The 288358-nt window shown below is 43.9% G+C and overlaps 3 protein-coding genes across 4 annotated transcripts; 1 reads left to right on the top strand and 2 right to left on the bottom strand.

The window, feature by feature from the left end:
• Positions 1–39333: 39333 nt before the first annotated feature.
• On the bottom strand, positions 39334–44195 carry PLK2 (polo like kinase 2). Its single transcript, XM_069962746.1, has 14 exons — positions 43936–44195; positions 43134–43241; positions 42916–43032; positions 42680–42809; positions 42408–42495; positions 42218–42313; positions 41898–42096; positions 41661–41808; positions 41468–41559; positions 41240–41357; positions 40721–40961; positions 40493–40622; positions 40210–40320; positions 39334–40086 (listed from the first exon to the last, which is right to left on the bottom strand). Exons 1-14 carry the CDS (start codon positions 44161–44163, stop codon positions 39895–39897), a joined length of 1998 nt encoding a protein of 665 aa, XP_069818847.1. The 5' UTR covers positions 44164–44195; the 3' UTR covers positions 39334–39894.
• An 8630-nt stretch (positions 44196–52825) lies between these two features.
• LOC138786544 (ATP synthase subunit C lysine N-methyltransferase-like) lies at positions 52826–62812 on the bottom strand. The gene is made up of 7 exons (XM_069963529.1): positions 62783–62812; positions 60415–60594; positions 58442–58546; positions 57275–57334; positions 56343–56423; positions 56210–56260; positions 52826–53237 (listed from the first exon to the last, which is right to left on the bottom strand). The coding sequence occupies exons 1-7, from the start codon at positions 62810–62812 to the stop codon at positions 53064–53066; spliced, it is 681 nt and encodes a 226-aa protein (XP_069819630.1). The 3' UTR covers positions 52826–53063.
• A 69583-nt stretch (positions 62813–132395) lies between these two features.
• On the top strand, positions 132396–253114 carry RAB3C (RAB3C, member RAS oncogene family). Of its 2 annotated transcripts, none has more exons than XM_069964613.1 (5): positions 132396–132579; positions 147288–147515; positions 226432–226550; positions 249703–249827; positions 251809–253114. In XM_069964613.1, exons 1-5 carry the CDS (start codon positions 132562–132564, stop codon positions 251997–251999), a joined length of 681 nt encoding a protein of 226 aa, XP_069820714.1. In that variant the 5' UTR covers positions 132396–132561; the 3' UTR covers positions 252000–253114. The 2 variants fall into 2 exon arrangements, with proteins under 2 accessions (XP_069820714.1, XP_069820713.1); XM_069964612.1 differs by lacking the exon at positions 132396–132579 and adding an exon at positions 133008–133169.
• Positions 253115–288358: the final 35244 nt, after the last annotated feature.

Raw genomic sequence — 288358 nt, 5'->3', positions numbered from 1 at the left:
AATTAACTTTAAGCCATTTCGGAGAAATGTCTGCGGCAGGATGGGCTCATAGAAGGTAATGATTTTCTATACCTCCATAATACAAGAAGATGTTGTTAAGACTATGCTAATGCACTTTACATCCATTTCCTGTGGTTCAGCTTCACTAATGTACTTGAGACCAAACTTCTTTATCATTTATATATTGCAATGTAATATTAAACCTCTCGGACACGAGACACTGCATGTTATTTTTACTTTAAATCCTCCCATTAAACAATTATGGATTAGAAGACTGGAAATTCTTTTATAATGACTCAGAGCAGGAGAATTTGGAAGGTATGTATCGATTGTTTGATGTAGGCAATCAAGGTGTGTTCTTGAAAGATGTTATTGTGCTGGATGACAGGGTGAAATGAACGGCAGTAAGCAAAGAATCTGCACCTGCAGCACTTCTCAGTATCTTAAGTCTATATAACTAGACAGGGCCTGACTGGGAATAAAATTCAGTCCTGGCATGAGAGAATATAGAGGTCCACTTGCTGTTTGGTTTATGTTAAACATGTTTAAAGGGGTTTTCAGATTTAACCTTACTTGTCCCCTATCGACAGGATCTCTACATCGGCCTTTGGAACCGTGAGTTGGTGCGTGACCTGCAGCACTATTCATTCTCTATGGACTCGCTGGAAAGAGTCGACTGCTCTGCTTGGCTCTCTACAGTGGCTCCATAGAGAATGACTGGGGCTGCAAGTCACAAGCTGCCCCGTAGCTCCAATCATAACAATGGACCCGGGGCACTGATCTAGAGATTTCTAGAGGGCAGGGAGGTCGGACCCACTTCAATCTCATACTTGTCCTCTATCCTGTGGATAGAGGTTAAGTAAGTTTAACTCGGAAAATCCCTTTAGGGTGTGTTCACACTTACCAGGTTTTAATGCTGCAAGTTTCGCCAGTACCACTATAGTCTAAGGAGGTCGGACCCACTTCAATCTCATACTTGTCCTCTATCCTGTGGATAGAGGTTAAGTAAGTTTAACTCGGAAAATCCCTTTAGGGTGTGTTCACACTTACCAGGTTTTCATGCTGCAAGTTTCGCCAGTACCACTATAGTCTATGGTCCTCCATTTTCGCAGTGGATTTTCGTTCTGCTGCGAGAATGTAGTAACAGCCATGTTTAGCAGCGAGACTGAAGGGCTATATACTATAATGGTACTCAGTATAGCAGCGGATTTCACTGCAAAACCCACTAGGTGTGAACACTCACTTAATTATTTTTTGCGTGTGTGTTTTTGCACAATTTTGGGGTTTCCGTCAAAATAGACTGCTAAGCTATCCACAGGATAGGTCATCAATCACTGATCAGCTCCTGTTAAGTTGAATGTAAGCTAAGCTGAGGTTAAAGGTCGCTCATAGAGATGAGCACGACTCCTGAGCTCCAGAGGGATCGCTTGCCATTAGAATACCAGTGGGTGAAGCGGGGGGAAGAAAACATGGATACAATCTATGGCCTACTCTACCGATCAGAGACTAATGTACTATCCTGTGGACGGCTCATCAGTCCATAGGATTATAAATATTAAATAAACACCCACAATACACCATACATATACCATACCTACAGTATGCTGCATTGTGAAAAAACACCATGGACCCAGCAAATCTATTAAAAAATGTAATAGCATATCACTGGGAAATATACATGCCTTTATTCAGGGTCAAGATACACAGTGACATAGCTCTCACACACACAAGCTACACCCACAATAAATTACACCCCTCATGAAAAAAATGTAAATCTTGGTAACTATATAACATATTGTATAATGCATAGTGTAGAGATCCCTGTGTTATCAGTGGAGGTGTAAACACAATGGGTGCTTCAATCACCTATCCGCCCCCCTTCCTTATCTTTTCCCCGCTCAATCCCCCACCAGGAAGTAAAGTAAACTCATTCTTACCTAATGACTGTTGACCCCAAGCTTTTCTGTGGCAGCCATTTTGTGATAATGACATCATCAAGAGAGAGACGGGTCTAAGCCCTGTTGGGCCAGCCTCCCTTTGTCAGATGACTCAGGTTGCTCAGCTCTGATTGGCTGAACAAGATGTAAGTCAGCGAAACATCACAGGAGACAAAGTGAATCATGGGAAAGCCCAAACCAGGAACTAAAGAAAAAATAAAGCCACCAACTGGAGCTTCAGGGACCTGCAAACAGTGGGAAATTCAAATGGAGACAGACTTCGAAGGGATGGTAAATGTAAAAACTATATTTATGATTGATTGATTTTTTTTTTTATCAGCACTGGAGTACACCTGCCAGCTGGGTTCACACTATGTATATTTGAGGCTGTATTTGGTCCTCATGTCAGGTCCTCATAGCAACCAAAACCAGGAGTGGATTGAAAACACAGAAAGGATCTGTTCACACAATGGTGAAATTGAGTGGATGGCCGCCATATAACAGTAAATAACTTCCATTATTTCAATATAACAGCCGTTGTTTTAAAATAACAGCACATATTTGCCATTAAATGGCGGCCATTCACTCAATTACAACATTATGTGAACAGATCCTTTCTGTGTTTTCAATCCACTCCTTGTTTTGGTTGCTATACAGCCTCAAACATACAGCCTCAAATATACGTAGTGTGAACATAGCCTTAAAGGACAACTCCCGCGGGACCCCAAAAAAAAAAAAAACACAGACACACACAGACACCATACTCACCATCCCTCCGGTGACGATCGCCACTCGATTCGCCCGCCGTCCGCCTCTCCGTCGCCGCCTTCCGCCATCCAGCGATGTCTCCAACTTCCGGGTCCAGGGGATGGAAAAAGCTGCCAGTGCGCTTGCGCACCGGCAGCCTTTTCATTGGCTGGAGCGCATCACATGGCTTCCAGCAAGCTCAGCCAATCAGGGCTGAGCAAGCTGGAAGCCATGTGATGCGCTCCAGCCAATGAAAAGGCTGCTGGTGCGCATGTGCACCAGCAGCCTTTTCATCCCCATTCACTTTGCATGAAGACGCCGAGGAGGAAGAAGACCCGGACCGCCCCTCGGCTCTGACGTCGTCGTCACCAGATGCCGCCCCGGAGAAGAGGACCGTGACGATCGTAATAGGTAATGTATAAATTCCTTAACTTCCGGGGTGGGGGGTCGGGGGTCCGAAAGTGGGGGAAGGGGGCCAGGCCGGGTATTTAACCACATTACAAAGTTATATAACTTTGTAATGTGTGTTAAATGAGCAAAAAAAATTTTTTGTGGGAGTTGTCCTTTAATGACAGATTGTGCTGCTCTATACAGACTGGATATTACAAAGTATAGGGGAAGATATAGCAAGCAGTCTTTCAGTAGCTGTCTACTTTGTTGCCAATTGCAAACAATCACAGCTCAGCTTTCAAGTTCATGAGGTCTGGTAAAATGAAATCTGAGCTGTGATTAAGGGGGGCTTGGGCTGGGAAGGGTGCCAGGAGGGTCTGCGTTAGGGTGCTAGGGCAGGCCTGGGCTGGGAAGGGCGCTGGGAGGGTCCACGTTAGTGGGATGGGCGGGCCTGGGCTGGGAAGGGCACAGCGAGGGTCCGTGTTAGGGGGCTGGGGCTGCCTGGCTGGGAAGGGTGACGGGAGGGTCCACGTTAGGGTGCTGGGGCGGGCCTGGACTGGGAAGGGCACAGGAAGGGTCCACGTTAGGGGGCTGGGGCAGGCCTGGGCTGGGAAGGGTGCAGGGAGGGTCCAAGTTAGGGGGCTGGGGCAGGCCTGGGCTGGGCAGGGCGCCAGGAGGGTCCGCGTTATAGGACTGGGGCGGACCTGGGCTTGAAAGGGCGCTGTGAGGGTCCACATTACAGCAAAGGACAGGTAAATTAAAGGTTGGGATGGGTAATCGGGTTAGGGTGGAGGGGCTCCCACATGGTGCCTTCACCTTGACATGGTGAGGGAGCTTGCGTGCCTTGGTGATCCAATGAGCTAAGCTGGTGGGAGTAATACTCCTGGTGGGGTCACACGTGTCAGACAGGTCAATGGGGAGAGGCCAAACTAAGCAAGTCACCCAGAAGAAGGCAGGTATCCTAGAAATTAAAAAAAAAAAAGTAAAATACCATAGACATGTGCATATCGACAATAAATCAAGCACTCTCACTACATATATCATTGAACACGACACACCACACACATTGCTATTCTCACCTGCTTTTGTTGTTGTTGACTGATGAACTTTGTAATCGTCAAGCAGGAGATGACAGGGCCCCTGTACCTAAGATTCCTCTCCGCCACAAAGCTCTGTCTGCATTCCTTCTAAGTCTCCCCACCACTATAACCACTAACCTACCTTTTCATTAAGTTCTTGGGTTTTGAACTAAATTTCTCTTTTGATTGTCACCCCTACCTTTATCAGTACTGAGAAGGAGTCTCCTTTTCCTTCAAGGTAAGACCTGCAGCAAATATACGGAGGCTGATCCTACTGGAAACTAGTAGATGAAGGATATGGGGCTGACTGGATGCAAGACTTCAACCTGACGGTGCTGCATGGTGCTGTCTGAACTATACAGTTTCTATATCCAATGTTTCGAAGCAAAGGGATGGTGCTGTGCTGGGAAAAAACAGCCATCAAGCTGTTCATAGACTGGCCCAATTAGCATATTGGCCTATCTGGCATTTGCCCGACTTCCCAGATGGGCAGTCCAGCCCTGTATCTAGGAAGTGTAGTTGAGCCAAGAATTATTAAAGGGCTTGCAACCTACTAATAACTTTCGTGAAGTTCGGATTCGTACGAACCGAACCTAAAACGAACCTTGCTATAATGGCTGAATAATTGCAGCTACAATAGTGAGAGTCTGATAGGGTATAGTTTCGTTAAGGTACAGTTGCTATTACAATGAAAAAAGTGGAAAAAAATCAAAGTGCAAAAATAGTGAAAAAAAATTAGCCAAGGTGTAAGTGATTACATGGGACATAGGACACAAAGTTCCTTGGACCCAGTAGGGTGGAAAACAGACATTTGACAGTGGAACCAGCAGCAGTAATAGTACTGTATTGGACCCAGTGTGGTTGAGAACAGACAATTGATGGAGGAGAAGGAGGCAGTAGCCCTTAATTGCACCCAGCCCAGTATGGTTGAAAAGAGACTATTGGAGGAGGCGGCACCACTTGATTACACCCAGCCCAGTATGATTGAGAACAGACTATTTGAGGAGGAGGCAGCAGTACCTGATTGCACCAAGACCAGTATGGTTGAGAACAGACAATTCACGGAGGAGGAGGATGTTCAGCCTTGGAGTGATGTCCTGGGAATCCTCGCTGATGATGTTGTTTAGCGCACTTTCAAGAACTCGGACGAGTGGGATGATGTCGTTGATCCCATAGTCATGCCTGCTCACAAACAGAGTTGCGTCCTCAAAAGAGATCAACAATTGGCAGGACATGTTTGAAGAAAACTGTGCACTATGAGGTTTATAACATGTGCCATACAAGGTGTATGACGCAGCCCTCCCTGCTGCACTGCAGAGACAATATTCCTCCCTTTGTGGGGTACAACACTTCCCACCGTTAGTTGACCTGGGGTCAGCCATTCATATAGCTCCTTTTCCTCCCTGATGCCCTGATGGTCAGGAGGAGCTTCTGCCCACTGTGGCTCCGTTCACCCAGGCTCACAAAATGGAGGACAGCCTGAGAGTGCCGGGCCTGACATCGTTGGTAAGACACCGGGGCAGGTTGGACTGCAGTCAAAGCAGCAGATGGTTGCAAGTCGGTAGAGGCAGAACTTTTGCAGAACTGGCCCCCTAAAGCAGCGGGGAGGTGACAGTGGCAAGAATGGGCTAACTTTCTGGTGACCCAAAGGGCAGTAACATGGCATGTACTGCCCTTGCCCATAATTAAAGGAGCAGACATCAGCACTGGGGTGCACGGTCTTGGACACTAAGAATCCCAATGAGTTGCCAACATTTTTCTTCACAACTGTGCCGAGATGGGACAGCTGGTGAGACTTTTTCTTTCTGGGACAGTGATGGGACTTTTTTTGGACCTTTTTTTTTTTTTTGCAGCTAAACGGGGTTCTTCTATTTTTTGAACCTTTATTGTAAAGTTATTAACTGAGATTTTCCCTTAATAAATTTGATAAGCTTGAACGCTGAAGTTGCTTTCATGTGTCTTGGTTGATACTCACAGACAGCTGTCAAATTACATTTTTGATTAGGCAGCACCCAGGTATATCTGAGGAGACTAATTTAAGGCCTCACCCTAACAGTGGTGACGGCACACATCATGATATTCACAGAAAACCAGCATACAAGGCATTATAGGCATTATAGTGCCATTATAATGGCATTATATTGTATATATGTATATATGTATTATATATATGTATGTATGTATATATTACAAGGCATTATAGGAGTAATAATCCCTTGTATCCTGGTCTATTCTTGTATCCTGGTCTATTCTGTTAAAAAAAAGTAACCGTTGTTATTTTTACCAGATTCGTAACAAACTTTTAGCAAAGTTCGTAACGAATCTGGTTCGGTTCGCTAATCCCTAGTGGTTTTGCAATTACGCTCCATTCACTTCAATGGAATTAAGTTGCAAAACCCCACCCAAACTGGAGACAGCTCAGCTTATCCTTAGGATAGGGCCCAACAGTTGGAATCGTAGCAAAATGCCATCACTCTTTGATGTTCATGATGAGGTGAGCCAATTAAATAGTCTTCTTGTGGTATAGCCTTCATCCTGGTTACTGTAATGATATGATCCCCCGACTGCCACCGGTGCATAACAGTAGATCCAACTACCTATTGCTGGTGGATCTTGGTCCCTTTACCTGTGACATGAAGTCCTAATATAACATATGAATAGACAAATTGTGATTTTGCAATGTTTGCAGTTAACAGGGTGGATATTAAAGCGACACGGTCACCCCCTTTCTGGAGGAGGACCTCTCTACACAGCTGTAAAGCCTAAATTCTGCAGTTTTCATACCTTATTTTAAAATAGATCTCTTGGTGCTTGGTCAAGTGAAAAAAATGCTTTTTATAGTTGGTGGTTTGTGCCACCTGGGAAGGGCTTCATGCCCACAGAGTCACTTAGCCCCACCCACATATGTGGTCAAGGCCCCGCCCCCCAGTGACGTGATAGCCTCCTCAGTAGCCATTGGAATGGGCCGACCTAGAGGGGTTGGGGCCTAGAACTTCAATGATATCACAGAGGGGCGGGGCCTGCATAGCTGATGTGGGCAGGGCTAAGTGGCGCCCAGGTGGCACAAACCACCAACGTTAAAAAGCATTTTTCATTGTACCAACACCAAGAAATCTATAATAAGGTAACGTATGAAAACTGCAGAATTTAGGCTTTACAGCTGTGTAGGGAAGTCCTCACACAGAAAGGGGGTGACTTAAAGTTATCCATAACCACATATACATGCATAAACAGTATATAATCGTTATATAACCCGATGTTACATGATTTTTTTTTTAGTAAAGACCTTTTTTCAATGCACTAATAATTTACACCATAAAATTTCTAAAAATGAGAGGGCATGTTGACCTAGACTGACCTATTTTGTCGGTCATCGCCTTAAAATTAACCTCATGGGTAGGAATGTGACAACACCTATCTGTACTTATTTGATTTGGCTGTAGAACAATATACTGTGCTTAACGTTAATGAGTCTTAAGTTGATCATTCTCTTATTGTACTGTCTGAACCTGCAATATTCCCTCAGCAGGAAGCTCCAGCCATCAAACAACCTTGCAACTGATACTTAAATGTGTGTGGCGGAGATTACCCCTCTGTAAACTTTAATGGATTTACTTCCTCCCATCTCTGGCATTTTACAGTACATCTTATTCATTAGCTCTTCTACGTCTGTCATTTGGGACTTTCTTAAAATAAGACTCTTTGGAGAAGCAAGCGGCCTTCATTTCCTATGTTTTGGGTGTGTGGGAATTGGATATCCTTTCAAAAAGTTGGAGTGCAGTGTCCTTCAGGTTTAATTAAATGGAGCAGCTTTTACATCCTGCCCAGCGCTCTGCTCACTATAAACACACTTAATGGCTATCAAGCAATTGATCTTTCCTGTGGGTTTGCAGATCTGGATATACTTTCACATTGAAGGAACAACTCAATGAACTAAAACTATTAAATCATTCATATCAGATCAGTCCATTGAAGGATGATTTTACAGCATTTAAGCCAATTATATTAAAAAGTAACCATTGATAAAAGAAGCACTTAGTATAAGTTCCCGTCCAGACGAGTCCAAAAGTTTGTTTCCATTCAGCCTTCAATGTTGGAAATGTAAACCATTCTATAGAATTTATTTTATAGAATTGATTGGACCTCTATATACAGCAGTTTATATTTTATTTATTATTTTAGAATAATACTTCAATAAAGGGGTGTTCCTACCTGGGGTAGTTATGCCCCAGAGTATGCAAAGAATAGGGCATAACAAATAAATTGTGGGGGTCTGCCTGCTGGAGCACCCAGCAATCTATCTGCAATGGGGAACTGAAAATCCCAATAGAATAGAGCTGCTCATAGTGCAACTATGGACATGCCGAAGAGAGCCAATTGCAGATTTTTGGTGGCTCTATAGAGAATGAATGGTGGGGTCACGGTTTTTAAAGTTTTTGAGTTGGGGGGGGGGGACAGCGGTTGGAACCAACCACTATTTCTTAGCTATGTCCTATCCTGTGCATACTCTAGATAGGACATAGTGACTCTAGGTGGGAACACCTCTAAGTGCTTTGCAACTTTTATGGTACATGTGTACCGGGACAATATGGCACAAACTCAGGATCTGAGCTGGTTCCATACGCAACAGGTGCCGGCTATTAGACAAAATTGGAGATAACACGTGCCAGTTGAGTAACCCCTCGGAGTATTTGGAGGGATTATACACAGGAGGCATACAGTACTTCTTCACCCAACTGCCCCTCTACAACACAATCCTGGGTAGTTGTTATGGCAGAGAGGCGTCTAGGGAAGGCTGCAAGGCATGCCATGTTAATATGTCTATTATAACCTTCTTTTTGCCAGTATGATCATATCCCCACTGCTAATCTGTAAAAAGCTGAATTTTCTTGTGTTTCACATTCCCTTATTTAGGTGGACTCTCTCTTAAAGAAAATGTACCATCAGTACATTCACTGTAAGTTTTGCTCATGGATAGAATGGCGCCCTCGCTCAGAAGCTGATGCCCCGGTCCTTTTTTTTTAACCCCGCCATAGAGGGGTGGGGGTAATAGAACGGCGCCGTGGTTAAAAAGACAGCTGCATGGGCTTCCCTGCACCATTCTATCCATGTGCAAAACTTGAAGCGAATGTACTGATGGTACATTCGCTATAATGATATATACAGCAGAATGGTTGAGCTTCTATTGCCCATTTGATAAACTTTATATCCCATGGAATGGAAGTCAAGACAAAGATAAAAGATGCTGTTTGAAGAATAGACGGATCACTACAACTCCTACTAATATATTACAAACAATAATCACACAACATATACACTATTTCCAGTTTTACTATGAGAACATTACAGTAAATGCTGAATTCTTTCATAGACTCTCATCACAAGAACAATGAGAGATTATGAAAGGAGTTGGTTTCCTTTCTAATCATACATGCCAATGTAATGAAGGGGCTTTCCTGGGATTTTGTTTCTTATTAATCTAATACTAAGAATGCAGTTAGATACATTCTGTGGCTAAATGGGTTGTTGGAGGTATTGCTAGACCCTGATGTGTGATACTGTGTATAGAAAGGGGTGAGGGAGGGGGGTTGATGTTCTTTGTGCAAGGGCAGTATGGGCAAAATGTTTACCCCGCTTTATCCCTAACATCAAATAAAATATACAGCAAAGCTAAGATATAAATACCAATACAGTAATAATAACAATTATTACCGCCATATACTGCCAGGGTACATACAGTACTGCTCATATGCAGAGAAAATGTCCTCCTACTGCCACCTTGCTAGGAGGATTTTCTCAGCAGAATTGGTTGGAAATTTCCCTTTTCCCTGGACTTGGTGACAGTGATTGGAAAGACTACTATTGTTAAGGTAGATATCACTTGGTAACAAATTATTACACATACACAGTACAACATCAATCACATATATGTGTATAAAGTCAAAACACACTAAATGACTGACTCAGCAGTCTCTGAGGTGCAATATGGCTAGTTAAAGTCACAGGCAACTAGTTATAAACTGGATATAGGGAGAATAGTTAATTTATCTCCTGGAACATGTACGCTTTTTGCCATAAGGTTATGACATTGAAAGAATGCCATAGTGTGGTATTTCCTGTAAATACTAAGGAGGAAACATAAAGCTGCTGTGCGTATGCAATAATGTAAAGTATGGCATTTCATCTATAGGTATGATCACTATTTTCTGTTTAGATAATTCTATACAAGGTCACATATCCGAGTTAAAGGTGTAGTAAACCCCAAAAAATGTTTCTTTCAGATCAACTAGCAAGTGCCAGAGATTTGTAATTTACTTCTATTAAAAAATTTTTTAGGTCTTCCAGTACTTATCAGCTGCTGTTTGTCCTGCAGGAAATTGTCTTTGGGCATTTACTACTGCTCTGGACAGTTCCTGACATGGACAGAGGTGGCAGCAGAGATCACTGTGTCAGACTGGAAAGAATACATCACAGGGCATACAGCAGCTGATAAGTGCGGGAAGACTTGAGATTTTTTTACAAATTACAAATCTCTGGCACTTGCTGGGACCAGTTGATTTGAAAGAAAAACATTTTTGGTGAACAACCCCTTTAAGAAATGGATGAATCCTTGTGTCTTTATTGTATTACCTTTTATGATATAATAACAGTGGGAGGCAGCAGGACACTCTAGTATAATTTTCGGCAGATTTGACTGGGAAAGGCATGTCACAATCCTTAGAGAAAAATCCTTTTCAAAACCGCATCAAAGCAGAATTGCAAAGTGCATTGAGATGATTCCGCCCAGAATCCTCATCAATTATTGACATTTGTTGAATTCTAATCCGTGTCAAACAAAAATATCAGGTATGCACGCATATGGTCATGGATTTTCTATAGAAATCAATGGAGCTCTGATTCCATGTGGATTTCCCTCATTTTATTGTTATCAGAATCTATTTAGAATCGGAGACAAACTGCTCCCTGTGAACATATGTACAGCGCTGCAGAATGTGTTGGCACTATAAAGGCAACATTAATAAATAGAAGGCCTCTAAGGCTAAGAGCATACATTCCACAGTGACAGCTCATATGGTTTAATGGTTCAGGGAAATCAGAGTAGCTATTTGTTTGAATAGCTGTTAAGTAATATTACATTTAAAAAATGATAAACCCAGATTAACCGTCTCCTGCAACAGCCGGGATGAGATTATAACCAGGTCAAAACATTCGGTAAAGAGGTCAGATAGATGTGAGGGCCTTTAAAAAAAAAAACAGGTAAAATTCATCTACCCAGATCCCGGCATTCCCCGGTGTGACCCCCATCTGGTCCCTGCTTGCCACCAGCTATTCCTGCTTCCGGGACTGAGTTTGCCTTAGAAGAAACAGCCCACTCAGCCAATCACTGGCTACAGCAGTATCCAACCTCAGTCAGTGAGGAGAATGATACAGGTATGGGTTCACACACAGTATTTTTGCTGAGAATTTTGGTCCTCATATTGCAACCAAAACCAGGAGTGGATTGAAAACCCAGAAAGGCTCTGTTCACACACTGTTGAAATCTAGTGGATGGCCGTCATTTAATGACAAATAATGGCTGGCATTTCATAACAACGGCCGATGTTTTAAAATTATGCCAATTATTTGCCCTTAAATGACGGCCATTCACTAAATGTCAACAGTGTGTGAACATGGCCTTTCTGTGTTTTCAATCCACTCCTGGTTTTGGTTGCAATATGAGGACCAAAATACTGAGCAAAAATACTGTGTGTGAACCCAGCCATACTGTGATTATAGCCAGGGCAAATGATCCTGGGGGCCCACCAATGAAGGACCAGTGAAAAACAACATGTCATATAGTGTTTGTGCAGGTTCTAAAGCTGGGTTCCCACCGGAGGATCCTCTGATGCTCTGGTGGGACAGTCCAACATTGATTATAGCTGCTTTTTTTAAGTTATACATTTTCTTGGATATTATGTATAAAATATCTTTTATATTTTTGTACATTATATATATACATATACAAAGCTCTTCACAGTGTTGCACCTCATTATATCTTCTCCCTCTTCTCTACGTCCTTTCAAAAATCTGAAACTAAAATCCATAATCCATAATCCAAAAATCTCATTCCTATTTCCCATTCATATCGGGCCATATAATAGTCTTTAGACTCATTCTCAACACCCACAGTTTTAAGCATGCCGTAAATAGGCAGAGACATCTTTATAGGCAGGTTTATAACATTCCCTAAATAACTCACCCTACCCCCTCTCACCTCTCAGTCAGCAGTCATCCCCTTCGTATCTGAACACACAGATTGGCAGGTGCCTTGCTTATTTACCTTTATGGCCATGACCCTATTTATATACAATGGCTGACTACATACAAATAAAGTACTATCTCGCCTTTTGTGTAAGCCCCACTCCTCATAGAGTGTACGTTTTTGCTAACAGGGCCCTCATTCCTCCTGTTTCAATACTAGTGTGTCAATCAGTAATGTCTGGTTGTCTGATTATGTACCATCAGAATTGTAAAGTGTAGCAAAATTTGTAGGTGCTTTATGAATTGTTTTTTTTTTTAAAAAAAGGGGTACTCCAAAGAGTAACAATTTTTTTTTTTTGTTCACACATTGTGTTAATAAAGTTATATTACTTTGTAATATAGGTTCATTAAGATGAATGTATTTTGTTTATACATCAATTTACATTGACAGGTAGCAGTAAGAGGCAACACAGGCCCTCTGCTGCAACCAATGTTCATGTCGGGATCTGCAGGGCTATCTAAAGACCCGATTACATCAAGCGATTATCGGCCGTTTTTGGCCGATTATCAGCCGTTACGGCCGATAATCACTTAATATAATACGTACTGTTTAAAGGTCCCGTGTGATAGGAGCAGCGGAAGCAGACCATTACTATCTCATATGGGCCTAAGGATCGTCCGCGCAGCACCCCCAGTCCTCCCCTCCGCTATCGGTGGATGTAATAGCACCAACATCTTGTGGGGAACAAGGAACTAGCAAGCGCTGACCTGACAGGTTGTAGTTCGCTTGCTCCTTTAACCGCTTAGCGACCCATGACGTATCTGGTACGCCAGGACCCCTCCGGGACCCCGCTCTTAACGGCGCCGCTCACGGCGCGGGTCCCGTTGCCGTGACGGCTAATTAAGCACTTTAATGCAGCTGTCAAACCTCACAGCTGGACTGAAATGCTTTATACTTCATATCCCTGGTGTCTAGTGGGACGGATCTCCCCCCCGGATGACGCTGATCCCGACTCGGCAATACATTGCACTGGCCTGCAGCAGGCCAGTGCAATGTATCACTGATCTAATGGATCTTTGCTGTGTATATACACAGCATTGATCTCTATAAGAGATCAGTGTTGTGTATATACAAGTCCCCCAGGGGGACTTCTAGTTAATGTAAAAAAAAAAAGTTAAAAAGTGTTTTTACTAATAAAAAATCCCCTCCCCTAATAAAAGTCCAAATCACCCCCTTTTCCCATTTTATAAATATAAATAAATAAACAAATAAATAAACATATTTAGTATCGCCGCGCGCGTAATCGCCCGAACTATTAAATTATTACATCCCCGATCTCGCACGGTAAAGGCCTAAGCGCAAAAAAATCCAAAACGCAAAATTGCGCATTTTTGGTTGCATCATATCCAGAAAAAAATTTTATAAAAAGAGATCAAAAAGTTACATATGCGCAAACAAGGTACCGAGTAAAGATCATGGCGCAAAAAATTACACCTCACACAGCCCCATAGACCAAAGCATAAAAGCGCTATAAGCCTGGAAATAGAGCGATTTTAAGGAACATTTATTTATTAACAATGGTTTGAATTTTTTAAAAGCCATCAGATAAAATAAAAGTTATACATGTTATATATCGTTGTAATCATATCGACTTGAGGAACATGGATAACAAGTCAGTTTTACCCCAGGACGAACGGCGTAAATGCAAAACTCCCCGAAATCCAAACAAATTCCGTTTTTTTCAATTTGACAGCGCAAATGATTTTTTTCCGGTTTCGCAGCATATTGTATGGAAAAATAGTGCCTGTCATTGCAAAGTACAATTGGTTTCGCAAAAAATAAGGGCTCGTATGGGTCGCTCGGTGAAAAAATGCAAGCGCTATGGACTTTAAACATAAAGTGGAAAAAGCCAAAAAGGCTATGTGGAAAACATGGATATAGTCATTGGCTGTATCCATGTTTTCCAGACAACCTTAGAGCTTTATCCAAGTTCAAATACCGAATGTTCGGGTTCGGATCGACTCGAACGCGAACCCGATTTGCTCATCTCTAATCAGTGTCGGTAGAATGGTATATAATAGCTCCAGACGTCACATTTAACCAGTGCCGCCACACTGTGACTGGATAACACCGCCATACCAGACCTGACCAATACCGCCACACTGTGACTGGATAACACCGCTATACCAGACCTGACCAATACCACCACACTGTGACTGGATAACACTGTCATACCAGACCTGACCAATACCGCCACACTGTGACTGGATAACACCGCCATACCAGACCTGACCAATACCACCATACTTTGACTGGATAACACTGCCAGACCTGACCAATACCGCCATACTGTGACTGGATAACACACCCACACCAGACCTGACCAATACCACCATACTGTGACTGGATAACATCGCCATACCAGACCTGAACAATACCGCCATACTGTGACTGAATAACACCGCCACACCAGACCTGACCAATACCGCAATACTATGACTGGATAACACCGCCACACCAGACCTGACCAATACCGCCATGCTGTGACTGGATAGCACTGTCATACCACACCTGACCAATACCGCCATGCTGTGACTGGATAGCACTGTCATACCACACCTGACCAATACCGCCATGCTGTGACTGGATAGCACTGTCATAGCACACCTGACCAATACCACCATACTGTGACTGGATAACACCGCCATAACAGACCTGACCAATACCGCCACACTGTGACTAGATAACACCGCTATACCAGACCTGACCAATACCACCACACTGACTGGATAACACTGTCATACCAGACCTGACCAATACCGCCACACTGTGACTGGATAACACCGCCATACCATACCAGACCTGACCAATACCACCATACTGTGACTGGATAACACTGCCATACCAGACCTGACCAATACCGCCATACTGTGACTGGATAACACTGTCATACCAGACCTGACCAATACCGCCATACTGTGACTGGATAACACACCCACACCAGACCTGACCAATACCACCATACTGTGACTGGATAACATCGCCATACCAGACCTGACCAATACCGCCATACTGTGACTGGATAACACCGCCACACCAGACCTGACCAATACCGCCATACTATGACTGGATAACACCGCCACACCAGACCTGACCAATACCGACATGCTGTGACTGGATAGCACTGTCATACCACACCTGACCAATACTGCCATGCTGTGACTGGATAGCACTGTCATACCACACCTGACCAATACCACCATACTGTGACTGGATAACACTGCTACACCAGACCTGACCAATACCACCATACTGTGACTGGATAACACCGCTATACCAGACCTGACCAAAAACGCTATACTGTGACTGGATAACACCGCTATACCAGACCTGACCAAAAACGCCATACTGTGACTGGATAACAACGCTATACCAGACCTGACCAATACTGCCACACTGTGACTGGAAAACACCGCCACACCAGACCTGGCCAATACCACCATACCCCCTAAAAAGACACCAGATTTTCTGGCAAGTCTGAACGGGAGGTATTGCCCCTCTGCAAGGTGCTGCCCTAGGCACCAGACCATGGGTGCCTAATGGTAAATATCACCCTGCAGGTATACAGGACACTACAGGTATACAGGACCCCAAAACTTTACACTACAGGTGCACAGGACCTCCACCAACTATATACTACAGGTATGCAGGACCCCAAACTTTACACTACAGGTATACAGGACCCAAAAACTATACACTACAGGTATACAGGACCTCCACCAACTCTATACTACAGGTATACAGCACCCCCACCAACTCTATACTACAGGTATACAGGGCCCAAAAACTATACACTACAGGTATACAGGACCTCAAACTATATACTACAGGTATACAGGACCCCAAATCTGTACACTACAGGTATACAGGATCTCCACCAACTATATACTGCAGGTATACAGGACCTACACCAACTATATACTACAGGTATACAGGAGCCCAAACTATACACTACAGGTATACAGGAACCCAAAACTATACACTACAGGTATACAGGACCTCCACCAACTCTATACTACAGGTAAAAAGGACCCCCACCAACTCTATACTACAGGTATACAGGACCCCAAACTATACACTAGGGATGGTCCGAACCGAGTTCGGTTCAGGTTCGTACGAACCCGAACTCTCGGTAATGATTCCCGCTGTCTGCCCGCTCCGTGCAGCGGGCGGATCCAGCGGGAGGACCGCCTGGAAAACTGGGATACAGCCATAGCCATAGGCTGTATCCCAGTTTTCCAGGGAGTCCTCCCGCTGCATCCACCCGCTGAACGGAGCGGGCAGACAGCGGGAATCTGATGCCGAGTGTTCGGGTTCATACGAACCCAAACCTCGGAGGGTTCGGACCATCCCTACTATACACTACAGGTATGCAGGACCCCAAAACTTTACACTAGAGGTGCACAGGACCTGCACCAACTATATACTACAGGTGTGCAGGACCCCAAACTTTACACTACAGGTATACAGGACCCAAAAACTATACACTACAGGTATACAGGACCTCCACCAACTCTATACTACAGGTATACAGCACCCCCACCAACTCTATACTACAGGTATACAGGGCCAAAAAACTATACACTACAGGTATACAGGACCTCAAACTATACACTACAGGTATACAGGACCCCAAATCTGTACACTACAGGTATACAGGATCTCCACCAACTATATACTGCAGGTATACAGGACCTCCACCAACTATATACTACAGGTATACAGGAGCCTAAACTACACACTACAGGTATACAGAAACCCAAACTATACACTACAGGTATACAGGAACCCAAAACTATACACTACAGGTATACAGGACCTCCAACAACTCTATACTACAGGTAAAAAGGACCCCCACCAACTCTATACTACAGGTATACAGGACCCCAAACTATACACTAGGGATGGTCCGAACCGAGTTCGGTTCAGGTTCGTACGAACCCGAACTCTCGGTAGTGATTCCCGCTGTCTGCCCGCTCCGTGCAGCAGGCGGATCCAGCGGGAGGACCACCTGGAAAACTGGGATACAGCCATAGCCATAGGCTGTATCCCAGTTTTCCAGGTGGTCCTCCCGCTGTATCCACCCGCTCCACGGAGCGGGCAGACAGCGGGAATCTGATGCCGAGCGTTCGGGTTCATACGAACCCAAAACCTCAGAGGTTCATAACGTCCTGGTGCAGCTATGGGTTAACTCAGATGAAGCAATACCTTTTAGACGATTGCAGTTTCATAAATCTGGATTCTGCATGTTTTCCGCATGGTCAATTGTATGCTGCTCCAGAGTTGTATCAGGTAAAAATCTTTATGTCTATGCACCTGGCAATAGGACTGCCAATGTTGTATATAACCAGGCTCTGTATAACACTGCCAATGTTGCATATAACCACGCTGTATATAACACTGCCAATGTTGTACATAACCAAGCTGTATATAACACTGCCAATGTTGTATATAACTAGGCTCTTTATATAACACTGCCAATGTTGTATATAACCAAGCTCTGTATACAGTCTGATCACATGACATCTCAGTTTGGCTATTAGGTATTTAGGATGTTTAAAGTTTTTAGTTTATTTCTAATGTGCATAAGCTACAATTTACATAAACAGTGCAGAATTTCCCCTTAAACAAAAAAAAAAACAAAGACATAGATTGGCCTCCTGGGCACTTTAGAACAAATCTTATTAACACACTAACACGTTATACCTGGGCAGCACCGGGTACATTTTCTAGTAACTGATGAAAACTGTTAACTTGCAAACAGATGTAAACGGAAATACCTTCTGTTTAGATCCGTCCTCATTGACTATAATGTAAAAAAAGTGCACTTTCCGTTCGGGGAAAAAAAGCTACATGCAGGATTTTTTTTTCCGTTCACAAAAACTGAACCCTGACGGAATACATGCAAAGAGAGCACAAATATAACAAACGGAGCACAATAAAAATACAGTGGTACCTTGCATCAGGGGACAGGACTGTGGAGGTAATCTCTCCATAGCTGTAACCCCTCTCTCCCCGGACAGAGAGTGCTGCATGTATGTGCCCACCAGGCCCGGACTGACAATCTGGCAGATCGGGCAAATGCCTGCTGGGCTGCCCAGATTCTCAGTCTGTTGGCGGCCGGGCTGTGACAGCATGTGACAGTTTGGTGTCCGTCAGCGGCCCAAAGCAGCTGATTAAGCCCCCGTAGTGCTCCTGCTTATTAGCTGCTGTTGCCGGAGTCAGGGCCGCTGCCGGACACCAAACTGTCACACACTTATCACTGCACACTGTGCTGCCAGCCCCACAACATTGATGCAGGAGGAGAAGCCTACTGTGCGTGCAGTGGGTGGAGCTGTCTGCTAGGCCCAGCCTCGCTCTGGGAATACATACAGGGCCCCTGTGCTGAGAGAAAAGTAGCTTCCCGGCCGGCACAGGCAAGTGACGTCATGCACCGGGCGCACCCTTAAGCCAGAGGAGAGCCACAGCCTGGGAGCCATGTCCCCAACCCCTCTCCATAGTTGCCAATAGTCCCGACTCCCGGGTGTGTCCGGTAAGCCCCACCCCCTCCACGATAAGCTCCGCCCCGGCGCCCACCAGCAGAGTACACAGGGCCAGAGGAGAAAAGATGCCATGGACAACTGGAAGGGTGGTAAGTATAATGGGGTCACTCAGCCTCCCTAGTATGATGTATAATGGGGTCACTCAGCTTTCCTTACATCCTGTATAATGGGGTCATTCAGCCTCCCTAGTATGATGTATAATGGGGTCACCAGCTTCCCTGGCATCCTGTAAAATGGGGTCACTCAGCTTCCCTGGCATCCTGTATAATGGGGTCACTCAGCTTCCCTGCATCCTGTATAATGGGGTCACCAGCTTCCCTGGCATCCTGTATAATGGGGGTCGCTCAGTTTCCCTGGCATCCTGTATAATAGGGTCACTCAGCTTCCCTAGCATCCTGTATAATGGGGTCACCCAGCTTTCCCTGCATCCTGTATAATGGGGATCACTCAGCTTCCCTGGCATCCTGTATAATGGGGTCACTCAGTTTCCCTGGCATCCTGTATAATGGGGATCACTCAGCTTCCCTGGCAACCTGTATAATGGGGTTACTCAGATTCACTGGCATCCTGTATAATGGGGATCACTCAGCTTCCCTAGAATCCTGTATAATGGGATCACTCAGCTTCCCTGGCATCCTGTATAATGGGGTCACTCAGCTTTCCTTGCATCCTGTATAATGGGGTCACTCAGCTTCCCTGGCATCCTGTATAATGGGGTCACCAGCTTCCCTGGCATCCTGTATAATGGGATCACCAGCTTCCCTGGCATCCTGTATAATGGGGTCACAGCTTCCCTGGTATCCTGTATAATGGGGTCACCAACTTCCCTGGTATCCTGTATAATGGGGGTCACCAGCTTCCCTGGTATCCCGTATAATGGGGTCACCCAGCTTCCCTGGCAACCTGTATAATGGGGATCACTCAGCTTCCCTAGCATCCTGTATAATGGGGTCACTCAGCTTTCCTTGCATCCTGTATAATGGGGTCACCAGCTTCCCTGGCATCCTGTATAATGGGGTCACCAGCTTCCCTGGCATCCTGTGTAAATGGGGTCACCAGCTTCCCTGGCATCCTGTATAATGGGGTCACCAGCTTCCCTGGTATCCTGTATAATGGGGTCACCAGCTTCCCTGGTATCCTGTATAACGGGGGTCACCAGCTTCCCTGGTATCCTGTATAATGGGGTCACCCAGCTTCCCTGGTATCCTGTATAATGGGGGTCACCCAGCTTCCCTGGTATCCTGTATAATGGGGTCACCAGCTTCCCTGGCATCCTGTATAATGGGGTCACTCAGCTACCCTAGAATCCTGTGTAATGGGGTCACTCAGCTTCCCAGGTATCCTGTATAATGGGGGTTACTCAGCTTCCCAGGTATCCTGTATAAGGGGTCTCTTAGCTTCCCTGGCATCCTGCATAATGGGGTCACTCAGCTTCCTTAGCATTCTGTATAAGGGGTCTCTCAGCTTCCCTGGCATCCTGTGTAATGGGGTCACCAGCTTCCCAGCATCCTGTATAATGGGGTCACTCAGCTTCCTTAGCATCCTGTATAATGGGGGTCACTCAGCTTCCCTAGCATCCTGTATAATGGGGTCACTCAGCTTTCCCATCATCCTGTATAATGGGGGTCACTCAGCTTCTCTGGCATCCTGTATAATGGGGTCACTCAGCTTCCCAGGTATCCTGTATAATGGGGTCACTCAGCTTCCCAGGTATCCTGTATAATGGGGGTCACTCAGCTTTCCCAGCATCCTGTATAATGGGGTCACTTAGCTTCCCTGGCATCCTATATAATGTTGTCACTCATCTTTCTCAGCATCCTGTATAATGGGGATCACTCAGCTTCCCTAGCATCCTGTATAATGGGGTCACTCAGCTTCCCTGGCATCCTATATAATGGGGTCACTCATCTTTCTCAGCATCCTGTATAATGGGGTCACTCATCTTTCTCAGCATCCTGTATAATGGGGTCTCTCAGCCTCCCTGGCATCCTGTATAATGGGGTCACTCAGCCTCCCTGGTATCCTGTATAATGGGGTCACTCAACCTCCCTGGCATCCTCTATAATGGGGTCTCCCAGTTTTCCTAGCATCTTGTATAGTAGTTGGTATAATGAGCGCCCCCCCCCCCCCATTACCTACTATAGGGGGCACTATTGGGGGATGTACTATTTGGGACAATAATATAGTAGCACTCTGGAATGAAGGTTGATTTAATACTGCATGGGTTACAGGAGGGGCGTTATAACCATTTGGGGCACTATGGATGGGCAGCTTGTATAGATGTGGGTAGGTGGTGTCATGAAAGTGCAGAGCCTAATGTGTCTGACAGATTCGGTGAAAATGAGTGGTGACCAGAAGACGTCATCATGACAGCCGGGGCCAAGTGGGGAAAACAAACAAAGAGGAAGACGCCAATCAGAGAAGAGGTCACATGTGAATCACTGAGTGTACTGTAACTGTGCTGTAATATGCTGACTGTACGGAGGTATACATGGTCTGCATATAGTGTATGACTGTTAGTCATTAGGTGGTGGTAATATGTGGTCATAGTATGGTGGTGTTATTTGCTCCTCCCCATCCTTTATAGTGCATCACAACCTCAGGTAGGGAGTTAGTGCACTATAAAGAATAGGGTTTAGAGGTGTTAAACTGTGTAGTTATTGAGGGAGATTTATGAAAGGGTGTAAATATACACCTGGTGTAAACTGCCCACAGCAACCAATCACAGCTCAGCTTTCAGCTCTGGTACAATATAAGAGGAGCTGTGGGCAGTTTAAACCAGCCTAAATTTTGCACCCTTTGATAAATCTCCCACATTGTGTTTGGGGTATGTTAACACGGTGGTCTAAATTTTCATGAGTATTCATTTTTTTTAGGGGTCTGGGGTCATTACTTAGTGAAGACGTCACCTGTGAGTCCCCGGCCGCCACTCTCCGCTCTCCTGTTATAGGGAATATTTGTGCCCCCCATGAGATAACAATTCTGGAGAATCCTACATTAGAGCTTGCTGTTGTTCTCTCAGGCCGGGTCTACATGGAGAGTGACACAAGAATATAACATTCTCTATGTATCCCAGGGCTGACTGACATCTGGTTGTTACCGATCCTCTGCTTAATAAAATGTGTCCCCACAGTCTGATACTGTCAGTGATGATTGGATGAATCAGTGTATGAGGGACCAGAGGAACCATTTCCAGGAAGAATAACAGGGGAACTGCAATACAAAGGTAGGGAGGAAAGATGCCCCTGAATTATTTTAGTAGTGTAACTTTAGGCCATGTTCACATATGGTATAACACCAGCCATTCTGTGACTTGGGCGGGTCACAGAACGACTGGTGTTACTGATGATCTTCATTTCTGGTGAATTCAGATGCGGGGGCACCCATGTGCGCCCACATCCCAATTCATTGCTGCACACAATGAAGCATGCAGCCAGAGCCGCACGCTCCATTGTGTGAACTGGCATGTCTGTGTGGCCGCTATTCAATGTGTGTATACGCTCCGGCCAGCATTCTATTCATTCCAAAACAAAGTATGTTTTCGCATAAATCACGTCCATGATTTATGCTAAACATACGTTGTGTGAACATGGCCATAAGATGAAACTCTCCTGGGGCTCTGCTTTTCCTGAAGAATAGTTTACAGGGCAGAATACTGTGGCTTTTATTAGTATGAATCATATGACAGATGACAGGAGAGCAAACAGATGATCTATAATTGTTCAGTATTTTGTGTCACAGCTGTATACTCTTATATAGTCTGCAGGGTGATAATACTTTTCAGCACCTGCGCACACCTGGTGTCTGATTATATCTGAAAAATTTTCTGCGTGGCACAGTTGGCGCAATGGGTGCAGGGAGACTTGTATGTGGGCTGGTGGGGTGTGTTTGCCAGGGCTGCTTTTCAGTCCCAGTCCGGCCCTGGTGCCCACATCTGCCCTGCTCATTCCTTCATGCTCCCTGCAGTCTCTGTCAGCCCTTGTGTTTCCCATCCTCTCCATTATAATAAAACATATTCTGCTGTTACTGAATGTTTGTTTTATTTGTTCTACATGTTATTCAGAATAATTAATCATTATTTTTGGGGTGTGGAACTAATTGTCTGCATTTCTATGATTTCTTATGGGAATATTTGCTTTTGTTTAAGAGTGGATTTGGATTACAAGCACGGTCCCGGAACAAATTATGATCGTAATCCAAGGCACCACTGTACATAAAATGTATGGGGTGTTGGTCGGATACGTCAGATTCCGTTTATGTTGTTTAAAAAGGGAACAGCTAAACGGAACTGTGGCGGAGAGAAAAACGTCAGTGTGAACCCAGCCTTTATGTACAATATAGCAATCAGCATGTGGAGTATAATGTATAGTGAGTGCATAAACCTGAAAAGACAGCAGCATTTTGTAGTCCTAGCCTAAAGTGGATCTGCTATGATTTGGAAGGTGAGGAAGACTTCCTTGGTCATAGTACAGTGCTGTAGACCACCCTGTTCAGGCCATGCCCTCCCCCCAGTAGCGAAATTAGGTGAGGGCAGGGGGGGCTGTCGCTATGGGGCCCATCCTGGCAGGGGGCCCACTGAGGTCTGGAGGTTATTGGCTATAGTGGCCCCCCTGCACATTGAGCGCTCATGCATATATTATGTGCATGACCGCTCACTGAACTACAGGAGCAGAGAGATCAGCCACAGACTGATGTCCCTGCTCCTGTATGCATATTTCGGGGTGTGCTACGCTAATAGCGTACTGCCCACGGAATATACGTGCAGAAGTAGGGACTCCTGTGTGATGCAGGACTTGCTTCTGCTGTCAGCTGTGTGTGTTTCCTTATAAGGGTACATTCACACATACCGACTCGCAGTGGAAATCTCGATGCGAGTTTTGCAGCGAGATCCGCTACCAGTCAAGGTCCTGCTCTCCCGCCCAGCCAATCAGTGGCTGCGGCTGGGCAACACACTGATTGGCTGGGTGGCAGAGCAGGATGCCAGGACCCCGTGCGGCAAGGAGACAGGTCTTACAGACCACTGCGAGTATGTATTGACAGACACCTGCCAGGACCTTGACTCGTAGCGGATCTCGCTGCAAAACTACAGCGAGATTTCCGCTGCGAGTCGGTACATGTGAACGTACCGTAAGGGTGCACACAGAGCTTACAGGAGGCTCAGAGCAGAGAGACATCAGCAGTGTGGGAACGATTGGTGAGGTGAGTAGCTGGAATATAAGGTGATGGGGGACACAGGGAAGGTGATGGAGGACAGAGGAGGAGGGGAATATAAGGTGATAGGGGACACAGGGAAAATTATAAGAAGATGGGGACACAGAGAGGATTACAAGGTGATGGGGACACGGGGGAAGGGAATATGAGGTGATGGAGGACACAGGGATGATGATTTATAAGGTGATGGGGACACAGGGAGAATTATAAGGGGCAGAGCACCGGGGGGATTACTATAAGGAGGAGCACAGGGGGGATTATTACTATGGGGCAGAGCACTGGGGGGATTATTACTAACGGGCAGAGCACAGGGGGGGGGGGAAACTATGGGGCAGAGCATAGGGGAAATTATTACTGTGGGGCAGAGCAAAGGTTGGATTATTACTGTGGGGCAGAGCACAGGGAGAATTATTACTATGGTGAAAAGCACAGGGGGGGATTATTACTATGGGGAAGAGAACAGAGGGGGTTATTACTATGGGGCAGAGCATAGGGGGCTTATTACTATCGGGCAGAGCACAGCTGGGACTATTACTGTGGGGCAGAGCATAGGGGGGGATTATAACTATGGGGAGGAGCACAGGGGAGACTATTACTATGGGGCAGAGCAAAGGTTGGATTATTACTGTGGGGCACAGCACAAGGGGATTATTACTATGGGGCAGAGCACAGGGGGCTTATTACTATGGGGCAGAGCACAGGGGGGGTTATTACTGTGGGGCAGAGCACAGGGGGGATTACTATAGGGCAGAGCACAGGGGTCTTATTACTATGGGGAAGAGCACAGGGGGGATTATTACTGTGGGGAAGAGCACAGGGGGGATTACTATGGGGCAGAGCACATGGGCCTTTTTAATATGGGGCACAACACAGGGGGGATTATTACTGTGGGGAAGAGCACAGGGGGGATTACTATGGGGCAGAGCACAGGGGCCTTATTAATATGGGGCACAACACAGGGGGCTTATTACTATGGGGCAGAGCACAGGGGTCTTATTACTTTGGGGCAGAGCACAGGGGGATTATCACTTTGGGGCAGAGCACAAGAGGGATTACTATGAGGAGGAGCACAGGGGAGTTATTACTGTGGGGAAGAGCACAGGGGGGATTATTACTATGGGAAAGAGCACAGGGGGGTTATTACTATGGATCAGAACACAGGGGGCTTATTACTATGGGTCAGAGCACAGGGGGCTTATTACTATGTGGCAGAACATAGGGGGGATTATTGCTATGGGGACAGCATAGGGGGGATTATTACTATGTGGACAGCACGGGAAGGATTATTACTATGGGGCAGCATGGGAGGGATTATTATTATGGGGGCAGCACATGGGGGAATTACGATGGAGACAGCACAGGGGGTGTTATAACTATGAGGAAAGGACGGGGGGTTATTACTATGGGGACAGCACGGGGGAGTTATTACTATGGGGACAGCACAGGGGGTGTTATTACTATGGGGACAGCAAGGGCAGTTATTACTATGGGGACAGCACAGGGGGGTTTATTACTATGAGGACAGAACACAGGAGGGGTATTACTATGGGGCAGCACAGGGGGCATTATTACTATGAGGACAGCACAGGGGTTATTACTATGGGGACAGCACATGGGGGAATTACTATGGGGACAGCACATGGGGGGATATTACTATGAGTGCAGAGCACAGGGGGGGTTATTACTATGGGAAAGAGCACAGGGGGCTTATTATTATGGAGCAGAGCAGAGGGGGCTTATTACTATGGGTCAGAGCACAGGGGGCTTAGTACTATGGGGCAGGGCACAGGGGGGTTATTACTATGTGGCAGAGCATAGGGGGGATTATTACTATGGGGACAGCATAGGGGTGATTATTACTATGTGGACAGCACAGGAAGGATTATTACAATGGGGACAGCACTGGAGGAATTATTATTATGGGGGCAGCACATGGGGGGAAATTACTATGGAGACAACACAGGGGGTGTTATTACTACGGGGAAAGCACGGGGGGTTACTACTATGGGGACAGCACAGGGGGTATTATTACTATGGGGACAGCACGGGGAGTTATTACTATGGGGACAGCACAGGGGGGATTATTACTATGAGGACAGAGCACAGGAGGGGTTATTACTATGGGGGCAGCGCAGGGGGGATTATTACTATGGGGACAGCACAGGGGTTGTTACTATGGAGACAGCACATATGGGAATTAATATTTGGGCAGCACGGGGGGATTATTACTATGAGGGCAGAGCACGGGGGGTTATTACTATGGAGGTGCAGCGCAGGGGGGAGTATTACTATGGGGCAGAGCAAAGGGGGATTATTACTATGGGGACAGAGCACAGGGGCATTATTACTATATGGAGACACAGCAGGGGACATTATTACTATATGGGGTACAGCAAGGAATCCTACATACAGGGGGTAACCCACATACTTACTGACTTCACTGCACATGCCACAAAAACGTGGAGTTGTTGTAGTGGTGCGGAGCCTAAGATGTTTGTCTGGCATGTTCAGAAGAGATGAATTGTAGCTGCAAGAAATCATCATGGTGATCTGGGCCAGACAGCAAAAGGAAAGTGTAAAAGTTCAATCTCGCCACTCACCATAAATGCTTCATAATTTCATTGTAGAAAATTTGTATCCATCATAAATACAACAGGACGTTTTTCTACTACAGTACGTGCACCACCCACAGACACAGAAGTGCCGTCTAAAGACTCTTTCTATAGGAAAAGGAAAGTGACGCCTCAGAACAAAGAAGACGTCACCTGTGAGTCACTGAATGCCTTTATTTGCCTCAAGTTGACAAAGGTTGAGTAATAGTGCTTTATGCCATAATACACACACTGCTTCTTCATAGCAACAAGCCCCCCCCCCCCCCCCAACATCACATTAGGGGAGGGGGGGGCACCTTTATCAAGATTCGCCCTGTAGTCAAAATTACCTAGAAAGGGCCCTGATTATAGATACAGATCATGGTGCACCCCTCACCTTATTAGAATACACAATACATGGGGGGAACTGCCTGTCACAATAGGTGTAGGTGGCAGCCTCTGCACAACGAGTGGTGACACAAACATTGCTGGCAGCAGATGGGCCTGTATTGCACCTTACTGCTGCCACTTAACATAAAGTATACATTTATTGTTAATGGAGCTATATTACTATATTGTGAAGCTTCATGAAGCTATATTATTATTAAGTAATAAAAAATTAAAATCATTACTAAGCTCTATCACTAAAATATGCAATATAGTTTCACTGTAGAAAATGTCATAAGAATGGGTAAGTGAGAGTAAGCAATTTATCATGCATTACACTTCCGAATTCTCCAGAATTAGTTGTGTGTCCAGATTCCTGTTAGCCAACATAGTTTGTTCTCTATAGGCAGTGACAGTGGCCAGAGAATGTCGTCTCTGTAGCTGAATTTACTCCGGGGCATTTGGATTAAACCAACAATACAGCTTACACAGCGCACAAAAAGTGAGCGAAAAAGGAAACCGCAGTGATTAACAATAAATGCTTTATAATGCAAAGGAAAACAATTTGCACACATCAGTAAACTGCAGTCATTTACACTGGATACAAAGAGGCAGATTTACTATTGCAAGTAGAATTCTTGTGCCCCCCCCCCCCCCCCAACAACTATATGATACACTTTTGTAGCTCATCCAACAAGGGACTTGGCCTTGTTTAAAAGGTTTATTAAAAAGAGCATGCAGCTTAAAGCGTAACTGTCATTTCAGGGTCATTTTTCTGAAAACATTAAATATCAACAGTACAAGCGATTTTAAGAAATTCTGTAATAGGTTTTATGTACTAAAAGAGTTTCCTTCTGTAGTGAAAAAGCAATCTCCCAGCCTCCCCCCTCACATCAGATGAAGCAGGATTTCTGTCTCCATTATGTGGCTATGGAGAGGGGAGGGGCTGTGAGGAGTGACTGAGCACGGAGGATTTCTGCACAGCACAACACCCTGCAATCTTCTCTCAGTAAGTTCATAGATAAGCACTGACCTTTCTGACTCCAGAATCCTGAGGTTTAGGTGTCCAGAGAGTCTACAAACAGCTGACCTTCATGTAACCTCTTCCTGCTCCCTCATCTCCCTCAGCCCCTCCCCCCTTCATAGGCTTACAATGGAGAGAGCAGAGCCCGTTTTCACTGACTTCTCTGTAATGAAGACGTGTTTGCCTGATAATGCACAGATAAGAAGTCAGGGGGGGAGGCTGGGAGATTGCTTCTTGAGTACAGAAGGAGGCTTTTTTGGCTGATGAAACCTATTACAGAGTTTCTTAAAATCGCTTATACTACTGATTTCTGCAATAAAAAAAACATGACAGTTACGTTTTAAGGACTGTATTAGACGGCCCAATCAATTAGTACACATGTTGCTGTTTTTGCTTCAATTTTCCGAAGTTTTCTTGACTAAACCACTATGATGACTTCTTCCACCTACAAAGTGAAAAACATCACTGGAACATCCTAACTTTTATAGTACCGTCCTAACCTCCACATCCATCGTACGTCAAACAGTAATAGCACCCTCCTAAAGAGTATTCATGGTTCATTTATCCCTGACACAGTAATAGGTCCTTCTTTGTGTTCCAAAACATTAATGAACTGTTCATTTTGTGCCCCAAAACTGTAAACACCCTCGGTGACCACCACAGTAGTAAGCCCCCATTACACCAGCACATTGTATTTGGGTCCCCCTTGTGTCAATTTTTGGAGTTAGGATCCCTTTGTGTGTCCCTACATTGTAGTTAAGCCACATGTGTCCCCACATTGTAGTTAGGCTTGCCTTGTGTGCCCCTACATGTAATTAAGCCCCCTGTGCCACTACATTCTAGTAAGTAGTAAGCAACTCTATGCCCCACACTGTATATAGCTGCCTGCCTAACATTGTAATCGGAATCCCCTTTCCTGCCCCTACATTGTAGTTGAACCATCCACACCCCCCCCCCCCCCCCCCCCGACTGACCACAGACCTATCAAGTGAAATCATAACCTTTAACATTTAACTGCAAGTGCTCATCGGGAGTGCTTACAGTTACAGGGACACTTGCAGCACCTAGGAGGCCCACTAAGCCCTGGGTGCTGCAAATGACGGCTCAGGGGGCCCAGTGTTTTTGCAGGAGTGGGCCAATGGGCCTCCTGATGTGCTATGGCTGCTATGGTGGTAGTTATGCCCCTAAAACTATCTGTGTCCCGACACTATAGTTAGGCTCCCCTTGTGTTCCCCTATATAGTAAGGCATCCTTTGCTCTCCTTGTGTGCCCCTACATTGTAATTAAGCCCTCAGTGACACTACATCATAGTTAGTCCCCCCCCCCCACACACACACACACACACACACAAAGACACACTGTACATAGGCTGTCTGTGCTGACACATTGTAATTAGGTCCTTTAAGCTCTCACATTGTATTTAGGCCATTAGAGAAAAAGAATCAACTCACCTCCCCCCAGCTGGTCCTCTCCTGCCCTAAACGTCCCGAAACAGGTGCGTGATACAATGATATAACACAGCCTGTTCCAGTAAGCCTGCTGCCTACAAGAGAAAGTTATTCCTAAGAATTAAGGGCCCATGAACAGCTGCCTCTTTTTCCTCACTTCTCGCTCTCTCTTTTTTAATAGGATCCCTATTTGGTATGCACGTGCCTAGGCATACAAACAGAAGTTTCCTTCAAACAACACCTATAAAACTAGTTGTGGTAATTCCACATTAAAACATAATGTTAAGTGCCATTGGGGGATGCCATTGTTCTTACGGCACATTCCATTCATCCTCGGAAGGCAAATGTCCCCTTTTGGCATTTTGGACTAAAATGGCAACATACTATACTGTAATGTGAATGCAACCAAGGATATCTACATATTAGCCTACAGGGGACAGCATTACCAGTACCTGTAAGTTCATATCTTATTTAAGAAAAAAACAAAAAAATAATTATATTTATATGGCAATTTCATTACGTAAAATTATTTTGTCTACTAGGCTTCCTGCCCCCTCTGCGTTGATATATTGATGTGTTTGCAGATACCCTATACATCTTTTGTTGCAGTGTACGTATATTGTAGGTTGACGTAGGTAAAGCTATTGTTCAGCTGTTTGCCCTAACATGTCTTTGCAGTACCATTGTTTCATATACCCTCGGTAACATGCCCCTTAGCACTAGTTACACTTGGGTTGACCTGACCGGTTCCTCAGAAGTCACCATTCCATAGTAGGTCCACAGGCCCGGGGCAGCATACATAATCATTGGTATCTGATACCATGTTTGATTGGTTTCCAGGACGTCCAGCTTCATGTGACATACAGTACTCGTACACACCATTCATTCAGTCCTATAGCTGTATTGATTCGGAGAAGTTGGGTAATGCTCTTACGCACATAATGGAATACATTCATGTCGTCAATGGATATTTTTGCCTGAAGTAAAATCATTCATTTGCTGATCTGCATCATATTATTGTGTCTAGAAGCTACAACTCAGATACATTAGGGCTGCACAAGAGTGGACACACTGCTTATACCTCAGTACATAAGAGGAAATGTGGTGTCTGAACTGTAATGAATGCAGCGTCAGCGGCAAGGATAGGAATCAAGTTTTGCTGTTTCTATGGCTACACGCTTGTTAGGATTGTTAGTCTGGAGTGCGCAATCCATTCATATGTTACAGGTCAGGCAGATGATTGTGGGGTCGGATAATCTGCCAGAAAGAAGCTTACAAAAGGCAATTTTTTTTGCAATGGATGGAGATGAAACATTTCATTGGAGTTTGTAATGCCACCCAGTTTATTAATCTGTATGTTGCATATCTGCAACGTGGAATTTCTAGTGGATGCTACAATTATTAGTGTCATTGTTCTGCTGAATATCAACAATTACAACAATGGATGGATAGATAGATCTAGAAAATTCTTTGGATCTTAATCTTCAGTCTCCTTCCTTTTAGGGTTACGTTTTCACTACAGGAATGTAGGCCATATATAATGATCATAAACATTATTTGAGGCCGTTATTATTAATAGGCGGACACCTTTTTCCGCCCAAATTCTGTAATGGGAACATAGCTTAAAGAGTTTATTCAATTACATAAAGCACAGCTACTTATTTTTTTATACAAAAACAGCACCACCCCTGTTTTTAGGTTGAGTGTGATATTGCAATTTAGCTCCACTTCAGTGCAACTGAGCTGCAGAACAAAACCCAAAAAGAGGACAAGAAAGTTACTGTTTGTGGAAGAAAGGTGACAATTTCTTCTAAACCTGGATAACCCCTTTAATGCGTTCTCTAAGTATTCTGTGACTACTTCCCCCACTGTATTGCTTTGGTTTAAGAGCTCCCTGTACTGGGTGGGAGGGGGAGTGGGGGAGGGGCATAATCTGTATAGCGGGGTCTACAGCACTGTACTCTGACCCAGGAAGTTTCCCTCACCTTCCAAATCATAGCTGATCCACTTCAGGCTGAGGCTTGCATCAGGGGACAGGCCTGTGGAGGTAATCTCTTCATAGCTGTAACCCCTCTCTCCCCGGACAGAGAGTGCTGCTATACTGTGCCCACATATGTCCTGCTCATTCCTTCATACTCCCTGCAGTCTCTGTCCGCCCTTGTGTTTCCCATCCTCTCCATTACTGGTTGGTTTTATTGGTTTAAGAGTGGAATTGGATTACAATCCGGAATCAATTATGGTCGTAATCCAAGGTACCACTGTATTTATTTATAAAGCGCCCTTAATTCCAGAGCGTCCCGACCTGACAGAATAGTGGAGAAGCTGCCATAATTTATTTGTCTCCCTGCGCTACATTTTTTTAGATAACTCCCCCAGTATCCTCACATTTCCTTCATTGAAATCTACACCTTTATACTCTTCTGTCCATTCTCCCAGTTAGTGGGGACTCACCCTACCTATTACTTGATCACTTTGCTGTCTGGTTTCCTCACTTGCTATCAGGTAATACACTCACTCTCCTTCTGGATAACATTTAACATCCCCATTAATGGCCCAATCTCCCCATCTGACATTTCAAGCCTCCTACCTAAACCCTTAAAGGAGATCTCCGGGCTGGGGTGATTTTTGGCAAAGTGCTGGGGAGGGGGAAGATGAAAAAAATAACGTGCGCTCACCTCCCTGGCTCCAGTGCTGGTGGCCACATACCACCGCTCCAGCCCCCCAGTTCCCAACTGCTTCCTGGTAAGAGAGGGGACCTGGGATGTGACATATGAGGCCCTCTCAGCTAGTCAACGACAATAGCAGGGTCCTACTTCAGCCGCTGACTGGCTGAGCAGGCCTAACAAGTCACGTCCCAGGTCCCCACTAAGACCCAGAAGTGTCTGGGACTTGGGGACCCTATCTGTGGGATACTGGCACCAGCGCTGGAGCGGGGGAGGTGAGAGTGTGTTACTTTTTCGATCTGGCCCCTCACCGGCCAAAATTCACCCCAGCTTGTTCCCCTTTAACAACTTGCAACACAGGAAGACCGAAATTCAATTGATCTGGTATTCTTTCTTCTCTGCTCACCTTCTGACTTTTTACCTCTTTCCTATGATCACCATCTTCATCAGAAATTCTCAGCCTTCTCAGGTAGCACTTACCAATCACTGATGCAAAAATCTATATGGCAATCTACTTAGTAACGTATAGACACTCTACAGTCCTCGCTAATCGCTACAATAAAACTCCCCAAAGTGCCCCTGGGAAGTGAATGGGAGCTGAGTTACAGTCACCCATCATGGCTATTACCATTATGGCTCTGCTCTTTGTATATGAAGGTGCCGTGGCTGAGGCAGCTGATCAGCAGGGATGCTGGTTGTCGGACCTCCACCAATCAGATACTGGCCTGTCCTCAGGAGAGATCACCAAAAACCCTTTTATTCTATATCAAGCAATGTGCCCTCCGTGACAATGATCCAAAGATCATTGTGAATAAATCCTATATATGTACTCCATATTCTAGGCATCTATAAGTATCCAGACTATAGAATTTTAAGCAAAAGTCAATAACTAAAGTATAGGTAGCCAGATAGCTACATGGAATCATGGAATATGACTATAGAAGACATCCATGCTATGTATACTATCACAGTAAATTCACATAAATGGCTCCTGAGCTTCAGCTGCAGTTTCCCCCCTTCTTACTGGCTGTCTATTTTAGGAGCGTCATCATTCATGGATCAGCTAATGCATTTCTGTGAAGGTTACCCAATTGACAAAAGCCCATTTCCTTTCTGCTTATGTGTATCGATTGGAGGACATTTCAGCTGGATTTCCATCTCTGCATTGTGTTCTGTAAAGTCAAAGTCAGAACAAAATCTGTAGCAAAGTTTTTGTGCCCAATTTTAAATGGTGCAGCATGTTTAGAGATGCTATAGTATGTCTTAATGCAACTCAAGAAACTGCTCTGCAATATGAATGATAACAGAATAGCAATAAACCATATCACATTGTACAGAACACAGAGCAGTATTCGTTCGCATGGGCTTTTTCAGAGTAAGTGGTAATAATACATGTATACTGGAAATATGTGACTTACGGCAACTTAGGGCCCTATTCCACGGGATGATTATTGTTTGCATAATCGTTTATGATAAACGATTTCAAACTACCGCTATTGCGAACGACCTGAAATCGTTCGCCCAGTTACGTGGAACGATAATCGTTACTAATGATTGTTCTTGCGGTTGTCTTGTCATCGCTATTGAACGACGTCTTATTCAATGCGAACGATTTGCGAACGAGCCATTGTAAAAATAGGTCCAGGTCTTATTAAGCGATCAACTATTCCTTGTTTGTCGTTTAATCGTTAACTGCTATTAAACCGAGCGATTATCGTTTAGATCTGAACAATGTAATGATAACTCGAAAGATAATCGTTCCGTGGAATAGGGCCCTTAGCCTGAGGGAGAGTGTTTAATGACTCTAATTCTTGCTTTACTTGTTGGGGGTAAGTACACCACACAATTAAAGTAATGCAGCTTCCTATGGGAGCTGCCTCTATTTATGTCATTAAGGACCTGTAGCAGAAGGGCCTAAAGGCATGTGCACCTATCATTATAGTCCACTCTGTATTGATTTTATATAAGCAGAAAATGGCATACTGGGACCTGGGGGTTCTTGCCAGAGCAAACCTTTGACCTTAAGGTATGAGCACAAGAGGTGTGACACCCAGCTATCTATCTTCAGAAAACCAAAATGGTCACTGTTGTATCAAACAATCCATGTAATAGCCTACAGTATGTGATCTGTAACATACAGTATCTGTACATCACTTAATTTACTCTTTAGCCCAGAAAAACATCTCTGTCTTGGCCACAAGGTTTGACATCCCTGCAATCTGCTGTACGCTGCCTGTTGTTAAAGTCAGCCCATCTTTGGTAACAGGGAGACACAGGAAGATTAAGGGGGGGGGGAGCTAGTACCTGTTGCAGAGCTGGGCTATGTACCTGGAATATGTGTCCTACAGAGGATCCTCGCTTACCCTATATTAGCACTGACTTCTCCTTTTTACAGAAGTTTAGTGCTTAGCATAATCCTCTACTTGCTGTATTACTATTGTTTCCTTCCTTTCTGCTCACAAAGCACCTTGCAAACCCAGTGCATCAGTAACCCCCTCTCCTACCATGTACCATCTATAGCAATATACTGTAAGTCACCTCTCAGCACAGTGCAGCCTGTTTAATCCAGCTATACATGTCACGGATCCGCAGTGGATTTCACGATGCGAGTTTGCAGCGAAATCCGCCGTAGATCCATTTATTGTGAAGGTCTATGGGGTTACATATCCGAAGCAGAATTTTCATTCCACTGCAGATATAAAAGCCGGCCCCTTTAACCCCCTGCTGCCCGCAGACCCCAGCCCGGAGCATACATTACCTGCTCAGTGCCGCGGCTGTGTGTGAGGCTCTCGCCTACCCTCGTTCCCCATCAGCCAATCAGTGCACGGCAGTTGTTTACTTTATTTTCTACCTGTAACACTGATATTGGAATAGAGTGTGCTGTGTTGGTGGGAACACAATGAAATTATAAAGTAATGCAAATAATTTAGTAACACAATAAAACTGCAATGTGTTAACACAGCCTACATGTTCTGCAACAAATTTGGGCAGGGAATGGAAAGGGTGGGGGACTGTGATAGGTAAGTAATGCTATATGCTTCTGCAGAAGTTCATTTTTTTCCCCCTCTACCTGGTGTTCCCCTATAAGATCAGATTTATGACCCAACATTTAAATTACATAGTTAAATCTCAATATAAAATGCATCTATTTCTCTAACATTTAGCCTATAGAATAAACCTACAATTAGACAGACTTTGATCAATATTCACTGTGCCTAAAACACATGTCACATCGTTACATAAGTGACTGCTGCTTTGCAGCAGCCAGGATTAGTCATTGCCTAGTCTGCCAATATGTGGGTGCTCAGAACAGTGCAAGATTAAAGACCTAGGTTCTCAACCTGTGATACTTTTATGTAATTCAAGTGTGTGTGGAGGGGGGCTTATAAACATTAAGAAAATCTGATGTAGGAACAACATTCCTGTTTTGTTTTTTTAAGAGCACTTTTGGTCATAAACATGGTACAGACATGGCCTTAGAGTACTATATGTTCACACTGAGGAATCCAGGCAGATTACCCACCGCTCACCCCTGTGCGCATCTCTGCCCGTGCCATAGACTTCATTCTATGGTCAGGCAGATTCCACCATCCATCCATAGAATGGACCTGTTCGTTTTTTCGGAATAGCGGTGGAATAGCACAGGCAAAGATGCATGCAGCCGTGAGCAGGGGTGAACGGTGAAATCTGCGGTGGGTGATCTGCCCGGATTCCTCAGTGTGAACATACCCTTATAGTGAATCTGTAAGATGCAATCCAGGTTCCAAACTGTTGTCACAGTTAGCTGTAAAGGACAAGGAGACGCATGGTATCTTTCACATATCCACCTGTGCTCCCATAATGTACAGAATTATTTCATTCTCAAGTGCAAAAAAAAAAAAAAAAAAAAAAAAAAAGGCTTTTTCCTTACATGCAGCAAGCTGGAATGGTTCCTCTCTCCCCCTCCCATTAATATCCCTGCTTGACTGACAGACAGCAGGAAACTTAGCACCTGGTAGGGTCAGGCACGGCTGCTACACCACTCACAAACATTGCATAGGTGTAGTGTCACTGATCTCTTGATGACACCTGCCATAGATTTAAGGTGCCATTGGCCGCATCATCTACAGTAACTGTGGCACTTTGCTGCGACATCTGTGATTGGAGATACCAGCTAAAGACAAAACTCTGATGCGCTTAGAAAATTACCTGAATGTAGTCACTGGCTGACTATACTCAGGCCATAGAAGGAAATAAATTGAGTAGAAAGATGGCACTCTGCGGGTCTGTGGTGGTCATGGTTGGGAAATCCAGGCAAATTTAGTAATGAATCCAGGCACTCACCAAGATCGATTGATGCTTATTTATTCAGTGTAGTAAATTTATTACACTGAATAAATAGGAATGACTTTGCTAGGTGCTGGGGTTCTTTACTGCATAAAAATAAATGGGGCCTGTGTCGTTTTGATGTGCCTCTGGTAAACAAACGGGGATGTGAACAAGCCCTTACTTTAAAGGGTTATCCAGGCTTAGAAAAACAAGTCTTCTTTCTTTGAGAAACATCACTTCTCTTGTCTTCTGTTTGGATGTGGGTCAGTTCTATTGAAGTGAACAGAGCTGAATTGTAATACCACAATAACCTGAGGACAGGGATGGTGCAGTTTTTGCAAGAAAGTAGCAGTGCTTGGTCTAATCCTGGATAACACTTTTAAAGCCTGGATACCCTTCGCAGGGGGGTTAGAGGTTTCAATCATTCTGCTCCTCAAGATCATCTTCTAACAAGGCAACTGGAAAGCAGAAAACCCCTTCGGGTACATTCACACGTACTATGTTAGCTGCTGGCTGCTAGTTGGATGCTGTGTAAATCAATGTAATTAAATGATTTAACTCAGCATCAATTCTGCAGCCAGATCTAGAAGTGATGATAGTCTGCAGAATGACACTACTGAGTGCCCTCACACTGACTGTTATGGAACATAGGAGAACTGGTTAGAATATTAGTTTTCATAATTTAGTTTAAAGGGACCCTGTCAACATTTTCATGTTACCAGAACCATTAGTGATTGTGGTGGTCCTGTATGAACCCCAACCAATCAGCACTGATTGACATACCTCTACCCGCTTGGGTATAGGAAGAAATCACTACTGGAGAGGAGGACAGAAGGCACCAGGTGCCACTCTGACGTGTGGTTCAGGCAGCACTAAAGTTTTCAACAGTTGAAAGGGTTGTCCAGGACAAGGTGGTGAAAAAAAAAAAAAATACCACAGATTCTCTGTGGTATTACAACTTCTATTAGCTTCAATGAAACAGAGCTGCAAAACCACACCCACATGGCAGACAGGAGTGGCACTGTTTTTGGAAGAAAGTGGAAGTGTTTCGAATACTGGATAACCCCTTTAACCAGCAAAAAAAGTGTGCCAAGAGTTCTAGGGCTCTTGTACTGTACATCCAAGGGCAGCATCACTTAACAGGTACAACCTCAAGGTTTTTACCAGAATATTTGGATACTGGGCTAGGTCACCATAATGAATCTCTATCCTGCGAGAAGGAAAGCCTAGCTAGACTGAGTTTTCTTGTCTGTGGTCACTGTGTAACTCTTAATGAGTAATTCACAGAGGCTTAAGATGAATAAGTCCATTAGAGACATCATCCGCTTCGAAACTCAATAAAAACCATTCCTGCGCACCAACTGCTTGAGTAATATTCAGTCAGAACAAGAACCACCTTACACGCTGTATCAAGTCATGCGAAAATCCGTAAAGTAACCATTTTTACTGGGACTAAGGGCAAAGACCTCAATAGAGATAAGGTCAACCTAAGCATTCTCAAGTCTGATTGCTCTGCATTTGAATATCAGTGGCTGAAGTTGGGACGCAGCCCTAGCTAGTCTGGGAAAACGTGGATCCAGCCATAGACCATAGGCTGTGTCCACGTTTTCCAGGCAGCTTCCAACTTTAGCCACCGGTATTTAAAGGCCAAAAACCGAACTCAAGCATTCTATGGGTACTATGGCTTGTAGAGGCACTTTGTTATATCAAAGTTAACCCCCCAGTTTTGAACTTTTAAACAGGGAGCTACAGGCTCAATATTGCTGATAAAGATGGCTATCCTGCTCTTAAGATCCCGGCTTTGGACACCAGTCTAGTGTGTAAGTCAGTATGTAGTTTACAGACACCCATAATTACAGGTTATATTGCATTCCATCAACCCAAATGTAACAGGAACTAATCATTAATCTTGGGAACCAATATATGTAGTCATTCTGGTTTATAGCCTGCTTAGAAGTTTGTTATTTCAGTCGTACAATTATATAGTTTAACTAAAAAATAAAACAGAAAAAAACAAGGGCACCGGCGCCTCGTGTCTTACTGTGGCAGACTCAGACCAGACAAAGAGTGAACAATTGCACTCACCTAGTAGCCCCTTGGGCTGTGTGCATATCACCCCACTGGGGTATCCAGAATTCCGTGTGGAGAAGGTAGCAATGGAAGCTGAGGACTGCAGCCAGGTGTATCGTAAACGGGATACTCCCAGACAGGGGCCCGTATTGGAGTAAATAAAAAGGAAAAAAAACTTCGATACTTGTAAACAGCGCTGTCCCAGAAAATGTCCAAGGCTACACCATAGTGGTGAAAAGCAAATTCATATTTATTATAAAAGCACAAAGTTTACGCGTTTCAGGAGTTACATAATCTCCCTTCATCAGAACAGTGCAATGCACTGTTCTGATGAAGGGAGATTATGTAACTCCTGAAACGCGTAAACTTTGTGCTTTTATAATAAATATGAATTTGCTTTTCACCACTATGGTGTAGCCTTGGACATTTTCTGGGACAGCGCTGTTTACAAGTATCGAAGTTTTTTTTCCTAATTATATAGTTTGACATTGGGCACTCATACATTCTGTGCAGGGTCTGCCTTTTATTCCATCTCATCCATTCAGCACAGCATATAAATAAGGGTAATAACACATCGGTCGTTTCATGAATTTATTGCCAACAACGTATACAATGTATACTTAAAATAATTAATGTCAGGAAAAAAAAAAAAAAAAAAAAAAAAAAAAAAAAGTCATAAATACTTCACTTTTGGGCTGTAATAATAAATTATTATAATAACTAGGAATGCACTTGTCCAGCCACAAAATGTGGGTATTAAAACAAAAATATATATTATATATGGCCATAGTTCACAGTTTTGCAGCAGTAAGCTGCATCTATCACAGCGATTCCACAACGTCACATTCCAGTCCTCTAAAACAGACAACTTTCAATTCGGAATCGTGAAAGGTTCACAGTTCAAATCCACGACCATCAAGATGCTCTCTATAGAGCAAAACACATTGTAACCCCACTTTTTTGGACTCCCGATAAAGTTCGCCATCCACGGAATTACTTTCCACAAAGTCAAAACTGGTCCAACAAAGCAGGATGAATTGATCTACAGTCTGGTTCCAGCCCAGCGTGCTACGTAGGAGGTTTGTTTTCGTACCACCTCCTCTTTCCATACGTGCTAGGTTCCGATGCTTGACACTTGTGAGCTCACAGTGAAGGACTTTATAATCCTCTATGTTCCCAGAAACCTTCAGTCACATTAATTGCACCTCTGCAACAACATGTTAAGCGCATATTCCATTCTGTTCCTCAAGTCATTTGACCCACCGGACATGAGAAGCGTACTCAAACGGAACGTGGTAGACATCCTATCTTCATTGATGTAGGTCAGAAGATACTCGTCGCTTTGGTTGGCTATGATGATTTTTGTGTGATCATGATAGAAATTAACCTGTTTATAAAGAGAATGAACCAATTTAGTAATCTTATAAGCACTTGTACTCTATATATGGGTCATTTTACAAGGCTAAGCTAAAACTTTGGACCAACCCACAGAAACTTTGTTGCCATTTACCTGAAATGTGCCATCATTGAATAGCATCATGAGGGCCTTGTCAGACTTCAGCCACTGAAGCAGATATAAGCGAGGTCTGCACACATCTGTCACACTGGGCAAGTCTCCCCCCTGTGAAAAAAATATATATATTAGTCACTGTATATAAACAACCAAACAAGATCTAATAGTCACACATAACTATCTATAAACTAAGTAGTCATGGGTGATAAATTTGGTTGACTGTTTTATAAGGCAACTTGCAAAGATTGAAGAAAGTGTCAAATGGCAGTAGAATACTTACATCCATGAGATTCTCCTCCATGTAGTGAGAAAAGTATTTCAGGACAGTAACTTGGCTGATGAATTGCTCTGGAGCTTCAGTAGCAGCAAAGATGGAACATTGGCCAAGTTCAGCATAGTAGTGCACAGTCCTGAAAAGAGGCAAAAACCATAAGCATAAGACATCCGTTGAAGGAATGTTGACCGTAAACAGATAACCAAAATATTACAGACCATGTGCAATACTTACTTTTTGTCGGGCAGCAGACTCATGTGTGCCCCATTATTAAACAGTACGCCAACAGTGTGGTCAGACAGCTGGTAACCAAAGCCGTATTTATTGGAGTAGTCGACCCATTTTGTCACCCAGTGGAATGAGGTGGTTAAGTGTTCTTTTGGAATACAATCTGAATCAGGCATGTTTTCTAGGCAGCCCCTGAGGACTCTGGCAACGGTATCGGCCACACTGCCCATGGTGCTGTCTTCTAGACCTGGAAATAAGAGATTGAGATGTTAGTACCAATTACAAGCAAGCCTGTGTGCCTAGGGAACTCTTGGCACATTTTCAGCAATCTAATCTAACAGCCTGTTCAGAAGGAGCTCTGTGCAATTATCGTCTTGTGCTGGTTTATTCCAGGCAGCAAGCACATTTTTATAATTGTGCCGTCAACATTCTGACTTGTGGCAGTGCCAAGGCAGCTGAGAGCCTAATAGTGCCGAGTGATAATGCAGCCAATAAGTAATCACTAGCTTGATAGGATATACTTACATTCACTGCTGCTGCTACAGCTGCCCAGGGTTCCTCGGACAATCATTCGTATCGTATCTCCCATCTGCTGCTTGTCAGGCTTGTCCACGACATTTGACTTGGAGACAGTCTTGTTCTCCTGGAAGGCAAGAAACAAAGAAAATAAGAATCAAGCTGAACACCAAAGATCAATAGGTTCTAAATACAGATTATTCCCACCCCCTAAAGTAATAAGGAAGTTCAACAAACCTCATCCGTTCTAGGATTCTGCTGTGATATGGATGTTTTCTTTAAGTCTTGTCTTAGCTTGTAAATTTCTTCATCTTCCTTTACTAGTTTATCTGTAAAAGTAACGGGTCCTGGTTAGCTAACAGACAGACAAAAAGACTTGAGACACAGATTTCCCTTTTACCAAGCACTAGATGGTAAAATATAAACTTACTGTGATTATCCAAGTACTTTGCTTTTTCTTTCTTCCCACCGAAAAGAGCTGCAGCAGCTTTCTTAAAGAAGCTCTTAGCTGGACTTGACAGGTGGAAGTCAGGAGCGGTATGACAGCAACTAGAAGGAAGCCTGTCTGGTGTGAAGCCCTGGAGGGAATAAGCAGCCATTAGTGTCTGTCTATAGGAAGAGCATCATATACAGACAATGGATTCTCAGAAACAAAATCACTACCAACCTGGGTGAAAAAGTCGTGCTGAATAATTTCATCAAGGCCAGGCCTATCCTCTGGGTTTCTGGACAACATGCCAGCTATGAGATGCTTTGCAGACGACATTAGTGAAGACGGCAGAGAGTACCTTGCCTCCCGGATACATCTGTAGGTCTCTTTTAGATTTGTGGTTTCAAAGGGAGGTCTTCCAAGCAGCATGGTATACCTTTAAGGAACAATAGATTGTTTAAGAATTGTGTTCAAGAATGTGTTCATCACCTGCACATGAGTGCTACACAAACAGTTTACAATCCCTATCCCACCATTGAAGCAGCAAAGATACTTACATTACACAACCCAATGCCCAGATGTCTGATTCACAGCCATGCCCTTGTTTGTTAAGCACTTCGGGTGAGAGGTAATTTGGTGTGCCGCATATCGTTCTGCAGAAAAAGCCATAAGAACATCATAAGTCAACCAGATCACATGCATAGGAGATGCACAGTACAGGGGGAGTATATCGTTTAGTAGCCCTACCTCCTTCTTTGTTCCAGAGGTTCTAGTCTGGCTGCAAGGCCAAAGTCACCCACTTTCAGGTCCATACTTTCATTAATAAAAAAATTTCCTAAAGAGACAAAAGCCAAAAACATTAGCATTACAGGGAAAATAAAACCTATGCTATCAGTATACGGAATATTGCACATGCAACAAAGCTGATTATTTGTCACGCTATAACAAAGAAATATAGCTCTGCTATGTCAGTATTTATTCAAAATATAACAAGCAGATCATATTTAGAGAAAACTTACCTAGTTTTAGATCTCTGTGAAGGATTTCTTGTTCATGCAGATATTTCAAGCCAGACACGATCTGTTTGAGGTAGTATCTCACTTCAGGGTCTGTCAGTACTTTTCTTGTCTTCAGTATATGTGCCATAGACTAGAAAAACAATAGAAGATGTCATGAGTTTGTGTCAGGGAGCGATCGGGCACAGACAAAGGATGTATACACTGCAGCCTTGTAAGGAGAGAGACAAGACGCTCACCCTTCTGCTGCAGTACTCCAGCAAGATATAGATGTTCTCCTTATCCTCAAAATAGTGATAGAACTGCACAACATGTCTGTGGTTCAGGGTCCGATGCAATTCAATCTCCTTGTCAATCTGGAAGAGAAAGGGTCAGTGAATTTCGTATTCTAAACAATGATGCAAGAGAGGTAACTGGGGAGGACAGACATCTCTGCACACAATCTGACATCACCCACCTTCTCTCTCTGATGAGGCTTTGACACCCTGCTGTGCGGGATAATTTTGGCAGCGTAGATTTTGTTGGTTGTCAAATCTGTCATTTCATAGCACTTTGCAAATCCTCCCTGCAGAAGAAAAAAAAAAATAATAATTAACACTGGTTGTTCCGAGGAGCCTTAACAAAAGAAGCCATGCAACAAATAGACACTGCAATTGGTTATCATGCAATAAAACAATTACAATAACCAGACAATTGCAACAACAAACCTACATTGTGCACAACACAACAAAGGATTTCCGAAACCACAGATAACCTAGCCCTTCCGATAACACAAGCCATCCCACAACAAAGGATCCACACCTCTAGGAGCCTGTATTACAGCGCCTGCTGTTTACTTGTTGCTGTATTATTATTACGAAGCGACCAAAACAAAGACAGGATCAATATCTGACTATCAGAAGCTTTGCCATGCACAATGCTCTAAACTGACTCTTATTAGTCAACATTCACATTTGACTGTGGGCATAAGACCACTCATTTAATTACAGACGGGTTGCATTTTAAAGGGGGTTGCATTTAGGCACAAACCCATACAATATTGGGGATGCCATATACAATATTGGGGATGCCATATACAATATTGGGGATGCCATATATAAGCAATAGGTAACTGATGGTTGACCAGAAGCAGGACAGCCCATAAGATATCCAGCCAATCTATAGATCCAGCAGCCTGCAGAGGTTAACATGCCAGCACATCCATGTAATTCCAATGCATGAGACTCAGGAAGGATGCCCATCTTGTTGCAGGCTTTTACCTTGCCAAGCACTTTGCCCCTGCAGTAACGTTTGCCAGTGCTGGGGTCAGTGATAATCCTGGACACCTCGGTGGTAGTAGTAGTTGTGCAGGTGTGATGGTGCACATGCTGCTCCCCATCAGCCGGCAGCTTCCACCTTCTGTTACTATCGCACACTCTGCCCAGTGCCTGTTCACACATCTTGCTCCCGTTGTTTGGCTGGTAAGTAATAGTCCTCAGTATTTCCATAACTCCCTCTCCACCTCCAGAAGCCGCACGAACCAGCACAGTCTGCAGGCTCCAGCACCGGGTACTGACTTATATAAGCTGTGCTGGCCACGCCCCCACCATAGACACGTCAGGCAAGACCCGCCCCTTCTGTGGTCATTGCCTGGACATATTCCTCTCTCTCTGGTCCTGCAATGCTGGAACTCGGCTGATCCCCCCTGTGCTAACAGTGGTAGCCCCCGGGGGGAAATATATGAATGAAACCAGCAGTATAAATAAAGCCAGAAAATACCATGCTGCAGTGTAAGGAGGGGGAGCATAGGGTAGCCCGACGTATATATTTATCCGTGTAAATGAGAGACGGATTTGGAGGACGGTTAACCCTTTGTTTGCAGCTTTCATGTAAAGGAATTGCTGTGATTTCAGTAGTAACACACAGCTGCTTGTGTCGACTACCCGAACTGTGTGCATATTGTAATGACTGTAATACCTGGTGTTTGTGTACAGAAAAGCTCAGCTATGTAGATGAAGGGCAAATGCAGGGTGAGAGGGGGTGCCAAAGTAGCCCCCTGGTAAAACTACAACTCCCAGCATGCACTGACTGTGACAGCTGGGAGTTGTGGTTCTGCAGCAGAGTATGAGGAGCACTGCTCTATGTCATCTATTTACATAGGGTGCATTCTGGGTCAAAAAATATCAATCTCATATATTTGGTGGTCTTGGGTTATTACTACTTGGCTGGGGAATGGGGGTTGGGTAGAGGTTAGTATAAATCATCTGTGGGGTTGTAGAATGGTTTGGGAAGGGTTAATCCCTGGATTCTCATCACACAGTCTCTCCTGCAAGAACTGACTGCATGGGGAACTCAGTGATAAACCAGCATGCAGTGAGCTCCTCCTGGAGGTGGCTGTAACCACTAGGGTAAGGTCAGGCATGGCGGATAATTTTCACTGTGGATTTTGCGACAAATCCACGGCTGTATATGTGTACATGGTGCATACAGATTTGTGTCAGGGATATCACCTTCAGAATTTAAAGCAACTAAACTGCATTCAAAATCCTCTGACACATAAGACTGAGCATGCTGCTTATTATACAATTCTCAGGATACTCTCCTGTCTGTACAGATCTGTGAGGTGTCCATGTACTCCAAAATTACCCTCTAAGGGTAGCTTCACACGTACCATATCGCTGCATTTTTAACGCTGCGTGTTTGGTGTGATTTTTACATGCGAGTTTTGATTTTCAATGGAAAATCATGTGAAAATCAAAACTCGCATGTAAAAATCGCACCAAACACGCAGCGACAAAAACACAGCGATAAAAACGCAACGATACGGTACGCGTGAAGGCACCCTTAATCAGCCTTCCCCAACGTATGACTCCCCACATCTTGCAAAATAACACAGACAAAATAAATCATCTACCTGACGCTAGTGACACTTTTTCATGCAAATTTCTAGTGCTCATTATCCTGTGGGTTCGTGGTTTACTATAGGGTATAGGCAATGGCGGAGAAGTGAGATTCAGGTGATCTAGCTCATGGAGAATTGTCTACATTGTAGCAAAACCTCCGCTGTGACATGTTTTTGGTCTATATGCTGTACAGTAGATACATTGTAGCAACACCTCTGCTGTGACATGTTCTTGGTCTATATGTTTTACAGTAGATACATTGTAGCTAAACCTCAGCTGTGACGTGTTTGTGTTTTCTATGGTTTACATTAGGAACATTGTAGCAAAACCTCAGCCATGAGAAGTATTTGTCTGGTTTCATTCACAGGCAGGGAGTTTTACATTGCAAGGGACTGACTCACAAAGAACATTAGAAAATTGCATAATCTATATGTTTGTAATAAAAGTGGTATCCCAGTTATTGCATGGGGTGATATACAGTACTGCTATATGCAGGGGGGCTGACCACAGAGACCCAAAAAGGAAGGGCAGACACCTTTAGCATTTTCTCTGCCTCAGCACCATTCAACGTAGAGATGTAAATCTGCGTCCCTCCAGCTGTTGTATAACTACAATTCCCATCATGTCTGGACAGCCAAAGCCTATTCACTGTATATGTAATGCAATCCCTGGGAACAGAGAATGCAGGTAGGAGGAAGCAGGAGTTGTCAGTGATGTCAGGAGCTCAGATCTCCCACAGTGACTAGTCCTGGGTGACAAGCTCAGGCATGTCCACACCTCTCAGCTGTCACAGAAGACATGTAAAGGAAAGGTGATCACTGTTTCATCTGCAGATCAGAGCCCGCCACACTGTGTGAATGTAGACTATTATGTGCTTGCAGTTCTCACAATGCACAATGTAGCTTCTGGACATATTACTAGTAACGTCACTAGAGCAGTGACAGCCCGGCTGCTGCGGACCCCTGCTATGGGCTAAATGGCAAATATACATATTCAAATGAGGCACGGCAGGCAGCCATAAGGCTATGTTTAGTACACCACTTAGAGGAGATTTGCATATTCTCCTCTGTCATTATTGGTCTTCCAGCAGACAGAATACTTGGCATAAAATAATAAGATGCAACATATATTTGCTGGGGTTCAAAGGTCAATCTGTTCTGGTAAATCAACAACTTTAGCAGCGGCGTTCTATAAAGGAAGCGTCTGGCCTACAAAACTCATTTTAAACATTCAGATAGGTAATAGTGATTATAAAAAGAGGGTCTCCCTATAGTGGGGAGCTAAAGAGAGCGTCTCCAACTCTGGAGGATCCAGCCAGTCTGTGCATTAGGGGAACAGTTTACTGACTTGACTAGTACGGTGTGATTTTTCATTTACCATGTGGAAGCGCTGCACGTAAATTGAACACTTGGATTCCCCCCATTGTCTACAGTACAGCTGACCGATAGTGGTCCAAGTTACAGGACTCCCTGTGATCAGCCTAAGGGCCCTATTCCACCGGACGATTATCGTTCAGATTATCGTTAAATCGTTCGAATCTAAATGATAATCGTTCAGTTGAAATGCAGTTAACGACCAAACGAGAAATCGTTGATCGCTTTATAAGACCTGGACCTATTTTTATCGTTGCTCGTTCGCAAAACGTTCGCAAATCGTGCGCATTGAATAAGACGCAATAGATACGAACGCAATAGCGAAGAGATAGCAAAGAAGAAACGATCGCAATTACGATAAGTAACGATTATCGTTCCATGGAAATGAGGGAACGTTTTCAGGTCTTTCGCAATAGCGGTCGTTATACGAGATAGGAGCGATCCTATTACACAGAGCGACGGCAGCAGATCATTGCTATTGCTGATCATCCGGGCAGCCCATAGGATACAGCAGCGTCTGCTGCCGATGCTCCTATTCAACGGAGCGACGGCAGCAGATCGTTGCTGTATCAGTCGCTTGTTTTTCAACATGTTGAAAAACAAGCGACTGCAACGATCAGCCGACATGAACGATGTCAGCTGATCGTTGCATTCTATTCCACGGGACGATTATCGTCCGTAGCAGCCGATATCGGCCGAATACGGCCGATATTTGTTCCGTGGAATAGGGCCTTTAGTCATTTGTCTTTCAACATGTTGAAAGACAATGACAGACAACAATTAGACGACATTGTTCATGTCAGCTGATCATTGTCTTCTATTACACAAAGTGAGAGTCCATTTACACAGAAAGATTATCTGCCAAAGATTTGAAGCCAAAGCCAGGAAAGGATTTGAAAAGAGGAGAAATCTCAGGCTTTCCTTTATGACCTTTCCCTGTTTATAGTCTGTTTCTGGCTTTGGCTTCAAATTTTTGGCAGATAATCTTTCTTTGTAAATGGACCCTGATTATCGGCCGTAATGGACCATAATCGCCCAAATACGGCCAATAATTGCTTCATGTAATAGGGCCTTTAGCCTGTGACTGGCTGGGTAGACATTTTCTGCATGTTCAGATGTCATCAGAAAGCAGTGAGCAGCAGGAATTGGGCATGGGTGTATGGAATATTTTTACCTTTTAAGACACTTCTAACCCCTTTAAATCCAACGAAAACTCTTAAATATTCAGTAGTTTGGGTTATACAGGGCAACCATAAGGCCCAGTATTTTTAAAGAGACACTAAACCTTGAGATGTCCTCATCATGCAGGGAAGTAGCCGGAGGGCAGTGCAGGAGGCACGTACTCAGTATTGGGCATGTCAGGCATACCTTCTGATTACTAAGAATGAGTTACTGTCTGTCCAATATAGCTATAGTGCCAAGGCTGCGAGCACCAGTTATGCCACTCTGAGTCTCACCCCTGTTAGGTATGATGTAACATGGCGTTTCCGTGCTCCACAGCACAACCTGAAGCTTGGATTGTGTGTTCTGCATAGGTGAGGGAGGCAAATATTGCATAATGTTCTCATATGTTCTGCACTTACATTCATCATTTACCTCCTTGGGGCTATTATTATTAAATATATTTATTTATTTATAAAGCGCCCTTGATTCCAGAGCGCTTTACAAGTGATAGGGGCTAACAAACAGGAACATTACAAGATCAAAACCTATTGGTGCATTATGGTAATGGCTTAAAGAAAATGCTAAAATCCAATAAACCCAATCCTTCTTTTCTCCTAATATCTGTTGTCCGGGGAGAGCCAGGACACCCCAGACATATTCTATGGTTTGGTTGGAATTGCTACTTTAAGTGCAGTTTACATCTTATGTATATTTTAAAGGGAACCTGTCACCCCCTCGTGCGGGGGTAAAGGCCGCCCGACCCCCCCCGCTAGAGCCCCAGATACTTACCCCATCTCGCCAAGTCCCACTCCTGGGGCCGGTCCCGGGACGGAGGTATCCTTGTCGGAAGCCCGGCGTGCTCTGCCCATAGAGAATAAATGGAGCCGTCGTTCTCTATGGGCGTCGGACTCACCTCTGCAGCGACAAGGATATCTCCGTCCCGAGACCGGCTCCAGGAGCGGGACTTGGCGAGATGGGGTAAGTATCCGGGGCTCTAGCGGGGGGTCGGGGGGCCTTCATCTCGGCACGGGGGGTGACAGGTTCCCTTTAAGGTACAGCAGGTCACACCTTTCTTTGTAAGGGTGCCTTTACAATCTTTTGCCCTCTAGCTGTTGCAAAACTTCAATTACCATCGTAATGATGGTAATTGTAGTTTTACAACAGATGGAGGGCCAAAGGTTCCCCATCCCTGCTTTACACAGAGAAATTTGAAAAGTCTTTCCTTTATGAGCTGTTCCCTGTTCATAGTCTGTTCCTGGCTTTGGCTTAAAAAATCTGTCAGATAAATCTCTCTGCGTAAAGGTGCCCTAAGTCTGCAATATCGTCCATTAAACAGTATGGCATAGTGTCTATGAAAAACAATACAGACAAAGCATGATGAGATCTCGCTTATGCTTGTATAATATTGAATGCCATGCTGTTGTCTCCCCCTAGTGGCTGTACATAGTTAGAACGTAACTTATTTTATATTATCTGTGTGCAATTGTGCATATGTTATCTGTGCAAAGACGACAGTGGCAATTATTATTATAGAAATTGTGCCATAGAACAAAATGATCAGATGCACAATGCAAATTAGAGAATATATGTATGAGATCATTCATTTTAAAATGGTTCCTGTGAAGTGTAGGAATAGTCCTGCGAAAAAAAAAATGTTTTTCCAGGTTGGGAGGGTAAATAAACAAAGTAGATATACTTGCTTGTCCTATTCGCCTGTAGCCACTTGTTCCCTGGTTGCTCCCCTCTCCATCCTGGTTGCTATGACATTTCATTCAGCCAATCTCTAAACGGGTAGTTCCTTCCCCAATGGCATGTTACAGGAACCAAGAAGAGGAGCTATGCGGTGGGGACCTGGTGGCATCTGAGTGGCAGCAGCCTACAAGACAGTCAAAGTGTCAGATGCACCACGTAATGATAAGGTCACTGTGGCTCCAGATCAGAGATCCACCTTTTCCATACCCAGCCACTGCGGAGTTAATGATGTACTAGATGAAACCACAGGATGGTGGGGGAGTTTCTGTGATAATCATTATAAATCTAACACTAATGGATTTTTTTGAGGTCTTGAAAGTGTAAGTGCAAGGAAACATAGAAATTCAGAGCTCAATGAACTGAACACCAATAATTAAAGGAGAACTCCAGGCAGAGGTTAAAAAAATGAAACTTCTGCAGAAAGATAAAGCATTACTTAAATCAATCTATTCCAGTTTCCAAACTACCAAAAATCTATTTGTTTTGGGGGGTTTTGTTCTGTTTTGTGATTCTGTATTTCCTGGTTGAGCAGATGTACTCAGTACTACAGGTTCCAGGATGCAATGCTTTCCCTCACAATCAGAGAAATCAGTGCAACACTTGCTTCTGGCTGGTCAGAGATGGTGAATCACCTAGGGGATTGGGGGATCCAGCCAAGCCTCCTGTCTGCATCATCAGCCTGATCTCAGCAAACATGCACAATGTGAGACAGATGCATAGAATATTTGTCTCCTAAGGTGGATGAGCAGTGGGAGCAGGAGACAATGTGGATTGGCACAGAGGCCATTTTTTTCACTTCCTTGATTTCTATCAGCTACCAGTGTGGCAGAACTGTACAGATACAGTAATACATTGTATAGACACATCTATATAACTTTTAATGTACTTTTAATAGAAAACAAGTTTTCCTTATCCGGAGTTCCCCTTTAAGAAGCTTGTCTGTATTTTTTTTTAAGAAAAAGTAAATAAATAAAATTTCACACTGGCGATCACTGCTCTACTGTACTGTATGTTTTCATTTATTTCTAAGCACAGTGACTCCCTCTAGTGAAGAAATTAGGTATAGCTGTGACAACTAATATATACTTTATACAGTACATCCACTCCCTAGGTGCCGCTGTTGTCTAATGTTCTGTTACTAACATCAACTTCATAAAAAGCAGAAAGTTAGAGTGATCACCATCAAACTGCTTTTCCTCTCTCCTATCAACAGCAATTAAGTCATTGCAGTACTCTTTATATATGCCAGGGGAAGAAAAGTTGCAAGTAAACTCAAGGCTATTAAAGGGAAACTTCAGCATGGATATGCAAGCGTGGCTCTCATCATCTGCCGGGGGTGACATCAAGCAGCTCTCAGCAGGAAGTGGGGGCGGCGGTAAGCATGGCTCTCATCATATGCTGGGGGTGACATCAAGCAGCTCTCAGCAGGAAGTGGGGGCGGCGGTAAGCATAGCTCTCATCATATGCTGGGGGTGACATCAAGCAGCTCTCAGCAGGAAGTGGGGGCGGCGGTAAGCATGGCTCTCATCATCTGCTAGGGGTGACATCAGGCAGCTCTCGGCAGGACACAAGGGCGGTGGCGGTAAGCGTCTCTCATCATTTGCCAGAGGTGACATCAGGCATCTCTCGGCAGGACGCGATGGTGGCGGTGGTAAGCGTGGCTCTCATCATCTGCCGGGGGTAAGCGCGGTTCTCATGAGTGCGGCTGCTCAGGCGGCAGCGGGGGTATGTAGTGGTGGGTGGTGGATGAAGGGATGTATGCTGGTTGGCGGAATGTGGGGTGGTTATGGTGATGGGGATCGGCCTGGTACTACTCCCCCATCATCTGCTCATGCTATGAGCAGATGATGGGAGGAGTAGTACAGTGTGTCCCACACACCAAGCAGGAAGGGAGGGGGGAGGTAGTTAGATGCACGGGCACCTCTCTCCCTCCCTGCTCGGTGCCATCTATTTCCCGCTCTCCCGGTGTGAGCCTGGTCATCGGCAGCACAGGGAGAGAGGGAGATGCCCTGTGTCCCTGTGATACATTATATACAGTTGCCTATACAATACACTACATAGAGTTCTACACAAAGTGTGCCCCCTGCTGGACACTACCTAAGAATTACACCTGATTCGTTACGTCACTTTGTTTAGTGGATTTGAAGCCTGCTTGATCTACTAAATTAAGGGAGATACCAGTATATGTGCGTTTCCTATTTTTTTCATTCCTCCCACCAATGCAAGATGGCACATATACTTACCAATGATTATCGGTATCCTACAGCATGGCTTTAGACTGGTCCTGTGGCTCTGTTGAAATCCTGTGGGCGCCCACATGATCTCTTTAGCTGTGCAGCTAGGGAGGCCAGAAGTCAGAATCTCTAAAATGCACCTCTATGAGAGCGTTCTCATAGAGATGCATTGGAGACCCTGACTTCTGGCCTTAAGTAGCCCTGGAGGAAGAAGAGAGGTCCGAAGAGATGTGACGTCACTGCGCGTCGGATTTGAATGGTGCCACGGGACTAGACAGAAGCCACGCCGCGGGACACTGATCATCACTGGTAAGTATATTTGTCAGCCTGCAGCAGGGGGAGGAATAAATAAAATAATGTGGACTGCTTCTTTAATCTCTCATTTTTAGTTGTCCCTGATCTAGTGTGTTGACCCTAACCTGTATGATTTATGAGAGAATGGAGATAGATGAGAGGAAAAAGTAGCATTGTACTCTAAGATCTATTACAAATATATTTACTTTTATTTATTTATCCAAAGTCAGTTAAAAGAGATAGAGACTAAAGATGATCACTACTTGAGCACGCTCGGGTCCATCTGAGCCTAAACATGTGGCATTTGAATACTGGTGGCTGCAAAAGTTGGATGCAGGCCAATGGAGTCCTGGAAATCATGGATATAGCCATAGTGCTGCCTCCAACTTCTGCAGCCACTGCTAATCAAATACTGCATGCACGGGTTAGGACAGAACTGAGCATGCTCGAGTTGCACTTCTCTCTATATAAGACTATATAAAATGACAGTGTAAAATATACACCAAAGCAGTTAGTTTCCATTTATTATAAAGAACACTTCTTTGCATTACAAATAATTTAATTCAGAAAAATATCACATTATCAAAGTGCATCAAAATCTCTTCGCGGTTTTCACATTTACATTTAGGAGTTGCGACTAAATTGGCATGGGTGAATTACGGTACTTTATAAATCCAGATGATCTCCTTTATGAGGGCTGTTCAGAAACTTTTCTAACACGAGCCATATCGTATGCCCAGACCTGATCCAAGCCAGAACCTTCAGTGCATGTTGGTGACCATCCAGTTAATGGAAACCGACAAACTACCACCCTGGCGGTATCAGGAAGCTCATCAGATAACTTCTTCTTTAGGTTTTCCACCTCCAGAAAAGAAGAGTCCATCAGACAACCAAGTCATACTACATGGAATTATACTACTCATCTCCCTTAAAATACACTGCATTACTTATATTTCCTGACCCTGGCTTATAGCTTGTATTATAGCCCAAAACTGCATTTAAAGTTTGCAGGTTTAAGATCTAAATTCTTTCAGCAGCCCTTGCTGGTTCAGGGTCCTCATATTGCTTGCTCTCATGATTTGTATACTGTGACATTAAGAAGACCTGGGCCATAATACAGGCTAAGAAATAAAATGAATGAATGCATGAATGAATGATTCTGAACAGTTTATCCAAAACCATGGGCAGCCATCATTCTTTATGACTTTTAGTAACAAACAGGAATAGAGTTCCCTTTTAAGGTTCCGTATCACTACCCTAGGCAAAAGAGGCCTATCTATTATCTAATTTAGATATAAAACTAGGGATTATCTAAAACTAATGAAGTGCCAATTTTCAATAGTAACCCATAAAGTCACTCCTGTAGTTCTTGTTTCTATCCCAGTAAATGTAAGATTACAGTTTGACCACAAATTCAAAAAAACAACATAGCACTCCTATTAGTCTCTTTTAGACTCACAGCATGTAATAGAGTCTCTAAATAAATAAGGATGAAACAAAGTTACCAATCCTGTAGTCCAGCAGGATAAAGTCCATATAAAAATATACAAAAGGTAACAGCCTCCAGGCGTTGTAAAGTGCAAAAAAGTAAAGTGCTTTATTCCATCATGGCAGTAACATAGCAACAATGTTATTGCCATGATGGAATAAAGCACTTTACTTTTTTGCACTTTACAACGCCTGGATGCTATTACCTTTTGCATATTTTTATACAGTTTGACCACATTACAGAATGTTTTCAGACTAAAAAAAACGGATGGCGTGACGGCTGCTAGTCATCGTCCATGTAATTGCATTTACAACTTTAGGTGAAGTATTAATTTTGCGCTCACAAATTACCTATTTAATGGGGTAAATGTGCAATTACATGATTTCAAACAGGACATAAAGTTAATGAAGTGCAAATATGAACTTCACATTGAGGTTCTTGTGCGCAAATCTGAATGACAAAGCGAATTACAAAAAATAATCTGTAACCCAGTTCTGTGCTGGTGATGGTGGTAATGAGCACATTATTATTAGCAGTCTTTATAGGTCATGTTTACTGGCTCTCCCTACAGCCTCCCTCCAGGGGGAGATTCATTACAGAGCATTTGTACCTAGCATGAAAAACCAAATAGTCACCTGTAAATGTAAGTCCTGTTCTATCAAAATTATACAAAATGGATGCAGAGAGAAGTAGCCAACACCAAGGTTATTGGTAGCGCACTGCGTCTTTTACTCGCTATCAATGACATTCGCCCTAGAAAGTGTATACAGGAGTAGAGTCATACCATACTTCCTATAATGCACTAGGCTGATAGAATGTACAGGAGCAGGGACTTATTTCAAAAGGCAGGAATATGTTCCTGTTCCTGTACAGTGAGGAGTTATGTATACAGTACTACATGTATCACTGCTCTCTTAACTTTTGCTAGGCCAGGTGCAATGTAATGAGTAAGCAGCAATAGAGACAGCTCATTGCTTACCCCTGTACACAGTCACTGGTTCCAGCACTTGAGAACATATTTCAGTCTCTCTATGCCATGTGGCTTCCAACCCGATCATTGTGGTGCTGGCTACATCTATATGAGATTCTAAGAAAGTTCTCATACTGACAGACACCATAGTTCCTGTACAGGTAAATATGGCTCTTACCAGAAGGTCCCCACTGTGCTAGGAAAACAGATCGATACCAATTCCTAACATACCAGCAACTGGTGGTCAACCAGTTTTTTCAAAAATACCCCAGACTAAAATGATTGGCTACCAATAGCCTCTTAAAAGGTAATGTATTCCCTAGATTGTTTTTTTTAATGATCAGAGAGATTTTAGAACTTGTTCTTTTTCCAATCTGTTCAATCTGTTTCAATTTTCTGAAAGTTTTTTAACGGCTATTTTAACAGCATTTTGGTCATTTGCTTTACAGCATGTCCCATGAGCCATAAGCTGTAATAAACTGGACCTGTCACAGTCAGGTGAATGAGAAACAGTTCTGGGTGTGCTTAGTGGAAGAGGACAGAACAGGAAGTCTCAGTTTAGTTTTAGGTCTATTGGTAAAATATGCTTCATGTAAAATTTTGATTTAAACAACAGGTTATTTTCTAATGATACATTTATACATTTGTGCATACATGGCTACCTCTATGTGACAGTGATAGGGGTCAGGTGCTATGGGGGGGGGCCCTCATGCACCTTACAACTCTTTTTTTAACTATTTGAGAAGAGACGACAATTGAAAGCCTTGGGGCCAGTTCACACGGAGCAAAAGCAGCTGAATTCTGCAGCGGAACGCTCTGCCAGGGAATTGTTCCTGTCTTAGGGCCCTATTCCACCGGAAGATTATCGTTCAGATTATCGTTAAATCGTTCGAATCTAAACGTTAATCGTTCTTTTTAATAGCAGTTAACGACTAAGGACCGAATGAGAAATCTTTAATCGTTTAATAAGACCTGGACCTATTTTTATCGTTGCTCGTTCGCAAATCGTTCGCATTGAATAAGACGTCGTTTGGTCGTTCACAGTAGTGATGAACGCAATAGCGACGACAAGACGACCGCAAGAACGATCATAAGTGACGATTATCTTTCCATGTAAATGGGCAAACGATTTCAGGTCTTTCATAATAGCGGTCGTTTGGATCGTTTATCGTTAACGATTATGTGAACGATAATCGTTTGGTGGGATAGGGCCCTTACTCTCACACAGTGTATCTAAGGGAGGGCTTGAGTGGAAAGCCGCAGAGAGCGGAGGCGCGTGAGCCCTCCTATAGACACACTGTGCGAGACTGAGGCAGGCGGAATTCCGCCGCTTTTTCTCCGTGTGAATACTGAAAGGTAATGGATGGATACTCACAACATTTGGAGCCAGGAACACGGTCACGTTATCGAACTTTGATAGATCAGCCTACAAAATACACAAAGAGAAATAAACTATGATTATTAACAATAGGAAATCAGGGTAAGCCATGGCATGGAGAATTACTTACTGCCCAAAAATTCTCTTTGAGGAAAACTGCCTGGTCCTTAGAAATACCTTTCTGATATGCCAAACCTTTCGCCCAATTTAAATGAGAAGTCCGGCCAAAATTAATTTTTGATATGTTGTTACTTATGAAAAGTTATACAAATGTCTAATGTACATTAATTATGGGAAATGCACATATAGGGCTATCTCCCTTAATTTAGTAGATCAGGAAGTGTTAGAATTCTCTCAGATCCAGTGACGTCACGACCAAAGGTGTAATTCCTATGGAGTGTCCAGCAGAGGGTGCTCTATAGAAGTCTATGGGACTTTACTTTACATAGACATCTATAGACACAATAATGTAGTGTAGTGTACAGTATGCTTTATTGAATGAATACATCTATGGAATACTTTGGGGAGCAAGGGTACTTGCTCCCCAAAGTATTGCATAAATTTATCCATTCAATATATGAGAATATCACAGTAAGCCCGCCGATCCGCCGCATTCCCGCCGATCCGGACTATATACACTGAACTACAGCTCCCATCATCTGCTTATAGTATGAACAGGTAATTAGCTGTAGCTGGGTTATGGATATGACTTGCCTGCCGCCGCTGATGCCACTGCTTATGACGCCGGGCGCAGGGGGGAGCCGCTCAGTACACAGGAGGGCTCCCCCCTCCTCCTCCTCCTTCCGGGATACATTCTCCCTATACCACTGCTGACTCCCCGCCTGGCCGCCGCTCTCATATACCGGCTCCTGATGCATCAGTGCGGACACCAGATCGTGACGTCACTGGATCTGAGAGAATTCTAACATTTCCTGATCTACTAAATTAAGGGAAATAGCAGTATATGAGCATTTCACATAATTAATGTACATTAGAAATTTGTATAACTTTTCATAAGTAACAACATATCAAAAATTTATTTTGGCCGGACTTCTCCTTTAACAAAATGGGATTTATCTCATAACCAGTGCTGTGAAGTCCCATTAAGGCTGCAGCAAACACCTAACATAGCACAAAAACAATGTCTGAATAGGTTTTTGGGGTTTTCCACAGCAAATGTAGACATTGGTTTTAATGTGAAATATATAACACAGCTTTACTAAGATATACCTTGGTTGAAATTCCTTACATAATAATTTAGCATTAGAACAGTTTAGGGAATGGTCTATGGCAATGATGCAATTAATAATGTCTATTGTGGACTAGGGGTCCTTGTGCCCAGCAATCTCCAACAGGTCCCAGAGAGAATGAACGGGGACACCAAATGTCTTAAATTTATAACTGCTTCAAATGTAAAGCTCTTTAAAGTATGGTAAAGATGGATGAACAGACCCATGGTTGGAATAGGAGAAAATAAATATATAACATTTCTGGCTATGTTCAAAGTTTTTCAGCTCGTATTGCAATTGTGTATAACACACGACAAAATATCTGCAATACCTATTAATTTTTTTTTCAAATGGGAATTGGAACTGCAGTTGACACTGTGATTTTTGAATATGTGGGAATCAATGTCACTTATTGCTTGGGAATGCCCATCAGAGATGCAGGAATAACTTGTGTCTAAGAAATATGCAACAGATAATAATGCAAGAAAACAGCACGGGCTTAAAAGACAATCAGTCCTAAGCAGCTGAAGTGTGCACGCCTCACCAGACTGGGCTCCGGAAAGATCCACATAAACCATGCAGGAGACAGCACATCAAGTGAAAACACCAACAGTGACTTGTATTCACCACCACTTGCACGATGTTTCCACTAAAACTCAGTCTTTCTGAAGCATTGGTGTGTTCTCTTGATGTGCTGTCTCCTGCATTATCAGAGGATAACACTGGAGCCTTCTGCCCCCTTCATGAGAACAGTGAAGCCCACCTTTTTGTTTCTCCTCTCCTACAAGTGTTAACTAAAACAACTGTAAGCTTTCTTCTGCATGTGTGCATCTTTGTATGCAAACCACTGCTTGTTTACTCCTGGATATGTTCACATAGAAGACAGCAAAAAGAAATGACTAACTGGATTCTTACCATAGTGATCACGGAGAATAAAACAAGACAAGTTATAAAGCAGGGAGCCTTATTATCACCTTACAAGCAGTGTCATCCTCCTTACCAGTCTACCGTCTCCTGATCCTAGGTCAGCCAATCTTCCTTTCCGCCTCTGCAACAGCTTTACCACATTAGCAGTCTGAGTCTTGCTAGACGGTAAGTATGGGACCTGTGTAAAGAATGACAAAAATTAGACCAAGATGCAATACCAGACACAGGCCATGGACAAGAGTGGTGCTGTTTCTGAAAGTAAGCAGCTATGTCTTTATAATGTCATACAAACGCTTTTAAAGGACTGGGACACCTTTGGTCTTGGGGACCTGAATTTTTTCTCTCTTCACTTTGCATTCTGACGGTCAATACTTTTTGTTTGTTTCTTAGAGAAGTAGTAGGTGCCATTTTTGCCACACATACACTAAGTTTCTCTCACATCACTACTAGGACTCCTAAGACCATCACACTAGTAAGGGGCAATGTTTCACTCAACATCAAAGACAGGATTGAAGCACCAGGAGACCTCCATACTTAAACTCAACCATCACTGGACCCCAAACAGAACCTAGACTCATCTTATATCTAATATCCCAGCAATATTGCTCTAATCCTGGTTTCTTGTTCACAACATCACTGTCAACTAAGGTGACAGCGACTGGCTGTAAATGGCAGAACATGAAATGGGCACTACAACAGCAAATTTCCTTCTGCAAAGCGCCTGTAAAAAGTCTGGGTGTATAGTGAAGGTGCCACCTGTGTCCGGATGGTGGGCAAAAAATGTGGGAGCGGTCTGTGCTTGCTACCACATTATACAATAATCCTCTCTACAGGTGGACTGCCTGGCCCATCAAGGCCTATTCATTGTGTCCTCAAGGAACCTTCATTCCCAACAACTCCTACCACACAAGTGTCAAACTCAGGCCCTCCAGCTGTTACAAAACTACAATTTCCATCAGACCTGGACAGCCATGATGGGAATTGTAGTTTTGCAACTTTTGTAGTTTTGCAGCTGTCCTAACAGCTTGGTCAGAACAACCTAGATGGCAGACAATTCACTGAACTTTACTCATTTCAATGCTCCGCTCATCACAATGTCTGTCAACTTGGGAAAATGTCTTTAAGTGCATCATAGAGACATGTCTACCGGTCAACGTTCTTTTACCACTACAACGTTCTCTACAGTACACTACTCAAAGTAGCCTCTGAGAGCTTTTTTTTTTTTTTTTTATAGGACAGCTGGGGAAGCACCTATGGGTATATGGGTGCATTACTGTTTTTGTCAATGAATGTAAATTAGTGTTTAGTGGCAGTAAAATGGTGTTTTTAGGGCATACACTAATCATAAATGACACTATAAACTGTACACCAAATATCTATATGTTTTTTTAACATTACTTTCTTATTCATCTAACTAAACTGTACTCAAATATACTTTTATGGCAATACATTATAATGCCTGCAGACCTTCAATGAACCCTGGGCTGTCTGCTCATCTTACATATGGGTCTTGATCAAGTCTAAGGAAATCATTGTGATATAAGACATGAAAAAGAGGTGCTATTACAGTGGAGATGCTGTGCAATCACCATTGCCCTCTCAACAAGACTAGCATGCTAAAAAGTGGACATTGCTTTAGGGCACATTTTACTGTTGCAGTTGCTGCTTGTGGATGAACCTACACTTGCATGTGGTGGCCAATTACTATACAATGTTGTCAGTGTGATCAACAAAAGCACATGTCGGTGTGGCTTCATCTGCTTGTGCCAACTGTCCGTTCACACTGAGCAGGCGGAAATTCCGAGGGGAACACCGCAGACTCTGCTCGGAATCCCACCTGCCTCACTGTCACAATGTGTTGATGTCAATTCTTTGAATGGAGAGTGGAGGTGCACTAGACATCACATTGAGACAGTGAGGCAGGTGGGATTCTGAGAGGAGTCCCTGGCGAGAGTTCCGCTTGGAATTTCCGCCTGTTTTGCTTAGTGTGAATGGGCCCTAAAAGTAAATTTCAGTCTGTATCATGGAAACCTATATATTGCCCACCTTAAGCTTAAAAGGAACTTTGCGGAAACCTGGGGAGACAAACATGGTCCATAGAGCATACACAGAGGCCGTCACACCGGCTACAGCCCATGGTGCGTGTGAGTTAGGCTCTTCGTTAAAAAGGAATTTTGTTGTTTTATGAAATAAAATAATGTCGACATTTATCTTCCACTGTTCACTCTACAAGCCTGCAATAAGAAAATGGAGACCGGGACAATAATCTGCTAGTGCCAATGATCACACTGCTTCCTCTAGACTGTAGACATAGACTATATAGAAAACAAAGAACACCATTCTTATACCTTTAGAGACTGTCAGGGACCTGTTTCACCACTCCTTCAGGGAAAATATGAAGAAAATTTTAACATATTTAAAAAACAACACAAATATACAGTGGTGCCTTGGACTACAAGCATAATGTGTTTCGGGACCGTGCTAGGAATCCTTAAACCACAGCAAATTTTCCCATAAGGAATCATTGAAATGCAGACAAATGGTTCCACCCCCCCAAAAATAATGATTTTTATATTCTGAACAACAGGTAAAAAACATTTAAAAAGGTGGATATGTAACATTATAAGTTACTGTAGAGTATAGTCAAGCAGCATGTGGTGTATAATGTATAGTAAGTGCATAAATCTGCAGCAGCAGTTTGTAGGTACAGAGTAGAACTACAGATCACCATAACGCAGTAGCGTAGTACAACAGGCTAGAATAGAGAAGCAGGGCTGCTGTCAGAGGTCTGTGTGGTCACATGGCAGCAATGGGGAAGGTGTGTGTGTTCAGCATAGACCAATCAGGAAGTAAGAATCACAGAGCTGTGCAGGAGGACAGTGACAGAAACTTTTCTATACAGCAGTGTGAATAGTGCAGGCGCATTGTGTACAGCTTAGTGTGAGTGCAGGAACACTATAGCAGCATTGTGTACAGTTTAGTGTGAGTGCAGGCACATTATAGCAGCAGTGTGTATAGCTGAGTGTAGGCACATTATAGCAGGAATGATGAGGATGGGAAACACAAGGACTGACAGAGACTGCAGATGTAGGCACATACATGCAGCACTCTCTGGCTGGGGAGAGAGGGGTTACAGCTATAAAGAGATAACCTCCACAGTCCTGTCCCCTGATGCAAGCCTCAGCCTTAAAGTGGATCTACTATGATTTGTATGGTGATGGAGACTTCCTGGTTCAGAGTACAGGGCATTCCTTCTCACCCAGTACAGGGAGCTCTTAAACCAAAGCAATGCTCTTAAACCAATTTACAATTTTGAAAAACTGTGAGCTCTTCTTGCAAAATGCTCTCAATCCAAGTTACTCTTAAACCAAATCACCTCTGTGTGTGTGTTTTATTTTTTTGTGTGTTTGTCACTTTTTGTACTTTTACACATTTGTTTCACTGTATTACTATGATTACTGTGATATTTTCTATCACAGTAATCATAGTTCAGTGACAGAGACCAAATTGGTCTCTGTCACTTTAAATTTTCAGAGTTGGCTGGTTGTGAAGCGCATGCGCACTTCACAACCAGCCAGGACGTCGAGGAGGAAGGAGCTCCAGGATCAGGTAACGTATATGGGGAAGGGGGGTGACTGGGGGACGGGGGTGACAGGGGGGGTGGGGGGCGACACTGTAACACTTTTTATCCCGTCACCAATGATTTATGGTGACAGGGGATAAAAAGTGCCGGCAGCACTGGGAACAGGCGATCGGCGGTATATAATATATACCGCCGATCGCCTGCTCCGGGACCACACGGGGGGGTCCCCGATCACTGCCCCATGCTCTCCGCTACCTCCGGTGGCGGAGAGCATGGGGCTTTGATCATTATTTTATTTCCATCCCTGCGAACAAACATCGTTTGTTCGCAGGGATGGGGGCGGCCATCTTGGATCTGATGGCCGCCCGGGTACGGTGATCTGGGGTCTGATCGGGGGGCTGATCTGGGGTCTGAGGGGACATTTTTCATCTCCCCCCACCGTGGATTCACGGTGGGGGGAGATGAAAGCTCTCGGCGGCGCCGGTATTTCCAGGTACCGGAGATCACCGCTATAACGGTAATAGCGGTGATCTCCAGTATCGGAGGACGAGGGGAGGGGGGCCGGGGGACATACTAGTTGTGGCGGTGGGGGGAGGCAACGTGCTGCAGCCTCCCCCCGCCGCCCGATCGCCGGATTTTTACAAATCTCCCCATAGACGCTGCGGTCGCATTGACCGCAGCATTTATGGGGTTAACTGCCCGGGGGGAGCGCGGCTCCCCTCCGGGCAGAGGCAGCAGGGGGATGCTGTGTGACACAGCCTCCTCCTGCTGCCCGATCACATCTAGGGACAGAGGGGGGAGGCAGGGAAGCCATGACGTTCCTGGAACTACCTGCTTTACATGACGTTCCAGGAACGTCATTTTGCGGCAAGGGGTTAATCGGTGCCTTTTCCCCCAGACGCTCGTCCCGTTCATCTGATGGGTGGGCAGAGACCACAGCAAGGCAGGAGGAGGCTTGGCCTGGTGTGTCATTATTTATACCTAAAGCATATAAAAATGTACACCAGCTCCAGATTTGCCAGATTTACTAAGAGGCATGCCCCTCTTAGTAAATCCATTGGAGTGCATGGGGGCAGGGCTTTATGTTAGATGGGCATACTATTACTTCTATTTAGAAAAATATCAAACTTTCCAGTACTTATCAGCTGCTGTATGTCCTGAAAAACTTATTTTCTACTTCTATTTACACCAATTTTTTAGCATTCACTGTATTATATAAATTACTGCTGTTATTTTTATTTCAGATACATTTATTTATGACTTTGTGGTGTTTATTGAACCCTTTCAAGACACTGCAACTGTTGGAGACAACATTTTAGCTTTTTTCTTCCAAGAACTATAACTTTTCATTTATTTATTTATTATCAACATTGCTTTTTTAGGGATCAATGTTTGCATGGAGAGTTGCGTTTGCCATGCAATATACATACTGTACAACAGTGCTTCTCAAACTTTTTCCACTGGAGCCTCACTCCACAGAGCCTCCCCACACTGACCGAGAGGATACTGGGCCTCACCATCTGTGGTGAACGTTCATGCAAAAAAAAAAACAACTATTGCTTAGTCTACCCTTTGTTTCCTAAGCTCTGTATCACATTAAAATAAGTACAAAATAAGTCAATAATGTTCCTAAACCAGAGGTTGTTGCAGCCAGGGAAAGGACTATACAGCTTATAGAAACTTTTGTAAAACTGCCCCCTGCTGTGCCTCACCAACAACTAGGGGGCACCTCAAGTGAGGCCCACCTCGGTTTGAGAAGCACTGGTGTAGAATGTTAAAAACATCTGTCTGGTCCTAGGCGCTTCACACACTCCAGGACTTGACGTGACAGAACAGTATTCTGATGCTGCTCCTCCCTGCTCTATGTAAGGGCACAGACAGCAAAAACAAAAGGACTTGAAATTAGGGACACTAGGACGCTAAGTTTACACGGAGCGATTATCGATCGAATTCGAACGATAATCGTACTTGTTAACGCGGCGAACGATCAATAAATCGTTCATTTTGATCTCTAACATGTTCATAAATCGTCGTTCGCAAAAAATTCGCCAATCGTTCCGTGTAAACAGTCGTTGCGCGATCGTCCGGTCGGCCGCAGCCCCGCCCGATGCCCGGCCCTCCGCAGCCCCCTGCGCCGGGTCGATCGCCACCCCCGCCGCCGCTCTGATCGCCACCCCCGCCGCCCCGATCCTCTTCAGCCAATCAGTGCTCCTCTTCAGCACTGATTGGCTGAAGGGGAGCCGTTTGAAATTCCCGACTCCCCTCTTCAGCCAATCAATGCAAGGCAGCAATGATTGGCTAAAAAGGGGAGCAGGGAATTTCAAACGGCTCCTCTTCAGCCAATCAGTGCTGCCTTGCATTGATTGGCTGAAGAAGGGAGCCGGGAATTTCAAACGGCTCCTCTTCAGCGAATCAGTGCTGAAGAGGAGCACTGATTGGCTGAAGAGGAGCGGCGGCGGCGGGGGGAGATCGGAGCGGCGGGGGTGGCGACCGGGGCGGCGCAGGGGGCTGCGGTTGACTGTGGGGCCGGGCTGCGGATGAGCAGGGGGCTGGGCTGCGAGCGGGGGGGCGGGCTGGGGGCGCGCGATCGCAAAACGATTTTTCCGTGCGATATATCGTACGTCTAAACGCTGATCGTTTTTTTAAAAAAATCGTTACTTCGAAATCGTTAATTGTGCGATCGGGCCAATTATTGCTCCGTGTAAACTTAGCATAAGGGTCCGTTTACACACACAGATTATCTGACAAATATCTGCCAGATTTTTGCAGCCAAAACCAGAAATGGATTTGAAAAAAACAGAAATCTCAGTCTTTCCTTTATAACCTGTTCCCTGTTTATAGTGCATTCCTGCCTTTGGCTGCAAAAACCTGTAAGATATCTGTCAGATAATCTGTGTGTGTAAACGGACCCTAATGCTAAGTTTACAAACGGCGATTATTGGCCCGATCGTACGATTACCGATTTCGAAGTAAAGATTTTTTTTATATAACAATCAGCGTTTAGATGAAACGATATATTGCACAGAAAATTCGTTTTGAGATCGCTTTGCGATCGCTTAAGCCTATCTCACACATAGGTAAAATCAGTGAACGACTGTTTACACGGAACGATCGGCGAATTTTTTGCGAACGATGAACGACGATTTAAGAACATGTTAAAAGATCAAAATGACTTTAATTTGTGGTCTATGCGGCTATCTGAGGGCTCATTTTTTGCGCCATGATCTGAAGTCTTTATCGGTACCACACTTTTTATTAAATCTTTTTCCGGGATGTGATGTGACCAAAAATCTAGTATTTTGCCCTTTGGTGGCACGCTGTTTACTGTGTGAGATCACGAGTGCGATCATTTCATAGTTTGCGATGACACCAAATATGTATATTATTATTTTGTTTAACCCCTTAGCGACCCATGACGTATCTGATACGTCATGGCGCCGGGGGGGGTGTTCAGAGCGGGGTCCCGCCGGGACCCAGCTCTGAACGGCGCTGATCCCGGCTGACACGTCCAGCCGGGCAGTGCCTCTGTTAGCCGGCGCGGGTCCCGTTGCCGCGCCGGCTAATTAAGCACTTCAATGCAGCTGTCAAACCTGACAGCTGCATTGAAGTGCTTTATGCACACTATCCCTGGTGTCTAGTGGGTCGGATCTCCCCCCCGCGATGCGATCGCGGGGGGGAGATCCGTTCTTCTGGCCGTGCCGGGCCTCAGCGTCGGAATGACGCTGATCCCGGCTCGGCAATAGATTGCTATGGCCTGCAGCAGGCCATAGCAATCTATGACCGATCTGATGGATCTTTGCTGTGTATATACACAGCATTGATCTCTATGAGAGATCAGTGCTATGTATACACAAGCCCCCCAGGGGGGCTTCTATTCCATGTAAAAAAAAAAGTAAAAAAGTGTTTTTATTAATAAAAAATCCCCTCCCCTAATAAAAGTCCAAATCACCCCCCTTTTCCCATTTTATAAATATAAATTAATAAATAAATAAACATATTTAGTATCGCCGCGCGCGTAATCGCCCGAACTATTAATTAATCACATTCCTGATCTCGCACGGTAAACGGCGTCAGCGCAAAAAAATTCCAAAGTGCAAAATTGCGCATTTTTGGTCGCATCAAATCCAGAAAAAATGTAATAAAAAACGATCAAAAAGTCGTATATGCGCAATCAAGGTACCGATAGAAAGAACACATCATGGCGCAAAAACTGACACCTCACACAGCTCCATACACCAAAGGATAAAAGCGCTATAAACCTGGGAATGGAGCGATTTTAAGGAACGTATATTTGTTAACAATGGTTTGAATTTTTTACAGGCCATCAGATACAATATAAGTTATACATGTTATATATCATAGTAATCGTAACAACTTGAGGAACATGCATAACAAGTCAGGTTTACCATAGGACGGACGGCGTAAATGCAAAACTCCCCGAAATCAAAACAAATTCTTTTTTTTTTCAATTTGACAGCGCAAATGATTTTTTTCCGGTTTCGCAGCATATGTTATGGAAAAATAATGCCGGTCATTGCAAAGTACAATTGGTTTCGCAAAAAATAAGCGCTCATATACGTCTCTAGGTGAAAAAATGCAAGCGCTATGGACTTTTAAACTTAAAATGGAATAAGCAAAAGCGCAAAAACGAAAATAGGCTTTGACCTTAAGGGGTTAAATAGGAAAAAGGGAGGTAATTTAAACTTTTATTTTGGGATGGATTTATTTATATAAAAGTTATTAACCCCTTGCCGCTTAATGACGTACAGTATCAGCACATCATGGAAAGGAGCTTCCACATAATGACATACCGGTACATCATAATGCGCAGGGGCTCTATGAAGCAAGCTCAGGAGCTGAGTTTACTTCATAGAGGGTGGGGATCGGCTGCTATCACTAGCTGGGTCCTCACCATAAATGACGGGCCGCAGCTATTAACCCCTTAAATGACTCTATGGCAGTGTTTAAGTGTCAGTGACAGGAGCTGCTCAGATCGGGAAAAAAATGTAAGAAATATGATACTATAAATGATATATCATAATAAAAATGATGCCCCAACCAGCCCTTATGGCCCTGTTTACTGTGTAGTGTGGGCGCTGAAAAGCTGATCACTGGGGCTGCTGGGTCTCGGTCAGTGATGCTGGATGAGCTATACTGTGGACTTTCTAATCAGTTTATTTAGTGGGATGTGACAAAAAAAAATGTAAATGATATTCTAGCACTAGATCCAGCAGTAATGCAAAAATAAGTATCAAGTGTTTATAACTAGAGATGAGCGAACCGGGTTCGTGTTCGAGTCCATCCGAACCCGAGCGTTCGCCATTTGATTAGCGGTGGCTACTGAACTTGGATAAAGTTCTAAGGTTGTCTGGAAAACATGGATACAGCCAATGACTATTCCATGTTTTCCACATAGCCTTAGCACTTTATCCAACGTCAGCAGCCACCGCTAATCAAATGCCAAATGATCGGGTTCGGATGGACTTGAGCATGCTCCAGGTTCGCTCATCTCTATTTATAACACCAGTGTGGCAGAAACACACCAACATTTTAACACACTTTATAAAGACAAATGGGTTGAAAGGTTGCAGTTTCGTAATAAAAACGTTATACTTTATTTCTGCGGTGCTGCTAGACCATCTTTTCTCCATTGGATTATACATGGGAATTGGTCCTACCCTCTAACGTTTATATTGACTAGAATGGTGTTGTACTATGGTATTTAAAATGGCAGCCCAGAAGGACAACTGACTGGCACCCTACGATTGTATCGCAGTGGTGCTGATCTGAGCTATGGCAGGACCAGAACATTCTTAGATAACTCCCTAGATGCTGAGGTTCATAAGGGTCCATTTACACAGACAGATTATCTGACAGATTATCTGCCAAAGATTTGAAGCCAAAGCCAAGAATGGATTTGAAAAGAGGAGGAATTTCAGGCTTTCCTTTATGACCTGATCTCTGTTTATAGTCTGTTCCTGGCTTTGGCTTCATATCTTTGGCAGATAATCTGTCCGTGTAAATGGACCCTAATGCTGCATTTTTTTTTTTTTCATAATGATCAGCGTTTAAACGGTACGATATATTGTACGGAAAATTAGTTTTACGATCGTTTAAGCCTATCTCACACATTTGTTAAATCAGCGAACGACTGTTCACACGGAACGATCTGCGAATTTTTTGCTAACGATCAACGATGATTTGAGAACTTGTTCAAAGATCAAAATGAACTATTTCTCGCTCGTCGTTTGATCGTTCACTGCGTTTACATGTACGAATAACGTTCAAATTCGATCGTTATAGTGCAAATTCGCACGATAATCGTTCCGTGTAAACACAGCATTAGGCCCCGTTCCCACTGAGCAAAGGTAGCGGAATTCCGCGACGGAATTGTCCGCCGCGGAATGCCATTAGCCTCCCGCTCATAATGGGAGTCTATGGGAGGCGTGCGCTCCTGCTCTGTAGGCGCTGAAGAATGAACATGTTCATTCTTCAGCGCGTACAGAGCAGGAGCGCGCGCCTCCCATAGACTCCCATTATGAGCGGGAGGCTAACGGCATTCCGCGGCGGACAATTCCGTCGCGGAATTCCGCTACCTTTACTCCGTGGGAACGGGGCCTAAGTTTGAGCTATTTTGTCAGAACAAGGGGTGCCTACACAATATAAGGTGGTTTTAATATTATGGCTGATCGGTGTACTTGTAATACTGACCTCTCAGTGCCTTCCGAATACAGCCGATAATTGTTCCGTGAAATAGGGCCTTTAGCCATTAATTAATTAGATGTTCAACTTCTGTATAAAGATAACAGAAGCTGCAATCCAAAGCAAGGGCCTACTAGACAAAGCTATTTTCTGTTCTCTCTGATTAACAATAAACTATTGCAAACGATTTGAAATCGTTCACCATAATACAGGCAATGATAGTCGTCATAATTACGATTGTTCACATATGTACAATGGTAATTTTAAACGAACGATGTGTACTTACACTGTACATATATATATATATATATATATATATATATATATATATATATAATTTCCTGACTACTGAATATTGCATGTAGTTAATAACCTTTGACCTCCTGGGAGATGATACCAGATCCCACAGAACAGGACAGTGAAGGGTTATAGTTTCATATTACATATGTATATATATATAGCACATTAGACATGTGAATATACAATGTCACCGAGCTCCTGGAGTCTGCGTGGTGATTGCCTATAGTGTGCAGTGGGTGCACTATACCACCCAGATCACTACAGACAGGAGGGATGCCATGTGATGGGGACCATAGATGTTTGCACAAATATTTGCACTTCAGCAGGTTGTGAACAATATTTGACTTCTCTAGATTTATATGTTTTGTATAAAACCTGATAATAAATTCCTGAATAAGCTAAAAACCCACAAATATAACATGCATGATGTATACTAAGGAATGCCCAACCTGCGGCTCTCCAACAATTCCAGCACTATAACTCCCAGCATGCCCTAACAGCCTGTTGTTTTTAACAGTTTGCTGATGACTGTTTTAACAAGAACAAGGCACTGGGGTTACACTGCAGGACATACCAGGGTACTGTCTCTAACTAGTGTTCCCTGTGTGCCCACACTTACCTGCTGCACAACCTACTGCCCCCTGCCTATGTGACGTACTGCTCAAATCCCTGCTTGTTTAGAAGTCGCATTACACCAAACCTACCACAAGGGGGCGGGGCAGGAAATGTCACTGCTTCTTTAGCACATTGCAGCCACTTGTTAGCACAATGCTATTCCGTCCTGAGCGTCTTGCTTGTGTCTGAGCGAAGTGCCAGGAAAGTTTTTTCTTTTTTTTTGTTGCATGTTAATAATGACGAGTAATAAAGGCGATAAAATTGTTCAGCAAGAGGGGAAAAGACCGAAGCTCCTTTCCCAAAGTTAAGATGGCGTCTTCCCTATTTCCTGTGTACATGACTTAGAAGGAGCAGTAATGGGCGGACGCTTGGAATTATGGGAAGGTAGATGAAGTGAAATCGTGTGCATGATGGGAGTTGTAGTTTTACAGTATGACAGTTGGAGAGGCAGAGATTATTTTTGCTGTGACATAATTTATCATCCACTTTCTGTCTATAGAAGTTATACGTGAAATTGTGTAAGTGAGTCTGAGGCCATATACATACATACATCTTGCCTCCCAACTGTATCTCTTTTGGAGGGACAGTCCCTACTTTTGACCCCTGTCCCTCTTTGTCCCTTACATGTCCCACTTTTTTTTTAACCTAGAAAAGATATTGGCATTAATAAACTTTCTATGTTGCTCTAGAAAGTGTCTGGTTTCTTACTGTATAATAGACCCAAAAAACTTGCATATTATTTCATCTTGTGGAGCAAGCTGGATCCTAAAAATTGTTCTATGCTGATGAATCATGTGACACAGGGGCGTAGCTAGGGGTTCAGCCTAGGGGGGGCGAGTGAGTCTAAGTGGGCCCCCAACCATTGTTACCCATAGGAAATCTCAGCAGGTGACACGGATTTCTGAATAATATAGGGAATATTCTTCTACATTTCTTATAGTGAATAAGGATAAAGAGCAGTGTAAGAGGCTTCTACATCTGAAATATAGAACCACAAAAAAAGTAAAAGGGCTTAAAGGGGTTGTCCGGCGATAAAAAATTATTCACAGAATAACACACATTACAAAGTTATACAACTTTGTAATGTATGTTATGTCTGTGAATGGCCCCCTTCCCCGTGTTTCCCCCCACCCACGCTAGACCCGGAAGTGTGGTGCATTATACTCACCGCATCTCGTGTCGTCCACGGTCTCCGATCCTCAGCAGTGACGTCTTCTTCGGGAGGCCAGCGGATCTTCCCGAGTGCCGGCCGCCCTCTGCAGCGTCATCCGAAGCTCAGCCGCGATTGGCTGAGCATAACTGTGCTCAGCCAATCGCGGCTGATGACGCGGCCACGTCATCAGCTGCTCAGCCGCGATTGGCTGAGCACAGTTATGCTCAGCCAATTGCGGCTGAGCTTCGGATGACGCTGCAGAGGGCGGCCGGCACTCGGGAAGATCCGCTGGCCTCCCGAAGAAGACGTCACTGCTGAGGATCGGAGACCGTGGTCGGCACGTGACAGGTAATGTATAGCGCACCACACTTCCGGGTACACGGTTGGGGGTGGTGGGACACGGGGAAGGGGGCCATTCACAGACATAACATACATTACAAAGTTGTATAACTTTGTAATGTGTGTTATTCTGTGAATAATTTTTTATCGCCGGACAACCCCTTTAAGATTAGAAAAATATAGCTGCCTTCTTCCACAGACAGCACCACTCTTGTCCTCAGTTTGTGTGTGGTATTCGACTAAAGTGTATGGAGCCAAGTTGTGATACCACACACAACCTAAGAGCAGGGGTGGCGCTGTTTTTGGAAGAAAACAAATATGCTGTTTTTCTTTTAATTCTAGAGAACCCTTTTAACCAGATTATCTTTGCCTAAAAATAATAGTGGTATAGGTAATATGCTTTTAGACATTAAAAGGGGTGAGTTGGTTGTGATTATACATGTATGTACATTCAAAGATATATGATGAGCTGCTAGATATCCACTTCTATCCTATCTATCTATCTCCTATCTATCTCCTATTTATCTGTCTATCTATCTATCTCACTATCTATCTATCTATCTCCTATCTATCTATCTCCTATCTATCTCCTATTTATCTATCTATCTATCTCACTATCTATCTATCTATCTCCTATCTATCTATCTATCTATCTATCTATCTATCTATCTATCTATCTATCTATCTCACTATCTATCTATCTATCTATCTATCTATCTATCTCCCATCTCCTATCTATCTATCTATCTATCTATCTCCTATTTATCTATCTATCTATCTCACTATCTATCTATCTCACTATCTCACTATCTATCTATCTATCTATCTATCTATCTATCTATCTATCTATCTATCTCACTATCTATCTCACTATCTATCTATCTATCTATCTATCTATCTATCTCCTATCTATCTATCTCACTATCTATCTATCTATCTCCTATCTATCTATCTCACTATCTATCTATCTATCTATCTATCTATCTCCTATCTATCTATCTATCTATCTATCTATCTATCTATCTATCTATCTATCTCCTATCTATCTATCTATCTATCTATCTATCTATCTCCTATCTATCTATCTATCTATCTATCTATCTCCTATCTATCTATCTATCTATCTATCTATCTATCTATCTATCTATCTATCTATCTATCTATCTCCTATCTATCTATCTATCTATCTATCATCTATCTATCTATCTATCTATCTATCTATCTATCTATCTATCTATCTGATAAGTACTGGAAGACTTGAGATTTTGAAACAGAGGTAATTTACAAATCTATATAAGTTTCTGAAACCAGTTAATTTTAAAAAATAAAAATTGCTGGAGTACCCCTTTAACTTACTTTAGCATAAGGTGTATAGATACCTGCATTTGCAACTACATGATGGAGCAGGTACAGCAAGGGGGTCAAATGTGTTGGGGGCGCTTGTGAAAATGTGGTAAGGGCTAAGCAGTAGAGGGAGGGAGAGCGTTCACCATGGTAAGAGCTCTAAAAAAGGGACACAAGTTAGCATGGCCTCTGAGAGAGTGTGGGTGCTGCATGAGGAGGAAGGCTAGGGATCAGAGTCGATGTGGGGGGCCTTTGGCCCCTGGACCTTACTCAGTTCAGCACTGGGGAAGGAAGGGGGGCTTTCATGAAGATTGGGGTTACTTGGAAGAAGCAGTGTGTTAATTACGGCATAGAGCGGTGTTCTACCAAATACAAAAACATCATTCAGTCACTCACAGAAGGCGGCTTCTCTGCATGGATTGCAATTTTTTTTTTTTTTTTTATATTCAAGGTTGTTCACTTTTCCTTTGGTCTCCATCTGGCCCCGGCCATCATGAAGACTTTTCCGACCATGACTTGTCTCCACAGGATCTGCTAGAGAGACATTTTAGGCTCCTCGCTCCAGCATTATCCTCATCTCTATACAAACTCCCCTGTAGTGTAGCCCCCTCTATGCAGCCTCTGTGTAGTATAGGCCTCTCTGTGGTATTGCCCCCCCTCTCTGGGGTGTAGGCTTCTCTATAGTAATGCCCCCGTGTGTAGTACACTCCTCTCCTCCTCTGTTTAGTACAGACTACGGATGGTCCGAACAGAGTTCGTACGAACCCGAACCATCCGCAATGATTACCGATGTCTTCCCGCTCCGTGCAGCGGGCGGATCCAGCGGGAGGAACACCTGGAAAACTGGGATACAGCCATAGCCATAGGCTGTATCCCAGTTTTCCAGGCGGTCCTCCTGCTGCACGGAGCGGGCAGACAGCGGGAATCCGATGCCGAGCGTTCGGGTTCAGCCGAACCCGAACCTCGGCGGGTTCGGACCATCCCTAGTACAGACCCTTGTGCAGTCTCCATCATACTGAGTACTATTGCTGGAAAAGCTGGGTGACCTCCATCATACTGACTACAGGATACTGGGAAAGCTGTGTGACTTCCATTATAAAATGATGGGAAAGCTGGGTGACCTCCATCATACTAAGTACAAGATGCTGGAAAGCTGGGTGACCTCCATTACACACTGACATACAGGATGCTGGGAAAGCTGGGTGGCCTCCATGACACTGATGACAGGATACTGGGAAAGCTTGGTGACCTCCATTATGCTGACTACAGGACACTGGGAAAGCTGGGTGACCTCCATTATGCTGACTACAGGACACTGGGAAAGCTGGGTGACCTCCATTACACACTGACTACAGCAAGGATGAGTGTTGCTGCTCACTTGGTCATATATATATATATATATATATATATATATATATATATATATATATATACACATACCGTATATAAACAGCAGTGACCAAGTGAGCAGCAGGAGACATATACTGTGTGTGTATATATATATATAATATATCTCCTCCTGATCATTTGGTCAGTGGGGTGGGTATGTGGTTCTGTCTGTCTGTCTGTCTGTCTGTGTGTTGTCACTCCTCTCACAGTCCGCACTCAGTACCTGACATCTTCCAGCACTCAGCAGCCTCACTCCCTGTCAGAGCTGCTGCTGGACGTCTTCAGTCTCTCCCTGGCAGCCATAGACGGTGAGGATCCCTCCAGCTCCCCTCCCCCTCATACCAGCTCTGTCGGACAGTGAGGGGGAGGGGCCAGCAGCAGCGTGTGAGGAAGAAGCAGGAAGATGCAGGGAGAAGATCCAGCCCTGGCCGGGCTCTGCATCCGACAGCTGAGCGGGCCCCTCAGGAGCAGGGGGCCCGCTATTGTCAGGTGCTGTTGCCTTCTTGGGGGCCCCGGCCACTACAGACATGTGTTAAGGCTGTCTGCAAAAGCAATAGCTTTTGCAGACAGCATTAACAGTCTGAGACCTCAGTGGGCCCCTGCCTGAGTGGGCCCGGGGGCGACCGCCCCCTTTGCCCCCACCAAATTTCGCCACTGATGTGACATTATGGTCCTTTCACACATGCAGACCCATTAAGTTCTATGGCCCCATACACACATCTGTAGGTGTTATAGATTCGTTTTGGGGACATCATCCGTGCCGCAAAAAAAGAAATTAAGACATTGTGTATCTGTGTAGGTCACTGCAAACGCAGACAGTTACTGAAAGACAGATCCTGTATGTGTGATTGCATCCTTGAATTGAAAAGTATAGAAATCTCTGAAGAATTTTCCTAGCGTGAACCACAAGTGTCCCTCTCTGGCTGTCCAAAAAATTGGGAGGTATGCATACATACATACATACATACATATACAGTATTGTCACCATGTAGGTGTCAAGTCTACATCTATATACAGAAGCCGCCTACAGTCCTCATTTTCCAGTCCTGGAAACCAGTAAAAGGGGTTTTGCAAACTCAGGCCAGAAGTCAGAAGTCAAAGCCAGACTGCCGGTGCGCGCTACTATTATGTTGTCGCTTATTGAAATAAATGGGAGCTGAGCTGCAGTAACCCAGCATGCCACTACATAATGTATTGTGCTATAGTAAGCAGTTCTGTAGAAAAACACTAGTTCCCTTACCTCCTTCAGCAGTACAATACTTGGGGACATTCTCTTCCCTGTCAGCTAATAGGACTGATATAAATTTTAATAAACACCTAAATACTATATAAAAGTCCCCACTCCTTTGTGTATTTTCTGTCCTGCCTGTAGACAGACGATTTTGACATGGTCCATGCCTTGCAAGGCACAGTCATAATATAAAAAATCACTGCCAGTCATAATATACTGTAAGTGCACCCATAGTATCTCTGCTGTAGCTCCTACCATTATGTTACACAGGATTACCTTCCTGCCTCTAACCACTGGTATTGCTTTTATTTTAGTAGATATTTGCAAATCTACAAATTCATTTGCCAGACATTCAGATTTGGATTCTGTTTGCTTTCTGTTACACAGGATAACAGCAGTAAAGTTGGTGCTGCTATTCTGCTCTGCCTGTAGATCATCATAGCGTTCTAGGACTAGAGCCTTATTAAGGCTGCTGGCACACATGACACACATAGCGGCACAGACTCCAGCGGGAGATTCAAGCAGCGATTGTCACTTGAGGGATGGTGAGTATAAAATGTATGTGTTTTTTTTTTTTTGTAGTAGGAACGCAGAGTTGTCCTTTAATCACTTCATTTTGTTGCAATGAAACTCCAGTGTGTGTGAACAGAGCCTAAGGGATGAACCTGTTATCCATCTAAACAGCACACAAACAATTTACTAACAACACAGCCTGACACAACAGGCTGCAGAATGGCTCAGCTCGAAACCAGGACCCCCCCCCAGGTTGATGTCACTATGGCCTCCATGCATACTAAACGGCCAAGCTCCAAACCATTGTTCTGCCAATAGTGGACAGTTCTATATTTATTTCTATAACATATTGATATAGTATATATTACAGATATCACCATCTTTACTGCAAAACACTAAAATAATAGCATTTGTAATTACAATCCAGTAGAGGGCAGCAGCATCCTGTTGGTAAATTTCAAAGAAAAAGTGGAGTAATGGCAATTGTAATCCGTTAGAGGGCAGCAGAGCCCATTTGAAGAATAAGGTAGCATCTACAGGCAGTAGCTAAAATCCCATAGCTGCTACTCACTTAAAGAGAATATTATCAGATCTGTTGACTGTGAGTAAATACTTGCTTTCCCTATAAAATAATTTGGAATATATTTTCCCACAAATCTGCGTTGAGCGGTTCATTTAGTAAAATCTATGTTGTCTAAGGAGCAGGCCCGCTTCTGCCATGAGGCGGAATGAGCCTTCCGCCTCAGGCGGCATATTTTGCGGTCCGGCAGGGGGGCGGCATTATGTTCCCCTTGCTGTTATTTTTGTTAAGTTTCACTTAACAAAAATGCCAGCGGCCGCTCACCTGTCCCGTCGCCCGCGCTCTCCACATCCCGTCAGGTCCCGTGACGTCACCCTGTAGCTGTGACGGACCTCCAGGCTGTGGTGAGTGCCCGGGGTCGGTGGGGGACGCGCTGGGGTGATCGGGAGCGCGGGTCCGCCCCGCACGACCCGATCACCCCACTCACTCACCACAGCCTGGAGGTCCGTGACAGCTGCAGGGTGATGTCGCGGGACCTGACGGGATGTGGAGACAGCGGAGAGCGGGGCCGGCTGCGGCGTGGGACAGGTGAGCGGCTGGCTAGGGGGGGGGGGCGTCGGAGGGGGGGCGATGCCGGCCATCACTCGGGGGCGGGGTGGTGGTGGGGGATTTAGGGCATACACAGTGCTGCACCCAATGTGATGTCTAAAAAAAGACAGAAGAACATTGAGGTTATGTTCACACTGCGTATGAGTCCGGCCGCATTTCGTACGCAAAACTACGGGCGTAGGAAAAATCGACATGCGGCCGGATGCGTACGAACCGCGAACATACGCCCGTAGTACAGTTATGCTTCCCTAGCTTGATTCGAAGCGATCTGAAACAGGTAATTTACTTGGAAATCTTCGCCCAGCCCAATAAAACTCACAGAACCTTTTGGATCGAAAAATCAAGTTCAATTTGGCTGAAATAAGTACTTCGTACGGGACCGCATGGAAATCCACGGCCGTGAGTTTCAACATTTCCTTCCTCAAACAATGGTCTTGTTCATTTTTCACGGCGCCGTATACGATCCGGCCATAAGCTTATACGTAGTGTGCACTGTGCGGGCGTATATCGCATACTTTCAAGCGAACGCATCAACCTCAAAACTATGTGCGTATATTCACGGTTCGCACTACGGACGGAATCATACGCAGTGTGAACATAGCCTGAAGATGTAAGAGGCAAGGCTGTGGAGTCGATAAGCCGCAGCTCCAACTCTGACTTCTGAATTTTATCAGGGACCGACTCTGACTCATAAATGGCCAATTAGACACTGGTGTAAAGTAGAACCTGCTCAGAAGCTTCTGTGCAATGCCCTACATGATCCTAGGGAAATTTCTGAGTGAATAAGGCAAATATATGAAGTAGATTCTCCTCTGTGCAGTGGATGCAGCTAGTCTCCAGCCACCATGTCCTGAACAGCTCAAAACTAGACTAGAAGGGCCAGGTGATTTTATCCTGTTGGCAATCTTCTATGTTTTAACTAAATATTATACTGCTAACAGATACCTGAAATATAAAGGTCAGCTGCACCATTGGTGGCCTCCTAAACTGCCCACATTATAATCTGTCCCTGACATTGACTTTTCTTGTTACACGGAACTAGACTGCAATGGGTAAATGTTTGGTATGATATACAGTGCAAGTGTCTTGGGCATATTTGAAAACTCTGCACTGACCTCCCGAAATGTCATATAATAATAACATTACTGACAGATGATTGGTCAGTAAAGAGAAGGATTGGGCATGTTGGATTTTCATAACTTGACTCTTTTTTTTCTCAGGTGGATAAGCCAAGTAGTCTGGCCACGGCTTACCCCATCCCTCCCGATAGGAAACCCATGAGTGTTCAGCCATGTTGGTGGGCAATCTGTGTGAATATTCTGTGGGTTGGAAGTTGTTAAGGGTTAAACAGCTTTTATTTACACTGAAAAAGACAAAACATAAAGTCTACAGGAATATAAGTGAAAGGCATTGACCAGATGTCAATACAGCTGATGGGAAAAGCAGTGCCTCCGTGTAGTACAGACCTTCCTATCAGATGCATTGACAACCTATCAGTGCTTGGAGCCCAAGTACAAATCAACTCTGCTTTCTGTATTGCTTTCCGTGCTTAGAAACGTTATGTCCATTTTGCAGGCAACAATTTGCAGAAAGTTTAGTAATAAGCTCTAGAGATATAGATAGGCTTACCTTCACCAACAGCTAAGCCCGAGTTTACAGCAAAAGCCTGATGCTCTATCAATAGAAGGCAGCTTATTGCCTCATCTAGCTGGCTGTGGGCTGTTTTAACATACTAACGTAAACTTACCTCCTTGTTTCCAGAGCCACATGCTGGGGCCGTCAAGTTGCAGGCCTGTCCAGCCAATCAGTGGCCGAGGCGTGACCAGGAAACAGACAGACAGGGGACAGAGTGGCAAGATTGTTGCGGCACTGGACACAGGGAGGTAAGTTATGAAAAATGTGCATCATACTGCATATACACTGTTTAATGTATATAAATATGTATACTCTAGGTATATATACAGCAGCCAGACCACCGCTTTTAGAGAAGAATGATAGTAGGTAACCTTTGCAAGTTGTCAACAATAAGAGAAAAGAGTGGGCAAGTTTACTAAATGAATATGTGTATGCATAAATGACTTAACCAGCCCTACAAGTTTAACTTGTACATTAGTTGAGATAGCAATACTGCTTTATGTCCATTATCTGAACCTTTGCCCTGGATAAGGTGAAACAGTTTTCAGAGTTTTGTCTTGTAATAAACCTAAACCAGATCATCCCATTAATAGGGCTAATTATTATGCACTGTAATTAAACAGTGGAGAACAATTGGGCTATAAAGAATTTATACAGAAAGTATGTAAGAAATTTATATACATTTTCATTAAATAAAAAATAACTTTACACTTTAAAAAAAATACCCGTTTAAATTTTGATGTGAGCAAGTTATGGTAGAGTCTCAAAAATATTGTATATCATCTAATATTTGCACATAATGTCGCGATTTCCTTTGAATGGAATCATTCTGCTGAATGCTGATTTGACAATTCACTTATGCAAAGAAACATTTTATTTACCTTTCGAAAATGGAGTTAATGTGCATCAGGACATCTGTCGCGTGTGATATCCTTCAGACTCCGACCATCATAAATTACAAGCATTTATCACATCACACACATTCCCTCTACAGATTTTCTAAAATACTCTTAGCTTTCTGGGCTTTTGTTTTGCTAGAATCTGGCCAAGTGCCACTTTACATATTCTTACAACTAAAATTGTAAAAACTAGATGCACATTGCAAATTTTTTATTAACAGTGTTGGCAAGGCATAACTTACTGATTGTTGGCTCATTCCACCCAACTATTTTCCCTGGAGGTGTAACCACAGGCTGTAAACTGAACACAACAGACATGGGTATACACAGAAAAAAACTAAATGGGATGCCTTGTCTAAACAACTGGGACAATTTTTTTTTAATTGACTAATACTGTATGTAGACCCCAGAGTAGTGAACACATATATTTTCTTCTTTGCTGCTAGGTTTCTCTTCGGCTACAGGACTCACCACATTTGTCATAACATTCTCTAAAGTAGGGATGGTCTGAACGAAGTTCGGTTCGGGTTCGTACAAACCCGAACTCTCGGTAATGATTCCGCTGTCTGCCTGCTCCGTGCAGCGGGCGGATCCAGCGGGAGGACCGCCTGGAAAACTGGGATACAGCCATAGCCATAGGCTGTATCCCAGTTTTCCAGGCGTTTCTCCCGCTGGATCCACCGGCTCCACGGAGCGGGCAGACAGCAGGAATCCGATGCCGAGCGTTCTGGTTCGGACCATCCCTACTCTAAAGTCATAGTAAATTGCAACACACAACATCCCGTTCCTGCCTGCTTAGGAACTCATAGGGGCAACACCCAGAGTTAAAGAGGTACCCATAGGTAAGGCTACATGTAAGAGAGGTCAAATAATATTAAAAATAATTCCCTTATTTATAGAGCACTAACTTATTCCACAGCACTTCAAAATCTAAATTCTAAATTAACCTAGCTCTATATTTTGGATGCGGGAGGAAAACGGAAAACCCGGAGGACTCCTTGCAGGTGTTGTCCAACTGTGCTAACTACTCAGCCACAATGCTTGGCAGGACAACCACTTAAATCACAGTTGTGGTTTGAGGTTCTCTGTGGTAAAATCTTTATAACTCAGTCTCTGAGCCATGGGCATGGTGGTACATAGTCTCTGCTCTAACTGATGGACCTGCTCTAAAGTTAATACTTTCACAGTCTCTATACTTCTCCAGTCCCACTTACTCAGATTTTACATAATGGATGACCCATGTATGCCCTAGGTAACTACAGTTAGGGCCAGAAATATTTGGACAGTGACACAAGTTTTGTTATTTTAGCTGTTTACAAAAACATGTTCAGAAATACAATTATATATATATAATATGGGCTGAAAGTGCACACTTCCAGCTGCAATATGAGAGTTTCCACATCCAAATCGGAGAAAGGGTTTAGGAATCATAGCTCTGTAATGCATAGCCTCCTCTTTTTCAAGGGACCAAAAGTAATTGGACAATGGACTCTAAGGGCTGCAATTAACTCTGAAGGCGTCTCCCTCGTTAACCTGTAATCAATGAAGTAGTTAAAAGGTCTGGGGTTGATTCCAGGTGTGTGGTTTTGCATTTGGAAGCTGTTGCTGTGACCAGACAACATGCGGTCAAAGGAACTCTCAATTGAGGTGAAGCAGAACATCCTGAGGCTGAAAAAAAGAAAAAATCCATCAGAGAGATAGCAGACATGCTTGGAGTAGCAAAATCAACAGTCGGGTACATTCTGAGAAAAAAGGAATTGACTGGTGAGCTTGGGAACTCAAAAAGGCCTGGGCGTCCACGGAAGACAACAGTGGTGGATGATCGCCGCATACTTTCTTTGGTGAAGAAGAACCCGTTCACAACATCAACTGAAGTCCAGAACACTCTCAGGGAAGTAGGTGTATCTGTCTTTAGGTCAACAGTAAAGAGAAGACTCCATGAAAGTAAATATAAAGGGTTCACATCTAGATGCAAACCATTCATCAATTCCAAAAATAGACAGGCCAGAGTTAAATTTGCTGAAAAACACCTCAAGAAGCCAGCTCAGTTCTGGAAAAGTATTCTATGGACAGATGAGACAAAGATCAACCTGTACCAGAATGATGGGAAGAAAAAAGTTTGGAGAAGAAAGGGAACGGCACATGATCCAAGGCACACCACATCCTCTGTAAAACATGGTGGAGGCATTGTGATGGCATGGGCATGCATGGCTTTCAATGGCACTGGGTCACTTGTGTTTATTGATGACATAACAGCAGACAAGAGTAGCCGGATGAATTCTGAAGTGTACCTGGATATACTTTCAGCCCAGATTCAGCCAAATGCTGCAAAGTTGATCGGACGGCGCTACAGATGGACAATGACCCCAAGCATACAGCCAAAGCTACCCAGGAGTTCATGAGTGCAAAAAAGTGGAACATTCTGCAATGGCCAAGTCAATGACCAGATCTTAACCCAATTGAGCATGCATCTCACTTGCTCAAATCCAGACTTAAGACAGAAAGACCCACAAACAAGCAAGACCTGAAGGCTGCGGCTGTAAAGGCCTGGCAAAGCATTAAGAAGGAGGAAACTCAGCGTTTGGTGATGTCTATGGGTTCCAGACTTAAGGCAGTGATTGCCTCCAAAGGATTTGCAACAAAATATTGAAAAAAATATATATTTTGTTTGGGTTATGTTTATTTGTCCAATTACTTTTGAGCTCCTAAAATGTGGAGTGTTTGTAAAGAAATGTGTACAATTCCTACATTTTCTATCAGATATTTTTGTTCAACCTTTCAAATTAAACATTACAATCTACACTTAAATTCTGTTGTAGAGGTTTCATTTCATATCCAATGCGGTGACATGCAGAGCCCAACTTGCAAAAATTGTGTCACTGTCCAAATATTTCTGGCCCTAACTGTACCTACAGTCACATCTTTAAAGTCCTACCTACCTACATACCTACCTATTATGTTGCAAAACTGTACATATACTGCAGAAAATAACAATGACATAGTAATCAGGGCTGTGGAATCGGTAAGCCGCAGCTCCGACTCCAACTGTTCTCGTGTGTGTGCAGTGGATGCAGCCAGTTCCCAGCCTCCATGTCCTGAACTACTCACAACTAGACTAGATGGAGCAGGTGATCTTTTCCTGCTAACAATCTTCTATGTTTTTAACTAAATATTCACCATACACACAGACACACTACTAACAATGCCAGATACCTGTAATATAGATGTCATCCATAGTGATATAGAGGGGGTCACACATAGTGATATAGAGAAGTCACACATAGTGATATAGATAGGTCACTGTGAGTGTGGGGGCACGCCATAGCGCGCACGCACACACACACACACACAGCATGCTGCAGCCATAGCATACACACACAGCTGCAGCCATAGAATACTGAAAAAAAAAACTACATTAAGGACAGAGGTTACTGCTACACTACTTATGTCTTCTCCTCCTCCTCTATATTACACAGGATATTTTCATATTACACTGCTGCTTATATACAGTCATCCAGTATCCAGGGAGAGACCAGCACAGATCTCCCCCCACACAATGGACTTTCAGCTCAGAAACAAACTGCCGAATAGTGACCGACAACTTTTCCTCGACCACCCTTATCTAATAGGGACAGTGTCCTATTAGAATGTTGCTCATAATATATATTGATGAGCAAATTTTATAAAATTCATATCAAAAATTTTTAAAGCTGTAATCGGAGTCTGTACATTTTTTCCGACTCCACCCAAAACTAGTTCCGACTCTGAATCCACGACTCCGACTCCACAGCCCTGACAGTAATACAGTACAAACAACACATCCAATCCTGCAATACCTATAGTAAATAAAGTAATAACAGCAACTGCAAAAAAATAATGAAGTTTCCAGTTTACTGTGTAGCGTTTTTTGTATGGAGGGCACCCGAAAGTTCCAAAGGGTTCTTCCACAGTTTATAACCTCATTTCACGCTCCTTACATGAATATGGCATTGTTAGTATTGTTGATGTGGATAGAAATCATGGATACATTGGATAATTTTATACATTATTATCAGGGACTGCAATGGGCTGTAGTGTAACCCCCATATAAGCTATCTTAGTCATGAACAAATTTAAGGAAACAAAAAATATACAATAATAATGATGATAATGTATTTGGAAAGGAAAACAACTTGATCTATATTGCCACCTACTGGAGGAGGTTTCCCTTTAAATGAATATTCAACCCTTAAATGACAATAAAACACAATTGGATTATATGCCAAGCCAGAAACTCTCACTGGTGAAAAAGTTGTCCGTGAAATGCTTGTTGAACATGTTAAAATATGCTCTACTGTATATAGTAGCTAATATATTCTGTGTTTGGGAGGGGGGCTTGCTTGCCTCTTTATGTACAATGTTATTCAATCACCTTTACTAGTTAACCCAAACACCATCTCAAACACGTTTAAGAGACTTTCCTTATTCAGTTTTCAGGACAGAGTTTGGGAAGGTCCACGCCATGCCCTACCATTCTCTCCTGAATATCAACAAAAGAATAAAGTTGCAATTGAAAGTCATATGTGACCACAAACGTGCCTAGTAGTTAAGAAACTTATTCATAAGAAAAGGAATATTTCCTTTAATACCATCACTAAGTATCCCCTAATGTCATCATATACATGAGCCAGAACACTAAGTGGAACATTTATTATTTTTAGCCCCTGGGGTACACCACAGAGAAGGTGAAGATTCTTACCTTCTCCATGGTGTACACCCTCTGTAACCCCCACTTTCCAGAGTTTAGTGGGGGAAGGCCTGGCAAGGCAAAGAGGAGGTGTGGCCATCTCCGTCACTTGATTTACCTAGGCCCCTTATTTCCACTGATTTAAGCATACAGTACAAAGACACGTTGGGCTACTGTATGCTTCTAACTTTTTGGGAATAACTGCGCCCAAGTGCACAAAGCAAGACCCATAAAGACATGGAGGGCAAGTTTGGTGTGGAAGATCTTGACTGGCTGCACAGAGCCCTGATCTGAATTAAACACCTTTGGATGAACTAGAATGCATATTGTGAACCGGGACCTCTCATCCACCATCAGTGTCTGACATCACAAATACACCTCTGGATTAATGTGCAAAAATTCCCAATAACACCTCGAAATTAAAACCAAGAAAGAGTGCACTCTGGGCGTCTTCTCTGTAATGCTATATCCCCTTACTTACTTTCTTACATGCATCAAATGACTCAAACAACTGTTCTGAATTAATCAACCAAAAGTAGAGTGATACTGGCTCCAATAAAAATAATGGCCATATGTTATCTACAGTATGCATCATAAGTTCCAGGAGTGAATTGCCTGTTTTGCAATACATCCATAGGTATTATACAGTACATTAGGGGTATTCCTCCAAAAATTATTTTTTGCATTAATACGTTGCCCACCCGTAGCTTTCCATCTTTCCAATATAAAGTTATTATGGATTCTGCACAGTTTTGCTGTTATCTAGGTGCATTCACCCCCACCGAATGCATAGAATCATCAAATCTCAATCCAACCCGACACGCTCCCTGCTCCTGGCCCCCACCTTCGGAGTCGGCATCTGGTGACCGTACGGCAACCCCCCCCGGGCCGCATCTGACCTGCTGGTGGGCCCACGACACATACCCCCCCTTTCCCGATCTGACCGGCTGGTGGCCGTACGCCCCCCCCCCCGCATCTGATCGCCTGGTGGCCGCATGGCACCCCTCCCCCCCGCATCTGACCGGCTGGTGGTCGCACGGCACCCCCCCCCATCTCACGGGCTGGTGGTCGCACGGCAAATCCTCCCTCCCCCCTGCATCTGACCATCAGGTCGCCGTGCATCCCCCCCCACCCTCTCATCTGACCGGCAGATGGCTTCACGCCCCCCCGCCCTCCCGGCATCTGACTGGCTGGTAGCTACAACGCAGCCTGATCTGTACAGAGCAATGTTATTTATTACTTTGTACTGTCTGTGTGAATTACTTCACCTGTCTAAAGGCCCCGTTCCCACTGAGCGAAACTAGCGGAATTGTCCGCCGCGGAAAGATGTTAGCCTCCCGCTCGTAATGGGAGTCTATGGGAGGCGCGCGCTCCTGCTCTCTCCGCGCTGAAGAATGAACATGTTCATTCTTCAGCGCGGATAGAGCATGAGCGCGCGCCTCCCATAGACTCCCATTATGAGCGGGAGGCTAACGGCTTTCCGCGGCGGACAATTCCGCTAGTTTTGCTCAGTGGGAATGGGGCCTTACTCAGGATATGGTGTATGGTGGTCCTGTGAGCTGATCATTACAGGAAGATGTCACAATATAATTACATATAAAAACAGCCTCAGTATACATTGGATATTACAGCAAATGACCATAGTACGGTATGTTCTGGTGCCGGCACTAAGATCTAAGGTGCCCGCAGCATCACCAACCCCCAAACCCCCCACCCCGCATCTGACCGGCTAGTGGCCGCCCGCATAAACGCCCCTCCACCCCGCCTGACACCGCCCCCCTTTGCCGCCAGATCTCCCCCTCCACACCTCACCATTACCGGCTACCAGCATTCCTCCCGCCATCGGTCACCAGCATTGGCTCTGCTGCATCATCAGCTCTGCTACAACATCATTGGCTCTGCTAAAACACCATTGGCTCTGCTGCATTATCAGCTCTGCTACAACATCATCTGCTCTGCTGCATCATTATTGGCTCTGCTGCATTATCATCGGCACTGCTATAATATCATCAGCTCTGCTATAACATCATCAGCTCTGCTATAACATCATCGGCTCTGCTAAAACATCATTATCATCTGGGAGAAGCAATGCATGATGGGAAATGTAGTTTCCCTGCCAGCGCCTTTAGAAAAATGTGTAACTCAGGAATGGCAGCAGCTAGGAAGATGGGAGACGGCTCAAAATACTCAGGGGACTTGGAGAGTAAGACCAGCTAGGTTTAGGGGCATTTTATTTTTTTGACTCCTGGAGGGAATACCCCTTTAAGACTGCACAAATAACAATCCTCCACATGTAATGAATTGCCTTGCCAGCCTGAACTCCTTTAGTCAACTTGAGTCACATAACTCAAGCGTTGTTAGCTGATTAGATTGAAATCTATATAATGTGAAACCACTTTGCAAAGCACAATTTAGGATTAGCAATGTCAATAGTACAAATAAGTCATAGCTAGTCATCGGCAGAACATCCGGATGTGTAAACCACTAAGGAAAAGCTCCATTTTCAATGGCAGAATTTATTGGTACCTAGTATTACCAGTGAGTGGGATTTTTAATGCATAGCTCTGTGTGCAGTACAGATAAATCACTAAGGTTAAAAGCAGAAAAACTTGCCTTAGGGTACAAACCCACACACCGTATACGCAGCAAATACGCAGCAGATGTGATGGTGAAGATTTGATGCTGTGTTCAGTTATTTAGATCTAATCTGCTGCGTATTTGCTGCGTATCGCAGTAGCAAATACGCTGCATATACGGTGTGTGGGTTTGTACCCTGAAAGTGTAACTGTCATTTCAGGGGACTTTTTAGGATGTGCTGTCCTGTGTGTACATATAAGGTGCAGGACTATATCTGACCATTCTATCTTTAGTATATGCCAATTAACAACCCACCTTACTAACCTGTAAGCTCCATCTATGTACAGTGGTGCTTTGGATTATGAGCATAATTCGTTCCGTGACGAATGCAAATTCACTCTTAAACCAAAGAAAATTTTGCCATAAGAAATCAATGATATGCAGACAATTGGTTCCACACCCCAAAAAGTTTTTATTCTAAATAACATGTAGAACAGATGAAACAAACAATGAGAAACAGCTGAATATATTATAAGTTACTGTACAGTATAGCAATGAGCACGTGGAGTATAATGTAATAGTAAATGCATAAACCTGAAAATAAAGCAGCAGTTTGTAAATACAGGATGGAGATGCAGATCTACTGTGATTTTCACGCTCAACCATCTCTAGGGTTTACAGAGAATGGTCCGAAAAAGAAAAAACATCCAGTTAGCGGCAGTTCTGTGGGCGGAAATGCCTTGTTGATGCCAGAGGTCAGAGGAGAATGGGCAGACTGGTTCGAGCTGATAGAAAGGCAACAATGACTCAAATAGCCAACCGTTGCAACCAAGGTAGGCAGAAGAGCATCTCTGAACGCACAGTACCTCCAACTTTGAGGCAGATGGGCTACAGCAGCAGAAGACCACACCGGGTGCCACTCCTTTCAGCTAAGAACAGGAAACTGAGGCTACAATTTGCACAAGCTCATCGAAATTGGACAGTAGAAGATTGGAAAAACGTTGCCTGGTCTGATGAGTCTCGATTTCTGCTGCGACATTCGGATGGTAGGGTCAGAATTTGGCGTCAATAACATGAAAGCATGGATCCATCCTGCCTTGTATCAACGGTTCAGGCTGGTGGTGGTGTCATGGTGTGGGGAATATTTTCTTGGCACTCTTTGGGCCCCTTGGTACCAATTGAGCATCGTTGCAATGCCACAGCCTACCTGAGTATTGTTGCTGACCATGTCCATCCCTTTATGACCACAATGTACCCAACATCTGATGGCTACTTTCAGCAGGATAATGCGCCATGTCATAAAGCTAGAATCATCTCAGACTGGTTTCTTGAACATGACAATGAGTTCACTGTACTCAAATGGCCTCCACAGTCACCAGATCTCAATCCAATAGAGCATCTTTGGGATGTGGTGGAACGGGAGATTCGCATCATGGATGTGCAGCCGACAAATCTGCGGCAACTGTGTGATGCCATCATGTCAATATGGACGAAAATCTCTGAGGAATGCTTCCAGCACCTTGTTGAATCTATGCCACGAAGAACTGAGGCAGTTCTGAAGGCAAAAGGGGGTCCAACCCGTTACTAGCATGGTGTACCTAATAAAGTGGCCGGTGAGTGTACGTGTGAAGCTACCCTAAGGGGGAGATGTATCAACACAAAAAGGCGTATTTTTTTAGAAATGGGCCCGATGCGAATAAATTTATTATGGGCCCATTTCTGACCAGTACGCCAGGGGGGTGGGGAGGGGTGTGGAGTGGGCGGGCAGGGGTGTGGAGTGGACGGGGAGGGGGTGCGGATTCAAGCTCTTCATTTTTTGTGTAAATATAAGCAGGAAACCTACTCCAGCTTTCAGCTGGCGTAGGTTTCCTGCCGCGTGCACCGGCGTGCACGGGATTTATGTAGAGGCAGTCCGCCTCTACATAAATCTCCGTACCGTCGGAGCTGCGGGGACATTTTTAAGTCCGGCGCAGAAAACGCCAGACTTAATAAATGTCCCCCTAAGAGATTTCCAGGATTGTAATTTTATAGGCCTATGCTTAACACTATTGTCAATACCATAGATGTAGAAATAACACTTACAACCAATGGCTGCAGTATTTTTGCTATTATGAACATTTTATGAGAAATAAAATGCTAGATGTATTTTGTTTATATAACAGTAAAGGCTTATGAGTATTTATAAGTGTATATTCTGCAGATTTCAGTGTCCCTTGTGTTTCAATTTCTTGTCATTTTTCTTTTGCTGTCAGTAAATTATAGTCTTGTTTACCTGTACAATGGTAATACTTCTTTCAACTGAGATTTTACTAGCTGTACCCAGGCAGGGCCGTTTTAATACATTGGTGGGCCCAGTGCACAGTCCTTAATAGTGGCCCCCTAACCCATCGTTATAAGAATCGGAGATCCACACACAGTATAATGCCCTGAAAATGCCCCCACACTGTATTAAGAGCCCAAATACATACATTAGTTACCTTATAACCTTGTAAAAATATCACCAATGATACCATTACATAATACCGCCATACCATGACACCTTTCACTACAGACCCTATAACAGTTACATCCATTTACTCACAGGGGGCGTCTTCTCTGATCAGAGTCTTTCACCTTTTCTTTCACTCCATCCAATGTGTGCCACCTTTAAGTCTTCTCCCGGCTGTGAATCCTTTCTCCGGAATCTGCCAGAGAAACATTTTAGGCTCCAACACATACAGTAGTAAGGTCCCCTGTACCCCTATACAGTAGTTACCCCCCTATGTACCCCTATATAGTAGTTTCACCCCTCTGTGCCCCTATATAGTAGTTACCCCCCCCCCCCTCTGTGCTCCCACTTAATAATTAGGTATGCTCTTTGCCCCAATATAGTAGTAAGGTCCCTATACAATATAGGCACCTCTGTGCAGCCCCAATGTTAGTATAGACCGGTGTCCTGCCCCCAGTAGTATAGATCCCCTGTGAGCTTCCCCCAGTAGTATAGAAAGCTGTGTGCTGCCCCCAGTAGTATAGACAGCTGTGTGCTGCCCCCAGTAGTATAGACAGCTGTGTGCTGCCCCCAGTAGTATAAAGAGTTGTGTGCTGCCCCTAGTAGTATAGAGAGCTGTGTGCTGCCCCCAGTAGTATAGACAGCTGTGTGCTGCCCCCAGTAGTATATAGACACCTGTGTGCTACCCCCAGTAGTATATAGACCACCTATGTGCTGCCCCCAGTAGTATATAGACCCCATTGTGCTGCCCCCAGTAGTATATAGACCCCCTGTGCACTGCCCCCAGTAGTATATAGACCACTAGGTGCTGCCCCCAGTAGTATATAGACCCCTTGTGTGCTGCCCCTAGTACTATAGACCACTAGATGCTGCCCCCATTAGTATATAGCCCCCTCTGTGCTCCCCCAGTTATATATACCCCCCTGTGCACCCCCCAGTAGTATATATACCCCCCTGTGCACCGCCCAGTAGTATATATATCCCCTGTGCTCCCCCAAGTAGTATATAGTCCCCCTGTGCACCCCCCAGTAGTATATATATCCCCTGTGTGCCCCTATATATAGCCCCCTGTGTACTCCCCGACTTATATATACCCCCCTGTGCACCCCCCTTTTATATAATCCCCCTGTGCACCCCCCAGTTATATATATACCTCCTGTGTGCCCCCAGTTATATATATACCCCCTGTGTGCCTCCCAGTTATATATACCCCCGTGTGCTCCCCAAGTTATATATACCCCCTTTTATATAATCCCCCTGTGCACCCCCCAGTTATATATATACCCCCTGTGTGCCCCCCAGTTATATATACCCCCCTGTGCATTCCCTTTTATATAATCCCCCCTGTCACTGTGCGCTCCCCCAGTTATTAATATACCCCCTGTGTGTCCCCCAGTTATATATACCCCCCTGTGCACCCCCCTTTTATATAATCCCCCATGTCACTGTGCGCTCCCCCAGTTATTAATATACCCCCTGTGTGCCCCCCCAGTTATATATAACCCCCTGTGTGCCCCATCCCCCCAGTAGTATATAGGCCCCTCCTGTGGCACCCCTAGTAGTATAGACCCCCGCTGTGTGCTGCCCCCGTTATATAGCCCCCCTTTGTGCTCCCCCCTCGCATATAGCAAGTAACAAAGAAAACAAACACCTGGGACTCACCTGGGACCACGGGCTCCTCTTCTCTTCACCTCACCTCATCCTTGTGGCCACAGGCAGTGCTTTACCTGCGGTCACAAGAGGCCGTTCTCCCCTCTCGCAGTGTCGGTACTAAGTGACGTCACTCAGCGCCGATACCACTGCGGGCAAAGCACTGCCTGGGGCCACAAGGGTGACTGACGGGGAGGGAGCCAATGGCTCCTGACCTGTCAGTGCCGCTGCTGCTGCCTGTACCTATGAGCGCTCATTACATAGCGCAGCAGCAGATCGGGGGGGTGGGGGGCTGCCCTCTGGTTAAAGGGGGGGGGGTGCCCTCTGGTTAAAGCGGCCCTGTACCCAGGCCAGACAATCCTTTGTGAGCTAAATACATAAGCAGCACAATTTTCTCCTGCTATGATGGTAGTATACACTGTATTATTTCAGTTAGAATTTAACACCATGCAGCAGCACACAGCCATGTTCATTAACACCTATCTGCTGCAGGCTTTCACTGAGCTGGCCCCCTGGAGGATTGGGCTCCCTCTAGTGGCAAGAGTACATCTGTTCAGCTGTATTTATAGCTCAACCCACAGGTTCTGGAGAATTCTAGCCTGCTCACCTGTGGGTATATATAGCCACCACCTCCACACCTCTGTACTCAGTTGTTCCATGTCTGTTCCATGTCTGTTCTCTCTTACTATTTGCCACTTCCTCACTTCTTAGCATCCTTCTAGCTGTTTGGATCTTACTCCATTTCTAATTCTCAACTCAGCTTCAGTCTGAACAGGGCCTTCTCATATTCTAAAGTGTGACCACAGAAGAAGGGAATCTAGTTCCGGGCTCCATCCTGCCTTAAACTCCACTCCTTGGAGAAGGTACATCAGCATTCCTCGGGGATCCAGGAGATCCACCTCCTTGTGCTCGGTCCATCAATCTACTTAAAGGAGAAGTCCGGCGATTTTTTTTTTTTAAGTGTTGTATTGCCCTCCAAAAGTTATACAAATCACCACTATATACTTATTACGGGAAATGCATATAAAGTGCTTTTTTCCCCTGCACCTACTACTGCATCAAGGCTTCACTTGGATAAAAAGGTGATGTCACGCCCTGACTCCCAGAGCTGTGCAGGCTGTGGCTGCTGGAGAGGATGATGGCAGGGAACACTGAGGGACACAGGGCACTGGAGAGACACTGAGCATCCCTCTGCCATCACCCTCTCCAGCAGCCACAGGCCGCACAGCTCTGGGAGTCAGGTGTGACATCACCATGTTATCCAGGAAGTGAAGCCTTGATGCAGTAGTAAGTGCAAGGAAAAAAGCACTTTAAGCGTAACACTTTGGGGCCAAGACAATACTTTATTAAAAATTTTCGTCGGACTTTCGTCGGTATTGTGAACAAGAATATAATAATAATATTATTAATTAGTAAAAAAGAATTCCTCACAGTCCACACCTTATGGTCCTTTTACACTGAACGATTTATCGTTCGTTTTTGCACGATAACGATCGAATTCGAACGATAATCGTACGTGTAAACGCAGCGAACGATCAAACAACGAGCGAGATATCGTTCATTTTGATCTTTCAACATGTTCTCAAATTATCGTTGGTCGCAGATCGTTTCGTGTAAACATTCTTGTAACGATTTCACCTATGTGTGAGATAGGCTTAAGCGATCGCAAAACGATCGCATACCGATTTTTCTGTACAATGTATCGTTCCATCTAAACGCTGATCGTTATAAAAAAAACATTGTTCATTCAAAATCGTTAATCGTGCGATCGGGCGAATTATCGCTCCGTGTAAAAGTACCATTAGACTGCATTAATTACCTCTCTAGCCCATGCTGGTAAATCATCAGTAATGACTGACAAGTCAATCATTATTGAATCCCGAGTAGTAATCCCGAGTAGTAAAGTAATATCTATTAGTTTCTTTTAAGACCCTACCTACACATAGAAGTTTGCAAAATCAAAGATTCTTCATAGAGCTGACCACCCCACCAATCTAAGTATTCGGAGGAAAGAGCCTGGTAATAGAGGTGACAAAGAACCCAAATGATCCCTTTGGTTGAGCTCCAGAATGCATGTAGCTGAGAGAAACATCCAGAAGGTCAACCATTATTGCAGCAATCTGAGCTTTATGGCCCAGAAAGTAGCTTCTTCTTAACACAAGATGAATAAAAACTGTCTAGCATTTAAATAAGCACCTAAAGGACTCCCTGGGAGAAATAAGACTCTTCGGTCTGATGAAACCAATATTGAACTCTTTGGCCCAGATTTATCAAAGGGTGTAAATTAAACACTGGTGTAAACTGCCCACAGCACTGAAAGCTGAGCTGTGATTGGTTGCTGTGGGCAGTTTACACCAGAGTTTAATTTACACCCTTTGATAAATCTCCCCCTTTGTCCTCAATTCTAAGAATTGTGTTTGGATGAAAGCAGGCAAAAGTGGTAGGAGCCTTATGCCGTGGGGTTGTCTTTCTGTAGCTATGATAGAAGGACTGGTGAAGGAAAGGGTACAGTACAAAAATATATATAAAAAAAAAAAAAAAAAAAAACTGTTCCAGAGTACTCCAAAGTACACAGACAGGGCTGCTCTTAGGGCAGGGCTCCAGATGGCGACCAAAATGGTCGCCAATGCGACTGACATTTTGCAAAGATTAATAAATCTGGGCGCCATTTGCGACTGGCCCCGGCGGCGGCGCGCTGTCTCTTTAAGTCCGGGCCCCCGGCTAATGCCGGGGACAGGACGGGACACCCCCGGCAGCGTGGCGCATCAGTGAGCTGCCTGGGGCCCTGACTTCCGGCACAGGAAGCGCACGTCAGAGACGCTTCCTGTGTCAGAAGTCACAGCCCCGGCGTACAGGGAGCTCACTGACGCGCCGCGCTGCCGGGGATAGGACGGGACACCCCCGGCAGCCGCGCATCAGCCGGGGACAGCGCCTGAAGAAGAAGAGGATCGCCGGGGGAGCGGGTTATCAGGTGAGTTTGTGTGTTTGTTTTTTTTAAATACTGCTTACCATAGAGGAAAGGGGGGGGCATCTATAATGGGGGGAAGAGAAGGGGGGGCATCTATAATGGGGGGAGAAGAGGGGCCATCTTTAAGGGGGGGAGAGGGGGCCATCTATAAGGGGAGGGGGTATCTATAAGGGGGGGAGAAGAGGGGGCATCTATAATGGGGGGGAGAGGGGGCATCTATAATGGGGGGGAGGAGGGGGCATCTATAATGGGGGGGGAGGAGGGGGCATCTATAATGGGGGGGGCCATCTATAAGTGTAGGGCAAACTGGCTGCAGACACTGGGAGATAGATATATGCACAATTATTATTATCAGGGCCCCTCAGGTGTCTGTATTGTAGGGGGTCACTTGCATTAGTCACTAGGTGAGAGATATATCTATGTATATACACATCTTGTGGGGGGGTCACTATGGCTGCAGTCATAAGTCCAGCTCAGTATGTATAGACTGTTACAAGCTTTTAAAGGGAACCTGTCACCCCCGGTGACGGGGTGACAGGCTCCCAACCCCCCGTTAGAACCCCCTATACTCACCTCATCGCGCCGGGTCCCGCTTCTGAAGATGGTCAGGTCACGGAGATCTCAGCCGCTGCAGCCCGACGCGCACACTGAGAGATGAGTCCAACGCTCATAGAGAATGACGGAGCGCTGGACTCTCCCGTCATTCTCTATGAGCGTTGGACTCATCTCTCAGCGCACGCCGGGCTGCAGCGGCTGAGATCTCCGTGACCCGGCCATCTTCAGAAGCGGGACCCGGCGCGATGAGGTGAGTATAGGGGGCTTGGGAGCCCCCGGCACGGGGGTCGACAGGTTCCCTTTAAGTTCAAGTTCAGAAGAGTAAGCCTCATTAAAAGGCTAGCCAAGTGAAGCTGAAGTACTGAGTCAGACTGGATATGGTTGTCAAGTTGCAAGTTTCCATGTTGAACGTTTTCAAACTAAGAAAAGAAAGAATCTAAAGGAGGAGGCTGCTGTGGCCTCTGCACACAATAAGTCCCATTTAACATAACATTAATTTTACATGGTTTAAAATGTTGGCGACCAAATATTCTATTTGGCGCCTAAATTTTTCAGGTTAGGAGCCAATGGCTCCCAGGTAAATTTTTTAGTCTGGAGCCCTGTCTTAGGGAAAACTTTTTGAATGTCCCGAAGTGACCAAACCAGAGCCGTGCCCTGAACCTAATCAAACATTTATGAAAATGCCTGACCACCCCATCCAACCTGACTTGAGGGGATCTGCAGGGCAGAATGGTAGAAAATCCCCAAATCCAGGTGTGCAAACCTTGTGGCCAGAAGACTGGAGGCTGTAATCACTGGCAAAGGTGCTTTAATACTTATGCCAATGCAATATTCTAGTTTTTCTAACATTTCTATCAATCTGAGGCTGATTTACTAAGATATTTCTTCCAACAAAGTGTTGGGTTTTTGTCCATTTTTTGTTTAGGTTTAGTATACCAACATATTTACTAACGTTGTGCGGCACAATTTTCCCCCAAACCCAACAAACCTGTCATTTTTGTCCAAAAACCTGCTAAGTAGATGTGTCATGGGTGTGTCCTTCAAAACCTGCCAAAACTGACATTTTTTTTTGACAGGTTTTTTTATTCTAAAAACAAGCCACTTCTAGTGTGGCAGGATGGTCAGATTATTTTTGTCTTCTAGAATTACTAAGGGCATTTTAATTAAAGTATTGTATTGCCCCCCAAAAGTTATACAAATCACCAATATACTAATACTAATAGGAAATGCTTATAAAGTGCTTTTTTTCCCCTGCACTTACTACTGCATCAAGGCTTCACTTCCTGGATAACATGGTGATGTCACGACCCGACTCCCAGAGCTGTGCGGGCTGTGGCTGCTGGAGAGGATGACGGCAGAGGCATGCTCAATGTCCCTCCAGTGCCCTGTGTCACGCAGTGTCCCTCTGCCATCATCCTCTCCAGCAGCCACAGCTCTGGGAGTCGGGTCGTGACATCACCATTTTATCCAGGAAGTGAAGCCTTGATGCAGTAGTAAGTGCAGGGAAAAAAGCACTTTATAAGCAATTCCTGTAATAAGTGTATATTGGTGATTTGTATAACTTTGGGGGGGGGGCAATATAATACTTTAATAAAAAAATATTGCCAGACTTTTCCTTTAGTGAATTTGACATGAAATAAACACACTCAAACAACAGCATATTGTCCTAAAATGAATGCATTGTTAGTAAATTAGGCCTGCTGTTTTCATATTCTCATTATAGGTTTTGAATTATTTTGGCCCAAGACTGCAACATAACAAAATGTGGAAAACACAAAGGGATCTGAAGACATTCTAAATGTACTGTAGCACATCAATGGTTATACTGCTCTTACTGTGGAGGGTGTTGTTGATAATTGTTGCAGCTGGAGCAACAGTGTTGGTGTGCGTGTGCGTGTGTATTTATATATACAAGTACGCTATATGATGCAGCATCATTCTTCATGAAAACATCTGTCCTCATTCTCACATGTATTAAGCTGGAAATCTCTTAAACAACAGCCATAGCCGCATTATACAGTAAGCCAGCCCAAGCAGTGAGGAGACTGAGCGTTGTAAATTGATGGTGAAGCCGATGATTATACAGAAGCCTCAGGTATAATTACTGGCGGTGATTTGGTGAGATTAGAATGCACCTGTAAAGTAATGAGTTCATTACACACCACAGTGCCCAATCTCCGTAATGAACTTGGCAGCAGCAGTGGAAAAATACACCATTTTGGAAATCTTCCTTGCAGCCTCTTCAAGCTTCCTGGGTTAATAATAGAGACTAAAATAGCTGATTGCTGCTTCATTTTCTTTCTTCAGACGAGTTGTGAAAATAAACTTTTCCTGACGTGCAAGCTGTTTCTGCCTCAATCGGGAGAATTGTTTCTGCTACCAAAGCAATGTCTCCTAATGGAAAAAAAGGAACACTGTAATGGTTATGCCTCTGATTAATTTGTAGATATATTACTCATAGATTGTCTTCAGATTCCATCTGGATGCTGTATAACATTTATAACATGTTTCTATTGAATACAAGTAAAAAGGAAAACATTCTTTATTGACAATTGAATAAAAAAAAGTATTTTTTTTCAATCAACAGGCAAAATTTCATTGTAGACATTTAATGCACATCAGCATAATTTTTTTCTTTGACACATCTGTAAATAATAATTGCATAAGCATCCCATTATGATATCAGAACCTAATGATTATACACAGATCAGTGGTGCTATACAAGTGCTGTGTAGCTCTTTCTGCATTTGCGGACTGTCACAGATCACTTTTGCTCTAGGCTCCTTCTGCACCAACCTCTGATTGATTGACTTTAAAGATGCCCTCTGATTTTAACCCCTTTAACATTTTTCCAACCTTAAAGGATGTTTGGCTATATACCCTGTGGCTACCAGGTATCAGCACCTGGCATCGGAGTTAGCTGTGATTCCCTTCATTTAAAAACCTACATTTCAATGGTGACCACAACATCTAAGCAGTTTTACTTTTAAGATCAAGAGTCATAGAGGCTGTTCTGAGCTGCAGCATGCATGACTGCTCCCTCCATCACCCTTCTTATTTGGCTTGTGTATTAATGATGCAGAGCAGATAGGAGTGGGGGAGGGAGAAGGTATGCATGCTGCAGCTCAGCACCACCTCAACAACTCTTGAGCTTATAAGAAAAACTTGATTTTATAATTTGGAGAACAGCCATCAGCTAAAAGACAGGTATCATTTGTCTTATCCCCTCATCAGTTATCTTCTTATGTCTGAGCATGCTATAGAGCGGACAATTGATGTAAATGTAAATTGATCAAATTGCTTTAAATTTGATCAATACAATAATTTTATCCCTTATTATTATCCAGACATGTTGTCAAAAAGATCATCTGATTGGTCTAAATAATATTTTAATAAAGGAACATGTAAATGCAGTCACATATATAGAGAAAGTAAATTAGATCACTTAGTGACGTCACTCCGTACTGGATTGTACTATGGTAATAAATCTGTTCAGTGTGTCTGGGTGAATGGTAGAATCCATTGAACTGAACTGCAGAATACATTGATCTCTTAGATATGATATACGGTAATATAATTTCACGCAATGTCTAGATATCGTTTTTCTTCTCCTCTTTAAAATGGAATTTCATACCAGTTACAGTTTTTGAAGATGTAGTGAATTAAAGTTTTGGGATGGAAGAAATAAAATTAAATTCTTAGTCATTTATCATCTTTGGCTTTAGAGAGTGTAAGGAGAGCATGTGCTCCTGCAGTATTGAATAAATCAGCAACACCCTCACAGACTCAGACTAAGCAGCCTGCATATCTGGGGATAGTTAGGAACGCTTCAGACCATTACATTTTAGTGAGTATTATGGCCGCAAGACTTAGTCTGCATATGGTTGTACCGAACCAGTAAGTTCAATAGGGAGGGAAGTTTATTAATATTTAAACATAGCAAACAATTAAATTCTTTATAATTGTGTTAATTGGAATTTAAAGAAAAAAAGCTTTTAGCATTTGGTCTTTAATTGGTTCTCTACTGACTGGTCACTTTCAGAAACAAATATCCCTTGTGAAAGAACATTGGTCCCTAGGGTTGTAGAAGAATGAATGAGTACCTGGTACTCAGCATCTGAGTAAAAATCTAAAGGAATGATATCCTACTCTTATTGACTGGACAAGTGGATCAGCGCCTAAACCTAACTGTCTGGAGTAGAGAGTGAGCATCTGTTCTGGAGCGTCTGAGAGACTGATCACCTGGCTCTGGGCTGGAGTAGAGAGTGAGCATCTGTCCTGGAGCATCTGAGAGAATGATCAAATGGCTCTGGGCTGGAGTAGAGAGTGAGCATCTGTTCTGGAGCGTCTAAGAGAATGATCACCTGGCTCTGGGCTGGAGTAGAGAGTGAGCATCTGTTCTGGAGCATCTAAGAGACTGATCACCTAGCTCTGGGCTGGAGAAGAGAGTGAGCATCTGTCCTGGAGTGTCTGAGAGACTGATCACCTGGCTATGGGCTGGAGTAGAGAATGAGCATCTGTCCTGGATTGTCTGAGAGACTGATCACCTGGCTCTGGGCTGGAGTAGAGAGTGAGCATCTGTTCTGGAGCGTCTAAGAGACTGATCACCTGGCTCTGGGCTGGAGAAGAGAGTGAGCATCTGTCCTGGAGTGTCTGAGAGACTGATCACCTGGCTATGGGCTGGAGTAGAGAATGAGCATCTGTCCTGGATTGTCTGAGAGACTGATCACCTGGCTCTGGGCTGGAGTAGAGAGTGAGCATCTGTTCTGGAGCGTCTAAGAGACTGATCACCTGGCTCTGGGCTGGAGAAGAGAGTGAGCATCTGTCCTGGAGTGTCTGAGAGACTGATCACCTGGCTCTGGGCTGGAGAAGAGAGTGAGCATCTGTCCTGGATTGTCTGAGAGACTGATCACCTGGCTCTGGGCTGGAGTAGAGAGTGAGCATCTGTTCTGGAGCGTCTAAGAGACTGATCACCTGGCTCTGGGCTGGAGAAGAGAGTGAGCATCTGTCCTGGAGTGTCTGAGAGACTGATCACCTGGCTCTGGGCTGGAGTAGAGAATGAGCATCTGTCCTGGATTGTCTGAGAGACTGATCACCTGGCTCTGGGCTGGAGTAGAGAGTGAGCATCTGTTCTGGAGCGTCTAAGAGACTGATCACCTGGCTCTGGGCTGGAGAAGAGAGTGAGCATCTGTCCTGGAGTGTCTGAGAGACTGATCACCTGGCTCTGGGCTGGAGTAGAGAATGAGCATCTGTCCTGGATTGTCTGAGAGACTGATCACCTGGCTCTGGGCTGGAGTAGAGAGTGAGCATCTGTTCTGGAGCGTCTAAGAGACTGATCACCTGGCTCTGGGCTGGAGAAGAGAGTGAGCATCTGTCCTGGAGCATCTGAGAGACTGATCATCTGGCTCTGGGCTGGAGTAGAGAGTGAGTGCGATGCCATGGCCCCTGGGGGCCACTTCCGCAGTGCTGGTGTTATGAGCGGGCAATGACCGGGGCAGCTGCAGGGGTTATACTTGTCACGGTATAGGCCTGAGGGCAGCACAGCTGTAGGGCCGGTCTGTGGAATCTGCGGGTGATGATGGGCATGCGATTCTTCGCTGCACTTAGTCAGGGCACCAGTTAGTAGACACCAATGCCAGGGTTCAGTAACAGCGGGTTTATTATAGATGAGGTAACTAGTAGCAACAGTTCTGTCCGGATGCAACCGGGTATATATCAGGCTTTGACAAATAAAGCAGGAGTGGTGCTGCATAGGCTGTGAGAATACGTGCCGGATGATGGGAGTAGGAGTATGAGAGGAATAGCGTTGCTGGGTGGATTAGCTTGAGAGTAATACTTGCTGTGAATCCTTGTAGCGATGATGAGAGATAACGGAATGACACCCAGATGAGAGAAGGAACTCCGGACACTTGAGCAGGCAGATACAGCTGAAGACTTGAATATAGCAGAGCACCGGATCCACACTTCTAGTGGTGAAGTGGGACCTGCGATATGTCCAACTCCTCTGAGGCAGGAGAGAGACGACACACACCCTCTTTGCTTGGAAGCAGGGGGAAGACTCACTTGTTAGGAGGAAGTGGGAGGTCACATGGTTGCTCCTGGCCAGAGCTAGTCGGCCATTGGAGGAACCATGGTTACAGGGCACTGGCACGGTCACGTGATCAACAGCCTTGCATACCACATACAATGCAATAATACACAGGAATACATGAGAATACACATGAGAATGCACATTACCAGAGAATACTAGGGGAAAACCAGCAGCAGTTGCAGTGCAAACACTTACCAGAACAGGCATTGACACAGCAAGAGAAATGGCCATAATAGGAGTAGTAGTCTGCATGTTCTGGGACACTGCATGAGCATCTGTCCTGGAGCGTCTGAGAGACTGATCACCTGGCTCTGGGCTGGAGAAGAGAGTGAGCATCTGTTGTGGAGAGTCTGAGAGACTGATCACCTGGCTCTGGGCTGGAGAAGAGAGTGAGCATCTGTTCTGGAGCGTCTAAGAGACTGATCACCTGGCTCTGGGCTGTAGTAGAGAGTGAGCATCTGTTCTGGAGCGTCTAAGAGACTGATCACCTGGCTATGGGCCGGAGTAGAGAGTGAGCATCTGTCCTGGAGCGTCTAAGAGACTGATCACCTGGCTATGGGCTGGAGTAGAGAGTGAGCATCTGTCCTGGAGCGTCTGAGAGACTGATCACCTGGCTATGGGCTGGAGTAGAGAGTGAGCATCTGTCCTGGAGTGTCTGAGAGACTGATCACCTGGCTCTGGGCTGGAGAAGAGAGTGAGCATCTGTTCTGGAGCGTCTAAGAGACTAATTACCTGGCTCTGGGCTGGAGTAGAACGTGAGCATCTGTCCTGGAGCGTCTAAGAGACAGATCACCTGGCTCTGGGCTGGAGTAGAACGTGAGCATCTGTCCTGGAGCGTCTAAGAGACTGATCACCTGGCTATGGGCTGGAGAAGAGAGTGAGCATCTGTCCTGGAGCGTCTGAGAGACTGATCACCTGGCTATGGGCTGGAGTAGAGAGTGAGCATCTGTCCTGGAGCGTCTGAGAGACTGATCACCTGGCTATGGGCTGGAGTAGAGAGTGAGCATCTGTCCTGGAGCGTCTAAGAGACTGATCACCTAGCTCTGGGCTGGAAAATAGATTGAGCAACTGTCCTGGAGTGTCTAAGAGACTGATCACCTGGCTCTGGGCTGGAGAAGAGAGTGAGCATCTGTCCTGGAGCGTCTAAGGGACTGATCACCTGGCTATGGGCTGGAGTAGAGAGTGAGCATCTGTCCTGGAGCGTCTAAGAGACTGATCACCTGGCTCTGGGCTGGAGAAGAGAGTGAGCATCTGTCCTGGAGCGTCTAAGGGACTGATCACCTGGCTATGGGCTGGAGAAGAGAGTGAACATCTGTCCTGGAGCGTCTGAGGGACTGATCACCTGGCTATGGGCCGGAGTAGAGAGTGAGCATCTGTCCTGGAGCGTCTAAGAGACTGATCACCTGGCTATGGGCTGGAGAAGAGAGTGAGCATCTGTCCTGGAGCGTCTGAGAGACTGATCACCTGGCTATGGGCTGGAGTAGAGAGTGAGCATCTGTCCTGGAGCGTCTGAGAGACTGATCACCTGGCTATGGGCTGGAGAAGAGAGTGAGCATCTGTCCTGGAGCGTCTGAGAGACTGATCACCTGGCTATGGGCTGGAGTAGAGAGTGAGCATCTGTCCTGGAGTGTCTGAGAGACTGATCACCTGGCTCTGGGCTGGAGAAGAGAGTGAGCATCTGTTCTGGAGCGTCTAAGAGACTGATCACCAGGCTATGGGCTGGAGTAGAGAGAGTCTAAGAGACTGATCACCTGGCTCTGGGCTGGAGTAGAACGTGAGCATCTGTCCTGGAGCGTCTAAGAGACTGATCACCTGGCTATGGGCTGGAGAAGAGAGTGAGCATCTGTCCTGGAGCGTCTGAGAGACTAATCACCTGGCTCTGGGCTGAAGTAGAGAGTGAGCAACTGTCCTGGAGCGTCTAAGAGACTGATCACCTGGCTCTGGGCTGGAGTAGAGAGTGAGCATCTGTCCTGGAGCGTCTGAGAGACTGATCACCTGGCTATGGGCTGGAGTAGAACGTTAGCATCTGTCCTGGAGTGTCTGAGAGACTGATCACCTGGCTATGGGCTGGAGTAGATAGTGAGCAACTGTCCTGGAGCGTCTAAGAGACTGATCACCTGGCTCTGGGCTGGAGAAGAGAGTGAGCATCTGTCCTGGAGCGTCTAAGAGACTGACCACCTGGCTCTGGGCTGGAGAAGAGAGTGAGCATCTGTCCTGGAGCGTCTAAGAGACTGATCACCTGACTTTGGGCTGGAGAAGAGAGTGAGCATCTGTCCTGGAGCGTCTAAGAGACTGATCACCTGGCTCTGGGCTGGAGAAGAGAGTGAGCATCTGTCCTGGAGCGTCTAAGAGACTGATCACCTGACTCTGGGCTGGAGAAGAGAGTGAGCATCTGTCCTGGAGCGTCTAAGAGACTGATCACCTGACTCTGGGCTGGAGAAGAGAGTGAGCATCTGTCCTGGAGCGTCTAAGAGACTGATCACCTGGCTGTGGGCTGGAGAAGAGAGTGAGCATCTGTCCTGGAGCGTCTAAGAGACTGATCACCTGGCTCTGGGCTGGAGAAGAGAGTGAGCATCTGTCCTGGAGTGTCTGAGAGACTGATCGCCTGGCTCTGGGCTGGAGAAGAGAGTGAGCATCTGTCCTGGAGCGTCTGAGAGACTGATCACCTGGCTCTGGGCTGGAGAAGAGAATGAGCATCTTTCCTGGAGCGTCTGAGAGACTGATCACCTGGCTATGGGCTGGAGTAGAGAGTGAGCATCTGTCCTGGAGCGTCTGAGAGACTGATCACCTGGCTATGGGCTGGAGTAGAGAGTGAGCATCTGTTCTGGAGTGTCTGAGAGACTGATCACCTGGCTCTGGGCTGGAGAAGAGAGTGAGCATCTGTCCTGGAGCGTCTAAGAGACAGATCACCTGGCTATGGGATGGAGAAGAGAGTGAGCATCTGTCCTGGAGCGTCTGAGAGACTGATCACCTGGCTATGGGCTGGAGTAGAGAGTGAGCATCTGTTCTGGAGCGTCTAAGAGACTGATCACCGGGTTTTGGGCTGGAGAAGAGAGTGAGCATCTGTTCTGGAGCGTCTAAGAGACTGATCACCTGGCTATGGGCTGGAGAAGAGAGTGAGCATCTGTCTTTGAGTGTCTGTGAGAGTGACCACTTGGCTTTAGATTGGCCTCATGATATCTATATAAACAAGTGATAAAATAAGAGAGAATCTGGTAATATGACAGTGGTGTGGTGGTTCAGTGGTTAGCAATTTTGACTCGCAGCACTAATGCTGCGTTTACACGTAACGATTATCGTGTGAATTTGCGCAATAACGGTCGAATTCGAACCATAATCGTACGTGTAAACGCAGTGAACGATCGAACGACGCAAGATAAATCGTACATTTTGATCTTTCATCAGGTCATCAAATCGTCGTTGATTGTACGCAAAAAATTCGCAAATCGTTCCGTGTGAACAGTCGTTCGCCGATTTAACCAATGTGCGAGATAGGCTTAAACGATCGCAAAACGATCGTTATAAAAAAAATCGTAAATTCGACATCGCTAATCGTACGATCGGGCCAATAATCGTTACGTGTAAATGCAGCATAAGATCCTAGGTACAAATGCCCCTTAAGATAATGGGGACATTTACAAAAGTTGCACCTAAGGCTTACGCCAGGGAGAAGGTGCTGAAGTGGGGGGGGGGGGGGAGAATGTGGCCTCCTCCCACGCCCCATTTATCATAAATTACGCCTGCTCCCAAGCAATTGTACAGTCTTCTCTAATAAACTTATTCTTTTGCTCTAATATTGTGATCACTTACATACTGTATATCATCATTATGGTCACAAATAAATCACAGTTCCAAAAATACCTTATTGGTGTGTTGTTGTTGTATTTTGTTTTTTTTACTTTAGTGTGCAAACTACATGAACTGTGATAAATAGTGTAGTAGTGACCTGTGAAAGGACATCAATGCTATGAAGATAACAATCCCTGATTATTAATGTTCATCATTTAAAATTCTAGAACGTCTAGAATGCATACCCTTGAACTCCCTGGTATGTGAATAGAGAATAAACATGATTAAGGCTTGCTAAGTGTCTTACATTCCTGCCAATAACATTGCCTTTATAATCAGAACAAAACAGACTAATGGGCGCATGGCTGAAAGGTCCCAATTTGCAGGTGGATCATACTCTGGAGACATCATTTCCAGTAAAAGCCTTTGCTGACGTCATACACTAGCTTCACTGATCAACAACTTCCTTCTCTCAATGTTCTACCAGCTGGATGTGCGATCAGCTCCCATACTCTAGCTGACTACAACAAAGCCTTGCTGCTTGAGTCACTCCCTTGTTGGTGTCCTTTCCTCTGGGCATGATTCACTTCATTCCCTGTTTATTTTTCCTGTTTGAAAACAGCTTGCGGGCTTATCCTTACTGACTGGTCATGTTGGTGACTTATATATTCTCTCCCAGCACTGACCTTAGTGACCCGTTCATCTGTTCATTTTCTAATTACTGGGACAGATTTCACTCCAGTGCTGCTGTTTGCATTATTGTCAGCGGCGAATTAACTCGCCCTTTTTAATCTTGTTACCGCTCATGTGGCAATTGATTAGAAGCCAGATACCTGCCGGACAAAGCTTTTTAGCATTGACACTTACTTATTGCATCTACCTTGGTGCCAGGAGAACTAGAGTTCTCTAGCAGTAAGCCCTTTGGTGTATCCTCTCAGCATATCTAGTGTACAGTATGTACAGTCCTCAGCATTTTTCTTACATTTAATTTGCTAGATTACTTTGCACTATTATATGGATATATATAAAATAATACCGGCCCAAATAGCATTTGTCGGGACCGCCCATATTTTGTTATACACAGTCCCAGGAAATTTTAGTTATGGCATTGCCACGCAAATGTGAGGACAGCAAGTTTTAAATGTAGCCATTACTTACTGGATCAATAGGTAAAAGCCAATATTAAATACAGGTTTGGCGGCCATTGCACATAACTTTCCAATGCTCCTATGAGAACTAGCCGGCCTAGTGTTTCCTGAGGTTGTGTCATGAATGCAGATGATGAACGTACACTGAGAGCTGCACTGCAGTGGAGAACCTACTGAGGGCTCCAATATTTTCCAATATTCCAATTGTGGATGACCAGAAAGTTTTTTTACATGCTAAAATACCAAGTATACAGTATATTCCTGAGCACTGATACTGTGATGTATGGGCAGCACCAATAACTGTCGGATGAATGATTATTTGGTCACCAGTTATCTCCCCCCCATCCCTCCCATACACATTAACGCTTGCCACGTTGCCAAGCTCTGCCTTTTACTTACCAATGGCTGAGAAAGTTGAGCGTGCTCGAGATTTACGTGCTCGACATTCGCTGATCTCTCACCACCACTGTTTGGCAGCAAAAGTCATTCACTATCAATAAGATCCTCACTAAATAAACAGCAAAAAGATCATTACATTAAATAGGCTGACAAAACACAACAAAAACCCGTCATGGACCTATAACAGCCACAAAAACTAGCTCCAGTCCCCAGCCTCTAGTTTTCTAACATCGTCCACCCCACTCCCTTTCCTTCAAAAGGACAAGCCTGTGTCCAGGGGTCTCTATACTAGCCAACAGCCCTCTACACTGGCACCTCTCATAAGATGTCCTCTCTCCGTAATTGCTGTCAAACCTATAGTTTTTAACACCCTAAAAACTTTTTCCTGCTATGTGCAGTTCCACAGCACATTGACGTCATCAGTCCCAGTGCCCATGCCGATACCTGCATTTCATCCTGTAGCCAACTGCTTAGGAGACTGTCGCTCCTATTTATTGACATGGCCACACAGCCAGACATGGCAGTCTGCAATACTGTAGTTCCGACATACAAACAGTCAAAGGGGAACTCAATTGGTACCAGAAAGATATACTGATTTGTAAATTACTTCTATTTACAATCCTCTAGGACTTATTAGTTGCGGAATGTTCTGCAGGAAGTGGTTCCAGTCTTTGTTCCAGTCTGGCACAGTGCTCTCTGCTGCCACCTCTATCTGTAACAGAAACTGTACAGAGCAGTACAGATTTTCTATGGGGATTTGCTGCTGCTCTGGACAATTCCTGACATGAACAGAGGTGGCAGCAGAGAGCACTGTGTCAGACTGAAAATAATACACCACTTCCTGTAGGACATACAGCAGCTCATAAGTGCTGGAAGACTTGAGATTTTTAAATAGAAGCAATTTACAAATCTGTATACTGTAACTTTGACACTAGTTGCTTGGAAAACATTTTTTTGCCGGAGTTACCCATTTAACCTATGTATAGTGCACACCTCACATCTATTCAAGTATGTTGAACCATCTTAAATTGTAAATGAAAACCTTCTGTGTTTCCACCCACTGATGCCAGTAAAAGCGAGTGTAAGTGTCCAACCAGAGCCGCTCTGGTAATTACCGATGAGTCTACAATAAACACTTCAATTATTAATGATCTGCTGTGAACAATCCATTGTAATATTAGTTAGGGATAAATAATGAATCAGGTCTGTAGCAGCTTGAGAGAAGACAATGGCAGAGAAGGAAACACAAATTAGAAATCGAATCACTTTCTTTACAGATCTATGTGGGATGGAAACTCCAGTTTACTTAATGTCCTAGGTATAGACTAAGACTCCGATCAATATATAATTGTAGAAAATTTATTTTCATAATTACAAAAATATCCAAAAATCATGAATTTTATTTTAAAGGGGAACTCCAGATAGGAAAAACTTTTTTTTTGTATTAAAAGTACATTAAAATGTATATAGATGTGTCTATATAATGTATTACCATATCTGTACGCTTCTGCCAAACTGGTAGCTGATTGACATCCAGGAAAAGTGAAGAAAAATGGCCTCTGTGCCAATTCACATTGTCTCAGAAGACAGAGATAACATGCCTCTGTCTCACATTGTGTGTGTTTGCTGAGATCAGGCTGATGATGCAGACAGGGGGCAGGGCGTGATGTAACAGGAGGCTTGGCTGGATCCCCCAATCCCATGACTGATTCACCATTGCTGAGCAGCCTCTTTAGACTACACCTGAGCAGGCAAGGAGTGACAGAAGCAGCTGCTGCAACTTCACTGATTCTGCAATAGTCTACAGTGAAATTAGGGCTATGTTTACACATGTTGGTGTGTCATTGCAGTACTGCAGTACTGTCTTCACAAAAATGATGCAGTAACATAAGTAAATGATGCTAAACGGCACAGAGTATCAGAGCCAGCATTGCCAATCCCGTCTGGACCATAAATAAGTCATAAACAGTATAACCCATGTAAGATAATATCGCATAAAGTCCTTATTGTCAGGCTAAACTTCAAAGACAAAATATGCTTAATCATAATATACAGTATGTGTGAAGATGAGAAGAAAAAATAAATAAATTCAATTTAAAAAGTTCTTTACTTTATTCCAATATTGGTTTTCCACTTGCCTCCTTCCTTAGATACCTGCATTCCCAAGATACTCAGAATTAAAGCAACTGTAGGGCATTGGAGGGTATAATAATATTTAACCAAATAAGAAAATTTTGAGGTGTGAAAATATGGCAATTTTGTGTATATTTTACATAAAAAATAGTAAAAAGCTGAAATTTTAGTTAGAAAATTATAATGATCATACATGTCTTTACTACCTGCTGATGCTGCTCTGGGGCCCCAAGTGGAAATGTGTAACAGGGCCACCCACCCACCAAGTGCTGTTTGTAATACAGGCAGGCTCGGACTGGCCCACAGGGGAATTCCCCGGTGGGCTCTACCCCTTTGTGGGCCCCTGGCAGGAGGTGGGCCTTCCAGTCTGACTATTTCTACTAGAGAATAAAAACATTTTCTATGCTGTAGAATCAAAGACAAATATCTTTAAGGTACCATGTGTCTTCTTGACCTAACAGTATCTAATAGTGTCAGCAGTTTGGAACACGAATTACAGCTGAAAGAAGTCTCGTAACAAATGATAGTCAGGCAGTGAAGTGTGGGAAGATAATAAAGAAACTATACTCACCAGTCCCCGTGCCCCTGGATCGCTCTCTCCCACAGCTGCTGGAAGTCATTTTCAGTCATTTTTGACCAGGTTTTGTGTATGTCATGGCCCCAGCTCAATGTCACATACACGGCTGATGGATTTCCTGCTCAGCCAGTCAATGACTGCAGCGGTGTCCATCCCCAGTCAGTGATTGGATGAGCAGGCGATCCATCAGCCGACTACATGACGTTGCAGCTGGAGGAGCTGTAGGAGGCCGGTGGCTATTGGATATCATTAAGGAAGAGCTTAGGGGGCACAGAGATGGATAAGTGTATTATCTCCAGTCTGACACAGTGCTCTCTGCTGCCACCTCTGTTAATGACATGAACTGTCCAGATCAGGAGATGTTTTCTAAGGGGATTTGCTTTGGCTCCAGACAGTTCCTGTCATGGACAGAGGTGGCAGCAGAGACTGTGCACTGTGTCAGCCTGGAAAGAATACAACACTTCAAAATACAATACAAAAGTTTTTGCCAGTGTACCTCTTTAAATTAAATAAAAAAAAGTAAATTAGCATGGCAGTGGAAACTTAGACTACACAGTGTAAAAATGCACCACATTATATAAGCGCTACATAAACATTATAAAGCTTTTCCCCCTCTCCAGATTGGGTGGGGTTTCAAACACAGTTCCATTGAAGTAAATGGAGCTTAATTGCAAACCACACCTGAACTGGAGACAAGAGAGGGGGAAAAGTGGCCATGTTTTTGTAGCGCTGGATAACCCCTTTAAGGTCACGTTCACACCACATTTTTACTCTTTTTGCTCCCTGACAGATAGATACCTTCCCATATAGTTATGATGGGCACTTTATACCATCTGTTCTACATAGACTCCCATAGACTCATACTGTAACACCCCCTGTTCTTGCTTTATGTCCCCCAGGGGGGTCAATTAATATATGTGTAAAACGGGAAAAAAAGGTTAGTTCGTTTGTTTAATTAAAAAAATCCTCCTTTAATAAAACGTTAAATTACCCCCCTCTTCCTATTTTATGAATAAAAATAAATAAATAAACATATTTGGTATCGCCGCTTGTGTATTCTCCTGAACTATAAAATTATTACATTCCTGATCGTGCACGGTAAACAGCGTAAGTGCAAAAAAATGAAAAAGTGCAAAATTGCGCATTTTTGGTCGCATCAAATCAAAATGTAGGTGACAAAATGCAAGAACAAAAATGAAAATTGCTTCGGTCCTTAAGCGGTTAAGGAAGTGCTATGGGGGCATGGGAAGGGGTAAGTATACTTTCGTTATTATGTTCCCGCACCCCCCTGCCTGCCTGAGATTTATCAGTTTAACGGGACTTCTCCTTTCAAGAAACGTATGTGGCACGCTAAGCTGTTTGCATAGAGTGTCTGACAAGTTACTAGCAGTGAGCCAGGATCGCTGGTCACATACACAGCTCTGTGCAAAGTCGCTATAGTTTGGCGCTGGTTATGTCTGGTATATGTAGGGTGGGCCCCTAGTATTAAATTCCCTGGTGGGCAAAAGGTACCCCAGTCCGACACTGAATACAAGTGTCTCGTGTGGCAGAGGGCCCAGGTATTACTGTTACCTTTGCATGCTTTGCTGCAGCCCCTATAGCTACATCCCTGGATGCTGCTATGTTGTTATCTTCTGTTGCTTGGATATTGCAAAGAATCCTGGTAAAATATAATATACGCACGGCTTGGCCTTGTACAATAGTAACTTAGTAGTAATAGTAATAGCAAGAAGTGTAGGAGGCGGGTGGTGGTCGAAAGACACAGCAGTTGCCAGAGAGCAGGGCGGGATCTGACAGTGTCACGGATCAGCTTCTGTGACCCAAAATAGGCAGAAGCTGAAGGTATGAGTGTGATCCTTGTGTGAATTCCATCTGGAAGCTGGCAGAACAGATATATGCATAGCCATGCTGCCATTTTCCTTTTAAACAGTGGAGGCAATAAGCAGTTTAGTTCAAGAGAAGCAGTTAGAAGACTTTAACCTGCTGTTATGTTCCCATAGGGCCAGAGACGCTGAGAAGAATTTTTCTTACCTTAATCCTCAGCTCCATTTTCAGTAAAACCTCAGTTTTAATAATATTTAAATAAGGTTTGGTTAGCTGGTGGTGGTACTACAGGTCATAGTGCACCAATCCACCCCATCCACCTGCTGCTCTGCAGTGACGTCACTCCAGTCGCTCATTACTGCGGAACAGGTGGGGCAAAGGTGGCAGATCAGTGCAGTGAGGGCTGGTAGTACCACCCCGAGTGCACCAAACCATCTAATTTACATATTCGTAAAAAAAAGATAGTTTAATGACAATGGGGCTGAGGATGAAGGTAAGAAACTATCTTCATTCCTAGCATCACCTGCTCTATGGGAACATAACAGCAGGTTAGAGTCTTTTTACCTGCTGTTAGTTTCCATTTATAACAATATGCCACTGTACAACAACCCAACAAATATTCATAGAGTACATGCCTCTTTACTTGTTATTATATACCAAAAAAATTAAGTATACAGTATGCCCTAGATCAGGGCTGTCAAAAGTGCGGCCCTCCAGCAAAACAACAATTCCCATCATGCCTGGACAGCCAAAGCTTTGACATCTGTGCCCTAGATCAATGATTTCCAAATCTACAGCATTCCCTGAAATGTGCACAGATTTTTCCAGTCTGTGTAAGGGTACGTTCACACCTACAGAATCTGCAGCAGATCTGCAGCAGATTTGATGCTGTGTTCAGTTATTTAAATGAAATCTGCTGCAGAAAATCAGCTGCAGATCCTGTAGGTGTGAACGCACCATAAATGGGGTTTCCATGGACTTTTTGTAATGTGTGTTTTTGTGTGTGTATTTTCCCTATTATGCATATCCAGAGAATTTCATCCTAATGCGTATGCTCTTTATCTATGCCTACTGTGTTAGTATGTTCTCTCCCAGCATGCAGTCTCATAGACACAGAGAAGGAGAGACTTCAGCTGCACCCTCAACCTCGCTGCTTACTGAATAAGTTTGATTTTTGGAGGACTACAGGATGCAGGCTTCATCCTAATTTTATATATATATATATATATATATATATATATATATTATAAATATATACAGTATCTCCATAAAAAGATAAAATGTTCTATTTACAGGACTTTCCAAGATTCTCTTATTTAAATTTCTCGAATTTTAATGATAGGATTAATTCTGCGTCCTCTATAAGCTGAAAGATAGAGGGATACTATGTGTTTAGCTTGGAGCTTAGAAACACAGACAGGGCTGTCACTTCAATTTAACATGGCATATTAGAATAACACGCATGTGCAATGTCAGAAGTCCACAGGCAACCGCTATGACCTACATTTTTTTTTACATATTCATATTTTACTGTACCAACACATACTGAGGAGACTCTTTAGGATTAGAAGAGAAAGAACAAATGTGATTTATACACTCTGCCCAAAAGATTAGCACTGCTAGAGAAATACAGTAGAAACTGCTCAAATATTGTGCATAGTAGTTGTATTAAATCAGACTTTAAGTACTATAAACTTTAGTTAGTTTTATATGGTTATTGTTTGTATTAAAAAAAATGTTGAATCCTCATTAACCAGCAATGCATAAAATACTCTTTAATAAGTGGAGTTACTTCCTTCACATACCAATGCTTTAAGGGATGGTTCTGAGACCGCCACACTGGGATATGTAGCCTTACAAACCATTCAGTGCTTCATGGGAAAACAGTATGCAACTTAGCTCTCCATGAAAACAAATGAAGAATGTTCGTCACCACCACCTTTTAATCAATAATTGACCCATGAAGAACCTGGAAATAACTAGGGATTGTATGTCAAGCCAAAATTTTTCCCAAAAGGAAAGATACTGAAGTATAGATAGCTATTTCCATGTTCTTGCCTTTCCTCTGGCAACCCCCACCCTGATCTATACTAATGAGGGCCAACCCCCCCCCCCCCAAAACTGCTATGTACAGATGGGTAACTCTGAGCTTGTAATCCAAATCACTTGTATATCAAAGAAAAGTTTCCCATAAGAAATAATTGAAAAGCACAACCCAAAAAATAAGTTACATAAGGTGTTCTGTATTAATAAAGGACACTATATCAGTAAAGAAGAGGTTAATCAGTTAACTTTCCCCCCACACACAATTCCCCAGGTGGCTGCAAACATGCTGGTACCTGCTGTTACTAGTGCCGGCTGCCAGGAACAGCTATTGGTGAAGTGGTTAATTCTACGGTTAGAGGGAAGCATCAGTCGTATGCTATCCAGCCCCACATGTAGGCAAGATGGCCACAGCAATGTCGGGAGATTCCGGACGTTGCCCTAAGGAGTTGAAGAACTCACCCCTTGGGTTACTAGTGTAATGTCAGGAGGGGTAGAGGGTGAGTGCAGCCCTGGAACTAAACCCCCCTGCTGTCCCTACCTAATTGACGACCACCCTAAACAGTGGCCCCCAACTGGGCGACAGTCCCTTCCTAAGATATTGTGAGGGATAGGGAAAAGGACAGAACTAACAAAGTCAGACTAGCCAGGTCAAACCAGGAGAACACGCCAGGAACAAAATCACAAAACAGAGACAAAGTCAGATATCAAGCGAGGTCAGAGAGTCCAGGAGAAGCACGTCAAAAACCAAATCACAGAGACAAAGGGAAATCCAAGGTACAGGCAGAGGTCAGTAGAACAACAGGTATCAGCAGGTAGATAAATGCTAGTGAGGCTTTGAAACCAATTCACAGGCAACTCCCATAAGCAGCTGAAGCCTTATATAGAGCCTCTCAGGGAGACCAGATCAAGGAGATCTGAAAGACTGGGACCGGATTTGACTGACCCGGGGCCTCAATCTCCTGACAGCATTCACACTCTGCACAGCATGTGGATAAATGGACCGGCGTTTCCCTATGCCCGCTACCCTCGCAGCCCGGGGAAGCAGCGCTGATATGTCAGGTGAGGGTGGCGCTGCCACGGGCGAAGGCAAGTTTGTTACAACTAGCCTCATTTTGCAGACATTTTGGATGAGGCTTGAAATATAAGGGCTACTCCAAAAATAAGTCCTAGTTATAGTCAGCAGACCAGATCCCTGATACTGGGTGGCTTAGCATCAGCCAATCAGTGCCAGACTTGTTATGCTCCGTCCCCACCTGCCCAACACAAGCTGCAAGGGGAGGTTGGAGGGGTAAGAAGCTGCACAGTGGGGACATTGAATATGGGCCAACCACAGAGGGGGGAGGGAGTTTTACAGCATGGGGACTACCTGCAGAGTAGGGATGTATACAGTATGGAGAAAGCACTACAGAGAGGGGAGGGAGGTATACAGTATGGGGGGGTGGGGGGGGGCTTTCTGCATAGGGGGAATGTATACAGTATGGGGGAACAACAACAAAGGGGGTAGGGAGTTATATAGTATGAAGGCCTAACTACAGCGCAACTTACAGTATAGGGGCCAGCTGCCATCTGTTTCAATGGGACGACTCGCGCCTCTGCTTCGGCCGCTCTCAGCTATAAGGCATGGGTATCTAATGAGAAGGAAAAACCTCCTCAATTGTACATGTTTTTTTTAATAAATACCAACAAATATCAATGGCCAATTTATTTATTTTTTTGCCCACTGTGAGCTTCAGCTTGTATTTGAGTCCCTTCTACCAGTGGCGTAGCTACCATAAAGGCAGGGTAGGCAGTTGCTATGGGGCCCATGCAGTATGGGGGCCTGGGGGAGAAGGTAAGAGCGTGTGTTCTTCTGCTTAACCCCCTAGGTACTGAAGTGTGTAAGTGACCCAATGTTTACTTCCATGCAATGTTTATAGGCTGCAACACAAAAAAGGGTTAACAAGCAGAAGACAGAGATCTCTGCTTCACTGCTCTGATGACCTCTGACCTCTGTTTTCCAGCTGCCAATCAAGTAGGAAAGAAAAATGTGCAGAGCTCTGTGCAGAGGTCAGCGGTTATCAGTGCACCAACAGTAAAGCAGATATATATATGCGCAGTGCTTTGTGCTGTGGGTAGGGGAGTGGGGCCCCTTAAAAATGTTTGCTATGGGGCCCTGTGAATCCTAGCTACGCCCCTGCCTTCTACTTTTAGATATTTGCACACAAGAAGCAATTTTTGAGAGATATTTTATTGTTCATAACCACCAGTGGCAGAGGCAGTATATAAAGGGGCTGACTATAGTACGAGTACAGTATTTAGTCACACCGCACTTGCTACCCAGGTTGCTATATCAGACGTAAATGGCAGGAAATTGAACTGGAGATATTCCATTTCTGTTGGATTTAGTGAAGAATGGCTTTGTGCTGATTCTCAGCAGTCTGTATGAGATTACCGCCCTGGCACCAGCTTCTCTCCTTAAGCTGTAGGGCCATTTTATTTTTTCTGAACGCTATAAACTACAGATGGTGTATGTTTTCTAATAATGTGACTAATGAATGATGCAGCCGCCCACAAAACACGCGATGATTCCATGACAGAGCAATGGCTTCTAGCTGATCTCACATTAAAGATGTATGGGACAACAATTACTCCCCTGTAATGGTTTATTATAAGGCTATTAAATGTGTTTCCATGCTGAAATAGTTTTAATGCATCGATTCTTTCAACTGGAATACATTTATTTTCTCTCTGGCTTCCCTTTGTGATATTTAGCCATAGGTTAATGTTATTTGGCTCAGTTGTTTAAAGCCTAGGGTTATAGTCACACTGGCAGCTTCGCTTCTGTTCTTAATGGAAAACTTGACACTGAGTTAATTTACAAATAGCAACCAACCTTTCCGTTCATGTTCATAGGGTCTATTCGATCTTTATATTTATGTTGGCAAATAAATATACAAATAAATAAATAACAGTACAGACTGCACCATTTGTGGTCAAAGATACTAGACTGGCCATCAAAGCCTCAATGTAGTCTTCTGAACTGCAACTGCATTTACAACCTACAGTAAAGTACAAGTTGTTAACCATCATCAGTTTGGGACATAAGGAGTTGATTTTTGGGTCTCAATGATTTATTGTAAGGGTCCATTTACACAGAAAGATTATCTGACAGATTATCTGCCAAAGATTTGAAGCCAAAGCCAGAAAGACACTATAAACAGAGATCAGGTCATAAAGGACAGACTGAGATTTCTCCTCTTTTCAAATCCTTTCCTGGCTTTGGCTTCAAATCTTTGGCAGATAATCTGTCAGATAATCTTTTGGTGTAAATGGACCCTTAACTCCTAATAAATTAGCTCCATTATTTGGTATGAGTGTGGGAAAGCTTGTGGAGTGATTTGTACTGGGCCATAAGGGACTATTATTCTTCATCCATATCCACTGGGCGTCCAGTTAACGCACACACTCTACCTCGGGCTGCTGCACTAGTGACAGAGAATTACACAGAGTTACTATTTACAGGCATAATCAAATTTTACAAGATGAAAGGAATAACAATTTATGTTGCCACTTTTGAAAAACAAAGTATACAGTAGATCCATCTGTGCAGTTATACTACATTTTGATGGAAGAGGTTTTACCGAATTTCAATATGGATTGGCCAATCCTTAGGCCTTGTTCACTCGTCCATAGCACTATCCATAACCGCGGGCTCACAGCTGTGGACAGCACTACGAATGGGAATCTGTAGCCACCCACAATTGAACAGATCCATTCAGACAGAAATTACAGACATGTGAACATATCCTAAGGGTGGTTCACACTTCCCAAATCACTGCGGATTTCATTCTGTGAATTCGCAGTGATTTTGTATAGGTTTACATACTTGCAGCAGAATTGTAATTCTTCTGTGAGTATGTAAGGCCCCATCCCCCTTAACCCGTGGTAGCCCGGTGAATACTTTACCCGTCCGCACTCCGGCCTGCTTCTGTGGCTCCTGGCTCCCTGACGTTCCGCTCAACCAATCAGTAGCTGCGGCAGGACAGATTGGCTGAGCAGGACATCAGAAAGCTAGGAGCCACAGAAGCAGGCCGCAGGCAGTGTAAAATATTCACTGGGCCATAGAGGGTTAAGGGGGGCAGGGCTTTACATACTCACAGCAGAATGAAAATTCTGCTACAACTATGTAAATCTATCTGTAAACTCGCATAAAAAAAAACGCTGCAATCCGGTACGTGTGAACCCACACTTAGAGTAGGCAATGTCAGCTGAATAAAGAGACTGTGGTTCTCCTGTTAAGCTATTCCCACATTATTTGTAGTGCAGCACTGTGCACAATAATCATTTTTCTAAATTATTATAATCTTCAAATTAGTATCTAAATACCTGTATGGAACAGCTGTTGGCTAGGATCCCTTCCTGTCATTAGGAGACAAGGCTTCTTAGTCTGTCTCCATAAGACCCAAAGTCAGCACCAGTCCCAGTGTAATGTGATTCTACAGCACTGGGTCTCAAGCTGGCTACAAGTGGCACACTCATAAAGAACTTCTTATAATCAATTCCAGTTTGAAAATGATTATTGTGCACAGTGCTGCACTATAATCACTTTCCATATAACTTAATAGCTACACTTTGAGACTATGTTCACACACCATCAAAATCACAGCCGTTTTTATTGGACCGCCATAATTTAACAACAAATAATGGATGTTATTTTATAACAATGGATGTTATTCGTATGATAGCGAAAGGCTGTTGTTATAAAATAGCGGTCGTTATTGCCATTTTTACAGTGTGTGAACATAGCCTCAGGCAGGGAAAGGGAACCGTTGTCCCTCCAGCTGTTGCAAAACTACATTTCCTATCATACCTGGACAGCCAAAGCTTTAGCTTTAGCTGTCCAGACATGATAGGAAGCAGTTTTGCAACAGCTGGAGGGCCAAAGGTTCCCCATGCCTGCTTTAAGGCTTGTTTCCTATATTACTGCCACAAATGCTGCCAGGACCACTGGTTTAATAACTCAAACTAAAAGCAACATAAATGTCTGATGCTGTTTGTTCAAGCCTATATCCCCTCGACCAGGCACGCATTTGCAGCCCTAATATTATGCTGTTTATTTAGGTCATTTTACAGCTGAATGTGGCTGCAAAATGAACTCATATTAGTTCAGCATAAAACAACATAAGAAATATAGCAGTACATTATAATCATAAGTCTGATAGCACCTAGTGCAAACAAAAACAGATATTTTGCTGATAATTAACTTTTCCTTTTTTTTTTTTTTTTTTTTTTTTTTTTTTTTTTTTTTTAGATTTTCCCCATTGTGCCGTTAATGAGCTAAAAAATGACTTTCATCCAACATAAACTTTTACACGCTGTTACTGAAATGTTCCCCAAATCCAACATTATATAATGTTATCTGATCTGAATAAGTACATGAAAGTCTCATTCATATTAGACGCTAAAAAAATAAAAAAATAAAAAATTGGCTCTTATGTATTCACTTAGTGGAATGAGAATTCCTTATCTTAACTAATGCAGCGAGTTTCCAGCTCACAGAACCAGCAAATAAAAGTGCTCTTAATTTAGCAGCACAAAGCAAAATCTGATTCAATCAAAACAACTTGTTCTGCTGCCTCATATTATGTGTGCTAGGTACTCACTACATCTCCATGTCAAAAAACAGGGAAGAATTAGCACCAATATTTTATGGGTTCTTATAGGTTGTTTCTCCTGTTTTATAAAGATTGTAATTTAGATTCAAGTGTCTGTGCCACTAAAAATATTATGGTCCAATCAGTTATGGATGTCAGCAAGTACTAGTACATGAATCTTTTCCCATCGTCTTCCATGAATCCGTGCATAATACAAGGTTTTCTGTAATCCCTATGGCTTCTCATGGCCATGACCACATAATGTTTTGGACAAGCATCATTCTGCGACCAAATAACGGCCGTTATTTCAAAACAATAGCCATTTTTTGTGGAATAAAGGCCATTATTTTAAAATAGTATTCGTTATTTGGCTACAGAATGATGGTTGTCAACAAACAGCTAATAAAAGACGTTGTGTGGCTGTGGCCTTAAACTGGCTCCCTGTGTTGCAGTTCAGTGCCTCTGTGAGGCCATTTTCCCACATAGTAAGACACTGGCCATTTCGTGACCTGGCCAGGTCACGGAACGGCCAGTGTCAGAAGTTCTTCACTGCCCCTGAATTCGGATGCAGCGCATAAGTGCGCTCCCGCATAGGAATTCCCTGCTGCAGACAATGGAGCATGCGGCCAAAGCCACATGCTCCATTGTGTGTACTGACAGGCTCACTGTGGCCACTATTCAATGAAAAGCGGCCGCAGAAAACTGACATGTCAGTTTTTTGCGGCACGCTAGGGTATACGCTCCGGCCGGGATTCCCTTAGCCTGCAGCACAGTGTAGGTAAAGAATAATCAGCAACTACAGTCTTAATTAATAATTTACTTACATTGTGTGAACATAGCCTGAGGGTGTTTTTGGCATTTTTTGGCTTTTTTTCTGGCGTTTTTGACTTTAGGTGCAATATGTTTTTTTTTTGCCCTTGGCATTTTTGAGACAAACTGAAGATTTAATTGAACTCTATGGGAGAGAACTGTTACAGTTTGCATAAAAAAATGGCACACACTCACTATGTTGCTTTTGGAAAAACTGCCACAGGGCACAAAAACAGTGCCAGAGAGGAGAGAAAAACACACACACACAAAAAAAAAAAACATCATAAAATTCCATTAGCTTACAGCTAATATCTGCGACCGGGGATGGGGGGATGCAGCTGGGGATGGGGGATGCGGGCTGCTGGATGCGGCCGGGATGGGCTAATGCGGCCGGGGATGGGGGATGCGGCGGGGCTGCGGACAGCAGGGGGTTAAAGCACATATTCACAGCGGGATGTCAATCCCGCTGCGAGTATGTGCTATCATAGGGGTGAATTGATACTGGATCCGCAGCTGATCTCGCTGCGAATCCGCAGAAGTAAGATCTGCTGCGGATCCGGTAGGTGTGAAGGCACCCTTAATGTACGTTACTAAAGCCGTTTTCTTTTTCTACAAGTTTTTATCATGTGATTTCAGGTTTTCTATTGAAGAATTGGAAAAAAATTAGCAATATGCAGTAGCAGATTACAATAGGTAATTTTCGGGCGGTAGCCCGGGGCCCTGAGTTCCTGGGGGGCTCGTAGCGACCCAAAAAGACTTAGGCTATGTTCACACTACGTAACAGACCAGCAGTTCCATGACCCCGGCCGGGTCACGGAACGGCCGGTCTGTGCCCGGATCATCCCGGCTGGTACTTAGGTACCGGCCGGATGATCCGTCCGGCCGCAGAGCTCTGATATGGGCGCATCAGCGCGCTCCCGCATCAGAGCTTCCCATAGCCCGCAGTGAAGCGAGCGGCCGGAGCCGCTTGCTTCACTGTGTGAACTGACAGGGCTTTCTGTGGGCGGAATTCACAGAATTCTGGCCGCAGAAAACTGACTTGTCAGTTTTGTTCCGGCGCCACATGGGATCCCAGCCAGAGCGTATACGATGTGTGTACGCTCCGGTCGGGATCCCATTGCACACAAGGCATTGTTCAACTCCGCAAAACTACGGCCGTAGTTCTGCGGCGAGAACTACGGCCATAGTTTTACGTAGTGGGAACATAGCCTAATACTTAATGAAAAATATCCATCATAGAAGTTATTACATGCAGTATGTATGTAAAAATATGTTCATGTGTATATAGTGTGTATCACAGTGTCATGAATGTGTGAATGAAAGTATGTAAACTGTATACTGACTGCTCACAGTCAGTATACAGTGTATGGGATAGGGGCTGCTCTGTCAGGGCTGCTCTCTTCCAAATGCAGCTTCAGTGGCACAGTAAACACAGTCCTATGTTTACTGTGCACAGTAGTAATGACCAGCATTGTGCAGTAAAGAATGCTAAGGGGGCGGGTGCAATCAGGAAGAAGCACTGCATGATGGGAAATGTAGTTTCCTGACTGGCACCATCTTGGATATAGACAGGCTTTTAGATAAATTGTAAAACAGGAACGGGGGCAGCTAGAAAGAAGGGTGACAGCTCAAAATACTCAGGGGGACTTGGCAACACCAGCAAGGTTTAGGAGCATTTATTTCTTTAGCTCTTGGGTGCAATACCCCTTTAACAACTTTAAAGAAAAAGGAAACCATGTGCCCAATATTAACAAAGCATTAGAGATGGTATGTGCTGTCAAAATGCATGACTGCTTTCTTGCAATTACAGGTAGTAAGTTCTATTGCATCTGAGCCCCATTCACTTCAACAGAACTGCGTTGCAATAAGAGTCACCAGCCATGGACAGGTGTGACACTGTTTCTGAAAAAAAGGCAGCTACATTTTTCTTCTTCTGTACATGCCCTTAAATTATCAAAAAGGACATTATAATACTAATGATACAAACCCGAAAATAACTGAAAATAGTAGCAAAAGCAAATGATGTGATTTAGCAGAAAAGGAAGGGCACAGGATACTGTAGATAGGAACAATGGATTTCAACTCATTATCAAAGAAAAAGTTAAAAAACTGTGGCTGTATTTACATGGATGTATTACAGCTCTGTGTGAAAGTCAGGCACGTAGAGCCAACAATGAGATTGGAATAACCTTTCCTAAAAAGCTGTTTGAAAGGAGGGTTTACTGCATTCCCCTTGATGGGATTTGGTTCTGTTTTTGGCACTCTGTACTGTACATGAATTTCACCCAGAGCTGTAATGTAGCCATGTGAATGCAATCTCAGCCCTCATGCACACTACCATGTTACAGCTCCATATAACCATAGATACAAAATACTTATAGTACACCAGAGCATGGTTCCTGTGGCTGGGCTGAGGATGGCACCTGTCAACAAGTGTTATTATATATTTTAGGAGTTAACATGTCCATACCTCCCAACTTTTGCAAAGAGCAAAGAGGGACATGTGCGCCGCGGCCCCCTTTAGCCACGCCCCCATAGCGGCCTCCATAGCCACACCCCCATAGCAACCCTCCATAGCCACGCCCCCATAGCAACCCTCCATAGCCACTCCCCTACAGTCACCACATGCTGCTGACTGAATAGTGCCCTATACAGTATCCAATCCCCCCCAAAATGCCCTATATAGTATCCAATCCCCCATTATAGTGCCCCACATAGTATCCAATCCCCCACATAGTGCCCCACATAGTAGCCAGTCCCCCATATAGTCGCCCCACATAGTATCCAATCCCCCACATAGTGCCCCACATAGTATCCAATCCCCCACATAGTGCCCCACATAGTAGCCTATGCCCCCATATCCATATAGTGCCCCACATAGTAGCCAATCCCCCACATAGTGCCCCACAAAGTATCCAATCCCCCACATAGTATCCAATGCCCCCATATAGTGCCCCACATAGTATCCAATGCCCCATATTGTGCCCCACATAGTAGCCAATGCCCCCATATAGAGGCCCACATAGTAGCCTATGCCCCCATATAGTGCCCCACATAGTAGCCAATGCCCCATATAGTGCCCCACATAGTAGCCAATCCCCATATAGTGCCCCACATAGTAGCCAATCCCCCATAGAGTGCCCACATAGTAGCCAATGCCCCCAAATATGCCCCACATAGTAGCCAATGCCCCCATATAGTGCCCCACATAGTAGCCAATGCCCCCATATAGTGCCCACATAGTAGCCAATCCCCATATAGTGCCCCACATAGTAGCCAATGCCCCCAAATATGCCCCACATAGTAGCCAATGCCCCCCATAGTAGCCAATGCCCCCATATAGTGCCCCACATAGTAGCCTATGCCCCCATATCCATATAGTGCCCCTATAGTAGCCAATCCCCCATTATAGTGCCCCACATAGTAGCCAATGCCCCCATATATGCCCCACATAGTAGCCAATGCCCCCATATATGCCCCACATAGTAGCCAATGCCCCACATAGTAGCCAATGCCCCATATAGAGCCCCACATAGTAGCCAATGCCCCATATATGCCCCACATAGTAGCCAATGCCCCCATATATGCCCCACATAGTAGCCAATGCCCCCATATATGCCCCACATAGTAGCCAATGCCCCCATATATGCCCCACATAGTAGCCAATGCCCCCATATATGCCCCACATAATAGCCAATCCCCCATATAGTGCCCCACAAAGTAGCCAATCCCCCATATAGCGCCCCACAGAGTAGCCAATCCCCCATATAGCGCCCCACAGAGTAGCCAATCGCCCCCATTAGTGTGGCCCCAGCAAAAAAACAATAAACCAGTAACTCACCTGTCCGCCGGTCCCAGCAGCTCCTCTCCCGGCAGAGCGCACACTCCCGTCATCCTCCGGGGCGGACAGCGGGGTACAGAAACACTGACTGTGCCGGAAGTGACCTGCAGCCTCTGTCATGAATCACTTCCGGCACAGTCAGTATCTCTGTACCCCGCAGGATGACGGGGGTGCGCGCTCTGTCGGGAGAGGAGCTTCTGGGGCCAGCGGACAGGTGAGTTACTGGTTTATTGTTTTTTTCGCTGGGGCTACATTTAATGAGGGACACGGGGGGCTGTCGGGACTGTCCCGCAGAATCCGGGACGGTTGGGAGGTATGCATGTCTTATGTGCAACTGTTCTGTGTATTTCTCTGTACCAGTAACTGGCAGGCAGAGAATGGGTTACATGCTTTACACTACACAACACACTACAGAGACATCTACTGATCGTAGTGGGAACTGCTCTAGGTAGTGTGGTAAGCTTAGAAAGATCTTACACAGAGCAGCAAGAGAACAAACAGCTGGAGGTGAGAGAGAAAGAGAGACTCTGAGAGACAGTTTGTCAGGTGCACCCTCAGGAAAGGGGCAGCACATATACAGTCAGTGGGAATCCTAAAGACAGACGCCCAAGTGGAGAGACTTAGCTGTAGGAGGGAGCCGAGTTAACGTAGGCCTCGGCACCCATCTTCCTGACATTCGGGGGGTAGGATTGACTAGGACCCCTGGATACCTCTGGGACCCGAAAGTTGTGGCCTAAGGCCCGGCCCAGTAACCTAAGCAGGAAGCTCCCTAGCAGACAGGGAGGGAAAAGCAGACTCAAGCACCATTGGGAGAAGTCCACAGGATCACCGTGCTCACCAGCGTCCCACACGTACTGGCAGACAAGGACCTAAGGCAGGTCGTCCCTCTACACACCACCAGGCTCTCACAAGTACAGTAACCCAGTCAAAGCCGCCAGTATTCACCACTGTATGCCAAATGACTGTATAACATCTGCAAGACTAACAGTAAAGGAGTTGTTGTTACACTGCCTCCCTCCTTGTCTCCCTGTTGTCTGGTCCACCTGCACCACACAACCATCAAGGGCCATATTACCAGGCAGCAGTATTTTGGGGTTGGCCCCGGGGGAACTACAGGTCCACACCACCGACCACCTTACACACGGGTGCAGCCCCCCTACAGAAACCTCTGCAGCAGCCACAGAAGAGAGAGTGATACCCGGGAAGCGCCAGAGAGTCCCCCTGTACCTGCAGAAGCCCTCGTGCCCACCTGTGACCGTGACAAAGTTCCAGCCATCCTGCAGGTATAGCACACTCTCCATCTGCAGCCCTCAGTGCATCCCCTCACAGAGGAGCTCAGCGCCACACTACCAGGAGAGACTACCATCACCATCATCCTCTCCTCACTCCCCTCACTCTCTTCCCACGCACCCCGGTGTGCTGCATACTCACATAGGTTTTTTTTTATATCTCTACTGGCCCCTGTGTTTCATAAGATATATAAAGAACCGACACTGACGCCTCCCATTGGTCAACATTATTACTCCTCTGCATGTCCTAGCTGCAAGTGTAAATGCTGCTGAGTAGTAGGTTGATTGAGGACTAGGATAAACAACCATAAAACATGGCCACCATAGAGGAATACTTGTTCATTGAACTAGAAGATGTGAACAAAAAGCAATAGCAAAATCAGTGGAAAGGGCACTGCGACCCAGCAAATCAAATGTACATGGAAATAGCTTTTATAAGGGGAAGGTTTCATAACTGAGACTAATTTGTTTCATAAACAGCTCATAAGTCAGCAAATAGAAGAATCATTGCAAAAAGGGAAATAAAAAGTTCTGCCCACTGTGTACACTGTTAACCCTTTAGTGACCAGCCTATATTAGTTCTTAGTGACCAAACAATTTTCTTTTTTATTTTTTTTATTCTCACCTTCCAAGAGCTGTATCTTTATTAAACTTTTTTTTGTCATCATAGCCATATGAGGGCTTGTTTTTGCGGGACAAATTTTACAATGTAATGGTGCCATTTTGGGTTTCATGTAACTTATCAATTAACTTTTATTAACCATTTTTTGGAGGGATAATGGGAAAAAATGCATTTTTTTCTTTTTTGCATATTAATTAACTATACAGTCTGATGGGCAATCAATACAGCCATGTTAGAGGCACGGTTGTATAGAGGCATATACATAGCAGGCCTGCCATAAATACCAATCAGCAGCCATCAATTGCGTTGTTGGACTGCTGGTGGGGTAAGTAACACTTCAGTATATGGTATATACTGCAGTCATGATTTCACCAGAGGTTTCCCCACTCCAGATCTCGATGTCATGCTGCCTTTATTCCTGCTGTTCTGGCTCATAAAGTGTGTGCATGTGATCTCATTAGAGGGCCAGCATACTCACACCTAATCTTTTCCTAACCTCTTCCTGCCAGGCACTTTGAGATTGAGGTTTATCCCCACAGAAGCTGATGTTTGACCTATGCCTGACCTTTTTGACTCCTATGCCTGACCCTCCCTCACCATATTGACTCTACTCTGCATGACCCGTACCCTTGGGGCCAGATGCTACTTACACCAGGTTCACTCTTAGGAAGTGACCTGGTACCTTGAAGCAGCTAGGTTCAGCGTCCACATCCAGTAGTGGGATAGTGGGTGAAAACCTAGAGGGCACATAGATTCTGCCCTTCAGTGTCGGACAAAGTCAGGTCAGTTGGATAGCAGGTCTACACCCATCATTGTTACTCAGAATTCTAATGCTTCTGCATTGCTATTTTATTGTCCATCTGTCCCAACTTTAGGTATTGGGGTCCTATATTTACATCCTTGGTCTGAGTTTATGAAACTCAGCAGATGTTTCCCTCTGATATGTCTCATTGACATTTTAGCTATTAAAATTGGAATTCCCTTCCAACCCATCGTATATCCGTGGTATTGTTGCTTAGTAACAGTATATCTCATAAACCATTGACATCTCATATTAGGCATTTGTTAAAATGAAAAGAAGCACATCTACTGTAATGTTTCCCTCAAAGTAATTAAAATAAATTAGCCTATAGTTAGACTTGATACAGTGAGGCAAGGCGAAGATTGATAGCAAAAAGGTGATTTATCTGGATGGGTGATCAGCCCTCACAATGTCTATTCCCTGATTAATCCTCACAATGACGACTGAATCCCTGATTTAAGTACATCATTGATGGCTAATAAATCTAGCATGGATTGGATCACTTACTATATGTCTGCTGCTGACACATGCTGTTTTGCTCCCTGGCAGGAGGATACTGTGCAATGGGACTCAAGTCATGGAAGGTTTAAAGCTTTACCAGCTATCAAAAGATATTACATTTATATTAGAGCTATAGCGCTTATGTTAATGTATATATAAGGTACAGAATAAACTACTATTTGGACGTTTTCATGTACATTATACAGTTGAGGCACATTATTATGACCACCAGAGTAACTGCTGTATGCAGCATGGATAGCAGCTAGATGGGCTAGGAGTCACTCAGGAGGTTGTCACAGGTATCTGGAGCTTTGCTGTCTGGGGTGAATCCCACAACTGCTGGGGGGTGTGTGCAAGAGGATCCATAGAGCGAACACAATAATCAAGCTGGTCCCACAGATGCTCAATTGGGATTCAAGCTCCTATTACACGGGGTGATGAGAGGAGCAAATGAGCGTTATCAGTGCTCACTTGCTTCTCGTTTCCCGCTATTACACACGTTGGCAGCAAGCAGGTGAGTGCAGGGGGGGACGCAGTGAGCTGCGGGGGAGGGGGGGTTGGGGCACCCGGGCGATCGCTAGATCGCAGCCCATAGAAGTGCATAGCAGTGGTCTGCTGCCACCGCACTTGTTGCACAGAACAATGGCAGCATATCGCTGCTTTTTAGGTTGTTTGTCTTTCAAACCAGTCTATGGAGCAGGCTTTTAAATTTAACATTGTTAAATCAGTTGAGAGTGCCTTCCATATAGATGAGTGCCACAGAGAACAGCATGAAAACATTCACCAGCCCATAATGCTGCCACTACCAGCTTTTGCTCTCCCAGCAAAGGTTGCAGGGTGTTACCTCTCTGATGTTTCTCATCAGACTCGCCATTGTCCATCCAGCCGAAGCAGAAAAAGACTTATCAAAGAAGGCAACCCTTTGCTATTCAGCAGAACTCTAATTCAGAAACTTCAGTGAAAATTGAGGCAGTGACCATACATCTGCTTCAGAGTCCTATATGCAGTAGGGTTCACTAAACTATTAATTTGAACATATGTCTGGTTGTCCCCGGGTAAATTTTTAAAATCTGATAATTCACCCTTTTTACCCATGACAGCAATAAGGGATATGTGGGCAGGAATCCTATCACACACCCTATGTACCCATCAAGCCAGCTCACGAAATATGACTTCCTTCATGGGCTATGTGCTGCTGACATCAAAAGTAGGAAGAGGTCGTGACAAGGAAGAAGAGGTCCAGTGTCCAGAGATTATACTGAAACTCTTACCAAAAAGAATCAATCTGCACAGCTAATCCTTCTGCTCAGCTTGCTGTTCTATAACTTGATGCCAACGGGTTAGATAGCATTTTCATGGTGGCAGGTTTTCTTTTAGCCTATGTAGCCATGGTAGCAATTAATTTATATGACTTATATAACCATTGAGAATATGAATAAGTGAGCGAGCAAGTAATCTCTAAGTATAAACCCACTAAGAAATACACAATATCCTGGAAACATTAAACAGAATACAAATGGAAAAAAGCCACCAATGATGAGTTATCCAGATGTGCCCATCATTATTACATGGATATTGGAGCTCTAAAGTGCAAATGCTACAATGTAATGGATTTATTAACAGAAGCTTAATAAACTCAGGAGAGAAACAACGCCCAGTAAAGTGCTGGCCAAAAACATATTACAATAGGCAAAACCTCCCTGAGAATTCCCTGCACAGATCACTGCTAGCTATGCTGCTTCATAGGGTGCATCATTGTTTGGATCATTCAGTTTATTTTTTACCTGATTTATATGAGTATGTTAATGTTTGTGTATGTAGATATTAATATAGGATCATCCCTGGGACTGGGCCTGTCGGGGTAAAGCCTACTCTTTTCTACAAAGATAAAAAATGCTGACTACAGTACATTAGATGTGAAACCACTTGGATGTGGCTGTCAATCACAGTCACAATCCCCTTGCGATCATTAACACAACAGCTGTGTCCACATGATCATTATGTATGACATCCCGCTGGAATTGCCCATGGTCTACATGTATGTCATTACATTACATTATGGCGGGCCATAAACATACTTTAAAGCTTTTGTGGAAGAGGATCACAGATGGCACCCTTGGCTGCAACATTGTCATTCTAGCAGAGACCTATCTCTGTGGTTCTTGTCTTCCTGCATCATGGATAAAGTGTCATGGCAGCAGAAATGCTAGAAAAAACATGTCAATTCAAGCAAAAGAAAAGAGGGAGCAATGAGAGAAAGAAGAATCTAACCTGCTGATATTTCCCTATAGTGCACAGGGTTCTGAGAATGAAGGTAACCTCTTAGCACTGTTTTCATGTACTGTGTAGTTTAATCCATATGGTAATGAGGCTGTTGGTGCACTTGGGCAAGACTAGCACCCATTGATCACCACTGATCCACCATGGCTGCCCTGCCCCTTCTACTGAATATTGGGGTGGTGCTCTGCAGTGACATCAATCCAGCATTTATCACTGTAGAGCACCAGATAAATATACATTAGAAGGGGCAGGCCTCCCTGGAGCAGATCAGTGCACTGAGGGTGGTAGTCCTGCGCCCAGTGCACCAAAAAGCCTCATTAGCATATGGATTAAACTACAAAGTTAGATGCTACTAACCTGCTGATAGTTTTCTTTTTACCATCTCCAGACCAGGCTAGTTACCCCACCTTCCTAATTTCTTTTCTTTTTACTACATGTGGATTAAAAACAAAAAAAAAAAACTATAAAACATGGGTTATTCACATAATTTATGCACCATTTTTCATTTTACAATACAGCATAGTAGGAATCCATGAGGCTTCCTGATTCCTGTTCTGGTGATCATGTGCTTGCTGGATGCCACTATGTGCGGTGAGTTGCTAGTAGGTATATTATGTTAGTCAGTTGAGCTTCCAGCCGACAATAATAGATTGGAGAAAAAGCAGCACTAATATTTGCACAGCATGTCCAGAATTGCTCATGCACTAAAATATGGGTGTGAAGCCAACCAAGACCATCCTTGTCTTCTCTCTGTCCTTTTTCACTGACAGCTGGCTTTCTTCTTTTTCAGGGGCATAATTTCCATGTAGCTGCAATACTCTGTTGTACAGACATTCTGGTAGCAGTGCACTGTTGATTGCCGACCACCCATATATTTAACGTCTATGGCCGGTTGGCAAGTGGTTAATTTCTGGCTTTAGCAACCTGGATCTTCCATTTACATACTAATTTCAAGGCTGGGAGTGAATGGCAGATGTGTTTCTATCTAGGATAAAACAAAAAACTAAAATTATCCAAACTGTTCATTTTTTAGATGCTTTGATAGACCACAATGCACATTTGATAAATTCATAGTGATTTGTTCCTTATTATATATACGGTCACTGTAAGGAGTTGTATGGAATGACGCAATAGTGATATATGAGACATACGGAAACAGCTGAGCTTGCACTTGTACATATTAATAGTGCCAAAGTCCCTTTTAGATTAGTAAATCACTAAAATTGCCTAGTATAATGCTAGCTAAGTATCATTGAGCATAACAAGGGATGCCATATCTTCAATCTGCGCTCACTCAGCCAGACAGTAACACAAGTGAGGGCATCTATGCTAGAACAGTGTGTGAAGCAACTTCCATTGGCCTTGATAATAAATGTGGGTGTCTATGAGGGTGAAGAGGATAATAGGAAAGTAGCTGGTGGTCTAGGGTAGTGAAATTGTTAACGTGATATTCCTAACTCTAAAAGTTATCCTCAATGCATTGGCTTAGGGATAACAAGCTGATCAGTGGAGGTCCAATAGCCCATCCTGAGAATAGGGGGAAATTATCCCCTGAATGAATGGAGCACATCACATGTGCATGACCATGCCTCCATTCATTCTCTATATGGCTTCTGAATATTGCCAAGCTCAGCCCTCAGAAGGTAACAGTAGAACTCTACAGTAATGTTTGTATATAATTACACCTATTTTTATGAATTTTAAAAATAATCTGTATGCCCTGTTCTATGATTTTCCCAAAAAACACAAAACTCCATGGTGACACAGGTAATGGATTTGGTCAGAACTATCAGACTTCAGAATGTTTTCTGATTCCTCAAAAACTTTCATAATCTGGTCCAGAATCCATTATTAGCCTCCTGCTTTGTACTGTTCTGCTTAGTTTACTTCTGCAGCTGATTTTGGTTCTGATTATACATTCATGAGATATGTTATGCCACAGGCTGATTACACCGCTTCATCCTTTAGGCCTAAGCTACAAGGACAATGTCTAGTGCAGCACTCATAGGAGGTTTACCGGCATAGGCTCTCATTATATAGACTGCCACAAATAATGACAATGATCATGATCGTATAAGTAGCAATATAGTTGTGTAATGTCACATCCCCTTGTGTTTCAATTTTGTCAAGCGCCACCTTGAGCTGGGATTCGTTCAGATCTATTCAAGTAGTGTAAGGGCCTTATTACATGGAGAAATATTCTGCCAAATCAAGATTATCACTCTGTGTAATAAACACAATGATCAGCTGATAAAAACAATCATTGGCTGATTGTGCCTAAAAATCATTGTCCGCTGGGCGCACATTGCTATTGTGTAATAGTGATGCGCAGACGACGGCTGATGAATGTATAAAAAAAAAAACTTTACACATCCAGCCGCCACTGGAACCTCTGAGTCGGTCTCTGAAGTGACAAGCCGTTCAACCAATCACTCTCCGAGACAGGACAGTGCTGGGGTCAGTGAGTGGCTGAGTGGCCTGTTATTTCAGAGACTGGCTCAGAAGGGCCAGCAGCAGCTACGGGAATGAGCAGAAACTACAAGAATGCCAGGAGCATGGAGAGGTATGTATAATGCATGGAGAGGTATGTATAATGTGTTTTATTTTACACTTAAGGCAATGGCTGCATGGACATTGCTAATAATATATATACAGCCCTTGCTGCATGGTTATCATACATGGCCCTAAATAAAGCTGGGCTACTGTATAATAGTAGACACAGCCCGTGGCACTGTATGTGGATGAAAGCAGCCATGTTTCTTTAACTTGTTTTAAAAATGTATTGCCTATCCTTAGGGGAGTTAATCAATACTATAAAATATTATATTGAAATAATATATCAGTGTGGATCCAACTTTTGGCCCCCACCAATTAGCTGTTTGAAGGGTCCGCAGCTCAGTGCTGAAGCCTCATCTTTTTCTGTGTGCCTACATGCAGTTTGCGGCTGTGGGAAAATGCCATATCATAACAGTACACAATTATTTCCTATCGTAAGAAAAACATTAAATAAAATATTTACAACACAGATGCTACTGGTAGTGTGTATACTGTACCCTAAGGCCATGTGCACACTGAGTTCTTTGGTCCGTATTAGCCACCTAAAAGAAAGCAACTGTTATGCCTACAAAAAAATGAAAATTGTATGCTCTTTTTTCCAGCCATTCGGTCCATTTTCTCAGCCAACTTTTGGTTTTACAAACCTAAAATAATATCATTTAAGTTGTACTGAATGGCGATTACCAGCTGTATTATTTCCAATAAGATAAAAGAACACAATATTTTTTTTAAAAAAGCAAACCTTAATGTTTACACACAGTAAAATACAGAATACTGAAATATGGACATATTTTTTATTGTAGTAATGTGATCCATTAAAGTCAATGGGAAATAGGGTGACCATGCACACACAGCATAGACTAATGGCTGTAATTCATTACGACCATCCAAATAAGGAACATGTTCATTATTCACAGCCAAAATGAACATAACCATAAAGGAGTTGTCTGACATAATCGAGCTATGCTCTATCTTCAGGGTAGTGAATTACTTACTGATCACAGGGACCCCCCCCCCACCAACACACACACACATTCTCGAAATCAGGGACTTGGAGTGTCAATATGTATATGTGACTGCCGCTCCATTCTCAAGAGAGACTAGGGCCCCTGCTTTTGAGATAGGAGTCGGACCCCTCATGGTTGCCTAGTTATCCCTTAGGATAGGGCATAATTTAACTACGCTCTAGTCTATAACCCCTTTAACCATCTCTACTCCCATCCTGAAAGACAACCTATCACCAGAACTTGCATGTTACAAACGTTCATATAACACTGAATAGGCCAAGTCCAATGGTAAAACGGCAACCAGAAACTAGGAAAATTATCACTTTCCCCACCCCCTCCTCTTCTATGTGGTTACGTAGACCTCCCCCCCCCCCCCCCAGAGCTAAGAGGAGTCACACCAGTCCTCTCTACTCACAGTCCTAACACCTTGGTAACAGGAAAAGACATGATTCTAGGAAGCCAGGGTGGAGGGGGATCTGCTCTGGTGCTTCTTCCCTCCAACCTAATTGGCTTTTTTTTTTTTACACTTTTATTCAGTTGCAATAAATAGTTCAGTTTTTTTGAGATGTAAATGAAGAAGGTTCTACAGACAGATTTTTAAATTGTTGTTGATGAATCTAAATGTAAATTGGAATATAACTGCTGTGGGGTTTACAAGGCAGTTCCATAGGTTTGTATGCACAATGCACCTCTCATGTAATATGACTGGTTACTCATGTTTTGCTGACAGTCCTGGGGAGGGTGGAGGGGGGGGGGGTAGCTTATCTTCCCTGCTGCTGAGGACACATAGAGGTAATTAACTAGTAGTCTGTTTGCCTTGTAACTAGACACTTCCTGTGGCTGCTGAGGTCTCTTCTTCTGCTGCTGCTGCCGCCTTTGTCCTTCCTGCCCTGATCTGCACAACATACAGCCCTCTCCTCTCCAGCTGCTTGATGATCTGATGATGATATATGCTGCTAAGCAGACGCCACCTTCCCATTCATAGTCTGCAAATACACTAAACCCAAGCAGACTGCAGCCAGCCACACAGAGGAGCCTGGCACTGTTACATGGAGTTATATGGGAAGGTATGTACCTTTGTCTATCAGCATTATTAGGCCAGATTGCATTCATATACATAATGATTGAGGTTCATTTGGAATTTAGATTGTGAGCCCCAGACTGAAAACAATTACTGTACGGCGTAGCGGAATATGTTGGTGCTAAATAAATAAAGGAATTAGTATTCATGCAAGTAATACTCCCATTATCCTCACTGTCATCACGTACCAAGCTCTAGATCATTACTAGAGCAATCACATCTTTCACTTTCCAGTGTTGACCAGGACTATTGTAGAAAGGCTGCCAGATGGAAGCTGAGCACTGCTGCATTGTGGGAGGTGTAGTTTATATCCTAGCATATGCTACATTGATGTATTAGGGAAGGCAGGAAGCTTCAAGACTACAATAACCAGAAGAGGCGCTGCCAGGGAGGAGTACATGAAGGCAGTGGACAGCTCCTGGTGCTGATCATCTAGCCGGTCAGGAAGCAGAGCATTACCCAGAGTGTAGGGTGGCTGGATCTGGTGGAAAAGGGACATTTCTGAAATTGGGTCAGATCTTTTAACAAGGCAAAGGGAGAGCCTGAGGCAGAATGAGACACGAAGCTCCTATGCAGGTTAGTAGAGACAATGCCATCTCCATAGCCAAGTCTTCAGCCCTGTGTGGTGGTAGAGTGTGTGCTGTGCTGTCCAGGTCCTGATGTCTTCTCTTCACATGTGGATTTCCACTGCAAATGCAATCGCTCATACTGCAATGATATATACCATGCATATACTCCAACGGAGCACGGTGGGGTATGATCAAGAGTACTAGATATTTGTGCAAATGTCTACAGAACTGCAATGTACTCATGCTGTATTAATAATTTACTAGACAGTATGCAAATTGCTAAAAGCTTGGAATTGTCTGCAAAATTGAAAACAACATAATTTGTGAAGGAGATGTAGCAGAGCTGAGTTTGTCGTTTGGCAAAATTCAACAGTTCTCATGAATTCTGTGATTTTCCAGAGCACTGCTACAACTGAAGAGCTGCAGAGTAATTTTGGTGTGCATAGAAAACTGTTGGGCTCTGCTATGTATGTACATTTAGCTTCTACCTGTAGTATTTGAATGAGTAACTTATGGTATGTCGTGGTTCTTTTGCACTTCTGTGATCTATATAGTTAAAAAATAATGCAGCGAATGACTTGTACTCGATATATATATATATATACAGTGTGTATGTATGCATATATATATATATATATATATATATTATATATAAAAAAAAAAATATATATATATATATATATATATATATACACACACATATAACTGCCTGCATATAGTAACTTATACTGTACACAGTTCAAGAACATAAAGACATGCCAGACAGGTGAACTACATAATGGCTACTTCTGATGTAAAAGAGATGGACTTGAAATCCACAGATTTTTCTTTATTAGCATAATTTATTGTAGGTTAGATTTTAGCAATATTTTTTGCAGTCTTTTAGCTATTCTGCCAAGGGAGCTGCATTACAGAGTCACATCAGAGTTAGCAGCAAGGTCCCTATCTGTGATGCTTAAATGACAGAATATTACTGAAACGTCGTCAATAAATTATTATGTGTCAACTATGTCTATAATTTTATATGTATCTATCTGCTATCTACCCATTTTACTACTGTCTATCATTTTCTTAAAGCAGAAAGTGCAGGTACAAATACAGTTTAACCCAATATCCCACTCCTTGCATAATCTTTCATAATCTTTATGGTGGAGAGCTTAGCGCTGGGTATAAGTCATTGCTTTGGACATCCCCCTTTGGTTAAGAGTCAATTTAAAGAGTTGTCCTGCTTGTGGGACCCCAAATGATCAGCTACAATCTGTTAGGAATCATGCAGGGTTAAATTTCCCTGCACTGCCCCCAAAGGAGAAATGATGCATTACCACTCAGAGTCCTCCTGAGGTGGGAGACACACTTTGTAGCAGCTCTCTGGTCTAATTGATGAGGGTTTTGAATAGAGGACCTGTGTTAAATAATTTAGCATGTCTAGGAAATGGGTTTTCCTACCCAGACAATCTCCCTATTAAATGTTTTATCTCTAAATCTGGACAACCACCAGTTTATAAAGGGAAGAAATACTTTCTACTCTCCATTCTGAGGCTGCTGCTGTATCTCAGCTATACACATGTGGTATATAGGGGTTAACCCACAGGCTAAGGTGAAGTATCAGGCTTTGAATAGAGTTTGACTATGATACTGTAAGCCTTTCTGTAATACCTTTCCTACTACTAAGGATTCAGCAGACACTTTTCTCTGCATAGCACCTAGTAATAATTTATACATTATAAACAAACAGCCATTATACAGTATACACCCCTATTAAATATGTGTATTAGATAATATCTGTATTATCACGAGAATATAAGAACCCAAATCTATCTTTAATATTAGGGGATTGTATTGCTATTCCTTTCCCATAGTGATTCTTTCACTTTTTTCAGTTCTTTTACCTTACACTGCCAAAGTCATTGTGTCCTATGGGAGGCTGTGTTATTATAAGAAGATGTGAGCTGTGATCTCTAGGGGCAGTGTGGGCAGGTACAGCTGTGAGCCGCAAAACTGAGCATTAACCTTCTACATTGTGCTTCCACTAAAATTGTAGGTATTTATCTATGTACCCTATCTAATATATATTTGGGGTATCATCTTTTACTCCTTAGAACCATGCTAGTAGCTGACATCTTGGAGATGGCCATGGTGGTGTACAGTATGCTGTCATCATTGTCATTGTAGCATTATTACTAGCTGACTATGTTAGGGTCATTGAAGTAAATGGGGACTATGCTAGTCTGTGCAGACATACTGTATGTGCAAAGGAGGGTTGAATTTCTTTAAAATAAATGTTTACTTAACACATTACATTATAATATCCTTTATGTTTCTCTGTAGGTCCTGTTCAAGGTCCAGTTTTAATTTCTGCCTATAAACATCAAACAAAAAGTGTTTGTTGTTGGGGTTGTTTGTCTGAAAACAGGGAGTTTGCAATACAACTAGCATCAATCTGGGGCATGCATTAGAAACTTGCAGTCTTTCCTATGTTTACCTCTCTATTACACATTATAAGGGCATCTAGTCTGCTTTTATATTATTTCCTTTCTTGTTATCTTAGGATAGACATATGTGTATCCCAGGCAGGTTTACATTTAGTTATTAAAGATCTACCTACCACATCTGCTGGCAGTTTGTTCTAAGTATTTACAACTCTTTTAGTAATATTTTCACATGTTGTTTTTGATGTTTCCCCCAACTAACCTCAGACTGTGTCCCCTTGTTCTTGTGTTAATTTTTTTTGTAAAGTTCTCTCCTGTACCTTATTTAGCCCTTTAACATATTTAAATGTTTTGATCATGTCTCCCCTTTCTTTTCTTTCCTTCAGATTATACAGATGTAGATTCTTAAGTTGTTCCTAATAAAGATAACAAATCAGTAAAAGAGTACTGATGAGGGGAAATATAAGCAGGAGAAGCTATCAAGCTTGTACAGTAACTCCCTGTAATCTCTTATCCTATCGAGCCCTTCTTAGCTAGTGCTTTTATCTCCCTTTGGAAGGGCTGTCCCCAAGCAGGAAATTTTCCCTATACCTCCCATAAAGCGCTTTACTCCCCATATGCTTCTTTAGGCTATGTTCACACAATGTAAGTTCAGTAGTAATCATGGCCGTTGTTGCCAAATTTTCAACAATGGCCGTGATTACTGCAGGCTAAGGAAATCCTGGACAAAGTGTGTACACATAGGGAGAAATTTATCAAACTAGTGTATAGTAGAACTTGCTCAGTTGCCCCTAGCAACCAATCAGATTCCACCTTTCATTTTCCAAAGAGTCTGTGAGGAATGAGAAGTGAAATCTGATTGGTTGCTAGAAACAACTGAGGCAGTTTCACTTTAAACCATGTTTTATAAATCTCCCCCATAGTATACACTCCGGCTGGGATGGCTAGCGGTGCTGCAAAAAACTGACATGTCAGTTTTCTGCGGCCACTATTCATTGATTAGCGGCCGTAGAGAACCTGTCAGTTCACACAATGGAGCGTGTGGCTCTGGTCGCAGGCTCCATTGTGTGCAGCTGGGAATTCGGATTTGGGCGCACACTGATGCACCCACATCCGCATTTAGCAGCAGTGAAGATCATCTGGCCGGAGTGCCAGCCGGGATGATCTTCTCCATTCCATACACCATGTGAACATGGCCCTAAGCAGTAAGTCTAAATTCATCATTGGAGAAAAAGGAAAAAAGTAGAGTGCATCCACTGATTGAGATAGAGAGTGCATCCTGGGAACACAAACTGAGATGATTCTGCTCCTGAGTCTTGTGAGTTAGCCTTTGATGTGGGACATGATTTTGCTGATCTCATATTGAATTGAAAGCTATTAGGAACATAGATTTCTTTAAAATATAATTTTGATATGCCCCATATCTGTCAGCATTGTTAATATCGTATACTGTGGCAATGTGGAACTTGTTTTATTTGGATCCAGTATCCCTTGTGGCTCCAACATTTCCTATGTATTTTGTTCCTAACCTTTTCCCTTTTCACTTGATGAATTCAGCCTTACTGCTAAAGGAAACGTATAGGAAGTATAGGGCTTTACAGGAAGTATAGGGAAAGTTGTCTTTATGGGACCCACCCTTCTAAAGGCGGTAAACCTACTAGTCAAGAAGAGCCAAATAGGGTACAAGATTTATAGCCCTATTCCACGGAATGATTATCGTTCATAAACTCGCTCCAACGACCGCTCGTTAACGATAATCGATTTGTGGAATTGGTGTAAACGAGCGAACGACAAAGGCGAAATCGTTATACTGTCTTTCAGCATGTCGAAAAAAAGTTGTTGGTCTTTGAAATATAATTCGCTAATCGGTTCATAAAATTAGAAATCTTTCAGTCGTTCGTAAAAAGGTTTAAAAAAAGTAGGTGTGTTGTATGGTCATAATCCCCTGGCGAACGTTTTAAACGACCGCAAAATAATCGTTACACTACATATATCGTTCACGTTATGTGTTATCGTTAGCTAAAAAATATCGTTTAGTGATCGTTAACGAGCGGTCATTGGAGCGAGTTTATGAACGATAATCGTTCCGTGGAATAGGGCTATAAGGAGAGCCAAGCCTGGTAACATCCCCTAATCCTGTTTATCCTTTAGGAGCAACAAATGTAGAGCACATGTTAATGAAGGACTCCGCATGTAGCTGCTCAAATTTTATGGTGGTGGAGTCATTCTTTTTATTTTTGGTGTATTTTAAAATATTTTATAAAGGTTGTTTTATGGGCATTCCATTAAGGATTAGTAAGTGAATCCACAACGCTGATGGGTCTCTAAAGTGCAAAACTAAGCCTCACCTATAGCAGTTGCCTTTTCTGGGTCTTATATAATGGCTCCCAGTACTCTCCAGGATTTATGTTAGAGCAGAATAGTGAGACTTATCAGCCGTCACAGAAAAAATGATACAATACTGTAAAATTAAAGACTGCTTACCATAGATGTTAGTGACTGATAGAACTAGTAGTCCTGCAGGGAGGAGGAGGAGGAGTTGTCTTGCATGAAGCCTCAGATTAAGTGCAAAAATAAACACTCAACCTGACAACCAAGCCTGAGGAAACATCTGACAATTACAGGACTAGAAATACTCAACAAACACAACTAAATACTAAGATACTAAAATATACACAGACAAACTAGACAGCACATGAGAGCAGAGACGAGCAAACTAATATTTCCTGCATCTGAATCTAGAACCTGTGCAGACTCAACACAGCCTAAAACCACAAAACCCAGCATGGACCAATGCTCTAGTAGAGACTAACCCCCTCTGCCAGCAACTATCTGACATTAAAAGGCAGGGAAAGAGGACATGGTGGGACTGGCCTCCCATTGCATAACACACAAATGCCAATATACTATGAAGTTGATATTATTTATGCAGTTTCCTCATACATTCTTTATATTCTTCACTTTAAGATGTTATGGAGTGACCAGATCTTTATTTGAAATGGTTTCTATCTCATTCACGTTCAGAAGGCTTACTACCATGAGATCTTCAGTAAGAACTTGTAAATGCACTGGCAAATAACAGCAGGGATATTGGGCATACATCATTCAGGCCTGTCAAGAAGAATCAAGCAGTTCATGCAAAATGAGCAAGCTAAAAAAGACAAGATTGCAATCTACCAGTTGTCAAGGAACTGGCAAGAAGTCAGGAGCCGGTAGACAGTAGCAAAGATGCCGAGCCACTATGATTTTACTGACAGCCTATCCCTGTGTCTGCCTTACAACATTAAATAGCTGTCATTATATCCTGCATATGTGGGCCAGATAAAAATTTACATTTATTGCACCCATGCATTAAGAAGCTCGGAATGCATCTCCAGAGCCTTAACTGAAAGTCTGTACCGCTACCCCCTTCCTCAAATGTCACTGTTTATTGTACCATTTCCATCCTATGCTCTAGGCCTCATTAGACACCATGGTGAAGGGGCAACCACTGCACCGCCTATACATGCATTCATTTAGTTGATGAGGCTATAATTTTATTTATCTTGTTAGTATTATTACATGTAGGATTTATTTATAAATAAAGAGATTGTCAAGAATTTTAAGAAATTTGCCAAAAAGCCGAAAATGTAAATATTCACTACTCACCCATTGAGTCATGTATCAGTGCTCTAGTCTGCCTTAATGTCCCCGCCAATTTTGTATTGCGCTCTCTTGGCCATCCCCAAGGACATCTAAAACTCAAGGCTCATTCACGATGATCCGTGCCGCGACTCGCAGGAGGTTTGCGTTCATTTATCCCTCCTCCACCCGGGAGCCACCCGGCACGGATCCCTCGGGCAGCAGATAACAGCAAGCGCACATCATGCTCTCCTGTCATCTCTGCAGCTGTGCGGCGCGCGCGCGGGGGGGGGGGGGGTATCCTTGCTGCAATCCACACTAGGACATGTCCTATTTTTTCACTGTGCGGGTCGCGGCACGGATCGTTTGAATGGCCACATTTACTTCAGTGGATTCTAAAATTGTCCGTGGTCGCGGGACGTGTGAGAATGCAGCCTCACTGCAGCCAATCACTAAGGCCAATTGCTTCAGCTTCAGCATGTTCAGACTGTCATTAGCAGAATGGCATGGAAATCACCTCATATGGGTAAGTAAACAGAGGCACAAGGGCGGACTAGATTACCAGCACTTGACTAAGCAAGGCTAATACATTTTATTATTAAACACCACTAGCAGACCCAAATGTATATCTTATTTAATTGGAAAACCCCTTTGAGGAAGATGATCAGCAGGACCTTGGCATCATTGGAACAATAGCTGATCAAGATCATATAAGTGAATTGGGCTTTTTTTTTTTTTTTTAAGGCAGCCTGAGCTCTTAAAACTTTTTGTTTGAATGCTGGACAGCTCCTTCAAGGCTCAAGTTATAATCCATGGGTTTCACTGTATATACATGTAGGGTAGCTTCACACGTACCGTACCACATCGCAGCTGTTTTTCTGCTGCGGATTCGCAGCAGATCCGCAGCTGATTTGACTAATTGAATAAACACAGCATTAAATCTGCACTGTAAAATCCGCAGCAGATCCGCATCAGAAAATATGGTATGTGTGAAACTACCCTTATACAGAAAGAGAAATTCTAAAAGTCAGAGGTATACTATCCCAGATGGGCTCTCCCTCCCCCTTATATAAGTGAATATAAATTCTTCAGTTGAATTTTACATTTTGTTTCCAGCCCCGTGTCTTCAGAGACATGTTTTGAGAAGGCTTTTGCTATTAATATTCCATCAGGAGATGTCTTGTAATTATGTATACTTTCTTGATTAGCATGTTTGATATCCTGGTGACAGTAATTTTCAAGTTCTTCAATATCACTTTACCCAAAATACTGTATCTTTAATTAATATCTAAATGTCACTTTGAATTATGTTGTCCTTTATGCAGAAAACCTCAGTTAACTGTCTGTGGCGCAAATCCTAGTAGTGTTCTGAAAATCTGTTCTCTCATTCCAAATACTTAAAGGAGAAGTCTGGCAATTTCCAAAATGCGACAGCCAACAGGAGAAATTGATTACAAGCAGGAACTTACCTCTACTGTACCCACAGTGAGTGGCAGGATTGGCCTCGGGACCCCCGCCAGAAGGCATTTTTCCCTGAGTCGCGGCCAGTCCCGCCCCAGTCACTGACTGGCTGAGCGGCCAGTCCATCAGCCCGGTCGTGATGTGTCAGCGCTGGAGACCCCAGCACCTGTCTGGGGTGCCGAGGCTCGTCCTACCATTCACCATTTCTTCCCACAACCCAAATGTAAAGATTATCAGCCATAATAAAAACACAAGACACAAAGAGAAACAATTATTAAGACCAGTGTACTGTTAAAGCCCCGTCCCCAATAACCTGCCAGACATACTATTTATTTTGTAGAAATCTACATCTGCTCTGGAGCAGGTGTAGATTTTCTGATATGGTTTTTAGGAGTAAACCATGATAAATTAGACATGGGCCACCCCTCCTCCCCACCTTGACACCCGCCAATCAGGCACACAGGGCTTAGAGTTGCCATACACCACAGAAAAAGGCAAGAATCTTCTCCTTTTCTGTGACGTGCCCCAGGAGTGTATTTTTAATAAAATGCGTCCCACACTATGTAAATAAGGTGAATATTTGGACATTGCCCTCAGCGAGTCAATCATACTAAAAAGTCCACTAAACTATCTGCAGAAGATCTGAAAAGAACCAAAAAAGGGGTAATCCCAACTCAAAAAGTTACCGCCTATTCATAGGATAGGGAACCACACACACTCACACACTTGTTGACCACTGAAGAATTATGAAGCTATTATGACTGACTACTTCTGTCATTATGACTGCTACATCTTAAGAAGAACAAATTGAGCCAGTATAATAATATACAGACATTAGATATGAGTGTGCTCAGGATAGGCTATAGGTACTGTAAGTTATAAATGCTGGCACTGCAACAAGCTGAAACTACATTCAGATTTATAGATTGTTTCCTGTGTGCATCGTAAAGTAATTTCCTGTATATGAATTTATGGAAGGTAACCTAGCATACTAACTCATAATTACCGGGACGGATTTAGGAAGTGGTATATCCTGTGTGATGTAATGCTTCTCAGTATTACTTATAGGGGTCATCTCATCATGGCAATAATCTGTTATATGGACATCATAAATAGGGTCTCCTATTCAAAACTGTCAGACCCTGCTTATCCACGGTCAACCATTAGTTTGAACTTTAAAAAAGGGATTGTCTTAATGAAAAAGTGTGCACTACGCACCTGCTTTCCTACTGGTTTTGCTGCAGGCAACCAAAATGGTAATATTTAAAGGAGTTACCCCATGGAAAACATTGAACCATAGTAGAGGTGATAAGTGTATGATCATATGAAGTCCAACCACTGGGACCCTCACCGTGCACTCGCTGAGCCTCCTGTTCCTGCTAACTGTGATCAGGGATAGAGCAGTGGTCCCATTGGAGGCCGTCAGAATATGTTTTGCTAACTTTCCTTACTTTTACCAGTGCAGTAGCCCCCTCTCTACATAGTAGAATATTATAATGCTAAGATTAGTTCTGTGTTATTCACTCATTGGCCAACTCAGTGGAGGTATATCTGGCTAGTCCTGTGTTTCAAGACTTTTAAATAAAGCTCCACAAGCTCATTTTTGCACACTTCACAGGGAATGGGGCTGGAAGCAGATGAACGGAGGCTGAGCTGCAGTAACTAGGTCTGACCACAATGCAGTGAACAGCGCTCTCTGCTTCTGGCCCATTACACTGTGTAGTGAGGGCACCAAACAGCTGATTAGCAGGCGTGGCATCTGTCGGCATCCCACAGATCTGCAAGTGATGTCCTATACAGACTAGAGATGAGCGATCCTCGAGCATGCTCGAGTCCATCCTAACCCGAACGTTCGGCATTTGATTAGCGGTGGCTGCTGAATTTGGATTAAGCCCTAAGGCTATGTGGAAATCATGGATATAGTCATTGGCTGTATCCATGTTTTCCAGACAACCTTAGAGCTTTATCCAAGTTCAGCAGCCACCGCTAATCAAATGCCGAACGTTCGGGTTCAGATGGACGCGAGAATGCTCGAGGTTCGCTCGTCTCTAATACTGACACACTTACATGTTGCTCGGTAAACTACCATTTATCTGCAATATTACTGGACAGAGTTAAAGGGATTCTCTCACCAGTAGCACTCATCCCCTTTCCATCAGATAAGGGCATGATTGTTGTAGGTTTGACCTTATTCTATTCAACAGAACACTCAGGACTCTTATTTTTGGATCATACACTTATCTTGTGGAGAGGGGAAACGTGTTCTTGGATAGAGAATCTCTTGAATAACAGGGGTAACATATGTATGCACTAGCGATGAGTGAAACTCTAGCATACTCAAATCTGTCCAAGCTTATAACTATATCCATGTTTTCCAGAACTCTCTAGGGTTGCATCCAACTTCTTCAGCCACCGGCATTTAAATGCCAAGACCTCAAGGTTCAGATGGACTTGAGTTACTCATCTCTATGTTGCAAATAGAAAAAGAAAAAAAAAAAAAAAAACAACAAAAAAAAAAAACAAGGGCACCAGCGCCTCGTGTCTTACGGAGATGACACTAGAATGGGGGGAGTGGGTGATTCCACTCACCTTTGTGCCCCTTGGGCTTTAGGCATATCACCCCTCTGGGGTAGCTGTAAATCCATGAGGATATAGCAGTAGGCAGGTGGCTGAGATCCGGGACTGCAAATACCGAGGATGGGATACTCCCAACAACAGGGCCCGTAAGGTAACAGCAAAAAACAAGAAAAAAAATGGTACTAAATACAGCGCTGTCCCAAAAAGAATCCAAATGTGCACCATGAGAAACTTTACATATAATGTTATCTATCTCTACCTCTGGAAATATTACATTCACTGATCCCTGATTCTAACTATGGTAATTGGACAGCTAATGGTATTCTCTCAATTGGGGACTTATATGACAATAAGGATCTGAAGTCCTTTAATGTGCTAACATCTGAGTATGGTATTCCCTGCAGGGACTTTTATAAATATCTCCAACTGAGACATTGTTTACAAAAGCTCTCAAGTTCCTCGCCAAAGAAATCCGCCGACCCTATGTACGAGCAATACTTCCATAATCAGGAACTACGCCCCAAGGGCCTGTCTAGAGCCTATAAGGCCCTGCAAGGGAATGCATACATCCTTCCATATTTGGTTAAGTGGGAAAATGACCTATCTTGCTCCATCTCACAAGCCCAGTGGAACCATATATATACCATAGTATCTAGAGTGTCCAGGTGTATCAACCATCTAGAAGCCTCACGCAAACTATTATACAGGTGGTACCTAACCCCCTACCGACTGTCCAAGATATACCCCACCTCATCTCCATTATGCTGGAGGTGCCAAAAAGAAATAGGAAATCTACTCCATATCTGGTGGAACTGCCCAAAGATCCAGCTAATGTGGGCTCAAGTATATACACTTATAAAGAGTATTCTTACCTTTAAGGTTCCATGGTCACCAGGATTAGCACTATTAGGTTTGGGGTCCGAGGATTGGGGTTTACCTGACCTCACAGTTTTCTCACACATACTCCTAGCCACCAGAAATTGTATTGCAAAATTATGGAAAAGTACAACAATACCAACCATCAGTGAAATATGCAATGTGGTTAATTATAATTGTCAGATGGAACTGTCCATTGCTAACAGACTGGGGTCTCTCGCTAAAGTGAGGTCCAATTGGGAGAAATGGATAAATCGTTCCTTATCTCTTCTCATGCAAATAGCGGACTCTCAGCCTTTAGCTGCTCTCACTGCTCATTAGTGTGGGCAACACATATGGTCTGTCAGGTGTCATACCTCTTCTGCGATTAATTGATCAGGAAGACTTAGGCATAATGCCACCCTGAATTGCGTTACGTTAAAGATTATTGTGCTACACTAGAGATAACCAGATTAGTATTGCCTTTACTCAGAACACTATACTATTAAAACTGTGCTAACCTATAAGGTTGTAATTCATTCCCTTGGATAGGAGATGACTTATCTGTTAGTTTATTTGTCTATTGTTTATTTCTGTTACCTTGTACTTTATATCTCTGCATTTTTTTTTCTTTTTCTTTTTATGTTTGTAAGTGTTATGGACAACGTGTTGTTGTCCCCTTGTTTGTATGTAAAATTTATAAAAATCTTGCAATAAAACTATAAATCAAAAAAAAAAAAAAGAAACTTTACATATATAATTTATTAGCAAAGCACAGAGTTTACGCATTTCAGGAGATCAATAATTCTCCCTTCATCAGAACAGTGCAATATCATCCTGATCATGATATCATGATATTGCACTGTTCTGATGAAGGGAGAATTATTGATCTCCTGAAACGCGTAAACTCTGTGCTTTGCTTATAAATTATATATGTAAAGTTTCTCATAGTGCACATTTGGATTCTTTTTGGGACAGTGCTGTATTTAGTACCATTTTCTTCTTGTTTTTTTGCCATCTCTATGTTGGTCCATGTTGGTTGGTTCATAAAGTATCTGTAGGAGGTACAGCGGTGATGATTAGCAATAAGAACAGTTGATTAGATTACATACAATGACTTCTGTTAGTTACATATGTAAGTTGAATACATGGTCAGTACCTCCTATAGTTATTGACTAAATCACCGGATAGTATTTCCAAAAGTCCCTCTACATGGTGAAAATGAGATCGATCTCTCAGTTCTACGAGTAACATAATGCCTCTATCTCTTTGTCAATACTTGTTCTGGCTTATGGTCCGTGTCTTCATATTTCACAATTCAGCACACAAAATATTCTTATTACACATTAATTCTCTATATTTTCTGCATAGTCAAATGATTTACTGTTACTGTGGCATTCCAAGCTCCCAATGTGTTTACTTCTTTAAGTTCCTCTATTAGTATCAATGTACAAGTCATCTAATATCATGACACATGTTGTTTTTCATGTCAAAATTATTCTGGGAAATAGATGCACATAATAATTTAGAGGGGGATGTGATACTGATTATTTCCATCAATTGTTATTTATAGCATTACTATGGAAAAAAGATCAAAATGGGATCTGTATTGATTTCTGACAAAAATGTTGAGAGTGATCTTGGCCATGAGATACTAACTAGACATTATAGTGATGATATACATGGTTTCTTATAACTTACATTTGAAGAGCATGAACCGCTTTGGCTATCAGACCTTGGGCTCTTCGCTGGAGATGAGAGAGCACACTCTAATGGGTATAGTATTCGCTATATTGTCAGGCTACTTGAAAGTGCTCGATACTCAAGCAAATACTGCCTGCTGTTCGGGTGCTCGTTAACAAAAAGCAATAACGGCTGTGATAAATAGAATATTTATGTTGCACTGCAGCCAATGGAATCCTGACCGGAGTGTATACACATAGTATACACTCCAGCCGGGATTCCAAGCCGCCACACAAAAAACTGACAGGTCACACAATGGAAAGTGCGGCTTCGGCTGCACTTTCCATTGTGCACTATAGTGAATTGCAATAAATTTTGTATGTGACTTGTGCAATACTGATGAGTATGTTTACATGTGAGCATAGCACGGACGATATATAGTAGAGAGGCTCACAGGTAGTGCTGCTAATAGGAGATAATAATGAAACACAGCTGACTAAACACTATGTGGGTGTAGAGCAGAATCTGCCTTAGTAGACTGTGTTTTCTTGATGTAGCCTTACTTTTTTGCACTATAATTTGCACTTTTTTGAACATTGTATATAGCACATAGCCTTATCCAATTTGTCCCTAATCACATGGTCTGGAGTATTTCATGTTTGGAATTGCCTCTTGGTTGTTTTTATTGTGTGTTTAATAAATAATAAAGATATCTAATTTTTATACGGGTGTTGATCCAATTTTTTGTAGATGTGTTTAGTATGGGGATCTCCGTGGTTACTCGATAGGATGGTGACAAATTGCAGAACATTATCACTTGGTGGTGTTTTCCCATCATCCACTGGAGTATTTGTATATATAACTATGGTGAATTTGTATGCGGGCACACACACATCCCAATCCAGCACAAATGAAGTTCACCCAGCTGGGATTTAAACCACATGTAGGGAGGGAGCAAGGAAAGTATACTTACCGCTGTGGTCTTCACTCTGTCTTCACTATCGTCGCTCAGACATTCAGAGGCTTAGCAGAACAACTCTGCAGCCACTGATTGGGAAAGTGGATTTTGCTCAGCCAATTAGGGTCTGCATTGATGTCCTGCAGTGCTGGGTTGTGCTACCAACAGAGCACAGTCTGGTCCACGGGGGTTAACTAAACTCCCTCGGGCAATACTCCCTCCCTCAGGCCATACTGTCACTTTTAGATTAAACCAAGCAGGGGGCACCTGGTTAAATACTCGAGTCACCCATTGTATTCAATTATGTTCTTCTTATGTGGTAGAGGAAACTAGAGTACTAGAGTCCAGGTGCAACTACTACTTCTTGTGTATATTGGTAATTTGTTTAACTTTCGGGGGGCAATATGGACTTCTCCTTTAATGATGATGAGGGCAAGTAAAGATTGGATGGAGAATAAAACAACATGCACAAAATGTTTGGTTTACCTTGAATGCCCTAGAAAAGAGCAGCTAGTAATAAGTACATTTTTCACTATTACAGATGGCTTCTGTACAGGACTCCAGATATGGACAGAAGGACACTTCCGATCAGAACTTTGATTATATGTTTAAATTGCTTATCATCGGAAACAGCAGTGTCGGCAAAACGTCCTTCTTGTTCCGCTATGCCGATGACTCCTTCACCTCAGCTTTCGTGAGCACAGTTGGGATTGATTTCAAGGTTAAGACCGTCTTCAAAAATGAGAAAAGAATCAAGCTGCAAATCTGGGTGAGTTATATGCTGTTTCTTCCATTAAAAGTTTTTGACTTTTTATAAGGCTGTGGAAATTAGGGGGAATAAAATTCAAAAAAAGTTGACATGGATGTTGACTAGTAATTCAGGCAGCAACACATAAATCATCTGACCGGCTTACATTTAATAGTCCTGTTCATAACTCAACAATAAATAATGTATGCGGATGTTCTTCATATTTCATCAGGTAATGCAGGTCTCGTAAAGCGAATGGCTGATAAGAATCACAATTACCATTGAGAACACTTAGACTGATGCATTTTGTGAAACAGAAACATAAAGGCATTAAGCTATTTCAGTGTCTGCATAATAAATTTCATGGCTCATTGTGGAGTCTGGGTTTATGGTATGGATGTGCATATGAACGTGGCCTACAGTCTACGTGGCTGCACATTGGGCATAATAATGTTAAAAGTGAATCTGTACCGGATGCCACCCACCCCAATACCACCGGTACTGCCATTACCATGCCATGTCTGTTGTTTTCCTCTCCCTGTATAATGACACCGTAGGCTACTGCTGGTCACTGACTGATGTAATGATTTTATTCAGGATATAGCTATGATATGGGGCTTAAAGTTTGAAAATGTTTAATAGAAGCTCCAAAAGTGGACCAAATAAAAAAAAAATCATCTTACCATGTGACCAAATGCTTGTATATTGTGACTTACAGAAAGACCTTGGTGTGTTTTAGCATTAAAAACAGGAAACTTGTCCTCATACATGACTCTTGAAGAGAACCTGTGGTCAAAAAAAGGAAATATTGCTATCATTAAATAGCTTTGGCTGCCCGAATTACACTCCTTTTACAGTCTCACACCTTCTGATATTCACTCACTTACTAAAATTAAGTTCACACCGATTTTACTAAAAATCTGATATAAATTATCAAACAAACTATAAATTCACATGACTCATGAATGGGAGAGCATATAAAAAATGTTTGTGATCAGGACATTCTAGGCTATTTAACAACAGTAACTTCTTCTTTTTTTTTTTTCTTTTTTTTTAAGTTTGGTCAACACTGGAAATCAGGTTTGACATAAGCTTTACCTAATAGCCAGAGCACAGAGTAGCTACAAAGAGCTTCTAACTCTCTGGAGGACCATGCACTTCTATGATTTATTAAGTCAGTGTATTGATTTCAGTTAGAACTAAGTAATGCTTCATTTCTCCTGTGGGGGTGCTGCAGGGAGATAAAACAGTGTCCGGTTCGATCACATATTATAGCTGATAGATCTAGGTCCCCACAGTAGGATTCCCAGTGATCATCTTATAATGGTTAGCAAACACCATATCCCCCAAATGAATAATTGTGATGGAAAACTCTTTTTTTTTTTTCTAAGAAAACATATTTTTTGTTTCTTTAATACACTGTGGGAAAGTTTAAGGACATATTTTTTTTTTTGTAACAACTGTGATGTAGATAATGCATTCTGCTATACAAAATGTGTAAATCAAAATCTCCTTTTTGGAAGACTCCTAAACATTAGAAGGGTCCCTTAACAATAGGCAGATCAAAGTGATCACCAATAATATGTTAAGACCTGAAAGTAAGTGTTCAGTTTCCCTGCAGCACCACCTCAGGAGTAATGAAGCATTGCATAGTGTTTATTCAGATGAATGGGCTGCAGGACTGGAGGTCCTCCAGAGTGAAAGACTCTCTTTATAACAACTCTTCATTCTGGCTAAGACTAGAGCCACATTGTGTTTTTGTTGTTCGTTTAACATATCCATTTCATGGACAAAAAAACAGATGATAAAACGGATGCAGTTGTATGCCATCCTGAAGAATCCGTGTTTCATTGACTTCGAATCAGATCCCTTTTTTTTTTTTACATAAAAACATGATTGACCATGTTTTTCCATACATTACAATTAAATGGACTGAAACGGATACAGAGTAAAGGATGCAAAAAGGCAGTGTGATCCTAGTCTAAAGCCCCTACTACATGGAGCGGCAAAGAGGAGCAAACGAGAAATGGTATTACACGCGGCGGCAGTGAGCAGGTAAGTGCAGGGGGTTTGCGGAGAGCTGCGGACACTAGATTGTCCGGGCAGCCCATATAGGATAGTGGTGGTCAGCTACCACCGATCCTATTCCAAGGAGCGAGGGCAGCAGATAGTTGCTAAATTAGTCGTTTGTCTTTCAACATGTCGAAAGACAAACAACAGCAACGATCAGCCGAAATTGTTCTTGTCTGATGATCGTCGCCCTCTACACAGGATGATTATCGCGGTAAGGACCGATATCAGCTGAATACGGCCGATAATAGTTCTGTGTATTAGGGCCTTAAGAGACGAGGATCCTGAGCAGAGGCCCCCAGCTCCACCCTGTTAACTGTATTCCCTAATATGAAAATTGATTGTTTAAACTGGACAATTTTAGGGCCCTATTCCACGACTGAACGATGTCTTATTCAATGCGAATGATTTGCGAACGTTTTGCAAACGAGCAACGATAAAAATAGGTCCAGGTCTTATAAAGCGATCAACGATTTCACGTTCGGTCGTTAACTGCTATTCAACCGAACGATTATCGTTTAGATTTGAACAATTTAACGATAATCTGAACGATAATCGTCCGGTGGAATAAGGCCCTTAGCCCATTAGTTTAAACTTAGCCCTTCAAATACTTTGCTACATGAGGACAGAAGTATTATAAACAATACAGGATAGTTGGGAGATTAGATGATTGAAAGTATGAAGCTATCTCTTACCATGATAACCTCAGGTTACCCCTATGAGAAATTGTAGGCGTCTCAAGCTTTTAGCGAAAATCAAGTATACTGGGGTTACGTCCATAAGACGTTACACCCCAAATAGAACATCTTATTGTGTGACTACTGTACTTGCTGACACCATCTTACTAGTGGTAGTTTATGAATTTCTTTTGAGAACTATAAAAAGATCATGAAATCATGTAAAAGAACCTGACAGATAAAATGCGCTCCTTGTTACAGTCTGTACTGGGTCATGGCAGGCTCTAGAAGTACAATCACAGTAAAGTGTTTGGGACATCTTCCAGGCTTGTTGTAAGAGGGAGATTCAATTACACAGTGACAAACAATCTACTTAATAAATCTGGATACAAGAGAATATAAGGAGATTGATGGTGGTTATATACAGAGGTCAGACAGAGGGAGCCTCTCTCATACACAAATGACTCATTGTTTCAATCAATAGGATATTTGAGGTATATGAAAGAGGAAGTGACGAGGGATGGAGGTAGATGGCTATTAACTGACATTTGTGAGACTGCCGGGATGTATTTATAGAAAGTGACATAGTCATCAAAAAGGAGATGATAGTTTAAAGGTTAGTGGTCACAGCAGGCTGCTAGGAGATAAAATGTGTCTCTCAAGCGGGGGAAGATCTCCTTTAAACAGGTAATGTTTTTCCTTGAGGAGAGTGTCACAAATATGTGTGGACATTTTATGCTTCCCTAAAGGGGTACTCCAGCGAAAATCTTTTTCTTTCAAATCAACTGGTTTCAGAAAATTATATAGATTTGTAATTTACTCCTGTTTAAAAACCTCAAGTCTTCCAGTACTTATTAGCTGCCGAATGCCCTGCAGGAAGTGGTGTATTCTTTCCAGTGTGACACAGTGATATAGTGTGAGATATATAAATAGAAGTAAATTTCAAATCTATATAACTTTATCAAACCAGTTAATGTGAAAGAAAAAGATTTTCGACGTAGTACCCCTTTAAATGGGGTAGAATAAACTAGTGACAGAAATGGTGAATAGAATACTAAATTTTGTTTATCCATCCTGCTGATATACAGGAGAATGGGCTTTTTACTGCACAACTCCCTCTGCCCTCTGGCTGCTGCTATACACAGTATAGACAGACAACTGTCAATGTGCTGGTGCTCATGAATATCGAAGACTACTGAGCACAGACACATAATGGAGAGGACTAGTGTGCGGTGCTCAATATTTAGGAGGATATCTCTGGATCAGCTGTACAGAACAATGTAAGTGATACATCATTCTGTTCAGCTTCTCTGTCACTAGTTTATGCACCTGAAATGCAGCATAAAAGGTGATTAATGCACCACTGGGAATTCTAGGAAGAAGGATATGCAAACAGCTCTCTAAAATCACCCTTTGATGACATCAGAAGAAACATGATCCTTTTTGTCCCACAATTATAGACTTCTCTGCACCCAGCCAGTACCCTGCTCTGTACTGACACGGGGCAATAACTCTAGAGCTGCTCTTTGCAGAGATCTCTCCCACTGTGGATTTAAGCTAAGCCATAAAAATCTCCAGTGACGTATTAAAGTTTGAGTCAAAGTCATACACTTATTTGAAGGGAAAGCTACCTCTAATGGCGTCAGAGAGCTGCTTCATACTAGTGTACTAATAAGCAATGGCACATAAGCTGTTGGATCCCAAATGGCGCTAAATAACAAGTATGACTGCAGCTTCTATGTTCCCTATAGTTACTCCTCTGTGTGGCCTCATGGTATGTGGAAGCTGAAAATCATCTGCACTAATGACACAAGGGATGTCATATCATTAATAACATGAAGCAACTTGGATATATGCCACATTAATGGCTCTTTGCTCCTGGCTCATGATCACATTACAGGTTCTATTTTAGGGCTTGACTACCTGGGCTTTGCACTACCACAAATATTATGTTTTTGTCTTATCTACTGATACTGTATGTTGTGCATGTCACCTTTGGGAAGAAAAAGGGTTGGCTCTTTAATGTCTTCCTACCCAACTATTACCACCCTGTTGTGTACTGATAAGGGGCCAACCCTGAAACAGATGTCTACAGATGGGGAATTCGGTGATTATTGGAGGAGATTTTGGTGTGGCTGATAATAATTATTAATATTTCACTTTAAGGGGTCAAGTGGTAAAGGGTAGTTACCTCCAATAGGTTGTCTAGAAGAGACAGGTTTTTTCCTTCTGGAGGTCTTGGCCTTTATAAGAATCTGTGAATCTTTTCAAAGCTTCACAACTAAAGATGAGCGAACCTTGAGCATGCTCGAGTTCATCTGAACCCGAACTTTCTGCATTTGATTAGCGGTGGCTGCTGAAGTTGGATAAAGCCCTAAGGCTATGTAGAAAACATGGATATAGTCATTGGCTGTATCCATGTTTTCCAGACAACCTAAGAGCTTTATCCAAGTTCAGCAGCCCCCGCTAATCAAATACCCATCGTTCGGGTTCAGCTGGACTCGAACCCGAACCCGGTTCGCTCATCTATCTCCATATCTCCGGAATACCAGCAAAAACTGTATAGCAGTGTATCTGGTGGCTGGCCAATTGACTTTAATAGCCTGAATACAATATAGTAGTGACTATTCTGAGTCTACTTTATGAAAGTATACCTTTTTGCAAAGCTCAAGAGCATGTTAGACTACACTTTTGAGTCTTTTAGAAAAACACAGCAACAAATAAGCCTCAGTAGGTGTCAGCATGCCGTTTTGCCACTATCGGCGAGGTAGACCAAAAATGAGATGTGATACACATTGCATGTTAGCTAATGTTCTTCTATGTGCATAGATACTCCATGCTATAATCATTATCTCTGTATTTCTCTTGAGCCCCTGGACCTCGGGAAGTTCTACTTTTCTGTAGATCAGAGTGAGTTTGAATGTCGCTGTTTGATAGATGTTTTAAGTGACACAGGTTTCATAGAATAGACTGTAGAAAGGGAAACTTCTCTGTTTTATAGTGTGATATTTGTCAACGGGTTGCTAAGCTGTTGCCTAGCAACCTGTTATCTCTTGGGTAACAGCGGTACAGGAAAATAATTGTTTATTTACTGTACTCGTTCCTCTCTAATATTTGTGTCAGTGTACGAGGGTGGAAGAAGCTGCATCGATCCATGAAGGCATAATACGCTGGCTAAAATATCATTAACTCTTCAAGAAAGAAAAAATTGTTAGCTAAATGTTTTGGATTTTGCTTCTTTGCATTTTAGCAGCCATCATTTTTTATTTAATTTACTTTTTTTTTTATCTTGAATATATTTGAATACAGATTTTTAGCATTGTTTAATTCACAGGGAATAACCTTTAATATTAATTCCTCAGGTTATTGTTGTGGTGTTTATTCTTTGTTTATGAGTGTATGTACTTTTTTATGCAATAGACATGCAAGCACATGCTGCCAAATAATAAAAAATAATAATAATAATAATAATAATAATAATAATAATAATGTATTGCTGTGGTCACTGAAAATTAGAGAAAAAAAGCCATACTTACAGTGTTTTCCTGCATATAAGACTACTTTATAGCCCAGTAAAATGTTCTCAAAAGTCATGGGTCATCTTATAGGGCGGGTGCTGAAAAACTTCGGAACCGGACTGGAGATTCTGCGGTCACCTTATACAGTGGGGGGAGGTAAAAAAAAGTCTGCATCCCTATATGTATGCAGCAACCATATCAAGGGCAGAGCAAGCTGCGGGCATCCGGGGTATGGAAAAGAGATACGGTAGAGTTGTGCTGTGCCCAGAAAAGCACACCTCTTTCACCCATCTGGCCGCCGTTGTATCCTACCGATACCGATCCTTACCATACCTCCTTCTGTTACTCTTAGATCTGGCTGCTGTCTGATGTTGTTTATTAATTTCTATTTGGTGTGTGTTGGAAGAGGGGTAGTCTTATATGGCGAGTATATCCCAAACTCTGTATTTTAACTGGAAAAGGTGAAGGTCGTCTTATACACCCAGTCATCTTATATGCCGGAAAATACGGTACCTACCCTCAGAATCTCACTAAACAGAACAGCTAAAGGGCATCGCAGACCCCCCTTGAGACATTGTATATTCTAGCTCTGCATGTGCAAAATTGGTTACCTGAGGTTTGGGACAATAGGAGCTTAATGTCAGCATCCATGGCAGCCTAGAGTACTAAGGGGTTATCTAGGCATCCCTGGTGGTCTAGAGAAGTAAATCAGTTAATGTTTTTACCCCTAGTAGTATGGTATAGGGAATTAATTAATCTTCTTATACAGGAAACTCAACCTGTGCTACTCACATTCAGCTTTTTGTAACTTCTGACAAGATCGAATAGCTGATCGAATAGATAGATAGCCTATATTGCTGGTTAGACTAAATAAGTGGTTATTTTCATCAACTCCTATGGTTGTTTCTAGTTATGGGTTAAATAGGTTGGTTGGTAGGTTAAAAAAAAATTACAACAGCACATCAATAGGGCTGTTTATTGGGTAGTGTCCTTTTGGTCTCTGTTGAGCTAGCATGCAGTACAGAGTAGAAAAAAGATATCTTATAACATAGTATAGTGCAATATGAGTTATCATTGTATATACTGGTCGCAATATATATTTCTTTAGACCCTAGAAGTAACTTTCTGTATAGTCTTAATAGAACAATACTCTACAGCTTCTATGCAGACCTATGTTTAAATGAAGTCTACACACATACATTTTAGTTATAGTTTTAGTTATAGGCTACTCCAGTTATGTAACTTACATAACTGGAGTAGCCTATAACTAAAACTGTATGGATAAAGTATTTATAGAATGACTGATATCGTGCAACACAAACATTCTTAATCCCATTGCTGCTGCATCTCACTTATGGTATGTCTCACAAGGAGGATTTCCTGGAGTTTACAGAAACATCTGACGGTGGTTCCCATTAGACTTTTAGTAAAACTGACGTGCGTTTGAGTCAGAGGAGAGGAAGCTTTATTCATATTTAACAACATTTACTGCTCAGGGGAAAACACACAGTATAATTATAGGTCTATTCAGTGTATAGTCACAGGGTTATCTGTATCAGTTATACTTCCCTAGCTTGTTTCGAGGCGATCTGAGGCAGGTCATTTACTTGGAAATCTTCGCCCAGCCCCGTAAACCCCACAGAACCTTTTGGATCGAAAAATCAAGTTCAATTTGGCTGAAATAAGTACTTCGTACGGGGCCGCATGGAAATCCACGGCCGTGAGTTTCAACATTTCTGTCCTCAAACAATGGTCTTGTTTATTTTTCACGGCGCCGCATACGATCCGGCCGTAAGCTCATATGTAGTGTGCACTGTGCGGGCATATATCGTGTACTTTCAAGCGAATGCATCAACCTCAAAACTACGTGCGTATATTCGCGGTGTGCACTATGGACGGATTCATACGCAGTGTGAACATAGCCTAAAGCTGCATCCAATGTAGATCAGCAAAACGTTTGTGCCCAAATTTGAAAGTTTTGCTGTTCTGTACTCCTGGCCTCAAATTTATAAAGGAGCATGCCAATGCCTGATGCGAAAGCTAATAGGTTTGTATAGTAGAGCTTTGTCTCTCGGCTTTAATATTTTTCTCCAATGTAAAGAAAAATCATAAACAAGACAAATTTTTAATAAGTATAGAACAGACTCTGTATGACAATGTCACTTAGGTATTAGTAGGTTGGTGAAGCGTGGCTGACACATTGTAGCTAGTGATCTTTAATACTTTGCTTTTGTTGGCTCCAAACTGTGATGAATCCTCATCTGCAGAAACTAAGCTGCTTATCCTTAATTCACTTCAGAAACAAAATGTTGGAAAATCCCCTGGTAAGTACATTGTCAATGCCTGGCTAGGCAATTCAGTCCCCTCACCTTCTCATACATTGTGTAATCTCTATATATTTAAAGAGACTCTGTCAACAGAAATGATTGTGGAATATTTGTACTGAATGTGTAAACTTCATATTAAAGGGAATCTGTCAGCTCTGTATCATACTTAGAGCAACAGACATGAGCAGTGAGCTGATAGGAAGATAAAATAAAAGATGCATGCCGCTTAGTTGATGGATGTTTGCAGAGTTTTAAAATCAAGTTATCCTTTAAACTGAAGTGTCACAAAGGTCAGGCTGAGCTGTAGCATGCATCCCTCCTCCCACCAAAAACCTACCCTTCATGATTGATGTACTGGGTTTGGCTTCCAGCACTGAGCCATGTACATCAGTCACACAGTGCATCAAGCAGTGGGGGAGAGAAGAGGCATGCATACTATAGCTCATCCCAACATAACACATAAGCTTGAAAGGAAAACATGATTTTATAACTTTGCAAACAGCAATTAACTAAGAGACAGATATTATTATTTTTTTTAAATATCTATAAGCAGGGATGATTTTAGATATTCTGCTGCCTGAAACCTGAAATGGCGCCGCCAGTCCCAACACCGCCCCCCAAGCCTATCGAAAATTATAAGTAGGTAAGGCGTGTGGGCCAAAAACCTGTAGCTTATAATGTGCATATGCAATCCAGCTCCACCAAATATCCCCCCTGGTTATGCACTACCTTCCATGCTTGGTGATGACAAGATGGAAAAAGTTTCAAAGTTTCCAATTCCACAGGTGTGTAAACAATTCTTCAGTCTATTGCTTCTTTAAGAATAGAAGCCCCTGACATACAGTATACAGGAGTGCATGCATAGTAACTACTTATGGTGATCTTATTCATGCTCATACTACCATTACACCTCCAGCTCCGTTTATAGGGCTAGTGATCTCTTGTAGTGTAGTGATGTCTAAAGCATATAACAATACCTGTTTGCAGGCCTGACTTCCTTGCATTTTTATGTTGTATCCAGCTATCATTTGCAGGTCATGGGGTCAATGAAGTCAGTGGTGTGTAGCAGACAGTATAATTTATGGCTACTCCATAAGACATGCAGCTCATGTCTGTAGCTTTGAGCATGATGTAAAGCTGACAGATTCCTTTTAAAACAATAGGGCTGTTGTGGGACCACTGATCTATTCCACCCCTTTACTACAAGATTCTATCTCAGTCTCTTATTAGTTGTGTGCAGTTTGCCCAGATAACAAGTTAAGGATATGGAGTGAGAAACAAACATCAGACAAAACTCAGCACCATAGTTTGACCTATTGTAATCTCTGCTATAGTGTCATTGACCTTTGTAAGAGTGGTCATAAAAGTGAAAAGTAGTGGGCCTACTTTCTAAATTGGATCTACTATTTTTGCATGTGGATTAGGATGAGATGCAAACATATGATATGACCCCCCCCCCCCCCACCCTGATAATCCCCTAAGAGATTTGGGTGGACATTTATCAAGACTGACTGGCCCCGCCCCTTTTCCCCAGCCGGATTTACTAAGTGTCCCACGTCTCTTAATACAGCTGTCCAGACCTGCGCTCGGCGCAGACATTGTGCGGGAATCTGCACCTGCTTTAGAGCAGGAGTAAACCTTCATAAATCAGGTGCTGGGGGAGGCCAGTGGGATACGGCGTGCATGTGCCATGGAAAAGGGGCAATCTCCACTTTTTTCTTTGTTGTACACCAGGGGTGCATAATGATAAGTCCTCCCCTACAAGTTTTTACTGGGTAGACTTTTCTAAGACTATGGGCCATTATATAAGGAGTGATAATCTGCTAAATCAGACTGATTCGTCAGATTATTGCTCCGTGTAACAAAAAAAAAGATCAGCCAATTAGGTGATCATTGGCTGATCGTGTCGTTTAACCCCTTAAGGACAGAGCCTGAAATGGCCTTAAGGACAGAGACAAATTTTATGAATATGACCTGTGTCACTTTAGTCATTAATAACTTCGGGATGCTTTTACCTATCCGTCTGATTCTGAGATTGTTTTCTCGTGACATATTGTACTTTACATTTCTGGTAAAATGGAGTCGATACTTATAACGAATCTTTATGAAAAAAAACAAAATAAAGTGAAAAATTATTTATTAAACTATTTTTCTATTTTTTTAGACAATAGAAAGCTTAAAACATTAGCAGCAATTTTCCAAATTTTCCGTAAAATTTCAAAACCAGATATTTATAGGGACCTGTTCAGGTTTAAAGTGTATTTGAGGGGACTGCATGTTAGAAAGCCCCACAAAGCACCCCATTTCAGAAACTGCACCCCCCAAACTCTGAAAAAGCACAAGTTTTTTAACTCTTTAGGAGAGTCACAGAAATAAAAGTTAAGTGTGCAAGAAATTTGAAAATTTTAATTTTCTGTGCAGAGATTTTATTGTAATCCAATATTTTTCATAATTATAAACCTACTACCAGAGAAATGCACCCCAATATTGATTGCCCCATTTCTGCAGTTTATAGAAATACCCCATATGTGGCCCTATTGCATTGTTTGACGCAACCACAAGCCTCAGATATAAAGGAGAACCTAGTGAATTTCAACGCCTCCATTATATTTGGTCATTTTTGACTGTACCACTTCAGGTTGGCAGCGGCTCTGGGGTTCCAAAACATAAAAAACACCCCTAAAGGGACACCATTTAGAAAACTACACCCCTCGAGAAATGTAACTAGGGGTGCGATGAGCATCTGGACCCCACAGGTGCTTCACAGAACAATGTGGCGTGAAAAAAGAAAAATGTATTTTTTACACTATAACGTTGTTCTAGCCTTCAATTTTTCATTTTCACAATGGGATAAAAGGAAAAAAAAACACAAAGCGTGTAGCGCAGTTTCTCCCGAGTACAGAAATATCCCACATGTGAACATAAAGCGCCATGTGGGCGCAGGACGAGCCTCCGAAGGGAAGGAGCGCCATTTGGATTTTGGAGGCTGGATTCGGCCAGAAAGGATGATGAACGCCATGTCGCATTTACAGAGCCCTCGTGCTGCCAAGGCACTTGAAACCCTCCACAAGTGACCCCATTCTGGAAACTACACCCCTCAAGGAATCTAACAAGGGGTTCAGTAAGCATATGGACCCCACTGGTGACGGGCGCAAATGTGGAACAATGTTACGTGAAAGGGAAATTTTTCATTTTTTCACTTTCACGGCACAAATGTGCCCGTCATCAAGGGGTCCATATCCTCACTGCACCCCTTGTTAGATTCCTTGAGGGGTGAAGTTTCCAGAATGGGGTCACTTGTGGAGGGTTTCCAGTGTTTTGGCAGCACGAGGGCTCTGTAAATGCGACATGGCGTTCATCATCCTTTCCAGCCTCCAAAATCCAAATGGCGCTCCTTCCCTTCGAAGGCTTGCCCTGCACCCACATGGCGCTTTATGTCCACATGTGGGATATTTACGGACTCGGGGGAAATTGCTCTACACATTTGTGTGTTTTTTTCTCTTTTAACCCCTTGTGAAAATGAAAAATTTAAGGCTAAACCAACATTATAGTGTAAAAAATTTAATATTTCATTTTCACGCCACATTGTTCCACATTTGTGCCCGTCACCAGTGGGGTCCATATCCTCACTGCACCCCTTGTTACATTCCCTAAGGGGTGTAGTTTTCATAATGGGGTCACTTGTGGGGGGGTTCAACTGTCTTGGCAACACAGGGGCCTTTTAAATGCAACATGGCCCTCGAAATCCATTCCATTCCAAATCCAGCCTCCAAAAACCAAATGGCGCTCCTTCCCTTTGGAGGCTTACCCTGCACCCGCATGGCGCTTTATGTCCACATGTCGGGTATTTTCGTACTCAGGGAAAATTGCTCTACACATTTTGTGTTTTTTTTTTTATCTTTTAACCCCTTATGAAAATGAAAAAAATCAAGACAAGATCAATGATTTAGTGTAAAAATTAAGCATTTTTTACTCTAAATGTTGGTCTAGCCTTGATTTTTCCAATTTCCACAAGAGGTTAAAAAAGAAAATGAACACAAAGCGTGTAGGGTAATTTCCCCTGAGTACGAAAATACCCCACATGTGGACATTATGTGCCATATGGGCACAGGGCAAGCCACCAAAGGGACAGAGCGCCATTTAGAGGCTGGAATGGAGGATGGAGGCCATGTCGCAATTACAAATCTCCTGTGCTTCCAGAACAGTAGAAACCCCCCACAAGTGACCCCATTATGGAAACTACACCCCATAAGGAATCTAACAAGGGGTGCAGTGAGCATATGGACCCCACTAGTGACAGGCAAATTTGTCGAACATGTGCCAGGAAAATAAAAAATACAATTTTTTTTTCATTTTCACGTCCCAAATGTGGCAGTCACCAGGGGGCCATATCCCTTCTGCCCCCCTTGTTAGATTCCTTTTGGGGTGTAGTTTCCAGAATGGGGTCACTTGTGGGGAGTTTCTACTGTCCTGGCCGCACAGAGGCTTTGTAATTGCATCATGGCATCCTCTAATGGGAATGGCGGCCATACCTATTTAGCTGGGGAAAAGGGACAATTCTAATTTATTTGGGGGTATTAGGCCAATTATTAGTTTATAAGGTTGAAAATGACAGGTGTCCATCAAATTCAACCTGTGTTGATCCAGAGGAAGGCAAAAAACCCTCGTGAGGTAGACAACAGTAGCCTCATCACTGGGAAAAAATTCCTTCCCGACTCCATAATGGCAATCAGAATAATCCCCGTATCAACGTGACCCCTGAAATAGGAATAAGGGACAGAATTTAGAAAATGTAGAACACCAATGACGTGTGGTGCGCCTTGAAGCGATCAAGTATGCAGAGGCCGGGGTGATCAGGACAGGCTTCACACTGGAAAATGGTGTCCTTCCTGATCCCCCTGTTACGCCACACTCTGCACTTCTTCTGGGGTCTCCTGTTTTCCACTGTGGGGGACGTCACCTGGAAAATGTTGTCCTGGTGACGATAAGGGGGTCCACATATCCAGAAGTGCTGGGTCCGCTCCATGGCTGCTAAATATTAGGGCTTTATTACGGCTTCTGATATTTTTGGATCGTGCCGCAAGCTACAGTAGCTCGGGCAGCGAGGGACCAGAAGAGGGGGTACTGGTATAAAAGTTATCCCCGTACAGGTGGTAACCTTTATCCAGCAGTGGGAAGATCAGTTCCCGAACGATCTTCCCACTAACTCCGAGGAAGGGAGGGGGGGTATGCAGGATTCGGGTGTCCCTTCCTTCATACACCCTAAGGGTACGTGCACACTGCGGAATCGCGACAGATAACCCTTCACGCATTCCGCAGCTGGCACCCACCGGCAGACTGATGCAGGCGTGCGTCTCCGTCCGTGTCATAGACTCCATTCTATGCACGGGCGGATTCCGCTCTCCGACCAATGTGTTCATTCTTTGGATGGACGATGGAATCCGCCCGTGCATAGAATGGAGTCTATGACACCGGTGGAGACGCGCGCCCACATCAGTCCGCCGGCAGGTGTCAGCTGCGGAATGCACAAAGGGTTATCCTTCTCCATTCCGCAGTGTGCACGTACCCTAAATCTGTAAGTGTACCCTGAGGTACTCTCACAGAGTTTGGAGAATTTCACACCATACCGTCATCTCTTATTGGGACAGTACTGGCGGAAAAGACGTGTCTGGGGGGCAGGGTACGCTACGCTACCCCCAGACAACTCACTGGATGATGAGGATGAGGAGGATGAATGGAGGAAAGAAGGATGCCCCCATTCATCCTTACTGGCTGTTTCAGTGTCGGAGGCAATAATAACGTATGCGTCCGATGCCGAAAACACCCTGTGAGCCATCTTTATACGGGGACTAGTATATGGGGTATGTAAATGTGTTCTGGTGTAGTGTAAAACTTTATTTTGTGTAGTGTGGTGTAATGTAGTGTTTTTTTTATGTTTTTTTTTTTACAGTAAGAAAAAATATACCGATCGTCGGCACGGGGGGGGGGGGTTAATCACCCTCCGTGCCGACGAGCAGTGATGGCCTGCTATACATTATAGCAGGCCATCTTCCCCGATCGCTATGTGTGAACACACAGCGATCGGGTAAACATCTGGCGTAAATTTACGCCCTGGTGCGTTAAGTACCAGGCTGCGAGGGCGTAAATTTACGCCCGATGTCATTAAGGGGTTAATCCTGTGCACATAGTTATGTGCAATAGCGATTTGTGGCCGATGGCTGATGAATGTGTGAGAAAAATAAAAAACGTTATACTTACCTTTCCACGTTCCCTGGTGTCCCTCTAGTTTTTTCCTGCCCTCCGCTCAGCCTGTAATTGGCTGAGCGGCCTGTCACTCTAGAGACCTGCTCTGGAGTGCCAGCGGCGGCTGTGGGAGCATACAGGTTTATTTTTGCACACTTAAGGCAAGGGATGCATGGACGTCGCTAATGATATACATGCAGCCCTTGCTGCTTGATTATCGAGCCGGGTAATAGGCTGAGTGAGCCAGCGCCGATCTAGCAGATCATATCTCACTTACATAAGCCATAGGCCCGTGTAATACGAACCTATGTCCTTGTGTTGAAAACCAGGATTAATTACCCTGTGGAGAATTACATGGTGCCTTTTCATTCAGGAGAGTACTCCATAAATAAGGCAGCTGTTGGTTGGTTGGTTGGTTGGTTGGTTAAAGCCCTAGGGAATCCTCAAAAACATGGATACAGCCCATGAAGACTGTTATTGAACCCGAATAGTTTGGCCTCTCCATGTAACAGTAATCATATACTGAATACAACGCACATCACATTCTGAGGTACAATATACATCGAAATACCAGCAAACAATATGCTGATGTGTTCTGTGGTTTGCCCATTTACTTAAATGGGTTGAACATAATCTACTAATACAGTAGACCACACTGTTGAGTCCCATAACTGGAAAAAAATAAAACATTCTAGAAATAATATAAAAAAGCTACTACATACTTGCCGATATCCCTAATGTATACCAGTGATGAAGAGGCCCAACATGGTGTAACCTCAACTAATGACAGTGGACTCTGATAAGGCCTGAAAAGCATTGCCTATAGCTGATATTGCTTTTTATATTGTTTTTTATATTGGTTTTTGAGAATTTCTGAGTTTTGTTACGGGGGAGAAGATTTTTTTTTTCCTGTTGTCCCTCTTCTCTTTCCGAATACCTGATAAAAGAGAAAAATAAATGATGTTGAACACTACAGTAAATGAATACAAAATAGACATAGGTTTTTTGTCCCTTTAAGCAAAATCTTCGCCTTTCTTCATCTCATTGTGTATTCTGCTTTTTCAGTGTTCCAGTCTCTCACAGTCTGTGCGTCTAAACTTGTCAATACTTTATTTGCCAAGACCCTAGCAGATAACCAGCGGGTGTATCACAGTGCCTCCCTCCCCAGACTTGTTGTAGGGATGATATTTTTCATTAAGTAGTCCCTCAGAGGCATCAGAAGAAATCGTGACTATATTCTCCTATTTTCCTTTCTTATTGTAACTGAGGTTTTCCTCCCTAAGGACAGTTCATAAATTATTAACTCAAAGATGCTTTACCTCTGAATGATTTCAGGCTTCTATGAGCATAAACCAGAGGGGGCAAAGGAGAAGTTTAGTTTTAGTATAAAGAGCAAATTGTCTCATCGCAATGGCGCAGTCTTTCAGGCACTATTATATAAAGGCTGTTTTCATCTCTCTGTAATCCTGAACATGCTATTGTTGATGGCAGTGTGACAGAGCCCTATCTATTGTTAGCTGACATCTAATGTGCTATGTCAAAGCATTTGGCTTCGCTGCTTTTAACCATCATTAGGTAGTTTTCAGAGGTTTGTAATGCGCTTTGTAGAGAGAATTATTTAATATCAGTCGTTTAATATACTTTTTATATGCCAGATGCTATAAATCCGCAGATGGGTGTTGATTCCTGAAAAAGTATTTAGTATCTAAATGAATTCCTAAAAACTCAAGATGGATCTGACAACACCAAAATGTGTCTATGTTTCTCTGGAAGTCCATCAGCAGGCTGCTGTTTACTACACTATTCTACGCCTGCATTAGTATATGTCTGGGAGGCTGAAGACACAGAAAACTACCTGAATCTCAAGATAGAGAAGCAGAAGCTTAAAGGGGTTGTCCAGCGAAAAATATTTCTCTTTCAAATCAACTGGTGTCAAAAAGTTATATAGATTTGTTTATAAGGTACATTAATTATATACTGCAATGAGCCCACCTTTTTCAGTTTTTTTTCTCTCCTATAATTAATGTAGTTGGCTCATCACTGAAGAGCCAAACAAAACAGAAATACAAGGATCGTACAAATACCCGTGTCATGTCAACATAATAAGTAACTTCAACCAGCAGAAAAACCAAACTAAGTGTGCCACATCCCGTGCCTTACTTCTTACATGGTTTCTATAAGAAGAAAATAAAGGGATAAAAGCACAAAACACCTACAGTAAACAGTTATGGGAGGCTCCTCTATTGGGTCAGACATTTTAGAAAGGTCTTGTATCTTACCATGGTTTCTCTTTGCAGTGCCCTACCCTTAATACCACTTACCTAGCCATTGCACTAAGAAATTGTTGATAAGGGTTTCTACATGTCTGCAACAGGACCTGGCTCAGAATACCTGGAGTATCTAGCCACCTTCCCCATATTTGTTCAAACTTACATTGGGACTTCCTTTTGACATATACCCCTCTTTCTATTCTAATAATTACATTTATGCTGTTCAAGAACTCAGCTATTGTAAGAGCATCCCGTTGGATCCATTTAAAAGCTATAGTTTTTCTAGCCTGAAAGAGCATTTTCTGTACCCCCAGAACAGTATAATCATCGAGTTGTAAGTCCTCCAGGAGCCCCAATACATAGCGATGTGGTGTCATTGTTATGGTAATGCCGAAGACTTGTTGTATTATGTCTCTCACACCCCTCCAATAACTATCCAGTTCCCAGCATTCCCAAAACATATGTATTATATGGGCCTCCTCACTATCACATTTTGAGCAATTAGAAGTTTGCCTATACCCTATCTTATGCATAATGTAAGAAGGGGTTTTGTATACCCTATGCAACAAGCAAAGTTGTGGCATCCTCTGAGCTACACATAAAGACAACGCAGGGACCATTCCCAACACCTCTTGCCATTGTGAATCGTCAATGGGACCTAAGTCTTGTATCCATTTGTCTCTTACTGTGAGAGGTGCCGAAGACAGTTAATTCTGTAATATTGAGGTATATGCAGTAGAGATAGCGCCCCGCGGTACTCTCCTGTCCCCTACGGCAGTCAAGAGGTAGTGAGACGAAAGGATCAAGGGAGTTAACCTGTTTTGCGTCTGTAAGGCATGGCGAATTTGAAAATACTTATGAAACATTGAGAATTTTATATTTTTATAATGAATGAACATAATACCTTTGTCTACAGGTTATTGCACATAGGTGCTGCTGGAGGAGACTGCTTTTCGTAACATCATTATGTGAGAGCACTGGATAAGGAATAAAGCACTAATGGCCACTGTCAAGTCTTTAGAAACAGCTTGCCAGCAGGAGGCAATTTCCCATAGTGATTGGTTCAGGGGATTATGTCGACCAGTTGTCTTTCTTGTCGAATTATCTATGTTGTTTCCTTGCTGTTAAATGGAATTTGTCACCAGGTGTAATATCACCTTATCTTAGGGTAGCATAAACTAGTAACGGAGACCCTAACTCCAGCGATATATTACTTACAGCTTATGAAATCACAATATATTTGTAGGACACTGAGCTGAACAGACTAGTCCTTCCAATGATGTGTACACATTCTAGATATCCATGAGCAGCCTTTCCTGCCCCTGATTGACAGCTTTCTGTCTATACTGACATAGGAACAAGGTTTATCACCAGGCAAAAAAACATGGAGAGATGATTAATCTGGAAACCGCAAACTCACTACCTATTTAGAGAGGGTTAAGGATGAAGAACACAGAAGCAGGTTCGGACCATCCCTAATTGAAAGTACTTCCGTATTTTTACCTCAAAATTACATCTGTATTTTTCCTTTATTTTGCATTGTGTAAACATAGTCTTAAAGTGGAAAACCAAATACAGAATAAGCCTTGTATATACACAAGCAAAACTTTCTTTACTTCCAAAACTTTAAGGAGGGGGGGATGATTTGATAGCTTGATTTGCATGTTAAGGAATTTTTTCATTGACTAGACAGTAATGGAAATGCAATTCTTTCAAATTTATTAGAAAAAGAAAGCCTTGTGTGCTGTGCCACATATCATTGACATCACATCTCCGTATTATGCCTTTGTCTCTAGTAACAATTGAAGCTACAATTGAATAACATTTCCTTCATAACATTCTGCCGGCTCAACATCTGCAGATTATTCAGCAGCCGCCAGTATATGTCATGATGTTTGATCAGCTTTGTAAAACTACTGACAACGCTAAGTGAGATCATTACGGTGATGGTGCAGGAAAGTCGGCAAATAATATAACTATTATTAAAACCAGCTCTTCATACATATCTGATATAAATGAACGCATCGAAAAGGATGAATTTCCATTTTTCAAGGATTCTTTTTGCAATTGTTTGGAAGGAAGAATTTTTCTAGGTCAAGAATATATTTCCTTTTATATACTCAATGTAAAGGGGCTTTCTGGAATAAATAAAAAAAAATAATTATATCATTAATGTAATTCATGATAAAATAATTTAATAATAAAAGAAGTTATATATCCCATATATCCTCTTTGTTAGGCCATGCGCAGCCATTACATCACATGGACAGCATGTCACAACTCCTTTATTATACATAGAATTCTGTTAATAGCCAATAGTAAGCAGGAGTGTGGTATTGCAGCTCATCTTATGAAGCTAAATTGCAATACCTGACCCAACTCTAAAAGAAAACATCCATGTTTTTTCCTAATCCTGTTCATGTCTGACATCACATCCCAATTCACTTCTCACCATTTTCTCACTGGATAGAAAATTTTACAGTTCAGAAAACAGTGAACTCTATCTTTGCTCCAATCCTTAGTACCATTTTACTGGTATTGTTCCAATGGATTAATTCGAGCAGGAAACTTCAAATGATTATGCGAAACCTTTCTATAACCTTTGTAAATTTGGCAGCCCTCGCAGCTTCCTGGTATAGAGCTCTAGCTCTAATTTACCTTAAAAGCTTTTTTAATTAAAGGGGTTTTCCTACAAAGAATATTGGGGCAGATTTACTAAAACTTGACTCGACTTAATCTAAAGAGTTATCACAGAGGCTCATGGTGTGAAACATTTAGTGCATCTGTACTGTCGAAGTTCATGGGCTAATATTATGCCCATATCCCATAAGGTTTTGGTGTACCATTGTTAGACTAGGAATTGAAATGAGTTAGAAGTTTCTAAAACAGCTAATAAATTATAAAATAATTTTATTTTTATTATTTTAAAATAATAAAATAAAATGTATGTAGCTATTAAATTTACATAGTATGGTGCCACCTGGTGTACAAAGTGTATAGTAGTTTACATATCTCTCTCCAACTCCCAGGTCTCTTGGTAATGATCCTCCGTTTAGTGCAGAACAGCCAAAAGATACAGCTTTTTGCTTATCTTGAGAGAACCTGGGTCTCTGTAGTAATGTAACAGTAAGGTTTATGTTACACCCACTGTGTGGACCCACTGTGCTACCCAACTAGTTTGGTATTGGGTAAATGGAGTCTAAGTACCCTCTAGGTTTTTATCCTTCATCTTGCTGTCTTGCAGAGGGGTCTCAGTGTGGGGGAAACTGGCAGAGGTGGGACTGGTGCTGGCATGATCAAGAACACACACCTTTGCCAGGCCCCTTATCCATCCACTATGCACCCATCATCCACACACTATGCACAATCACTTGAGACATCACTTACATACACAAACACACATTATTGACACAGACACTGACTGACACACAGACTGACAGACACTGACTGACACTGACTAACTGACAGACACACTCAAACACTGACTGACTGACACTGACTGATTGACTGACACACTCAGACACTGACACACAGTACTTACAGCCATGTCTGCTCCCTCTTCCTTTCTGTGGGGCTGATCTCAACACTGAAAGGTTTGAGGACCTTTGGGTCACGTGATCAGGTCCCTTACCCTTTCCTCTCTCTGTGCAGGTCCTGCTCCTTTCTCCTGTGTCTTCTGATGTTCAGCCGCTCACCGTCACAACAGTAAGTGGGCTGTATATTAGAATACCGGGTCGCTCTCCCTCTCTGGGCCCCTAGAGGTGCTGTGGGCCCCATCACTTACCCGGGTAAGCCCTGTGCTTATGCCACCCCTGCACCTCTGTGACCAGTATTAGACCAGAGTAGAAACTGCAGCCATGGAGGAAGAACACTAGCGAAAAAAGCCTGGAACTGCTGGCAGTGACTGAAACTGTGGCTAGAAAAGTTCCTTCGCTGATAATTGGATTGTAAAGTAAGAAGGGACTATACTTTTAGCTGCCAGAGGTGGAAGGAGATTGATTTTGTTCAGAGCCATTCCCCAGTACCAAGCAATAAGGGAGACACATGAAGCAAAAGTTTTTTCTCTGTGCTAGAAACACTGCAAATTAATGTATTAGTATTTCTGAATATTTCTTATGAACTGATCTAGGAATATTTTATGAATAAACATTAAGCATATCCTTTATTCCCAAACTCTTTATAGAATATACTTAATAGAAAGAGATCTGTTCTAAGCCCTTGTAGTGAGCCTTCATATGTTTCCTTATAAGCGGAGGATACAACACATGATGTAGTGGAAATGAAGGCAGACACCCTGGAGGCAAATGTCTTTTATATGCAGAAACAAAAGCAGTCTCCAACACCTGGAGAACTAGTGAATGTAGGTACACTACACATCCACCATTAAGCTAAGCAGCAGTCAGTGCCAAGCTGCCACTACACAAGGGCAAACAACAAACAGGAATCTAAATATAATATCCCCCCTCCAGCAGCGATCCGTGCCTATAGACTCCTATGATAAACATCTTGTGTAGTAGGGGTGCATAGATATCAGCTTGCCCTTTGTCTGGTGAATGTGTACCTATGAATATATTTGCCGTATACACCAGTAGCCTCAATTTCATAAGTCAGATGTGCTCTTCAAACACTGTGTGAGCATAGCTTTAACAATGGCAGTTGTTGGTATGACTGTCATATTGTAGGAGAAGAAAAGGTTAAGTGGTTAGCTGCTTTTAATCCAAAATCTGTCCTGGGGTCTGTTCAGCAGGTGATGCGGTTATTGTCCTAAAAAAACAACTTTTATACTTGCAGCCATGTCAAATTTCCTGTGGCCTAGAGTATCTATGCCCTAGGATTGCAACGCCCCTCTGTCCCTCCTCCCTGCCCTCTTCATCATTAGGAATGCCCCTGGGCAGGATCTTTCCTGTTCATCACCTGAACACAGGTGCCTTAACAATACAGCTCATGTGCAGTGTTCAGGTAGGTGATAAATAGGAGAAATTGTTCTAGGGGCATTCCTTATGGGGGAGGGCGGGAGGTGGGACGGAGGGGTGTCGCAATCCTAGGGCATGGGTACTCTAGGCCACGCCAATTGGACACAGGGCTGCAAGTTGAAAAATAGTTTTTTTAGGACAATAACTGCAACACCTTCCGAACGGACCCCAGGACAAATCTTGGATTAATAGCAGCTATCCGACGGTACAAGCGGTTTGGGGTGGTTAGATTGTGGGTATTCAGTCACTTTATGGGGATAACCCCCCATCTCAAGAAGTTATAGGGAAGCTAATCGGGGAGGAATACAACCTATGACTAGCACTCTATTCATTCTCTTTGAGGCTTTGCAACATTGCCACATGCTTAGTTTAGTAATGCCCCATAGAGAACTAAAGGAGTGCTGTCCATGCATGCCCACTTATCATACCCACCTTCTTGAAATGGGAGTTTCCCTGTAAGGTGCCCTTGGATAAACAGAGGTCAAACCTGTCAATTTTGGTATCATTGTCAGCCATCTAACATGTATACGAGTCAATAGACTTTACCCCAGACTCGAAAAGAGGGATGAGATCTAACATGCACCATTCTTTGTTTCTAATAGGTGCTTCTCCCTATTAAAAATAAATTGACTCTCAGTTTACTATACAGTGTTTGTCTCATCTCTAGCAGTATGTATATAGTCAGCTCATTTGCCTCTGCATTTTGCATATTCCTTGCTTAACCCTGTCTTGTACCTAAGCAGTTGTGGTCGTGGACTTCTTTGGGTGTAATTTGCTTTACTTTCGATAATTAGTGAGACAAACAACATAACCAGATCTGCATCTATTTCCCTGGCATAAGTGCTGTTTCAAATTGAATTAAATACATCTGTAAAATCTCAGCATTCCTAATGATGTTATGTCTGCTGCCTTCCCTGCTCCGCTTTGTGAAATACAACATGTTACACTGAAAATGGAAAAGGAACAAACAATGTTCTGCTTCTTCATTACCAGTCAGCCTGATGCTGCGTTTACTCGTAACGATAATTGGCCCGATCGCACGATTAACGATGTCGGAGTAACGATTTTTTTTTCATAACGAGCAGCGTTTAGACGGTACGATATATCGTACGGAAAATTCGTTGTGCGATCGTTTTGTAAACGCTTAAGCCTATCTCACACATTGGTTAAATCGGCGAACGACTGTTCACATGGAACGATTTGCGAATTTTTTGCAAACGACGAACGACAATTTGATAACATATTGAAAGATCAAAATACGCGATGTATCGTTCGTCGTATGATCGTTCGCTGCGTTTACACGTACGATTATCGTTCGAATTCGATAGTTATCACGCAAATTTGTACGATAATCGTTACGTGTAAACGCACCATGATGCCTTACAATAAAGGAGCAGGGGTCCCCACAGCCACCAATATATATTGCCAAGAAAAACAAAAATGTAAGAAACTGGATGAAAACAGTAAAACAGTGCTGAAAATTGGAAAAAAAAAAACATAATCAGTATGAACCTATACACACTTGTACATATAAAAGCTTCTGCTAGCTTGAAAGTACCTATTATCCAGGGCCTCTAACATGTACAAGCCTCATCTTGTTACTATGTGCATATCTTGTACACATTGACTATTTCTTACTTTCCTTTTGCCGATTCACCTCAAGCCTTCACCAAGGCAGCAGCTGTGGCACCATTGAATCACTATTAAATGAGCTGTATAATGGTGCGTTTACACGTAACGATTATCGGGCGAATTTGCGCGATAACGATTGAAATCGAACGATAATCGTACGTGTAAACGCAGCGAACGATCAAACGACGAACGAGCAATCGTCCGTTTTGATCTTTCAACATGTCATCAAATCGTCGTTTGTCGTTCGCAAAAAATTCGCTGATCGTCACGCGATAGTCCGGCCGCCCGCCCCCCGTTCACAGCCCGCCCCCCCGCTCATCCGCAGCCCCCTGCGCCGGCTCGATCGCCACCCCCGCCGCTCTCATCGCCGCCGCTCCGATCGCTACCCCCGCCGCTCTGATCGCCACCCTCCGCTCCGATCGCTACCCCCGCTGCTCTGATCGCCACCCGCCGCTCCGGTCGCCACCCTCCCGCCGTCGCCGCCCCGATCGCCCCCGCCGGCCCATGGTCAGTGATTACCTGCTCCGCGCAGCGGGTCTTCAGCCATCCCCGGCTCCGCTCTTCAGTGCACTGATTGGCTGAAGAGGTGAGCCGGGAATTTCAAACGGCTCCTCTTCAGCCAATCAGTGCTCCTCTTCAGCACTGATTGGCTGAAGAGGAGCCGTTTGAAATTCCCGGCTCCCCTCTTCAGCCAATCAATGCACGGCAGCACTGATTGGCTGAAGAGGGGAGGCGGGAATTTCAAACGGCTCCTCTTCAGCCAATCAGTGCTGAAGTGGTGGTCGGAGCGGCAGCGGTGGGGGGGCGACCGGAGCGGCGGCGGGTGGCGATGAGATCGGCGGGGGCGGGCAGCGGGCGGGCCGGGCTGCGGGTGTGCGATGGCAAAACGATTTTTCCGTACGATATATCGTACCGTCTAAACGCTGATCGTTATGAAAAATAAAACGTTACTCCGACAACGTTAATCGTACGATCGAGCCAATTATCGCTTCGTGTAAACGCACCATAAGGTAAGATGATATATGCAGGAACTGCCTGCTCAACCAATCACTGACCGCAGCGGTGACCTACCTCAGTCAGTCTTTGGCTGATCAGGTCACCAAAAAAAGATGCAGAAAGCACCAGGGACCAGTCACCATTGGAATAGAAGCAGTAGGGGACTCATTTATATATATAAAAAAGTCTCTAACAATATACTTTGCCCAGATATGTCAACAGAGTTTGATTTAAATGAATAATGCATATGTCTGACACTAAGCATTATACACAAGTCTAGCAGGTACAGTACACAACAATGATGCATAGCAAAAATATGTATATACTATCAATGCCATATTCAGTGTCAGTGTGTATAGAGATGTACTCTAATGGTGAAAGAATGGTGACATCCCCCTCCCAGTTGTTAATTTATTACTACACTATGACACTACGCAAACATGTGTTACCATGGTTACAGACTACATAACCCCAGAGTCCATACTGACAGTGATTTTATACCTATTTTCTTGCTACCCTATTAAATGTGAGTTAATGCATATTGTTTTTGTGAAAAATATTTTGCTTGTCACCCACCATATGCTTATTATTGATATCCACTCATGGAGAAGGAGGCGCAGCCACTTCCAGTCATTATAGCTGCATCTCCTCTCACCAACCTAGGCTTGATAGGGCGGTGAATCCAAAGCTCAGCATTCTGGGACTTTAACCAAGCCTGGCTGGAAAGGGAGGAAGACACAGCGGTCGTAACTGGAAGCAGCTGCATCTCCTCTTCCATGACTGGATATTAGTAACTAGCATATGGTGTGAGCACTGATCAAAAAAGTTGTCATGAAAATTGTTGCATCAGCTTGTGAACATCACACTTCTGAGCATGTATAAAGGACTTGGGTTAGTCTGAGGGGCAAATCCAGTTTACAGGTTCCCTTAAGAGATGTCTCATGAAGGCAATTTTATTAGGGAGTATGAGTCTACCCCTCTATGAGCCAGATTGAAAGGAGCTATAATGGATTTGGGCCATCTATGTAATTAAATATATGGGAGGAAATAAATAATAATAATAATAAAAAAAAATATATATATATATATAACAATTGCCAGGTTGTTGTGCAGCATTGTGTCATGTAAGGTTTGCAGAGATGTGTGTGCACAGCAGGTGTATGGACATAAGAAGCTCAGAGAAACAAGGCATGGGGCTTAGGGCTTGTGTTTTTCTCCCCTTTCTGTATTTTACAAGGTTTTCCCAGAGCTCCTGAGTGACTGGGCCCAGATGTGTGCTGTTAATCTGCTGGAAATTATTCTGGAAAAGTAGGTCAAGAAATAAATACAAGATAAAATCTTCTCTGTTAATTAACACCTTTTGTCTTGACGCCAGCAATCTGCCAAAAGCATTCGAGCTTGCCTTCTCATTCACAGGTTACAGTGAATAATTGGTGGGAGCTGTGGGAAATGTTCCCAAAGGAATCAGACTTTCCACTTACCTTTAATGTGATGTCAAAGTTTCCTTTTACCCAAATGAGTATGAACATAGGAGTAAAATACTTCTCAATGACGTGGAGCGTTTCTTCCGATCATGATTCTGAAAGGGTTTGTCCATTTTTGAAACCCGCCTTTTATTGTTCAAAAATTTCTAAAGAACAGGAGAACAGACAGGACACATATTCCAACTACTATTCTAAAGCTCCTATGCAGATCTATGGATCTCTAATGTTACAAACTTAGAGCCGCCTTGTAAATATATTGTGTAGATCCCCTACAGCCACCGAAACATGAAGGCACGCTTCATACACTTTTACTTTCATTAAGGACATCAACTGTGCATTTTAAGTGCCAAAGTTCTGCACATCAATCCTCTCAGTAGGTGTCACACACACAACTGGCTGTCCCCATAACTCCATCACTCAAACCAAGTTGCTTTCTTCCATTGCACCATGCTTCTTTGCCCATAGTAGGCGCTGTTGGATATGAACAAAGCTCAGCATGGGCAGGACCTATGTGTGGCTATACAGCGCCATATGCATCAAGCTATGATACACAGTGTGTTCTAACACCTTCCTATCATGAACAACATTATCTTTTTCTAGGCAATAATCTGGTTGTGCTTGTACAGTATAATAACAGTTTGGTAAGATTGTCTGGAAAAAATGCTAAAATCTTTAAATTATGTAGAATAGGTCAGAGCAGGCAGTACAATAGTATAGTCATGGCTGACATAGTTGAGAATGTCAGAGGGAATGTGTCATCAGAATATTACTTATTGTTTAAATTAAGTTTTTCTGTTAAATATAGTTTTTAAGATTTTTTGGTGATTTTTTTCCATGTTTCTCTATATTATAAAATAATCCTGTTGCAGTTTTCATTCTCATCACCGAGGCTAAGGTTATGTTCACACAACGTTTTCTCTTTCCCGTTTAAGGCTGGGTTCACACTACGTAAGTTTTCGGCCGTAGCGCGTTCCGTGAATAAGCGGCCGGAAACTTACGTAGTTTGCGTACAATGTAAAGTATACGATCTACGGCCGCACAGTTCACACTACGTACGAACTTACGCCCGGATCGTATACGGCGCCGTAAAAAATGAACCAGACCATTATTTTGGGACGGAAATGCCATAACTTACGCCCGTAGCGTTACATGCGGTCCCGTACGTAGTGGTGATTTCTTCATTTTGAAAGCTTTTTGTGCCGATCCAAAAGGTTCTGTGGGGTGTCCGGGGCTAGGCGAAGATTTCCAAGTAAAAGACCGCTGTCAGATCGCTACGAAAAGCGCTCAGGAAGCGTAAGTACACTACGGGCGTAAGTTTGCGTTCCGTACGTATCCGGCCGCAACTTGCGTAAAGTCCCGCCCGGAGTTTCATACGTATATGTCCGGCCGCGGAAAATATGCGGCCGGACATATACGTAGTGTGAACATAGCCTAAAGGGGTTATCCAGCGCTACAAAAACATGGCCACTTTCCCCCTACTGTTGTCTCCAGATTGGGTGGGGTTTTGAAACTCAGTTCCATTGAAGTAAATGGAGCTTAATTGCAAACCACACCTGAACTAGAGACAAGAGTAGGGGGAAAAGTGGCCATGTTTTTGTAGTGCTGGATAACCCCTTTAAAATGACATTTGTCATTTTAAACTCAAAATCTGTCCGTCATTTCGCAGTTAGGCTGCCCATCAGTGCAATGATGGCTGTTAGTACATTATTCTTGTTTTGGTTGACTAATTGCCCTTTGGGTGTGGGTGTGTCTTTAACCCTTAGAGGACAGAGCCAATTTCAATTTTTGCATTTTCGTTTTTCCCTCCTTGTGCTTAAAAGGCCATAGCACTTGTATTTTTTCACCTAGAAACCCACATGAGCCCTTATTTTTTGCGCCACTAATTGTACTTTGCAATGACACGCTGAATTTTTTCATAAAGTACACTGCGAAACCAGAAAAAAATTCAAAGTGTGGTGAAATTAAAAAAAAAAAAGGGCATTACTTTTATTTTATTTTATTTTTTTTCGTTTTTACGCCCTTTGCCCTGGGGTAAAACTGACTTGTTATATATGTTCCTCAAGTCGTTACGATTACGACGATAATTAACATGTATAACTTTCATTGCATCTGATGGCCTGTAAAAAATTCAAACCTTTGTTAACAAATACATGTTCCTAAAAATTGCTCCATTCCCAGGCTTATGGCGCTTTTATCCTTTGGTCTATGGGGCTGTCTGAGGTGTTATTTTTTGCGCCATGATGTGTTCTTTTATCGGTACCTTGATTACGCATATGTGACTTTTTGATCGCTTTTTATTACAATTTTTCTGGATTTGATGCGACCAAAAATGCACAATTTTGCACTTTGGGATTTTTTGGCGCTGACGCCATTTACCGTGCAAGATTGGGAATGTGATTAATTAATAGTTCGGGCGATTACGCACGCGGCGATAGCAAACGTGTTTATTTATTTATTTGTTTATTTTTATTTATAACATGGGAAAAGGGGGGTGATTCTGACTTTTATTAGGGGAGGGGGCTTTTTACTAATAACCACACTTTTATTTTAACTTTTACACTTATACTAGAAGCCCCCTGGGGGACTTCTAGTATAAGCGCACTGATGTCTCATTGAGATCTGTGCTGCATAGATATGCAGCACAGATCCATGAGATAGGCACGTTGTTTGCCTTCGGCTGCTGCAGCCGGAAGCAATCGAGTGCCGAGCCAGGATCAGCGCCATTATGGTGCTGACCCCGGAAGGGGTAAGATGTGTGGATCGCTCCTCCGGGACAACGTCCTACTAGACACTCCCCACTAGACACCAGGGAACGGCTGCATTCGGTAATCGGATGCAGCTGTCAACTCTGAACTCTGAGCTCTGAACGCGGTGAGGCAGCCCTGGACGTACGGGTACGTCCAGGGTCGCCTAAGGTTAATTGAAAAGTCCATGGAATTTAATAATAAAAACGGTGAAATGACAGTTGCAATAGACGTCTGAAAATAATTGACATGATCATTATTTTATATACTGTGTGCATTGGACGTCCGTAATTTCATTGACTACAATGCATTGTATGGAAGTCAATTATATCACGGCAATAACAGACGTCTTTTTAAATAGCACTGTGCGCTGCTTGGACGATCTAGCAATCACCTGGGCAGCCCCCTGCAGCTCCTTGCGCCCCCTCCCCCTCCTGTACTCACCTGCTCAGTGCTGACACGCGTAATAGGGTCGGCAGCAAGCGGGGAACGAGGAACAAGTGAGCGCTGACATCGCTCGTTTGCTCCTCTCCATTGCCCCGTGTATTATGGGCTTAATGTTTTACATTGATCTTAAGGGGACAGAGTCTGTCTATTGTTGTCTCTGTCCATGAGGCTTGCAGAAAAGCAGGACACTAAATGCTGTTTAAAACAGGTAAGATGGCAGCTCTAAAACAATATTCAAAAAGTGAAATAAAAAAAATTACAGTCAGGAAACAGAAACAAATGAGAAAAAAAGTTAAAAAAAAAAATCGTATCTTACTCAGTACTCAGTAAAGTATGACATTAAGATAATCGTGGGACCACAGTAAAACCATAGCTACACTATAAAAATAGATATGGTGAGGGAAAAAAATCACAAAAGAAAAGAATAGCCATGGGTGGGCAGCAAAAAATAATGAAATGAATGTAAAGATCTGAAGAGGCAGCACAGGAGCATACATAATAGGAAGGAAGAATAAGTCTGAATAGGTATCATAGAATCACAGTATTATATGGAATTCTGGTCAAGAAGGGGAGAATTGTATTTTAGATAAAGAAAAAGTTATTAATAGGAAAAAAAAATCTGTATCTAGTGTGGGTGTACTAGTTTTAGTTAAACTTTTGCAAAAAGCCAGGAAAACCCATACAAGAAGACCTTTTTGCCAGAGTTTTCTCGCGCCAAGGCAAATATATATATATATATATATATATATATATATATATATATATATATATAAAGTCTATTAGTGCAGCACTCCTTTTTGTGTAAGTAGCTCGGTGCCTTCCAGCATGCACCCTTGCGACCACAGGTGCTGGAGTATACAAGTAGAAAAAGCCGTGGCACTCAAAATTCAGTGAAAAAATAAGTGCTTTTTATTTGCCCAAAACCGGTTTGGGCCAAATAAAAAGCACTTATTTTTTCACTGAATTTCGAGTGCCATGGCTTTTTCTACTTGTATGTATGTATATATATATATATATATATATATATATATATATATAGATATATCTGGATACCTGGTATCCCACATTAATAATAATCTTTTCCTTATCCGTCAATTCCTTGCGTCATTATTTTAGCATTACACTCCTCATCAGACTAATGATCCAGAGTAAATGGGAGCACTTTATTAAGAAGCATATTCTGGCTAGCACAGCTAGGACACACCAGAGCTACATTGTCCATAGCTGAGCAAATGATGATGAATACATTGCGTGGTGCATGACGTCACCCTATGGTGTAATCTTCAAAACCTGATAAAAAAAGTAATAATCATGAGCTATTGATGCAGTAAATCTAATCTTTAGCACTCACTATGGATTCCATTGCTCAGTCAGGGATGATTATCTGTGGTTCTTATTGTAATGTTCGGAAATTACTACAACATCATTTTATAATGAATTCTATTAAATCGTCAAAATTCTTAAAATTGTATAAATAGTCAAAAAGTAAGGCTATGTCATTAGATAACGCTCTCTAGGATCTGTGGGTGATAAATATTAAAAGGGGTTGGCCACTTTATAGTGTACTGACTGTATATACTGACAGCAGCTCCCTGTGTACTTCATAGAGCTAAAATCAGGCTTCCCTCCTCCAGACTGTGCTGTCCTGCTCTGTGGTGTTTTGGTCCATAAGATGGCCGACATGGAGAAGCATGTGACCATGCCCCGCCCCCCAGTGTCCTCCACTGAGCCTGTATATGTCTATGGAGGACACAGGGGACAGGGCCTGGTCACATGCTCCTCCATGTCGGCCATTTTATGGACTGAAATAAGACAGAGCAGGGCAGCCCAGCCTGGTGAAGGGGAGTCTGATTTTAGCTCTATGAGGTACACAGAGAGCTGCTGTCAGTATATACAGTAAGTGCACTTACTAATACTTTGTACTGACCTATTTTACTATAAAGTGGGAAACCCCTTTAAGCATCTCTCTGTAGACTTATTTTCATATGCTATATATATATATATATTTAAAGAGGTGTGGCAGCTCCAAACAGCTGATAGGTGGTGATGCTGTATCCCAGCACCCTGCTGATCTGTGACTGAGCTATCCTCTGGATAGCTCATCAGTCTATTTTACCTAGAAAAACCCCTTTAAGTCATTGTAACATATTACCCGCTCCCCTTTACACCTGCATATAGTGCTGCTGTCCTCTTCTGTAGCATCAGAGACCTAAAGGAGACACTTCCTTATCTCACCATAACAGTCAGCAATACCGACAAAAAATATAACATTTGCCATCACTCAGATCAATGAACTCACTAATAGAAAAAAAAATGCAGAATGTGGAAAATAAATGAAATGTTTTGCTCTGATTCTGCAGTTGTGTGAAATATGCTGTGTCGGCTTTCCTAAAGTAAGGTGAAGTCATTTGAAATGGCAAGGTATTTTTATACCTTTCCTGTCCCCTTGTAACCTCTTCTCTGCCCCCCCCCCCCCCCCCCCCATCTAAAACCCGAACAGACAATTCAGTAGGCAAGCAGAGGACACACAGTTCAGTATTTGAAGACTCCAATAACCATAATGCCTTGCTACAGTAGTTTGATTGCTCCTCCTGCTGTCTTTTCTTGGTGTTTCTGTCTTCCACCCTAGCGTCTAGTCCCCAGCGATCGGTGTCAGCACTTACTACTAGCAAGATAAATAGACATAATAGGCTGCCACTAGGAACCATACTAGAATCTGAGCCTTTTCTCCAGTCATGTCTGACAAAATGCCTGTGAGTAAATTGTGATCTATGGTACCAGCTCTCACTAATTGAGACACAGAAATCTGCAGAAGAGACAGCACTTGGGCATTACAGGCATCTGATATAACATAGCAAATATCAGGCATGGATCTCCAAACTGCGGCCCTCCAGCTGTTGTGAAAATACCAACTCCCATCATGCCTGGACAGCTAAAGCTTTGGATTTGGCTGCCCAGGCATGATGGGAAATGTGGGGGACAGTATTCTGTATACAGATCATAGATCACCCAGCATTGGTAAGCAAAGTTAAAAGCTAAGGTCAGTGTAATCTCTGACACCGATCTATGTTACAGGTCAGCCGGGAGATGAGAGAGCAGGAATGGTGGGAAGGTCTTACTAGTGATACAGCTGCCCTACAGTCCTGTTCTTCATCATATCATCAGATCATATTTTCCTCCTATAGTCTCCTCCTCTCTTAATACCTATAACAGACAATGATGAAACATGTCCAGCCGACGTCACAAAAATTATGCAACAATTTAAAGCCGTTCTCACTGTCTTTTCTGTTGTCTGTAAAATACCTGTTCATTATCACTTTTAATAGCGGGGGTGCGCATCCTATATCAGCTACTGTAAGATTATATATATTTTTTTTCTTACGGTCTGACTCTTGTTCATGAAATTTTCTTTCAGGGAGAGAAAGTGTACAAACCTATGAATATCTTATATAGCAGAAAAAGTTAAATGTCACGTGAGGGCACAGAAACTTTACCCAAAAGGCATATTTGGTTGGGGAGCTGAAGTAATGTGGCTGGATACATCCAATACTGTTGAACTCCTTTGTACTGGCAATGTTTCCTCTGCTGATACTTTCTGTCTTCTGTGTTAGCATCTGACACGTTTGCTGCTTGTTCTTTACAGTTGGGTTCTTCTATAGGATACTGCCCAGGTTTCGGATCAGTGCATCATTATGAGCTGGCATTATTTGAAACAATAGAATGACCCAGTGTTCTATGAGCCCAGTGTCTGAAAAGCTTACCATGTTGTGCATTTGAGTAACGACTGGACCTCATAATTGTGCAGAAAATCATGAGCATTCTGTCTGTGTATATTTTAAGTGCACCTTGTCCTGCTAGTAATCCATATCAGTTCCAAGGATCATTTCTTAGCGCCCATCATTTCTTGTTGCAGGTTTTCCATTTTGGGCTTAATTTTCATATCCAGATTTTTTTAAAACATATCCCTGTATCATTCATGATTTGGCAGAAAACATTTTTTCAACTACAGGGGCGTAGCTAATGTCTCCTGGGCCTTGGTGCGAGAGTTCAACTTGGCCCCCCCCCTCCTTTCACGACCAAGTGATGCTATTGGTGTATATATATATATATATATATATATATATATATATATACACACACACCAAGACAGATATTACCAATAACACCAGCATATTGGAAGATTGGAAGAGAAAGTATTATCACCGTACATATTACCGCCATACTGTTACCGACCAAATCCTGTATACTGAGACCACTATTACCAGTAATACCAGTATATAGGAAGGAAATATTACCACCACAACCACTACCATCACCACCATATTGTTACTGACCAAATCCAGTATACTAAATCACCTCATCCAGTCATATAGAGGTGGCCCCAGCTCTACACAGGCTCTATACACCATATACATTACAGTGCAGTTATATCAGGTGACTCACAGGAGACGTCTTTTCCGATCAGAGTTCTTTCCTTTTCATCTTCTTCTTCATCTGCCCTGGGCAGTTATGAGAACTTCTCCGAGCCACGAATCCACAGAATCTGCCAGACAAACATATTAGGCTCCTCACTCTGGCACCATCCTCATCTCTATACACACTGCACATCTGTATTGGCCCCTTTACTCCCTCATTTAGTGGGTAGCCCTGACTCTCTGTGACCCCATAATAATATATGCCCCCCTCTGTGTATTCCATCTCCCCCTATGTTGCCCCCCAAAATAGATGGCCCCTCTCCCCTCATGTTGCCCTCCTTATAGATGGCCCCCTCTCCCCCCTCCTTATAGATGGCCCCCTCTTCCCCCTCCTTATAGATGCCCCCCTCTACCCCCTCCCTTATAGATTGCCCCCTCTCTCCTCACCCTCCCTTATGGATGGCCCCCTCTCCCCCCACCCTCCCTTATGGATGGCCCCCTCTCCCCCCTCCTTTATAGATGGCCCCCTCTCCCCCCACCCTCCCTTATAGATGGCCCCCTCTCCCCCCACCCTCCCTTATAGATGCCCCCCTCTCCCCCCCCCTTATAGATGTGATGTCCCCCTCTCTCCCCTCCCTTATAGATGGTCCCCTCCCCCCCCCTTATAGATGGTCCCCTTCACCCCCACCCTCATAGATGGCCCCTCTCCCCCCCCACCCTCATAGATGGCCCCCTCCCCCCCCCCACCCTCATAGATGGTCCCCTTTCCCCCCACCCTCATAGATGGCCCCCTCTTTCCCCCCACCCTCATAGATGGCCCCCTCTTTCCCCCACCCTCATAGATGGCCCCCTCTTTCCCCCCACCCTCATAGATGGCCCCCTCTTTCCCCCTACCCTCATAGATGCCCCCCTCTTTCCCCCCACCCTCATAGATGGCCCCTTCTTTCCCCCCACCCTCATAGATGGCCCCCTCTTTCCCCCACCCTCATAGATGCCCCCCTCTTTCCCCCCACCCTCATAGATGCCCCCCTCTTTCCCTCCACCCTCATAGATGCCCCCCTCTTTCCCTCCACCCTCATAGATGCCCCCCCTCTTTCTCCCCACCCTCATAGATGGCCCCCTCTTTTCCCCCACCCTCATAGATGGTCCCCTCTTTCCCCCACCCTCATAGATGCCCCCCTCTTTCCCCCCACCCTCATAGATGCCCCCCTCTTTCCCCCCACCCTCATAGATGCCCCCTCTTCCCCCCCCCCCCCCGTACAGGCTGATAAAAAAACAAACAAAACTTAACTCACCTGACAACGCGCTCCCACGTTGATCCTCTCTCCTCCTGTTCTGTCCCCGGCTGCGCGGCTGCCAGGGGTGTCGCGTCTTATCCCCGGCAGCGCGTGCATCCCAGAGCTCCCTGGGCACCGGAACTGGAAGTCAGGGCCCAAGGCGCCCAGGGAGCTCTGGGATGTGCGCGCTGCCGGGGATAAGACGCGACACCCCCGGCAGCGGCGCAGCAGCCAGGGGAAGACCGAGCCGGACTCTTGTGACCGCAAGCAAAACAATGCTTGGGGTCACAAGAGCGATTGATCGGGAGGGCCTTCGTGGCGGGCCCGGTCGCGGCGGCGACCGCCGCGACCGCGGTAGCTACGCCACTGTTCAACTGTGCATGTGCAACCATCAGCATAAGCCTGGCTCCATGGACATGCACAGCTGAACTTTTTTAAACACCAGGGGGTGCTGTTACAGATAAGAAAAAAATATAAATAAAAACAATAGTATTGTGCAAAGTTTATCTTTAGGGTACAATGAACAGTTTAATTCAAAGGCGTTGTCCAGGCTTAAAAAAACATGGCTACTTTCTTCCAGAAACAGCATCTCTCCAGTTCAAAGTTTTGTTGTAGTTTTGCTGCTCAGTTCTATTAAAATGAATGAAGCTGAATTGTAAGACCACACACAACCTGAGGACACAACCTGGTGCTATTATTGAAAAAAAGGATCTTTTTCTAACCCTGGATAACCACTTTAAGGATGAGTTAAGTTGAGTTAAGCAGCTAGTATAAGGACTGCAGCAGCCTTTTTTAATTTATTAAACACAGCTGCAATCTCTGCACAGTAACACTATAACAACAAACAAACATGACACAAAAAGTCTGCTAAGTCCTAGTGAAACTCTAGGGACACTCTAGGAAAAAATGGCTGAAGGGACAGTGCATGACTTCTATTTTTTTATGTTCTTTAAATCTTTGTAATCAGTCAATAACTTTTCTTGTAGAGCTTCTTTAAAGAGGACATATGGCATCTTCACAAAACATCCAGTTTAGCTGTTCCTCTTTTTTTGTAGTCCATCCCTTCACCAGCTATCATCACTGTTAGTATTGGCACTTAAAGGGGAACTCTGGTCAAATGTAATTGTTTTCTAATCAACTGATGTCACAAAATTATACAGATCTGTAAATTATTTCTTAAAAAAAACCTCAAGCCTTCCAGTACTTATCAGCTGCTGTATGTGTGGTGCATTCTTTTTAGTCTGAAACGGTGCTTTTTGCTGCCACCTCTGTCCTTGAGGGGTTTTCTATGGGGATTTGCTACTGCTCTGCATTGTTCCTGATAAAGACAGAGGTGGCAGCAGAAAGCACTGTGTCGACTGGAAAAAATACACCACTTCCTGCAGGACATACAGCAGTTGATAAGTACTGAAAGATTAAGAAGTAATTTACAAATCTGTATAACTTTCTGACATCCGTTGATTTAAAAACATTTTATTTCTATGGAGTACGTCTTTAATAGGTCAATGGAGTCTTAAACTGTCACCAGTTTTAAGATCTGAGCAGGGAAAACCACCATTTACAGTAGTCTATGGACATCAGTGCAGTCTGTGAATTTTCAAGAGGGTGAGCACTGCTTAGTTGATAATGGGGCGTGAACCCGAGCACTCTCTCTCTCTGATGGTTTCTTTGACTATCTAGGGCCTTATTATCATACTGAGCACCAAAATTAAAGGAAGAATTAAAAAAAATGCATAGGTAATATTTGAGAGCCAGCTAAACATGGGCAATAAAAGCTGACACTGAACCCACCACAGGTCCATGTACCACCATACAAATTCTGTGTTCACAACTTGTCATATAGACGAAGCCTTAATATGACGTATAAATGATGTAATCTGTAAAGCAGCTGTATAAACAGTATACGCCAAATTCACAATTAGTTATCTTTCTGCTATTGTGACATTGGGACGTTTATTGAGTACAGAAAAGTGGTGCGTCTCAATGTCACAGAGTCATATCCGTGCCTTATCTCTTGCCGTATGAAATACTGTATGTTATTTTCAGGGTAGAACTTTAAATTGGATTTCAGAGCACAGTTTAGACACGGAGCTTTGGGATTCTGATGCACTGAGGCCAAGTGTGACTGACTGAAAGTGACAAAGATAAAGAGACTATAAAGAGACTGATATTACAGTGATTTCTAGGTGGCTGCTCCTGCTCTATAAAGTGCTGAAAGCTGTTTTAAAAACTGATTTATGTTAAGGGTCGGACTGGCCGCTAGAGGACCTGGCGATCCTATAATGTGTCCCCCAGATAGCAGGGGGCTTATTAGCAGTTAGGCTGATGTACAAGCACTGTATGCAGTAATAACAGCAGCATTCAATACAATCACCCACTCTCCAAAGGTACTAAAGCCCATAATGTTCATCTATCTGTCTATCTATCATCTATCTATCTATCTATCTATCCATCTCCTATCTATCTATCTATCTATCTATCTATCTATCCATCTCCTATCTATCTATCTATCTATCTATCTATCATCTATCTATCTATCATCTATCTATCTATCTATCTATCTATCTATCTATCCATCTCCTATCTATCTATCTATCTATCTATCTATCTATCTATCTCCTATCTATCTATCTATCTATCTATCATCTATCTATATATCTATCTATCTATCTATCTATCTATCATCTATCTATCTATCTATCTATCTATCTATCTATCTATCATCTATCTATCTATCTATCTATCTATCTATCATCTATCTGTCTATCTATCTATCTATCTATCTATCTATCTAGAAAAAGTATTATAGATGTGGCACTCAAAGTCAAATCTTGAAGGTGGGTGCCAGCAATGTCAACAGTGGAACCAACTGTGGGGACTGTATATAGAAGGTAAAACACTGCAGCACTCCGGATGAAACCAAACAAGTGAGTTTATTGCTCCCACAGGTGAGAAGTTTTGCTCATACAATCAGAGCTTACTCAAGCAGGCAAATACAGTGGTACCTTGGTTTAAGAGTAACTTAGATTAAGAGCGTTTTGGAAAAATTTCAAAATTGTAACTTGGTTTAAGAGCATTGCTTTGGTTTAAGAGCTCCCTGTACTGGGTGGGAGGGGAAGTGGAGGACAGGCATGGTCTGCATAGCGGGGTATACAGCCCTGTACTCTGACCCAGGAAGTCTCCCTCACCTTCCAAATCATAGCAGATCCACTTCAGTCTGGGGCTTACATCAGGGAACAGGACTGTGGAGGTAATCTCTTCATAGCTGTAACCCCTCTCTCCCCAGACAGAGAGTGCTGCATGTATGTGCCCACATATACTGTCAGCCCTTGTGTTTCCCATCTCCTCCATTCCTTCTTCAATGTGCCTGCACTTACACTCAGCTATACACACTGCTGCTATAATGTGCCTGCACTTACCCTCAACTGTACATACACATTGCTGCTATAATGTGCCTGCTCTTACACTCAGCCATTAACACTGTTGTATAGAAAGGTTTCTGTCACTGTCCTCCTGCACAGCTCTATGATTCTCACTTCCTGATTGGTCTATGCTGAACACACCCCCTTCCCTATTGCTGTCATGTGACCACACAGACCTCTGACAGCAGCCCTGCTTCTCTATTCTAGACTGTTGTACTTCGCTGCTGCATTATGGGGATCTACAAACTGCTGCTGTGTTATTAGGTTTATGCACTTACTATACATTATACTCCACATGCTGATTGCTATACTCTTCAGTAACTTATAATATGACATATTCAGCTGCTTCTCATTGTTAGTTTCATCTGTTCTACATGTTATTCAGAATAAAAAATAATTATTTTGGGGGTGTGGAACCAATTGTCTGCATATTAGTAATTTGTTATGGGAAAATTTGCTTTGGTTTAAGAGTGGACTTGGATTACAAGCACGGCCCCAGAACGAATTATGCTCATAATCCAAGGCACCACTGTACATGTGTTCACTGCAACCTTTTATACATCAGTGCATCACTACTATTGGCTGGTGGGCATGTAAAGCGGGTCCGAGGAATGGTGAGCGCTGTTAACCCCATCTCTGCTGACTCTGTATATCACCATAATGAATCAAAATTATAACAGGAATACCGCTTTACACGCCCATCAGTTGTTTGGAGCTTCATCCTATCATCTTGTACGCTCTCGAGACATCCATTGGAGAGCGAACCGCTCAGGCGCTTTAGCATTGTTTACAAACAAGGTCACGCAACATTGCGCTGTTACAAGTATCTTTAATTGCTACAACTTCAGTTCATCTGCAACTTCAAGACTATGGCTGCTGTCATACTGGTTTGTGGATGCCGCAGTTGTTTCTGATTATGTACAGTAACAAATCTGGACTTACTTTTGGACTTTTATTAATAAATTTGGTCACATTTTCTTACAATATTTGATTGGGTCACAATGTAATATCAGATGTGGTATCCCGGTTTTGGGTCTTAGATCACTTTCACTTTATAGATTTACACTTTTCTGTATTTTGACAATACTTTCTAAGTCATGTGATTGTAATTAAGCAATAGTAGTGATGCACTGATGTATAAAAGGTTGCAGTGAACACATGTATTTGCCTGCTTGAGAAAGCTCTAATTGTATGAGCGAAACGTCGCACCTGTGGGAGCAATAAACTCGCCTGTTTGATTTTATCCGGAGTGCTGTGGTGATTTACCTTATCTATCTATATATTTATCTATCTATCTCCTATCTATCTATCTATCTATCTATCTATCTATCTATCTATCTATCTAACTATCTCCTATCTATCTATCTATCTATCTATCTATCTATCTACAGTATGTTATCTCATAGTGTGTCTCCTCCACAAACCCATGTATACTGCAGTTTGCCTACAGCATAGTCATAGGGTTCAACAGACCAAAGTTTACTTGTAACTCAAAGCATAGTAGACTATAATTTAACCCTGCAGAATCTGATCCAGACTATGGACAAACCCCGTATATGGTTGTATATGGGGAGATCAGAAAAGATAGGGCATCTCTAATGGGGTCATCTATGGCGTCACTCTTGTTCTCAGTTTGTGAGTAGTATTACAGTTCAGTTCCATTAAATTAAAAAGATCCAAGTTCTAATACCACACAAACCTAAGAACAGGTGTGATACTGATTTTATAAGAAAGAAGCTATGTTTTTCTAATCCCCTTTTCTAAATCCCTTTAAGTCTAGTTTCACATCATGTTGCATTATCATGTAAGGAGAAGATGTGTCAAGCTAGATGGTACAACAATATGGCTATCCTGTAGCATCCTGTTGTCATGGACCGTCTTAGTTTTTGACAAAACCAGATCCTGACATCTAACAGAAGTAGACACTTAAAGGCCTCCTCCACATGTCCGCGGTCGTTTTTATGGTCAAAAAACCCTGATCAAGATGCCTCTTAGGAGTAGAGATGAGCAGAACTTTCAGACTTTCAGTCCGAAAGCCGCTCACTCCAGTGCGATGCCTGCGATCCAGGGAATGTATCTTGAATTCCCTGGAAGATCCTGCCCACAGATTCCCGGGAGTGCAACTACGCTCCCGGGATCCCAGACATTGTAATTGAGTGAAGATGCCATCGGACCAAAAGTCTGACGGTTCGCTCATCTCTACGTAGGAGGTTCCAGGAAACCATCAGTGTTTCCTGGCTGTAAAAATGGAGGCAAATAAATAAATAAATAAAAAAAACGCAGTATCGCATTTACCTCTATGCGCTCCTGACTAGAGTGAGTACAGTTAAAGGGTAAGCATCAGCACCCGGCAACACTTGCCCGAGTGCTGGTGCTGGCCTGGGCTGCCACGTAGTGCATCAAGAATTCCGAGCAGTATCCGGATACGCAATTCCATACAATTATAGGACATGTCCTGTCATTTTAAGGACTATTTTCCAACACAGATAAATGCAGCAGGAAAAATCCAGAAGGGTTTCCGTGCCCAATAGAATCCTATGGATCAGGACATCTATCTGGATTGTCTGATAAGAAATCTGTATAGATTTTCCTGACGTGTGAAGGGGCCTAAATATGATGAAAGCCATGCTGGAGTTTCTTAACCCTTAGACGACCCATGATGTACTGGTACTGATATGCCCAATGGACCTATGTAGTACGCCATAGGTCGATCCAGGAGGATCTATGAAGTGAGTTCAGGAGCTGAGCTCGCTTCATAGAGGGTGGGACCGGGTCCTTACTGTTATTAGCGCATTGCAGCAATCAGGCTGCCGCCCATCGTTAACCCCTTAAAAGCAGCCACTCTGGTCACTATCTGATTGGGTGACTGTGGGGTTCCTGATCGATTTCCCTGACTGTGGGAGGTTTACTCCTTAACCTCTGTGCAGTCTGCTCCTCAAACGTCTCATAACGTCTGACTCTTGTCAGACTGAAAGAATACACTGAAACAATAAATGTATATTGATAAACCTTCCCTTTAATAGAGGCTTTGTTGCTTATAAACTAGTTTTCCCAAAACAGAAATTACATGCTGTAGTATTTTTTAGCAACTCGACCAACAATAATACATAACATTTTTTTATTTGATTATTATTATTGTTGTAGTAAGAACCAGTTCTTTTTTTATACCATTTCTCTATTCTGTCCCTGCCTGCTCATCCTATAGTAATAATTCCTAGAGATAATTCAGTGCCTTTAAGTTACGCTGGAGCACATTGAACTTATAATGGAAATCAATAGCAATGCTTTTCTCTGTTGTTTTCCCTCTATTCCCTTTCTTTAATTACCTATTACTTGTTGTATTGACTTTTGTTTCGCAGTCTGCCTTCAGGGAGCTGTTCGAATATTCAAGGCTGAAATGTAAAAATTTAAAGGACTCATTCATAAAGGGATGACCCGTGCTATGAGAACACTAAGTAAAGTTACTAAGCTTATGGCCAGGTGAATGCTATGCATATCCTAAATTGATATGCTTGTATACCATTGCATCATGACCCTATATCTACCAATGAAGTTCAAATTTGGGTCTTCTATAAATGCTGCAGGGTCTCTTATGGATTTTATGACCATAGGAACATGCCAACAACTCACAAGCCAATATTTTTGAGAGAATGCAAGGCAGCAAGCTCTACAGTCAACTATTATCCCAACTTCCTGCTTATTGTACATCCTGTAACAGACGTGTACACTCTGGTTGGGATTTAGCCAATTCTACCTTCCTCCCACTATGGGGGAGGCCTACTATGTAGACAGGAATATAGTCAAGAAGGTGTAGTGAGCCGGAGATAGAATTAGACAAAATACCTGCTAGAGTGTACAGCAGGAACAGGAAATCTGTTACTGGATGCACACCAGACAGTAAATTTGGTTAATTAAGACAAGAGAGCAGCGCAGTTTGCATCAGAAGCAGAAGGAAAGAACAAAAGACCACAAAAAAGTTGTACAATAACTTTATTTGCCAATATATATTAATCTATTAGACAGTTAAAAACAGATTTTATTGTTGCAAAACCTCTTTGAAGGGAAACTAACAGCCAGTTAGATACATAATTACATACATTAGATATATACGTTTTTAGTTTAATACATGTGCAAATTAGGTGGCTTGGTGCACTGGGGTGGGGCTACCTCCATCCACCCAGCTGGCCCAACTCCTTCTAATGATTATTGGGAGGGCACTCTGCAATGACGCCACTCTGACCCTCTAAACTGCAGAGCGCTGGCTGAATATTCATTCTGAGGAATGTGCTGGCCCCCAGTGCACCAGACAAGCTCATTTGCATAGGGAATAAACTACAGACTTAAAGAGGACCTGTCACCCCCCCCCCCGTGCCCGGGTGACAGGCTCCCGACCCCCAGCTAGATTTCCTTATACTGACCTCATCTCGCCGAGTCCCGCTCCCGGAGCCGGTCCCAGGACGGAGATATCCCGGTCAGCGCATGGCTCCATTCATTCTCTATGGACGCCGGACCTAACTCCACAGCGGGCGCGCCGGCTTCTGACCGGGATATCAGATGAGGTCTGTATAAGGGGATCTAGCTGGGGGTCGGGAGCCTGTCACCCCGGCACTGGGGGGGGACAGGTCTCCTTTAACGAATCCTTTGAGAATTGTTAATCAGAAAGTATTCACTCAGATATATAAGTCATCCTTCATATATATATAAGTCTTCCCTCAGTTACTCCTTGAATAACGTCTTCCATTAATCATAAAGGTAGCTATTTGCTAACCAATATATAGGAAATGTGGTGGATTAGGCTGCACATTGATCACACAGGTGGAAGGATACCAAGACATTTAATTCTTTTAATGCCCAGGAAGCTTTTTACTTTGAGAGAATTTCATTTTTTTGTCAGTGTCAGTCTTTTTTAGTTGCTGACTCGTCATAGGAAAGCTCTAAGGCTGCCATTAAACTATTTAGGAACCAAGACGCTTCTTTGTGCAAAAACCTATATTGCTGAACGTACAATACCTGTTTACACTTCCTCCAATTTGATTAATTTGTTCTTGCCAATCCTTATCAGATACCTAATGTATCATCATGCTACTCATATTGGGGAATTCATTTTAAATAATAGTATTGTTAGATTAACTCTTTGGGGATTGAGAATGGGCATTTAGTACCCATATTGCCAATGCATCTGGGTGTGCACAACTTTTGGGCTGCCTTGGCATCTTTCACCATAGATATCTGTGTTATTCTCTATGAATGTTCTTAGCTGTTTTCCCTATGTACTATCTAGTGATGCACTTTTGATGATAGACATTTTGTAGTTACAAACTCCACCCAAAAATGCTTATATAACTGAATGGAAATCATTCTTTACACACAAAAAAAAAATCTAAATCATGGTAATGTGCAGAGCTATTGTGTTTCTGAGAGTGGCCCCAAAACACAGTAGTGAGGTGGAAACAGAAAGGGAGTAAGGAGAGAGGACTAATGCCCCTATTCCACCGCTCTCAGCGCTTGTTTGCTCCTTGTTCCCCACTCGCTGCCGCCGCTATTCAGCGCGGCTGCAGCGATCGGGTGAGTGCGGGAGGGGGCGGCGGGGAGTTGCGGGGGGGGCTGCTCGGAGGATCGCTGATCGTCCGGGCAGCCCATAGGATACAGCAGCGTCTGCTGCCGATGCTCCTATTCAACGGAGCGACGACAGCAGAACATGTTGAAAAACAAGCGACTGCAACGATCAGCTGACATGAACGATGTCGGCTGATCGTTGCACTCTATTCCACGGGACGATTATCGTTCGTAGCGGCCTATATCGGCCGAATACAAACGACATTCGTTCCGTGGAATAGGGCCTTAAGAGGACAGCATTAGCCAGAGGCACAATTGCTGCTCTTTGTACAGTATGTTACCTTCTGACCTGCCAATGACAAAATTTTAGAACATTCTTTTTTATTTTTATTGGTATTTTTTTTAACATGAGCACCACATACATACAGAACATTTTATCCAAAGCCATATACATTATACCATCATACATAAATCATAGAACTGCTATGCGTCCCTTGGAGAGTGTGGGCTCAGCCCTGGTTGGTCCCCTTCCTTTGGCTACAGGTAGGTGACACTGAAGGACTCCTTTTTCTAGGAAACTGCTTTTTTTTGCAAATAAACAGATGGGGATAGTGACCATATTATTCTAAGGGTCATAGAAAACAAGGTAACATAAAACCAGCCTTTTTGTCATAGGGGTAAAATCAAATGCTCACATTGATCTTTGCTATGGCCTTTTTATGTATCTCACTGGTTATTTCAAATGGAATTTTTTAATTATTATTTTTTATTACTAAGAATGGCCACTTCTACATGTTAATCAATGTCCATGGTCTGAATAAGGTCGCTTTCAGAGGAGTCAGGAAAGCTGCCAATATTTCACTACAAAAGAATCTGTAACAGCAAATCCATGACGAATCCTACTGCAGATACTGGGGTGGATTATGTAAATATAAGTGAAAAACTACATTATAAATAAAATCCACAACTGAGGACTTTGTTATGAACCATCAACTTATCAGCAGCAAAATCCATAACAATTAAATTTATTATGGATTTGGTGCAGATTTTGACTTCCCTATAAGTAAATTGTGTCTCTAGATCAAATACAGACACTGAATCATTTTTTTTTCGACTAATTTATTTATTTATTTTTAAAAATTATTCTTGTTTGAACTGTTTTTAACAGTATTTAGTTATATGCTTCACAGAAAGTTCCATGGACATAGGCATAATGACCATTTCCAGGCCGTATTCCTTTGGACCTGTTTGTAAAGGCTCTATTAAATGGAACGATTATCGGGCGATATCGGCCGTTGCGGCTTATAGCCGTTCCGTGTAATAGAAGGCGACAATCACCTGACATGAACTATGTCGGCTGATTGTTGCTGTCGTTTGTCTTTCAACATGTTGGAAGACAAACGACAATGATAGCAGCGATTTGCCGCCATCGTTCAGTGCAATAGGAGCCGCGACAGCAGACCGCTGCTATCCTCTATGGGCTGCCTCGACAATCTAGTGATTACCTGGGCAGCTCCCCGCACCTTCCCGCGTCCCCTCCCGCACTTACACGCTTGCAGATAGCGCTCATTTGCTCCTTACAGTTGCCCCGTGTAATAGGGGCTTTGTGACCTCTGTGACCTGTGCAGAGGTCATTCTACAGAGGAGGAGAAGGCTGAGAGTTAATTGTCTTCTCTATCTATTGGTGTCACCTTTCACTGTAAGGCCATGTTCACACAACATGAGAGACCAGCCGTTCCATGACCCGGCCGGTCTCTAAAAAGATCATCCCTGCAGTACCAGCCGGATGATCTTTTCGGCCGCATGGGTTTTGATAAGGGGGAACCTTGCGCGCCCGCATCAGAACTCTCCACAGCACAATATGGAGCAAGCAGCCGCAGCCACTCGCTCAATAGTGTGCACTGGCATGTCAGTTGTTTGCGGCGCCGCTAGGGACCCCGGCCGGAGCGTATACTATGTGCAGGATCCCATAAACAGCAATGCAATGTATATTCCCATAATAATTTTCTGGGATTTTACAATAGTATATGTTGTGTGAACATAGCCTAATCCTAATCCCGTACAAATCACTAGTGGTCAGAATACAAACTGCTACATTTCAGGATCATCTTAAAATACAAATGGTGAGAAATAAAAACATCACCAAAAATTCTTTAAAAATGTCTTTACCAATAAAAAAAAACTTGATTTAAACAATGGGTCATTTTCTGATGACACATTTCCTTCATGCCAATGTTTTTCCACTAGCATCACAGATCCACAGTGTATCTGCAGAATAAAGTAACATGCAGGACTGAACTTAAGGTTGTGTAACCTGTGCAAGTGTGGAGGGGGTAAGAAGGGGTTGGGTAGAGAGGTGGAGATGGGAACAGGACTACTGCACTGTAGTGTTTGGTTACTACAGGTGGAGCAGTATGTTTTCTGCTGGTTTAATACAGGTGGAACAGTATCTATTTCTGCACTGCTGTTGGTTTCCTACAGGTGGAGCAGTATTTATTTCTGCACTGTGGTGTTGGTTTACTACAAGTGGAGCATTTTTTTTTATCCCTGCACTGCAGTGTTTGATTTTTACAGGTGCAGCAGTATTTATTTCTGCACTGCAGTATTGATTTACTACAGGTGCAGCAGTATTTATTCCTGCACTGCGGTGTTGGTTTACTACAGGTGGGGCAGCATTTATTCCTGCACTGCAGTGTTGGTTTACTACAGGGGGAGCAGTATTGTCGCACTGTGGTTCTGGTTTATCACTGGTAGAGAAGTATTTATTGCTGCACTGTGGTTTTGGTTTGGTATGTGGATGATTGCTCCTCTCCAGACTGTTGGTTTTATACTTTTCAGACTGCACTAAAATAAGTTCCTACAAAGAAGGCCTTTGGGGATTCGCATACATCAACAAACGTTCATACAGCAATCAGCAGTATATATTAGATCTTACAGTTTAAAGAAACAACATACCATAGAAATCCATAGACATGGTTATTGAGGTGTTACTGTACAAAAGGTAACATTTTCCTTGGGCAATGACCTTTAATGCATGATTACAGTGTTACTGTTTTCAGGGCAAATTATCCACTAGTAGTACCTCTATGATCCCATATTCCTTTTGAAAAAGAGCAAATGAAAGCATTTTTTTACCAATCACTTTCGTATCCTGTGTTTCAAACAATAGTGTACATTTTTCTTTGAATCATTTGGTTTTTCTCTCCAGATTTAGGGTTTATTGAAAGGGTTTTCCTGGCCTTTTTTTTAAATAAATTTATTAAAAAAAAAATGTTTTAATCATTATTATCAGCTGTTGTACCAGAGCTGGAACACCTGGATACAAAGTGAACTGAGACAGCTCCAAACATTGGGGGACATTTAGTCTAATGTGTGCGACTATTCTAATGTGGGCTGGTGTTTATTTTGTTCCAATAAATTGTGTGTGATTTACGGAAAAGTCACACTGTAACGATTGGAGTTGTGGATCCACTGGACCGTCACTAGCGATGGCCTAAGCCACACCAGGGAGCGGAGTCTAAGGGGCCACTGGTCTTCACCAGAGCCCACCGCAAGGTGGGATGGACTTGCTGCGGCAGGCGACCCCCAGGTCGCTACCCCTGGCTTGGCTTGCTAGTGACGGTGGATGAGGTGTAGCAGGAACAGTAGGCAAGCAGGCAGACAGACAGGTAGGCAGCTGGATACAGGGAACCGCAGGTGGCAGAAACAATGTGCAGGAACAACAGGTAGCTGGGACTGAACACACTAGGAAGCATGCAGAGGCTCCAACACCTGTGGTGGGGCAGGGCTGCAATTTATAGGTATGCCTCAGAGCAGCAGCCAATTAAAGGCACACTGATCCTTTAAATTATAGCAGAGTCGGTGCGCACGCTCCCTTGGAGACAGGGACGCGGCCGTTGAGCTGACAGGGAGCTGGAGGAGGAGGAGCTCCGGCACAGAGCAGGAGATGGGGCAGCAGCGGCGCAGCGAGAGGTATGTGCCGTGCATGTGACACACATTAATAAATGTGTCTAAGTGAAAAGTCGCAAACATATTCACCTGGTACTGACCAGATGTAAGCCTGCATCAATTTTTGCAGCTTTTTAAAAAGATGCAAATGACAAATTAGGCGCAAATCCCGGATTATGCTGGGTTTTTTGGGTGAATACTCAAAACAGGCAGATGAAAAAAGTTGCAACTAAAAAATATTGGCCTGTCGATTTCTGCTTCATATATAGAACTTAGACCAAAAATGGGTGAAAAATCCAATTATGCATCTAAATATAGGCGCAAAGCCCTTGATAAATTTCCCCCCTTGTGTAGTGGCTGTGTTGGGCTACTGTAGTTCAGCCCCCATTGACTTCAGTGTTAGCTGAGCTGCAGCTTCTTAGCATGGCCACTACACATTATATAGCACTGTCTACCTCTGTTTCGTTTGACTGTATATCTGGGTATAGTGGCTCTGGAAAACAGCTGATTGATGGGGTTCTGGATGATCAACCCCCCACCAATCTGATATTAATGATTTATCCTGCCATCAAATCATTGAAAACCTCTTTTATTTCATAGTTGATAAGGGATCTCAGTTTATTTTGTTTCAATGCTACCCTTCACACAACACAATAACATATGCATATAGTTTATTATTTTAAAGGGAATTGCATAAATCTATTTGTAGTGAGCCCCTTAGTGGCAACCAGAAAAACTTATTTATAGCTCAATGGTTTTATGAAAAAAAATTGAGAATATGGAATTCTTCAACCGAAAATGAAAGCTAAAAATGTGTCACCATTTTTAAAATCCATGAACATAAAGCTGGAAAACACGGATGTGGTGTGCACAGCGTGCCCTTTCAAGTATTGTGAGATATAAGTAAAAGCCAGTAGTCCGTCAGGACGTATGTGCAGAAGGAGCGCTTTGTAACTGATCTATCCTGCTGAGACAGCGCATGGCAAGTGCAGAGACAGATGGCGTAGCTGCCAAATTGGCGCCACCCTGCAGTCATTTTACCCCAAGTGATTTTAAGGGTTTTAACCTCTGGCTGAACCTTGACCCTGAAACATCTAGCATTCAGCTATACTGGATACTATAAGAACAAAATATTTACTTTAAGGTTATAATTAAACTGTGAGAATTAGAACATAAAAAAAAATATATCAAAAAGGACAACAGATAAAAACATGTATACATTAAAGAAAATTCTTGATAATGCTCCTAAGCCCTGCTGTCATCTCAGCCCTCTTCTAGGTCACATTCAGTTTTGGGTTTTTTTTACAAATGAAAGCGACAGAAAAATGGATGTTTTGTCTCCTGAGATGATGCTGGTCCAGCCAGAAGGGTAGAGGAAAGAATAAAGGGATTATTCCTTTGAGCTGTATGACATTCAGATGTAGGTCACATGGAGTTTAGAATATGTTGCTCTATACAATCTATATAGGTAAATGATACATCTGACAGATATATCTATGGAAAAACAGAAGTCCGTTATATAAAAAATGTTTGCACAGGCTAACATTTTTCTATAGGTTTTAATGTAGCACACTATTAGATTAAAAATACAGCTTCTTTTTAGACCAATTTTCCTGCCGTATTTTGCTTTTATTTTACTGAGTATTACCCTAGCTTTAGGGTCTGTGTTATCATTGCCCCACATGTTAGATCAGGCTCTACAATGGTATTTACACATGGGTGAGGAAACCATCTGTGCAACTTCCCAGAGGACTCATAGACAAGGCTCCTACTGTCTAAATGTTTGCATACATGGGACTATGCTAATGATTTCATATTTCACAATTACTGGTGAACCAACAAGAGGATTTCTGGAGAGCCATAGGGGGACATTTATTAAGTCCGGCGCAGAAAATTTCGCTGCAGCTCTGGCACTATGGAGATTTATGTAGAGGCGGACTGCCTCTACATAAATCCTGTGCGCGCCGGTGCGTGCAGCAGGAAACCTACGCCAGCTGAGAGCTTGAGTAGGTTTCCTGACTACATTTCCGCCCCAAAAAAATGCTGAGTCCGCGCCCCCCTCCCCGCCCCCTCCACACACCCTCTTCGCTGGCGTATCGGGTGGAAAGTGCCGAGTTGCAAATATTTTATTCGCAAAACGGCCATTTGCGAATAAAATAATTCGCAAATGGGCACTTTCCGCCGAAAAATACGCTTTTGCCGCTTGATACATGTCCCACATAGAGTCAAAGAAGACTGTCGTCAGAAAAAGAACAAACTGGTCCTTCTAGTCTGCCCCTTACTTTCTTATTATCTTAGGGTAGATGTATGTTTATCCCTTGAACCTTATTTATGCCTTTAAAGAGGAAGTCTCACGAAAACTAAACGTAGTGAACAGTAGTTTGCCAGCTTACCGCCTCCTCCCGGGCCTCGCTGCACGGACTCCCACTCTGACAGGTGCATCCAGCACTAGCAACAAAAAAAGACTCCATCTGTTCTTGAATCAGAAAAATTATCAAGGACAGACAAGTGCCGGATTCCCAATCCTCTGTATTATCCGATACAGTCACATACCCCCCAAATGGATCAATATCAGAACTGCGTCTTCTGTGACTTAAAAATCCTGTCTGAACAGACCTCGATGACCCATAAAAAATCTAATTTAACGCATAAACAACAACAAGCTTTGAAAGAATTGATGAACTTAGACCAAGTTGTCATCAAGAACTACGATAAGGGGGGACTAGTTGTAGTAATGGACGCTCACATGTATGATTCACAGATGAACAAATTACTGTCAGACACCACTGTGTACCATAAACTTACCGGCAATCCAACCAGCATTTTTAGCAAGAAGTTACAACACATACTGAGTGAGGGTCAGTCATTAGGGATATTGTCAGACAGAGAAGTGGAGTACCTACTTCCAAAAAATCCAGTAATCCCTGTCCTATATGGACTACCCAAGACACACAAGGGAGAAGTACCTCCGCCGATGCGTCCTATTGTTTCGGGACATCAATCATTGTGCGAACGCTTGTGTGCATGGCTAGATGGTGTATTGCAGCCTCTTGTACAAACAGCCCCTGGGTACCTGAAAGATACCACAGATGTGTTACAATCGTTACAGAATACTCAGTGGGAACCCAATTACACATGGGTGGGAATGGATGTAGTCTCACTATATACCTGCATACCACACCATATTGCCATGGAAGCCCTTGAGTTCCATTTACAAACTCACAGTGATTACGATCAGGATTTCATTTCTTTTATCAAAATGACTACATGGTTCCTTATGACACATAATTTTTTTCTGTGCCAAAATCATTTCTATTTACAGATTAGCGGGGTATCAATGGCTGCTAAATACTCACCTGCCCTAGCAAACCTTACCATGTCTTTTTGGGAACATCAATACATTTACTCCATGTCCAACCCCTTTCTCCGCTCCATACAATGGTACGGGAGGTACATTGATAACCTCCTCATTGTATGGAGCAGAGAGACGGATGAATTGGACAAATTCATTCAGTATGCTAATTCCAATTCATATAATTTGCAATTTACTGCCAATTTGAATCCGACAACTATGGTGTTTTTGGATCTAGAGTTAGAAGGCACACCGGGACAGACAGTTCATACGAGAAATTTCAGAAAAACCATTACATCACATTACATGCTCTGAGCCACCACCCCCTACACACCATCAAGTCCATTCCCGTAGGAGAGCTGCTTCGCATGAAACGTAACTGTGACCAACAGAGTAGCTTCACAACGGAAAAAGCAATTTGTGCCCAGAGACTTACAAACAGAGGGTACAAAAAGTGGATGATAGATAGAGCCTGCAATATAGGAGATACCAGGGAAAGACAGACGTTGTTGGCAGGACGGGAGAATAGGAAGGACAAACATGATAACAACAAACCTATGTTCATCACTAAATACAGTCCACAATTCACCCATATTAGGCAAATTGTCCGGAAATATTTACCGATATTACAGGAAGATTGCACTTTAAACAATATTCTAGCGGGAGGCATTAATGTAGTATCACGTAAAGCTACAACACTAGGGGACACACTCTCTCCCTCTGTACCCAACAGTAGAGCCAATAAACCGACTAGGCAATCTACATTGTTAGACGTTAAAGGTTTCCACAGATGCGGTCACCATCCTTGCAAAACATGTACCCATGTATTACCATGCAAAGAATTCAAAGATACCACTGGCAACAAAACATTCAAAATTAAGTCCTTCATGAATTGTAACAGTTACAATATAGTCTATGTCATCTTATGCACACACTGCCATATCCTATATGTGGGGAGCACCACACGTAAACTTAAAACACGGGCGTGTGAACATCTATATGATGTTGAACATGCAGATAATAGGACACCATCAGGTGCATCACGTCATTTTATTGAGGCACATCAGGGCTCAACAGGGACTTTCCGTATCTTTGCCATAGAGAAAATTAATGCCTCATCCAGAGGGGGGATATACAATCAGTATTGAGAGATAGAGAGGCATTCTGGATGTTCTGCCTCAATACTTATGTACCGCACGGTATGAATTTGCGCCGAGAAATGTTGCTTCATTACTAGCACCAGTTCAGTTACTTGTTGCTGTAATACTAGGTACTCTCCACCATATTGTTGTTACGCTAGTCAGTCACTTTTAGAATGTTTTCGCTGGCAACCTAAACTATATATCAGGTGGCTATTGTTTCATACGTGTCAATGTATTGTTATGGATTTGTATATATTTAGTTGCAAATGCAATTTTACACGTTTGTTGTTATTAATTTTGCACTGCCAAATGACCCCCGAGTGTGGCCAGGACTAATTAGCTCAGGTGTGTTTCCAGGATGACGTGTATAGCGGGACAGCGCTCCGCCTCTGACGTACCGGATACCTGTAGCTATAAGTCATGTTCCCACGAGTGGGTCTCTAGCCATGATTAAGGCTGCGGTTAGCAGCTGAAACGCGTTGGCGTATCTGTTGGGGGGGTTTGCCGCAGTGTGTGCACAGTGTCCAGGTGAGGAATAAAGCTCAAATTCAACCCAACCTGGCCAGGAGCTGGGCTCATCCTTTTTTGTTGCTACTCACGAAAACTAAAGTCTGCAGACAGGGGGGGTGAGCGAAAATAATAAACAAGTGAACTCACCTGTCCCCATGCCTCTGTTGCGCCGCTCCCCGGTACCAATCACAGCAGCCAGCTGTCATCTTCCAGCTGCAATGTCACCGCTCGGATGATTGACTGAGCGGGCAATCACTTAAGCAGGGACATAAGTTGCAGCTAGCAGAGATGCAGGACCCTGGATCCGCGCTACGGGGCAGGAGGAGGGGTGAGTTCACTTGTTTATTATGTTATCGACCCCCACCACCACTTAATCCTTCTCTTCCTAAGTCTTTGCTAACAAAGGACTTCCAACACGATACAAGTTTATAACAATTGGAAACACTGAACCCTAAAAAGTTGTGCAGCATTGTCCTCCTCCACCAAATTTTACAGTAGGTCCTTTACACCCCAGTAGGCAGCATTTCAGAGCATTTACCAAATCCAGTCTACTATTTGCCTCTCTGGGTAGTCTTTGATCTGTGTTATAAAGCGTGGCATAGCTATGTGTTGTAGATACCTTTTCTATATTACCACATTTACAGATTTTGTATCCTGGAGAAATACTACTCTACATCTCTACATATAAGTTAAATGACATGTCACTCTGTTGCGTTTAAATTGAATATTCACCATTAAATAACATTTATTTCTCTGTCCTGGCTTATTTCTTTAAAATGATACAAATGGTACTACATCTTGTCCTGCAAAAAGAACAAGCCCTTACATAAAAAGAATTGTAGCCCTTAGAATATAGCAAAACAAAATAAAAGAACAGTGGGGACGGAAAGACAAAAAAAAAAAAGGCCAAAACTGACTGTGATAGTAAGAGGTCAAACTTTTCATAATAATACAAAAATTTACAAATAGAACAACGAGTGTACTTTCTAGTTGACTCTAATGTGTCAGGTTGTTCTACTCCCAGTGTTATTTTATAAGTACTCTTTGTGCCAATATGGTCACAATTACTCTTTTTGCAAGAAGTGTTACCATTCCAAAGGGAAATGAGCTGTGCAAACCATCCTCCATAGGAAAACACCTACATTCTCTAATATCTGAAAATTGGCAATGGCCCCTTAAGCAGAAGTTGCCTTCCATCCAAGTTTTTATGCATAACTGCTATTTGGCTGCAAAATCCCACAGTAACTGTTGAAAAAAAAACTCCCATTAATTTTAGGCCAATGCAGTTTGATTAAAGTCTGCAGTTTCTTACTGTACAGGCGGAGTGATAAGCATTTGTCTGTGTAATATAATTACAATGTTCCTCAGGGAAGAAACAGAGTGCTGCACATCACACCTATGGCTGATACTAGTGCCGCTTGGCTAAATAAAAAACACATCAGAATTTTGTGTATGAATTGATCAAGCCATACAGCCCCATGTACCTCGTGCCGGTATCTGATACACATGGGTCCCTACACTAAGTCCACACCGTGCCAGTCAGCGGCCACCAACCCCGCAGGCGTGCACAGCCAGGGAACGGGGGCCATGGGACGGCCCTGCGACCCCCATGCCACAGGACCAGACCCAAAAACACCACACCAGAACCCGGCCAGCACCGCCGGCGGAGAAGGTCGCCCCCAAGCAGCACAAGTCTGGATAAGGTATTGCGCTCACCATAGCTGCAGCAAACAGAATGGGAAAAAAACAGGAGGGATTAAAACCATGTGCACTCAGGTGTCTCCTGCTAATTGCGGTCATGTGGGTCTCACCAGGAGGAGTGCAATACACGGAGAAAAGAGAGAAACAAAATGTGGCTCAGGGAAGAAACAGAGTGCTGCACATCACACCTATGGCTGATACTAGTGCCGCTTGGCTAAATAAAAAACACATCAGAATTTTGTGTATGAATTGATCAAGCCATACTGCCCCATGTACCTCGTGCCGGTATCTGATACACATGGGTCCCTACACTAAGTCCACACCGTGCCAGTCAGCGGCCACCAACCCCGCAGGCGTGCACAGCCAGGGAACGGGGGCCATGGGACGGCCCTGCGACCCCCATGCCACAGGACCAGACCCAAAAACACCACACCAGAACCCGGCCAGCACCGCCGGCGGAGAAGGTCGCCCCCAAGCAGCACAAGTCTGGATAAGGTATTGCGCTCACCATAGCTGCAGCAAACAGAATGGGAAAAAAACAGGAGGGATTAAAACCATGTGCACTCAGGTGTCTCCTGTTAATTGCGGTCATGTGGGTCTCACCAGGAGGAGTGCAATACACGGAGAAAAGAGAGAAACAAAATGTGGCTCAGGGAAGAAACAGAGTGCTGCACATCACACCTATGGCTGATACTAGTGCCGCTTGGCTAAATAAAAAACACATCAGAATTTTGTGTATGAATTGATCAAGCCATACTGCCCCATGTACCTCGTGCCGGTATCTGATACACATGGGTCCCTACACTAAGTCCACACCGTGCCAGTCAGCGGCCACCAACCCCGCAGGCGTGCACAGCCAGGGAACGGGGGCCATGGGACGGCCCTGCGACCCCCATGCCACAGGACCAGACCCAAAAACACCACACCAGAACCCGGCCAGCACCGCCGGCGGAGAAGGTCGCCCCCAAGCAGCACAAGTCTGGATAAGGTATTGCGCTCACCATAGATGCAGCAAACAGAATGGGAAAAAAACAGGAGGGATTAAAACCATGTGCACTCAGGTGTCTCCTGCTAATTGCGGTCATGTGGGTCTCACCAGGAGGAGTGCAATACACGGAGAAAAGAGAGAAACAAAATGTGGCTCAGGGAAGAAACAGAGTGCTGCACATCACACCTATGGCTGATACTAGTGCCGCTTGGCTAAATAAAAAACACATCAGAATTTTGTGTATGAATTGATCAAGCCATACTGCCCCATGTACCTCGTGCCGGTATCTGATACACATGGGTCCCTACACTAAGTCCACACCGTGCCAGTCAGCGGCCACCAACCCCGCAGGCGTGCACAGCCAGGGAACGGGGGCCATGGGACGGCCCTGCGACCCCCATGCCACAGGACCAGACCCAAAAACACCACACCAGAAACCGGCCAGCACCGCCGGCGGAGAAGGTCGCCCCCAAGCAGCACAAGTCTGGATAAGGTATTGCGCTCACCATAGCTGCAGCAAACAGAATGGGAAAAAAACAGGAGGGATTAAAACCATGTGCACTCAGGTGTCTCCTGCTAATTGCGGTCATGTGGGTCTCACCAGGAGGAGTGCAATACACGGAGAAAAGAGAGAAACAAAATGTGGCTCAGGGAAGAAACAGAGTGCTGCACATCACACCTATGGCTGATACTAGTGCCGCTTGGCTAAATAAAAAACACATCAGAATTTTGTGTATGAATTGATCAAGCCATACTGCCCCATGTACCTCGTGCCGGTATCTGATACACATGGGTCCCTACACTAAGTCCACACCGTGCCAGTCAGTGGCCACCAACCCCGCAGGCGTGCACAGCCAGGGAACGGGGGCCATGGGACGGCCCTGCGACCCCCATGCCACAGGACCAGACCCAAAAACACCACACCAGAACCCGGCCAGCACCGCCGGCGGAGAAGGTCGCCCCCAAGCAGCACAAGTCTGGATAAGGTATTGCGCTCACCATAGCTGCAGCAAACAGAATGGGAAAAAAACAGGAGGGATTAAAACCATGTGCACTCAGGTGTCTCCTGCTAATTGCGGTCATGTGGGTCTCACCAGGAGGAGTGCAATACACGGAGAAAAGAGAGAAACAAAATGTGGCTCAGGTGTTTTTAATTTAGCCAAGCGGCACTAGTATCAGCCATGGGTGTGATGTGCAGCACTCTGTTTCTTCCCTGAGCCACATTTTGTTTCTCTCTTTTCTCCGTGTTTTGCACTCCTCCTGGTGAGACCCACATGACCGCAATTAGCAGGAGACACCTGAGTGCACATGGTTTTAATCCCTCCTGTTTTTTTCCCATTCTGTTTGCTGCAGCTATGGTGAGCGCAATACCTTATCCAGACTTGTGCTGCTTGGGGGCGACCTTCTCCGCCGGCGGTGCTGGCCGGGTTCTGGTGTGGTGTTTTTGGGTCTGGTCCTGTGGCATGGGGGTCGCAGGGCCGTCCCATGGCCCCCGTTCCCTGGCTGTGCACGCCTGCGGGGTTGGTGGCCACTGACTGGCACGGTGTGGACTTAGTGTAGGGACCCATGTGTATCAGATACCGGCACGAGGTACATGGGGCAGTATGGCTTGATCAATTCATACACAAAATTCTGATGTGTTTTTAATTTAGCCAAGCGGCACTAGTATCAGCCATGGGTGTGATGTGCAGCACTCTGTTTCTTCCCTGAGCCACATAATTACAATGTTCCCTGCTCTGGTTGCCATTCTCCCTTGAAGTTTAATGCTCTTGTATCTGCACTTATCGGTCTAATTGGTTTAGCAGAATTTATGGCCATTTAGTGTATGTCCAGCACTGTAGTCTGTGGTGTGTTACCTGCTGCCCAGGTCTGATAATAACCTGAAAGGTCCATTTATGCTATATTCAGTATATTTATAAACTCAGCCGTCCTGTTTGATAGCAATCACATGTTAAACTACTGTATGCTCTCCAAATATTCTCTGTAGAAAAAGTACAAGTTCTCTGAGAGCCACAGACTTAATATTTATGGATACTTTACTTTTTTATTATTATTATTAATCTTATTAGTGCATTATGTAATGTGTAAATAAAATATATATTTTTTGCTTTATAAAATATTTTGCTCGGTTTCTTTTTTGCAGCCTACCTGTTTTCATGTATAGAGCAGACTGCCCAGGTTAAACACAGACTGCCTGTCTGGCAGCTCACTCTCCAATCATAACTCTTCCCTCCTATCTTTTTAACTGCTTTATGATAGATAGATTGTTTGCTCACTTCATTCTTTTCTGGATAGAGCAGTCTGCAATGTATAGGAAACGTTTAGGCTGCAGCAAAACAAAACTGAGAAAAAAATGAATAAGGACCTAAATATGTAAAATGGAATTTTAAAAAATGCTGCCAGAGGTGTACATAGCCTTTATAGGCTGACAAGGGAGGGCTCGCTTCTAGATAAGTGGAGATGCAAGTATTAGGGATTGCCAAACTGGGCAGTAGACCATGGCTCCCATTTACTACAGGATCTACTAAAAAGGAAGACCCTAGGAGAAATTAAAGGAATTTTGTACAAAAAAATAAAAATAATGATGGCCTTTCCACAGGATAGGCCAACCACAGCTGATTGACAGGGTGGTGACACCCAACACACAGCAATCAGCTGACTGGCACCAGATCTGGATACTTTCGCACTATACGTTATTTGTTGAGGTGGCACCAGGTTACTGAAGCAGAGCTCCTATTGAAGTGAATAGGAGCTGTACTGCAGTAACCTGGTGTCACATCTACAAACAGTGCACGTAGAAGAGGCTTCCTGCTCTCATACACTGTTTATTTCTACGGCCACAGCTTTGCAGCAGTCAAATATTATGTAGAATACCATCAATAATTTTTGGCAGGGAACCCCCTTTAAAGTACCCAGGGGTATATGTTGGTATTCTTAAAGGAATTTAATTGCAGTATTATAGCAGAACTAAATGGCAGAGTTATGTGAACTCTTTAAAGGAGAAGTCCGGCCAAAATTAATTTTTGATATGTTGTTACTTATGAAAAGTTATACAAATTTCTAATGTACATTAATTATGGGAAATGCACATATAGAGCTATTTCCCTTAATTTAGTAGATCAGGAAGTGTTAGAAATATCTCTGAAGAAGTGACGTCACGACCCAGGGTGTAATTCCTATGGAGTGTCCAGCAGGGGGCGCTCTCTATATAGAAGTCTATGGGACTTTATTGTTTCTATGGGTTTCTATGTAATGTAATGTAATGTAGTGTACAGTGCTTTATTGAATGAATACATCTATGGAATACTTTGGGGAGCAAGTGTCCTTGCTCCCCAAAGTATTGCATAAATGTATTCATTCAATACATTCAATACACAGTAAGCCCACCGATCCGCCGCATTTCCGCCGAATTTCCGCCGCATTCCCGCCGATCCGCCACACGCTGATCCGCCGCATTCCCGCCGATCCGGACCATATACATTGAACTACAGCTCCCATCATCTGCTTCTAGTATGAACAGGTGATGGGAGCTGTAGCTGGGTAATGGATATGACATGCCGCCGGGCGCAGGGGGGAGCCGCTCAGTACACAGGAGCTCTCCCCCCTCCTCCTCCTCCTCCTTCCGTGATAACTTCCGCCTATACCAATGCTGAGTCCCTGCCTGGCCGCCGCTCTCCGCTCTCCCCCCCCATACATACCGGCTCCCGATGCATCCTGGTGTCCGCGCTGATGCCGGGAGCCGGTATATGTGAGCGGAGAGCGGCGGCCAGGCAGGGACTCAGCATTGGTATAGGCGGAAGTTATCACGGAAGGAGGAGGAGGAGGGGGGAGCGCTCCTGTGTACTGAGCGGCTCCCCCCTGCGCCCGGCGGCATGTCATATCCATTACCCAGCTACAGCTCCCATCACCTGTTCATACTAGAAGCAGATGATGGGAGCTGTAGTTCAATGTATATGGTCCGGATCGGCGGGAATGCGGCGGATCAGCGTGTGGCGGATCGGCGGGAATGCGGCGGAAATTCGGCGGAAATGCGGCGGATCGGTGGGCTTACTGTGTATTGAATGAATACATTTATGCAATACTTTGGGGAGCAAGGACACTTGCTCCCCAAAGTATTCCATAGATGTATTCATTCAATAAAGCACTGTACACTACATTACATTACATTACATAGAAACCCATAGAAACAATAAAGTCCCATAGACTTCTATATAGAGAGCGCCCCCTGCTGGACACTCCATAGGAATTACACCCTGGGTCGTGACGTCACTTCTTCAGAGATATTTCTAACACTTCCTGATCTACTAAATTAAGGGAAATAGCAGTATATGTGCATTTCCCATAATTAATGTACATTAGAAATTTGTATAACTTTTCATAAGTAACAACATATCAAAAATTAATTTTGGCCGGACTTCTCCTTTAAGGGAGCATTATTTTAGTATGACATGTGCTTTACTGCAGTGTGCTATATGGTAGGGTAGCAGTATTACCTTAACCGAAAAAAAAAAATTCTTAGTATAAAATGACCTCTCCCTCCATCAGTCTACAGAATGAGATTTCCCTTTAACCCACTGTGCCTGGAACAGCAGTTTGCAGAGGAGTGGTTCTCTGATGTGCAGGGAGAACTCAGAATGGACCTTGGTTCATTAGTTCTGGAATTGGTGAGAGTTTTAAAGGTCAAAGCCCCCATATATAATATAATGTTATAGCAAATCCCAGCAATATACCATAACATTCTAAAAAAAAAAAAATTAAAACTCTTTCTTGTTCCTTAGGCTTTGTTCTCACGCCATTTTTATTAAAAAGCCATCATTTAACAGCAAATAACGGCTTATATTCATATAATAAGAGCCGACATTTTGACTGTGTGAACATAGCTCTAATCTCATTGCCAGAAGTTATTGCACTCACAGAAGCAATGGGGATGTATAAATGCAAAGTCTGTTGGTGACAAATATGTACTGTATGTATGGGATGTTTTAATCAAGAATAGTGTCACAAACTAATTATAATGGCCCTGATTGACATCGATATAATCCCAAATGATACATGATATTTTTTTGCCGTTAGTGTACATTATAATATTTTTATATGTATTATATAACTGTTGGGTTTATAAATATCTTATAATTTTCCTTTCTACTGATGATATAAAGCAGCCGTGCTGTGCAAAAACCGCGTGTGCCAAGAAGGCAGCTGCTGCTATATAAAGTCTGAGATCCCAGAAATAATGATCCAATGTGAAGGCGACTCTAATTTCTCTCTGATTTTGACCTAGTAATTCTGTGTGAAAGTTCTGCCTGCCAACAGTTTAGTAAGTGGATAACTGTTAAATGAGGTATATTAAATGCGTGGCGGGTTATTATCCACATTGCGCTATTCACTGTACTTGTAAAACCCTAACAAATGTGACATTTTAATGTAAAAGTATTTGATTTAGGAGAGATGTACAACAGAGTGGAATTACAAATTCTGCCTATACTTACATTTTTGCCTTGCTCTATGGATACAAGTTTATGATTCTCCTAGGTTCCTTGTGAGCACCAGAGGAAATAACTCTGAGGGTTTATCGGCCAAGTCGAGTTATTGGTGCTATCCCTGATGGTTTCTCTCCACCCTTTCAACCCTGACTGATCAGTGTATGTCTTTCCATTCACTGAAATAGGACAACCAGCATGGCCGGACAAGCCAATGGGGACTGTCCTATGAGCCCTATGCCATGGCCAGCTTCATAACTAGGATTTCTCTAAAATGCTACTACTATGTGCCATGACTAAAAAGGCATGCGTCTGAGTGCCACAATGTAACAATGTGTATTTGGAAATGGACCAATAGTGCAGAACTATCTGCTAGTTAGAAGAATCTAACCTGCTGACATGTCCCTATAATGCATGGGGTGCTGAGGATGAAGTCAAGTTTCTTAGATACTGTGATACTAGTAGTTTATTCCCTATTCAAGGCCCACTGTGCTGATATTAATTTGGAAGGGCTGGCTGGCAGGGGTAGATTGGTGCACCTAGTGCACCAAAGCGCCTCATTAGCAAGGTGAATAATCTGCTACGAAAACGTATGTCATGAAAACGGCACAGAGGATGAAGGTACGACACTTACCTTCATCCTCAGTGCCCCATGCACAATATGGGGATAGCAGCAGGTTACATTCTTCTAACCTGCTGATAGTTTCCCTTTAAATTCAATGGACTCAGGACAGGTGTGCCATGGAAATCCCCTAGGCATTTTCAGATCTGAAAAGAAGAATTTGACAACAATGGAAAATTTTTTTTCTAAGTATAAAATTATAATATATAAGCTATGGTCATGTATTGCATCCAAACTATTGGAAAAAAAATATTCACTATGGTGCCATCTAAGCTAAGCTTTCTTGATTTCTATTCTTGAAGACTACTTAAATATGCACGTGTATCCTTAGAAAAGAAAACCCATCCCTCCTACCCGAGTTCTATGGTCGGAATTGGTCAAATCAATTGAGAAATATTGAAATAGTAGCAAATATGTAGTTTTTTTTTTTTTATTTCTTCAAATCTTTTCCGACTGAATATTGTTGGTTTTACTATCTTTAGCACATATATGAGACTTTGAAAACAGCACATAATTGGCTCCAAATCGCCTTTTAGATAGAGTTGTCTTCTTTCGGACCATTGCTGCATCAGAACCTGAGCACATTGGTAATCTGGTGGGTCAGTTCAACCCTTTATACTACAATATACTACCGTGTATAATACAACAACCATAGTAACAGTTTTAATATTACTATGTTACATAAGCATATCAAGATAGTGTTGTCTATAATGTTTGTTACCTATATCCATATGATCTAAAAACCTAGAACTGCAAAAACAGCATAATGTAATTGTCTCTTTTGTCCAAATAAATGTAGTGAGGTCGTGTATACTATCTATGACTGGGCAATAAAGGCACCATATCATCTGCTGCTACAGTGCCTGAGGCTGGGATCACACACAGCAGTTTTTTGGGAAAACTGCCACTGCAGTTTTGTGCCAAAACCAGAAGTGGATCCAACAGGAAAGAGAAGTACACGTCTTCCCTTTATATTTTCCATATATTTGGGAGAGCTTGTGCACCTTCGAATGTCAATTCTTTGAGTGGAGAGTGGCGGAGGCATGTGAGCCCTCCCAAAGACACACTGTTTGACACTAAGGCAGATTCCGCGGCAGAGAATTTTGCTCAGTGTGAATGCACCCTAAAGGCCCTATCACACAGAATTAGGCAAGATATCTCCCTGTGTAGTAGAGGCAGCTATCAGCTGGCAAGCAAGCAGATGCTCACTCGTTGGCTGAATGCAGTCTTTCAACATGTCAGAAACTCACCGTCTGGACATCACTGTGTGTAATAGCTAATGTGGGGCCGATTTAAGCAAAGACTGCACATACATAGATAACTATGACCATGCAGCCCTGCCCCCACAATTATCGAGCTGTCTAATAGGCTAGGTAAGCATGCACCAGTCTAGCAGATGGGCACTCAATTACCCCATGTGTCGCACCATCTAATACAGCCTTAACTTCTGCAACTATTTACTGTAAAGAATACAGAAATTTGCAGCATTCATGTTTGACACCATTATAAAGCCAATCAATCAGTTTAATAGGCACTTTTACTTAATCTATCCTAAGAAAATGGATTACTAGATTCTTCCAGTCCTTTCTGCTCTGTCATCACACAGTCATTGCTGCTGTGTTCATGCTTGTGAAGGATCACTGTGTCTAGGGATGGGCAAAATAATTCTAAGTGTATGGCTATTAATATGAGACGGAGGATAACCGCACTTTAGATGATGTCCAAAGTTTTAATGACATTATGAGCTATTGCCATAACTTTAATTTGTCCACCATAATAATGAACAGAAAATGGGGTAGGTTTACCTGCAGCCCCACAAGTAACTATTAAAGGAGAAGTCCAGCCATAACAAATTTCTGTCAGGCGGCAGGAAAGAAAAAGACCATGACTGATTTCTTACTTCTCTTCGTGCCTGTGATGCCCCGCCTGATTGACCTCGGGACCCCCGCCGGAAAGCATTTTCCCCCAAGTTGTGATGACGTCATGATGTTGGGGTGGGGTGGGGGGGCTGTTCTCCTTTAATCGATTGACTCGCAAAACTCAGCTGTTACATTAGTATCTGTATACAGTGTACAATAAATATACAATCACTAATACAGTCTATATAATATTGAGTAGATTGTTATAAGACACCTGGAAAAATTCGGACTGTCAGTGGTGAGCACTGGATAAGAGAGTTTGAAATGGAAATACTCCAGCACCCCCGGTTGGATAACATATTATTTTTTATTTTCGTGCAAGGCAGTACAGAGCTAAAATAAGCACATGGGATTGCGCCTTTCGCCTATCCGCCTTGTTCACAACCACTAGTGGCAGTGAGCATGCACCTTGCTGCTCCATTCGAAGTGGACACAAAACAGCACTTTGCTTTTCCCTTAGCCCGACAGTAATTAAATAGAATGTCAGTGCACATGCTCGACCACCCACTGTGGTCAAACTCCTCCCAGTGATGTAAACAATTGATGTGAAAGTGATGTGATGGGAAAGTCAACTGTGAAAAAATGATAATAATAGGAAATAAAGACATGGGTTGTCTTGGAGTAATGGCCCTTTAAATTTGTGCCACCCATTAAAATACATAATAATTAGTCATGTATATAACATATCCATTGTCACCACTCTTTATTAACTATTCTCTTTAACACTTGGTCATAATTCTGTACAATAGCGAGGAACGGGAGGGTAACAATGCATAGGCTTATTTTTAGTAATAATTCCACATCTGATAATTGATTGGCGAATCCGGACTTGTGGTATCATTACTGGAGGAGAACAGTGCATTCTGGGCCCTTTCTTGTGTAGTTGCCATAGAAACACTTCTATTCCTCTTGGTAAAGGTCAGACGCAGAGTTTATCCTTTTGTTGCTGATGTCTCTTCAAAACACTTGGCTCAAAATTACAGATTATGGTCCTGGAAATAAAAGAAGAAGCTAAACAATTACATTGACCTTTGCAATGTCTAATACATCTGAAATAAAACCATAGGATATATTACGCAACCTTTTACAAAGCTAATCTGTACTTAGAAAACAATCACAGTTTAATTGGTCATTTCATTTCATTTTGAAATTATTTACCGGGTTGTCCCAGAGCAAAAAAGGATCAGCATATGTAAGAGAATAAAATCCAGCAAGGTAATCGCCATTCAAATTCCTAAGCACTTTAGCAACAATGCTTGATGTAAGTACGCCATGTGACAGCTGTGGCCAATAACTGCCCAAATACACCAGCGAAGGACGGTGCTAAGGATGAAGGTATGTCTGTTACTTTCATCCTTAGCGCCATTCCTGTACTGTGTAGCTGTGAAATCCCCTACATGGTAAGCTGTTAGGAGCACTGGGGGCGGGGCTACCACCTCTCCAAGCACTGATCTGTTCCACCCCCGACTGGCCCCCTCCATTCATAATTATTAGGAAGAGCGGGCTGGTCTGGGGCATATCATTATGCAGGCACAGGGCTACGGACCCCACCAGCCTTCCACTTCTAATAATTTTTAATGGAGGGGTCCAGCCGTATCGGTGTATGGGGCGCTAGACATGCCCCCAGTGCTCCCAACGGCTTACCAGGCAGAGGATTTCAGAATAAACAGCACAGGAATGCCGCCAACGATAAAGGTAAGAGACATACCTTCATCCTCAGTGCCCGTGCCCCCTAGGGAGCTATCAGCAGGTTAGATTCGTCTATCCTGCTGATAGTTCCCCTTTGAAGCTCCCGGATTCATGGTTGTGTACATTCAATATATCCAAGTCCAATGACAACATATATAAGAAACATAGAAGACTTCACAGCACTCCCCATCTATATAAATCCTTCTTTATTAATAAGTCCACATCAGAATGCAGTAATATGACAACACTTGCTTTGCTTCAAACAGGCTTTATCGTGGCCTGAGGCTCAGTCCAGAATGAAGCTTATTTGTAGCGAAACAATAAAGAAGGATTTATATCCTGGTGAGTGCTGTTAAATCTTTTATCCTTCGTGTAACTCCTTAACGTGGGTGTCAGGCATGATGGGGGCCGGGTTGCTCTGATCTTGCGGCATGGATTGAGACCTAAGACACAGCATTAAAGACAGCAGAATCCTCTCTTATTTACTGTGCATGATTTGAATAAACAAGTGCAAATACAGTGAGCACCCTGATATAGTATTAGACAGTGCCTAACCTGTGGTAGGGCCTAATAGTAACAGGACAAGTCCAAAAACTCTTTATTACCTTAGATCCACATCACTTAAAGAGCCTGTTACATGGCTCGATAATTGTGCAGCAAGAACTGTGTATATCTCTTTTGTGATGTCCGTGCAGTCTTTACCTTATTAGTGCAAAATAATAAATAATATATGTAGTGTCCCACCACAGGTGTTGCTAGTTTAAACACCCCTCGCAAAAGCCTGTAACTCAAAAGCAAAGTGGTAATTAAGTCATGTATAAGTTTTGCAACTAGATGTCAGTAGTATGTGTATTTCTATATATATGTTGCACAGCTGTAGTGAACAAAGAGTTATTGTTTGTTTGTGATCTGCACACCAATGACAGCTGTTCTTCTCTTCTGCCTACCTCTATCTTTCTTTCTCCTAGCACTCTCTTCTCCACCACTCACAGGAGCTGTTACACACCCTCTAGGAAGTTGTCACATCTGGATAGGAAGTGTAGACCCACATTTAGTTGAGTTCTCTTCTGTTTCTTAGAGAAGCAAGACACACAGATCAAGCATCCCTGCTCAGTTAGCCAGGGACCTGGCTCTGCCAGGTTCCCAGTCTGGGACAGACCAGCTGTAGTGTAGACACTTATGAAGAACACAGAGACTATATTTCTCAAAGCAACACTTCTACCTAAGATGCAGTGCTAAACAACTAGAGAGAGGACAGGTCAGGGATCACCCCAACCCACGCCGTGAACAACCTAAACACAGTGAAGGACAGTATCCTAAAAGCTAGAGGAACTGATACAGATATCAGAGTGCGTAGGCTTCTAGCTGCTTTGCTCTATCTCGCAACACAGGTGACACCGGGAAACGCTCGGACACTTAACTCAGGTAACTAGGACTGGGGCTTGTGTCACCCTGATAGGACAGCTCGACACTACAGGGGAAAAGGTGGTATAGCGACAAAGGACGAAATACGGGCACAAGTATTCTTCTTCTTTCAAGTCTTCTTCACTAGTATTCTACTTCTTCTAAAGATCTGGCGGAGCACAGTACTACATTGGGTTTGGTCTCTTACGACCTATTCCTATCCACTCCTCTGAACTCTCTATGCTCTTCTCAGCACGCAACCAAGCCGGCACTGCTGTTCCACTTTTACCTCAACAGTTCTCGGTGCAGATCTAGTCAAGTTCCGATTGTGTTATACTGCTCACTTTCTTCATTTCCCCTTTCTGTGGGTAGCGGTACTGACATTCCGGGTGGGTCATAACTCCACTCAGGACCACCGTGATAAGCGCCCATCACAACCCGACAGGCCACTGACCATTGGGGAAAGGGTATATAGCCAGCCACAAAATAAGTAAAAGCAGGTGTGCCTCATACCTGTGTGCTGAGTCAGCACTGGCGTCACAACAACATACCATCTGGCTGAGCTATACTCCACCGAGTCACACAGTACCATCTAGCAAATGACTGGTCGCAGCTGCAACACCACATGGCAGCCCACCACATTATACATACTGTACCTGTCTACGCTTCTAGTGATCTTATAGTTGTGCCCGCTCCCGCAGCTGCTGCTGGTCTGAAGTGACTTGCGCTGTCCTGTCTCGGCCAGTGATTGGCTGAGCGGCCTGTCACTTCAGAGACCAGCTCAGGAAGTAGAAGAACACCGGGAGCATGGGCAGATATATTTAAACTTTTTTATTTTTTTACCCATTCATCAGTTGTTGTCCGTGCATTGCTTTTACACAGAGCGATGTGTGCCAGTTAGCCAATTCTTTATAGGCAGGATTAAAAAAACTTTATTACATGGAGCGATATCCTGCTGAATCGGCCTGATTTGGCAGATTATTGCTCTGTGTAATAGGGCCCTAAGTGGGATGCCTCAGGAGTTGGCTCCCAACCTGGTTTCTGATACCTGTAGTACTCACTAAAGCTGTGCAATGCCAATTTCTGCAGTGTGAAAGCAACCTGAAGGGCATGTCTTGCTGCTGCACTGTTGAGTAGGCCCACACTAAAGCCCAATGGATCTTCGAAGACAATGAGGGACTTCTGATGTTTGTCCTTCTTGGCCAAAGTCTCCAGCTCTCCCAGCTAGGTGGCCTGGTTATGTGCTCAGTACTTCTCAGTAGATACACGATCAGGGAGTACAAGGAGAAACAAGAGTCTCTGTATGTCCTGTATGTACATCCCATGATCAGTCATGTTGGCAGCTGCTACATCTGTACGGATGCAGAGACTTTTCTCAGCATCTGATGTTAAAGCAAATGTACCATCAATGCCATGGCGCAGGGAAGCTGGTGCCGCAGTCTTTTTTTTTTTAAACTGCAGCCCTGTACACGTGTATGGTGCCGTTCAATTCATGGGCAACGGACGGAGGTGAAGCACTGAAGGCAGCCCATCCCCAGTGGGAGGAAACCCACTATGATGCGGCTCCATTTATTCTAATAGAGCCGCATAATAGAGGAGCAGGGGTATCCTCCCACTGGGGGCGGGCTGGCCCGCCTAAAGAGCTTCATCCCCAGCCAGTGCTAGTGAATAACTCACCAGTGTAGCTGGTCTCATGTTTAGCATGCTCTCTCTGCACAGCATTCCCAGGTAGCCAGTGGCCCTTTAAACCCAACACCCTCAGGAATAATGTGCACTGGGCATACTGTTCCTGAACTCAGGTCTTTAAAGAGGTTGTCTGGGAAAAATTAATATTTGGCAGGCTGCCAAGGCTGGGGGGGACATGTTGGTAATCCATAGTTACTTGTCCCATTCCCCCACTGCTGCTGCATCCTGGCCGCCCGTGCTGCATTGCTTCTTGTGTTTTCTGAACATCTGAAGATGTTTCGATTCCATAGGAAACGGCTGCTCAGTATAGAGTCCCAGAATCCGTCAGCAGGAGGAGAACAAGACAAGTAAGTATGCATTACTGACATGTCCCCCGCAGCCCTGTCAGATTAGCATTTTTCCTGGACACCCTCTTTAAGCGTTACCTCCTAACTAAACCAACACACACTAGGCCAGCTTGAGTGCTAGGGACTAGTAATGAGCAAACTTGCTAAATGTTCGGCCGAACCTGAACCCTCAGCAGTTGACTCCTGGTGGCTGGAGCAGGTAGACATACAACATCTCCAGCCACCGGGAATCAAATGTGCTCAGGTCTGGCTGAACCCGAATGTTTGGCAAGTTCATTGATCACTATCAGGCACTCCATGTGCTGTCCTACATATCCCTTCTCTACACAGGCCTATATTAGGGGAATTAGCACTTTTTGTAAAGTATACAGGTGCATTCACATAAAACATGGTACATAAATAAAGTATAACAAAATGCTATTCTAATGTTATTATGCCATTATCAGTGGAAGCATCCTAATGTCACTGTAACCCAAGGTGGGCTGTGTTTTGTAGGACACCACAACTGCAGATTCAGGCCATTGTATATAAATGGTACATTGGCGACACATTAGGATCAGTCACGGTCTTGTAGAAGACCGGGATTAATTCACTACTTTCTGCAGAGGTAATATCCAGAAAGATTATGTAGCAGTTTTTGCCTGCGGTTCTGTAACGCCCGGAGTAGTGGATCCACTGGACCGGCACCAGCGATGGCACAAACCTCACCAGGGAGCGGAGTCTAAGGGGCCGCTGGTTTTCACCAGAGCCCGCCGCAAGGCGGGATGGACTTGCTGCGGCAGGCGACCCCCAGGTCGCTACCCCTGGCTTGGTTGCTGGTGTCGGCAGGCGAGGCGTGGCAGGAGATGGCACAGGCAATAGTCTGCAGATGAGAGAGCACGTGACTGGCTGGACACAGGAACAGGTGGAGTGACAGGGGAACAGGAACCAGGAACAGGGACAAGGGACCAGGTAACGGACAGGACTCAGGAACAGGGACTAGGGACCAGGTAACGGACAGGACACAGGAACAACAGGGAGCTGGGCCAAACGCTATGGGAAGCATGTAGAGGCTCCAACACAGGGGACAGGGCAAGCTGGGATTTATAGGGGTGTGATTGGTGCAACTACCAATTAGGAGCGCACTGCCCCTTTAAATCTGAGACAGCCGGCGCGCGCGCGCCCTAGGCGGCGGGGACGCGCGCGCCGGCCGGCACAGACCGCGACATGCACGGAGGAGAGGTGAGGCGCCCCAGGGGCCGAAGCAGCAGCAGCGCCGGGTCCCTACACAAGGACCCCGGCGGCTGCACGGGACAGGAGGCGGTCGCGGCGGCAACCCGGAACGCGGGAAGCCGCCGCGGCCGTGACAGTACCCCCCCCCTTTGGCCTCCCCCTCTTTCCTGCCTGCAAATGGCACAGGAAGCCACAAAGTCTTTGACATCTTGGGATAGGCTGGGCCACCAGTAGTGGCGAGAGATCCGTTGGCCGGTCTTACGGACTCCAGGGTGCCCTGCCTCCAACGAGGAATGTCCCCACTTCAAAATACCTCTTCGAAGCGCAGGGTGAACATGAGTCTTTCCGGGGGGTACTCTCTGAAGAGTGGAGGTGACGACTGGTACTAGGCGATCAGGCGGTATAACGTGGCAAGGGACTGTGGGTCTGTGGACGAGGACCTTCTGTAAGTTCTTCCGGTGGGGAGAGGACACGACCTTAGTCTTGGGTACGGGGAGAGGGTACACCTCGGCAGAGAAGGCATCCGCCGAGTCTTGGTCTTCTGCCGGTAGGCCGGATAGAGGCTTGGCCGGGACAGGAAATGACATAATACACTTGGTCTGAGGTGACTTGAGACACTGGTGGGAACAGTCCTGACCCCAACTGAGAATCTCCCCGGTTCTCCAGTCCAGCTGAGGGGCATGTTCTTGTAGCCACGGGAGTCCCAGGAGGACCGCGGGGGAAGAATGGGGCAGGACGTAGAAGGATATCTCTTCTTGATGTAAAGGACCCACCTGGAGGACTAAAGATGCGGTCTGGTAGTACACACGGTCGGTAAGAATTTCGCCCGTGACCGAGGAGATAGTCAGGGGCCTTGCTAGTCGGGTCACGGGTAGCCGCCATCTTTGGACCAATGTTGCCGCAATAAAACTGCCTGCTGAGCCAGAATCGAGGAAGGCAGTAGTCTGATGATTTTGTCCTGAGGGAGTCCGGATGGAAACTGGCATAGACAGACTTGGAATGGTGGCATTCGCACCTAGGGACACCTGTCCCACCGGACCTAGGTGCGAGCATCCTCCGGATGTTTGGGGACGTAGGGGACATCCCAGCCGGAAGTGATCGGAACCACCGCAATAGAGACAGAGATTCTGCTCCAGGCGCCGGATTCTTTCATCAGGCGTCAGGTGAGCCCGTTCCACCTGCATAGGAATCTCAGGAGAGGGTTGGGACATCGAAAGGTCAGGATTCTGGAAAACCGGCGCCAGCTGGGGATGGCGACGGGAATGGGTTAGTAAATGTTCATGCCGAACCTCCTCCTCCCTCTCCGAAAAACGAGTATCAACTCGGGTGGCCAGTAGAATGAGTTCGTTCAGGGAGGTAGGCAGGTCTCGGGCAGCGAGCACGTCTCTCACTCGACTAGACAGGCCCTTCTTGAAGGTGGCCAATAGGGCGGCCTCGTTCCAGTCCAATTCAGCTGCCAGGGTGCGGAACTGGATGGCGTAGTCACCAACAGAGGAGCTGCCTTGAGAGAGGTTGAGGAGAGCAGTCTCGGCTGAAGAAGCACGGGCAGGTTCCTCAAAGACGGAGCGAAACTCGAATAGGAAGGCCCGGAGATTGGCAGCAACAGGATCATCACGGTCCCACAGTGGCGTGGCCCAGGCCAGGGCTCTACCTTCTAATAGGCTGATGATGAAAGCCACTTTAGAGCGCTCGGTGGAAAACTGACTACTCAAAAGTTCAATGTGCATGGTGCACTGAGTCAGGAATCCTCTGCACAACTTAGAGTCCCCAGAGTACTTGCTTGGGAGGGCCAGTCGGAGTGAAGAAGCAGCGTCAGGAGATGGTGTGCGCTGGGCAGTAGTCTGCTGCTGTAAGGCGGCAGTGAGTTGCTGGATCTGCTGTGACTGTTTCTGGATTTGTTGAGCCTGTTGCGCGACCACTCTGGCGACGTCACGGAGATCAGGCACCTCGCCGGGATCCATGGTTGGAGCCTACTGTAACGCCCGGAGTAGTGGATCCACTGGACCGGCACCAGCGATGGCACAAACCTCACCAGGGAGCGGAGTCTAAGGGGCCGCTGGTTTTCACCAGAGCCCGCCGCAAGGCGGGATGGACTTGCTGCGGCAGGCGACCCCCAGGTCGCTACCCCTGGCTTGGTTGCTGGTGTCGGCAGGCGAGGCGTGGCAGGAGATGGCACAGGCAATAGTCTGCAGATGAGAGAGCACGTGACTGGCTGGACACAGGAACAGGTGGAGTGACAGGGGAACAGGAACCAGGAACAGGGACAAGGGACCAGGTAACGGACAGGACTCAGGAACAGGGACTAGGGACCAGGTAACGGACAGGACACAGGAACAACAGGGAGCTGGGCCAAACGCTATGGGAAGCATGTAGAGGCTCCAACACAGGGGACAGGGCAAGCTGGGATTTATAGGGGAGTGATTGGTGCAACTACCAATTAGGAGCGCACTGCCCCTTTAAATCTGAGACAGCCGGCGCGCGCGCGCCCGAGGAGGCGGGGACGCGCGCGCCGGCCGGCACAGACCGCGACATGCACGGAGGAGAGGTGAGGCGCCCCAGGGGCCGAAGCAGCAGCAGCGCCGGGTCCCTACACAAGGACCCCGGCGGCTGCACGGGACAGGAGGCGGTCGCGGCGGCAACCCGGACCGCGGGAAGCCGCCGCGGCCGTGACAGGTTCTCGCGTCAGTCGGATGTCTAATTACAAAATCCTCCTCTTCTGGTAGTTAGGATTCTAATTAATTAGCGGAGCGTGCCAGAATAATTCTGTCTACTCACAGGGTGCACTCATCATTTTCTTAAGGGCCTTGCTTGACAGATTTCATTACACATTTATGTCCAAATTCATTATGTGATCAATATCTACTGCTTTTTAGAGATCTGTTTGTATGAAAAGTCATATTAATATGATAGGACACCTATTTATTATGTGGCAGAATGGTACTAAATTTGACATGAACTACAACTTCTTTAGGCTCATATTTATAGGTATATGGTCTCCATTATTTTATAGGTGTTTTTCAGGAATATGAATTCATGGTCTATACTTATGGGAAACCATCAGTGTATGATGAGCAGAGCCAAGGGCTGAAGCACTGCTCAACATCTGTGCATTTGCCAAAATGCATGATAGCTTAAAGGGGTACTCTGGAGGAGAAAAAAAACATTTTTTTTTTTATTTTTTTTTCAAATGAACTGGTATCAGAAAATTATACAGATTTGTAATTTACTTTAATTAAAAAAAACTAAAGTATTCCGGTACTTATCGGCTACTGTATGTTCTGCAAGAAGTCATGTATTTATTCCAAACGGACATGATGCTCTCTGCTGCCACCTCTGTTCGGGTCAAGAAGTTGAAAATCCCTAAAGAAAACCCTCTCCTGCTTTGAAAAGTTCCTGACATGGACAGAGGTGGCACTTGCTGCAGGGTATACAGCAACTGATAAGTACTGGAAGACAAGCTTATTATAGAGGTGCAATTTACAAATTACGTGCAGGCACAGCTTCTGTACACCACATGATCACAGTCAAGTACTGGCTTATTGGAAAATCTCAAATTTACCCTGCACCACCCTTTCATCTTAATCCAAGGAAATTTATCTGCTTCTTTATAACTACCTCAGCAAGAAATATTGTGTCCTCTGTTTCATTACCTCTTCCATTTTCTTTGTGCCTGTGAGATTTATGTCACCATGACAATAGCGATTTGGGCTTCTTGTGATGCCCTGTTAGGACCATATTTCCTGATTTCTTATCACGGTTGTGTGTGCCATCGTTGTCAGTCCACCTACTGTCTAAATTACATTTCTTTGTAGATAAAATAAATTGCTATTTCTACAAAGCTCGAAGATCACAATCGGTTCAGAGCTGGGCTTGCATTTTATCATTATCAGCAAAATTAAAGAAAATGGCAATTGCCAATATTTTTTTCTATGTTTTATCCTATTTTAAAACAGCACAATACATATATTTTTTATGTTTAGCGAAATTCTCTTCAATCTTCCTACATAGCTGATCCCCTCCTGTGTTTCATTTTTGGTTCTTAAAGGAGATTTGCAGGAAAAAGACGTAAACTATGAGGGATTATGACACATCACATGTCTGCAAAATACTGTCCGTGCATGGCCAGATTGCTTGACTGAAAAAAAAAACCTCTTGGGGCACCACTGGTGCAGATGTATGGAAGGGGGAATCTTTGGGCAATAACACAGCCCCTCCTCTCAGCTCTGAGTGACAGTTCCATCCAGTCAGGAACACAAAACAAAATGTAACTGCTACATTGATCAAAAAAATAAAGTTATTGTTACAACCTAACCTCTATGATGGCCTCTATACAGTGTCAGACTGGGGTACTTTGGGCCCACCAGGGAATAATATATTCTAGGGGCCCACCCTACATACACCAGACATACTCAGCGCCAAAGCTTTCACATTAGTATAGCGACTTTGCACATTGCTGTGTATGTGACCGGCAATGCTCGCTCACTGTTAGTAACTGGTCAGATACTCTATGCCAGGATTTCAGCTGTTGCAAAACTACAATTTCCATCATGATATGAGGCATAATAGGAGTTTTAGTTTTGCAACTGCTGGAAGGCCGAAGGTTCCCCATCCCTGTTCTAGTGTATAGGAGCTGTCCAGGCATGATGGGAGTTGTAGTTTTGCAACTGCTTGAGGCTCGAAGCATCCCCATTCCTGCTCTATGCAAACAGCACAGCCGTCCACTTAAGTTTCTTGAAAGGGGCAGTCCCATGAAAGTAACTGGGGGATTATATGTCATCCTGAAGCTGCTAAACAGGGATGCAGACCTCCTGCTCAGGGGCCCACCAATGGGGAGTGCCCACCGGGGGATTCCCCTGCTCCCCTGTGGGCCAGTCCGAGCCTGCCTCTTTACACTTTATACACACAGTAAGGAACCATCAGAAACTGCAGCAGGTTGGAGGACATTATAGAGAAGTACATAGCATTGTAAGCTATGAATCCAGTCATAAGATCTCCTCTAGTCATAAGATATCCTCTAGTAATCTCTCTAGCTCTCCCAGCCTATTCTACCCTTTTTTCCCTCCTCCACCATCCAAAGACTTCTAAGGGCAACATGTAACCTAATTCTTCAGGAGAGCACAAAAACAGCATGTAAAACTTTTGATAGGTATTTTGGTGCCCCAAAGGGGGAATAAAAGCTTGCTTTTTGGTGCCACCTACTGCAAGTCAAAGCAGTAAAAAAAGCACCATGGCAATAAATATATATATATATATATATATATATATATATATATATATATATATATATAACAGTTATAATGGCAGTATCTAATATAAAAAGTGAGACCATATAAAGCAGCTATTACACAGAGTAACTGGTTAATTGGAGGTGACTGTTCCACTGTTAGATATCCCTATAAATAGAAAGTGCACAGCAAGCTTGTGAAGAATAGTGTGAATGTTGTAATGATCCTGAAGATCCTGAAAGCCCCTCATCGTCATCATCACCTCTACTTATATAATCACACGGAGGAAAATTCACACAATCAACCAAAATAACTTCTACCTGCAGCTTCCAGGCAGATCAGTCTGAGAGCTCTAGTCCCCACCTCCACCTTCCTTTGCTATGACGTATACTGTGCATGTGTGTTCATTAACCATTCCATTGAAATGTAAGAAAGTAAATTTATCAGTGCCTCCAAAACATCCAATGTAAAATAGCCCTGACACCTCTTAGGTAAGGACTTCTAAGGCCAGCATGTAACCTAATTCCTCAGGAGAGCACAAAAACGGCATGTCAATTAATTGAGCAAAGAACGGAGGAAAGCAGAGGCGTGCAAGCCCTCCCATAGAGTTTCTGTTTAACACTGAGGCAGGCGGGATTCCACCGAATTTACTCAGTGTGAACCGGCCCTTAGAGCTGGCCTGGTCAGATAAATCATGCTCTTCTTTACATGTAGATGGCTGGTTGTGTGTGTGTATTGTCCCAGTACGGGTGATCCACTAAGTCTTGTGTCACCCGGGTAAAGGTAACTGTGCCAGGTGTCACACAAGGGGATAAAGCTGCCGATAGCATTTATACCACTTGGTGTCTTACTCTTCGATATACGACTGTAAGAGCAGGGTTAACTACTAGAGATGAGCAAACCGGGTTCGGGTTCGAGTCGATCCGAACCCGAACATTTGGCATTTGATTAGCGGTGGTTGCTGACCTTGAATAAAGCTCTAAGGCTATGTGGAAATCATGGATATAGTCATTGGCTGTATCCATGTTTTCCAGACAACCTTAGAGCTTTATTTAAGTTCAGCAGCCCCCACTAATCAAATGCCGAACGTTCGGGTTCGGATGGACTCGAACCCGAACCCGGTTCGCTCATCTCTATTAACTACTGTTCCTATGTTCACTGTTTCTGACCAATCACAGGTGTAGGTACCACACACAGCTTTCAGCCACTCTCACTCTTTTCTTCTTAGACAGTCACACCTTCCTGGTGGGAGGTCTTAGTTAGTTGGTCTGGAGTTGGAGAAACTAAAAGACATATTTGTTTTTATTGAGAGAGACTCACAGGAGGGGTTACCATCCTCTGGGAAACCTTGTCTACGCCAGGGATCCTTCTCCAGTTTTCTCAGGACAGTCTACCAGTGTCAAGAAACTGATCTACAGTAATACAAAGCACAAGCTGAGCACAGTCATCTTTGGAGGTCTTGAGGAGTCTGCTATGCCTAGTTGAATAGGCCTGGGGCCCGTACTACCCAACCTGGCACTCTCTGAGCTGGTTGGGCAAAAGGCGGTCTGTTGTGTACATGAGTACGAGTACTTTCTTCTTCACACTAAGTACTACACTTCTTCTCTACACTAATCCTGGCAGAGTACACTTCTACTTTGGACAAGGCCCCCAAGACGGTCCGAATACTGTACCTTCTCAAGGCAAGCTTTACTTCTACTCACTACTTTCTCAGTCACTACCTCACACACTATTGTCACCTGTACCTCTCAGGTTCTGAACTCTATTAACTGTATTGCACTGAAGTTCACAAGTAAAAGACACCTTTGGTTAAGTGTTGGTGCTGATTTTTGTTGCCACACCTGCGCCTACACCTTGCACTCTTTACAAGTGTCAATACCATGTGTACTCCTGACCACTGTGACAAGTGTTCCATCAAAAATACCAAGCCTACCTGCTACATAACACCTCAGCGCCCTGGGCCACGGCATGTGCATCACTAATCTGGAAAAGAGATGGCACTAGTAATTAATATGACAATCCAGCGGAGGCGGTGTGATGTTCTGGGGAAACCTCATGCATCACTCTCCTTCCTTACACATTACCAGGCCACCAGTTCAGTAGAATATACTAAAGCACCAGCACATTGTAATATAACATTAAGAAAAGAGTTGATGCCCCCAGTTATGTGACCTAAAATGTGTGAATTAACTGTATTGTCGGTACAGTATTAGTGTAAAAGGGGTGTTTAATAGAGTCAGAGATAGCTCTATGTAAGGCTCCATAGCCCTTGAGCTTTGTATTTGTTCATGTTCTCATCTATGGTGCTGTGTAAATGTCACATCAATGCCTTTAATCTCCAGTAGCCATTTGGCTTGATTGACAGGGAGAATACAGATGAAGACGCATCCACACTCCAGCAGCTAGAGAGCGGTATAGGTTGTATGCCCTGGTCATACACATTTCTATAAGCCATTTGCATCTAACATGATGTATTTGTTTTGTGTGTAGTTTGCTGCAGTCTACAATTTATGGTAGTGGAAGAAGGAGGAATTAGAAGTCGGGCTACCTATACGCTACATACTAAACGCCTCCCAATAACCAGCCATGAATAAAACACAAGACAATAAGGAATTTTAGTGCTGGGTGGGCCACAGCAATTTATAAACCAGAAGATGGGGTAGCAAGCGGTATGCCACCACCGACTCCAACTGCGCAAGTCCGCCTTTCTACTGCAAACCTCTTCACATAAAATATTCTGCCTACTGTGACTTCTCAAACAACAAAAGGGGAGGAAGGGCAAAACCTGCTGGTGCTGATCCGTGGACTCGAGGCTGATGAGGCTGATCGAGGCAGCTCATAGGATGAACCAGTGAAGGGGGAGAGGAGGAACACAGAAGCAGGGGGAGGGACGATAAACCAAACACATTAACCCTTTCCTGGCCCTACAATCTGTTTTCATATAACTATAAAGGCATGGTTGGTAGAGAAGCTGAAGAGAAGAAGAGATGTTACAGTGGGAAATGGGGGGGGGGGGGCTGCAACAGATTGAGTTAGTTCCAACTTCAGCTGAGTGAAAGTGAGAGACTGTGATAAAAGTGAAAAAAATAATACCTGTGAGTGTGATGAGGAAGTATTGGTATGTGTGACTGGGGGATTGTGAGGTGCATGCACTGTGGTATCTGCCAGTTGCTGGTGTTTACATATTAACAGCAAAGCTGTAAAGCAGTGAGCTCCTGTTCATTCATTGGTGAAGGTTGTACTGATATCTAGTGGTCACAATATAGGCTACTGCAAGCCCTTCCAAAATCAATTTCAGTTCTACTTAAAGGTGAAGTCCCACAAAAACTAAAATCAGAAGGTAGGTGGGGGGTGGTGATGAAAATAAAATTTAAACGTACCCGTCCTTGTGCCTCCATTGTGCTGTTGCTCTTCCAGGAGCAATGCCACGGCCCGGTTGAGCGATTGCCCGCACAGCCAGTCAGCCATCTTTTTTTAGCCACCGGTAATCAAATGTTGCACGCTAAAGGTTTGCTCATTTCTAGAGATGTCAAATGAAACTATTCTTTAAAATTGTGATATTTTGTACATATATATATATATATATATATATATATATATATATATATATATATATTAAAAAGCTGAAAATATTAATATGATTTATGTTCTCTTCTTTCAGGACACAGCCGGGCAGGAGAGATATCGCACCATTACCACGGCCTATTATCGAGGTGCCATGGGTTTCATCTTAATGTATGACATCACAAATGAGGAATCATTCAATGCAGTACAGGACTGGTAAGTCCTCCTCCTCTTATACAGCAGCTGTGCTGTCACATTATTAAGTGCATACCAAACATACAGTATGCCGAAATGTCATTTGGGACATGTTTTTATTTGTGCAGAATTGCGTCCTGATGGTGTGTGAGTGACAAGTGATAAAACACAGTGTCATGAGGCACTTGTCATATTACTGCAATGGCAGCACACTGTGTATATAGAAAGAGGTAAATAGAGATACTGTGTCTGTTCCATCTGTGATATTGTAACTCTATGGGCTAAATTTAGGAAAATAAAATAACTTGCCATATAACACTTAAAGCAGCTTTCCAGGTACCCCTTACTAATGTTCATTGACCCCTGTATATGACTGTCAATTACCTGGTAATCATACTGGAGGTTTAGTAATCTGTACATTATAATCATTCTGCCCTTACAGTAATAGAAATCTGCTACTGGTGAACCTTTGACAGGTTTGTGTTATACACAGCAGCCAATATGAGGAGGAGTGCTGCGGGGGAGGGAGAGAACAGCAGCATGAACCAATAAGGAGACAGTGGGTGTGTCCCAGACTACCTCAAACTCCCTGCAGATACTGTGGCTAAACTGTAGATCATAGCCCTGCTGTAAATGTACTATGCTAAACAGCAGCCAGGGAGTAAAAAATAAGAAAAATGTATATCAGATGATCATCTCAGCATCTCCAATAGGTTGTACTTTACATATTGACATTTCATAAAATATTAAGTAACATTGTAAAAAAGTTCTCATAGTCTCACAGGCCACACCTTCATTTATATTTTTGCAGCTGTATTATGGTACAGACCTAACACATTTTATTCTGTAGTCTCTGCACCATACAGCACTGTTATGCTTTAGAAGATTGTCTTACTGCATTGAAAAGCAGAGCCAAAAGCGGTTAAAGTGCAACCCCAGTAAAAATATTTTTCCTTCAAATCAACTGTTTTCAGAAAGTTATATAGATTTGTAATTTACTTCTATTTAAAAGTCTCAACTCTATCCCATACTTATCAGCTGCTGAATGCCCTGCAGGAAGTGGTGTAATTTTTCCAGTCTGGGGAGCAGGAAAGGTTTTCTATGGGGACCTGCTACTGCTCTGGACAGTTCCTGTCACAGGCAGAGGTGCCAACAGAGAGCATTGTGTCAGACTGGAAAGAATACATCACTTCCTGCAGGACATACAGCAGCTGATAAGTACTGGAAGACTGGAGATTTTTAATAGAAATCATTTACAAATTTGTATAACTTTCTAAAAACCAGTTGATTTGTAATAAAAAGATATTCACTGGAGCACCCTTTTAACTGTTATTTTCTAGAAACTTTCTCTTAAAGGGGTATTCCATCACAAATCGTTATCACTATCCATAGGGTAGAAGATATCTAGCTTCATTATTGCATCTTTGTTCTGTACCTCGGTGGTGGTCCCAGCACTCGGACCCCCAATAATCAGCTTGTTATTGCCTATGCTTTGGATAGGGGATAACAAGCTGAGATGGGAATAAATACACCTTTAGGCTATGTTCACACTACGAAAAAGTACGGTCGTAATTGCCATTGGCTACATCGGCCGTACTTTATGTGCCTGTGAAAATAGCCTATTCTGCTATGGGATCCCGGCCGGAGCGTATACACATCATATAGGCTCCGGCCGGGATCCCGTACGGGGCCAGAAATAACTGACATGTCAGTTTTCTGCGGCTGCAATTCAATGAATTGCGGCCGTAGGAAACCCTGTCAGTTCACACTATGAAGCGAGCGGCTCCGGCCGCTTGCTTCATAGTGTGCAGGTGGAAGCTCTGATGCGGGCGCATGCTGATGCACCCGCATCAGAGCTCTGCGGGCGGACAGATCATTCGGCCGGTACTTAAGTACCGGCCGCGATGATCCGAGCAGAGACCGGCCGTTCCGTGACCTGGCCGGCATCACAGAACGGGCGGTCTCTTACGTAGCCTCAGGGTGCATTCACATGTACAGGAACTGCAGCAGATTTGATTTGAATCTAATCCGGGCCATCAAATCTGCTGCAGATCTGCATTCGATCCTGTACGTGTGAACGCACCCTTAATACAGTGTATCTTACACATACTGCTATTATTTTGCTGTATACACATGCTACACATACAGTAGGCCATGGTTACAGCGTATGTGGCTGCTATGGCTAACCTGGAGAGAAGGGTAGCCCTAGTCACATGTATTTCCTTTGCTTCTGGGAGAGAGGAAATTGTAATTGTAATAGGGGTCCCATTTTGACCTTTTTTATGGAGCCCCCTCTTTTCTAGGGACGCCTCACATTTCATGTATTATAAACATTGCATGCTTCATTGAAAAGTGAAATTGTGAAATTAAAAATGACTAGGGTTATATGTTAATGCCAATAATGACTATTCCCAGTACTGGCCTGGCATTCTTAATAATGAGGCTTTGACATGTAATAATAGGCAAACAGAACATTCCCCATGTTTTATTACATTTAATGGAATTACATAGATAGAACAGATTTATTCTACAAGCTGAATAGAAAGCATAAATTGGGGCTATAATGTGAGGGTTTAAATATCACCTGCCATCTACATAGCAGAAGGGAATACATCTAAAATTTTAGCTTCTTCATAAATTTTGTGTACTCTTAGATAAGCGGCACCAAATGTTTCTGCCAACCACTCCTATCTCATGCCATTATAGAAATATATATACTTGACTGGACATACATTTAAGTATTGAACAACTTCACAACAATTTCCAGCTTAGGCTAGCTTCACACCAGGGCTGGACTGGGGCTGAAAAGCAGCCCTGGCACACAAACCCCACCAGCCCACATATATATCTCTCCCCAACCACTGCATCAACTATGTCCAGCAGAAGATGTTTTAGCTTTACTGTCATATAATAATAGCGCCATACACTGACTATATTAACATCAGATACCAGGTGTACACAGATGCTGCAGACTATAGAAGAGAATACACCAGTGATCAGACGCAGTCACAGGTAGAATACTATAGATGATCTGTCCGCTCTTCTGTGATTGTGCTGTTCCCCTGTTATCCCTCCTGGAAATCTAGGAACACATTGATCACAGCAAGAGTATAGTATATATACACATCATGTGCCCCCATATAGTGTATATATACATCATATGACCCCATATAGTTTATATAGGCCTCTTTTGTGCCCCTACAGTGTATGAAGGCCCCCTCTGTGCCCCTATATAGTGTTTATGTGCCCCTATAGTGTATATGTGCCCCATTTAGTTATATGTGCCCCCTCTGTGCCCCTATATAGTATTTATGTGCCCCCTATAGTGTATATCTGCCCCCTCTGTGCCCCATTTAGTTATATGTGCCCCATTTAGTTATAGGTGCCCCCTCTGTGCCCCATTTAGTTATATGTTCCCCCTCTGTGCCTCATAGTGTATATGTGCCCCCTCTGTGCCCCATAGTGTATATGTGCCCCCTGTGTGCCCCATTTAGTTATATGTGCCCCCTCTGTGCCCCATTTAGTTATATATTCCCCCCTGTGCCTCATAGTGTATATGTGACCCCTCTGTGCCCCATAGTGTATATGTGCCCCCTCTGTGGCCCATAGTGTATATGTGTCCCATAGTGTATATGTGCCCCCTCTGTTCCCCATAGTGTATGTGTGCCCCCTCTGTGCCCCATAGTGTTTATGTGCCCCATCTGTGCCCCATAGTGTATATGTGCCCCCTCTGTGCCCCATAGTGTATATGTGCCCCATAGTGTATATGTGCCCCCTCTCTTCCCCATAGTGTATATGTGCCCCCTCTGTTCCCCATAGTGTATATGTGCCCCCTCTGTGCCCCATAGTGTTTATGTGCCCCATCTGTGCCCCATAGTGTATATGTGCCCCCTCTGTGCCCCATAGTGTATATGTGCCCCATAGTGTATATGTGCCCCCTCTCTTCCCCATAGTGTATATGTGCCCCCTCTGTTCCCCATAGTGTATATGTGTCCCCTCTGTGCTCCATAGTGTTTATGTGCCCCATCTGTGCCCCATAGTGTATATGTGCCCCCCTCTGTGCCCCATAGTGTATATGTGCCCCATAGTGTATATGTGCCCCCTCTCTTCCCCATAGTGTATATGTGCCCCTCTGTGCCCCATAGTGTTTATGTGCCCCCTCTGTGCCCCATAGTGTATATGTGCCCCATAGTGTATATGTGCCCCCTCTATGTCAACATTAGTTATACATGCTCTAATTAGTTATACTTAAAACAAAGGAAAGTAAGCGCACGCTTACGATAAATGACAATAAAGAGTGCAAGCCACCTCAGAAAATGATAACTGAGAACAAAAAAAGGGAAAGCGTGAGGAAAAAGAACGCTCAGCACATCCAATTATATATACACACACACACATACAGTATATATAAATAAAAGAATTTTATTGTAATGTACAAGCTAAAACACACAAAAGAAGGCTGTATATATACAGAGATAAAAGGGATTTATCACTGTATACAGCCTTTTCTTTAGCTTGTACATTACAATAAAATTCTTTTATATATATATATATATATATATAAAATTGGATGTGCTGAGTGTCTTTTCCCCTCAGGCTTGCCCCTTTTTTTTCTCAATTAGTTATACTTGCTCCTTCTGTGCCCCAATTAGTTATATATGTGCCCTCCACCCACGAGAACAAAGAAAACAACAACAAAAAAAAACAACAAAACAACTCACCTGTCACACGCTCCCCAGCCACTCCTCTCTCCCGGCAGCAGTCTCCCTGCAGGTCCTCTTTCGGCAGCGCGGGTCTTCTCTATCATCTTCCAGCACAGGCAGCTTTGGTACAGAGACTCTGCCTGCGCCAGATGTGCCCCGCAGCCGCTGTCATTCACCTGTGTGTGTGCGTCTTAAAGACACACACACACAGGAAAGATAGAGGCTGTGCGGCACATCTGGCGCAGGCAGAGTCTCTGTACCAAAGCTGCCTGTGCTGGAAGATGATAGAGAAGACTCGAGCTGCCGGAAGAGGACCTGCAGGGATCGGATGTTCACTTTTTCCCCCCTCACCTACCACACGCAGCCCTCAGCCCGGCCGCGGCCCACGGCTGCTAATTAAGCCGCGCGGCGGCGGATGGCCGTGGCGGTGCTGTACATTTTTAATAATCTAATTTTTTTTTTCTCGCGCAACCCGGGTGGCCCATGGACTGGTTATCCGGCCAGCCCAGTGGCATTTGCCCGGTGTGCCAAATTACCAGTCCGGGCCTGCTTCACACTGCAGTCCATTTATTATTTTTGTTTCATGGAAAAAAATGGCTGTTGTGTGAAGAATCCATTTTTCATTGACTTACATTACTAAAAAAAAATTTGGATGTCTTCAATTTGAACGGAGGAGATTTTAGCACTTTGTTAGTAAAATTGCACAGCTTTATTCTTTACTCAAATGTGTAGTTCAGCAAAAAAGAAAAAAAATTAAATCAACTGGTGCCAGAAAGTTATACAGATTTGTAATTTACTTCTATTAAAAAAATCTCCAGTCTTCATGTACTTATCAGCTGCTGCATGTCCTGCAGGAAGTGGTGTATTCTTTCCAGTCTGGAGAGCAGAAAAAGTATTCTATGGGGATTTAATACTGCTCTGAGCAGTTACTGTCACAGACAGAGGTGGCGGCAGAGAGCACTGTATCAGACTAAAAAGAATACGCTACATCCTGCAGGACATACAGCAGCTAATAAGTACTGGAAGACGAGATATTTTTTTTTTTAATAGAAGTAAATTACAAATTTCTGGCACTTTCTGGCACCAGTTAATTTGAAAGAATTTTTTTTTCTGATTTTCCCCTTTAAGAAGCAGTAGATTACACCTTTGAGCATGAAATGTGTTGGCTGGAATCTTCTCCTTCCAAATTAACAAAGGGCAAAGGGCAATATTAGTATTTGTCTTTGAGGAGTGTTCCACGTATCGAGGTATCTCGGTATAGTTAGATGTTGTGTTCATAGAAGAGCTAGAAAAGAGAATGTTGCTTGCTATAAAACCCATTAAAAACATTTATTCTTTTGTCCAAACCCTTTTTTTTAAATATATATTGGTGAATGTCCAAAAAAAAATCAGCAAAAACGACTGTGCCAGGATAAAAGGAAAGGTGTGAATGCAAATAAGGCAATTATAAGGACGGGTAAGAGAGAGGGATTTTCCCAGCATTTGAAGGGACACTTTGCTGATCCAATATTTTGTAACACAAAGTAAATACATAGGGCGACGTTCAGTATTCTTCTCTTTGATAAAATGGAGAAGGCAGTTTCCATGGGAACCAGGGCTTGTCTTTCCCAGAATCTCAAACGCATCTAATGTCTTCTCTGTATGTCTGCTTCTCATCTAGGACCAGTTAGCATATCTTATACACATGTTAATCGGTTTAGAAACACCTCACAAAATGATATTTATACCAGATGCATATTGCTGCTTTCGACCAGGATTTTAGATTTTTTTTCTAATATTTTTAAATGTCTTCCATTATAGAGCAACTATATAACTATAGGGGGGTGGGGGCAGAATTCCCCCCTGTTCCTTGGCCCAACAGGTCCCTCTTCCAAATATGAGCAGAATGATGCCACCAGGGGCGTAACTAGAAATGGCTGGGCCCCATAGCAAACTTTTGATTGGGGCCCCCCTCCTCTGACCGACCACTATGCCATCAACACACTCAGCTCTACACAGGTTCTGTACACCATAAAAATTACAGTACAGTTACATCAGGTGACTTACAGGAGACGTCTTCTCTGATCGGAGTTCTTCCCTTTTCATTTTCTTTTCCATCTGTCCTGTGCCGTTATGAGAACCTTTCCGGGCCACGAATCCACAGAATCTGCCAGACAGACATATTAGGCTCCACACACATTAGTCACCATCCTCATCTCTACCAACTGCACATCTGTATTTGCCCCTTTACACCCACATTTAGTGGGCAGGCTGACTCTATGTGATCCCATTTTAGTATATGGCCCTCCTCTCTGTCGCCCCTCCTTATAGATAGCTTCCTTATGTTTCCCCCCCCCCCCGCTGTCCCCCTTATAGATGCCCCCCATGTTGTCCCCTTATAGATGGTCCCCTATGTTGCCCCCCCTATAGATGGCCCCCTCTTCCCCTATATTGTCCCCTTATAGATGGCCCCCTTTCTCCCTTTATTGTCCCCTTATAGATGTTCCCCTCTCCCCCAATGTTGTACGTTTATATCCCCCTCTCCCCCTATGTTGTCCCCCTCTCCCCCTATGTTCTCCCCTTATAGATGGCCTGCTCTCCCTCTATGGTGTCCCCCCCTTATAGATGGCCCTCTCTCCCCCCCCCCCTTATAGATGTCCCCCTCCCCCCCTTCCTTATAGACGGTCCCCCTCTCCCCCTTCCTTATAGATGTCCCCCTCTCCCCCCTTCCTTATAGATGTCCCCCTCCCCCCTTCCTTATAGACGCCCCCTTCTCTTCTCCCCCCATTCCTTATAGATGCCCCCTTCTCTTCTCCCCCCCTTCCTTATAGATGCCCCCTTCTCTTCCCCCCCCTTCCTTATAGATGCCCCCTTCTCTTGCCCCCCCTTCCTTATAGATGCCCCCTTCTCTCCCCCCTTTTCCTTATAGATGCCCCCTTCTCTTCTCCCCCCCTTCCTTATAGATGCCCCCTTCTCTTCCCCCCCTTCCATATAGATGCCCCCTTCTCTCCCCCCCCCTTCCTTATAGATGCCCCCTCTCTCCCCCCCCTTCCTTATAGATGCCCCCTTCTCTTCTCCCCCTTCCTTATAGATGCCCCCTCCTCTTCCCCCCCCTTCCTTATAGATGCCCCCTTCTCTTCTCCCCCCCCTTCCTTATAGATGCCCCCTTCTCTCCCCCCCCTTCCGTATAGATGCCCCCTTCTCTCCCCCCCCCCCTTCTTTATAGATGCCCCCTCCTCTTCTCCCCCCCCCCTTCCTTATAGATGCCCCCTTCCTTATAGATGCCCCCTTCTCTCCCCCCCCTTTCTTATAGATGCCCCCTCCTCTTCTCCCCCCCTTCCTTATAGATGCCCCCTTCCTTATAGATGCCCCCTTCCCTTCTCCCCCCTTCCTTATAGATGCCCCCTCCTCTTCTCCCCCCCTTCCTTATAGATGCCCCCTTAGTTATAGATGCCCCCTTCTCTCCCCCCCTTCCTTATAGATGCCCCCTTCTCTCCCCCCCTTCCTTATAGATGCCCCCTTCTCTCCCCCCCCCTTCCTTATAGATGCCCCCTCCTCTTCCCCTCCCTTCCTTATAGATGCCCCCTTCTCTCCTCCCTCCCCTTCCTTATATATGCCCCCTTCTCTCCCCCCCCTTCCTTATAGATGCCCCCTTCCGAGGAAAGCAAGTTTAAAAAAAAAAGAAAAAAACTCACCTAACAACACGCTCCCCCGTCGAGCCTTTTTCCTGTCACCCCGTCTGATGCGCGGCTGTCGTCTGATGCCGCGTCCTAGCCCCGGCAGCGCGCGTATCATAGAGTTCTGTGTGGGCCTGTGGCCGCGACTTCCGGCACACGTCTCTGTGCCGGAAGTCGAACCGCAGCACAAGCCCACACAGAACTCTATGATACGCGCGCTGCCGGGGCTAGGACGCGGCATCAGACGGCAGCCGCGCATCAGACAGGGGGTGACAGGAGCGCTGTGGACTGGTCCCGTGCTCCTCCTGGCCCAGTGACTCCTTTTCCCTATGGTTGGGGAAAGGAGTCTCCGGGTCGGGAGGAGCACGGGACCGGCCCCCGGCTACAGCACCCGGGAGGCATGCTCAGCCGCCGGGTGCTGCAGGATATGTATGCTCCAGGGGCCCGCGTCACGGGCCCCTGATGTGGCGGGGCCCCGTAGCAGCCGCTACGGCTGCTACGGCGGTAGTTCCGCCAGTGGATGCCACAGCTGGGCCTTGTTACATATTCTGCATTAGGGTGCAGGAACTTCAATATATATCATCCCAGACTAGCAAATAGTGAGAGAGTTTTGCTGCCTGAGGCCTTCTAAAGGACCTGTTCATTCAACTCTGTCACAGTGTGTGGGGAACAGTGAAGTATTGGGTCCTGTTCACACAGAGGCTTAAAGTTCGGTATCAGAAATCCAAGGCACACTAAATTCTTCACCAAAATCAGCACTGAATTTCACTATGTATCACGCCATCAAGATGTATCCCTTTTTTTTCTTGCTGATTTTACAAATTTTCGTACCTACAAATGCAATTTTTTGTAGGTACACTTCAACTGTGAGAGACAGAATCTATCTAAATAATTCATGTACCTTGCATGGAATAAGTATTTGATCACCTACCAACCAGCAGGAATTCTGGCTCTCAAAGACCTATTAATTTTTCTTTAAAGGGACTCTGTTACCTCCAACTCACCCACTCCACTCACAAACTATAGTCATCTGTAAGTAGGATAAAGGATGCTGATTCCAAATCAGTAATTTGTATCTTTCTACTCCTTTTTATTTCCCCGCTGTATTTCTACTAACTGGGCATGTGGCAGCATAGAGAGGACTACTTATTTAAAGAATAAAATGCAGAGGACTACTTCATTTGTAGCAAAGGAATGCAAGAACATAGAAAGATAAAAATTGTAGATATAGAATCTGATTTGCATACTCTACTGATGTATAATCTAATGATAACTTAAGTTTAGCGGGTGTCCCTTTAGGAAGCTTCTCCTACTCTGCACTCATTACCTGTATTAATTGCACCTGCACTTGTTACCCCTATAAAAAGAAACATGTCCACACATTCAATCATGCTCCAACCTCTCCACCATGGCCAAGACCAAAGAGCAGAGATCTCAAACTCGCGGCCCTCCAGCTGTTGCCAAACTACAATTCCCATCATGCCTGGACAGCCAAAGCTAAAGAGTTTGAGACCCATGCCAAAGAGCGTTCTAAGGCCACCGGGGACAAAATTGTAGACCTGCACAAGGCTGGGATGGGCTTCAGGACCATAAGCAAGCAGATTGGTGAGAAGGCAACAACTGTTGATGCAATTATTAGACAATGGAAGAAATACAAGATGGCTTTAAATCTTCCTCAGTCTGTGGCTGCTAGCAAAATCTTGCCTCGTGAGATAAGGAGGATTCTGAAAAAGGTCAGGAATCAGCCCAGAACTATACAGAAGGGCCTGGTCAATGACCTGAAGAGAGTTGAGACCCTAGTCTCAAAGATTGCCATTAGTAACACACTATGCCAAACTGGATTAATATCCTTCAGGGCACGCAAGGTCCCCCTTCTCTCGCAAGCACATATCCAGACCTGTTTGAAGTTTGCCAATGACCATCTGGATGATGCAGAGGAGACGTGCTCAGATGAGACCAAAATAGAACTTTTTGGTATCAGTTCCGCTTGCTGTGTTTGTAGAAAGCAGAAGGATGAGTACAACCCCAAGAACACAGTCACAACTATGAAGAATGCAGGTGAAAAGATCATATTTAGGATATGATTTCTAGACAAGACGATTTCACTGCATTGAAGGGAGGATGGATGGGGCAATGTGTTGTAAGATTTTGCCCAATAACCTTCTTTCCTCATAAGAGAATTGAAGCTGGAGTGGCTCCTTAAGAAGCATTTCAAGGTCCTGGAGTGGCCTAGCCAGTCTCCACAACTGAACCCAATAGAAGATCTTTGGAGAGAGTTGAAACTCAGTGTTTCCCAGTGAGAGCCCCGAAACCTGAAAGATCTGATAAATCCCTGCTGCAGTGTGAGCAAACGTGGTCAAGATCTACAGGAAACATCTGGCTTCACTAGCTGCAAATAAAATTTTCGGTACCAAATATTAGGTTCTGTTTTTCTATTGTCTCAAATACTTATGTCAAGCAATAAAATGCTAAATATTTTTTTTAAATAAAACTATGTGATTTTCTTCAATTTTTAAAAAAGATTCTGTCTCATACAGTTGTAGTGTACCTGCGATAAAAATTGCAAACCTCGCCATTGTTTGTAGGTGGGCAAACTTGGTAAATCGGCAGTGTGTCAAATACTTATTTTTCCCAATTTATGTAACAAGACAAAGTTCATAGGAACAAGAGGGAGTTCATTCTGCAACCATCCGCAATATGTACTTCATTAGCTTTTGTGGGGATCAGGCCATATTAACTTAGGCATCTCTGTCACCAATTCAAATGTTGTCCTTCTTTGGTCCACCCTGTACCTACCTTGGTAGCTACTATCCATGGCATACCAGGAATTTCCCACAGGAGATGCGCTGACGCAGCCATCTCACCAGGGGCGTAACTAGAAATGGCTGGGCCCCATAACAAACTTTTGATTGGGCCCCCCTGACTGCTGACTGACCACTAAGCCATCAAGTGTAGTCATAACTGCATAACTGAAAGCGGTGGTCCGGAGTGCTTGCAGTTAAAGGGACATTTGCAGAACCTGCTCGGCCTCCTGGTGCTGCAAATGATGACATCTCAGGGGGGCCCAGTGTATCCCAGAGGCAGGCCATGGGCCCCCTGATGCCGTGGGCCATGTAGCAGCCGCTATGGCTGCTACAGTGGTAGTTATGCCCCTGCACCTCACCCTTACAGTGTGGCTCTTGTCAGAGTCACTCAGATCCTTACGCTTGACCATTTTTTTCAATTTCCAACACATTCCCTTTAAGAACTAACTGTCCACTCACTACCTAATATATATGTCACTCCATTGTCACAATATTACCAATATTATACACGTCACCTGTCAATGATTTTAATGTTATTGCTGATTGGTGTTTATCCCTTTAATAGACACTCACTTAAAAAAGAGAAATAAGTCAAAATAGCAAAATAAGAAAAATCCAATTAGTCAATGACAGGACAGAAAACTAGGACAATATATCACCGGCAGACAAAGCAGTCTTGATAAATGAATCCTGCGAAGTCATTTTAAGGAGAGATATCGCCTTGGTTTTACACGAGAGGAATATTTCCTCTATTTTGACAAGCCTTTGGGATTGTAAAAAAGAGAGATAATGGATAAGTGTTTCTCTCCCCCGCTCCTTAAATACACGTCTGCCTCCTGTGATATTTCCTTTTGCAGTAATGAACTATTTGCATAACATCTTTGTGCACATAATCCATCATGTCGGGCTACGAGGTGTACGTGAAGAGCTGTCACTTCTGAACACAATCCCAGGCAAATATTGCTATCCCTCTGTAGCCTGATAGGTCATCATGTAGGATTTCATTTTTATCATTAGTGAGGCTGTCTAGTGGATCTGTGTCTGCGGCTGTCCTTCCAGAGACTGTAATGCCCCATTATCCATTAGAGTTTAATGAATAGAGACTTTTATGTACTCAAAGGAGAATATTCTGTTGAACATATGTTAGGGGGTCACTAATGCAGAGGGGAATACTTGGGCGCCAGGGCTTGGAAGGGTGTCATAAGTAACTGTGCCCTCTCCAGGGTCTGAAATTGACAGGAAACTATTACTGATCTATGCTCTGGGGATTAGGAAGGATTAGAAAAAAAAATGTCCCAGACCAATGATAAAATAGATGCCTTACAATTAAACATGGACACCAAGAAAAAAAAAATGTTTTCAAATCAACCAGTGTCAAAAAGTTATGCATATTTATAAATTCCTTCTTTTTAAAAATCTCAAGTCTTCCAGTACTTATAAACTGCCGCATGTCCTGCAGAAAGTGGTGCATTCTTTCCAGTGCTCTATGCTGCATTAGATGTTTTCTATGTGAATTTTCTACTGCTCCAGACAGTTCCTGTCATGGACAGAGGTGGCAGCAGAAAGCACCATGCCAGACTGCAAAGAATACACTACTGACAGGACATACAGCAGCTGATAAGTACTGAAAGACTGGAGATTTTTAAATAGTTGTAATTTCCAAATCTGTATAACTTGCACTAGTTAATTGGAAAACATTTTTTTTTCTCCCTTTAATAATTATCCCTCATTGTGCTTGCTTAAACAAAGCACCTGGTTTTCCCCATATTTCCCAATTTAACCCATTAGAAAATGTTTCTATCGCTAGATATTCAATTTGTTATTTTATTGAAGTGCCTGCTTACTGTTGCAGTCCTCCCCTCTTTACTATGATCACATAAATGATGTGGAGGAGTTTGGTAAACAGCAACTTCTCTGCTTATCAGAGTGAATGCTGAGCAAATCCAGTATTCTCTGGCAAGTAGAACAGATACTACACAGGTGCAGCAGGAGAGACACCATCATGGTTTAAAAAGTGATTAGAAGGCCTACTTTTGTATTACTTTGGTACTCTGCACAAAGATGGACCAAAGCTGATGATGTTGGCATTCTGTAACTGTAACCTTGATTTTTGAGACATTGTACAAGGGACCAGCACAGAAAAGTATAGGATACTTATTTTACTGATATTTGTGATTATTACCTTACTCTCTGGTATTGATATTTCCCCCTTTACAGGGACATTGTTGGAGATGTTCTGGTGGTAGCCCCTGGTGGTGGCTGCTTCATACTGACCCTAAAGTACCCTTAACCCCTTCATGTCAGCCATACAGCTATATATATTCCTGCTGCACTACCCTGTGCAGCAGGAACTTATATAAACATTCCTGAGAGGGAAGGGGTTTTAATGTGTGCAGGACCATTCCAATGTGATAGGCCCTGCACACATTACTGTCCCCAGACACGGGCATAATGACAGGTAGTCGCAGTCTCGCAGCTTCCTGTCATTAACCCCCTTAAACACTGCAATGCATAGCGATCACTGCGTTTAAGGTAGTCAGTGACAGGACAAGGACCTGTCACTGACTGATCGTGGGTCCTGATCACTTGTGTCTGCAGGCGGGGGTAAGCCACTTACCTCCATCCTGTCAGATCTTCATTCTGTAGATAGAGTCTGCTCTCAGACAGACTCTATGTACAGATCGCCCATAATACTGATGAATGCTATGCTATGCCATTGCCATCAGTATATGCAATCAGAGCATTGCATATATAGGTTTTCTAAGGACTTATATATGCAATACAAAATGTGTAAAAAATAAATAAATAAAAAAAGTTTTAAAACATGTTTGAAAAAAAAAAAAAAACACAAATAAAAATGCCCCAATAAAGAATTATATCACTCCCTTTCCCATTATACAAATAAAAATATAAAAAAGACATATAAAATAAACCTATTACATATCGTAGCGTGCAGAATTGTCCACAGTGTGGGCAGTGAACATTGTAAAGGAAAAGCGGGGAAAAAACAGGATTGCTATTTTTTTTTATTATATATAAGAAAAAAAAATAAAAATAATAATTTCTCTTACACCAATATGATACCAATAAAAACATAGAGATCATGGTGCAAAAAATGACGCTATGGCTCTTAGAAGGCGGGGAGGAACATTGCTTTAATTTGACAGTGACATCCAGGCATCAATGACCTCAGTCATGAAGGGGTTAAGCTAGCCCTGGTTGCTTAGGAACATTATACTTCCTCACTATATGGAGGCCTGTATGTTGCAGGCTAGAAAGACTCATGGGATAACCCTTTAAGTGATAATTGGTATTAGAATCAGCAACTTAGGTGATTGCACAATGTGGTTATAGATTTCCTAATTACACATGATTCTAATTAGCACAATTTTTCACACTCAGCACTTTCACACTCAAGTGATCACTGGCATCCGTACACTGCAGGGGAAGAGAGAAGGGTGGAGCTGCAGTAAAACGTGAGCTCAAGGAAAACTGAGCCTACAGAGGGGAAAACTGGTGAAAACGTCACATACAAACTATATAATGGCCACACATACAGCTATTCTTTGTGAACAGATAGTGACAGCTTATGCTAAAAACTTACCTGAAAGCAATGAATGGTATGCTTTAAGTCAGAGACCAGCGTTTATTTCCAGGCAGAATTAGTGGTTCAAGTTATTCATTTTTAAAGGGGTATTTCCATTTCAGCTTACATAGTTATATTTGAAGGGCTTGTCAAGTCAAATATTTTTGCAAATACATTCATTTAGGAAGCCTGTCTTCTTTTCCTGATATGCTACTCCTTACCTCATTGTCAAGGTTACCGAATAGTGTTCTGTATTAAAGAGGTTATCCAGCGCTACAAAAACATGGCCACTTTTCCCCCCTCTCTTGTCTCCAGTTCAGGTGTAGTTTGCAATGAAGCTCCATTTACTTCAATGGAACAGAGTTTGAAACCCCACCCAATCTGGAGACAAGAGAGGGGGAAAAGTGGCCATGTTTTTGTAGCACTGGATAACCCCTTTTAAAAGCAGTGGTCAGGCTGTATAGATATATAGGCCCAGATGTACTAATGTATCTGAACCCCAATTCTGTCACACTGGACTTTTCTTCACATTTATTATAGTTTTTAGACACTTCAGAGACATTTTCCGCTGGGTCCGAAAAGTGGCACGGCTTCTGTATAAAAGGAGCTAGGCATCATTTATGTCAATCATGATCCCCATCATCTTGTTCAGGCTATGTTCACACTACGTATATTTCAGTTAGTATTGTGGTCCTCATATTGCAACCAAAACCAGGAGTGGATTAAAAACACGGAAAGGCTCTGTTCACACAATGTTGAAATTGAGTGGATGGCCGCCATTTAATGGCAAATATTTGCAGTTATTTTAAAACAACGGCTGTTGTATGGAAATAATAGCCGTTATTTACTATTATATGGCGGCCATCCACTCAATTTCACCATTGTGTGAACAGATGCTTTCTGTGTTTTTAATCCACTCCTGGTTTTGGTTGCAATATGAGGACCACAATACTGACTGAAATATACGTAGTGTGAACCCAGCTGTAATGTGCAAAATTCTACAGGCTTAATCAGCTTTTTCTTTTTTGTCCGCAGGCTTTCACCATCCATGAATGCCTGCTAAACTTTCATCATAGGCCTCCGGCCTATGTTGGCCATTTTGGCCTCTACATTCTAGGTCTCCTAATGAACTGTCATTGTAAAGGGAAACACGTTAAAGGGGTTATCCATTGAAAATATTTTTCTTTGAAATCAACTGATACCAGAAAGTTATACAGATTTGTAATTTACAGTGGTACCTCGGTTCTCAAACTGCTTTGAACTTAAACAGTATTTTCAAGGAAAGTTTTCTTTGGTTCTTAAACTCTTGCTCGGTTCTCAAACACTTTTTGGGCACCCAGTCTTGAAGTACAGTAATATTGCGGTATTCGGGCGAAAATTTAACTGTAAGTAGCGATCAGAATTCAAACTTTGCTCAATATCTGATCGTTTTTGTGAGCGTGGATGGTGAGTTGTACCTGGTGAGTTTAGCACTGGTGAGGCTTCACATTCAGTACAGCACTGTATAAGATTGCTGGAGTGCACACACAGTACAGTAGTAGTACAGTCAGTGCACCACCATCTCCCATACAGTGCTGGGATGGGGGGGAGCACTATATAGTAAAGGATGCTCTGTATAGTACAGTATAGTGCTGTTCTGTAATGTACTGTACTGTACGGCATAGTGCTGTTCTGTACTGTAGAGATTAAACTGGGCACTGTTTTCAATGTAATAAATGAGTATTGTAGGTAATTATTGGTGGGTGCTATAACCAATTAATCACATTTACATTATTTCCTATGGGAAACAACTGCTCGGTTCTGGAACTGCTTGGTTCTCAAACTGCCTTCCGGAACCAATTAAGTTCGAGAACCGAGGTACCACTGTACTTCTATAAAAAAAAAATCTCAAGTCTTCCCACACTTATCAGCTGCTGTATGTCATGCAGGAAGTGTTGTTTTATTTTCAGTCTGACAAAGTGCTCTCTGCTGACATCTCTGGCAGAGACAGGAAAACCTCTCCTGCTCTGGACAGTTCCTGTCTCGGCCAGAGATGTCAGCAGAGAGCACTGTGTCAGACTGAAAATTAAACAACATTTCCTGCAGGACATACAGCAGCTAATAAGTATGGTAAGACTTGAGATTTTTTAATAGAAGTAAATTACAAATCTATACAACTTTCTGACACCTGTTGATTTGAAATAAAAAGATTTTTGCTGGACAACCCCTTTAAGACCCTCCTGATTTTTTTATTGCTTTTTTCTGGTCAGTGTACTAGATTTGAGATTAGATTTGGTCATGGGCCTTAGCATGTTTCCCTTGTTTGGCATCTCCAGATTTACTTAGTGACAAGAGACGGTGCTAGTCACAGAAGGTGGGCTTCCTGATGTCTAAGCTGGGCTAGACAGACTGGGATTGTAGGAAGGGCTGAGGTTTTAGCCTAAAGGTCCCTATACATCTTTGACTTATGTTGGCCAAACCCACCTCTTGTGGAGGATTTGATCGCTGGTATAAGGGGTATGGTGCCATTGTGAATACCCAGCGACAGATGAGGTCTGTGATAATAGAGGTTGGCCGTAATGGAAAATCACAGCTGACCACTTTGTTCAGAGAGATAAGCCACAGCTATAGCTCTCTTGCTGCTGCTTACCCCACCCCATAGAGAATACTTGGCCATGCCGAACATTCCTGTGTATAGGGAGGACGGACGGCGGGTGGGAAATATAACTGAGGGCTGGACGATTGTTAAGCTGTCAGTTATTGGAGGTGTATGGTGGCCTTAAGTAAAGTGATTCTCCTATTGTATTGATGGCACTTGATGTAAGATTCGCTCAATTAGATATTTTTTAGTTTGAACAATTTGGAGTGGTGCAAAGTAAGCCCCTTCACTGTGGTTTTGGGTGTTAGCAAATTGGTCACGGTCAGTTTATTAGCATTCAAAAAGTTCTAGTAATGTTAAAGCACCACCTTATGTGTTGTTGCCATGTGTCTTAAAAGGGGGAGCATTTGGACCATATTGCATTCCAGAATAGGAATGTGGTTCACAAGGAGTTATGCTAAATTTACACGAGGCGATTATTGGCGAAGTAACGATTTTTTTTTTTATAACGATCAGCGTTTAGACGGTACGATATATTGTACGGAAAAATCGTTTTGCGATCGTGCGCCCGCAGCCCGCCCCCCCGCTCAACCGCAGCCCCATGCGCCGCCCCGATCACCACCCCCGCCGCTCCGATCGCCACCCCCCCGCCGCTCCGATCGCCATCACCGCCGCTCCGATCGCCCCCCCCGCCGCCGTCCCGATCGCCACCCCCGCCGCTCCGATCGCCACCCCTGCCGCTCCGATCGCCACCCCGCCGCCGCTCCGATCGCCCCCCGCCCCCGCCGCCGATGCGATCGCCCACCGCCGCGGCACAGAGCATACGTTACCTGCTCCGCGCAGCAGGTCTTCGGACATCTCCGGCTCCCATCTTCAGTGCATTGATTGGCTGAAGAGATGAGCCGGGAACTTCAAACGGCTCCTCTTCAGCCAATCAGTGCTCCTCTTCAGCACTGACTGGCTGAAGAGGTGAGCCGGGAATTTCAAACGGCTCCCCTTCAGCCAATCAGTGCTGCCTTGCATTGATTGTCTGAAGAGATGAGCCGGGAATTTCAAACGGCTCCCCTTCAGCCAATCTGTGCGGCGGGGGAAGCGATCGGGGCGGCGGGGGTGTCGATCAAGCCGTCGCAGGGGGCTGCGGATGAGCGAGGGGCCGGGCTGCGAGCGGGGGGCCGGGCGGCGGGTGGGCGGACTATCGCGCGACGACTGTTTACACGGAACGATCGGCGAATTTTTTGCGATCGGCGAACAACGATTTATGAAGATGTGAAAAGATCAAAATGAACGATTTTTCGATCGTTCACCGCATTTACACATACAATTATCGTTCGAATTCGATCGTTATCGCGAAAATTCGCCCGATAATCGTTTCGTGTAAACGTAGCATTAGGAAGCAATTGGCACTGGTACCTCTACTATTCCTTTTGCCATTGGCATGGTGCTAACTCTCAACACTCCCTACTGATTAACTGATCTATCCTGAGGATAGATCATCAATACATTTTTATTGGAAAACCCCTTTAATAGTAATCAGGAAGTTGCTCGTTCAGCTGTCAGATATACAGGATATGCAAGTAATGCAACTAAGCATAAAGTAAAGGACTAGAAGATTTATGCTTATTAGAGCTTGTAAACCATTTTACATGGTTTTAGTAGTTGTAAAATTGCCAGTAAAGCACCATATGGTCCCTGCAATCATTTTAACCCTCAGGCAGCACTGAAATATTCAGAGGTGAAACCCACACTAACTGTACCAAGTACTGGCCCTTTCTAGTCCACCTTTTATTGTCCATTAGTACAGTAGTGTTAACATAAAGCCGACCAATTTAATTACTGATATCTCAATGGGAAATAATTGTCATTTGTCAGATGTGTCAGTTTCACACTGTGCAATGCAATTATTATTCTCTACTTAACATATACACTGACACTTGCATGCAGTTTTACATCAGTCGCTGTGGAGAATGTACCTTGCTCTAGCTCATTAGTAATTCACTTTGTTGCAGATGTCATGTTCTCAGCGCTCTTATCACACCGACCAAAACAATGCAAAAATTGGAAGTGAGCGTCCCCTGATGGGCAAAAGTTTCACAGCTATTCAAAACATATTATTGAAGAAGTACTAATAATAGAAATGGACATATTACAAAAAATGATATATAATTTTTTTAATATCCAAAAAAAATCAATATGCAATATTCCAGTTTTAGACAAAATTTTGCTCTGGACAAAAATAAGAGCATAGGCCAAATGCTAAAAATTTTGGAGAAACAAAACAGTCACATTCAGTCAATTGAAAGGGTGGTGTACGAAGAGCTGCAGCACTGATCAGCAGTGCTAAATGGGGTTGTCCCGCGAAAATCTTTTTCTTTCAAATCAACTGGTTTCAATAAGTTACATAGAATGGTAATTTACTTCTATTTAAAAATCTTCCAGTACTTATTAGCTGCTGTATGTCCTGCAGGAAATGTTTTATTTTCAGTCTGACACAGTGCTCTCTGGCCGAGACAGGAACTGTCCAGAGCAGGAGAAGTTTTCTATGGGGATTCCCATAGAAAGCCTCTCCTACTCTAGAGAGTTCCTGTATCGGCCAGAGATCTCAGCAGAGAGCACTGTGTCAGACTGAAAATAAAACATTTCCTGCATGACATACAGCAGCTGATAAATACTGGAAGATTTTTTAAATAGAAGTAAATTACCATTCTATGTAACTTTCTGAAACAAGTTGTTTTGAAAGAAAAAGATTTTCGCTGGACAACCCCTTTAGGCTCCTTGGGAGACCTCCATACACTTTATACCAATACTGTCAGCAATTGGTATAAAGTGTATAGGGGTTCAATTGAACCTAGCTTTTTCCGTTGTTCGATGCTTACCTCTCTCCATAGGGAACAGAGGAACAGCTCATCTATGGTGAACGTTCTTGTGTATGGGAAGGTGTATAGTCATCTTTAGGCTATGTTTTCACAGTCACACAGCAGTCATTTAATGACAAATAATGGCTGTTTGATAAAAATGATCCCAAGGCATGTGCCCCCCCCCCCCCCCCCCAATTTCGCACAAAAACTTGTACAATTGTCATGCATGAAGTATAAATATCCCCCAGTGATTAAAGCAATGGCACCAAGATGTTCCAAACGTCCTTAATCAGTCATCTGCAACTCGGACGCCATTCTCAGTAGGGGAGATGTTACATCCCAGCATATCCACATCAAGGGCAATGTTTCAAGAGCATTAGCTCCCTTTGTCAATCATCCCCCCTCCATCTCCACATACACATACAAACTTTCAGTACAAAGAAAGGTATTTATACACATACATATACATATACACATACATACATATACATATACACATACATATATACTACTATCCAGAGCAGCAAAGATGTGACGCAGCACTTGCTTGTTTCTCCAGTTATGTATGTGTACAGAATCTGCCTCTGGAAAAAATGAAAATGAAAAGTAGTTCACAGAGAAGAGTGACAAAGATAAATGTGGAAATAACATGGATGTCCTTTTCCGTGACCTAGTAATAGTCACATAAGTAAATGTAACAGTAAAATTTTAGTCGTTTCAATGGCAGTACCACACAAGGGAGCATTGATAGTAATAGTAGTAATGAAGTCATAAATCCTCATACACCTACATTCCTACACCATGCTGTCCATTTGGGATTTGAATTTTATGTCTTCTTTATTGTGTACAGGGCTAAAAAAAAATTTACCACAAGGTAGATGGATTTTTTTTTATGTTAAAGTGAATGTACCATTAGGTATATTGCTTTAGTTTTCTTACCCTAATGGATTAGTGCTGGTGCGGGGATGTGGTCCTCCTGAGCTGTTTTTAACAGTATTTAGTGACATGCTTTACAGCAAACCTCATGGACATAGAAAACAAATGACCGTCCCCTATCCTCTTTAGATAAATGTAAAACATCACTGAGCGCTCTGTGACCTGTAAAGAGGTCATTTTACAGGGAGCTGCTATTATTTCTGCTATTTACTGGGGTCACATGTCGCTGCAATGCTGTACAGATCACTTTACAGCAGACTCCTCTTATCACCACAGACACAACAGGAAGTCTCAGATTAGTTTTTGCCCCAATGGTGAGAATCAAAACAGTTTAGGATTATTTTATAATATAGATAGAAATGGAAAATTGGAAAAAATGCCGCCAACAAAATAAAAAAAAAGGTGTTTAACATAAAAACATTATTTAAACAATAAATCATTTTCTGATGACACATTCCCAATATGCCTTACTTCAAAAATAAACCCTAGTTATAGTCAGCTGACCAGATCCCTGACACTGGGTGGCTGAGCATCAGCCAATCAGTGCCAGACTTGTTATGCTCCACCCCCACCTGCCCAACACAAGCTGCAGGGGAGGCAGGAGGGGTAGAAAGATGCACAATAGGGGACACTGGATATGGGGGACAATTACAGGGGGGGGGGGGTGAAGGTATAAAGTATGAGGACTACCTGCAGAGGGGGGATGTATACAGTAGGGGGAATAACTACAGAGGGGGTAATAGAAATGCCGTCTGGAGGCCTAACTACAGGGGAACTTACAGTATAAGAGCATGAGAGCAGTTGGATACACAGTATAACTACTGTGTAGAGGAGGGCTACATTGTAGGGGCATGCCATGTTTCTCTTCTTTTCATTGCAGCCATTTGGTAAGCTGATCATTGATATATATTCAATGTAGATAGTTTTGCAAATTCATTAAAGAGGAAAAACTGAAATATCACATGGTCATACAGCTAGTATTCAGACCCTTTGCTCAGTATTGAGTAGAAGCCCCCTTTTGAGCTAGTACAGCCATGAGTCTTCTTGGGAATGGTGAAAGTTTTTCACACCAGGATATGGGGATCCTCTGCCGTCCTCGGCCAAGTACACAGATATTGTGGATGAAAACCTCTTCCAGAGTGCTCTGGGCCTCAGACTGGACCAAAGGTTCCTCTTCCAATAAGACAATGACCCTAAGCACACAGCTAAAATAACAGTGGCTTCAGAACAACTCTGACCATTTTTAACCGGCTCAGCCAGAGCCCTGACCTAAACCCAACTGAACATCTCTGGAGAGACTTGAAAATTGTTGTCCACCAACGTTCACCATCCAACCGGAGAAAACTGGAGATGATCTGCAAGGAAGAATGGCAGAGGATCCCCAAATCCAGGTGTGGAAAAACATGTTGCATGATACATGGCTGTACTAGCTCAAAAGGGTGCTCCTACTCAATACTACAATACTTCTACACAAAAATATCTATATTTCTGTTTTTTTCTGTCAAGATGGGGTGCAGAGTGTACATTAATAAGCAAAAAAATGAACTTTTTTGAACTTACCAAATGAAACAAAGAGTGAAAAATTTAAAGAGTTCTGAATACTTTTCGTACCCACTGTATATTCACACATATCAGTTTTGTTGCCAAAATTTCCATGACTGTTGCATTCATAGGAATGGGATTTGCAGACACTATGCACATGCTGCAGAAACAGCTGGAACAAGTAAAGTTTATATAAAAGTTAGGTCTTCTGGGGTATTCTGCTCAAAAATAACTTTTCATATGTTGCTGCCCATGGGGATAACATAACAAACGTCTGGGAGTGACAGCCCGCTCAGCCAATCACCTGAGGATGACATAGGATGACGGGGGAGACTGGAAAGGTAAAAATATGCTGTTTGTTATGTTATCCCCATGGGCAGCAACATATTAAAAGTTATTTTTGAGCAAAACACCCCTTTAATATAATCAGCTAGGTCCTCTGAACTAAGTATTCAAATGTCTATGTAGAATTATAACTGTGTTGAATCAACTAATAAAATATTATTATTTCAGGTCAACGCAAATCAAAACTTACTCATGGGACAATGCTCAAGTGATACTGGTCGGCAACAAATGTGACATGGAAGATGAACGAGTGATATCGGTAGAGAGAGGGAAACACCTAGCAGAGCAACTAGGTGAGTATGAGGATAAAAAAACCATAGTCACCATAGTAGCAGACCACACCACTACTAAGTAGCCTGGAATGAGAGACTTGGCAATGAGCTCCTGCTTCCCAACATAGAGCTCTAGCAAATTCCTTTAGCCACCACTATGCCATTTGCAGCTAAGCAAGTAGTCTTTTGTAATTATGTTAAAAAATGTGATGCTTAAAATTGGCAACAAGCCCCTGTATCAGTGAGCTGATAATTTGTCTCATTTCTCAGTAGTTTTTTTCTAATAAGATACATTAAACAAGTTTATTTTTCTAATAAGGTATAGTGAAAAAGTTTCTTATATTAGCGTGCATCAGTATATGGTGTGTTGTCTATTTTACATTTGTAGCATAGAATGAGTGCATGAACAAATGATTAGATTACAGCCAATAGATTATATGTGCAAACACTTTTTGCTTCTTATGCTGACTTCTGGAGGTCAAAAACTGGGACCTATGACATTTTTATAAGAATTACAAGCTTCTAAAGCTGGCAGATATTTTGCATCCAATTTTTTATTTTATTTTTTTTACCAATTGCAGGTACAGTATGTGCAGGAGTTACAAAGTAAAGGTCACTGTTACAAAATCTCAAATGACATTTTACCTCTTGCCTAAAGGTATATGAGAAAGAAATCAAGATGAAATAGGTTAGGGTGTTTGTTCTGGGTTCTCAGTAAAACAAATGGCAAACAGTGTCCATCACCAAAAATACCCCAATTTAGAGCATGGTAGTGGCAGCATTATGCTTTGGGTTGAGGTTGAGTGATTGCAGCAGGCAGGAGACAACTTAAAGATGTCCCTACACAATCTGTACTTTCAGCTCTGATTAGATAGTGTTAGACTATGTAGGGACATGCCTCCATTTGGTAGCATCTAGTCACACAGTATATGTCTAGTAAGTATAACAAAGCAAAAAAAAAATGTTCAAAAATTATTGAGGAATCCAAGTATCTCATGGGCATTGCATGTGTATGCTAAATCTGACAGGCCAGGAGTGGTGACAGGTTCATTTTAATGATGGGCTTCTATACAGCAGAATTAAAGGGGTACTCTGGACAAAAACAATTACTTCTTAATCAACTGGTATCAAAAAGTTACACAGATTTGTAAGTTACATCTGTTCAAAAAAACCTGAAGCCTTCCAGTACTTCCAGCTGTGGTTTGTCCTGCAGGAAGAGGTATATTCTTTCTTGTCTGACATGGTGCTCTCTGCTGCCATCTGGGTCCATGCCAATACACAAATCTGTATATTTTCCTTACAAAAATTCAGAACTTGCAGAAACAAATGTTTTTTTTCTGATGAAATTGCACTGAGACTAACAGAATAGATTTACTGTTGCAGATTTCCAAAGAAAACACTGACATGTGTATATCCATCCTAAGAGATCCATAATGCTTAAAGGGGTACCTCGGGCAAGGGCCATTTTTTGATATATGCCCAGGGATGAGGTGTTTAAAGTAATAAAGCACACTTACCTCCCTGCCTCCCGTGTCACTGTCGGTATCTCACCTGCTCCATCATGCTGTAGGGCCTCTTCTGGGACCTCGTATTGGGACGTTGTGGGCCTGCAACGTCAGAATGTCAGGTCCGAGAAGCCCCCCCCCCCCTTCCCAACAGGATGGAGCAAATGAGACACTGGCAGCGCCATGGGAGGCAGGGGGGTAAGTGTGCTTTATTATTTTTAAACACCCCATCCTGGCCATGTATAGAAAAAAGGTCCTTGCCCAGAGTACCCCTTTAAACATGACAATTGGCTCCATGTTTCTAATGGCTGGTGGGGCACTGAGGGTTCAATGAAATCTTTAACAACACGTAATGTAATTTTCTTTATTAAATTTTGGCTACTAGAACATGCTGCTCAGTTAAATACACACACTAACATCTTCCAGGGATTTAATTTTTTTGGATCCTTCCCTTCTGCCCCTTAAAGAATTAAAGAATTGTTCTCCTTCTCTTCCAGGTTTTGAGTTTTTTGAAACAAGCGCTAAAGATAACATCAATGTGAAGCAGACATTTGAGCGCCTTGTGGATATCATCTGTGACAAAATGTCAGAGAACTTAGAGACGGATCCAGCTATCACCGCTGCAAAGCAGAGCACAAGACTGACAGACAAGCCCCCTCCTCTACAGCAGCCCAACTGTGGATGTTAATGTCACTATCTAGTCGTCTTCAGTGTGTTCTATTGCCAATAAGTATGTTAAAAAAAAGTGGTCCGTACACTTTACATTTCTACTGTCTAAGTGTTTAAAAAAAAAAGAAATTCGGCTTGTTTTGTATGGTCAGCTGATGAATGGTGGCCTGGAGGCTGAGACCTTCTAATAAATGTTCCTGCTGTTCGCAAATTACACGGCTTTGTATGCTCTGATAATTTACATGTTCCTCACTCTTCTTTATACATTGTGACTTTTTTTGCTTTTCTAAGACTATTAGATGCAGAGTGAAAGACACCTTCTCCCGAATGTTATCTAAAGCCCTGTTATTCTTAAGGTTTCAGTTATTGTTTGGATAGGCTTTCTTTTATTTTAATGACTATCCATTTAAATCAAGTAAGTCAGAGGACATTGTCTGGTCCTAGGGTTTTATTTTATTTTCCAATGCTGCCACCTTGTATGGAGCTGTAGATCTTTGCAGGTTGCTAACTGCCTATGAATCAGCCTCCTTCGAACTGTTAGGAAATCGCTGAATAAGCAAATTTAGGGGAATTTATAGATTCAAGGTCTTATTGTATAAAAACTGAAGGCTTGTCGCTCTTGCTGGTAATCGTTCACGTCACCATCTCCTGAACTCCCCAGTCTTGTTCTGATGTAAAAGTTTCCTCTATGCATGTGTGACCTTGATAGGGTTACCTACACTATTACACATAAAAAACACCCCCCCGTCCATTTGCTCCAATAGGGCATATAGCTGCCACCAATCAAGCAGACCTTGTTACCCCTACTACAACATGGTCAAAATTGACCTCTGTTCGAGTCAGGATCCATAAGTGTTGAAAAATATTATTTTATTGGGAAAACAAGCTATAGGCTCTCCTTTACAACATGGGTTCATCAGATCAGACTGGCTACATTCTAAAAATGTTATTCTCTCAAACGAGGGGAATCGTCATCTTTCCTCCATTTTTAGATGATGTAGAACTCGGTGCTGCCGTACTTATAAAACCCATAGAGAGCAGGTAAGTAGAAGCTTGCTTAGCTCGGATTTCAATGTGAAGTTACCAGTGTGTTGTGTCTCTGAGGTTTTTTAGAGTACTAGGTCAATGTCAGGTTTAGGGATGGTCCGAACCGAGTTCAGTTCGGGTTCGTACGAACCCGAACTATCGGTAATGATTCCCGCTGTCTGCCTGCTCCGTGCAGTGGGCGGATCCAGCGGGAGGACCGCCTGGAAAACTGGGATACAGCCATAGCCATAGGCTGTATCCCAGTTTTCCAGGCAGTCCTCCCACTGTATCCACCCGCTCCACGGAGCGGGCAGACAGCGGAAATCTGATGCCGAGCGTTCGGGTTCATACGAACCCGAACCTCGGAGGGTTCGGACCATCTCTAGTCAGGTTCCATTTGTACTTCACAAGATGTAGCATCTATATAGTTCTATGGTATTGTGTGTTATACAGAGTTTAAACTGAAAATACCATTAACTACATGCTTAGTTGGTGGGCTCAATAAGAAAGTAGTCTTATTTCTGGTGACTTCCCATTCAGTTGTAAAATATAAGTCTATAAGGCCTTTTATTTTATAGCATCCTATATTGTAGATATTGTGTGTATGGTAAAGGAAATGACTGTTATAAAGAAAAATATCTATAGACTGTGTGAGAGTTCCTGTAGATAGTCTGTATTGTATCATGGTGGTTTGTATGATAACTATTGTAGCACTAGTTAATAATAATACATTGTACTCAGTGTGTCTATATCCACTGTGTTTAATCGAGAATCCATGATGAGAGACACTTAAGGTCTAATAGTACAGGGGAAAAAATACATGTCTGTACTAAAATGTGGTTCAGTTATTTGATTGAAATGCATCAATATATGTAATGTAATCAAAGGGTTAATACAGCCATTGATGCCTTACTACTACCATTCTGAAGATGTAATGGATCCAGTGTGACCAATAAAAACTATTTTTATAATAATGACAAAGTATGATGAACCAGCTGGTTTAACCATTAAGTACATTGTCTCAGTGACTCATTAGATGACTATCGATAATATGGAAAGGAGTTACAAATTAAGGCCATTGATACTACTAGGTAAAGGGATATGACAGTAGAAGAAAAATTATTATAGCTTGACATTAAGCCAGTGCCAAACAATGACAACCACAATTTCCTTTTCATTGTCATTGTGACAGCTGCTTTTCTTGGCTCAGGCAGGGCAATTTTATCATAAACCCTCAGTCTACTCATGATGAGGAGAGGACAACGGTAAATTAACCAGTAGGCTGTAATATTATATTTGCTTTCGTTTGACAAATATATGCTATCTTTTATATAAATATTTTTCATTGCTAAACATAACAAAATGAAAAGTAAACTAATGGTGATAAAATGGGGTCCCTGCACAGTGGAGGCTGTCTATTGAAATGACCAGCATGTGAATAATCAATATCCCCTCCAAAAAAGCAAACAAAAAAAAAAAACTTTCTGCTTCTGCAAAGTTGAAAAACATTTTAGCTGCATTGTGCATAATATGTTAGGGCGGTAGATGACACTGGGTAAATGTTACCCTTTACAACCACCAAGTCTGTTAAGATACTATCTTTTGCTGGTGATGATGACCAACAAAATTGCGCTAAAGCAGAGATATAAATTTTTTACTATAGGTTTAAAAGAAGGATGCAAGGAAAAAACAGTGCAGAGTCAATTTTTTCCAATGGTTCCACTGACAACTGTGTAACAATGGCATACAGAGATAACGTATTATAGTACAGTATAAAGTAATACCACAGTGGTCTCCAAGCTGTGACTTTTCAGAAATGACACCATTCATAGGAGTCTAATGGTCAAATTAATACATATCAATGATTCGTAAAGTGGTGCTGTCATTTGTACAAACTTTTAACATGTCTAGAAATATCAAAACTTTGGATGACACCAGGTCTCAGTCCTGAGACCCTCTGCGATCATGAGTTTTAGCCAGGTGAAGCACATGTCTATGAGGTGCTCTGACTGATAGTGGCAGATTAGCTCCATAAACAATAATAGAGCCCTACTCCTATAACGAGTCATAGCATTCACCCAGCTATAACTCACAATCACAGCAGGTCTCTTGACTGGGACCTAGTGCAATCCAAACTTTTGAGATGTCATAAATTTGTACAAATCATAGTAATGCTTTAACATGTAGAGTATTCTGATGACAATAGTCATTGAAAAGTTAAAGAGCCAAAGTAATGAATTTCTGCTTGATGGTTTGATTGTCCAGGACACTACGGGTCTACTACTGTTATAGTAGATTATGACTGTCTGTATGTGTGAGCCTGATTCCTGTTCTCCCACAATGCAACATGATATAACAGATAAGACATCAGTTGGAATAATGAGTGCCATAGACACTGTACACGGGACTTTTTTTTTCTTTCTGCCCTAACATGAAGCTCCTAGACCCCAATGTAAGATCCATAACAGTGTCCTTTAACTACCATGTGCCATTTTAAACACTGGTGTATTCGTACTATATGTGGCAAAGAGACATTTGGGCCCCCGTAGGCACCAGGACCTGAGTGGGACTGCTACCTCTACACCCTGTATAGCTACATGAAGATCGTACGAGAAATTATTTAGAAATTCTTGTTCTAATCACAATCTATTGTTTGCCTACAATGTAGCATTTACTATTAACATAGAACTCTCAATCAGTTCTATTAGGTTTTTATATTATGCAGAGTTTAGTCTTTGGTTATAATCTAAATATTTTCATAGTAATTGATAAATCCATTGTACCTATAGTATATTTCTATTTATGATGTACACACGCATGTGTATATATAGATCTGTAAATGTGTTTGACTCATTTGACCTAAGAGACAGATATGTTTGGACAATTTGTACAATTTTCATGACATTTCTCATTTTGTCATTTCCTGTATTCAGAATCTTGTTGCAAAGTGTTTGTACTATTATAGGTATGTGATCTTGTTCTATACTATTTGTATATGTTGTTTTTTTTAATACAATCATCTTATAGTAGATGCACACTTCACATTTATTTTCAGTAACAAAATATGTGTGGAATATAGACATTTAACGGGGGACTTCGGGAAAACTTAAAAAAAACTGGGAGGACAGGGTGTGTTGGAAGCATTACAATCAAGTGATATTTACACTTCCCAATACCACTGCTCACCCGCTGGTGTCCTGTATCTCCTGGACTTGTGACCTCACAGCCCCACTGAGGTGGGGCACCTCTGCTGTCAATGACTAGCTAAGCGTGTAGTTCCAGTAGTGTCGTGACAACACAAGAACCAGGAGATACAGGGGACCAGCCAGTGACAGTGTGGTGCTGCACTGCAGGGGCAACAGGACAGGTAAAAATAACTTGATTGCTATGTTTATTTTTAAGTTTGCCCAGAATACCCCTATAATAACAAAATCTGAAATGTATTTTAGGGGAAAAAAATAGAAGTCACTTATGTTGCTAAAAATTCTGAATTCTGATTAATAATGAGACAGGAAAGTTTTTTCAGCGATAACTTATCCTTCTGTTGTGACCTCCAAAAATGTATCTCAGTTGGTACCAGTAGATGATGCCTACCTGATATATTTGGCTGATAATGCTGCTCTATTAGGGTAGAACTTAGATGTGACTCACCAATTAGAAAAAGAATATTATTGGGTAATTTATATACATATGCTGACGTACATGATATTTACCAAGAAGAAGCCCAACTGGTCACTTTAATAGTTTCCTTTAATTTTGGCACAAAACAGTGGTAAGATTGGGTCTTCAGAATTATCAGAATATATATTAAGATCGAAGTAAATGGTCACTGAGGATTCATTCACACAACCTGTCTTCACATAGTCCTATTGCTACTCACGCTCGGATTGTTTGATGATGTTAAGCTATTAATATTTAATTAAAATTGCCCAGTATGCAGGTGGAAGTTTCAGGCGTTGTCACCTGGACACAGATCTCACCCAGCTCAACTTGATTGAAGTATAATTCCAGATCATTTAACTAAATGTGGCTGGTGACCCACAAAAAGTTGTGGACTTCTGCTCTATAGAGAAGACAAAATGAATCAATACCTAAGGCCAAAAAAATCACACTAAAAATCATTTAGAAGAGAAAAATTAGATAAGCGGTTTGCTACCAAATATTCACAATCCATCAATGTAATGTAATTCTGTGACTCAAAAGAATAGTTGAGGCTTTAGTAGATATACTTTTCCTTTTCAGCAATTACCTAAGGGTTTTCCCCCAAAACATTACCTTGTCAAAGTAGGTAAAAGATTTCTTCGGTGTCTATAGTCACTTTAGTGCTATACGATACACCAGCCCTACTATCCCACAACTTTTTTCCAATCTGGTGGAACATCCATGGTAAGTAAAAACTTGTATTCTTTTCCCAAAACTGTGAAGAATTATAATTTAACACTTTATCCTACTTGGCAATGCATGCAAATTATTCCAAAAATTTCCATCGTCATTTGGCTAGGCTGGAACCAGTTCTTACTTTCCCCATGGAAATTGAGGAAACATCCATCCATTTCTTACTTGTTCTAATTTTTTGTCATAAGGATAGGTCCATAGTTGTGTTCTATGTTTTTTTTTGTTTTGTGCTTATGTAATCGTAAGTATATTGTGTGCTATGAACCTGTAGCTCTGTGATCCTCATGTGCTTTGTATAATGAAAAGTTTTGGGCTTCAATGTATATTCAATGTTGCATGAGTCAATGTTTGAAATCTATAAATATACACATATATTTTTATATTCTGAAAAACAAAAACAACTCTCGTCCGAGAGTCCATGGGCCATGAAGTGCAATATTTGATGACCTCTGTGGTGTATATAATATCAGTGTGAAAGTGTCCTAGGTGGCTGTACGCGATATTTAGTGTCTGTGGTTTAAGCTGTGCGTTGTTAGAATATACAAGTAATATATCCTCAGAGATAGGGCCGAAACCTTTGATTGCTTAGAGTGAACCGAAAAATTTTATTAAATGGGATGTTGTATTTGATGTAAAATAATATGTCTAAATCTATTATTATATTTCTATGTTATGAATATGAAATCGTGTATGCTTTACCTGACTGCAGAACTTGTAATTGCATTGAAAACAAAATTTACTGGCACAAAAAAAAAATTTCCAAAAAATATTTTGTTACCAAGAAGAATATACCAATGCATGTACCATGTTATATAATTTACCAAGCGTCATCTCAAAACAAGTCTAGGAAATCTATTACTCCTATTTGTAAGGTTATTCTTGCGTTTTCTTGCATTTACTTAAAGGAGCCATTTGGCCTCTACATGTGGAATAAATGAGGATTTCTCAACCTTTATCTTGTACTCTCTTTTCTCAACACCAATATGCCACGCAGGGTTGGAGGTGAAAATGTATCCTATGTATAATTGATTTCTCCCAAGCAGGGATCTTCCTGGTTCTATAGGTTGTAGGCTTCCATAGATTCCCACAGAAAAGGCAGGAGGTGTCAACAAAAATCATATATATAATAATGTCTTATTTTCTTCAATACTCATTTTCCATTTACAAGTTTTTAGGACTGCATTCAAAAGGTAAAACTAAATTACCTAACACTATGCACATCCATGGACACCAAAACACATCGCTATTAGAAACTCTAAATCAGCAGACCAGAATGTATACAGGGAGTGCGCACATTTTGGCTATGTTCACACAACGGTTTTTTAACTCTGTTTAAAATGACATCATTTAGCTGTCTAGCCTCCCCTTAGTGCAATGATGGCTGCTGGTACATTATTCTAGTTTAGGGTCCATTTACACAGAAAGATTATCTGACAGATTATCTATCAAAGATTTGAAGCCAAAGCCAGGAATGGCTTTGAAAAGAGGAAAAATCTCAGGCTTTCCTTTATGACCTGATCTCTGTTTGTAGTCTGTTTCTGTCTTTGGCTTCAAATCCTTGGCAGATAATCTGTCAGATAATCTTTCTGTGTAAATGGACCCTTAGGTGGACTAATTGGCCTTTGGTTGTGGCCTAATTGAAAAGTCCATTGAATTTAATAGTAAAAACGAAGAAAGAACGTGACAAAAGAAAAATTGTGTGTGAACAACTAATAAAAAACGTCCACTGCTTGCAAAAGACGTATGAAAATAATGCGTTATTCAATACATTGGGGGAGATTTATGAAAGGGTGTAAATATACACCTGGTGTAAACTGCCCACAGCAACCAATCACAGCTCAGCTTTCAGCTCTGGTAAATTATAAAAGGAGCTGTGATTGGTTGCTGTGGGCAGTTTACACCAGGTGTATATTTACACCCTTTCATAAATCTCCCCTATTGTGTGCTTTGGACGTCCGTCTTTTCTTTGACTTTAACCCCTTAGCGACCCATGACGTATCTGATACGTCATGGTGCCGTGGGGGGTGTTCAGAGCGGGGTCCCGCCGGGACCCCTCTCTGAATGGCGCTGATCCCGGCTGACATGTGCAGCCGGGCAGTGCCTCTATTAGTCGGCGCGGGTACCGTTGCCGCACCGGCTAATTAAGCCTCTAAGTGCAGCTGTCAAACCTGACAGCTGCACTTAGAGGCTTCAGACCTCACGTCCCTGGTGTCCCTGGATCTCCCCCCGCGATGACGCTGATCCCGGCTCGGCAATAGATTGCTATGGCCTGCAGCAGGCCATAGCAATCTATGACCGATCTCATCGATCTTTGCTGTGTATATACACAGCATTGATCTCTATGAGAGATCATTGCTGTTTATATACAAGTCCCCCAGGGGGACTTCTAGTTAAAGTAAAAATAAAAGTAAAAATGTTTTTTTATTAATAAAAAATCCCCTCCCCCAATAAAAGTCCAAATCACCCCCCTTTTCCCATTTTATAAATATAAATAAATAAATAAACAAATAAACAAACATGTTTGCTATCGCCGCGTGTCTAATCGGCCGAACTATTAATTAATCACATTCCTGATCTCGCACGGTAAACGGCGTAAGCGCAAAAAAATTCCAAAGTGCAAAATTGCGCATTTTTGGTCGCATCAAACCCAGAAAAAATGTAATAAAAAGTGATCAAAAAGTCGTTAATGCGCAATCAAGGTAATGATAGAAAGAACACATCCTGGCGCAAAAAATTACACCTCACACAGCCCCATAGACCAAAGGATAAAAGCGCTGTAAGCATGGGAATAGAGCGATTTTAAGGAACATATATTTGTTAACAATGGTTTGAATTTTTTACAAGCCATCAGATAATATAAAAGTTATACATGTTATATATCGTTGTAATCGTAACGACTTGAGGAACATGCATAACCAGTCAGTTTTACCATAGGGCGAACGGCGTAAATGCAAAACTCCCCGAAATCAAAACGAATTCCTTTTTTTTTTTCAATTTGACAGCGCAAATGATTTTTTTCCGGTTTCGCAGCATATGTTAAAATAATGCCTGTCATTGCAAAGTAAAATTGGTTTCGCAAAAATAAGTGCTCATATACGTCTCTAGGTGAAAAAATGCAAGCGCTATGGACTTTTAAACATAAAGTGGAAAAAGCAAAAGTGCAAAAACGAAAATTGGCTTTGACCTTAAGGGGTTAATGCATTGCCATTGCAGTCAGTTAAATCGCGGCAAAAACGGACATTATTTTAAAGTGCAAAAGTGCCAAAAAATGACAAAAAAAATGACCTGGAGATTGCGCTCACCACTGAACAACGAAGTAGAAACCGATGTTCACATAAATAATAAGTCTGGACTAAATAAATCGTGTTTTATGTGAACATCAGTTTCTACTTCGTTGTTCGGTGGTGAGCGCAATCTCTAGGTCATTTTTTTTGTCATTTTCTTGGCACCATTTGGTTTTACCTGATTCCACGGGTCCTTGCACAAGGAGCCCGGTTTGGACCTGTTGTGAAGACTGCTGCTACCCCGATCCCTGGGAGGTGTGTTGGACACACCATTACATGTGCTGTTGGGTGTTGTGGCTCTGTTTTCACAACCCCAAAAGGTGAGCAGTGATTTTTAACAGGTATTAGATAATTATTTCGATCCAGAGGTACTACTCTATGAGGTGCTCTGCCTTTCTTTTTATTATTTGTTTTTACACTAAGTTTTCCTACACAGTACAATGCCTCTTTTAGTGTGCCACACACACATTATAATGCCCTCAAAAATCATTCAAACTTGCATTAGAAATTTTTTTTTGAAGGGCACTCACCAATAAAAACGCGACTTCTTTTTTTCCAAATATTTTTATTAGATTTTTCAAATTTTATCTATAACAATACAGTTACATATCAAAGGAAGACATGAATAGGATACAATATAGTAAGTTTGAAAACAATTTTGCTATAAAAAACAATAGAATCTAAAGAACAAAATTTAATGCTCTACAGGATCGAAAGAAATGTAGATAAAGAATCTCTATCTTTAATATAATTAAGGAACTCTGAGTACTCCTAGGGTGCCCCTTGCCTCCGTCGTCTGATACCAAACAGTATTACAAAAGTGTTTCATAACAGCTTCCCTCTCCTCCTGCGACATAACCTTTATGAGAAAAAATTTCCATTTTTTAATGAAATTTTTTGTGGAAACATCTTTGTTGCGGATTGCATCCAGCATTTCCCAATGAAGAGTTTCTTTAAGCGAGGTTGTTAGCTCAGAAATAGTGGGAAGTGTGTCAGAGATCCAGTGGTTTAGTAAGCCTTTTAAGGCTAATAACAGAGTAAGATGAATACATTTTGAGGCTATAGGTTTTTCAGAGGGATCTCCATCCCCGGCCACCACAACATGAAAAACATAACTGAGTAGAGTTAGAGGTATGGATTCATACCATGTATTCTGAATAAAGGTTTGTACTAATTGCCAGTATGTCTGAATTTGAGAACAAGACCAAACACAGTGTAATAAATCTGCGCTAGGTTCTTTACATTTTGGACAATATGTCAAGAAATCATCTGGCATGGTGGAGTAAGAAAAGTTAAAAGCGTAAATTGCCTTATGGAGTAGCCGGAAGTGGATTTCCCTCAATTTCACACTGGGCGTGGCTGCAGTAACATATCGGATGCTATTTAGCAATTTTTGTTCCAAATTATCTGTTTGTATTTCTGCAGCCCATTTCCGAAGAAAAGGGGGAGGAGATTTGTGTAAGGAATCAACACATATCCTACGGTATATTTGTGAAAGAGATAAGGTGGGAGAAGAATTGTAGCAAAGAAAATCAAAATCATTAGTTTTTTCTGCCGTCGCACAAGATTTAACTCTATTAATAGCAAAAGAACACAGTTGTTCGAATAAAACCTGGTGATGGGGAGGGATATCATACATGTCTCTAAATTTTTCCCAAGATAACAACTCTCCCTTATCCAGTAAGTCCAGTAAGTTACTTAAGTGAGTGATTTGTTTTTGTTTCCATACCATATAGTCAGGATTGATGTTACCATGTAGAAAGAGGGGATGGTCCCATAATGGGAAAAACTTAGAAAGACTAAATGGGAATTTATACAATTTTCTTAAAGCTTTCCATGTGGCAACAGTATCAACGATAATAACATTGTGTTTTAAATGTGAGGGTAGTTCTGAAATAGAGAAGTGAAGAAGCGAAGCCAAAGGCCAAGGAGAAGAAAGAGCAGACTCCAAGGAATAATTAGAAAAGAAGGAAGTACCGTTAATCCAGTCTCTGAAGTGTCTGAAAATGGAGGCCAAATTATAGAATCTGATATTAGGTAATTGGGCACCACCTTTATGTTTGGGGAGGCTGAGAGTATCATATGCTATTCTTGGTCGTTTTGACCTCCAAATAAATTTGGTAAAGGCTGATCTGAGTCGAGAAATATCCTTATATTTTAGTAGTAAGGGGATCATTTGTAAGGGATACAATAATTTAGCAAATGACATCATCTTAATAAGATGAATACGGCCTAAGATTGAAAGGGGTAAATTTTTCCACCTATCAAGTTCTTGTTCTATTTTTTGGAAGATTGGGATATAATTTAATGAGTAGAGAGAAGAAGGGGTATGTCCAATTTTAATTCCTAAATATAAAAGGTGTTGTTTTGCTATACCTATACCTTCAGGGTAAATATGGGGAGCCAAGTGTGGTATTAAGGGTAACAATTGGCTTTTAGTAATATTAATTTTAAAACCAGAAAATGAGCCAAAGTTTTTCAAGATTTTTAAAACACCAGGGATGTGTGATGTGGGATTTTCTAGGAATAATAAGGTGTCATCAGCGAAGCAAGCTATACGTACTTCTTCATTGCCTACTTGAATGCCTTTAAATTCAGGTGTGAGGAGAAGAAATCTAATTAAGGGCTCTAATGCTAAATCAAAAAGAAGGGGGGACATTGGGCAACCTTGTCTGGTTCCTTTAAGGATTGGGAAAGTGTCAGACAAGAATCCAGGTGTATTAATGCGAGCTATTGGGTTATTGTATATGGTAGAGATAAGATCTTTAAAAGGTCCTGTAATGCCATAACGAGAGAGGGTCAATTCCCAGTTAAGATTATCAAATGCCTTTTCAGCGTCTAAGGCAAGCAGTCCTGGTGAATGGTTTGGATTTTCCCTTCGTCGTACTACTTCCCGTACGGTTAGAACTGTCCTAATATGAGTTATCGCTGAGCGGCCCTTTATAAAGCCAACTTGGTGGCTACTAATCAACTTAGGGAGAAATAAAGCAAGCCGGTCAGCCATAATTTTCGTAAGAATTTTTTAATCTTTATTTATAAGAGAAATAGGCCGATATGAGGATGGAAGTTGTGGGTCTTTCCCTTGTTTATGGAGTAAACTAATATAGGCCATTTCCCCTGAAGGTAACATGCATTTATTATCTATTATATGTTGATATACTTTTTGGAGAGTTGGAACCAGATAAGTATTTAGAACTTTATAAAATTCTCCACTAAATCCATCTGGCCCTGGTGTTTTATTATTATGAAGGGAAGATTTTGTTTTAGAGATATCCTCAGGAGAGATGGGGGCATTTAATGATGATAGAGAAGATTCATCCAATTTGGGAAGATTCAGAGACTGGAGAAACTGTTGACCCGCTGAAGGATCTATAAGATCAGAAGAGTAAAGGGATCGGTAAAATTTTTGAAGAATATTAGAAATAGTTTTTGGATCAGAATGTAATAAACCATTATGATCTTTCATATTTTTGATATGGGAAATAGGGCGTTTACTCTTTGCTAAGTTAGCTAATAATTTTCCTGTTTTATTACCATATTTATAAAGACGAGAAAAATAGTGATCTTTATATAAATTATTACGTTTTTCTTGAGCTAATTCAAATTCCTTTTTTGCTATACACCAAAGGGATTTATTTTGTTCAGAAGGTAAAGATAAGTAGGTAGTGTATGCATTACGAAGTTTAGTAGTAAGAGTATTGTAAGAAGTGGTTGCTTCTTTTTTACGTGCAGAGAGATAAGAGATTATATTACCCCTTAGTACGGCTTTGGCAGTTTCCCAGAACAGTATAGGAGTTGTGGTATGTTGCGAATTAGTGTCGCGAAACTGTGACCACCATTTTTTAAGAAGATTTTTGAAGACTTCCTCTGAGGCTAAAACTGCTGGGAATCTCCAAATAATGTCTGTTCCTTTAGGGTAAGAATCACGTAGGGTTAAAGTAATCAGAGAATGGTCAGATATAACCATATCATTTATGACAGAGTCATCTAGTAGGCTCAAAAACGCGACTTCTTTATTTTATCAAGGGACAGACAAATTTTAAAAGCACTGCAGGAGGTACGGATGCCAGACAGCCTGGAAGAAGTGAGCATGCATGAAAACAGCTGTCTGATATGTATATGTTCTGGCATCTTTACCTGCCACAGTGCTCTTAAAGTGACTCTGTACCCACAATCTGACCCCCCCAAACCACTTGTACCTTCAGATAGCTGCTTTTAATCCAAGATCTGTCCTGGGGTCCGTTCGGCAGGGAATGCAGTTATTGTCATAAAAACAACTTTTAATCCGGCAGCTCTGTGTCTAACGGCCGGGGCTTACATTTGTATATGCATTAGGCTGGCACACCCTCTCTGTCCTTCCTTCCACCCTCCTCATCATTAGGAATGCTCCAGGCAGATTGCTTCCTATTCCCCACCTGTGTATAATGAACATGGGCTGGATTGTTAATACACTTGTGCAAAGCTCAAACAGCAGTAAATGTTCCTGGATCATTCCTAATGATGAGGAGGGTGGGGAAGAAGGACAGAGAGGTGGTGCCAGCCTAATGCATATACAAATGTAAGCCCCGGCCATTAGACACAGCGCTGCCGGATTAAAAGTTATTTTTATGAAAATAACTGCATCCCCTGCTGAACGAACCCCAGGACAGATCTTACATTAAATGCCGCTATCCAAAGGTACAAGTGGTTTCGGGGGTCAGATTGTGGGTACAAAGTCGCTTTAAGGTTCATCTGTACCTTGATGAAATAAAGAAGTCCTGTTTTTATTGGTTTTGTTTATTGGTTTTGTTTTTTTTTTGGTTTTAAGTTTTGCAGCTCTGCATCCTGCCACTGGGTACATGCAGTTCTTAGGTGTAGACACGATCGAACATCGGGAATTTTCAGGTTCGTTCGAACTCGAACCTCCTCGAACCAGGCTGTATCCCTGTCTTCCAGGCGGTACTCAGGCTGTCTTCACTTTCCCCAAGGAACAGGAAGGCTACGGGCATCAAATAACACAGGTTCAAGAATGTTTGAGTTCAAACGAACCTGAAAATTCCCGATGTTCGATCTTCTTTACTTAGGTGTTGGGAGGTCTGGACATCAAGAACCCATTTCACTGTGCCAAGGTAGCTGGAAAATACCTGGAGGCAACTAATACGGGAGTTACACCAATGTTTTGAGCATATTATGTCCTCAACACCCAACTACAGAGGCCGACTGATGGTTTGGAGGGTACTTTTGATGTTATGTAACTGTAAATTATGCCAGGTCACCAAGAGGAGAACAAAGCAGAAGAGTTAAATGCAACAGGTACAGTAACTTTACCTTGTTTACCAACTAATTGTCCATAAACATGGAGGAACAGTTCTTTATCAACCTATAGGACCAATGTGAACAAGGTAACAGCATAAGAGGAAGACCACCAGCATCTTCAGCTCTGTTGGTCAGCAGGTTCATATGTAGTTTCTCTTTCAGATATGACCTTCGCAAGTCCTGAGGTAACTGGCCAATACCTTAATAGAAGTTCCTACCTTTAGGGTATTGGGGAATTCTGAGTTAACATCTAGAATATTTTGCCATTATCCTACTGGAAGAGGCCGTGATAATGAATACTGCTGCCAGCGGGCAGTGCTCTCTGTAAAATGTTTAAGTACAGTAGATGGTTTGTGTCAAGGTAAGATCCACATGAATGACGTTACAGGGTCCAGCCTCATCAAAAGACGTGATTTCCAGTGATGGGTAGTAGTGTATTCTCTTCAGTCTGACACAGTGCTCTCTTCTGCCACCTCTGTCCGTGACAGGAAAAGTCCAGAGCAGGAGAAAATTTCTATGGGGATTTGCTACTGCTCTGGAAAGTTCCTGTCATGGACAGAGGTGAAAGCGGAGAGCACTGTGTCAGACTGGAATAAATAAACCACTTCCTGTAGGACATACAACAGCTGATAAGTACTGGAAGGTAAGTAATTTACAAATCTTTAAAACCTTTTGTCAATTTTAAAACATTTTTTTTTCTACGAAGTACCTCTTTATTGTACTATATAATGTATTCAGAAAAAACAATACAAAAAATATTAGTGAGTTCAAAGTAAAGCACGATTCCTTTATTGTATTTTATTTCTCATTTTTATTGTGTTTACTATACAGTAAAAATCTCATATCATACAGACCTAGAGAGAAAGAGGAGTGGCTGCACATCACACCCATGGCTGAAACTAATGACTCTCAGCTACATTTAAAAACCAATGCCAGAATGTTGGTATATAATATGATCAAACCATATTGCTTCATGTACCACATGCAGGTCTTCTGGCCCACATGAATCCCTACGCTCAAACAACACTGTGCCGGTCAGTGACCGCCAACCCCGCAAAGCTAGCGCCAACAGTGAAGGGGGCCCTGCAACCCCACTGTCACAGGACCCTGTCACTGTCGCTGGAGCCGCCGGCAGAGAAGGCGGCCGCCAAGCAACACAAGTGGGAACAAGGTGTTACTACTCACCAATGCACCAGCAGGTAGAATGGGAGAAAGAGGAGGTACTTACCATATGAGCACAGGTGCTTCCTGCTGATTGGGGTCACATGGGTCTTACAAAGGATCTCATATTAGCTGTAATATGTGGATAAGTATGATTACAGGAATGCCAAATCTAGTTTTTATATACAGTTTTCATTAAAAAAAATATTTAGCTTTCTGTGGCCATGGTCTTTCTCTCAAAACTTTTCTATTTTCCCTTATGACACCTGTCCAGCACTTTGCTTTTTGAGGAGCAAGCTGTAATTTAATTTTCTCCATTTAGGGTGGGTTCACACGTAACGGATCTACAGCAGTTTCACCCTGCGACTTTACAGCTAAATCCGCTCCGGGTCCTTCCCTGTCAATGAGATTAAATACTTGCAGCGGGATTGCCAGGCCTGCACTCCGGCTTGGTTTTGGGGTTCTGCCACCCACAACATGACTAACCTCTGTGCCCCCTACAACATGGTTAACCTCTGTGCCCCCCACAACATGGCTAACTTCTGTGCCCCCCAAAACATAGCTAAACTCTGTGCCCCCACAGCATGACTACCCCTTGTGCCAACCACAACATGGATAACCTCTGTCCCCCCCACAACATGGCTAACCTCTGTGCTCCCCACAACATGGCTAACCATTGTGCCCCCCACAACATGGCTAACCTCTGTGCCACCCACAACATGGCTAACCTCTGTGCCACCCACAACATGGCTAACCTCTGTGCCCCCCCACAACATGCCTAACCTCTGTGTCCTCCACAACATGGCTATTAGCTCCTGGTCTCCTCTATGTCATGCTGCCCTTACTGCTGCAGTTTCAACTGGGCTCAGATGTTAGCTCCTCCTACAGGGGTGTGGCTAAAGGAATGTGGCTGCATAACCCCACCCACCTGATGACTCACTGTTCTCTCACTGGCAGGAATGGGAAATAGGAAGGGAATGTGACATCACAGGAAGTAAAGAAAACACAGGCAGAGTGGTCATGTGACTCAGCCTGAGAACACAATAAGCGCTCTAAATAAAAAAATAATAGAATAGTATGTATGATATACAACACCCACAGAGGTCAATGCAATGTTAGTTTAATGAATAATCCCGGATAACTCTTTTAAGTAGGAATTTATAGCTGGAAATAGTTCATTGACTCTGAGCTTGAAGGACAGATAGAGTTGGATATCATGTGCATAGCAGTCGGCAGACTGCAACTCTGGAATATTCTGCCGAATGGTAACATGTAAACTACAAATAACACTGCAGCCTTATTTCGAGAAAACTAAAGAGGAGAATGATGAGTCAAGAGATACTATGTGTTGTTTTCTAGGAAAGAAGAGTCAAAACCACTGAAGATGTCTGTTATCAATTGAACAAAATTTACATCTCATAAAGTAAGGTAAACTGAAAGTATATGGAATTACTTTATTATAAGTATGGGCATGAACTTTGGAGTCATGAATATGGGGATGCAGCACTGGTGTAGCACTCAGGGGCGTAACTAGAAATGGCTGGGCCCCATAGCAAACTTTTGATTGGGGCCCCCCCCGCCCCCCCCCCTCTCGGTCGACCACTATGCCATCAACACACTTAGCTCTACACAGGTCCTGTACACCATATAAATTACAGTACAGTTACATCAGGTGACTTACAGGAGACGTCTTCTCTGATCGGAGTTCTTCCCTTTTCATTTTCTTTTCCATCTGTCCTGGGCCGTTATGAGAACTTCTCCGGGCCACGAATCCACAGAATCTGCCAGACAGACATATTAGGCTCCACACTCTGTCACCATCCTCATCTCTAACAACTGCACATCTGTATTGGCCCCTTTACACCCACATTTAGTGGGTAGGCTGACTCTATGTGATCCCATTTTAGTATATGGCCCTCCTCTCTCTCGCCCCTCCTTATAGATAGCTTCCTTATGTTGCCCCCCTCCGCTGTCCCCCTTATAGATGCCCCCCCATGTTGTCTCCTTATAGATGGTCCCCTATGTTGCCCCCCCTATAGATGGCCCCCTCTTCCCCTATATTGTCCCCTTATAGATGGCCCCCTTTCCCCCTTTATTGTCCTCTTATAGATGTTCCCCTCTCCCCCAATGTTGTACGTTTATATCCCCCTCTCCCCCTATGTTCTCCCCTTATAGATGGCCTGCTCTCCCCCTATGGTGTCCCCCCCTTATAGATGGCCCTCTCCCCCCCCTTCCTTATAGATGCCCCCCTCCCCCCCCTTCCTTACAGATGTCCCCCTCCCCCCCTTCCTTATAGATGGTCTCTCTCTCCCCCCTCCCTTATAGATGCCCCCCTCTCCCCCCCCTTCCTTATAGATGCCCCCCTCTCCCCCCCCTTCCTTATAGATGCCCCCCTCTCCCCCCTTCCTTATAGATGCCCCCCTTATCCTCTCCCCCCCTTCCTTATAGATGCCCCCTTCTCTTCTCCCCCCTTTCTTATAGATGCCCCCTCCTCTTCTCCCCCCCTTCCTTATAGATTCCCCCTTCTCTTCTCCCCCCTTCCTTATAGATGCCCCCTTCTCTTCTCCCCCCTTCCTTATAGATGCCCCCTCCTCTTCTCCCCCCTTCCTTATAGATGCCCCCTCCTCTTCTCCCCCCCCTTCCTTATAGATGCCCATGCCCCCTTCTCTTCTCCCCTCCCCCCTTCCTTATAGATGCCCCCTTCTCCCCCCCCTTATAGATGCCCCCTTCTCTTCTCCCCCCTTCCTTATAGATGCCCCCTCCTCTTCTCCCCCCTTCCTTATAGATGCCCCCTCCTCTTCTCCCCCCTTCCTTATAGATGCCCCCTCCTCTTCTCCCCCCATTCCTTATAGATGCCCCCTCCTCTTCTCCCCCCTTCCTTATAGATGCCCCCTTCTCCCCCCCCCCTTATAGATGCCCCCTCCTCTTCTCCCCCCTTCCTTATAGATGCCCCCTCCTCTTCTCCCCCCTTCCTTATAGATGCCCCCTCCTCTTCTCCCCCCTTCCTTATAGATGCCCCCTCCTCTTCTCCCCTCCTTCCTTATAGATGCCCATGCCCCCTTCTCTTCTCCCCTCCCCCCTTCCTTATAGATGCCCCCTTCTCCCCCCCCTTATAGATGCCCCCTTCTCTTCTCCCCCCTTCCTTATAGATGCCCCCTCCTCTTCTCCCCCCTTCCTTATAGATGCCCCCTCCTCTTCTCGCCACCTTCCTTATAGATGCCCATGCCCCCTTCTCTTCTCCCCTCCCCCCTTCCTTATAGATGCCCCCTTCTCCCCCCCCCTTATAGATGCCCCCTTCTCTTCTCCCCCTTCCTTATAGATGCCCCCTCCTCTTCTCCCCCCTTCCTTATAGATGCCCCCTCCTCTTCTCCCCCCTTCCTTATAGATGCCCATGCCCCCTTCTCTTCTCCCCTCCCCCCTTCCTTATAGATGCCCCCTCCTCTTCTCCCCCCCCCCTTCCTTATAGATGCCCCCTTCTCTCCTCCCCCCTTCCTTATAGATGCCCCCTTCTCCCCCCCCCCTTATAGATGCCCCCTTCTCCCCCCCCTTATAGATGCCCCCTTCTCCCCCCCCCCCTTATAGATGCCCCCTTCTCTTCTCCCCTCCCCCCTTCCTTATAGATGCCCCCTCCTCTTCTCCCCCCCCTTCCTTATAGATGCCCCCTTCTCTTCTCCCCTCCCCCCTTCCTTATAGATGCCCCCTCCTCTTCTCCCCCCTTCCTTATAGATGCCCCCTTCTCTCCTCCCCCCTTCCTTATAGATGCCCCCTTCTCCCCCCCCTTATAGATGCCCCCTCCTCTTCTCCCCCCTTCCTTATAGATGCCCCCTCCTCTTCTCCCCCCTTCCTTATAGATGCCCCCTTCTCTTCTCCCCTCCCCCCTTCCTTATAGATGCCCCCTCCTCTTCTCCCCCCCCTTCCTTATAGATGCCCCCTTCTCTCCTCCCCCCTTCCTTATAGATGCCCCCTTCTCCCCCCCCCTTATAGATGCCCCCTTCTCCCCCCCCCCTTATAGATGCCCCCTTCTCTTCTCCCCTCCCCCCTTCCTTATAGATGCCCCCTCCTCTTCTCCCCCCCCCTTCCTTATAGATGCCCCCTTCTCTTCTCCCCTCCCCCCTTCCTTATAGATGCCCCCTCCTCTTCTCCCCTCCCCCCTTCCTTATAGATGCCCCCTTCTCTTCTCTCCTCCCCCCTTCCTTATAGATGCCCCCTCCTCTTCTCCCCCCTTCCTTATAGATGCCCCCTTCTCCCCCCCCCCCTTATAGATGCCCCCTTCTCCCCCCCCCCCGAGAAAAGCAAGTTTAAAAAAAAGAAAAAAACTCACCTAACAACACGCTCCCCCGTCGAGCCTTCTTCCTGTCACCCCCTGTCTGATACGCGGCTGCCGTCTGATGATGCGTCCTAGCCCCGGCAGCGCGCGTATCATAGAGTTCTGTGTGGGCCTGTAGCCGCGACTTCCGGCACACGTCTCTGTGCCGGAAGTCGGGGCCGCAGCACAAGCCCACACAGAACTCTATGATATGCGCGCTGCCGGGGCTAGGACGCGGCATCAGACGACAGCCGCGTATCAGACAGGGGGTGACAGGAGCGCTGTGGACCGGTCCCGTGCTCCTCCTGGCCCAGTGACTCCTTTTCCCTATGGTTGGGGAAAGGAGTCTCCGGGTCGGGAGGAGCACGGGACCGGCCCCTGGCTACAGCACCCGGGAGGCATGCTCAGCCGCCGGGTGCTGCAGGATATGTCAGCTCCAGGGGCCCGCGTCACGGGCCCCTGATGCGGCGGGGCCCCGTAGCAGCCGCTACGGCTGCTACGGCGGTAGTTCCGCCAGTGGTAGCACTGCATCCTGGTCACAGTTTTTCCCAGCACATCTCCAGTTCCAGGCACCCAGCTGCGCTGGGAACTGCAGCAGTATCTATTAACAACTGTAAGCAGTAGCGTAATTTGGTGGGGGCAGAGGAGACGGCCGCTCAAGGGCCCACACAGGCAGGGGGCCCGCTGAAGATTTTGCCAGTTAATGTTGCCTGCAAAAGCTATTGCTTTTGCAGACAGACTAAACAAATGTCTATTGGCTGCAGTTGGCTCCTGGCCAGCAACCAGTGCCTCTGGGGGGCCCACACGGCTACCGAATGTTGTGTCTAATCATTTAGCTGTATGCGCTTGTATGCAAGGAGAACATACAGTTGAACGCAGCAGGGTGATTGACAAGGCAAGGAGAGCATTGGATCTCCACCCTGCCAATAACTGTTGTGGCCACAAGAGGCCGTTCCCTCCCTTAAAGATGTGGGACATGGGTGCTGTCACTCGTGCGCTCACAGAGCAGGGAGAGAGTTTGCATCAGAAAAACTACAGTACTGCAACTGCACAGCAGGTAAGTATGGCTTTTATCCCTTAGTTATAGATGAGTAGACCTATGTGGGTGGGGCTAACTCCTGGGAAGTATGTTATCTATGGAGGTTGGGGTATGGGATGTGCTGGCTCACTGAAAAGGGGGTACCTAATTTGGAGGTACAGTCTTCTCACAGTGGTGGTGGGGTGTCTAACAACCAGGAGGATTACCATGGAGATTACAGCTGGGGAAGGGGGTGGCTGCATGGGGAATACATACCAGGGGGATTACCTACATGAGATGGTGCTGGAGGGGATGTCTACATGGAGGATACTACCTTCTTTTTTTTTTAAGGGGGGGGGATTGCCTGCACAGAGAGGTCTAAATACTAGATAGATGTACAGAAGGTAATCTAACTTTTATATAAGGGCACATAGGGCCTCAACTACTACTACATGGAAACAGAGGGAAATAATAGCTATATTGGGGCACAGAAGGCCTAACTACTATATGATGCACAGAGAAGCTGAATTTCAACATGAAGGTACAGTAGGGCTTCACTACTATATGGGGGTGCACAGGGAGGGTCTGTCTTCTATATGGAGGAACAAGGGGGAATAATCTACTATGTTAGGGTATAGAGGGTATCCTTTTTACTATATGAGAGTATAGAGGGACCCTGTGAACTATATGAGGGCTAAAATTGGGTCTAAACACTACATGGAGGCATAAATTGGCTGCTCTCATATACCCTGTATACCATGATTATCGGTGCTGATTTCTCCTACATATTTAATGTATTGTCATGTATTGTTTCTATGAATTAGTAAAGTAATTTTTCCATTTAGTTATGTTGCAGTAGTCTGGCTTTTTGTATATAGGGTAATTAGAAAAGTTGCCTTAGACTGCACAAGACTATTTATTGTTATTACCCAGCATTTGTACAATACACTCTATTGGTACTGCGGGTATACCCTTCGGGTGTAGCTAAATTGGTCATTGACCATCAGCTACGGTGTAGTACTCATGCTGCCCAATAGATATTAGACAGATAGAAATGAGACAAAAAGATAGAAGAATGGATGGATGGCTAATTAGAAAAAGGCAGCTATGTTTTTGCAATGCTGGATAACCCCTTTCATTTTTAATTGGTTATTTGTGTGAAATGTAGAAAGTCGTTTCTACTCTTCTCAGTCCCTGTTCACTATGAATAATATACTGGAAAATACCCTTTATTATTCGTAACGCATTGTCATCTACTGAGGTTCCCATGGTGATTGTTATGGGTAACATAATTGGTTGGGGGCCCACTGAGACTCCCTCGCCCCCCCTAGGCTGAACCCCAAGCTACTCCCTGACTGTAAGGGTACCATAGCTAAGACCCCCACAGAACCTAAAGTGATGGCAGGTCCTAAAGATATATTACCAGTTTATAAGATGGCAATAACTCTTTAAAGCATATCTGTCACCCCCCAAAAAAGCGTTTTCTTACACAACATTATTACATAAACATACCAGAAGCTGAGGTCTAAGCTTTAAGTCCATGACCAATCGGAAGAAAGCATTTAGCTTGGTCACTCCCGGCTGTGTGTCAAGTGACCTGGACACACTTCTATTGCAAATCTATGGGTCTGTCTAGGTCTCATAGACACAGAGGAGGGGGAGCAGCACATGACAGCATGGTCATCTCCTCCTTCGATTAACTCATCGGTCAGGGTCTCAATACTGACACCCTAACCAATAAAAGCTTTTTATTAGTGACAGGTAAGTTTATGTATAAAGATGTCATGGCAAGCTAAGTCAAATGCTGTTGACAGATTGAAGAGCATTAAGATGGTGCATTGACCCATCTGCTGCCATGTGGAGCTCATTTCATACTCATATGAGCACTGATCCATTGTTTTATTCCCTCTGAAATTAGAAAGGAAAGGGTTGTATTGCAATCAACTGATTTTCTAGGAGGCTGGTCTGTATCGCCATCTGGTGGCCATAGTGTGCTTTTCATTCTGTTGTTACAGCTCTGTTTGGTGACTCACTTAACACTTGTATTTCTGAAGGCAATATAAGTCACATACATCATTTGGCATAATTTACACATTTTTGTATCACTTCTCAATTTAGACTACATGCTATCTGGAATGCATACATTTTTCATGAATGCTAGAAGAGGAAGAGCTTGAAGTTCCTGGAATGACAGAGAAAAATCTGTGACAATGCTCTTTCAACTATTACAAGTCATTTCTAGCCCTGCAGGTCATAGCTGTTGGACGTCCTCTACCACCAGAGCCATAACTTTTGGATATGGGATGAACCCTCACAGCATTATAAGCTGCACTAAGGCAGTGTTAATATCACAATCCGTGCCTCTGGGGCATCAGGGTAGTTTCTAGGTAATTTTGACTACAGGGTGAATCTTGATAAAAGCGCACACACATACACGCTATGCCATTCGAACCCCCCCCCCCCCAACGCATACACACTATCCCACCTAACCCCCCCCCCACACACACACACACTATGCCCCCTGACCCCCTCCTCCACACACTATCTCCCTGACCCCCCCTCCTCCACACACTATCCAACCTGACCCACCTCCTCCACACACTATCCCCCCTGACCTCCCTTCTCCACACACTATACCCCCTGACCCCCCCTCTCCACACACTATACCCCCTGACCCCCCCTCTCCACACACTATACCCCCCTCCTCCACACACTATACCCCCTGACCCCCCTCCTCCACACACTATACCCCCTGACTCCCCTCCTCCACACACTATCTCCCTGACCCCCCCTCCTCCACACACTATCCAACCTGACCCACCTCCTCCACACACTATCCCCCCTGACCCCCCTTCTCCACACACTATACCCCCTGACCCCCCCTCTCCACACACTATACCCCCTGACCCCCCCTCTCCACACACTATACCCCCAGACCCCCCTCCTCCACACACTATACCCCCTGACCCCCCTCCTCCACACACTATACCCCCTGACTCCCCTCCTCAACACACTATACCCCCTGACCCCCTTCTCCACACACTATACCCCGCTGACCCCCCTTCTCCACACACTATACCCCCTGACCCCCCTTCTCCACACACTATACCCCCTGACCCCCCTCCTCCACACACTATCCCCCCTGACCCCCCTCCTTCACACACTATCCCCCCTGACCCCCCTCCTCCACACACTATCCCCCCTGACCCCCCCTCTCCACACACTATACCCCCTGACTCCCCTCCTCCACACACTATCCCCCCTGACCCCCTTCTCCACACACTATCCCCCCTGACCCCCTTCTCCACACACTATCCCCCCTGACCCCCCTTCTCCACACACTATACCCCCTGACCCCCCCTCTCCACACACTATACCCCCTGACTCCCCTCCTCCACACACTATCCCCGCTGACCCCCCCTCCTCCACACACTATCCCCCCTGACCCCCTTCTCCACACACTATACCCCCTGACCCCCCTTCTCCACACACTATACCCCCTGACCCCCCCTCTCCACACACTATGCCCCCTGCCCCCCCCCTTCTCCACACACTATACCCCCTGACTCCCCTCCTCCACACACTATCCCCCCTGACCCCCCTCCTCCACACACTATCCCCCCTGACCCCCTTCTCCACACACTATACCCCCTGACCCCCCCTCTCCACACACTATGCCCCCTGACCCCCCCCCCTTCTCCACACACTATACCCCCTGACTCCCCTCCTCCACACACTATCCCCCCTGACCCCCCTCCTCCACACACTAACCCCTCTGACCCCCTTCTCCACACACTATACCCCCTGACCCACCTTCTCCACACACTATACCACGGACCCCCCTTCTCCACAAACTATACCCCCTGACCCCCCCTCTCCCCACACTATGCTCCCTGACCCCCCCTTCTCCACACACTATACCCCCTGACTCCCCTCCTCCACACACTTTACCCCCTGACCCCTGTTATCCACACACTATTTCCCCTCCCCTTCTCCCCCAACCCCCCCCCCCTTCATCACACACTATCCCCCCTGACCCCCCCCCCCCTCCTCCTCACACATACACACTACCCCACTTCATCTTACATAGATGGCTGCCTTCTCACCTCTCAGCTGAGTGCTGCAGCGGTAGTAGCGCGCATCGCCTGACATATCAACGTGTTCTTCCATTCAGCGCAGAGCGGGAGAGTGGAGCCTCTGCGGCCAGACGTGGTGCATGCAGCCAATCAATGTGTGCACCATGCCCGGCCGCATCGGCCCCACGCTCCCGCTCTGCGCTGATTGGAGGAGTGCGGGCAGTAGGTCAGGCGGTCAGGCGCAGGGGCGGCCGGGGCAAGTCTTGAGCGCTCACATGAGCGTGGTCGCGGCAGCTGCGGACGGGATTGTCCGCATCTGACAGACCGGGCTCATGTGAGACAGACCGGGCAGCTGGGTGGCAGTCTGAGTGTGGAGGCGCGTGGTGCGCTATCCAACCCAGGCTGTGTGAGGTCCCGGGGGAGCCACCAGCGCCCCCTGTCGGTGCCCCGTGCCATTGCCCGGCCCGCCCGTTGCAAAAAACGGTGCATGCATGAATATGCAGGCAAAATTTCAATCAGCTTCTGCCATGTTAATAGATTCTGTTTAACATATTTGCCACTGAAATTCCCCAGTAAGCTCTGTGATTGATGCTATATGAAAGGCAAAAAAGACTCTACGTGGCAATGTATACTGGGAGCCTTACCCATTATGTGACCATACCCTGACACATACTGCAAAGAAGAGGTAACTATGTTGGAACCTTGACATTAGATTTTAATATCAATAATCTCAGTTAAAACTGTGAAAGTGAGATCCATAGCTCTACAGCAAGTCCGTCAATAGTCTCTTCCCTGGGATGAAGGAAATATTGTCATTCTGTTCCATGAAATTTACTGAATGGTGATTGTTATATACAGTAACACTAAATACAACCATTAAGTTATAAGTTGTTGACTTAATGACTGGAATACCTGGAAGGACTGAAAGGACCATGAGCCCACCATAGGAAATCATTCTTGGGCTCAACATAGCTGTGCCATTTTTACATGAATAATAATAATAATAATAATAATAATAATAATAATAATACTACAAAAATTAATAATATATACCTAAATATTAGTCATACAACTACCAAATTAGAGTATACAAGGGTCAAGTATCACTGTACTGTTATTGAATAAATCCCAGTATATCAACACCAATATTATTAATATACAAGGGACAAGTTATACCACCACACCATTACAACAACATGTTGACTGAATACACCATAAGTCCGGATTAACACAGTGTAAGACAGCGGGCATTCTGTGACATGGCCGTGTCACAGAACGGCCGATGTCTGTAAAGTTCACGCCGGCCGGTACAACAGTATTGGCCGGATAAACATCATTTTTTTTATTTGGAATGCGGGCTCATTCGGGTGTGCCCACATTCCAAATAACCATAGCAGACTATTAGCGCTAGGACACTGGCAAGATAGGCAGACAAGACAAGAACAATGAGTCCTAAGCTGAGTCCATCCCCTGTCCCTGCCTACTTGCCACTAGACAGCCCTAGACTACTGCGGGCAACCACGGTGCCGGTCCCTGCACTGAAATAGGTAGATAACACGTAACAGGACAGACAAACACAATGCAATCAAAGTCTACAGTCCGGGTCGGCAACAGTGGGCAGCGAAGTATAAAGCAACAGGCAAGAGGAAGGTTCAGATACAGGCACAAGGTTAAGGGCAGGCAGCAAACAAGGATAGTCAAAACCAGGGCCGGACTGGCCATAGGGCTCTTCTAGCAAATGCCAGAAGGGCCGGTGGCCTCCAGGGGCCGGTCCCGTGCTCCTCCTGACCCGGCGACTCCTTCTCCCTACCGTAGGGAAAATGAGTCACTGGACTAGGAGGAGCACGGGACCGGTCCACAACGATCCTGTCAGCCCCAGGATGATGCGTGGCTGCTTGGGGTGTCCAATCATATCCCTGGGCAGCACGTGCATCAGAGAACTCCGTGTGCCGGAAGTCCCATCCCAGGGAGCTTGCGTGCTGCCCAGTTCCTGATATGGCTGCTCCCGCACTCTCCCGATCCTTGCAGCACGTCTCCGGGACCAGGACCTGGCCCAGCTTGAGCAGCTCCAGCAGATGCAAGAGCATCAGCTAGGGCTGTACTGCCCGCGGGAGCCCCGGTGACCCTCCGCTTCCCCTCCGTACGACCAGGCTCGGACTGGGCCACCGGGGGGCCGGGGAAACCCCCGGTGGGCCCCGAGCTGGAGTGGGCCCCGCCCCCCTGTCAGGGGACACAGGGCTGAAGACTGCAACCATGTGGTCTCCAGCCAGCAAGCCCAGCCGGGGCCCCGTGCTCCCGGGGGGCCCACTCAGGTGCCGTACCTATCTTTTTAACTGGAAGCGATCGCAACAATCGCTTCCAGTTAAATGTAGTGTGCTGATTGACAGCGCGAGAAGCCATAGGCTTCCCGCCCTGTCAATCACTCTTGTGACCGCAAGCAGCGTTTGCTTGCGATCACAAGAGTGTCAGTGTCACCTCCGCTCCCGCCCCCGACAGATCCGCAGCATCCTGGGGAAGTCCCAGGCAGCACGTCGCTTCTGAGTTCTGTGTGCGCTGCGGCGGCTGGGACTTCCGTCTGGGAGCGTGTACCGGAAGTCTCAGCCACGGTGGCGCACACAGAGCTCAGAGGCGACGTGCTGCTCGGGACTTCAACAGGATGCGGCTGATCTGTCGTGAAGAGAGAAGAAGACACCCGCGACCGACGGGGGAGCGTGTTGTAAGGTGAGTTGTTTTTGTTTATTTTTAGGATGGACAACAGGAGGGGGCTATATTGGGGTGAACAACAGAAGGGGGGCTATATGGGGGATGAACAACAGGAGGGGGCTATATAGGGGATGGACAACAGGAGGGGGCTATATTGGGGTGAACAACAGAAGGGGGGCTATATGGGGGATGGACAACAGGAGGGGGCTATATAGGGGATGGACAACATAAGGGGCTATATAGGGGATGGACAACAGAAGGGGGGCTATATGGGGGATGGACAACAGGAGGGGGCTATATAGGGGATGGACAACAGAAGGGGGGCTATATGGGGGATGGACAACAGAAGGGGGGCTATATGGGGGATGGACAACAGGAGGGGGCTATATGGGGGATGGACAACAGGAGGGGGCTATATTGGGGTGAACAACAGAAGGGGGGCTATATTGGGGTGAACAACAGAAGGGGGCTATATGGGGGATGGACAACAGGAGGGGGCTATATAGGGGTTGGACAACAGGAGGGGGCTATATGGGGGATGAACAACAGGAGGGGGCTATATGGGGGATGGACAACAGAAGGGGGCTATATAGGGGGTGGACAACAGAAGGGGGCTATATGGGGGATTAACAACAGAAGGGGGGCTATATAGAGGGATTAACAACAGAAGGGGGCTATTTAGGGGGGTGAACAACAGAAGGGGGCTATATAGGGTGAACAACAGAAGGGGGCTATATAGGGTGAACAACAGAAGGGGGCTCTATAGGGGGGTGAACAACAGAAGGGGGCTAAATGGGGGGGCAACAAAAGGGGGCTAAATAGGGGGGTGAACAACAGAAGGGGGCTATAAAGGGGGATGGACAACAGAAGGGGGGTATATAGGGGGATGGACAAAAGAAGGGGCTATATAGGGGGGTAAACAACAGAAGGGGGCTATATAGGGGGATGGACAACAGAAGGGGGCTAAATAGGGGTGTGACTAACAGAAGGGGGCTATATAGGGGGGTGAACAACAGAAGGGGGCTATATAGGGGGGTGAACAACAAAAGGGGGCTGTTTAGGGGGATGGACAACATAAGGGGGCCATATAGGAGGATGGACAACATAAGGGGCTATATAGGGGGATTGACAACAGAAGGGGGCTATATAGGGGGATGGACAACATAAGGGGGCTATATAGGGGGATGGACAACAAAAGGGGGCTATCTACAGTATATGGAGGATGGATAACACAGGGGAGCCATTTATAAGGGGGACAACATAGGGGAGCCATTTATAGGGGAGACAACACAGGGGGGATGTATATAAAAGGGCATGCACAGAGGGGGTCATATACTATTGGGCAGTGATAGGGAACCTTGGCTCTCCAGCTAATGCAAAACTACAGTTTTAGCTTTGGCTGTCCAGGCATGATGGGAGTTGTAGTTTTGCAACAGCTGGAGAGCCAAGGTTCCCTACCCCTTGTATAGGGGATGCACAGAGGTTGTCATCTACTATAGGGGGACTGCGCATAGGGGGATTTCTACTATAGTAGATGCACATGGGGCCATCTGTATGGAAGACTGAACAAGGGACCAGTAAAGGGGCCAATACAGATGTGCAGTGTGTAGAGAGATGAGGATGGTGCCAGAGTGTGAAGCCTAATATGTCTGTCTGGCAGATTCTGTGGATTCGTGGCTCGGAGAAGTTCTAATAGCCCAGGGCAAATGGAGAAGAAAATGAAAAGCGAAGAACTCCGATCAGAGAAGACGTCTCCTGTGAGTCACCTGATGTAACTGCAGTATAATGTATATAGTGTATAGAGCCTGTGTAGAGCTGGGTCTGCCTCTATATGACTGGATGAGGTGATAGTGGTCTGTGTACAGAGGATTTTATTCAGTAGCAGTGGTGACGGTGTAAGTCAGTATGTGGTGGTACTAGTCAGTAGTAGCGGCGGTAATATTTCCCCCTTGTATACTCGTAATATTGGTCATAGTATACCGGATTTGGTCAGCACCAGTATAGCGGTAATATGTATGGTGATACTATTTCCCTCCTATATACTGGTATTATTGGTAATATCAGTCTTGGTATACAGGATCTGGTCAGTAACAGTATGGCGGTAATATGTGTGGGGATATTTGCTCTTTATATACTGGTGTTATTGGTAGCTGTATGACTTTTGTATCTGTATAAAGTGTTATGCAAAGAAACCTGTCTTATAGCCAATTGCACAGGGCAATTATAGGTAACAAAAGCTCCTAGGAAGCCCCATGTAAAAGTGTCAGAGATCAGCTGACACGCAAATGCCCGCTAGTCGGCTGATTTGATCTTTTGTGCAGCTGTATAAATCATTGTTGTTGGCCGCACATCTCAGTGTATTCCTGCCCTGCTGATTAGCAATCGTTTGCAGCCCTACGCTGCCCCATATCACACCGTGTTAATGGACCCTTATTAATGTTACCATAGATAAGTATAGTGGCTGAAGGGTGGGCCCCAAGAATGATTTCCCCTGGTGGGCCCAAGCACTCCAGTCCGACACTGCGTACGACTACTATGCCCCCCGCAGCCGCCTACCCTTCCACCCTCCAAGCCCGAGCAGTCCCCGCCGCCCTCTGTCCCAGAGGAACCACCTCCTCCGCTGCATCGGTGCAGAGGTGCAACCGGAGAGGAACAGTGGCAGCCTGGAGGTACTGAGGGGAGGGGAGAGGGGCGGCGGGGAGATAATAATAATGAGCACAGGGGGATGATGGGATGATGAGGGGAAGGGGGAGCACAGGGGGATTAAAAGGGGAAGGGGGAGCACAGGGGGATAATGAGGGGAAAGGGGAGCACAGGGGGATTATAAGGGGAAGGGGGAGCACAGGGGGATAATGAGGGGAAGGGGAAGCACAGGGGGATTTTAAGGGGAAGGGGGAGCACAGGGGGATTATAAGGGGGAGCAGTGGCGGATTAAATGTACCCTGGGCCCCGGGCTGTCCACCCAACCTGTATTATTCACCTGCAGTCCTATGTAACACCACAGATAACACAGTGATATCTCTGAGTACAGATAATGTAGTAGTCACCTGCAGTCCTATGTAACACCACAGATAACACAGTGATATCTCTGAGTACAGATAATGTAGTAGTCACCTGCAGTCCTATGTAACACCACAGATAACACAGTGATATCCCTCTGAGTACAGATAATGTAGTAGATGTCACCTGCAGTCCTATGTAACACCACAGATAACACAGTGATATCCCTCTGAGTACAGATAATATAGTAGATGTCACCTGCAGTCCTATGTAACACCACAGATAACACAGTGATATCTCTGAGTACAGATAATATAGTAGATGTCACCTGCAGTCCTATGTAACACCACAGATATTACAGGGGACAGGGGCACACTATAGGGGACACCCTGCATTACCCCCATAGTCCCCCTGCATTGCCTGAACACAAAAGAAAACAAAACAAACCAATATACTCACCTAATCCTGGCCCCGGTCTTCCTGTCTTCTCTCCTTTCCTCTCTGCTCTCCAGACTGTCAGCTGCCGCACGGATCCTCCAGCAGGCCCGATGACATCATCACTGGCCTGCTAGAGGATCTGTCTGAGAGAGATGCAGATCCGCGCAGGGGGAGAGGAGGCTGCCGCCGTCAGCACAGAGGAGATCAGTGAGGTCTGTAGAGCCTGCCGGCGGGCGCGGTGGGGAGGGGTGTGGCGGGGGATTGCGCCGATTACATGGTCAGGGCAGGAGCTGGGCTCGCCCAGCAGAACCCGGCAGAGCCCAGCCCGGCAGAACATTACTCAGGGGCCCACTGGGCCCCGAAAGTGAGGTTCTGCTCTGTTACATCTTAATGTGGGTGGTGCGGCATGGGCCCCCCGGAGCCCACATGGCCGCCCAAACCGCCCACATTATAATCCGCCACTGAGGGGGAGCACAGAAGGATAATGAGGGGAAGGGGAAGCACTGGGAGATTATAAGGGGGAGCACAGAGGGATAATGAGGGGAAGGGGAAGCACAGGGGGATTATAAGGGGAAGGGGCGCACAGGGGGATAATGAGGGGAAGGGGAAGCACAGGGGGATTATAAGGGGAAGGGGAGCACAGGGGGATAATGAGGGGAAGAAGCAGCACAGGGGAATAATAAGGGGGAGCACAGGGGAATAATGAGGGGAAGGGGGAGCACAGGGGGATAAGGGGGAGGAGAAGGAGCACAGGGGGATAATGAGGGGGAGCACAAGGGGTGGTGTGCTAGACAGTGTGCTATCCTTCCTCAGCTGTCCCGTTGTCAGCGGCTTCATAGAGAACAAATGCTAAAAGGTACTGGAGTGTCCCCTCTCCTGTGATGCTTTGCAAGATAATGTCTGTAAACAACAGTGTCCCTCTGTATATGGAGGTGATACATAGAGGGGCAATGACCTACGGGTCCTGGATAATAATACATGTATATAAAAGGGAGGCAGAAATTGGTGCCCCAGATGAATGGAGGGAAAGTAAGTGGATCCCCTTCCACTCCCCCTGTGGTGTAAGTACAGTAATGCTGGGGCTGGTGTAGTATCTGTGTATAAAGTGCCCAGCGCCTTACTCTGAATGGAGGTGATACATGTGATGCCCATTGGGTGTGTCTTTCGGAAGGGGGGTGGCTTATAAAAGGGGAAAGTCATAATTATGGGTCAATTATCGTTACGCAGCAACATGTACGATACCACGATATTAATTTAGCCCATTACTGCCCAGCCCTTGTATTAGTCAGTATGTGGTGACATTAGTCAGTATGTGGTGGTATTAGTCAGTATGTGGTGGTATTAGTCAGTACACGGTGGTATTAGTCAGTATGCAGTGGTATTAGTCAGTATGCAGTGGTATTAGTCCTTATGCAGTGGTATTAGTCAGTATGTGGTGGTATTAGTCAGTATGTGGTGTTAGTGTTAAACTCAGCATGGTGACCGGGGCCAGAAGCACACTGTCTCTGTATACTATGTAGTGGTGACGACCTGTAACTGCAGCACCGCTACACAGTACAGAGACAGATGCTTCTGACCCCATTTACTGTGTTATTATCTGTAATTCCAGTCATGACTGTGATGATCCAACATGTAGCCATGCTGCACTCACAACATCCTCTCATAACTTATCACCGCACGACGAGTGGGGCTGTGTGCTCTGAAATGCCAGGGCTGATTTTCAGTCCCAGTCCGGCCCTGGTCAAAACAGAGAAAACCGAGGGTCAAACACAGTAAGAGAATCAATACAAAGCTGAGCAAAAGTTGTAGAACTACAATAACCAGCAAGGATTGCTGGAGCTGAATACTATTTATGGAGGATCAGGGACTCAGTCCAGAAGCTGATTGGACCGGCCCCTGATCCTCAACACAGATCACCTGCACAGCAGCAGGATTAACCCTGAAGTTGCCAGGCAATAACAAGAAAGACGGATGGGCCTAAGCAAACCTAATATACACCTGTGAACAGACAGGGTTCTGGAAACACACAGAAACAAAGGCACAGTCCTGACACAGACAATGTAAAGTGCGGCCAGAGTTGCACTTTACATTGGCTGCACTGCGGCTGCATGGAATCCCACCCAACATGACCCAGAGGCACCAACTAAGCACCTGCATGCGTATCACTAGACCCCCTTTTAATGGCGGTCGTACCCCACCCTAGCCAGTGGCTAACTACTGCCGCCCGGCCCAATCACTGTGTTTATTTTCCAGGGAGTCTGGAACCACTCCGAGGTCCCCTCCCACCACAACCAAGTCCACTCCAGTAAACACCAACCCAGAGGACCCCCACCGCCACAGACGACACACCTGACCCCTTGGGTGTTGGCTTCCCACCACACCCGGAATGCTACATCAATTCGATCCCCGAAGGACAAGGACCACAGGTCGGTCCCCAAAGCGTTTAAGTGCACCCCGCCCCTTCTCTAGAATGCTCCTTGTCCCGCCTCTAGCTCCATATGACGGATCGCCACCGCCCCTTTCTGGGCCATAAACTTCCCCATGGCCCTGTTGACTTTAATGCGCGCTTTGTTAACACAGAGTGCGCCCCCCTCCACTGCTGTCGCGACACTATGTCCGACCAGATCATCACTTATTTCGGAAACTGGGACCATAATCTAAGCAGGTCAACTCTCCCCTAACCATCACACAACTGCCTCAGTATGAGAAATGTCCAGCCGCACCGTCGCTTGCAGCGCTCCCCAGTAGACAAAGGAGTGTCCTAGTATCCACACCAAACATGGCTTGGGACCTGAGGAGGAAACAAACAGATAACTAACAACGCAAACAACACTCCAAAACAACTCAGCACCCGCCCGCTGTCTGCTCCCCCCCTACCTAAGATTTAACTACCTGTTCCCTCCAGCTTCCCGGGGCAAATGTAGGAACTAAAGCGCGCCGATTCCCAGTGCCCAATGTGCCTAACTACCTCCTTACTCAGGCCCCACCTCGCAGCCTCCGTTGCTGCCCCAATCCGAAATGAGTGCCCGCAATACTCTCCCGGACTTAAGTCTGCCGCCCCCAAGAATTTTCTGAATACCGCTATGAATTGGAACCGGGACAGGAAGGTCCCGTCGTCATGCCTGAGCAATGGCCCGCTCCCTCTGGGCCCCAAGCCATACGCCCACATACACGCCACCGGGAAAACCCTAGACCCCGGGACTGCAAAAAGCACCACCCTCCTGCCCCCTACCCCTTTGGTCCGTCTTGGAGCGACGAATCTTAAACTCCACCCTATCCTTGAACAACTCAACGTCCTCCCAACACAACCCCCCCCCCCCCCGAAATCCGGACCGACGGGCTGTCCAGCTCCCCCAGGCGAAGCACTCCAAAAAATGGCAACAAGAACACCAGCCTAAAAAGCCGAGCTTTGCCGGGCGACCTACACACTAGCCCTACCTGCTCCCCCAATGACCCCCAATTCAGCCACAAACTGATATCCTTGTGATCCCAACGAATGTTGTGACGCAAGGCCTTCCTCTGTCTGAACCCCTCATCATAACGGAGCCACGCCTAGCCCCCATATACCCAATAGGTCTCACCTATAGTATCCAAGTAGCAAAAAATGCCACAGCAAATCTCCGGCGCCTTCTCACCAATAACACTGGCCAGAATGGAAAATGCCTGCAACCAATTCGAAAAAGTTTGAGGTATCAGCCGATACCTCTTCTTTTCCTCCTTGTCCTTTTTTTTCTTCGGACGGCTTAACTTTATCAAGGTTTTCTAGAGGTAGCAGTGAAAAGATTTCCACGTACTCTTCCCGCCATATCTTCTCCCGCACCTCTGGCTTCAGGTGGGCCCCCAGCGGCCCCTCGAAGCATACATAAACCTCCCTCATTGCCGCATCCCCCAGCCTTACAAACTCCCCTATCCCCGTCCACCTTCTTCTCTCTCTCCTGGGCCTGTACCGACCCCCCAGCCCCACCAGAGGCTTGCGTCGCCACTCCCGCTCCACTCCCACCAGGCCGCTCTACACCTCCACCCATCCCCCTTCCCCCTGTCCACGCTGGCACCGGTGATCCTCCACTGCCCACCCCTGGGCCCAGACCCGCTAACAAGTCCCTAAGGCCGTACAGCAAGGTAGACAATTCCCCCAGCTGCGCGTCCCCCATCCCCCCCAGCGCCGGCATCCCCGCACTCACACACTCACCCGGCTGTCTGGAACCAGCAGCCCCAACAGCGGCTGACCCTGGATCCGGACGTGCAGCATTTCCTCTCTCCCGGGCTTCCGGCTGCGGCTGGTGACACCTGGCTTCCGGTAGCTGGTGACGTCGGACTTCCGGCTGGGGCTGATAACGTTGCTCCTCCGTCCCAGCCTCGCGATGCTTTGCTCTCGCGACTCCGCCCCCTCACCTCTGACGGCGAATGGCGGCGATCATCAGTAGCCCGGCTATGGCTGCTGTAGGCGGAGCCAGGGGAGCCCCCCTCGCTGTCCTCCACATGTTGAGAGGCTGCCGGCTGCTCCCTGTCCCTCCCTGCAGCAGCTCCACTCCGAGCTGGCCCTCTTCTCCCTCCTCACCTGGATGCGCCAGCCGTCCTGGATCCTGATCCACCAGCGCCGACATCTGAAGGAGGGGGAGGACTCCCCCCTAGGCTGCGAGTCCCACCTGTCAGTGGGATTCCTCCCGGTCCCTGCACGCTGGGCAGCAGCGGCCCTGCCTGCGGTAGAGCCCGGAGGGTCCCGTGAGAGGCTCCCGATCCGGCGCCGGACCCGTGGGGTCACTTCTGGACTAAGGCGCTCAGAAGGCCGTGACCTCCTAGTCCGTCTTGGAGGGGAAGGAGCAGGCGGCGCTGCTTCCCCGGGCCCCAGCAAACCCTGGACCTGGGTCTGCAGCCATTCCTGGCCCCTGTGGTCGGCCATCCTCCTCAGACTCTCCAGCAGCATCTCCGTGGGCTCTATGAGGTAAGTCCCAATATGCACAGCAGCACAGATGTGAAGATTTCTGCACTGCAATCCTAAAATGACTGTCAGCCCCCCTGTGTGGCTAACTTTTATACCCTGCCCCCCCTCCCTATCTACTCCACCCCTCCCTTAACCAATAACCCCCTTTGTTTTCCCTCCCCAGGACTAACCCCCTATCTTTCCTCCTCCCCCCTCACTGTACACGTGCTCCCCTCTGTTTACCTTTATATTGTTGACCCCTATCTGAACTGCTTGCTGGCCTCTCAAGTCCCTTTCATAAGGGACTCCCCCTATGCTGCGCACTAGTCCGTCCCCATTTTACTTTTTTTTATTAATGAAAATCAATGATCCCATTATTATTAGCATTGCAGAGAGCTAACCTCTCCTGTATATGACTTTTAGCTGTGTTGTATTTTATCTTGTTTTAGGGCACCCTCTACTGTACATCAGTGGTATATCAAGTGTAACATCTGAAAGTGTAAAAACATTTTTGCAGAAATAGTACAAGCAATTTTAAGAAACTCTGTAATAGGGTTTTATAAGGCTAAAAAGCTTCTTCCTGTACTCAAAAAGTTGATTTTCAGTGGTCCCAACCCAGTGGTCCCAATATCCAACCCAGTTACAATTCTGATGATGACCAGGGAAATACCAAAGCCAGGTGAAGCAAGTGAAGCAGGATTCTGGCAAGGTGGGGGCAATGCCTAGTAGACCACTAGACCAAAAGTATAAGGCTA

The sequence above is a fragment of the Dendropsophus ebraccatus genome, chromosome 3, assembly GCF_027789765.1.
Source record: "Dendropsophus ebraccatus isolate aDenEbr1 chromosome 3, aDenEbr1.pat, whole genome shotgun sequence".
NCBI classification, from domain to species: Eukaryota; Metazoa; Chordata; class Amphibia; order Anura; family Hylidae; genus Dendropsophus; species Dendropsophus ebraccatus.
Note: the sequence above shows the minus strand (reverse complement) of the source record. Positions and strands in the feature narration are given on the sequence as shown.

Bases quoted from the DNA above. Each gene is read 5' to 3' on its own strand.
- PLK2 (XM_069962746.1), bottom strand. From the start codon at position 44,163: ATGGAAATACTGAGGACTATTACTTACCAGCCAAACAACGGGAGCAAG. The intron at 42,496-42,679 runs GTAAGTTTTCTC...TTGTCTCTTTAG, and splicing joins TCACAGAGATCTAAAACTAG to GAAATTTTTTTATTAATGAA. The intron at 41,358-41,467 runs GTTTGTTGAACT...CTTGCCTTCCAG, and splicing joins AGAATCCTAGAACGGATGAG to GAGAACAAGACTGTCTCCAA.
- LOC138786544 (XM_069963529.1), bottom strand. From the start codon at position 62,812: ATGACGTTCCTGGAACGTCATGTAAAGCAG. The intron at 58,547-60,414 runs GTGGGCAATATA...TTCTTTACACAG, and splicing joins AAGTTCCTTTTAAGCTTAAG to GTCCCATACTTACCGTCTAG. The intron at 57,335-58,441 runs GTAAGGAGGATG...GTGCTATGTTAG, and splicing joins GATCAGGAGACGGTAGACTG to GTGTTTGCTGCAGCCTTAAT.
- RAB3C (XM_069964612.1), top strand. From the start codon at position 133,146: ATGAGACACGAAGCTCCTATGCAG. The intron at 147,516-226,431 runs GTGAGTTATATG...CTCTTCTTTCAG, and splicing joins GAATCAAGCTGCAAATCTGG to GACACAGCCGGGCAGGAGAG. The intron at 249,828-251,808 runs GTGAGTATGAGG...CTTCTCTTCCAG, and splicing joins ACACCTAGCAGAGCAACTAG to GTTTTGAGTTTTTTGAAACA.